This window comes from Pantherophis guttatus, chromosome 2 (assembly GCF_059756535.1).
Source record: "Pantherophis guttatus breed Tessera chromosome 2, ASM5975653v1, whole genome shotgun sequence".
NCBI classification, from domain to species: Eukaryota; Metazoa; Chordata; class Lepidosauria; order Squamata; family Colubridae; genus Pantherophis; species Pantherophis guttatus.
In genome coordinates, this window is record NC_142064.1 from 59,391,382 (window position 1) to 59,679,739 (window position 288,358).

Here is a 288,358-nt window from a genome sequence, read left to right on the forward strand (position 1 = left end):
TGACTAAAAACCAGTTAACAAGCAATTCGCAGAAGTGATTAGTAAAAAAGATATGCTAACCCAGCATCCATTCAAAGGCACTGACCACAGTTTGAGCAAGATGGCTATCTTATCCTCTGCCAGACTCCCACCGGAGATCACTGTCTTTCGGGTTCCTTGTGGGGAGTACTTGTCTCGCCGACTCTTCCTTCCACCACGGTCATCTGCTCAGCTTTTGGGGGAGCTATCTTCAGTTTTCCCTTTCTTCCCCAGAAGTCCCCCATGCTAGGTATGTCTCAGTAAAACAAACTGCATGAAGTGCAGGCCAGGCCATTGTTGAGAGCCAAAATGTCTGTTTTTTTTAAATGTCATGGTTGATCCTGTTTTCTTTTAACAACTGGTGTATTCAATATACCTTCCTACTGGTGTATGCTATCTTTCTCGTTTTCTTGTTTATAGTGTCCTGCTCCAAAGATATTCAGTGAAACAGTACGAATACAGGTTACATTAAAAAAAAGACATTTCTGGTGCTGCTATATTAAGAGCTATTCCTATTTAGGCTGCAAACCTCCTGTTGGCTATATAGTAGTAAAAAGAGAAAGAGAAACTGTCAATACTTAGACATTTCTTAATTCTCACAGCTGCAATATAGTAATAATCCAGCTTTTTCCAACCCAGAGGGCTGAAGCGTACAATTTATTGATGTCGCTGTACCAGGAGACGCCAGAGTCTAAGAAAAAGAACAGGAAAAAAAATCACAAAATATTGCGACCTGGCCATCGAAACTACACGGCTATGGATAAAACATGTAACAGTGATACCCATTGTCATTGGGGCACTTGGTACCATGTCCAAGAATTTTACAAAACACATCAAGAAATTGCAGCTTCCTGCAATAACACCAGCGGAACTGCAAAAAAATGTGTTACTCGGAACAACATATATTTTAAGAAGATACTTGGTTGATACCTAGGACGCTGGCAGCAACCCATATCAACCATTGGCATCAGTCAATCATATTTGTGACACATTTTTAAATGTTCAGTTGACTGAGTCTCATGTTTAATGACTAAAAGATAACAACAACAACAACAGCCTTATTTTGAGGAGTAGGGTTAAAAAGCCTAGTAAAATCAATCCGAGGAAGCCTCTATTTCAAGTTGTAAGAAACATCTTCCACTGCTCCCAACCCACAGCAAACCCCAAAGTAAGAGCATTTTTGAGTTAAGAGGAAAAACAAACCAGGAAGTGCCAATTGTTGGAAGCAGCTCCTTGAAGGTAATACAGGGGTGAAATGCTCCTGGATCGGACCGGATCGCCCGGTCGGGTAGCGATTTTGGTCAGTGGTTCGGTGATCCAGTAGTGATGGCGGAGCAAAGCTCCGCCCATCTGCCCAGGTGTCATTACTTCCTGGTTTTAACCAGGAAGTAATGTGTTTTTTACCTTCTGCGCATGCACAGGTTTTGCACATGTGCAGAAGGTCTGCGTGCACACGTGATGTACATGTGCAGCGTGTGTGCTTCTGAACCGGTAAGGAAGGTAAGTAGATTTCACCCCTGAGGTAATCGTCTACTCTACTCAGAAAAAGGCCATTGCATCAGCCAATCCAGAAAGGAATAGCTGGGCTTAGATAGAAGTAGAGCATTCTGGGATCAAACCCTTTTCTGGGGTCTATTCATACACTGAAACAGTATCTGAGGTAGCTTGAAGTCAGCTGCTGCTCAGTTACCTGGATAAACTGAGAGTTCCAGCAGAAGTCAATTTGCTGACTTATTTGTCTCATCCTCTGGCTCTTGCTTCAGACATGGAACCCTTTTATCTTTGGGCCAGAACCATTTATTTATTTGTTTCCTAGCTATCTCCAGCATGAACTCTTTTTTTTATTATTATTCTTTACAACATATCCCTGCCTCCCTTTCTTTGAAGTAAACAGCAGAGCTAGCCCTTCAAACTGGGTGGATCTCAACACCACTGTTTTAAAATGAAAACTTGGGAATATGTGCAGAAGATAAAATCTGTACTCACTCCTTGCTTATCTAGATCAGCTCTGGAGTAACAGACCTTCAAGTGGCCCCAGCTGCCAACTGAGGCAGGTACCAGCAGATCTATCTGTTAAGTAATCAGCCTCTCTATGCAACAGAGTTTTGCTAATGAAAAGGCAAGAACTGTTTGTAGAGATCATTTACTGTAGATACACATACAAACCAAGTAGTTTCACATATCAGTTTGATCCCCAGCCAGCCACCTGCTTATAAAATTCTCACTCTCTACTCAGAAAGGGTGATATCGCCTGACAATGTAAAAACAAGCACACCCTTTTCAAAACCAGAACTGTTTGTTTGCAGTAATTCATAAAGTTTAACTGTCCTTAAACTCTCTTTGCTGTTATGTATCTTTCATTTCCACTTTGGCCTTTTTGGATATAGTGGTCTGGATTTCAATTGGTAGAAAAGGTTTCTACCTAGAAAAATTTAACCGGAAAGTGGAGGGGAGCTTTTTTAGAAATTAAAAGGATCTTGTAATAATGAAGTCAAGGAAACCAGAAGAACAAATTGATTTTTGCTTCATTTTAAATTTAAGGCATTGAATCTGAAGGTCGGTACCTGGGCCCAGTCCAGAGTAATGTACATACATAACTGGACAAAGTTCTAATATAATTCCCCTCCTCACTTCTAACCATTATCATCATTTTAGCCATTGTCTATCCCAGGGATCTGCAACCTTAAACACTCAAAGAGCCACTTGGACCTTTTTCAACAGAAAACACTAGGAGCCACAAAACCTGGGTCGGCATGGCCAACTCAACATCACTCCCACCCAGTCACATGAACCACCGCCCCCCCAGCCATGCCTACCTGGGTTTTTTGGCTCCAGGTGTTTTCTGTGGGAAACGGATCTCTCTCTCTCCCTCTCCCTCTCTTGTTTTTCCTCTTTTTCCTCTCCCTCTCCCTCTTGCTCCCTCCCTCCCTTTCCTTTCTTTCTCTCCCCTTCTCTCTCTTGTTTCCCTCGTTTCCCTCTCATTCTCTCCCTTCAGCTCTCTCATTTCTGTGTCAGTCTCTGTCTCCTTCCCCCCTTCTCTCTCTCTCATTTGTTTCTCTTTTTCCTCTCTCATTCTCTGCCTCCATCATTTTCTCATTTCTCTCTTTTTCCCCTTTCGTCTCTCTCATCTTTCTATCTCTCTTCCCCTCTCTTTCTCTTTGCATGCAGCTCCTGCTAAATTTAAGTGTGCTGTGCAAGGTACTGCAAGAGCAGTGAGTTAGCCATGGAGATGGAGAGAGCAGTGGCATCAGCCACAGCCAGGCCGGGCCAGTGCTCTAGACTTGCAACTTGCTCTCCCAGCCTCCATGGCCTGCTCGCTGCTTTTGCAGTGCCTTGCGCAGCACTCTTAAATTTAGTGTGCTTCACAATGGGGTAGACGGCGTCCCCTCCTCCTCCTGGAGCCCATTATGACATGAACCATTGGCCACAGCCAGGCTGGCCAGTGTCTCGAGGCGGAGAGAAAGTCACGCATCTCCCCGAGTGACCGAGGTGTGTGCAGCACCAAGAAGTGCCAGAAGAAGCACCCGCGAGATGAGAGGCAGGTACAGGGGCACTTCCCTCCCGCTCTGGAATATGGAGCGAGTCTCTATCCCTGCCATTGCCCTTACCTTCTCAAGCCACGCAAGGAGTGACTGGGAGGGAGGGAGAGGGGTGGGGCCAGCCAGCCAGCAGGGAGCCATAGCAGGGGGACGAAAGAGCTTCTTTTATCTGGGAACCTGAAATGACTCTTGATTTAAATCATATGATAAAAAGCATCCAAAGAAGAAGAAAGAACATCAGTAAAAAAAAAAAAAACAACAACCCAACCCTTGCCTGTTTTTGGAAATGGTTCAAGAGGGAACACACACACACACACAACAGAGAGGGGGGAAAGAGAGAGGGAGGGGAAGAGAGAGAGGGGGAAGAGAGAGGGGTAGGGAAAGAGAGATAGAGAGATGAGAGAGAGAAAAGGGGGAAAGGGACACAGAAATGAGAGAGCTGGAGGGAGAGACTGAGAGGGAAGAGAGGGAAATGAGAGAGAAGGGGAGAAAAAGAAATGAAAGAAAGAAAAAGAGAGGGAGGGAGAGAGAGGGAAAGGAAAAAGAGAAAAACAAGAAAGAAGGAGGGTGAGAGAAAGAGAGACCCATTTCCCACAGAAAACACCTGGAGCCACAAAACCCGGGTAGGCATCGCTGGGAGGGGGGTCATGTGACTGGGTGGGAGTGACATTGAATTGGCCACACCCACCCAGGTTTTGTGGCTCCCAGTGTTTCATTTTCTGTGGAAAACGGATCCAAATGGCTCTTGTTTACGTGTTTAAGGTTGCAGACCCCCTAGGAAGACAATATCTATTCTTCTCTACATATTTGCATTGGGTTGTCTGCCTGTTGACATAATCTTAGTTGAAACTATAATTTTGGAAGAGGAAATTTAAGATCTGTGCTGCAGACAGCATCATTTCTTATTTTTGTTGACTGAATACAGTTTCTCCATTTTTTTACTGGGGGAATATGTAGTCAGTGTGATTCCAGTGTTGTTTATTAGACTAGTATAGCACTGATGATGTTACCTACGGTAGTTTGGGGTAATGAAATTTCTGCAAGAAAGCAACCAAGCTCAGAGAGGACCAAGGACTCCTCTTGTTCCAAGTAAACCTGTATTTTGCAATTGACTGATTTTGTTAATGTGGATGGTATTCAAGTGGTGCTCCAGATGTTTTAGAGGTGTCTATTATTATTGGTACTATCTTTGCTTTCTTTCACCTTAGGTGTTCTATTTCTATTTGCAAGTCCTTGTACTTTGCCATTTTTCTCCAGTTCTTTCTCTTCCATTCTGCTGTTTCAAGATGCTGCCACTTCCCCTATCCAGCTTTGGTTTCTTTCTTATTGATAAATTGTTAAGTCTAGGGTGTTATGTGGCAGATGCTTGTCTGTTTGAGTTCTAAAGTCCCAGAGCACTTTAGCTTTTCTATTTTTATTATTTTGTCTCTTTAGTGGTTCCACCAGTTCTTCTTGCTTGCAGGCAAATGGTGTTTCTTGCAGATATTTCAGTGCACTGTTGTTTTTACTTTTCATGCTGTTGTTTATGGTCAGTCTTTATGATCTTCTCACAGCAACTAAGTATCATTTCCTGAGCTTCTTTCCAGAGGTGGCATTTGCTGCCTTGCCTATTTCTGTCTTCTCAATTCTGATTTTGTATGCATTTCTTCTTATGGTTGGGTCTTGGGCAGACAGAATTAGGCCCTCTCTCTCTTCAGTTTTCCTGCTCTTAGCCATTGCCAGATCTTATTGTTATATGCTTGGCCTGCTAGCTTTTTTTTTAATGTCCTGTAATACTTTGCCTTGCTATGTCTATTTTCTAGTCTTCATTTGGTCTTTCTTGTAAGCCCAGTCTGGTCTGCCAGTACTCAGTAATCTTCATGATATTAGCTTCAGTGCATCTTCTTCACTGTCTTTAGATATTCTCCCAATACCCTTTTTTTCTTCTTCAACTATATACTTAGTATACTTGCAATATTTCATGATCATTATTTTCCTTGGTAAGCAGAGTCTGTCAACATAGCTGTGTGGATGATTCATTGTCTTCATTTTTCTGATCTTCCTATCCAGGCTTTTTAGTTCTGCTTGAGTCCAGTCCACTATTCCAGCTGTGTATCTAATGACTGGGATTTCCTAAATGTTAATTGCCTTGATAGTATTTCCTCCACTGAGTTTGGCCTTTAAGATCTTCATTCTCATGATATATTCACTTTTAACCTTCTTGACTTCAGTGTGTTTGATGTTGTCAGCTTGAAGGATGCCCAGATATTCATAGTGATTGTCTTCATCCAGACCCTTGATGTGATTTTCATAAGGCATCTTGTTTCCATCAGTTTTCAATATTTCCCTCCTTTTGATGGTGAGGATGGCACTTTTGTCCAGTCTAAACTCCACCACAATATCTTGGCTATATATCAGGACAATGTTGAGTAGCAATTCTTTTTCAGGTGTTGTTTTTCCATATAGCTTCAGATCATCCTGATTAAGGAGGTGGGATAGCCTGGCAGATATTTTTGATGTTTGATATCCATGGCCTGAGTTATTCAGTATTGTTGACAGAGGAACCAGTGCAATGACAAACAATAATGATGATAGTGAGTCTCCTTGAAAGACTCCTCTTTTGATGTTAACCTCTTTCAATCTATCACCATTGACTGGCAACTTTGTCTTCCATTGTGCCACTGATCTTTGAATAAAGTTTCTGAAGTTTCTACTGACTTCTGTTATTTCTAGACAACTGATTATTCAATCATGTGGCAGTAAGTAAAATGCCTTTTTTGTAATCAATCCAAGATACATTCAAGGTGGTCTTTCTTCTCTTGTAGTTTTCCAAAATCATCTTATCAATTAGGAGTGATCTTCTGTCGGTCCGTCCCCCCGTTTTTTGACAACCTTTCTGCTCAGGTGGAAAGAGTGCATTTTTAACTAGACACTATTGAATTCCATCAGCTACTATGCCAGTTAGTAATTTGAAAGTCATAGGTAAGCTGGAAATAGGTCTCTGGTTGGATGCTATTGCCACATTTATTGTATCTTTCATTATCAGATAGGTTTTACCAGAGGTTAACCAATCTTCAATTCATATCTCCTTGCAGTATGTTGTTAAACTGCTTGGAAATAAGTGGGTGCAGACCAGCCATATATCTTTATAGAAGATAAACTCTGTGCAGTTCATCTTCACCTGGTGCTGACCAATCCTGGATCTTCCTTGCCCTTTTCTCCATCATTTTTGTTGTTATTAGAGGTTCTTCAGTGTCTTTAGTCTTACCCACCTCCTTTATTCAAGCTTCATTCTAGTTGTATTGTATTTCTTTGAATTGTCACAACTGCAACAAGAAACTTCTTCTATGGTAGATGTTGACTTATTAACACTACAGTTTCTTCATTGATGGATTGCTAGAAATTTTTCTGATTTGGCTAAAATTGGAGATTCTATCTAGTGTGCAATTTGAGGTTTGTATCTTGGCTATAACTGTTATTTGCTGCTTTATTGTTTCCAGTGCTTCCTTAATCTTCCTTTTCTAGCGATATTTATCAGGTATTCTTTAGTCTTCTTGATCTTTAGCTTATTTTCTTTCATGTGTTCTAGCTAGCTTGCATCTGATCTTCGCATACTGATCTTATTTTACAGCCTGATTTTCCATTTTGGTTGTGTACTGATTGTCTGTTTTTCTTCTTTCTTAGTATAATAGCTTTTCACAATTACCTAGATTTTAAACCATCTATCAAAGTTGCTTCTGCTCCTTGCAGGCTTGTACCATAGCACCCAAGAAAATGTAAAATTGTTCTCAACATCATTTATTTTTGCACTGCAATCTTTTAAGACCTATTGTTTACAATTTTTACATGCTAAGCAACTCTTCCAGTCAAATAGGAAAGCCCATTTTAAAACCAAAAGCAGAATACATACTCTTATTCATGTAACTTTACAAGATAATAGCCCAATAAAAGATATCATTTCCCCATTACAACACTGAATGTTTAAAACAATGTTGAAACAGTTTAATCCTACGACAAACCTCACCCTCCTCCCTCACTATTATTTCAACATTTGGCATTTGGATCTTGCAACTTCAGTACAATCTCCTCCACATTTACGTGCAGATTCTGCAAAACAGAGATTGTGGCTTCTCCTTTATCTTTCCGAAGAATTCTGAGATCTGCTAATCAAAATCAAAACGGATGTGGTGTGAAGGAGATTGTCTCTTCCAAAATCAATAGTATCAATCTTCCAAGAGATTCCTAGGTCCAAAAAAACCCCAGTAGCAATTCAATTGATCTCTCTTCCTCCAGCACCCCTAATAATTCTCAGCAATTTATCAATTGCTTTTTTTATTTGCTTGTCTTCTTGTTCCTATCATTTGTGTTTCAATCTCTTCAAAGTCCAATGTTCATAAACAGCAGATCACTATTTTCAGAATCAATATAATCAAAAAAAGTTGGGCAAATCAAGCGTTGCTTTTTTCTCACATTCCAAGCTAAAATGGCAATAAAGGGCAGTATTTAACATTTGAATTGGGGAGGGTATATTTTAAGGGGCCAGTAGAAGATGAGGAAGTCACTGACCTTACTGTGCCACTGTCATCCTCATCAATCATATTCTTTATATACTATGGTTTATGCCAGAAGAGGAAAAATTACACTAAAAATGCAAAAATTAAAGACAAGTCCTTTCAAACTTGCATTTTAGATGTGAAAAACCCTGAGTTTATGAGTGTTTATGGGAAAAGCAATTCACATATGATAGTCTTATTAAATACGTAAGTTGTCTATGCATGTGTTTATCAAGAGACCTGTAAGTTTTAGTTTCTGTATTTTGTTAAATCACTAGGAATTAGCAATACTTCACTGATTCTGATGCAAATTAATGTTAGAAAACAAATGTCACCTCTTAGCTTTTAGCTGGGATCTGTCTTCCTATTGGGAAGACCATTAATCTGTGTCCTAAAATCTGGAATGTTAGTAAACCAAGTTCTGCTTATGTAGCATTCTGCTACATAAGATAGGCCACCGATAGGTTTCCTGGCTCGATTTTAAGTGCTGGTAACAAAGCCCTATATGATATAGTTCCAGACTATATTAGGCCCCACCTTGACACAATTGAATCTCCCTATCTGGGAAGAACATTTCAAGAAAGCCTGCTAACAGTTCCCATTCTATCTAAGGCAGAGGTGGGGAATGATGGTGCTTTATGACTTGTGTGCTTCAATTCTCAGAATTCCTGAGCCAGCCATGCTGACTCATGCTGGCTCAGGAATTCTGGGAGTTGAAGTCCACAAGTCATAAAAGAGCCCTGCCCTGATTTAAGGTTACAAGGACATATATGAGACAACAGGACTTGTATGTGGTGGCCCCTATACTTTGAAATTTCCTACTACTGTACAGTAGCTGTGCAGTACGGCACAGCTGTGATCGTTGGAGCTTTTTTTTACCTTTTAAAAGCATTTTTTATTGCCAGTTCTGGAGAACCGGTAGTAAAAAAATGCCTAAAAAGTAAAAAAAAAAAAAAAAAAAAAGGTTCCAACGATCAGCTGAGTGACACGCGATCTTTGGAACTTTTTTTTTTTTTTACTCTTTAAAGCATTTTTAACTACCGGTTCCAGAGCCTTTTTTACTACTGGTTCAGGCGAACCAGACCAAACCGATAGCATTTCACCCGATTGGGATGTTGGGATGTTAAACTTGGAATTTATTAATCTGACCTTAAATCCAAGAACATGGTTTTGTTTTGTTAGAGAGTGACTATTAATGTACTTCAGACTTAAAATCTTGGATTGAAGATACTGTATGTGTTCATTTTCACTCTTTGAAACTGGGTTTTTGCTAATGAAAAAGATCACTATGATTCCATATGGCAAGATTTAATTTGTTGTTTAAAATTGAGTTGCACTGTAAATCTATTGTAAATGTAGGTTGGCTCTATTTTTCTTCTTATTTGTTTGTATTTGTTCCCCCCCCCATTTTGATAGTATGCATATTATAGTTACATAATTTAAGAATTAAAAAAAAATCCCTCTCACTTCCTATTGCTTCCCAGCTATCCTGTTTTTCAGTTTATTAGTTTTATTTATTACTTAAATATCAGGTAAGATTAGCTCCCCAAAAGGCTTAAAAGTAGCAAATGAACATTACATGTAGACAGATAAATTGTGAAAAGAGTTATTTCTGAGCAAATCTTGTGGAGATAGAGTCCAAACCTTTTTTCTTCCATGGAAAAAAGCAGGAATTACAGGTAAACTGTGTGACGATGGCCAGAATAATCAAACCTCCCACCACATCTTACTTAACTCAGTGTATGCAAATAAAATAATGCTTTATATTAAGTGATGAAATGCAAAATGTTTGTTAGTCATAAGATACTAAAGGAATAGATAATAGGAAAGACGAAAAAGATAATAGTAATACAGCCCTACTATATAGTTTGACATCCTAGGGCAGCATACTATACTATACTACTGGGTTAAGTACAACGCATTTATAGTATTATTCATAAGTTGCCCCCCCACAATGGATCAACTACAGGTGAAACTCAAAAAATTAGAATATCGTGCAAAAGTTCATTTATTTCAGTAATGCAACTTAAAAGTAAGTAAACTAATATACTGTATGAGATAGACTCATTACATGGAAAGCGAGATAGTTCAAGCCTTGATTTGTCATAATTTTGATGATTATGGCTTACAGCTCAGGAAAACCCCAAATTCACAATCTCAGAAAATTAGAATATTACATGAAATCAATAAAACAAGGATTGTACATAGAACAATATCAGGCCGCTGAAAAGTATAAGCATGTATATGTACTCAGTACTTGGTTTGGGCCCCTTTTGCATCAATTACTACCTCAATGCGGCGTGGCATGGATGCTATAGCCTGTGGCACTGCTAAGGTGTTATGGAAGATCAGGATGCTTCAATAGTGGCCTTCAGCTCTTCTGCATTGTTCGGTCTCATGTCTCTCATCTTTCTCTTGGCAATGCCCCAAGCACAGTAATCCCATGGTCATTGAACCAGGTTTTGGTACTTTTGGCAGTGTGGGCAGGTGCCAAGTCCTGCTGGAAAATGAAGTCAGCATCCCCATAAAGCTCATCTGTGGAAGGAAGCATGAAGTGCTCCAAAATCTCCTGGTAGACGGCTGCATTGACCCTGGACTTAATGAAGCACAGTGGACCAACACCAGCAGATGACATGGCTCCCCAAATCAACACAGACTGTGGAAACTTCACACTGGACTTCAAGCATCTTGCAGTATGTGCCTCTCCATTCTTCCTCCAGACTCTGGGTCCTTGGTTTCCAAATGAGATGCAAAAGTTGCTCTCATCAGAAAAGAGGACTTTGGACCACTGAGCAACAGATCAGTTCTTTTTTTCTTTAGCCCAGGTAAGACGCTTCTGATGTATTTGTTGTTCAGGAACGGCTTGACAAGAGGAATACGACATTTGAAGCCCATGTCCAGGATCTGCCTGTGTGTGGTGGCTCTTGATGCACTGACTCCAGCCTCAGTCCACTCCTTGTGAAAGTCCCCAACACTTTTGAATGGCCTTTTCCTGACAATCCTCTCCTGGCTGCAGTCATCCCTACTGCTTGTGCACCTTTTTCTTCCACACTTTTCCCTTCCCCATAACTTTCTATTAATGTGCTTTGATACAGCACTTTGGGAACATCCAACTTCTTTTGCAATTACCTTTTGAGGCTTTCCCTCCTTATGGAGGGTGTCAATGATGGTTTTCTGCACAACTGTCAGGTCAGCAGTCTTTCCCATGATTGTGATTCCTACTGAACCAGACTGAGAGACCATTTAAAGGCTCAGGAACCCTTTGCAGGTGTTATGGCTTACTTAGCTGATTAGAGTGAGACACTTTGAGCCTAGAATATTGAACCTTTTCACAATATTCTAATTTTCTGAGATTGTGAATTTGGGGTTTTCATGAGCTGTAAGCCATAATCATCAAAATTATGACAAATCAAGGCTTGAACTATCTTGCTTTGCATGTAATGAGTCTATCTCATATATTAGTTTCACCTTTTAAGTTGCATTACCGAAATAAATGAACTTTTGCACAATATTCTAATTTTTTGAGTTTCACCTGTATAAAATTATTTTCAAATTCTTGATTAAATTGTGATTGCTATTAGATATTCAATTTATTTATTTTGTTTTTATTCAGGTCTATTTATTTTGTTGGGTTTTTTTTTTCCCTTTTTCCTTTCCCGCCCTTTAACACAACGCAAGAAAGCTTGAGGGATGAGTTGGCTCTGTCAGTGAATACAAACAACTCAGTGATATTTTCTGGAGCCTTTCTCTGCTTCGTACACAGATACCCTGTTCAGCTATGGAATTCTGGCAAAAGAAGAAGAAGAAAACTACTAAAAATAAAAATAAAAAAATAAAAAACCCAAGTGGAGCCCTGTGGCTTGAGTTGGATAGACAATAAACCTCCTACAATATATGTAAGAACCTTCATGTTTGTGCCAGTCCAATTTTGCTAAAACTACGCTTGTACAGCTACAAATTACAGCTAAATAAAAGCATGCTTGTGTAGGTAGCAATATATTGCCAGTTTAGCTAATTACAAAATGCTAATCTGGACCTGGTTATTAGTAAAATGGGAAACAACCAAGAAATCCTAAAGCTATAGGCTAGATTGGAACAGTGGGGTAGAAGAACCACCATGAAAAGATCAAAACACCCATACAACAGATACACAAACAAACAAAAAAACACAACATTATTTGTTGCCAAGAAATCTTATATAGATAAGTCCCTGGAGTTAGAAGCTGCTGAGCTTCATTTAAAGTGTACAATAAACAAACAAATAAAGGTTGTTCTGTATGATACTCAAAAATAAATATTGATTGGTTATATGTACATGATTCAGCAAGTTTCAGTCAATAATCCTCTCCATGGGGATAGTTCTTGGTATGTCACGGTTCACTAAAGCAGCTTGAGTAGTTTACACAGATATATTTATTTTCCAGGAAGCATTTATTTGCTTTAGGTTTAGCTTAATGCTTATGCAAAGAGGAAAAAAGATATTTAGCTATTTCCACTGTACAAAGAAAAGAGTGCAGATTTTAAGTGCCGTTCTCCAGTTTTACTGTTTAATCTCGGAGGAGCGGGGGGGAATCCTAATAAAAATTTCCTTACTTCATTTAGTTAAGCAAAGGAATCTTTCTTTCAAACAATATTCATATTTTACTAAATGCAGATCTACCAGGAAAAAAAAATGTTTGAAATTGTTTCAAAACAATATGCACTTTCCTTAGTGACAATCCACCAATTAAAAGTGGCCTTTGTCAATTACTCCACTCATTAGTAGCCAATAATTACTTAAAACTTCAATTGCATAAATTTCAGTTTAACTCATTAAAAACTATAAGCACTGTAGCATATAGATCTTATCAACAGTTGAAAGTGAAAATAAAAGTAAACAGGAGAACCCTATAAAGAGAGAAGTAAAAGCTTGAATAAATTTTCTTTGATATCCACAGAATTGAGATCTAGAGAATCCAACTCTTCATGACCACAGTTATAGGACAGAGGTTAAGCCTAGTTGTGACCATTGATGATTTCTAAAAGGTACTGAGGAAAGTAAATGTTGTTTCTGCAATTGAATGAGTAAAATTTAAATGGGCTACCCATAAATTCTGAAGAGTTTTTCCAGTCTTTTCCAGTTTATTTTTTTTTATGCATGGGAGATTCACTCTACATTTTATGCTACAATAAAATGTTCTTTTATGTTTTGTAATAGCTCTTCATCAAAGGACAGATCTTTATCTTTCTGAATCTATTTTATGAGTCCGCGGCAGTCAGAATTCTGTTCCCAGAAGATTTGTTTGTTCAAGACAGTCCCCCAGAAATAAATAAATAAGTCCTTAGCAAACTATCATGTAGCATTGTATTTAATTGATGCTGGAGAGGTAATGAGATAGTGCACTACTGTTTGTTCTTTCAAATAAGAAACTCAATAAACGCTAGTGGGAGGGAAAATAAAAGTCTTTTGCCTGACAGTAATAATAATAAACTTCTTCCCATCTCCAGAAAAACTTCTGTAACTCCATACTTGATGGAACAATGACCTGGTTTTGCTTGGGCAAAAGGGATTCAATTAATAGGACAGCATGTTATATCAGGTCTTTGCATGCCTCTCAACTGAGGACAAAGATCACAGGGAGTGAAATCCTGCCAACACAACAAAGGCAGGTTAAAGGAAGGGAACAGATGAAAAGGAACTCTTCCTTTCCTTTTTATTCGCTGGGCTGTTTATTTTATATATATTAGCAGTTTGTGATGTGAGTATAATATTACATTTATCAATTTTATTCCATTTCCTCAAACCTGCTCCTAAGCTTTACAGAACAGACAATGTGGTGTGTTACAGCGCTAAATCACTTTTATACAATCCTGCATTATTGTACCCACTCTTAGCATTTTGAGCAGATTATTCTTCACTGAAAGTATGATTTCAGTTATTATTTATTTGTATTTTGCCGAATCCAGACTCACAGATTTATGAGACAACTGACAAAATTAATTTTAATTAACACCCATAATTAAAAAGTTCACAGTAACTAATTAACCAATAAAACTATAACTGACAACTGATGAAAGCTACAGTAATACAATGGAAAGTTATAATAACAGTGATGAATAAAACAGATAATCATAGATTTGAATAAAATATCAATAATTAAATCAATGTGAGTAATTCAAAGGGAAATAAATTAAATATGGCAATAATGAATGATTCAATCAAATGATCTTTTAAAAGATTTTGACTTTAGTAGCTCCTAAAATATTAGAAGGATAAAGCAAGCCTTAATTCTAAGATGAAGACATGCCATATAAATCAACTCCTGGCCTCTCCCCCCATTATTTCATGAAAGTATGGTGCAACCCAAGAAGAACATTTCAAATGGACCAAACTAGATACGAGAAAGCTGTTCCAAAGGTACCTACTGTAGATACTAAGCCATATACAGCTTTATAGATTGAAATAGTCTATATTGAAATAATCTATATTCTAGAACTATTTGATAATCAATGAAAAGTTCAAAGCCCAAGCGTAATATGCTTTTTGGTTAAGCAGCTATATTTTATATACCAATTACAGTTTCAATTTAATTTATACCAATTAGCAGTTTACCCCATCAGATTGGACATTACTTGGTTTTCTGCTGCTATCTTAAACTAAGGTCTAGTCTAGTACATCAAGAGTTTATATTTCCAGGTTATACAATTGTTGCAAGGAATTGTAGCAAATTCATATACCTGCTACAAGACAATATTTGAGTGTGTGTACCGGCACATGTGTGCATAAACATATTATCCATTTCTTTGTAGTTGGTGGAGAATTAGCTGTCTACTCGTGGAAGCAAGTAGTTTTTGGGATTTTGAGTTTGCAGTTCTTATGATGTACCTCAGTGGTGGGTTCCTCCCGGTTCCGCCCGGTTCCGCCAAGCCGGTAGCAGTGACGATATGATGTCACCGAACCGGTTCTCCCCCCTGCCCTTTGGCCCCCCACCCCCCCCGTGTTATTCTTACCTTTTATTTGGCCCCACACCCAATCTCTTGCTGCCTCCTGAGTCCCAACTGATGGGCTATAAGGAAAAAAACTGTTTAAACTCTTGTGGCCAGGCTTCAAAGGGCCACCCTACAGCTGATCAGTGGTAAAAGGCAGTTTGGTGGTAGACCGGTGCCTGCAAAAATACATGGGTAGACCAGTGCCTGCAAAAATACATGAGTAGACCAGTGCCTGCAAAAATAAATGGGTAGACCAGTGCCTGCAAAAATAAATGAGTAGACCGATACAGCTCTGCAAGCAGTTAAAAGGTAGAGCAGTACCTCTGCTAAATCTTAAAGAATTGTCACATGATCATCAAGCCATGCTCACAAAATAAACCACGCCCACAGAACCGGTACTAAAAATTTTTAGAACCCACCCCTGATGTACCTACAAATACTACTGAAAGGAGCTTCAAGTGATAATGACAATGAGGATTTAGTTATTCATTTGTGTCAAGTTGTCAACTTATATTTTGTTATGTTGATACACTAATGAACTAATGTGGGAGAGATACATAAATAAGAGTTCAATCACAGATTCAGATGTCCTATGATGCAGATGTTTTTGAGTATAATCTGTCCCTTGAAAACAACAAACCAGCATTTGATGCCGGCATAGGATAAATTTTAACAGCATTTTATTTCATGTGTCGATTTTATATTTATACAAACTTAATGTTTTATCAAAACATCAGAGCTATAGAAAAGAGACTGATTGTTACAACTCAGTCACACATGCGAAAGCATTCATCATTTTGGGGCAGGCTTTTTTATTTATTATTATTAATATTATTATTTTATTATTATTTGATTTATATGCCGCCCTTCTCCAGAGACTCAGGGCGGCTTACAATGCATTAAGCAATAGCCTTCATACTTTTGTATATTTATACAAAGTCAGTTTATTGCCCCCACAAACTGGGTCCTCAATTTATCTACCTTAGAAAGGATGGAAGGCTGAGTCAACCTTGAGCCTGGGGAGATTCGAACTTGCAGTAATTGCAGACAGCTGGTGTTAATCACAATGCTATCAGTCTGCTGAGCCACCAGGCCCCAACCTAGCATGCCCCTTTCTTGATGCATTACATTCATTGCAGATGAATTGCAACTCTTATTCTTGTTTGGAACTGTGGGATTTGTGGCTCAATGCATTTGAAAACAGTAGGTCAGGGAAGGTTGCTTAATATATCCTGGTAAAGGTGGCAATCTTGTTTTTCTATTCACTGGGACGTGAATAAATCAAGCTCACAAGTGTCACTTAGAGCTTCATTCTCTCGTTTTCTTGATAGGGAATGACAAGTGTGGAACTTTGCACTTGTTAGAAATTCACACACTAAACTTTTTCATCTGATCTGATTCCACACAGATATTTTGTTGTTCATTTTAAACAGCAGACTGCTAATATTCTTTGCTAGGAAAGTCCTATTGTCTGTGTATCAAAATCCCAGCCACTGGGGATCTGTTTTTCCTTGTTGCAAACAGTTAAATATGCTGCAAATGAGACACTTGCATTGAATTGTCCTTCCTCCACTACCATTTTCAACATTGTCACAACTAAAATGTTTGTCATTTTGGCGTGTCTTTCTAATTTGAGAGTCTGCCATTACCAAAGCCTATGGGCATAATAGCTTCTACTCAGAGTATGAGGACTTTATATATATATACATTCAGGCTTTGTAGATTACTTTAATTCAGGTTTTCATTATTAATATCTGTTGCATCTAATGTGCAGAAAACACAGTATTTAATTAAAGTATTTTTATTTGCCTTGGGGTATAAGGCTCCTCTGAAACTTTAAGATTAGGAGATATGTTCCAAATGAACCAAACTTTGAGACACTTATTCATACCTATTTAATATAATGTGTATAGCTTATAATAGCATTTAATTACATTTTCTATATTTTAGAGGTTAGTTGGTTAGTTAACCAAACTAACATTAAAATCCTAGCTTTGCAAGATTCAGCAGAAAAGCTATGATTACTGCCTCTACCTGACTCGTCTGGTCAGTCATGAATCTCTTGAAATGCCTGTGGTTACTTTAAAGTATTAGTTAGGAGTCAGCTCCATGTCACACATCATATTATTAATGATCTTATCACTACTCATTCTGCAGAGGATGACTGAATCATAGAGCTAAAGGACCAAAGATGCATCTTTGGATTAGACAAGCTAGAACTTAGCTGCCTTTCTTTTATGACACATCTCTTGGCATTATGAGGAGACAAAATACTGATTTTTTTCAACAGCTTTCAGCTATATTGTCTTGAGACTCACACAGCCAGGTACTTAATGGTGATGTTGATTGTTTTGCAGTTCCATAATAGAGGTTATCACAGTAAATGGCTATTAGCCTCCATTCAATTTGGTAGGTAAATGTAGGTCTATTTTTGCACCTCTCAAATTTAATCATTAGAATTTTTCCTCCACATGGGGGCATCCATGGGGCAGGGAGATGAATAGTCAAAATGGCAGAATTACTATGATTGAACCAGAGGCGAAATCCAAATTTTTTACTACCGGTTCTGTGGGCATGGCTTGGTGGGCTTGATGTGGCTTGGTGGGCATGGCAGGGGAAGGATACTGCAAAATCTTCATTCCCACCCCACTCTGGGGCCAGCGAGAGGTAGTATTTGCCAGTTCTCCAAACTGCTCAAAATTTCCGCTACCGGTTCTCCAGAATCTGTCAGGACCTGCTGGATTTCACCCCTGGATTGAACCTCACCCCCCTTTATAACATACATCACATACATGTAAAAAGATAAGAGATTTGGTGGAAATTATAGGTTCCTCAGTCCAATGTAAAAGGCATACAAGGCTGATCTGATTGGTTTTGGCTGAGATCTTTCAAACAACACCACATAATAAGCATGTCTGCATGTTCATGAGAACCTACACAGACCTGTCCTTGAAAACTACTCAGAATCTATAGATCAGTGGTTCTCAACCTGTGGGTCGCGACCCCTTTGGGGGTCGAACAACCCTTTCACAGGGGTCGCCTAAGACCATCGGAAAACATATATTTTTAATGGTTTTAGGAATAATTTTATGGTTGGGGGTCACCATAACATGAGGAACTGTATTAAAGGGTCGCAGCATTAGGAAGGTTGAGAACCACTGCTATAGATGATCCAGAATGTGGCACTACTGGCAATTGACTTCTGGATGTAATTCAAAGTGCTAGATATTACTTCACGGTAAAGCCCTTCACAGTATAGAGCCTGATTACTGAAGGAACCACGTCTGTAACAACTTTTGCCTGTCTGATAAGATCCAACAGATTGAATAGATGTGCACTAGGGGCCCTCTATGAAACAAATATTATCTAGTAGGATCTTGCAAGTGTGCCTTTTGTAACACAGTGCCTGCTTGCTTGAATGGTAACCCCAGATATCTGTATGGCTCCCTGTTTGAAGATGTTCTGGAAGGCACTGAAACCCTGGTTATTTTCTTAAGCCTTGTGGGTAGGGTAATGGTGAGCCCCTGTAAAATTTTGTATGGTTTTATTCTATGTGACTCTTCTTTTGGGAGGAAGGCACACATCTCTTTGTTCTTTGTCCTTGCTTCTTTATAGTATAAAGTACCCAAAGTTATTGAGAGTTGGGTGTTTTTAAATCTATATGAATGAATGAAGAGACTCCTTAGTAAACTGTTACATATCCTTTCAGTTCAACAAAACAGAGTGGAAAATTTGTCATTTGATTTGTCACTTGATATATTCTTTTGAGCTGGTCAATGAACTGAGTCCTAGTTTCATGCCCTCAATTTACATGGAGTCCGTACCAGAAAAGTTAGGGCAAGTTGTATAGCATGGCTTCTGAATTGTTTTAAGTCTATTTATTAAAATGGCCTTTGCAGAGAGGTCTATATTTCCTTGATGTGCCTCTATGGGTGTGTTTATTTTTACTTCATGTTACAATTGTGTGTGGTTTGATTACATGTGCTCTGAGAAATAGGCTGCAATAGCCTGCAAGCACATCACTCTGGGTGATGTGATTGCAGGGAATAGGAGAAATGAGGCTTAGAATGGAGCAATAGACAACATTCAGAATTGTTGCCATTGTCTTTTCCAATTTTGTCAATAAACATTGAGACAATCCATTAACAATGATCCTGGTAGTTAGTCTGGATGGAGTTGTGCTTTACCTGAAGGAAGTCTGGTCTGCAACTTGGTAGCTCTTTTGGACTAAAGCTGTTGCTTAATCCATAGATGGAAATAATTGGCCAGGAGATTCATTTGGTGCACCAGTTGACCAGGATGCCTTAGCAACTGTAATTCATGCCTTGGTCATTAGTTGGTTGGAGTACTGTGGTGCACACAGGTGGGACAGTCTTTGAAGACCCTCTGATAGATCTAATTAAAGCAGAATGCAGTGGCCAGACTGCTAGTGGAACAGTCTCTTCATTGCAAGGTTGCTGTTCTGCCTTCCTACAGTATTAGCTTCTGGGCCCAATTCAAAATCCTAGTTATTATTTATAAATCCCTTTTAAGGATAGCACCAGCTTATTTAAGGCCCTGTCTTGCTAACGTTTACAGTATCCATGTAGTATGGTCGTCTCATGAATCCTGCTTGAAGTGCCTCCTTTTTAGAGATTCATGGGACCTGGATGAGGTAGCAGGCCTGGGAGATGCTTCTCTCAGAAGCTCAAGCATCATCCTTTCTTCTTATATTTAGGAAGACTTTATCATCTTTGAGCTCCAATTGATTGGCTACGGACATGCATCTGAAATTTGTCTGTAATGTCTGGTATGTTACATTAATTTATATAATTATATACTTTCCCCCAGCAATATGATTGGATCAGTTAACAAAATAGGCAAATAAGCACATTAAATTTATTAAAGTAATTTAAATAGAAGGGTGCCATGGGATAGTGTGTCTCAAACCTGTTTACATAATTTCCTTCTGATGTTCACTTGACTTGGAAACAATATTTTTAAAACCCACCATGTTCTTCACAAACTAAGACGAAAGGCCACTAGTGTCTTCCCTCTTTTATGTTGCATGGAAACAAGTGTTTCTGAATGTTTTTCATTGCTTGGGGGGAAATGTCACGTACAGTTTGCTGGAAAGCAGTTCAAGGAAAAGAAATCATTAAGAAGTATAATGATAAGGACTAATGATCCATAGAAGCTTCCCACTCACTGTGCTGGCAAATCTCCATTGCCTTTCAGACCTGTGGCTCATAACACCAGCATTTCCTTACAATGAAGCCCAGAGTGGGAACTGAGATGAGGCAAGAATGCCTCACACTTACCTTCTCACCCCTGAAAGCAAAAACTGGCCCTTGAAGGCCAGGAAACAAGCTTTACCATTTGTATAGTAACACTTGCCAGGCTTTCAAGATACTTCCCCATTCAACTATAAAACAGCTTGACACAAGAATACCACACAATTGCAAAGGCCAGTGAGGATGCTATGCAAATGGCTAAAACTGCCTTGTCATCTGGAAAGCCTTTTCTTTGAAATGAAAAGTATTTCAAGACTATACTTAATTGCACTGTCATTGCATTTACTTAGTTCCATAATGTGGGCTTTCATCAAAGATAATTTAAAATGTTCAACCCTGAGAAATTGATGGCAGAACTTTAGCTGACTCTGCACAATCACATTCACATCAAACCATCCCTGAATTTGCCTTTAGCTTCTTCGTATTGTTTTATCCGCTCCCTGTAACTCTGAGGTCCGGTTTGTTTGTTTAAATGGAACAAGTTACTAGACATCATTATTGTTTGCCTTACTCAGGAAATGAGATGACCTGGGAAAGTTTCCAACTATTGACTGAGGTGTTCCACTCTTTCCAATACTGTATTCCTTCCCTTTGTCTCTATTCCCTAATCTTGCTTCTTCTTGCTCACACTATTTAGCAATTAGCATTGATAAAAACAAACACTACTTTGGATGGAATTTCTTTCAACAAAGTTGTTTTCACAACTGCTAATGCTAACACCATTAGCACCACATGGCCAATCTACTGCTACAGTAAGATTTCCTGAAAAAAATATAAGGATATGAAGAATATTGTTATCACCCTTATAGAACTGCAAGCACTTTTCGAATACACATGTAACATGAAAGGGTTTATACAGAGAAAACAAGAAAACACAAGATTATCCAAGATACATAGAAAAGGGACAGAAAAAGGTTCTCCTCCTCCTTCTGGGGCTATTTCCAAGTGAGATTTTTAACTTACTTTACTCAAACCATTTTACAGGGAATCCTGATAATATCTCCCACTTACAAGTGTCTCATGTTTTCCTACTGCTTTTTCCATCCTTTTTTCTTACCACAGAATAACCCATTAGGGAGGGGGGGGAAGCCATTGCTACACAATGTCCTTTGATTGGTAGCATTAGGAATCCTCTTGAAAGGGTCAATAAAATTGATTGGCAGATTCAGGATAGATAAAAGAAAGCCATTATTTGGACAGTGCTTCAGCCAAAAGACACAGTGATTGCAACTCATTTAGATGCCTTTAAGAGAGGATTAGTATAGCTTTGGAAGACAGCTCTATTAAGGGATATTTATGATACATGAAACCTCCTAATTTGAAAAAAAATATCATTTGCTGAAGAAAAGCTAAGAACTTTGTTTACATGCCACGTTTGTGACTTTGATAGAGGTATCTAACTGGCCACTTTGGGAAGCTGGGTATTGGTTTGATCCCATAGTAAGGCTATCATCTTCTTTTGTTTTTAATCAACCTAGTGGTTACCTAATTAGAATATTTTCTCTTCCTGTGGTGAATTGTGGCCTTCAGGCAGAGAGGAAAGGGAGGGGGGGGACATGTATAATTTGCTTCTACTTTAATTGGAAATTCACTTTACTAGATTGATCTGCTTGTTTGAATTTGTGGGAATAAACTTAATGGAAGTGGAGCTACATTGGTCCTCCAATTTTTCACCTGGACACATTGGACAGATACGAGTTTAGCCTCAAGTGTGCATCAGATTCTAAATTCTAATGATCACTGTAATACAAAGTGTATTGCCATGAAGTTTCCGTATCAGGTACTTAAAGAATAAATTGCTATTAGTCTCTGCCCAAATAATCAGCGTAATACAAAGTATTGCCCTGAAGTGTAAGCCAAGCTTTCTATAAGCAGAGGCACTTGTAAGATCAAAAATTGTCATCAAAACAATGAAAACAGTACTGCACCATTATGATGAAATACATACAAGAGGGCTATGAGCATTTGTTTAATGAACATTTGAAGTTACAAGTGTTGAAAAAAATTACATTGTTAAATACAGTATTAACTTTTATTGGCCTTTTAAATATCAAGAGAAGTATGACTCTTCAGTTAAGACTGACCTACAACCAATCCTCACTTTTATGACTGGTGCATTGTCCCCATGGTCGCATGAACCTGATTCTGGCATTTGGCAACTAGCATGTAATTTACGATGGTTGCAGTATCCAAGGTCATGTGATCTCAATTTCCCACCTTCCTAACCAGCTTCCGACAAGCAAAGTCAGTGGGAGAAGCAGATTCGCTTAATGATTGTGTGATTTCCTTCACAACTGTAACAAAAAAATCTTGTAAATTGGCCATAATTCACCAAACAATTGTATTGCTTAGCAACACAAATTCTGGTCTCAAATGTGGTTTTGGAAGCCAAGGACTATATGTAATGGTCATTTGCCTCTCCTTGTCTACTCCTGCTTCTGAAAACACATCTGCCTATCAGTGACCAAGTAGAAAGGAGAGAAAAGGAAAATATAATATCTTGATCATGCTTACACTTATTTCTATGGTTTAATCACCTCTGAGGATTAGGCAACTTTATTCTGTGGAAGTTAGTAAATGGTCAGTGATGTAAGTCAAATAATCATTCAGTAACTAATATGGAAAATTTACAACAAAGCAGCAGGATGGTATCATGATTTAACTATTTTGTGAAGATGGGAAAAAGTAGACTTAACAAACAGACAATTTCCCCCATGTCTGAGAAAAAAGGGAAGTGAAAAAGAGACCGAAAGCCAGAATTAGTAGTATGAGAGAACCCATGAACAAATTGACAAGAGATACTAAATATGACTCTATGATACTACAATAAAAGCATTGCCCAGTGAAATAAAGCAAAATTCATAATTTGCTTGTACTTATCAGGGTTGATTGGTCTCCGACATGTTCTATTTTATTTTTGTTTGCAAATGGCCAAAAAAAAAAAGCCTTTGGTGATCCAATCAGATAAATTGGGGCATAAAGACCCTGAAAGCTAAATATTTTTCCACCCCATTTTTAAAATAAGAAGGAATAAGAAACAAAAGTAGAATCAGAAGGAATAAGAAACAAAAGTAGAACAGCAGAGAATAGCTCCACTTTGCAGCAATGCAAAGTGACACTGTGGTTAGAACTTCCACCTAACCTCAAAATGACCATGCTTCTATGTTGGGATGATACAGTAAGCAAAACCACAAAATAGCATGGTGTGCCTTATGAATATGATCTATGTCTGGGTCAAGCCCTACTTAACCATCATGCTCATTAGATAATTGGGCAACTCATCTTCTTGTCCTAATCTTGCTCAAAGAGAGAGTTTAGGAATAAAATGGAGGAATAAAATAAACACAATCTTAACTATTTTGAAAGGAAAACACAATATACAAATGATAAGTCCTATTCTTAATATTTAAAAGGCCAGCAGTATATACTGTATTTAACAACTAAATTATGTTGAATACTGTGATAACCATACACACCATAGATTGTTACGTTCCCCCTGCTCTATTTCGTTTAAGAGTTGCATATTGAGATGCTGTGATTTTAAGAAAAAAATCAAACGAGTGGATTTAGTTAGTACTTGAATAAAGAGTAACATAGATTAGACTTGAAAAAAAGTGACAATGATGAAACACTTCTATATTGTTGCCAAGGAGAAACACACACTTGGATAAATTTGACTTTTTCTGCAGTTTTGGCAATAGGAGTGTTCTATGTTTATCAACCTGGATATCAGGCAGATGATTTTTCTACCAAATCAGACTACTGGCACATCTGTTCCATTATTGGAGAACCTCTGATCCTTCAGAATTTGCTGAACTGTAATATCCTATTTCCTCCACTTCTATTCCTAATGAATGAGTCTATTTGGCGTTTGGTGACATTTGGAAGGCAAAAATACCCTCTTCAGAATAGTTCTGAATCTTCCATGCCTATGTTTGACTGTCATCGTCTCTTCTGGGTTTAAGACAAAAATATTTCATAAGGCAAGGCGATCACAATAGGAAATGCAAAACATGTGCTCTACTATTTAGCTTACTAATTCACAACAATGATGTGAAGATGTAGCAATTGCATTTTCTGGCCAAAATGCAGATTTTAAATGCACAGAAATGTGACTGGGGGGGGGGGGGAAGGATAATTGGCAACTTTAACATGGCACAACTACTGTGCCAGACCCAGTAGAACTTTGCATCAGTTTCAAAAGCAAACTCTCATACTTTTAAAGTATTCTCCAGAAAAAGGTGATTAAGAAACAGAAAAGTCTGCTTAACAAACATTTGAAAAAAATATAAGGTTGCATCACATTCCGTTAGTAAAACAACAGTGTATTCTGGAAGATCAGATTTGGATGTTACCTTTTGTGTAAAAGTATGTTTTTTATCATAAAATAAACTTTACTTGCCCGTGTAAGGCTTTTTTAGGAGGCTTTGCAACTAATACGGCAACTGTATATTTTTACAAAAATTACTAGTCAGAAGAAAGTGACTAAAGATTGGTTTTTATTTTCTCAATTTTACCAGCTATAGGGCAAAGGCTTGAAGACTTCTGAGGGAACAGACATCCTGAACCAACAGGTTTATTACAGGTGGTCTTCAACTTACCACAATTGAGCCCAACATTTCTATTGCTAAGTGAGACATTTGTTAAGTGAGTTTTGGCCCATTTTATGAGTTTTCTTGCCACAGTTAAGCAAATCACTGCAGTTGTTAAGTTAGTAACACAGTTGTTAAGTGAATCTGGTTTCCCCATTGACTTTACTTGTCAGAAGGTCGCAAAAGATGATCACTTCACCCCAGGACCTTTATAAATATGAATCAGTTACCAAGCATCCGAATTTTGATCACATGACCACAGGGATGCTGCAATGGTTAAGTGTGAAAAACGCTCATTAAGTCACTTTTTTCAGTGCTGCTGTAACTTTCAAATTTTTGTAAGCTGAGAAGTACCTGTATTCTGGTTTACATTATTAGCAAGGATAAGCCAAGATTCTCCCACATCTCAGTGGGACAGGTGTGTAACTAGCAACTAACAGGACTACTGTAATAAAGATTGTGCGAGCAAAGTCTTATCACAGGACCAGTTGAGTCTAGCTTGTCAAGAAGCTGGCAGTTTAAGGAGCAAGTGCTTCTTTCTTAATATTTCTTTTCTCAGGATTCTGGGAAATGGAGGCCTTTTAGTCATTGAACTTTGGGGGTGGGAAGAAGATGGCCGAGTTATGGGCAAACGGTGATTCAAAATGAGCACCTCCTAGGACAAAGTGTAAATATACAACAGCAGCAACAATTGACGATTATGGTTACTTGCCTTAACATACAAACACTCCTAAAAAAAATAAGGGCGCCTTTTTTTTTCTTTTACGAACTTTTAAGCTCTGTGTACTAATAGCAAGAAAATAGGAAATGATATTCCCCCGCCCCTATGAGGAACGGACCATTCCGGAGTGATCCTTAATCCTTGTTTGCAACACACCTACGTTGTGCAATACCTTCGCCTGTCTGCACACAGTTCCCAGAAAAACCACCAGAGAGACAGTAACAATAGCACGTGAATCGAAGCCTTGGTGTCTTATAAGCAAAGGGCTGTTGCAATCTTTTCTTTTTGGGGGGAGTGGGCGGGGGGGGGGAGGGAGCCAAAGATAGATGGATGCGTATGTCTGTGGATCTCTCATAAGGTCTTCCCGGTACGAGCCCCCCCCCATCGACTTTCGCTCACATATGATCTCGAAGATCGGTTGGTTTTTTAAAAAATTATTATTATTGACACTATACACAGCAAACGAGATGACCATGCTGGGTTAGGGTTGTTGTAGTAATAATAATAATAATAATAATAATAATAATAATAATAATAATAATAATAATAATAATAATAATCAACGTCATTATTTATTACTATGATTATGATCCTGATCGGAATTGAATGAACGGAATGGGAAAGGAGAGGGGGAAAAATCCCAGCCTAAATAAATCCAGTCTTATTTCCCCCTGTGATTCTCCTCGCCCCAGCCTCTGCTTTTTAAATCTCCGCCTCTCACCGCTACTCAAGGCATACCCCCCCCCTCTCTCCCCGGGCTTCTCTCCCCCCAAGCGGATCGCTGGAGGGCAGAAAAGCTTCTGTGGGCCGCCCGCTGTTGCATTGGCTCGCTCGGCCTCCTCCTCCTCCTCCCTCCTTCGCTGGAGCCGCCGCCGCCATATCTGCGGGGCAACCCAAACTTGTTACACCCTGGCACCAACTCCTCCTCTTTCTCGGTGCGGCCGGGCTCCTTTTTATTTCCCATCAATTGACGTGCGGGCGGCCAGGCCCGGCTGAACGGTTCCTGTAACCGGCGGCGGCGGCGGCGGCGAGGGGCGCGTTCTTCACAAAAGCCGCGACTAACGAAGTTGGAAGGCAGCGTAGCAGGTAAGCTCCTCTCCGACGTATCCCATGCGTGCCGCTGACCGCAGTCTCCTTCTTTCAAGCCTCTGCTGCAGCGGAGCGCGGGGGCGGGAAAGGAAGGAGGAGAAAAGAGGCGGCGAGGAGCAGCAATAGCTCTCCGGCTTTGCAAGCCTCTTCAGCCGCTGGAGGATCTTGTGAGAGCGGCGGGGCTTTTGCCCAGGTTCGTATTTGCACAACGCTGGAGCTCGGGGATCGTGGATGGAGGGGGGCGGGGGGTGGGGGGTAGAGAGACGGTATTTCTGAGAAAAACCCGGGCGACGTAGGCATTTGAAGCGAGCTGGTGGAGAGTAATCGGTGTGCGGTCGGTTGTAGCTACGGGAGAGGCGGGGTGTCTGCATTGGAAATGTATCCCCCGCCAGGCGTGGAATAAACAGTAGATCCTTGGCTTAGAAAAAGAGGGAGAAATCGGACCCGAGGACGCAGAAGGTGGCCGGTTTTACATGATCGGGAAAAAATGGTCTTTGGAAAATGGTAGTGGGTTTGTGGGGTTTTTTTTTCTCTCTCCCCCGATCTAATTTGCAGGGAGTGGCGGTCGTTTGGCAGTGGCGGGCGAGTATAAAGGAAATGTGGAGTTGCAGTGGCTGGCCGCCCTAGTTTTCTACTATGGAGAGTAGACCCATGATATTTGAAACACATCCCTTACCTTCCGCATGCGGGGATCGCCTTACAACGAATACCAAAACGTTTCCACTGCTTAATGGATTAGATTTGGAGGAAGAAAAAAAAAAAAACAAGAGTGCTGTGCTGCGTTGGGGGGAGGGGGGGTTCCCACTCCGGGAGGGTCTTTAATTGCTATGGGGGTCTGCATTTTGTATTCAGTTTATTTCACTCTTTTTCCAAGTGATGGTTGACGCCCCCTCTCTTTGATTTTGCCCAGAAATGTCTGATGACGTGACCTTTGGCTTTCTTTCTTAGCAATCGGTGTTCATACGTTCACCTGCCTCCTATAATCTCCAACCCCCCCCTCTTTTTAATAGTCTGAATCGTGCAATCCCCTTTGTGTCTAAGGTTCTATGGAAGAGGTGGATTTCCACTGTTGCTCTGTCATGATTTACTGAGGCCGCTCAACCTTACACTGTTCCTGATCATTTCAAAGACCTTTTCTGCTTCCCCAGTGACACTTTCATAAGGCGAAGGCTGAAAGAAAAGGGCCCTTTGTAAAGATGGAGATAATATTGGGGGGGGGGGAGACATATACAATGTGAGATCCTGTTATATTAGCTTTACATTTAAATTTGAGTTATACAATACTGTTACATTAAATTTGTTATGCTGTTATTTGTTACCTTTCCATTTATGGGCTCAAGAGCGAAATGCTGCTTCTAAACAAGGGTGGAGAACATCTGGTCCTCCAGATGTTTTCTGAACTAGAAGCCCCAGCAGCTGTGGCTGGCATGACCAGTGTGAAGGATGCTGAAAGGTGAAGTTCAGCAATTTCTGGAGAACCCAATTCCCACTGCTGTGCTGGGAGTGGTAGCCTCAAACTTCACTAGATTTATTGGTTTTCTTAATGGTAGTAATAATTATATATTTTGACTAGTCTGTGGCTAGATTTGTTTTTAAAAGAGTGCCTAGCTATTCTTTTAAAATGCGGCTTTACTAAAGAGAGTAAAAAGGAGAACCTTCCCTGACCTGGGACCTTGGCACATTTTGTCCAGTGGGAGTAGGTATTATTTGGAGTTGTAATAATATCCTCAGGAAGCTGGGATGGATAAAGCAAAGAGCGCCTTCTCGGCCTGTGTTTCTTCAGGTCATGAATAGAATGTTTTGGAATTTGCTATTTCAAACAGAGGAGGGGATGTGGAGTGGGGCTGAGCTGCACCTGTTGTTCACATGCAGCTATCCTCCAGTGAGCTCTTGCTTTATTGGCAAAAAAACCCAAAACAACTCTAATACACGAGCCTGTTTTTACCCACTCCTCATAGCCTGAAAGAACTTTATTAATCCTCATGCTAAACTGCATTCTACCAGTATGTTATTTTTTTTTCTTTGCATTCATTCAAGTTAAGTTTTATTTGGCTATTTTAAAAATGTGATCATTTGGGGTGTGGTTGGATTTTGAACCAAACTCGGCAGTGATCTTGACATTAAGGCTTGGAAGACATGACATTGTTCTAAATGTACTTTATTCACTGATTTTTATACATTAGGCTTGTATCCCATCTCCGGGTGAGCTTCTATGGCTGTGGTTGTCCCTGAGCTCCAACCTCCCTGATTCTAAGTAGCACCTTAGACATTGTACCACGTTGGGTTCTGATGGACTCCAAAGTGGATATAAAAGCTTTGCTTATAGCTGTCCCTTATGTGGGTGTGATCTGACGATGCTGTGTAACTCCCATATGGAGGTTTTGCATCTCAGCAAGAAGTACTATGTATTACTTTTATACCACAAGGAGTGAATATTGCTCAGGATTAAAAGGCTTTGTCACGTGGGTGGTGCTATAGTGTAAATAATCTTGTGGCCTTGTGGAAGAGATCTTTTTAGCATTATGCACAAAATTTGATCTTAAGTGTGTGCATTGGTCAGAAAATAAGTTTCTTCAAAAATTACTATCATATTTTTGAACAGTTGCTAAATGGGGTAGCTGCCAAACGAGGAGAAACTGGTAGTTGTAAAGCAAAGATTACTATTTTCATGTCTTAGTTTTACCCCAGATACCATCACTGCCTATCCATTAGATCAGGGGTCTCTAACCTTGGCAACGTTAAGCCTGGCAGACTTCAACTCCCAGGATTCCTCTGGGGAATTAATACCTCAGCCAGGCTTAACGTTGCCAAGGTGGAGACCCCTGCATTAGATGGTATGCTATGAGAGATTATGATGGTGCAAAAAATTATTATATGACGGATAAATCAGGCATGCAGTTAGTGAAACAAACTGTGAAAGTGGATACAAATGAAGCAAACATGATATTTAAGGTTGAATAAAAGGGAATAAGATATAAAAGGGATTCCTTGCTTTGAATGGCCTTAAGCCTAACCCCCCCTGTATGTTTCAGTGAAATAATAAATTATAGCCTAGGGGCCTTCAACATTTCCAAATGTAACAGTAATGTCTTATCCTAATTAGTCCCATAATGGTCTCCAGGTTTTGCCTTTTTTGCTTTCTCTCTTTTCTCTCCTTCAAAGATTTGAGAAACATCTGCATGTTGCATGGATGTTTGGGAAATCTTTGAGATATTGAGTAGGGGGTTACATGTACATGTTTGCATAAATTCAAGTCCACTAGACTTTATAGTAATAAGAGACTAAAAAAAGACAAGGAATCTGTACTTGTATGAAAAAAAATGTTTCTGATATATCTCTTATTAAAAAGAAAGTCTAAACAAACATTTTGTAGTTCCCCCTGTCACATCACTGAGGAAGGGGTCTAACTTGCTAGACAATGGTATTAAAATAGGAACACAGAAATTACTAGACTGTGAAAGTTTTATTTTAGCACTTGGAGCTGGCAAAACAGATAGGAAGAGCTTTGTGCAATCCCTACTACTAACTGCATGCATTCATTTTTGAATGAGATGTTTTTCTCTCTCAGTGATGTCCCTTGCTGCTTATGGAACAATGAACCAGTTTATAGACAAGGCTAGCAGACTTTAGTCTATTGGTTGCAGACAAATGTAGATTTATGTTTTTTAATCCCGCCTTTATTATTTTTATAAATAACTCAAGACAGCAAACATAGCTATAATAATCCTTCCTCCTATTTTCCCCACAACACCTTGTGAGGCTGACAGACATTGTCTGGACCAAAGTCACTGAGTTGGCTTTCATGCCTAAAATGGGATTTGAACTCACAGTCTCCTGGTTTTTAGCCTGGTGCCTTAACTACTAGATCAAATTGATAAATGTATGAAGTAGCCTTCCCCACCCTAGAGTCTTCAGTATATATTACTCTGTAATATCTACCTTCTCCATCTGGTAGAAAGTAATTTTTGCAGAACATTCTTTTTTTCAAAGATGCTTTCTTGAGCTTTCAAGAAAACAAATTAAGTTTTATTGTCTTGGCTTCAGTTCTTTTCTTTAACTACAGAAAACATACCAGAAATTATTTCCTAGATTAAAGCATAAAATGGCTTGGGATCTCCAAACCTGGAAGGCAGGTGACTTCCAGGATGTTCAATGAAATAATTTGCTCTTAGCAGTTTGCTTACTCATGATATTTACTGGAGGATCTAGTTCAATTCAGTACTTCAGATCCCTCCACCAGTCTTTAGCTACACGGTGCATGCTAGACATACTGTCTTAAAATGTCCTAAGGGCACCTAGTTGGGAAAGACTTCCGTACTGTTTTGACCCCTGTTGTTCTATAAGGCAACTCAGCCTGATAGAGGATCTGTGTAGATCTTTCTGGTTATGTAATTCAGTTTCAGGCCACTGAGGAAATTATAAATGGGTACATGCAGTTCTACAATGCAGCTTTCTCATTGTTTTCATACCTCAGTTTCCCAGTTTGGTCTGATACCTTTTTGTATCAGTTTTTTTTGGGGGGGGAGAGCTCCCCCCCCCAACAAGCTAAACAATCCAACACATAATTAGAAATGACATCTAATAATACTGAATTTTAGTGGAACAAAATTTGTCATGAGTTGCTCTTACAAAGACAAAGTCTATTATCTCTTAAATTATTATCTTGAATTTTAGTTAAGATATCCTAAATTGGTCATGTGGGAATATTTTATTTACATTTTCATCACCTTTCATCTCCCATCAGTTTTATTATTATGTTTTTACTTATTGTTTTTAGCTTTAATAATGTGATGTGAGACATCCATAGGCTTTTGAGTAGAACAGAGTAAAAATGGCATAATACAGAAATAGTGCAGAATAAGTATGTTGGAGTAAAGCTGTGCTCTTACTAAGAAGGAAATTTTCCTCTGATTGAAATTTTGCCTCTGCTCTAAACTTTTTCTCTGCTGCTACCTTGTTTTTCCAGTCATTGAGTGTGGGAGCTTAATCATGTGACAATGGCTAGCATACAATTAATTTCGATACTACAGAGGTGACCCATATGAGTGCCTTCAGATATTTTTCTAGATAAGAATAACTTTCCATAGTAAAAGGAAACACAAACATTATACTATATTCCATGACATTTACCAAGTGAAAGTTCCTTTCTGATCAAGAAATAACAATTAGTTGTATTCTAAAACGGACCATTCGTCCATTATTTAATCAGAAAGAATGTCTCATGCCCTGATAACACTGTGAAAAACAAAAGATGTTGCAATACTGTACCAAAATTTCTGTCATTGTTTTCCCAGAACATTGTATTCCACTTTATCAGTTCTCTGTGCTTTTGAGAAGTACTTTGACACAGCAGTTTAAGAGAGAGGCTATAGTACTGTATTCATAGGTAAATAATAAAACATTAAATCATGTTATCTAATTTTGCTGAGAAGAACATGTATAAAGTACAACATTCCCTTTTTAAGTATGGTCCCATTTCTGAAATGTTATATTTAATCTCTGTCTTCATTGTGTATCTTAGTTAAATATAGGCATTTTGCACAATTTACCTGTTACATCTCAGTAATAGCTTGTAACTTAGTAAAATACTCAGATTTTAAAAGTTCCATTTTCCATAAAAATGGAAAGATTTTTATATGCAACTTTATTCTCATTGACTGCAGAAGGTTCACGCAAAAATAATATTTCTTAGCTAATAAATTAAAAGTAAGAGATGTCATTAAATCCAGCAATACATTTAACATTTAAACCACTGCTAAGCAATGAGTCGTAAAGCGTGACTGATAATTTAGTGACAGCAATCCTTGCAGTCCTGGTTGCCATTGTTAACTGAATCCCATAGTCATTACACAAGGCAGTTTCCTGATGGCTTCCCACATCAAGTCAGTGGGGAAGCTTGCAGGAAGTTGCAGGTCCCAAATGGCTCACAGACAAGCTGGCAGGCAAGGCAGGTAAGTGGGTAGTCCCAGGTGGGTGTGAGGGAGGTGAGGCTGCACTGAAGGGTAGATGTTGCTGTTGAAGTTTGAGTGTAGAAGGGCTGGGAGAGAGTGAACAGGTGTTGGGACTTACAACATTTCCTGCTGGTTTTCTCATTAATTATCTGGGAAGATGGTAGGGAAAGTCACAGGCTCCTGTAACTATCATAAATGCAAACTGTTTGGTAAGCTCCCAGATCACAATCATGTGACTGCAGGGATCCTGGGAGAGCCACAACCCTGAGGACCAGTTGTAACTACTATTTGTTCAACACTGTCACAACTTCAAACAGTCACTGACCAAATGGTGGTAAGTCAAGGACTACTTGTAAGACTTTAGAGGTCAAAATCAGTGCTTTGAAATCTTCTTGGAAGCATACTGGCAACCATACAACTTCCACAGTTTAGACGTTACAACATTGAAACAGTTGTTGTCTATCACCATGTGGGTTGCTGCATTCTGCAGCAATTGAAATGTCCAAGTAGTCCTTAAAGGTAGCTGCAAGGAGAATAAATTGCAGTAAATCACTCTCAAGCTGGTGAGGGCATGAGTGGTTGTCCCCAAAGGTTCCCATTTCAGAAAGGATTGCAATTAGTACATCAACCAATACTATGCAAATGTTCTCCTGACCAAAATCTCCACATGCTGATCAAATGGAAGCTATGAATTCAAGATAAATCGCGAACCTATTTCTTCAAGAAGAGTGCTGTCCACTGATGGTATAGAAGCCTCTGCTAAACCTCAGTTTTAACAGACTAACAGAGTTGGAGATCTTGATCAGAGAAAGACATTGGAGATCTTCCAGTCCAACCCCCTGCTCAGGCAGGAGAATATACCAGTGATGACTAATCTTTTCCGGACCGAGTGCCCAAATGTGCGTGTGCGCATGAATATGCGCACGAACCCACAAATGCCCCCGTGCATGCACCCCACCCCCTGTGCATGCACGCCCCCACATCACCCTGCACATGCGCGCATGACTCCTGTATGCACCTGCAGCCCCCCATGTGCCCCCATGTATGTGCATGCAGCCCCCTGCACACACATCTGCGCATGTGCACGCAGCCCCCTGCACACGTGCAGCCCTCCGCGCATGCGCGGCAGAGACTCGAAGACCAGCTGGCTACCACATGCGCGGCAGAGCTAAACTGGGGCGACGGCTCGCGTGCCACCTCTGGCACACATGCCATAGGTTCGCCATCACGGCTCTATACCATTTCAGACAAATGGTTGTTCAGTCTCTTCTTAAAAGCCTCCAGTGATGGCTCACCCACAACTTCTGAAGACAAGCTTATCTGCTGGTTAATTGTTCTTACTGTCAGGAAATTCTCCTTAGTTCCATGTTGCTTCTCTCCTTGATTAGTTTCCGTCCATTGCTTCTTGTCTGCCTTCTGGTGGTTTTGAAAATAGGTTGATCCCCTCTTCTTTGTGGTAGTCACTCAAATATTGGAACATTGCTATCCTGTCACCCCCAGTCCTTTTTACTACCCAATTCCTGCAACCATTCTTCCTATGTTTTAGCTTCCAGCTCCTTAATCATCTTTGTTGCTCTTCTCTGCATTCTTTCCAGAGTCTCAATATCTTTTTTTATAATGTGATTGAAACTGGATGCAATATTCCAAGTGCAGTCTTATTAAGGCCTTATAAAGTGATACTAACACTTCATGTGATCTTGAATCTGTCTGTATGTTAATGCAGTGTAGTATTGCATTGGCTTTTTTGGTGGCTGCAGCATACTGCTGGCTCATATTTAAGTGGTAGTCTATTAGGACTCCCAAGATACCTCTCACAGTTACTTCTGTTGAGCCAGGCTCCACTTATTCTATACCTGTACATTTGATTTTTCTTGCCTAAGTGTAAAACCTTACTTTTCTCACTATTGAATTTCATTTTGTTAAATAGGACCCAGGGTTCAATTATGTCAAGATCCTTCTGGATCTTAAGCCTATCTTGTGGAGTGTTGGCTATTGCTATGGCATCTGCAAATTTGATGAGTTCCCCTTCTATTCTGTCATGTAAATCGCTCTGTCTTACTAAATTCAATTGCAGTCAATTCTTCTCATCTAGTCATTAACTACCTCCAGGCATCGTGTAAAATTGCTCACTGAATTTTCTTTCTGGCTTAGGGTAGAAATATATAACTGGTAATATTCAGGTACTCCTCATTTAAAGACTACAATTACAGGTTACAACCAACAACTCAGTTATTCAGCAAAGTAGTCACAAAGTTAAACTAACTATGCTTAAGTTCTTACTTTAGCTTTCCTTTGTTTTAAAGACCTGTGAACGTTGTAAATATGAGTATTGGCCACAAACTTTCATTATTGTGGTAACTCTGAATGGTCACTAAAAAAGGCAATCACTACATGAGGACTTCCTGTATACTGATCATACTTCAAGTGAATAAACTCCCCAAGCAGTTTCATGTAGACATTAAAGAACGGGAAGGAAATTGAGGCTTGTGGTATCCCATACAGGAGAGGCCAAGAATTCCATAGCTTTCCTCTCATTATCATTACCTGAAACCAACCAGTCAGTGGGTGTCAGTCCCAGTAGGTAGACAAGATCAGAAAAGATAAAATTATTTTATTGATCTTGGCTACAATAACAGAATCTTGCAAACCTGATTGTGCGATAACTTTGTCCCTTTCTTACACTCTGGTGCAGGGATCCCGAGCACCTGGGCCATGGCCCACTACCGGGCTACAGCCTGTTTTGAACCAGGATGTGAAAGTGATGGGCGAGTATGTGCAGCTCCATTTCTGTGAGAGGTGGGAGCACGTGTCTCCTGTTTGTGCAAATTATTGCTTAAGCAACGTTTGAATGTTGTCATTTTTCTGGACTTTTTAAATAAGTGTTCAGCCCCTTTTACCTAAGTAGCAATTCTTGCATATTTCCATCAAGGCCATCTTCCTTACATTCCACCACTAGGAGTGAAACCACTGAATGACGGTGCCTCCAACACTGTTCTCAGGTAATCTAGAAGAATGCCATGATAGATAATCTTGAGAGATCCAAGAGGCATGTTCTCCCAGTATCCAGGTCTTGGCAGAGATCATCTGTATACCAGAATCTGAAACTATATTTAAAAAGCTAATCTATATAAGTTCTTTCATCTAGGGTTCTTTCCATTTGCACTTCTGCTATCTTCTCCAAAACAAAGAAAACTAGAGTTTGATCTTCAGAAGGAGTTATACCACTTCCTCCTTCAAGGCAAGAAGCACAACCCCCTCTGTCTATGAGCCATTTATCACTTCTCTATTTCAATTGCACCCTTTTAACCAGCAAAACAAGATCAGATACAGATCTAATTCACAGGTGGCTTTTGAGTATCAAAACCTGTCTACTTCCTGATTTCACAAGGTCAGAAGAAGTCCAGCTTCCTCGCAAAAGTTGATCTAATTACCTCAGTTCCTGTTCATAGTGGTAGTCATTGAAGCATGCATTTTTAGGCTGCACAGCTTAGCACTTTTATGAACGAACATCTAATATACAAGCTTTGAAAATTATTCAATTGAAAAGTGAAAATCTCCCTCACACTGAGAGCTTCTAGTGATTTCATGCACACATTCATGCAATTTTCTGGAGGTAACAATATGTAATGGTTTGTTTGGCTGCCTTGTAAGAGGTTTTTTGATTTCTCCGTTTAGCCTAAATTCTGGTGGTCTATCAGAATCCTAAATGGGCCTCATCCTGCTTATGTTCTGAGCCCAGATGTCTATCCATTTTGTGAGGCAAGGATTCATTGTGTAGTAACAGAAAATGTTATTTGATATGCCTGCAGTTACCAATCAACTGGTTTCAACCACATGTGTAATTGCACAGATTGTCCTGCTCCTCCCTCCCCTCAGTATTTATATTGTCCCCTCCTTCCCCCTCAGTATTTATACTTTTAGTTGGAAAATTGTCAGGGTTTTATCTTCTTGCTCTTTCTTATTGTCCAGAGTTTATACTGTAAAATAAACAAATAATTGGCAATGTGTAAATATGGTGTTTGCACATCACACCTAGAGTTTATCTTACTGTTATTTAGTGAACCAGCTCAGTTTTGCAGACCTGTTAATATATGACTTGTTAATAACAGAGATCCTTAATTTTGCCTGGTTACAGCACGAAACGTATTTCTAAGAAATTATCCTGGAACATAGATGAATTTATTTGTGGGTAAATATGCTTGGATGTATACTCAAAAGCATTGAGTATCAAGAGCTGTGGTGGTGCAGTGATTAGAATGCAGTATTGCAGGCCAATTCTGCTGACTGCCAGCAGTTCGAGTCTCACCGGCTCAAGGTTGCTCAGGCTTGCAACCTTCCAAGGTCGGTAAAATGAGGACCCAAATTGTTGGGAGCAATATGCTGACTCTGTAAACCGCTTGAGAGGGCTGTAAAGCACTGTGAAGCAGTATATAAGTCTAAATGCTATTGTGATTTTGTTGAAGGCTGATACAGAGTAAGAATGATTAGCATAAGCATGTATTTTGTTCTAAAGAAATAGGTATCGTTTCTGCATATTACAAAATATGTTTACCGGTTTAATGAAACTGGCACTCAGCTATTTTCTAAGACAGGGTTTTCAAGCCTTTGAGGCCTCAGAACATTTTCATAAAAAAACATGTAGCCTTAATCCCTCTGATCAATAGATTTTGGAGATTTTGAATGTCAGCTGTCAACCCTTTCTGTTGTACCTTAGAAAAAAATCTATTGGCATCCCTGGAGCAGTGTCCATGTGAAAGTGGATGGCTGAGTGGAGTGTGGTCCCCCCCCCCCATTGCCTCGTGAAGACTTTAACACTTGTGCCAGGGACTAAAGAGTAAAAAAATCTCAAACATACTCATCATTGCCTCAACACTGCTTTTCAGTGGTGCCCATAGCAATTGTTCTAAGAGGCTAAAGGGAAAGAGGCTACAAGAGGCTAAAAGAAGAGGGTTTTCCCCGCCTTCTGTGGAACTAATTTTAGGGAGCCTAGTTTGAGAAATAAAAATTCTAGGATATTATCTGATGGTATGTATGCTTGCTATAGTTAAGTGCATCTAGTTCAATGGAGAAAAGTGGGCAAAATCTAATCCAAATTTGGTTTGAGGAAAATGTAAAGTTGAAATGTTCTTACTCTTTTTAAACACTTTTGCTGGTTTTATCCAATAATCTTTATCTTTATTTGATTTCTCTTTATTTGATATCTTTATTTGATTTATCTTTATTTGATATTTAATAATAAATAACATATAAACTATGTTTCTAAAGTACATACAGGAGAGATACACTAATGTTATGTAATCCTGTATATAATTTAGAAATTATTTTCCTTGGGTGTGGAACAAATGAGTGTTTCAATTTTACTAATTGCATAGGCCACATAGATGATAAATATATTTTGAAAAGCTATTGGAGCTTTATTTCCTGATTAAATTCTGGGAGTATTTTATTGTGTCTGGTGAGTTATATGATCTTATATGAGTTATGGGTAGTCCTCACTTAGTAACTGCAATTGGGACTGGCAACTTTGTCAATAAACGATTTAGTTGTAAAGTGAAATATCACACAACTGCACTTGACTTACAGTTTGACTGTTGGTTTGTTTGACAGGCGTCAGTTTGACTGGTATCGTGAAGCAAATAACTAATTTGGGAGTACCTGCCAGCTTGCCCCTTCCCCCCGACATTGCTTGTCGGAAGCTGGGTGTGAAGGATGCAAATGGCAATCATGTGACTGGACCACTGTACCGCCATAAATGCACTTTGGTGGCCAAGTGCCCAAATCATAATCACATGATCACTGAGAAACTGACACCTGCATTTTTGAGGCCAGTTTTAAGTCTCCTTTTTCAGCAATATCATAACTTTGAATGGTCATTTGAGTGGTCACTAAGCAAGGACTATCTGTATTGGAATAATGCACATGAGTATGCTAGGAATTGAAAGATCTCGGACTGATTTCTGCTTGTACCCTTTCATAGCTAGGTGTCTGCAATATATCCTGAACTAGTTCTGACTAACTGAATTTTTAGGAATATTTAATATTTATGCAAAAAGATGCAAAAGGAGGGACAGAATGAAATATGAATGACAAAAATTAAAACATTTGTTTATTTTAAATAATTACGGTAAATTGCATTGTTAAATTGTCCCGCGCTGAGTTGCCTGCAGCCAGTTGGCCATAGGTGTGTTGGCCATGGTGAGTTGGCTGTGACAAGTTGTCCCATTCCAGCTTCTAGTAGTGGTGCTTGAAATTTTATTTATCAGACAGTTATATAATAACAATATTAAGGCAGTGATAGCATCTTAATATATAATAAGGACCTTTTCATCTGCTTTTTTCATCCTCTTTCCCTTTTCCTCTAGTGCTGTTCATCTGCAGCTAATCTGGCTTCATGGGTATGGTGTCTGCCATTTCCAAATCCATATCTCAATTGATGTCAATTATTTGGGATTTAGGAGAGGTCATTCTATGATAAGATTAGAGCAAGCTGTTGGGAACAAAGGAATGATCAGATACAGTACTGTAGAAGCTACAAGGATCTTCTTTCTTTTGAAGGTGCTGATTTTAACCCTTTTGTATAACAACTAAAAAGTATTTGTTGCCTTTTTCTCCTTCCAGGTCCAGGTCCCTTTTATGTAGCAATGAAGATATTGGAATCCTGACAAAGTAAAAAGCTTCAGAAAGAAAATAAAAACAATTCCCCTTTCATTGGATTATGCTTAATTTGAAGAAGAGAAGGATTTTGACAATTTTAAAGAATTATTATTGTTATGGTTAGTCACCAGTCAGACAGATGATTAGACTGGATTTTGCATTTGTATCCACCTATTGAGTCCTTCCCAAGGACTTGGCATAGGCAAATATTGTTTGATTATATTGTCAAATAAAGGTCTATTATGAGTGTCTGCAACCTGCAGCTCCAGAGCCACATGTGGCTCTTTGATCCCTCTCCTGCGGCTCCCTGACAACCCAGTCGCACGACCTGCTCTCCAGCCTGAGAAGGTGTGAGCCTGTCCACAGAGCCGCACGGCTGAAGTGCCCCTAGCATTTTCTCAGCAATGGACACAACCGGCTGCTTTTTGCGATTCCGCGTCCTTTGCGTGCAGCTCTGTGCCAGTCGTGGTCCCCTTCGTGTCGGCTCAGGAAGGAGGGGAAGAGGGAGGAGCAGCTGCCGCCGCTCCTGGATACAGGGAGGAAAGAGCTCTGGCTCTCCTGTGCAGCGCGGCCAGCTACATACCTGAGCACGCAGTGGGTGGAGGGGTTGCTGCCACCGCCATGATCCTAGCCCAGGAGGGTACCCTGCTTGTGCACGTGCGTGTACACACAAGAGAGAGATGAGAGAAAAGGGGAGAAAAAGAAAGAAAGAAAGAAATGAGAAAATGGAGGGAGAGAATGAGAGAGAGGAAAGAGAAACAAATGAGAGAGAGAGAAGGGGGAGAGGGAGAGAGAAATGAGAGAGAACTGGAGGGAGAGAATGAGAGGGAAAAGAGGGAAATAAAAGAGACAAGGGGAGAGAAAGAAAGAAAAAAGGGAGGGAGGAGAGGAAAAAGAAAAATGAGAGGGAGAGAGAGAAAAGGGAAAAAAGAAATGATGGAGGGAGAGAATGAGAGAGAAAAGAGGGAAACAAATGAGAGAGAAGGGGAGAGAAAGGAAAGAAAGGAAGAGAGGGAGAAGAAAAAGAGAAAAACAGAAATGAGAGAGGGAGAGACCCATTTCCCACAGAAAACACTGGGAGCCACAAAACCTGGGTAGTTGTGGCTGGTGTGTGTGTTTGTCATGTGACTGGGTGGGAGTGACATTGAGTTGGCCATGCCCACTCAGGTTTTGTGGTTCCCAGTGTTTTCTGTTGAAAAAGGATCCAAATAGCTCTTTGAGTGTTTAAGGTTGCAGGATTATATTGGAGGTTGTAAACTGTTACAAGTAAAGCTACCTTTTGCAATTGACTGAAGGTGATTTTGTCAATGCCAAGGGTGTTCTTCACAGTGCTCCAGATGTTTGGGATTGCACCCAAGACACCTATCATTATTGGCACTGTCTTTGGCTTTTATTTATGTTTATTTATTCTATTATTTTTATACTTCTATTTTCTATTTGAATTCTAAAATCCTGAGCACTTTTGCTTCTTCTTTTGCTATAACTTCATCTATTTTGTGGTCCTCCCATGTCTTTCTTGCAGGCAGATGGTATTTCTTGCAGATGTTCCAATGCATTGTTGTTGCTACTTTGTCATGCCGTTATCTGTAGTCAGCCTGTGCGATCTTCTTGCAGCAACTAACTAGGTGGTCCACTGTTCCTTCAGCTTATTATTATTATCATCCATTAAAGTTCTTTTTAAATCGCCTAATGACTCTTACCTGTCTCAGAGGCTGACATCCTATTTCTCTCTCCTTTACTGTTTTTGTTTTTTATTTTTCTATTTAGTGTTCTTGCTGCAGGGAGGAGAATGTACATGGAGTGTGCTTTTGGGTGTGAGTGATTTGCATGATAGAATGCTTGATATATGCAGGTGGGGGCCCATTCATCTTGTAAATGTGGTACCTTATTTTCCAGGCAATTAATTTTAATTAGTAGTTATTAAAACGATTATTCAGTTAGTATAATTTTTCGTCCTTGCCCTGTCTTCTGGCAGAGGTGTATGCATATGTATATAAATACAGATGCATACACATTACCACACACAAACACATGTAAATGTGTCACATGTACATATTCATTGAGTGGAGAGCAGAGGGAGTCTCTGGGATTGATTTCAACTATGAATGGCAATTTGAGGGGAAAGCTGGCCATTGCATATGGCTTCCATCTGTGTTCATATTTCTTCTTTCTGTTGTTTCTGACGACTTACAGGCAGGATCAAACAGTGCTTCATCAAGGCAAATCTGCTACCTGGGGGGAAGGGGTTACAAGGAATTTATTTATTTTTATTTTCATAGAAATCTTTCTAAGAGAAGCTGACACATCCCCAAACCTTTCATAGAAAACATAGGGGTAAAAAGAACTGAAAACTTCAAAAATAGTTCTGGATAAGGAATTATCTAGAACAGTTTGAATTTCAGTTTACATTGGAAAATATTTTGACATTAATTTGTCACACATAGGTTTAACTCAAGCACCTGAAAATATTCGTTTTAAGTTTTAAATTGCAAAATTTGTCCAATGCAGAGTTAGTTCATATCCATTCCTACTCAGGGATGCGGTGGCTCAGTGGCTAAGGCACTGAGCTTGTCGATAGAAAGGTCGGCAGTTCGAATCCCTAGTGCCGCATAACTGGGTGAGCTCCTGTTACTTGTCCCAGCTTCTGCCAACCAAGCAGTTAAAAAGCACGTAAAAAATGCAAGTAGAAAAATAGGGACCACCTTTGGTGGGAAGGTAACAATGTTCCGTGCGCCTTTGGGGTTTAGTCATGCCAGCCACATGACCATGGAGACGTCTTCAGACAGTGCTGGCTCTTCGGCTTTGAAACGGAGATGAGTACCGCCCCCTAGAGCCAGGAACAAGTAGCACATATGTGGAAGGGGAACGTTTACCTTTACCTTATCCATTCCTTATTGTCAATGAATGAATATGTGTAGTGGTTTCTTTGTTTTTTTTTTGGAGAAACGAATTATTGAATTTTTTTTCTGAAAAAAACCCACACTGAATAACTTTTCCATTGAATTTTTTTTAACTGCAGTGTAAAATTGAATAGGGAGAGGCCTTATCCATTTCGTTCCATAATGCAGCAATTCAGGAATGACAGCAGGTGTCCAGAGATTACCCATTTTTCGTGTACTGAATCTGCACGTAGAATTTATGTTTTAGCTACATGGGAGTGCTTTTCACAAAGAAAGTCCATTTTGATGTTTGAAGTAATGAAGCATGCAATCATCTTCTAGGCCTTTTCCAATTTCTTTTTAAACTATTGGCTGATATTTCAAGTCATACTGGTAGGAAGCCTATACAGTTTGAAATAAGAATACAGTTACAGAGCTTTAGTGTTATTTTGGTAAGTATATTTAATGCTTTGGTACCATGTCAGACTATTTTTAAAAAGCTTTAAAAGTAAGTGGGCTATGGAAGAGCACCTCGTGTAGATGTGTGCAATCAAATATCCTCTTGGATTGACAGCAACACAGTTATTTCGGGGAAGGTTTTCTGATAGCTCTTACTCTGCCACTTCCTGTGGGGCTGAAAATGACAGGTGAGGACAGGAGTTAATGGGTTTCGTTGTCCTCTGTTGGAAAGATTGTATTTCTTTCTGTCAAAGAATATGGGTATGAGTAGCTTCAGCAATTTGCTAGATTGTGTTCAAGCATGCTAAAGTTTGTGCACATTTATTTTCAAGGCAGATAATGTGTTTTGAAATCACTTCCACAGAACCTTTGGATTGGGACACAGTTGTGCCACAAAGACAGGGACACTTCCCACCTGGCGATGTGGGTTATTGACATACAGTAATGGTTAGAATTATTACTGTAATAATTGGAATGAATCTTTTTTGTGTTCAGGTTCTCTCACAGCTCTCTTTGTCTCTCCAAAAAGAGTGATTTATGGCCCTTCAGGAATTACAAGAAATACCCAGAACTTCTGTTCAAAGTGTTTGTAAGTATCACAAAGACTAAGGTGATTAAGACAGTTGAAACATTTGGCATCTTAAATATTGTAACACCTTTTCAGAATTTATTTGCTCTATGTTGTAAAAACGAAAGTTCTTCTGAATCATAGGGCTGGAAGAGACCTCAAAAGTCTTCTAGTCCAACCCCTTCCTCAAGGCAGAAGCCTTCCCAGTCAAATTGTTGTCCAGTCTGTTTTCTCAATATTTCTCAGTATTTCTCAACAGTACTGACTGGAGAATTCTGGGAGTTGAAGTCCACATGTCTTAATTGTTAAGACTGAGAAGCATTGTTCTAAACCATAAACTCTACAAATTTATAGTATGATTTAGGAAGTAACATTGACTGTGACTAATTTGCTGGAGAAATTCAAATAGAGAAACTAAAAACTGCTAACTATTTCCAATTCGTAAACACATAGTTTTTTAAAGTAATAGCCATAGTCTGGACTTAGCAAGTTTGCATACAGTATAATACCTTCAGAATTATAGAATCAGACATAGCAGACTGCCTTTGAAACTGCAGGGTCAAATGTTGGGAAGAAAAAGCTTCAGGTGGTGAGAATTCTGTGACTTTTATTGACCTCAAAGCTTACTTGTATGTGTCATCAAATAATACATGTTGTGTTAAGTACTCATTTGAGACTTTTTGTCATGCTTACCTTATGCCAAAACTTTTTATAGGGTATTTGTGGGGAGGAACTAGATTTCAAATAGCAGTGCTTTCTATTCTTTTAAACATTAACTTTTATTTCCATCACTTTGTCTGCATGGTTTTGCCTACTTCCTTTTCTGGCAAGCTGATGCAGTTTGCAGCAGAATGCTGATTATATCAGTGCTTGCTGAAAAATATTAGAATATGAGATCAATCATTAATATAGATCTTTATCTTGTACAAAATAGTTTTGTTCAATATAATATGGGGCTGGTAGATCGGAGTCAATAAATGATTCAGGTGTTCCAAGGGTGCTTTTTCAAGAGGCAGTTGGACTTTCTTATTTTTCTTTGAAGACGTTTCGCTTCGCATCCAAAAAGCTTCAGCTGAAGAAGCTTCTTGGATGACAAGCAAAACGTCTTCAAAGAAGAAGAACAAAGTCGAGTTGCCTCTTGAAAAAGCAAGTTTGGGACAATTATGACCTGGATGGCTGAGAATCACCATAGAAAATTATTCAGGTATTTCATTGGGAACTTTATGTGTAATGTAGGAAGAAATCTGCTTCTGGGTTCTGCTTCAAGTGGGGAAAAAGACACTGGAGACATGGAGACTGCTTGGAAAGATGGTTTAATGGTGGACATGATCACATAGCTTGAGTTCCTGAACAGAAAAGGGCAGATACAGTAAATCCTCGGGTTTTTATGCTCTCTCTGGCTTTGCATTTCTTGGGCCCCCGAAAGAATATCCTGATTGGTTGTCAGACTCCCAGGGGGTAGGGGTCTTAGCTAGCCTTGCTGGCTGATGGTCACATGTGTTTCCCAGGTCACATGCTTCCCAGGTCACATGTGGTGAGTTTCTGCTGCTATTGTGTAGAGGGCTAATCCTATCTTTGTTGGATCTTTGGCAATTCCTACCATGGCTGAAGGAGGTAGATCTTTGTTATGTAGAATAGACTGGCCCAGGTCTTAATGGCCCATTGACAAAGGATGGGGGCAGGAAGATGGGAGCTGCTTCAAAACATGCATATCCATTTCTCATCCAGGGAAATATAATATTCTGCCTTTTTAATATTTCCTAAAATATTTCATTCTTCCAGGAGAGGGGTGGGTGCTAACTTCCTACAGTAAGTTCATGTGTATTTTTATATCACTTTATCAAGACAAACATTATGTCACATCAAGGATCCAGAGATGTTTACAAAGACTTCTCATTTTTTTTTCTTTCTTTTGCCTGTTCTTTTCTTTCCCTATAATACTATACGTAAATCACAGATTTGTCTGCTGTTGATTCATATGTTCCATATTATGATTTGCTGGTTTGGGCTTAATGTATTGAGTTCCATTGCTGTCCTGTCCCTTTGTGAAATGGTTTGAACTCAGAACTGTCCAGTTTCATGCTCAGAATATTATGAGATAGGCCAGAATATCATTGGAGTACTACTATTAATTTGTAATAACCTATCATGAAATTGAAGCAATTGTTCTGGGCTTAAAACTTGTACAACTCTAAATTTTCAACCTCCCAAATCCTATTTCAATGATGGCTTTATTGTTTTGAGAGGATGAGAAAACTATCTGGGTTAAATCTAGATTTTCTGATTTAAGGTTTTAAAGGTTTCTGTCTTAAGGTTTTAAAACATTAGCATGTTGAAGGAAAAAAGAAAACTTCACTTTTTACGACCCTTTAGTCCCTAAAACAAGGGTGTCAATCTGGATTTCTTTCAGGGCTGGATCAGCATTGCAGTTCTCCGTGGACTGGACGGGGGTGGGGGGGGGGAAGGAGAGACGGGATTGACACCTGCTACAGCACTTTGCTGCCAAAATGGGCCGCGCAGGGGCCATGTGGGGCTGCTGCGCATCCCATTTTCGGCCTGGACAGCCTCCTGCAGCACTTTTCTGGCCAAACAGCAAAGTTTTGGCTGCCAGAGGCACCACAGGCCTGTCCTTTGCTATTTTCAAGCCAGCCTCGCGAGCCAGATTTAAGCACCCCATGGGCCAGATTCGGGCCGCGGACCTTGAGTTTGACACTCCTGCCCTAAAATATTTAAATTAATGTTGATTTGTCAGTGCAAATGAATTATCAATCATTTTAATTAGTTTAAATCCCTACAGGAGCTTGGGTGATAGATAGACAGTTCCAACTTTACGTTCCAACTACTCCATTAGTTAGACTAGGCTAAAAATGTATATCAGTTCCAGAATTGCCTATTGAATGAGAGCTGAAACTTTATCTTCCTGTGCTCCTCTCTCATGTACCCATGTTAATAATCTGTGTCAAGCAGAGATGAGTGACGTCTCCTTCCTCACATTGCATTGGCTTAGAAGGGAAACCTTCTTAATTGCAAAGTTAAGAGATGATCACAAGTTCAATCCCTGAGATTTCCTGTTAGAAAGATCTACATCAAAGTGGGGCTTGATGGACAGATATTAAGGCATTTCTGAAATAGCATCATAAGCAGTCAGAATTTATGGGTTTGTTATTATATACATATTCCTTAGTTCTATATCTCATTTCTTATTTTATTTGTGTTTGAAAGGAAACTCATTTCTAAAGCAGGATGACAGCTTTTTCTGTTTGTTTGCCAGATTAATGATTAATTGATTTTGGTCACTTGCCCAATTTTGATGTATTTTGCCTTGATTGAAACTTACTGTAATTTATACAAAATTCCTATTAATTCATTTTAACTTTTGGAGTAAAATGTATGCTTTCTATTTTAATAATCACTGTTCTGATAGCGTTTGTACTTTCTTGTCCCTTTTCTTCGTTCTATTCTGATGCATAATTTCAGTCAAGTGCAGCTAACTACTCAAGGAATACTTAGAATTTAAGTAGAATGTTTTATTGTATCAAGTCATTATCACAAATTTATTTCATTTATTTCATTTACATTTAAGAACCACTCATGTCCCTCCCAAAGGGACTCTGGGCAGAGTACAACAAAATATTAAAAATACAAAAACAGTATATAAAGTTTGAAAGAGCCAAGGAATGTTAAAAATTAATTAAAAGGCAGGGGAAGGGCTTTCAGGGCACTAACCAGCCCCCTAGCTACATGCTACATTGCACACCCCACGAAAGGCCACAGAGCCATCTTTTTACACCTTTACGGAATACAACATCTTGGAGAATTAGATAGAACTGATATCTTCCTGCTCATGTCAATCTCTTAAAAATTCCTGGCTGAATTTCCCCCTGTAATTTTTCTGGTGAGGTAAGTTCACGTTTTACTTTATGACATAATTTATTATATCCATAATTTATTATATACTTACTGTTGAGTAAGTAACCTGGTACACAGTAACACTAAGGTAAGGATCCTAATTCTTTTGAGCCAGTATCACATTTTGAATTTTATATCATCCCTCAAAAGATACCAGTTTATCAGTATGTAATTTACTATGTGTGATTTCTTATAGAGTCTCTGCAGGTGCTTTCTACAATTCAACTTCTTTTAGGTGTTTTCTGCATAAATGTATATATTTTCAAAAGACTACCACTTTGGAGTCGCCTATGTTTATTTTCTAAGAATATGCAAGATGATAAGTGATATATGCAAGATGCAGAATTCTTACTGAAATTAATTATGTCTGAGATTTCATTTTTCTATAGACTGTCAAGAACCATTATCTAAGCAAAAGTCACCCAGAGTCACTTGTTGAGATGTGTGGCTATAGAAATCTAATAAATAAATAAAAGGAACTGATTTTTTTGATCTTAAGTCTGCCAAGTCAGGCTAATATCATGAGAGACTTACCTCTTTACAGAATGGCTGCCACACCACAAAACATTCACATCCTGAGAATGTGCTTTCTCTTTAAAGTCTTCTCTTGAATGTGTTCATCTGTACTATATTACCTAGTTATTAATTGCTCAACCAATTCTGACTCTTTGTAACTTAATGGATATCATTTCTCCAATATTGGCTATCCTAATTGCTTCATTAAATTCTTGTACATTCATATCTGTGTCATTAGTGACAGTAAATAGTCACTTCTTCTAATGTTTTAAACTCTCAATTTAAGAGCTAAGGAAAAAGTCAGTTTTGATAAAAAGAATTGATAGAATGGATGCGTACACAGTGCATTACAATACAGATATTTTTTCATTTAGCAACTACTTTGTTTAGCAGCCATTTATTTCAGTTATGGTAATGAAGACAAAGTAACTTTGTGACCAATCTTTGCATTTATGACCTTTGTAGGTCGTAAACCCAAGGAAAGCTGAAGTAGGATCATAAGGATATTAATTTACCAACCACTTCAAGAGTTGCTGGTCCCAACTACCTATAATGGCACAAAACAGGCCATAATGGGATTGTGTATGAAAACAGGAAGGGTTCATGTGCTTCCATTAATTTACAACATATTTTGTGGGAAGTTTCATGATTTAAAAGAAATCTCTCATCTGATAATGTGAAATCTTGTTTATCAAGAAGACTGGATTGCCTAATATTTGACACTGGCCCTACTACTTTGAAATGATTCCACCGAAAGGTTGACACAAGAGTTTAACACTTGGAATTGTTTTCCATAAAACTGTGCAACCTTACTAATAGGATTGATTTGATTTGATTTGATTTGATTTCTATAGCTGCCCATCTGAACAAGTGACACTGCATTATAAAATGTGAAAACAAAAGTAAGGCAAATTATGTTTAATAATAGTGAGCACATCCACTAAATACTTTTCTTGTAAAATAAATGTATATACAATATATTAGGGTTACCAGATCTACAGTACAAATATAAATGACTCTAGATGGTTGTCAGAGAGTTTGAAGTTCATATCTTTTTTGCTCCCATCTTGCCATTAACCAAACTGATTTTTGCAGTCCAGGACCAATAGTCTTTTATGCACAATTATACAGACCCTTATATGTATTTCAAGTGAGAATTATATCCTGCATGAGGACATTTTTTTTCTCTTGGTGGGCAGCTTTAAAATAGTGCTGGGAATATGATAATCGACATTTATTCAATTTCTAGATGAAAAGTGAAATATTTGGAGCCAGCTTACTAAAGAGAAAAAAAATGCTTCTAATTGCTCCTTTTCTGGCAAGTGATTAGAGACTGACACTGACTACTTCCAGTGGGAATCTTAAAGAATTCATTTGGAGCCAGAGAGATAATTATGATATACAGTTTAAGAGAGGAGACAGTGAGGGCCCAATTACATTTTTGTTTCCATTCTTACACAAATGAACAAAAAGTGAGCTGCTTAATGGGTAATTCCCTGTGCAAGATTTAGATAACAATCCAACATATGCTTATTATGTATATTAAATTTAAAGAGACTTAATAGACTCTTACTTAATAGGCTTGAGCTCAGCCATTTAGGTCAGTGATTTCAGTGGTAGATTGTTAGAAGAAATGTCATTAGAATTCAGTGAGGCTTTTTAAAATCATAAATGTATTTTGGATTATTAGCAAAATTCAATAACACATAGGGATTGCTTTGTTAACTTTAACTTCTTAATGTAATATAAAATGTGATAATGTGATCTCCTCTCATCATAATTTGAACAGTGTTTGCCAAGGCAGATACATTCACAATGAATGTTTGACCTTTCTCTTCAATATTGGATTTGTTTTCCTTTAAAGAAAGTAGTATTGATGTCAAATGTTGTTGGACTGCAAGGGATTTAAAATTTAAAATAGTCTTTAGAATCTTGTCATTCTCAGGAGTTTTCTCAGGATCTTTCCACTCGATAGCAAATCTCAGTTGCCTGGATTCAAGTAAGCCTTTATCTTCAAACGGTCCAAACAAAAACATGAAACTGTACAGTTTCTTGTGGTATAAGATACTGAAAGCATTGGTATTTGCATAATTCTGCTTGAGTAGAAAGATTACAAGGAACCAGGCTAAGAATCATGCAAATAAAGGTTATTATTAAATTGTATTCGGGTTCATAGTTGTCCCAATGTGAATTCTTTTCAAACATTTTATTTGCGTTCATGAATTAAATATTTTTGTGCATTTAAGCTGCATGACAAACAGCTTTTAAAAAATAAAATTATAATTAAGTTACCAAGAAATGCATTTCATTTAACACAGAGGCTTTACTGAGGATTGTGTTTGTGTGTGGGGGGGAGGAGAGGGAGAGAAGGAGAATGTTATGGTCTAGACTCTAGGGCAGTGATGGTAAACCTTTTCGGCACTGACTGCTGAAAAGGGAACGTGCACGCTTCACACGCGCTGCAACTCGGAACTACCCAGGGCACATGCGTGCACCCGAAAATGAACTTCTGGTCTCCGGCATGCACATGCGCGCTGGCTAGCTAGTCTTCCAGTTATTGGCAGGCATGCATGTGTGATGATCAGCTGGCCGGCATGCATGCTCATGCAGGAAAACGGAAGACCACTGGATGGTCTTAAATCGGAAGACCGAAAGACCGAATTGTCCTTTCGGAAGGCACACCAGGCGGCGGCCTGGGCAATCAAAACTGCCACAGCGACATCGTTTTTTAATAGGGCAGCGTTGATCTGGCTCAGACAACTGCAGGAATGTCTCCCTCCTGAAGAAACCAGGTGGCACCAAGATATTAATAAAATTGTGGCTGCCACCGAATATTCTGCAGACACCTCGCTGAATTCAGTGAAATTTGCTTCCCGTATGCTGGCCTCAACTGTTACATCCAGGCGCTTGTTTTGGCTCCGCAACTGGAAAGAAGAGGCCAAGGCGAAATGGAAGCTGGCGTCTGCCCCGTACCAGAGTGCCAACCTGTTCGGGGCCGCCCTGGACCCTTTATTAATTGAGGATAAGGACAAGAGAAAAGTGCTTCCTTCCTCATACCGGAGGCCTGAGCGCTGTTACACTCCTTATGTTCAGCGGCAGCCCTTTTGGGCTTACTCTGGACCAGGGGGGTCCTTTTCGCAACGGAAAGGTCCTCTTCAGCATATGGCAGTGACCGTTTCCAGGATCGGCAACAATTCAGAGATCGTGGTAGATCCCAACACTCGACCAGAAGACCAGCACATGGAGCGGGGTACAAGTCCTTCCGTCGAGGCAAGTGACGCCCAACTTCTCGCCCCCATCGGCGGCCGTCTGCAGCAATTTTACCATCGATGGGAAGGGTCAACATCAGCCAAGTGGGTCCTTCGTACCATCTCACAGGGTCTACGAATTGAATTCACTGGATTCTCACCACACCGGTTCGTGCGTTGCCCGATACTGACTTCGCTCGACAGGAAATGTTTGATGGACAGAGAGATTTGCCATCTGCTAGCCATCAATGCTATAGAACCGGTCCCTTTGGAACATCAGGGCACCGGATTCTATTCGGTTCTCTTTTTGGTCCCCAAAAACTTGGGGGGCTGGAGGGGGGATCCTCAACCTGAAAACCTTGAATCTGTCGGTGCGTTATCGCAGATTCAAGATGCACTTCCTTCGCTTGATTCTGGGGTGTGTCAGGAAGGGGGATCTCTTGCAGTCCGTGGACCTCATGTCCCGGTGCACCCTTCCCATCGTCGATATCTCCGGTTCGAGTACGCAGGCAGTCACTATCAATACTGTGCAATGCCCTTTGGACTCTCCTCTGCTCCCAGAACGTTCACCAAACTGGTGGCAGTGGTGGCTGCCTCATTGCGAGCCGTTCCAGTCTGGGTCCTCAGTTACCTGGATGATATTCTGGTCCTGTCCACCTCGCCTGCACTAGCCTACCAATATATCGACCGTGTGATCACCACCTTTCAACAACACGGTTTCACAATCAATGTTCCAAAGAGCCAATTGGTCCCGTCCACTCATATCCTACATCTTAGGGCGGTGACAGACTCGGCAGGGGGGCAGGTGTTTCTGTCCCCAGACAGGATCCAGAGCATCGTGGACTCGGTCACTCAAGTCCTGGCTCACCGGTCAGTCTCCCTGCTGCTCCTGTCGCAACTATTGGGAAAGATGGTGTCGACGTTCAACATTGTACCTTGGGCCAGAAGTCACTATCGTCTGCTTCAGTGGCATCTTCTCCCCTTTCAACGGACGGGACGCAGCACATCGACACACAAGGTGCAACTGCCTCCGCAGGTGCATCTATCTCTTCGCTGGTGGACCTCCCCAGCGATCAGACAAGGTTGTCACTTCCTAGAGCCGGACCGCCTGGTCCTGACCTCGGACGCCAGCCTCCAAGGTTGGGGCGCTTACCTATTACATCTAGTGGTGCAGGGCCAGTGGTCACTGGACGAAAAGCAGAAAAGCATCAACCTGCTGGAATTGTGGGCAATTCGGCTGGCACTGCTTCACTTTCAGTCCACCCTGGAAGGCACCCACGTGTTGGTCCTCACGGACAACATCTCCGCCAAGGCACACGTGAATCGGGAGGGAGGTACAAGGGCAAAATCGTTGATGCTCGAGTTGGAAAGGTTGTTCCGTTGGGCGGAACGTCATCTGTTATCCATCACGGCGGACCACATATCGGGGGTGGCCAACATCCGCGCGAACTGGCTCAGCAGGGAGCAGATAGACCCGGTGGAGTGGCTGCTCCACCCTGCCTATTCCAGGAACTCACGTCTTGTTTCAGGATGCCGATCAAGGGGCTATTCGCCAGTCACCTGAACGCGCAGCTCCCCTGTTTCATCTCCAGGTACCCACATCCGAGTGCGGAGGACTACAACGCCGTCAGATGCCCGTGGCCGGAGGGCTTGCTTTATGCGTTTCCGCCGATTCCCCTCATCTCCAAAGTGATCCAAAAACTACTGGCAGAAAGCGCAGAGCTTCTACTGGTGGCCCCAAATTGGCCGCGACGGCAGTGGTACGTGGACCTGGTGGCGCTGTCGGCATCTCGTCCATGGGTGATTCCTCCGCAGCGACTCTCTCTGTGCCAGGGAGCCATCTGTCATCTGGAGCCCCAGTGGCTCCGGTTGACCGTCTGGCACTTGAGAGGATCATCATGCGGAGGGACCAACTGTCAGACGAGGTGATTGGCACTATACAAGCCTCTAGGCGACCGTCTACGTCCCGAATTTACGAGGCGTCTTGGAAGGCGTTTTGTGTATGGTGTACCGAACATCAAGTTGATCCACCTTCAGCGGATGTTCCCGTGGTTCTTGAGTTCCTCCAGGCGTGCTTGAAGAAAGGACTCGCACCTTCTACTTTGCGGAGACAGACGGCAGCTTTGTCCACCGTTCTATCTTGCACCCCCTATCCATCCTTGTCCCATCATCCACGGATCAAAGGGTTTCTGCATGGCGCAACCAATTTGTGTCCACCGACGGTGCACCGTTATCCTTCCTGGGATCTTTCCTTTGTACTACGAACACTTATCGATCCACCGTTTGAGCCATTGGGTTCCATTGCACTCAAGTACCTGTCCTTTAAGGTGGCGTTTCTTCTCCCCATCAGGTCAGCAAGGAAGGTGTCTGAGTTGTCAGCATTGTCGATTAGGAAGGATCTCTGCATCTTCCATGCCAACATGGTCGTCTTAAGGTTAGATCCGACCTTTACACTGAAGGTGAACTCTTTTTTCTACCGGACCCAGGAGCTGATTTTGCTGGAGTTTTGTCCGTCACCTCAGCACCACTGGGAACCTTGCTGGCACAGGCTGGATGTGAAACGGGGTCTGCGTCATTACATTCATCGTACGGCCTCTTTCCGGTGGACCGAAGCCCTGCTGGTATCATTTCACCTGGCATCTATGGGACTGAAGATCTCTGCTCCCACAGTGGGCCGATGGATTAAGGCCTGTATTTCCACTGCTTATGAGTCGAGGGCCAGGCCCCTACCCAGCAAGATTCTACCACATTCTACACGCAATGCGGCCTCCACCGCCGCTTGGGCTACACAGGCGTCAGTGTTGGGCAGCTACATAGTCATCGATTTCACCCTTTATCCGACATTATAAAATAGATACTTACGCGTCTGCTGAGGCTTCTTTTGGTCGGAGGGTGCTACAGAATGTCATTGTGGACCTGGGATCTGGGAGCAGTCAGCCTCCCGCCCAGGGACCTTAAATTTGGGCATATCCCATCTATGGATTGTGGGAGCAGCGCACTGGAAAACGGATGTTGGCTTACCTGAACGTCCCTTTTCGGGGCGCTGCGACCACAATCCATTCCCTCCCCTTCAGGCTTCCTGCTCTGGGGCTGGGGCGTAGACTGAATAACTTGTATTGTGCAGTTTGTTTCTTTACCAGGTGACTGTGCCTTCGTGACAAAAGACTGAAGGACCATGGGAAGTGGGGACGTGGTCACAGCACGAAGAAAGGAATGAAGAAATTTTCACTCAGTGGCTGTCAGGACAAGAGGAAAACAACCCATCTATGGATTGTGGTCACAGCGCCCCGAAAAGGGACGTTCAGGTAAGCCAACGTCCGTTTTGTTCCTTGGTGTTTAGTATAGGAGATAAAGAGACTTTAAAATATCCTAAAGATCTTACCCTGTTTCCCCCAAAATAAGACATCCCCTGATAATAAGCCCAATCGGGCTTTTGAGCGCATGGCAATAAGGCCAAGTGCTTAAGTTTCAGGGTTCAAAAAAATATAAGACAGGGTCTTATTCCCAACACACACAGGATTCCCAACACACACAGACAACTGCTGTATAAAAATTTTGGAAGGAGCAATCCTAGTATCGCCATAAATGGACCTTGGATTGGCAGTATTAAGCATGCATGTTTTACCCGTCATGTTTGTGTGTTTAATCGTTTGTTGAAAGAAGGAAAAGTCATTTTACTTCATAACCTTGTAATCTCTACCTCAACATTGCAAATTTCCTAAATACATATTGCATTACATTAAACATTACCTTTGCCTGTCTAAGCAACTCTGGTAGAGAAGACATGATGTGGCTTCTGCCCATCAGGGATCTACATTTGGTAGGTCCCCAAAAATGGGCCTTCTCTACTGTGTCACCTGCCTTTTGGAACATCCCCTCCCTTCTGAGTTTAGCTCCATTGCCTTGAGTTACCTCAAGATCTGGCTCTGTCACCAACCCTGGGTGTCCCAAGGGTTCTGTGAAATCTTAGAATAGTTTTATTACTGTGGCTGATAATTACTCTCTCCTGTGCCATATGGTTTTTAATTTTTTTTAATATTGTTAAATTTTACAGTGACTGTTTTTATATATTTATTATTTTAGTATAGTGTTGTACACTTTCCAGAGTCATTTTTTGTAAGATGGATGGCTATATAAATTAGATTTATGGATAGATAGATATTTTATCTTGAAGCAACAGAATTCTGCTTTCAATATTTTCAGTAAGCAGATCAGAAATCTTAAATCTGTTGTGACTTTTCAAGGTACATAGTGCTCTCTCTCTCTCTCTTTGTGTGTGTGTCTGTCTGTCTATCTATCTCTGTGTAATGTGATTAATTTGTTGGAAAATAAAGGAAATAACTTAATGGCATTCTGATATTAACAGCCTTGTTTTCCTTAGCTGGCGGAGTGATAACTTCAAATTGCCATGGAAATGAATTGGAGTCATCCCTTTAAATAACTCAGCGCTAGTGAATCATCCGCACACATCCATTGTCACATACAGCATTATTAAGAAGGCATGTCACCAATGAATAAACTCAAGTTTTATTTAAAAACTCAGTAACGATATATTATTTTAATTTAAAACAAATAGATTTTTTAAAACTCTTGCTATATTACCTAATTACTTCTTTACAGTCAGATGTTAAATATCATTACTATAGTCTGTGATCCTGTCAAACCTACAAAATAAAAATGTGTGAAAAAGGAATCAAGGGAGAAATAGTGACTGGTTTTCTGAAGTTGGACACTATAAGACAATGTCAAACTCCTGTCCCACGGGCCGGATGCATCATGTGCTGACCACACCCACGCCCGGTTTAGCGAAGGGGAAAAAAATGTCCCGATACGTCACATGACGCTGCTGAAATTACGTGAGTTTGACACCCCTGCTATAAGTAATCTCATAAAGAGTTTGTTCATTTGGAACATGATAAATATTTGATCCTGAAAGTGCCCATGTACTTGTTAATTTTATGTTTTTATTACCGTATTTTTCGGAATATAAGACGCACCTGAGTATAAGACGCACCTACCTTTTCTTTTTTTATAAAAAGTTTTTTTTATTTTTTAGACAAACACACATACAAACATACAATGTATTTTCTTTGAACAGAGTATTTGGCCGGTTCTCAAATTTAAACAGTATTTAGTCATTTCAATTAAATTTACAATTTCTATATTTCCTTTTTGCCATATTTATTCCTCATCTATTTTTTAAAAAACCAATATTAACCTTCATCCTTATCTCTAATCTTAATCAAATTCAATTTTTCCCTTCTATTCTATATTATACCCCTTCCCATTGTCATCTATTTTTATATCCATCCTCACATTGGTTAATTATGTAATATTACAATTATTTAATATAAATTCATCATTTTAATATAAATCAATTAGTTATATAATTATCTTTTTTGTATATTAATCAATATGAACATGAATATTCCAATTATTTCCATGCAATCCAATTTCTTACAAATCAATTATATTTACCAATAATAATAAATCAAATAATTTTCCCCATATATTCCTCCAAACCACAACTTAACTATTTCTGCTTTCAACACAATATACAAATAATAGTATCTCAATTATTACAATTCCCTAGTTAAATAGAGCTTTCCCCTTATGGTACTCATTTTCACATCTTAAACTCTCCCAATAACCCAAATAGTTTTGCCCATATAATCCTCCAAATCACAACTTAATCATTTCTACTTTCATCACAATATATAATTAAAAATATTTCAATCGTTACTATTTCCCTAATTAAATTTAAAAATGTTCTAGCTGTTATCCAAGCTACAACTTAATCCTTTTTACTTTCACCACCATATACCATTAAAGGTATTTCAATTGTTACAGTTTATACTTATTCATATTTCTAAAAAAAATAAAAAAATAAAAATTTATCATTGTCTAGATTTCAAAAATACAAAGACAAATATTCCAGTTATTATTCCTTTCATTTTTACAATCATGATTTCCCATTTATTTCTTACCACTATTCATATTTCAATTCTAAATATGTATAACATCTTTCTCTTTCATTTCTTTTTCTCCCTTCCCATTTTTATTTTTGCCTTTTTCTTTCTCCTTTTTTCTTTTGTGTTTTAAAATCTTGAACTCTCCTCTTTTTCTCTAAATTTCCCATTGTTTGCACCTACCTTTTTTGGTGAGGAAAAAGAAGAAAAAGAAATCTCCCTCTCCCTCTGCCTCTGTCTAATTTTGCGACATTGCAGCAAACAGCCTGCTTTACTTTCATTTTCGTTTTCAGCATAGCTTGATTAGCACAAGGGAAAAAAAAATCTGCTCCAGCAATTTACCTCTTTGCAGCAAGCAGCAGAGCCCTGCGCAAAACAGCTGAGAGCAAATCAGCTGAGAGTCGGGAGGCAGATCCAATCAACTTGTGCTAATTAGGCTGTGCCTAAAGCTGAAAGGAGCTGTTTTTTCTTGCTATTTGCTTGCAAAGAGGTAACTGCTGTGAGGCAGAGGCCAAAGGGTGAAGGCCAGTAGGTGGGCGGGGCTACATTCGGTGTATAAGACACACCTAAATTTTCACCCCCTTTTAGGGGGGGAAAAGGTGCGTCTTATACTCCGAAAAATACAGTATTTTAATTTATATATCATGGAATAATAAGATGCTTATTTTTACTAAATCTATGCTGCCTTGCTTAACTATTTTCCATAGTAAGGTTGTTTCAGATTGTTCATGGACCAAATACTACTTTAACAAACCATAATAACAGTAATGAATATTGGGTAACCCTGCCCTAGTGGAAGAGCTGCCTAGGTTTCAATGTGTCAGATATCTTTTTCCGTATATTCATATTGATATTCCTATATTGCTATTCCATGCTTTGCTTTTAAGAGTCTTACGGTTATTACAGTATTGGATTCAAAAGTGTGGTAAGGTGAACAGGTCACCTGTCTTCAAAGTGTTAATGATGCTACTTCTTTTTTTAAGGCCTTCAGTCTGTCCCTGGTTATCTGTTGGTATACATTCATGTTATTTTTTTCATCAAAAACATTAAAAAAACATCGACTAGGCCAGACTGAATATTTTTCATGATCTAATTTTCACCCCCACGTTTTCAGTAGTGAGGTAAACAATCTAATGCCCTGTTAATTTTGCATTTGATGCATTTCTTACAGGATATCTTTCTGCCTGCCATTCAGACAGGCTGGGTTTGAGGCCCATTGAAATGGGAGGCAGTGGGTTGGCTATGTGTGACATATTCTAATCCGAGTTACAATTTAGCAAAATCTAGAGTTGAGGGGATCAGCATCAGACAAAACAGTGAAATATATTATTCAAATAAGACCCTTGTGTACTGAAATTTAGCAAACTGCACTATTGGAGGAAAGAAAAAACTGTCGTGAGTTCAAAAGGGCTGACTGCTTTTGTTCTGGCTTTTGTTCAAAAGCTTTACAATTTAACATTACAGGAGGGCATGAGTAGCAGGAAATGCCATTATTCCTAGGAGTTAAGTTGCTGTCTGTCCTTTGTCATGTTGCTTAGTCACACAATATTACCTGGAAGAAGGTGAAGACACTAATTTACCCCAGAGGACTGTTGCAAGAAAATATTTCATGTGGTAACTTGAAGGCTTACAAATTGCAAACTACAGTTTATACAGTAATGAATTAGTCAGTCTTTAACTAAAATGCCATTAGACTCTTTCTTCTTTTTGATAGCCTGAGGTGTGGTAATGCTTGTAGGCATGCAGATGATTTCATGACTAAGCCATAAGAAGTCTTAATACCCTGCCTGCAAATAATTTAAATATTCTGCCTTTTCTGTAGACCTTTTATCTTTCTGCCTAAAAAGAATAGGTATGGTTGGGAAAAAAAATGCAGGCTTCAGCATGTACTCAAAAACGTTTATAATCCATTTAAACTGAATTGCAGATAGTGCAATAGTGTTTATAGGTATGAGAAATATGTCTTGTTACCGTTATGATTACATTAAAGGAATAGATAGGTATCACGGCTAAGAGGTTGGATTAATCTGCCTATCAGCAGTGCATGCGTCCACATTCACCCATCCTTGTGCAAAGAAATTTATACATCATAATTTGAGATAAATGTTAAATTGCATATTAATATTTTAAATGTATATACTGCCTCACCCCCAGTGATTCTGGGCAGTTTTTAAATTGTTAAAAATATTTAAACAATACAAACACACACACACACACACACACCACAAAGCAAAGGCTAATACATCAGTGCATTTCTATCTTGTTTGCAACAGAATAGTGCCATGTTCTACAAATAGAGTGTTTTTCTAGTATAAAAAAAGAAATTAAGTTTGAGATGGTAAATTACAATAGAGATAGAATTCCAGATTCCAACTATAGTAGTCTGCATTTGTTTTGGGTGTTGTGACATGTGAGAACAAGGCAACAACCATTCTTGATAGTCCCGACCAGTTTCCTATTTGACAGGTTGATTGAGCAGAAAACACATATGTGAACCTGCCCATAGCCCACTTGTGTGTGTGCAATTTCCCAGTTTAAATAATGAATAAACAGCAATTTAAAGGTATTGCTAAGAAAAAGAAGTTAAATACCAGATCAAATTAAGTTAACGGGGGTTAGGGATGGTACATCAGAACAGGCAATTTTAAATCATAAAATTATATAAAAGCAATATATTAGCTACAGAAGCAACCCGATTATATACCTGATAGGAGCTGGAGAGAAGATTCTTGAATCACAATTTCATGGAGAAACCAGCTGCTGTTTGTTTTTCCTCAATAGCAGCTGTCATTCCATTACACTATCTGCTCTACTTCTGTCCCTACTGGGCATGATAAGACATTTAAAACTGATAATTGACCTTGTTTTATTCTTCTTCCCTTCCCATTTTGGGTTATGGCTATTATTTCGGGTTATGCCTTTTAGACTGTTAACTATAAAGTAGGAACTATCTTACTAATTAGAGGCTACATTTATACATTCGGGAGTACAAGTCAGTTTCTGCTTGAAACCTTAAAGAGACAAGGGTTACCTCTGGTCAGGAGGACTGCTTTGGAAGCTGCTCAACAAGTGAGTGCAACTGCAGACACCAACACACACAATCCCATTGTAGCCGCCTGCTTTACCTTGAAATGTGGAAAATCCTTCTGTGGAAATTATTGAATTATTGATTTATTGAGCCCTTATCTGAATGAAACCTGATTGAGAATTTAATTTTCTTGTCAGCTTTCAACTCTCCTTTTTCACAGGTATATTTTCTAGCTCATTGGGATAAATGGCAGTGTTGTGATTATTTTCAATTTCCTCATTAGACTTGGGCTTCTATGTATATATAAATGAAAGCCAATTTGATGCTTAAGACATCAGTCTAGAAACTGGGAGACCATATGTTTTAGTCCCTCCTTGGGAACAAAACTAGCTGGGGTGACATTGGGTCACACAGGCTGGTGCACTCTCTCAGCCCAAAGAAGCAGGTAATGGCAAATCACTTCCTAAAAACCTTGTTAAGAAAGCTACAAGGATTTATCCAGGAAATCTCCAGGAGTCAACACTGACTCAAAGCAGACCCCTGCCAAATAGTATGTGTATAATTTTTCATATGTGTATGCAAAAAGAATGTTCACCAAGGAAGACAATTACTATTTTCAACATGCAAATGATTTAGATAGTTTGTCCATTGGTATTTTAGACAAAATAATCTTTACTCATTCCACCATGTTTATGTTGCTTCGGCCTACGTTGAATGATGTTCACAAGGAACATTGAGAAAATTATTCTCCCATAGCAAGAATCCCCAAATGTTAAGCTATCATATGGTTTCAACAGGAGCAGATGGAGTTGTAAAGCACAGCATGCCAGAATAGGATCCAATGCTTTAATTGTTAAATGTTCTATAAAATACTACTTGTATTGTCATCCTGTCAAGTTGGCTTCCAGAACGGCACAATTTTAGCAATGTATGAGGTTTTATCGAAAGGAATGAGTATATTTTGCTTAGCTTTCTAGGTTTGGAAAGTGCTGTTTGCCAAAAGAGATTGTCTGTCTTAGCATTGAGGCCTGCAATTGAAGCTATCTTTTCAGTCTTAATAAGGGGCAAGTTAAGGAAAGTGGTTGATGGATTTTCCTGATTTTGTTTCCCTTCCCACTAGGTATCATCTGTCAGTTAATGTATTTGCAAGTAAATGATTTTAGTATAAAATCTAGCCATATTTATGATCACAGTTGGGGAGTTAATGAGAGCTGCTGTGGTATGCTTGTTAGATGTCAGATTATTAGATACATTCCCAGTCAAGACATCAGCCGTAGAAAAGCACAGATTTTTTACTTTCTCCCAGTCAATCAATTTTGGAAGAGGTGTTGTAATAGGGATAAAATGAAAAGTAAACTGCCTTGAGTTTTCAGAGAAAAGATGAGATACTGATATAACAAATTAATTAAATAAGATCAAACCTAATTAGGGGATTCTGTAATTTGCTATTCAGTTTGTGATTTGGGGTAATTTAGCACTGACTTATTTATGCATTGATTGTTTTTAACATGAAATCACTTTGCTTTGGGGATCAGTATCAATATCTGGAGGTCTATCTATTTTCATTGGCTGGTTTGGTTTTAAAGTGCAACCATCTTAACCTTGCTAGGGATAAAATAAAACTAGAAAAAAAGACTTGAGTTCTCCCAGTTTCCCCTTTCTTCCTGTGGTAGAAAATTTTTGGAAATTTGCCTTGAGTTGTTTTTAATACTAAGCATGACTTTCTGTCTCCAGTTCCAAGCATGATACGTCTTAAATATAGTTAACAGAAATAAGCCAGCTTCAAACAATATTTCCACTAATAGAACATTGAGCACATACTATTATGTGCTAATAGTTGACACTATTGCTCAAGTAATAATGTCATGACATCTAATGCAAGTATATCAGTTGCATCATGTGATGATATGATTATACGTTTGCTTATGCCAATGGATGACCAGGAATCAGCAAGACCAAGGATTCCCTTTTGGTAGGGTTTGCAAACAGAAAGGAATTAGTTAACTGTTAAGCCTATGATATTAAACTGGGTTTGTGATGTAAATGGAATATGCTAAATAGTAAATCCAGGCCCTGTCCTGCTGTGCCTAGATTTTTGCTTTTATAATGTAATGACTGCTCTATAGGCCAAATAATAATTAAAACTGTTAGAAGATGATACATAGCTTTGTTTTGAATGATGCTGCATGTGAGAAAGTAGACTCACCTAGTTCCATTGCCAGCCATTTCCTAACCAGCTTTATAGCATGTAAGCATTGAGATATGAGTTCCATTTCAGCAAATTTGTTCTGGATTGTAATCCTCTGATCCTTGTGTTTTGTAAAGAAAACTTGACTTTTGGATAACATTCTTATCCAAATAAGAAACTGAACCTTCGATTATTTATCATTAACATACTAATGAATAATGTAACAATTAATAATTAGTGTATTAGTATGGACATTTTTTTAGGGGTAAGATAAATACACACTCCTGTTCCCAAACTATTATCAATAAGCTGCAGAACTAAAACGTTTACTTTCTCATTTATTGTTAAAAAATAAATGTGTCGTAATGAAAAGAAAGCATCAGGTCCTCAGCACAGTGAATCTTAAGTGATGAACCTCAGGAAACATTTCCATTCTAAAGTGTTTCCTTTCACAGGGACTTCATTAAATACCTTGGATATTTCAATTAAGTAAAAATTACCTTAACAATTGCTAGAAGGAGCAAGGCATTGAAAAGGAAATTTTATCCATTTCATTGTAAATTTCACAAAAATAGAAATTCAGTTGGTCAGTTCAAATTGTATGTATGTATAAATAAGTAAACTGGACATGCTGTTACCAGAAAGTAGCAGGGAAGATTCACAATACATTTATTTTAGCATTGGCCTTCTCTTCTTGGAAATAATGCTGAAATAAATCATTTTCCCTCAAAGTTCTTCTCAGTTATAGTCCAAAACAACTGCCTCCAATCTTTTGAGCACCAGGGACTGGTTCCATGGAGAGAGATTTTTTTTCATGAACCAGATGGGGCATGGGTTTGCGTGCTGCCTATATCCCATGTACGCAGCTTTGCTTATTCGTGTAGACTGGTTTCTGGATTGGTGTCGGTCCACGGACCGAGGGATTGAGGACCCTTGGTCCAGAAAATTAAGACCTATCTTGAAAAAGTATATAACTCCTGTAATGGGTTGCAGGAACCCTGGACAAGAAAAGATCAAATTTTAAAAACAGACAAACAGGATGTTTTAAAACTAGGTGTTCCCTTAGCATTGTGGATTATTTCTATTTATTTCCAAATATAGTCTTTTTAAAAAGCAGCAGTTTTAGCTTGGGCAATCTTGGGTTTTTTTCATTTGTACATACCTAAATTACTCAGTAGTATAACCTTTTTCACAGATTATAATATCTTTGTAAACATCTGTATTAGTTTAAGTCAGTAGTAAATTCTTTTCCTGTATGACTCATACTTAGTCTTTCTAACAGCTAGTTTAAGCTATCACCTGGAATTGATGTAGCCATTCCAAATACCCTTCAGGAACATAGTGTTTCTGCTTGTTAGACTTCCTGACACAGATAAGAAATTGTTATTTGGAGAAGATTCTAACTAACACATTGGCTCAGTAGAGGCATGCAACTTGTTGAATGAGAAATGAAGATTGCAGTTCCAATTGTTCATGGTTTCTCTTGCTGCCTTGACTACCTTGTAAATTTGCCACTTACAGAGAAGGGAAGGGTGAGAAAATGCCTTGGGAACTGGTAGCAAAAGAATGTCCCAGAAAAAAGATGAGAAGCATGAAGGAGTTTGACATGGGGTGGTCCCAAAAGCCTCTCTATTGTAGGACATTGCTTAAGGCATTGTTCAAGTCCATTTCCAAGTTGTGTGGTGTCTCAAAGCTTGCTCTATCTAATTTTGAAAATTCCCATTAGCCTGGGAAAAATTGGTTTCCGTTACTTTTCCATTCTGCTGCTTTTGTGAAGTTATCAAAAGTCACATTGAGCAGAAGAAAACTCGTTTCTTTTTGTCTTCTTTCTTACTAGGATATTTCTATTGAAATGAAAGTCTGTTTGTGAATTGTAGGCCTCCCTTAGGCATGTATAATGTGTGTGTGTATAATAATAATAATAATAATAATAATAATAATAATAATAATAATAATAATAATAATAATAATAGTATGTATGTATGTATGTATGTATGTATGTATGTATGTATAAAATTATGCCGGTTAGGTCCCCCCCCCCTTTTTTTGGTACAAATAGCTCAGGAGGAAAAATATTGCTAGTTGTTTATAGGAGGGCTTCTTGAACTTTTTGCCATCACCCTTTCTTTACTGTGATGTTCACATCTCTCCTAAAAATCGAAAAAAACACCACTCATAAATAAACAATGAAAACAATAGAATGAATTTGGGGAAATGTGGACTTAGAACAAAGTACAACTAAAAAGGTTCTTCACACCTCCCCTGGACTCTATATGCACCTCCCCAAGGAAGTACACCTCTGTTTGTTTGTTTGTTTGTTTGTTTGTTTGTATGTATGTATGTATGTATGTATGTATGTATGTATGTATCTGGCCTTTATTATTTTTACAAATAACTCAAAGCAGCAAACATATCCAACTAATCTTCCTCCTCCTATTTTCCCCACAGCAACAGCCCTGTGAGGTGAGTTTGGCTGAATTAAGAGTGACTGGGCCCAAAATCACCCAGCTCGCTTTCATGGCTTAGGCAGGAGTTGAATTCAAGATCTCTAGTGCCTTAACCACTGGTTTATAGCTATTATGAGTTGATGCAAAGTGGCTAATGGGCCTAAGGTTTATAGTTTAATAATAAGAATTCTTATGAAGCTTAATAGTATTTCAAAATTTCTTTAGAAGAAATAGTATTATTTAGATTTAAAGAGTTTGGGGACATGTACATACCTTAGATGTTTTGCTATTTGGGTAATTTCAAAAATAAATGGGTGGTTTCACAATAACTCTTTCATATGGCTTTCTGAATACATGAGACCAGATAAATATATCTGTGGGTTAAACGCTTTGCATTGCATTGCAGCACAAATGGCTCTGTGCAACAGCATGTTTTCCTTCTTATTTTGTTGTGAGAGGCTGTTGTGGACATGATGAGGCTTGACTGTGCTAAGAAATGCTTAAGTGGGAAAAAAATGAATGCATTTGGGTTAAACTATGTAACGATGCAACATTTTCAGCTTTTGAAGTGCTCTGACCTGTGGAATAAAAGAAGGTCTAAAAGATGAATGGTGTTTCAACTTGCAGAAAACAGATTGTCAGTTTAAAGTGTTCAAACTTGCAGTTGTGTGACAGCTGATCAGAGACTGATAATTTCCATTTGATTCAGTTCCAAATGGATTGGGAGGGGTGGGGGACATATGGTGACCTTGCAAAACTACTCTGAATTTTTTCTATTAACATTTGGAAAGTGGGAAAAAGCCAGGGGTGAAATCCAGCAGGTTCTGACAGGTTCTGGAGAATTTTGAGTAGTTCGGAGAACCGCAAATACTACTACTGCCTGGCCCCAGAGTGGTGTGGGAATGGAGAGTTTGTAATATCCTTCCCCTGCCACGCCCACCAAGCCACAACCACAGAACCGGTAGTAAAAAAAATTTGGATTTCAACACTGGAAAAAGCATGTTGCTTATTAAATCAATTAAGCTTTCCAGCTTCAGCAGGAACATTTCTAAAGCAATCAGAAATAGCAACAAAGCCAAGTAATTAAATAGGTTTGCTTTTTTATTTGTTATTCTAGGAATGCTGTAACATAAAGAAAAAAGTATATTTATTGACTGATTACACTGTTAATGATATGATCTGAATCAACAATATGTATATAACACCAAAAATAGATTTTCTAAAATTCTCTTTTTACTTGCTTCATTATTTTGTATTACAATGTTTAATTTAAAAAATGACTTATTTTGGATATTAAGTCATCTTTCTCTAACCTGTCGCCCTTCAGATCCATTGGGTACTGTAATTCAGGAATAATTAATAATGGCACCTTCTAGTACTGAATGAGTACTAGTGCCCAGGTATGGCATGAGAAGCAGGAGTATATGTGGAATGGAAAATATGTTTTGTTCCCAACCTGGAACAAACTATAGGTAGTCCTCCACTTACAACAGTTCATTTAGTGACTGTTCAAAGTTACAATGGCACTGAAAAAGTGACCTATTACTTTTTTTCACACTTATGTCTGTTCTAGCATCCCCCTGGTTATGTGATTAAAATTCTGATGCTCAGCAACCAGTTCCTAGTTATGACTGTTACAGTGTCCCGGGATTTTGCGACCTTCTGACAAGCAAGTCAATGGGGAAAGCCAGATTCACTTAATAGCCTTGTTACTAACTTACAACTGCAATGATTCACTTAAGAATTGTGGCAAGAAAGGTTGTAAAATGGGGCAAAACTCACTTAACAAATGTCTCACTTAGCAGCATAAATTTTGGGCTCAATTATGGTTATAAGTTAAGGAATACCTGTATTATATTTGAGAAATACTGCTAAATAGTCTCAGTACCACCATCTTTAGAAGAACTGTAACCTAGAATGCTTTGTTCTGGGTTCCAGTTGAAGCAATAGTTTGCCAGAGAAATAGAATAAAGCCTGGTGTGTAGGACACTATCTCTCTCACCATCTCTCCTCAGCAGCTCCCATCCCACCAGCTCCCCCATGCTCCAGTGTTTTCAGTGCCTTCCTTACCTCCCTCCCTTCAGCCACTTACAAGTGTGACAGAAAGGTTACCTGGGAAGTCTCTGGTTGCAGCTCCTTTGAACAACTTGATCCAACCATTTGTCCACCCTTTGTGGCTTCAGTGTGATTCCAGGAGAAGATACATCGGCACAGGAGTTGCACTTGCCAAAGCACCTTTCTGCCCTCAGATGCAAAATGATGCACAGCTCTAAAAGACAAAGTGTTGCTTATAGTGCCATAACAATCTCTCCTTTGGCAGCCTTTTATTGAAGCATTCACAAAATGCTTTTAACATTATAGTGAACCAGAAGACCAAACAATTGCCTTCTTCTCATGTAACAAATATTATTTACCCTGTTACTGAGGGTCATATGAGATATACTTCTTTTTGGCTCTCAGGAAAAATATAGTCCTAACTCACAACATTTTAACTTACTGTACAGTTGATAAGAATTAATCAACATTTCTCCTTGGTGGAGTTGTTTTTAACAGGGTGTCTTTGTGCATGGGTGCTGACAAAAGGGGAATGGCGAAAGCTGCCTGAACTATATGAAAGTTGGTGAACCAATCCTCTATCATTTCTAGTCTCCAAAAGAAGAACAGTTCATTGTCTTTTATTTTTGAACCCTGTACAGCCTAAATAATAGCATTTCTGAACATCATTTTTCTATAAATGCTGTGTGCTTTATTTATACATACAGAGAATTACCCCTTAATCAATGTATCACGTGTTCAGCTTGAGATGTTTCTTAGGGCTCATATTGATTTGTACTGTAAAATGGCAAAAGAAGGCAATTGTTGAAAGGATTAATAGTTCTTTATTATAGAAGAACAGAGAAGGATTATTTGTTGAGCAGCAGTTTATCAGCCAAGAAGCAGTGACAGGACTTTCCAGTTTTTCCTACAAACTATAAGTGAAAGGACTAGTTTTTAGATATAAATTGCTGTATAGAATATCATCTTAGATATTTAAAAAAAAATTCTTCATAATGTGAAACAATTTATATGCTTTTAAACATCAATGGTGTAATTTTTCAAAGCTGGCAAAATTCTGAAACTTCAGAAAAACGATTCTGCTTTGGTTTTAGTTTGTTAATTATAAGTTGCCATCATTTCAAATAAACCGTAATAAACAGAAAAGCAGAGGGCAAAGTCGAAGGCTGTATACAGATGGTACGGGAGGTGATATTTTTGTTCTTTCTGTAGTTCAGATGTCAACAGAACATTTAAAGGTTTTCCTTTACTTGAAGGTCAGCACTCCCACCATAGGTGTTTTAAAAAAATCTAATGGGTCAAATTACATTACTTTCAAGTGCATCAGAATACTCTGTTCTTATATAAATAACCTTACAATACTGAATTTAATTTTGATGAACTCTATGTGTTTTTTGGAAGGATCATAAAACATGCTTTTTATGAGAGCTACGGTATAAAGGGAGTCTGAATAAGGCTTATCTTTGGAATTTAGGACATAGATTTAATTTCTCATAATAAGTTTATTTGTAGAATTTAAGTATCTTGGCATCTCCAGGTAAAGCAATCTTAGTTTTGACTTTGTGCTGGGTTTGTGGAAGGGAAGAGATAAATCTTTTTGTTCTGATGCAGTGCCCAGTGTGTGCTTGACCAAGGAGGGAAGAGAAAAACAATCAAACTAAGAAGTATAAATACTATACAGTATGAACACAAATATGGAAGATCAGTGATTTTAGTGTAACGGCCTACTTCATGAATTGGGACTTCAAGAATGCCAAATTGACAGGCTGAACTGGAAGTGATCTGTCACACTGTCTTCAGATTTCAGACACAAAAAATTGAGCAGCAGCTACCACAGGCAAGGGTATTGTGTCTCAGCCTGTCAAGATAGTAGCAAACACTCCAGAGACCTTTGACTTGAATTTGTTTCACAAGAAGTATATTTTACTGTCACACTTTACAGTGGGTGGAAGAAGACATAAAACCAAGAATCAACACATAAGGGTGTTTGTGGTATGAACTGCAACAGTAGAAAGTTCCTGTATCTTGTAAAATTTATTCGTTCCCATAGTGGGAAACTGATTCAGCTTCTGATTACAACCCACTATATGAAATCAGAATTCTAAAATGGGAGTTTCAGAATTCTGATTTCATATAATAATAAAATCCAACTCTTTTCGCAAATTGGTTCCCAGGCAGTTCCTTCCCTTTTTTTTCTTTTTCTATTTTAAAAAAGTAATGCTCTACATAACGGGCGTCAAATTCACTGCATCATGTTGCCATGATGTGACATATCACAACGTTTTTCCCCTTCGTGGAGCTGGAGTGGGCGTGGCCTGCATGTGATGCATCCAGCCCATGGGCCTTCAGTTTGACACCTCGGCTCTACAGCAAGGATGGGCAATTTTCCCCAGGGGCCACATAAGAAAATGGGACTGTTGTGGAGGGACAAACCAATAGACTGAATTTAATTTAACTCAATATTAATTTTATTGCTTTATAAAGAGCAGTAAATGATACGGTTTTGATTAGTTGCTACTGGTAAGAATATATGTCATGTCTTATTTATATTTGATTTCTAATTTCCAGTTGACCTCCTGAGGGTCAGACAGGGACAGCCAAAGAGCTGGGTGTCCATAAAGGTCCTTTAGAGAAATAGAGGAATAAATCTATTGTAATAGTATAGATGTAGATGAAAGTCATAAGTGATGTATTATTAGAGTCATTTGTTGCATGATTGTAGATTTTAATAATGCTATAAGAACAAGATGCTTAATAACACTTACAAGAAAGATGTACTTAGCATTCCAAATTTCTCCTGGGCATAAAGAGAAGGCGTTTTCACTGGAATGGCATTACTAACAAGACGTTCTCCCTTTCTCTTTCTCTCTCTCTCTCTCTTTCTCTTTCTCTTTTTCTTTCTCTGAACCTATTGTAGGATTTGTTTTCCTCATCGTGGCTTCTCTGGATACCATGTGGGAAGATTCCTTCAACAGCTACAAGGCTTTTGTTGCCAGTAAGTTGCATTTTTTGTCTCTCTCTCTCTCTGTGTGTGTGTGTGTGTGTGTGTCTCTCCCTCTTTCAGAACCTTTGGGAATAAAGTATATTATTGCTTGTGTCCTCATATCTTCAGTCTGTGGAGACGGAAGGGCAATTATGATTCTGAAAACACAAATGTGATGAGGGAGCAGAAAATGTCAAAAGAAACTAATGTAATAGAAGATGGTTGGATAAATTCAATTTCTAGTCTTTATTTGATATGTTTGAGAACAAAGGAAAATACCAGTTTATACAAAGACTGTTTTCATTTAAATTGGAGAAACATAAAGCTTTTAAAATGGCAATACATTTCATTGAAGCTTGTTACCACATATAGTTAAATAGCTTTAATTAACAAAAGGAGTTTCCTTAGGGTCTTCAAACAACCTGATCTTTAGAATTTTTGTTACCTTTCTCCTTCATTGTTCTATATCCCTTCCTTCTTTCTGTTTTTGAAAAAGAGGGTAAAAAAAGCTATTTTAATACCTTTTTTACCATTTTATAGCTTGTAATGTTGAAGGCACCCAAGATGGGCAGCAGATAAATTAGATAGCAGGGAGGGAGGGAGGGAGGGAGGGGGAGAGAGAGAGAGAGAGAGAGAGAGAGAGAGAGAGAGAGGGAGAGAAGAGTTTTTATACTTCAGATCCTTGTTTAAGGCTTCCTATTGGATCATTCCACCCTTTCTGAGAAAAGAAGGATTAATCAAACTTCTAAAATATACCATGTTTTCCCGAAACTAAGACCTCTCCGGATAATAAGCCCAATCGGGCTTTTCAGTGCATGAGTTAAAATAAGCCCCCCCCCCAAATAAGCCCTCCACCAACTACATGCCCTCCTCTCCCTGTTCTTCGCGCCAGCCGAGCGGCTGGCTGCCGCTGCCTTGATGTGTCCTGCCCCCGCCGCCGCTGCGTGGAGCAGGACTCTGCAAGGCTTGTTGTGCCATTGCACGCATGAATGGCAGCATGGCCGCAAGCTTCAACATACTGGCATAGCTGCCATCCTGCTGCTCGCGGCTGCGCCGGTATGTCAAACCTTGTGGCAGTGCTGCCGTTCATCGTGCAAGGGCACAAGCCTTGCAGAGTCCTGCTCCACGCAGCGGCAGCGGCACAATGAATGTCACAAAGACTTATTTCTGACAGGTGGGGCGGGGGAGAAGTGAGACACATGGAGCAAGACGTGGCTCCCCTTGCTGTCTCTTCTCCCCCCCTCCCTCACCGGGCATGGCAGGGCTCCTGCCCCTTGCTTAGCCACCCACCCCCTTTAGGGATGCAATTTGTGGGTGGCAAGTGAGGCAGGCGTCTTATTTTTCAAGCTCTGTCGCATTCCCATGTCCAGGGAAACACATTGTAAAAAAAAACTTTATTGAACTCGCGAGAAGGGTTTTTTAAAAAAACGTGTTTCTCTGGACATAGTGGCGAGGAACGCCAGAGAGCTTGAAAGGTAAGACGCCTGTCCCACTTGCCACCCCCAAATTGCATCCCTAAAGGGGGTGGGTGGCTAAGCAAGGGGCAGGTACCCTGCCATGCCCGGCAAGAGGGGGAGAGAAGAGACGGCAAGAGGAGCCACATCTTGCTCCACGTGTCTTGCTTCTCCCCGGCCCCACCTGTCAGAATGAGTCTTTGTGACACTCATCGTGCCGCCGCCCCCTCGTGGCGGTGTCACATGATATATCAGGAGTTTTTCCCCCTTCACTAAACTGGGCGTGAGCGTGGCTAGTGTAACACATCCAGTCCATGGGCTGGGAGTTTGACAGCCTTGCTTTAGCTTCTTTGGGCAAACAGTCCACTTCACAGTTTTGCATCAACACAATACTGGCTGTACATTTTCTTATTATTATCTATAACATGTTAAATGCAATAGTATAGGATACTAAGATGTAACTATACCCTAATATTAATTAGCTTTTAGTAATAAACTTAGTTAATAAACATGCACTTTGTGAAATCTTTCAGAAAGTGTATGTGCTCTAAAGTGGTATTTCGGGATACAGTTTGAAAAGCAAAGATCTGCTTTTTAAAATGATGAATTTGCAGTTTGGGCCTACTTTCTAGATATTCTTTGACCCAGACATTGCATTAACTTTTGTTACTGTGGGAATCTGTATTTAATTAGAATCAATAAAATGGCCGATATGAGCAGAAAAAAATGTCCTTGTATTTGAAGGGCATACTATGATCAATTTGTTACAAAATGGCCCTTTCATCATCTAATTTATGTTTGCTGCTCAGACTTTGATAGCTATCATCCTTTTATAGTACTGAGAATTGAACGAATTTAAAATTCACTTTTAATCTCTGATATTGCTGATTTGGTATTTGAGACACAACCTCCTTTCCCAAATTGATTGAATCTATAATTGTTGAATTCTTAAACAAATACATTATCTGGAGAGAAAAGCAATGGCATGATGTTAGTAGGATTGTTACAGTAATTTAATGAACCTTACTTAAGGTCAATTTACACTTGGAGACAACCTATTGGTATATGGCAGCATAATTTTATGACAGGCAATTAGGTTTTAAGCATTTTCCTTTGTAATTTGGAGATTTAACTGCTGCTTATAATTGGCCTTTATTGTACTACATGGAGAAATACATAATATACAAATTGTCTGCTTTATGGAAAATAGATTTGCATGGTAAAATTTCCTGTATCTATCCAGATATTGGAGAATTTACTGGAAAGTACAGGCAATCCTTATTTAATGACTGCAATTGGGACTAGCAACTCGCTTGTGAAATAAAGTGGTTATTAAATGAAAAATCATAGGAGAGGAAGGTATTACAAGAGAGTAAGCAGGCACACTGGAATATACAGTTTTAGCAAAGTGCTAGTACTGAATTTTTTTTTAAAAAAATTGAGCTGCTTAGGAGGCAAAGAAGCTTTAGTGCAAAACTGCTGCAGCTGCTGCAAGCTGGCTAATTAAGGTCACAGCTGAGCCTGTTACCTTGCCATTAGCATTTTTTAGGGAAGATCTTGCTGCAGCTCAGGAAGTGATAACTTGCTTATACATCTCTGCTCTGCTAGGAGGAAAAGGAAAAAATGGGTCAGGAACAGAAGAATGTGTACTTACTGCATTGGTGAAGAAAGACAAATGCAAGAGGCATTGCAAAGATCAGAAATACAGGTGTCGGTCACAAAGTTACTTTTTCTATCACTGTCATTAACTGCAAATAGTTACTGCCCAATGCAGTCTCTAAACAAGCTGTATAGCCAATATTTAATAATTAGAATTAAGTTGCCCCTGGTCATATTTCACAGTTTACCATCAACAAACAGGTAAAAATGTCAGTCTTTTTCAGACCACTTTCTGAAAATTAAGCATTGCCTCTACTTCCTTGAATAACTGCAGAAAAGGGCAGTCTTTCAAAATTGATTTGAAAGCCTAAGAAGCAAATTCTTTCCTTTCCCCCCAAATGAATGTTAAAAGTGGGCTGGAGAATAGAATTGAACAAAGGGACAGTTGGCCACCACTGCCACTTGATCTTCCAGGAGCAGTAGAAGATCCAACAGCCTCATGTCATCTTTTAGAAGGAACAATGTAGCTTCCAGAAAAATTTGCAATCTCAGTCATGGACTGGATGATTTGTTGAACTGAGCTACAGTTTATTCACACTTCTTAATTTCTCACTGCCTACATCTGTAGTCTTATTAGCATTAGCTCAGGGGTGTCAAACTCGTGCTGTCAGGTTTTCGTCACATGATGTATTGCGACCTTTCCTCCCCTTCACTAAAATGGGTGGGCATGGCCAACACGTGACACATCTGGCCCGTAGGCCGTGAGTTTTGACACCCCTGCATTAGCTGAAAAGTAAAAATAAAGTTGTTTTTGGCCTGGTCATTTGATCTAACACCTCCTTCTAAATTCAGTGATCTCCTATAACTTCTAAATATGTTGGAAATAATAGGAAACAAAATATAGAATTGAATGCAAAGGCCATTTCTCAATACAAAAGAGATCTGGAACTGTGTCAAGGAATGTTCTGTTTTCATAATGCTTAATCTTGTTTTGCCTCTTTTTAATTACCAGGTATGTTGATTTCATTTTTCAAGAAAATTCCCCATTAATAAATGAATATCTTTTTGTTTATATATTGTATTAAAATATTTATTGTTGAATACGTTACAGTAGATTGGATTCATATATTGGTTAGCACATGAATTGTGGTTGTCATACAATAGTTAGATTTCCACAAGATTCTAAACCAAAGCTAAACAGAACTAAATAGTTTAGCGCAGGGGTGTCAAACTCGTGTCCCTGGCCCAGATGCGTGTCACACTGGCCACGCCCACCCCCGGTTTAACAAAGGGAAAAAAGTCTCAATACGTCACATGATGACAACAACATGACTCTGTAAGTTTGACACCTCTGGTTTAGCATAATGTGAATCCCATCTGTATGTATTAATATGAAGATATTCTTTCTTAGAAAAAGTAAGCAATGTTTTAACTCATGAAAAATTCCATATTGTTTCTGGCATCCTCCTGAAGAATCTAGTACAAGTTAAGGCAAAAAAGATCCAGAGATAGGGAAGGTAGTAATATGCATACTCTAAATATCTGAAAAAAGATGCCTTCTTTTCTTCGTAACAACTCTGGTTAATTATGATTCCCATGATCAAGTGATTACAAGTCTTATTGGTTCAAGGCTAATTTTCAAGTTGTTTCAGAGTGCTAGGTGCTATACAGGTAGTCCTCGACTTATGACCACGATTGAGCCTAACATTTACATTTTTGCTGTTCAGCAAGACAATTAAGGGAGTTTTGCCCCATTTTATGACTTTGCTTGTCACAGTTGTTAAGTGCATCACAGCAATTAAATTAGTAACTTGGTTGCTAAGTGAATCTGACTTCCTCATTGACTTTGTCAGAAGGTCACAAAAGGTGATCACATGATCCCAGGACACTGCAACCGTCATCAATACATTCCAGTATGCCACAGTTCTGAATTTTGATTATGGGGATGCTGCATCGTAAGTATGAAAAAATGTCATAAGTCGTTGTTTTCAGTGCTGTTGTAACTTTGAATGATCACTAAACCGAATGGTTGTTAGTTGAGGACTATCTGGATAGAAACACATTTTGTACATGTGCTATCTCCTTTGTGCTTTGAATCTCCATTTATGAATCAGAGAAAGAGTGTTAGTGTTTGATAAAGGAACTGGAAATATTTCAGGGCAACGTTTAGACAACAGTATCTGTTTGGTATGGAGTTTAAACATAGAGCTTTGCCAGTGTACGTAAATGATTTTGTTCAGTAAGCTTAGCAGGTCCTGTACTTTTCATTTTTAAAATCAGTGTCAAGTCCCAGTAACAAATGTCCTTCCCATCTTACAAAAGACATACCAGAAATCATGAAAATAAGATAGTTTTCAGTGCGGGTGCATAATAGTTCATAGTCAGTTTATTTTGATGCTCGGAGTTAGATGCTGAGGTTTGAAGTGATGCAGCCCAAAATTAAAAATTCTCCCTCTGTAGTAAGGACTAAAGCATTAGCAAAAGCCCATTCCTGCAAAGAATGAATGTTTAATTATAAGAAATACTTACACTGTGTACAAAGTATGCAATGCCCAATAGCCTACTGGAAGGAATGTTTCATCACTACAGAAACAATAACGCAAACATTTCTTAGCATGCCCCAAAGGTGAACTTGTAATTTAATGGCCAAAAAAAGAAAAGGTCCAAGTGAGTGTATGTATGTGTGTGCCTGCTCACTTGGTGCAGAAAACTAAATGAAGCTTGTCTTTTAAAATGATTTAAACATGTGCCTAATAAATGATAATCAACAAAATGACCCTGAGGATGAAAGGTTTCCTAGCAACAAGTGCTAGGATAAATTGAAGTCTGAATTTAGCTGGTTTTTGTTTTGCTTGGTTGGATTAGTGTCGTAGCCCAGTTTGTGTGGGAAGCAGACTTGCTCACAATTAGAACAGAGAGAAATATTGCTTCTTTAGGCACCCACCATCCCCCTTTTTAAATGGCATTTTATTGATTGCCAATTAGGTTGGCGAATTCTGGCAAATTTGAAAATTATACAAAAGAAAATTTGTATATGATAATTTATTATGGTAGTGTATGTATTCTGTCCTTGGGGCTCCCTTTAATTATTTGATATTGAGGAAAAAATACTATTCTGAAAAAAAAAATAGGACAAGCAAATCCACACATTTTTTATATTCTGATTTTGAAGAGCATCTTGTTGTTGTAGGATAGGTATGTTTTTCAGGTTTCATTCCCAGATACAGTCATCTCTATAAAAGATATTTCCATAGGTGTGTCTCGGGGAAGGGGGCTCTTGATACTCTGCCTCAGTATTACCATATTTTTCGCACTATAAGGCGCATTCCCCCCCCCCCAAAAGGTGGGTGGAAATGACTGTGCATCTTATAGAGCAACTATTGCGATGTTGGGGAGGAGGGTTGGTGTGGTGGCAGCATTCGCTGCTGCCTGTCACCGCTGCCGCCATTCGGCGCTGGCAGGGAATGCTGGAGCGTTCACTGCCAAGCAGCTGATTGATGGTTGGATCGGCCTCCTGGAATACTTCTGATAAGCTGTTCTAGGCGTCGGGGATCACCACCTATAGCCTTTTGCCGCCAATAGCTGCTGATCACCACCGCCGAATGGCGGTGATAAGCAACAGCAGCGAACAACAGCGGTGATCCCTGCTGCCTAAAACAGCTGATCAGTGGTATTCTGGGAGGCCAATCCAACCGCCAGGCTCCAGCATTCCCTGCCAGGTGCAGCAGCTCAGCTCAGTTGACCGGTGATGGGCGAAATGGAGCGGAGCCCTGACGAGCCATGTGCTGGGGCTGCGATAACGTGCTGAAGCTGACCAGGCTGTTTGCTGCAAGGACACTAGCCAGATGAATACCAGATGAATGCTGGGAAGCAGAGGCAGGTTTTTTTTTCCCCCTCTAAAGCTAATGTGCATCTTATGGTCCGGTGCGTGTTATAGTGCGAAAAATACGGTATTTATTTATTTATTTATTTATTTATTGTATTGAAATAATAATATTTGTTTTCAGTTATAACCTGCCTGTGTTTTACATCCCTTCTTCTGTCTTTTTCTTCCTGCAGAAAAACTGGGCAACAATTTGTATTAGAACTTCTAATGTCATTAATAAATTTAATTACATGCATTTCATCTGATGCCCAAGGCTAATTAATTATACAGTTCCCAACACAATTTCCATTGCCAGTGCTTGCCTTTAAAGCTATTTGTTCAACTTGAGGCCAGTTATTCAACGGAAAGTCTGCTTTCATATCAGCCTTTTTGGGTGTTGGATCGGCACCAGAACCCCTCCTCAGGAGGTCTCTCCCAGTGGTGCCCTCGCTTCCTATTTTTTAGATTTCTTGCTCCAGGAAGGCTCATTTGATGCTTGCTTTGCTGTTGTTTCAGTGCCAGACCAAGACCTTATTTTCCTTGATGTACAAAGCTTAAAGGCCAAGTTAAAATAATGAACTTTCTAATCTATGCCAAAAATATGTAGCATGCCTTTAGATTTGACTCTGTGCCAGATTTTACAGAGGAAAGAGGAATCTGAATCATTTCCTCTGAAAAAAGATTGTAATATTTGGATTTTTTTTTTTAATTTGAAGGTGAATGGTAAGGCAATGACAATGGGGAGAAGATAACCAGGGGGAATCTATCTGATAAACTAGAAGCCAGAGTCATCCAGTGAAGCTAAATTATGGGGTATTTCTTGCAAATGAAAGACAGCATTTTTTTCACACCTTACATAGTTAATGTAATAAAGGAATGACACACATTCATATAAGATAAAGCTGTCTGGCTATTCATCATGATGACTGTATGCTATTTCTCATAGCAGAGGCAATCTCTCTTTTTCGGGTAGTTGTTGGGATTCCCCAAAAAAGGTATGATTGTTCCACAGTGTTTCTGTGCACTTCTGATAAACATCTAATTGATCATAAGGGGAATAGTGTTAGAATGAGCGATAGTGAACAAGTCCATTGCCAATAGTGAACAAGTCCATTCTGTATATGAACCCCCCACCCCAATGAAGATTACTATCATGTTTTGTGCCAAATATATTCTAATCCTTTAGCTGTTCCTTGTAGGGATTCATTTCCAGATCTTAAATAGCCAATCTCTTAACTTGTTCTAGTTTGTCACTGCCTTTTTTAAAAAACTACTGTGTTTCCCTGAAAATAAGAGCCTGTCTTACATTTTTTTGAACCCCGAAATAAGCTCATGTCCTTATTTTTGGGGAGGTCTTATTATTTTGGGGCATGTGGAGGAAACCTGAGGAAATGGCGGGGACCAGCTGCGCATGCGTTTAAATATTTTTGGGGAGGGCTTATTTTCAGGGTGGGCTTATTTTAGTACATGCACTCAAAAGCCCAATTGGGCTTATTATCAGGGGATGTCTTATTTTCGGGAAAACAGGGTATGATACCGAGAACTGGACACAATATTCAAAATGGAGTCTGAACAGAAAGTAGAAAGTAGCAGTTTGTTCTCATGATCTAACTTTATGCCCCTGTTAGTGCTGCCCAACGTAGCCCTTGATTTTGGAGCAACTGCTGCGTATCACTGATCAACATGGATATTCAGATGCTTTCCCCATATATTAGCGCCAAGTAAAGTCTTCCCCTCCTTGCACCGTATATTTTTCTTACCTAGGTGCAAAACTTTACATTTCTTGTTAAATTACATCTTGCTTATTTCAGTCCACTGCTCAAGCCTCACTACATCTCTCTGAATATTCTCTGTTTTGTATAATGTTAGCCAGTCCTCGCAATTTTGTATTCTCTGTAAACTTTTTTAGGCTTCCCTCAACTCCCTTGGCCAAGCTATTGGTAAAAATTTTGAACACAGTTTCCAGCACAAAATCCACCCAGTACTTCCATCTAAACTGCTGCTCAATATATCCATCCAAGTTGAGATGGAACCATTAGGTGTAGTTGTTCAACCAATTGAGTTCATCTAACTAGCAATAGCACTTAGACTTACCGTATATACCGCTTCATAGTGCTTTACAGCCCTCTCTAAGCTTATTGTCAGCATATTGTCACCCAACAATCTGGGTCCTCATTTTACTGACCTCAGAAGGATGGAAGGCTGAATCAACCTTGAGCTGGTCAGCATCGAACTCCTGGAGTGAGCAGTTGAGTTAGCATGCAGTATTGCATTCTAACCACTACGCCACCACAGCTCGAGTAGTAACAGTGCTATTATCGATATCCACATTCTAAGAGTAGTATCTCATGGTATTCAATAAAAAGGACTTTGTTGCAGACCAGTATACAGTAGTCTGTACTGTACGCTGATCTGCTAAGCTAACTCAATCAAAGGTGAAGATAGGGTTAGCCTGACCGTTGTGACCAATTTATTCTAGTTTCTGTAAATTGTTGCAGGTCTGTCCAAGTTCATCCACAGAGATGATGCTTGATAATCTGTACAAAAAATGTGCTTGGCTGAGACATCAAGATGATGTGCCTGTTGTTCTCTGGCTCCTTCTTCTTTTTGAAAATTAGTTCAAGAAGAAGAAATACCTAGTTTTGATTGATTGTTTTTTTTTAGTAATATTAGATGAAGGAGGGGGAGAGTAAATTGGCTTTAGCTAACGTTTTAATATGTTCATCATTAACATCCCATCAGATTCTAAACTGTGTTTAAATCAGATGTAGAAAGGTGAAGAAGAAGGATGGAGAAAAAAGTCAAGTGATCTGTTCATCTGTTACCTGCACAAGAATTCCATGCTTTAAATATTTCAAATTCCATAACTTAAATGGCCAGATAACGAACTACGCTTAAAGGGTTATAGTTTTCTGTTTCTAAATCTTTTCCACAATTGCGTAATCTAGTGCAGTGGTTTAGTAAGTTGGAATCTTGCCAAAGATTTTTACAAGCTTTCTGGATTTGCTGCTAGACTGAAATTTGCAAATACATGGGAACTGCCAAGAACCTTCCAGGTGTCAGAACATCTGTGGCAGGCACTTTTCAGTATAGTGGGTAACAAGTTGCCCAAGATTATTTTAACTGAAATAAAATAGAGAACTCAATTAATGGTATAAAATGGCAAAATGTTATTAAGTGGGAAGGTCAGAGTGATTGATATGCTTGAACAAGAATAATCAAGTTATTGTGGTGCATTCTTTCTGGGGCTTGTTCTCAAGAAAAATTAACACAATGCAATAGACTATACACCTTGAAATGTGAGGCTTACTAGTAACTTAATCTGTGAATTCTTTGCTTTTGTACATTCACGTGGATTACAAAAATTTATGTGGGACAGAATAATGGACTTGGTATTTGCCCCGACTGGTAGATCCTTCAATCCAAGCTATTTTCTGGGGGTAATCCCTAATCTTATTTTATGTGTTGCACGTTGGCTTACACATGAAACTCTAATTTACAATATGATTGTCACTGTTCTGTCTGAGCCATGGATCCTTTTTAAAAATGTGCCTCTTTTTCATAGTTAATCATCCGCTTGCAATAATGCCTCCTCTCACTGTTATTCAGTATTGGCTGAGCAGTAATGGAGGAGAGGTCATTTTGTGTTTGGCAGGACTCGAAACTAATGCCACTGAGAAATTTCAGCAGGCAGAGGTTCTATTATTATAATTCTCACATAGTCATATTCTCCCATAACTTGATACCAGATCCAAAGTCCGTATTATGAAAGATCTGCACCTGGATTTCTGAATGGGAAATGGATAGCATGGCATAAAAATGCAGTACGTTTCTTATACCCACTTATTAACATAAAGTTCAAAGTGACCTGTATTTAATCCCTGTACAGTGGATTAAAAAACCCAATAGTTCTTTCTGAAGTAATATCACTGCTTACTTTGAATAGGTAACATTAATTCATGAAGGAACACTAGTCCTATGAACAGCTAGCTTTTACAGCTATAAAGCTTTTTAGATTGTTGTTTAGGCGCTTTGTCCTAAACTCAACTACTTCCCTTTTATATTCTGGAGAATGACTTGTTATTTTTATACAGATTCTGCATCTGAAACTTCTCATAACTAAACTCCAGTATTTTCTGAGGATGGAACTGTCTGGCTCCAAGTAATGCACCCATTACCATTCAGGCTTGGCAGGAACAACATTAGAAGAAATTAAGCCAGTGTATCCTGACTGCTTACTTGGTCTTTCAATACCAATAAATTGTTCCCAAATGCATAAAAAAATAATTTGCAACTCAGTGGTGAGAAAGACCAAGGTTGTGTTTGCATGTAAGCATCCAAAAGCTAAAATATTAGATGAAGAACAGGCAATAAGGACAAAACGTTCTCACTTATAGTTCTGCTCAAGGCTTTCTTTTAAAGCTTAAGTTATATATTGAAGTCCCATAGAACAACCTTTTGCTTCTTGGGTTAAGAGAGCGAGCTTAGATAATCCAAATGGATAAAGTAAAAGAATTTCACATCAACAAAATCTTTTTATTATCTCTTCTGTGACAATAAATACCAGCAAAAGCCACACTTGCACTTTTACACTTGCACTGTTGTATTATTGTTTAATAAGATGAATACTATATGGAAAATATGGAATAAACATTTGATGGATGGGAAGGAATAGATGATAATTCAGAAGTTATTGTATCTCAGTCTAATAGTAAAGGTATATCAGGATTACAGTAAATGAAAAATATGAATGTTCTCTTCCATCTGATTTTTTTTTTTTTTTTGTACGAAAATAAACTCTTGACCATTGAGAGTTCAACGCTAGGTAGCGGCAGATGTGTGTGCAAAAAAATAAAATAAAATCTATGAATTCCATGTAGGCACCAGGAAGGATATCCAGCCAATAAATGCTTAGCTCCACCCAGTCACCACGACTTTACCCTGTATTGAGGGACTACGGGATTGTAGAAAGAGAAAGGAAGGAAGGAAGGAAGGCAGGCAGGCAGGCAGGAAGGAAGGAAAGATGAACCTATAGATTATTGGAAGGGGAAGTTAGATCAGATGTTACAATCAATGGTGTGGTAAGTGTGAGTATGAGAAGTCCTAAAGAAGAGTTATTGTTGATGCTCACCAGATTGGAAAAGGCTACAAAACTACTTCCAAAGTATTTCGATGCCACCAATTCACTGCCAGGCAGGTCATGTACAAATGGAAACAATTCAACACTATTGTCACACTACCTAGAAGTAGTCAACCAACCAAGATCACACTAAGAGCAAGGCATATAATATTCTGGGAAGTCTCAAAGAACCACAGGATAACATCTGCAGAACTTAAGACCTCTCTTGCAATGCCAGCCTTTATGAGATCACCATCAGAATAACACTGAACAACAATGATGTGCATGGCAGGATTGCAAAGAGAAAACCACCACGCTCCAAAAAGAACATTGCAGCCTGTCTATAGTTTATGAAAGACCATGTTGATAAGGCAGAAGGCTACTGGAAGAAAGTTTTGTGGACAGATGAGACCAAAATAGAACATTAGGGTTTGAATGAAAAGCATTGTTTAGCAAAAGGCAAAGACTGCATTCTAGCAGAAGAACTTTATCCCATCTATAACATGGTGGCAATATCATGATTTGAACCTGTATGGCTGCCTCTGTATAGCTTGCCATCATTGTTGGAAGTATGAATTCTAAATTATACCAGCAATTCTAGAGGGAAATAGGGCAGGGGTGAAATGCTACTGATTTGCTCCGGTTCGGGAGAACTGGTAGTGATAAAAACTACCGGTTCACTTGAACCGGTAGTAAAAAATAAGCTACCGGTTCTGTCGAACTGGTAGTTTGGTGGCAGTATGCACCAAAAGGAGGCTTGGGAAGGTAAGGAGAACAGCGAAGGGGGGGGAATCAGCTGTGGTGCGCAGTTTAGCTTCATTAGAAAGCAGGAAATCCTGCCTGCGCGGCACAGGTGATCGTCAGATCGTAGCTTTTTTAACTACCGGTTTGCCCAAACCGGTAGCTTTTTAAATGCTCAGCGTGCATTTGGTGCACACTGTGCATCTACACGCAGCACACATTTGGTGTGCATGCACAGCCAGCAAACCGGTAGCAAACTGGTTCAGATTTCACCCTGAAATCAGGGTGTCTTTATCTGTGAACTGAAGCTTAAGAGAAAGTGGGTTATACAGTGAGTGAACATGAACTGCGATAGCGCAGTGATTAGAGTTCAGTACTGCAGGCTACTTCTACTGACTGCAAGCTAACTGCAATTTGGCAATTCAAATCTCACCAGGCTCAAGGTTGACTGAGCCTTCCATCCTTCCGAGGTCTGTAAAATGAGGAACCAAATTATTGGGTGCAATATGCCGACTCTGTAAACCACTTAGAGAAGGCTGTAAAGCGGTATATAAGTCTAAGTGCTATTGCTATTCCAAAAAAAAAAAAAGTTGTATGACCAGAGAATGGTTTAATCAGAAGAAAATGTTTTGGAATGGCCAAGTCAAAGTCCTGATCTTCATCCTGGAGCAGCAGTTCTTGGCAGACCGGGTTTTTTTTGGGTGGATGGGGGAAGAGGGGATGGTTTTGTGAGAGTGGGAGGCTTAAATGCCCACAACTCCATTTGCACAAGTGGTGAATATACATGCTTGCCCCTTGTGTAAATGAAGCTTCGAGCATGAATGCCCACTGCTCATGCAAATGAAGCTTTGTGCATGAACGCCTGCCACTCGTGCAAGTAGAGTAGCTACTAGTAGTGCAGTAGAGCTTGGTCACTTGCTCACCAGGCCCGGTAATGGGCCGTTGCTCGGGGGTTGGGGATCCCTGTCCTAGAGAATGCTATGGGAGGGCCTGAAACAAGCAGTTCATGCAAAGAAGCTCACCAGCATCTTCAAACTGAAGTGGAATTCTAAGACAGAATGTGCTAAAATTCCTTAAGCTGATGTGCAAGACTGATCCAAAGTGTTATCAGAAGCATTTAGTTGAAGTTATTACTAGTCAACGGGGGCCCATCAGTTAACTGAAAGCAAAGATTCACATAGTAGTTGCTACACAGAAATGGGTAGCATTTGCTCATTATCCTCGATAAATCAATGAACAAGGATAATGTTTTTGGCACCTTTGTTACATTGGGTCCTCTTTATCCAGTTTTAGGACTTGTGTGGAGAACAGATAATATTTTAGGTCATATTTATGTAGAAATATTGACAATTCGAAAGGATTTACAGACTTTTAAGCATCACTATATACATTTTCTTGCTCAGCTGCTCTCTCAGATACTGAACTTTTCCCAGAACTTTTAATTTGGCAGTGATTTCAAATGCAAAAGCAGTGCAGTGAGTAGGATTTAGCTCTTGGGTGTATGCCTGTTCCATTCCAGTGAAGAGGCATCAACAGGAAGCAAAGTATGTGTGTGTGTGAGAGAGAGAGAGCTATAAATGCTTTAATTGTCACTTGGAATTAAATTTACTTGGATTTTTTTAGACTTGTTGAACATTGCACAGCAAAGGTGTAATAATTCCTGCCTTTATAATAAACCTAGAGCTTTTGTTTTAATTCTTATAATGGAGCCTTGAGAAAATAAAGTTTCTTTTGAAGACTGTAATAATGCTATTCCATTTAAGTAGTTCCAGGCTTTCAGTCATTCATATTCAAATGGATTTTCCTTTGAATCCTTGTGGGTATGTAGTTGCCAAAATAATTAGCAGTTTATTTTTCTTCATGAGTAATAATACGCACAGCTCTTACAGTATGTGTCTGTGTATGTGTGTGAGAAATTACCAGCAACAGCTATTACTAAATCACTCTTGATCAACAGTATCACAAAATGTTGTGATGTTAGTTTTATGCACTGCATAGCTGTATAGTAGCCTTGTCCGTCATAGGGATTTACTACCATTATGAAGCTGCCCTTAAATTCCCAGAGAGTATGTCTGATTTACTTGAAAATTGTGGGAATTGTAGTCCAGATTTATGTACAGCAGCAGGTTAGAAACAAATTCATTGTTTTGTAAACAGTTCAGAATAGGACAAGAGAACATAAAAAATTCCTACAACTCTTGTTTAATTACTGTGTATACTTACAGATAAACCCATCTGTGGATAATCTGACCATCAATTTTTTAAATAAAAATACTATGTAAATGTACTAGAAATAAATCAACCCTCTAGATTTTTGTACGTTTTAATTTTCACATTTGGTTTATCCAAACCAGATTTGGATTATACATTTTTCATAATATTTTGCCTAAAGATTTGAGAGTCCATTTATTTGCAAGTGGGCTTATCTGCAAGCGTATATGGGTACTTTTAAAAAGTACAGGCCTTCCTTGACTTACAACAGTTCATTTAGTGACCGAAGTTACAGTGGCATTGAAAAAAGGGACTTATGACCATTTTTCACACTTATGACCATTGCAGCATCTCCATGGTCACATTACCAAAATTCAGACACTTGGCAAGTGTTTCAAATGACAATTGCAGTATCCCGGGGTCATGATCCCCTTTTGAGAACTTCTGACAAGCAAAATTAACGGGGAAGCCAGATTCACTTAACAACTGTGTTACTAACTTAACAATTGCAGTGATTCGCTTAACATCCGTATAAGATGTTACACCAAGAAAGGTGTAAAATGGGGCAAAAACTCACTTAACAACTGTCTCGCTAAGCAACAGAAATGTTGTGTTCAATGGTGGTCTTAAGTCAAAGACTACCAGTGTCACTGTAAAGGATCTCCTTAACCTGCACCCATTTGGTTATAGCAACCATTCAAAATTCATTTCAATAGAAGAAGCCCTGGTCTAGCTCATTTAGCAGGGTGAGTATCCTTCTGTGTGAACAATCTTACAAAAAAGCATCTTTGCTCTACTCTCTTTGTAGCCCGCCAAGCTCCTCCTTTGGGAGGGGTTGATATTTCATCCTCTCAACTTCAGAGAGCTACCACTGTTCACCTGCCCTACCTCTTCTGCCTGCTCAGAAGGCAGGTCCGCCTGATGGTTTTGGAGCAATGTTAGGAAAGGAATGCTTGCTTGCCGGGGTGATCTGGGGAGCCACATGGGGCTGGGGAGAGAAGGCAACTGGTTGAATGAATGCTTGCTGGCATTTGCTGAAGCTTCCTGGGGTGTGGTAAGCAGCTGCAGAGCTATGAAGTTCTGTGGTTGCTTGCCATCTGGCAAGGCAGGTTGCCTGCCAGCCAAAAAGGGCAAAGTTTAGGCAGAAATGGGTGGGGGTAGCAGGGGAGAGAGTTGGAGGCAGTCCCTGTCAGCCTCCCAGGTAAATCAGATGGAAGCATGACAAGATGAACTAATTCTGTTTTATTGTAAAGACTACATTAACAGAATATGTTAAGTCTGAAAGTACAGACTTTCTGCTGCCACTTTTAACTCCTTGAACCATTAGACCTTCCTAAGTTTCTTCCTCTGACTGTCTATGGAGATTCTCAGTCATACAGGTCATAGTTGTCCCAAAGGGTCTTTTTCAAAAGGCAATGGACTTTGTTTTTCCTTGAAGACATTTCACTTCTTATCCAAGAAGCTTCTTCAGTTCTGACTGAATGGCGGAGGCTGGAAGGATTTATATCCCTTGCAGTCATCTGGTTGTTAACACTCTTTCTGAGAGTTGTTGAGGCCCCTTGGCTGATGCCTTTTTGATATATTAGGTTAACAACCAGCAGAATTCTCTATCCCACCCTATATGGTTGCTATTCAAAAATCACTTCTTTGTTTTGTGCAGGGTTCATGTTGTGCAGGGCTACATACCCTTGAAGGAACAGACACATACACAGACAAAATAGCATAAGCATAGGGTAATCTGCCATTGCGGTTAATTATGACAAAAATAACTGGTTTTTCTATCTTAAGATCCCCCCCCCCCGCTTTGAAGCCTCTTAAAAATCAATTGCATTCTACGCATTTAAATAGCTTTCTCTCTCCCTCTAGAATAAACTCCCCTGAAAGGCTTACTTGACAGTATCTTTATTGTCTTTTTGGCAGTAGGCAGACATTTTTACCCTCTCAAGCTTCTTAATTATGATCAAAATCATAAATGGACATACCATTAATTTTATTTCTCTTTATCAACTGCTTTAGAAGTTTAATTGCTTTAAAGCAGTATTTTTTCATGAAGATAGTGCATTTTGCAGTTTACATTTTTAGTTAATGTATCCTTCGCTTCTTACGGTAATTTAATATTTTGAGTGGGTAAATGTAATTAAAAACAATGATGACTGAACAAGATAAAAATACATAGCCTGTTCATGCAAAAAACTGAGTTGCCTCTGAAGTTTTTTTTAATTAATAAGTAATAATACTTTAAAAAAAGAGCCTTGATAGTACAGTGGTCTAAGCACCCTGTTATTAACACAGCTGCCTGCAATTACTGCTGGTTCGAATCTCTCCAAGGCTCAAGGTTGACTCAGCCTTCCATCCTTTCTAAGGAAGGTGAAATGAGGACCCAGTTTGTGGGGGCAATAAACTGACTTTGTATAAATATACAAAAGTATGAAGGCTATTGCTTAACGCATTGTAAGCCGCCCTGAGTCTCCGGAGAAGGGCGGCATATAAATCAAATTAAAAAAAAAAAAAAAAACAGAACTTGAAAACTTCTGCAGTTTCCAACTAAATATTCATGCGAGTAGACACAACTTCTATGCAAGTACCTCTTGATTTAAGAGCATATATGTTGCAGTAGGAAAGTTTGTAGGCCTGAGGATGGGCAAACATTTAATATCTAATGCTATGTCAAGAGGATAAATTTGTTTTCTCTATACAGATAGTCCTCAATGATAATTTGAAGTTATGATGGCACTGAAAAAGATGACTTATGACTGTGCCTCACATTTATGACCATCACAGCATCCTTGTGGTCATGTGATCAAAAGTCAGGTGTTTGGCAATATGTATTTATGATGGTTGTAGCAGCCCATGACCATTTGCAACCTTCTGAGCGGGCTTCTGACATTGTATTTATTTGTTTATTCACTTGTTTGTTTCCTTATATAACTCAAGGCAGCAAACATATCCAATACTCTTTTGTCCTCCTAGTTTCCCCACAACAACAATCCTGTGAGATGAGTTGGATTGAGAGAGTGATTGGCCCAAGGTTATCCAATGGCATTTATGGTTAAGGCAGGTCATGATCTCTTGCTTTCTAGCCTGGTGGTGCCTTAACCACTAGACCAAACTGGCTTTCTTTGACCTGTAAAGTCAATGAGGGGATCTGAATTTGCTTAACGATTACACAATTTGCTTAATGGCCATGGTGATTCACTTGACAATTGTAAAATTGGATGTGATTCATTTATCATTTATCGACCACATCACTTAGCGACGGAAGTTCTGGTCTCAATTATAGTCATAGGTATAGACCCGTGATGGCGAACCTATGGCACACAGAGCCCTCGGTGGCACGCGCACTGTTGCCCCAGCTCAGTCAGCTGGTTATCAGATTTCCGGCACTCTGCCTAAAAGGTTCACCATCGCTGTATTAGGAAATTACCAGCAAGTAAAGTCTTAGTAATTCTGCATTGCCAAATAATAAGATGGTTTTGAAGCTTTCTCTGTATTAGACATTCTGGATGCAATAAATCTGTATCTGTCCTAAATACAGAATTGAATGAAAATAAACAATTTTTATTTTAATTTGCTTCAGTTTACCCATTTTGCTTTCTTTGCTTATTGAGAATACAATGGTACCTAAAGTGTTACCTTGTCATTATCACTCCTATGAAGAATTGCAGTGGCAATGCAAATCAGTAATCATATTTAATCATTCATTTGAAGCTATATTTTCAGATGTTAGAACTATCCCCAAACAGCAATAGAAGCGGTGCAAAGTTGCCCTATTTCTGTTTTCAGGAAAAAAATGTAAGGTGGTGTGGCTGAATATAAGTCATACCAGGGAAGAAATAAGTTTGTGAATCATTGCTATATTGCATATACAGTAAGAAATGCTTATTTCATGTTATATACCGTCTATACTAGCTATAGAGAAGAATACTGTAAAGTTTTCTTTTCCTTCAGTGCAAACATACAAGTATTTCAAATCTATGATTGTAGGGACTAACAAATGATAATTATCTTATTATTACTATAGAGGTTAATGTGATCTTGTGCAAGGTATTTATTTCATTTCACAATGAAAGAATTGCCAAATTTAGGTCATGTTAGCTCTTGCCTTTTTTCCTTGTTCACATTTTGTTAATGTAGCAATTTGGTGAATGTAGAAAGAAAATGATCTGGAAAAATAAAGATATATATGCAAGTACACACAAAGACATCTCCAGCTTGTGTTCATTAATTGAAAGTGAAACATCTTCTCTTACTTTTTAACTTTACAATGATATCCAAGATTATAGGTTGTAAGATGAATTCGAACAAAATCTCTTAGAAAGGACATTTATCTTCTGAAACACAATAGCTTACTTGAATTTAGTCATCTCCTATAGAGTTATGCTAAAGTTCAATTTTCCCGCCGCTGCTGTTTATGCCATTTATGATCAATCTTGTCACAAATTGCTGCAATCTGATATTGTTGTAGATACTCAAGAGACCTTAAAATACTTAATGGTGCAATTATTTAAAAAGGTCTATTACCTTTGTAATAGCCATAAAAATGCTTTGATTAAAAAAAACATGAAACACCTTGGATGGGGAACATTAACTGCAGACATAATTGCAAATTAAACAGCTACTAACTTGAAAGTGGTGAACAATGATTGCTTTTACTTCATTCTTAAAATGGGCTTTGGTAGTTAGCTCATCATAGTGGCAGCTGATGTTTTAGCTTTGCTTGGCTTCTAGAATTAAAGGCATAGCAGACTATGCACAGAGTTAAGTGGGAAATTGTTGTGTGCAACAGAAATTCCTATTAAAATGAATTTAATCCTTGATGCATTTAGTTTATGAAAATTTTTCTTGCCTTGTCTATTCAATATATATACATGACAAAATCATTCAGATTCGGGAAGGTCTGGACTCCGACTGGGTAGGTCCAGCGAGGGTGACGGAGGCAGGTCTTGAGAATGTTATCTGGGATGAGTTTGATCCTGTGACCCCAGATGACGTGGACAGGATTCTGGGTAGATTGAACGTGACCACATGTTTGTTGGACCCGTGTCCCTCCTGGTTAGTACTGGCTTCCCGGGAGGTGACGCGAGGCTGGCTCCAGGGGATTATAAATGCTTCATTGGGTGAGGGTGCCTTCCCCGCCGCCTTGAAGGAGGCGGTGGTGAGGCCTCTCCTCAAGAAGCCTTCCCTGGACCCGGCAGTATTGGCTAATTATCGTCCAGTATCCAACCTTCACTTCGTTGCGAAGGTTGTTGAGAGTGTGGTTGCGCGACAGCTTCCCCAGTACCTGGATGAAACGTCGTATCTAGATCCGTTCCAATCGGGTTTCAGGCCTGGGTACAGCACGGAAACGGCATTGGTCGCGTTGGTTGATGATCTCTGGAGGGCTCGGGACAGGGGTTGCTCCTCTGTCTTGGTCCTATTAGATCTCTCAGTGGCTTTTGATACCATCGACCATGGTATCATGCTGCACTGGTTGGAAGAGTTGGGGGTGGGAGGCACCGTACTACGGTGGTTCTCCTCCTTTCTCTCCGACCGGTCGCAGTCTGTGTTGACGGGGGCAGAGGTCGACCCCGAGGCCCCTCATATGTGGGGTGCCGCAGGGGTCGGTCCTCTTGCCCCTTTTGTTCAACATTTATGTAAAGCCGCTGGGCGAGATCATCTGTGGTTTCGGGGTGAAGTACCATCAGTACGCTGACGACACCCAGCTGTACATCTCCACCCCGGACCACCCCAATGATGTCCTTGAAGTGATGTCCCGGTGCCTGGAGGCCGTACGGATCTGGATGGGGAGGAACAGGCTCAGGCTCAACCCATCCAAGACCGAGTGGCTGTGGTTTCCGACGTCCCGATATAGTCAGCTGGTGCCATCGCTGATTATTGGGGGTGAATCATTGGCCCCCACGGAAAGGGCTCGCAACTTGGGCGTCCTCCTGGATTCACGGCTGTCTTTAGAAGAGCACTTGACGGCCGTGACCGGGAGGATTTTTCATCAGGTTCGCCTGATCTGCCAGTTGCGTCCCTTTCTAGATTGGGACTCCCTACATACAGTCACTCATGCCCTCGTCACCTCTCGTCTGGACTATTGTAACGCTCTCTACATGGGGCTCCCCTTGAGGTGCACTTGGAGGCTCCAACTGGCGCAGACTGCAGCTGCGCGGGTGGTTATGGGAGCAACGTGGAGCTCCCATGTAACACCTCTCCTGCGCGAGCTGCACTGGCTCCCGGTGGTCTTCCGAGTGCGCTTCAAGGTTCTCGTTACCACCTTTAAAGCGCTCCATGGCTTAGGACCTGGTTATCTATGGGACCGCCTGCTACCACCAATAGCCTCCCACCGGCCAGTACGCTCCCATAGAGAGGGGCTCCTCCGGGTGCCGTCGACCAAACAATGTCGACTGGCGGCCCCTAGGGGGAGAGCCTTCTCTGGGGGGGCACCTACGATCTGGAACGAGCTCCCCCCGGAGATACGGAGGATCCCGGATCTTCGCACCTTCCGTCGCGCGCTTAAAACGTTTTTATTTCATCAAGCTGGCCTGGCCTAAATCTTCTCCTTTTTTAAATTTAAATTTTAAACACAAATTTTAATCTGTTTAATTATGGGGTATTTTAAAATTCAGCCAAATTATTTAATTTGTTTTAATCCATTTTAAATTTTGTATCTCTGTGTTTTATCTTCTGGCTGTTCACTGCCCTGAGTCCTTCGGGAGAAGGGCGGTATAGAAATTTAATAAAATAAAAATAAAATAAATATATATACACTGCTCAAAAAAATAAAGGGAACACTTAAACAACACAATGTAACTCCAAGTCAATCACACTTCTGTGAAATCAAACTGTCCACTTAGGTAGCAACACTGATTGACAATCAATTTCACATGCTGTTGTGCAAATGGAATAGACAACAGGTGGAAAGCATAGGCAGTTAGCAAGACATCCCCAGTAAAGGAGTGGTTCTGCAGGTGGTGACCACAGACCGCTTCTCAGTTCCTATGCTTTCTGGCTGATGATTTGGTCACTTTTGAACGCTGGCAGTGCTGTCACTCTAGTGATAGCATGAGACGGAGTCTACAACCCACACAAGTGGCTCAGGTAGTGCAGCTCATCCAGGATGGCACATCAATGCGAGCTGTGGCAAGAAGGTTTGCTGTGTCTGTCAGCGTAGTGTCCCGAGCATGGAGGCACTACCAGGAGACAGGCCAGTACATCAGGAGACATGGAGGCGGCCGTAGGAGGGCAACAACCCAGCATCGGAACTGCTACCTCCGCCTTTGTGCAAGGAGGGACAGGAAGAGCACTGCCAGAGCCCTGCAAACTGACCTCTAGCGGGCCACAAATGTGCATGTGGCTGCTCAAACGGTCAGAAACACTTCCACAGGTGGGGGGTTGTGCTTACAGCCAACACCGTGCAGGATGTTTGGCATTTGCCAGAGAACACCAAGATTGGCAACTTCGCCACTGGGACCCTGTGCTCTTCACAGAGGAAAGCAGGTTCACACTGAGCACATGTGACAGACATGATAGGGTCTGGAGACGCCATGGAGAACGTTCTGCTGCCTGCAATATCCTCCAGCATGACCGGTTTGGTAGTGGGTCAATGATGGTGTGGGGTGGCATTTCTTTGGGGGGCCGCACAGCCCTCCATGTGCTTGCCAGAGGTAGCCTGACTGCCATTAGGTACTGAGATGAGATCCTCAGACCCCTTGTGAGACCATATGCTGGTGCGGTTGGCCCTGGGTTCCTCCTAATGCATGCAAATGCTAGACCTCATGTGGCTGGAGTGTGTCAGCAGTTCCTGCAAGATGAAGGCATTGATGCTATGGACTGGCCCGCCCGTTCCCCAGACCTGAATCCCAATTGAGGAGATCTGGGACATCATGTCTCGCTCCATCCATCAACGCCATGTTGTACCACAGACTGTCCAGGAGTTGGGGGATGCTTTAGTCCAGGTGTGGGAGGAGATCCCTCAGGACACCATCTGCCACCTCATCAGGAGCATGCCCAGGCATTGTAGGGAGGTGATACAGGCACGTGGAGGCCACACACACTACTGAGCCTCATTTTGACTTGTTTTAAGGACATTACATCAAAGTTGGATCAACCTGTAGTGTTTTTTTCCACTTTAATTTTGAGTGTAACCCCACATCCAGACCTCCATGGGTTGATAAATTTGATTTCCATTGATAATTTTTGTGTGATTTTGTTGTCAGCACATTCAACTATGTAATGAACAAAGTATTTACTAAGAATATTTCATTCATTCAGATCTAGGATGTCTTATTTTTGTGTTCCCTTTATTTTTTTGAGCAGTGTATATGCTGACAAACACTAAACTTGTGGGCAAGAATCTATTCAGTCCTACTAACTATAATTAGAGATTAAAGGGTAAGAGAATGTCTATGCAGTAAGAATATTAAAGCTTCATGGATGTATGCAGAAAGAAGATACGAAATAACAAAGGTTTTTGATATGGCACCCAGTGTGGTGATAAAGATGGGGACCATGGCTGGTTTGTTGCATACTATCTCTTCTGTAAATGTAGAAGAAAAGGTTCTGGCCCATTAGGTTGTTGGTCCATACTTTACAGCAGATAATGCATCATTTTCCAAATCATTCTCTTGGCTCATCATTTGTAATTCCACTTTCAGTCCGTTCAGCCTTGTCAGATAATTTTGATCTTATCTGTCATTCCCTCATTGACATCTTTTTGAGATAATATATTCATTGAATCAGACATTATTACTGAAACAGTTGATATTTGCTCCATTGCTCAAAGATCTCATTTAATATTTTCAGTGTTATGATGTGTTACAATTTTGATATCATTTTGTTAATCCCAACTGACACTAGAAGTTAGCTTGCATTTTTTTTCCTTCTACTTAAAATCTTTATTCCTCTATTATGTCCAGCTTGTAAAATCATAAAATTACTTATCTTTGTTAACAACCACAGTAGCCAAAAATAATTCTGACTCTCACAAGAAGCTCTTTACTTTTTATAGTTAGTTCCAAAATATTATAATAAAAGTCAGTATTCTAAATTTAACTAAGAATTTCATTCATGTAAGCCAATGACAGTTGAGACAGATGGTTAGATAGAAACTAGTGTGATAAGGATATTTTTGCCAGCTGATCATCATGGCATGCAGAGACAAGGCTGACTTTGGCCAGTGAAAGGGGGGAAATTTTAGCAGACCATCTGGTAGACTTCCAAGCTCAGTTTGAGAATCCCTCTAGGAATCACTGTCCTAGAGGAATTGTTCAAGTAGGTGTTGAAAAATGCCCTTGAGGAAGGTCATTAGACACTGGATAATTTTTATCTATGGATTTCAGTTACACGTTTTTCTGAGAAGAATTCCACACTCTGTGTGCAGTTTGTTCAGATATAAACGTTTCAGGTTCTGTAGCAATAAATGTACAGAAGGTAGGACATTAATGAATAGTTTCCCTTCCTATTCATTCTAAACAGCATTTTAGTTTTTCCTTATCCTTTTCTTGTGGGTTCTTTTATTAGCACTGGATTAAAGTAAGTAAGTGTGGGTTCCCCAAGAATTTCAATTCATCGGAACAGAAAGATGGCTAATTGGTGGGAAATAATTGGCTATGGCTGTGCTGACAAATTCCAGAGACAGACCATTTTCCAGTACTAAGTCTCCCAGAGAATAGAAATTCACCTAAAATCTTGTTTTACTTCCCAATGTGATGCTTATGGAATGTTTTGTTGAGGAGAAAACAACTGACATAATTCTGACAAATAAAGAGACACTTAGTTTCACTGAATCTTGCCTTTTCCAGAACTGGACTTTTACATATTATATATTAAATGGGATTATCATATGCAAGTTTCATAGCAGAGTAGATAGGCCTCCATATATTGGGAACTGACTCATGCTAGCTCCTGACTGTTCACAGTAGAAGGAGAATATAATGGAGGTAATTCTGCTTGATGAATTTTCCTTTGTTACTGAGGATTCATTTTCAAGATAGGTTCTCAAATTTAGAAAGCAAGAGCTTTTGCAACCCTAGAGTACTCAATTTTTCAAATAGATAGTGACAAACCAGCTTTTCTTCCTTTGCATATCCTTTCATCTCTAATTTATCTATCCATCTCTAATTTATCATGTAGCCTTTGGGATTTGAAAGCAAAGCTTTTGTGTCAGGAGGATGGGGCTTCCAGGGTTGTTTGAACTTTGGAATTTCTCACTTCAATGTTAAAGTACTGCAATAAAAGACACTCTCCCCCCGCCCCCCAAACCAAAACTGAGTAGTAAAATAGCACCGACTTTCTATCAAGGAAAGTGACTGGCAGATTTGTTTAGTTCTGAACTGAAATGCCAACACTTTTTTTTCCTCATAGTTTACGAAGAGCAAAATAATAATTTTATTAAGAAAAATAAAATGTAAAAAAATGCACCCTTTTATTTCTCTTTTAATAATAGCACTGAAGATTTCTGGGCTGTAATGTTGGAGTTCATTTACTATGCTATATAGAAAATATACCCTGCCCACCTATAGTTTGAAAGCATGCAAATACAAGTAGATTAATTCCCACTTTGGTGGGAAGGTAACAATATCCCAAGTGCCTTTGGCATTAGCCATGCTGGCCACCTGATCACAGAAATGGTCTTTGAACAACGCTGGCTCCCTTGGCCAAAAAGATGGAGGGAAACCTTCACATTTTACTTTTACAGAAAACATATGCTTAAAAGTAGTTGATTAATGAGGGAGAAATTGACAAGTTCCAAATGGTGACAGGTTCTTTCTTTCTTTCTTTCTTTCTTTCTTTCTTTCTTTCTTTCTTTCTTTCTTTCTTTCTTTCTTTTCCTTCCTTCCTTCCTTCCTTCCTTCCTTCCTTCCTTCCTTCCTTCCTTCCTTCCTTCTACAGTTTAGTCTGTAAATGCATTTTGTCACTTTTAATGTCCAAGTGGTACAATATCTGAAATGTCAAGTGTTTTTGATGGGATTTTATATTAGAATATCTAAATAGTCTTAGATATTCTAATATAAAATCCCTTGCATCCTTCAATAGCAGTGCATTAAACCTGGATAAAATAATCATAACATTATGTTTTTATATTATAATCTTTGTCCAATAAAAATAAACTTTAACTCAGCTTCTTCCAAAAGCTTGATTCAGAATTGAAAAAATTATGAAGCTAATTTGCTACTAGCTTACTAATATTTAGAATAGTTTCTAACAAGTTTTTTTATCGATAATTTTTGGCTCAGTAAATTTTCTTCTTTACCTTCCTGATGTTACTTCTGCCTTTTCTTTATCTATTATAAAATAATTTTTAAAAGGCAATGATATATGGCTGCATGTTGATGTTAACGTACAGTATTAAAATATAGAATAGACAGACAGACAGACAGACAGACAGACAATTCTTAACATCTTAACTGTTTTAGGCTGTTGCTGCTGTAAACATTTTCCTGGCATCTGTCTTCCCACAAAGATCAATCCACATAAATTATCAAGTGGCTTTCTGATAACCCTTTCCCTGTTTTTAAAAATAGCTTTATGTGCTACTCCAAATTTGCATGGAAAACTATAAAAATAAAGGTAATTTTATCCTTATTCTGTTTTTTTTAATAGAAAATCTTGGGAAATGGGGGTGAGGAAAAGCAGTGGACTTTTGGTTATTGAAACTATAATACAGTATTTTTCAGGCATCTCTGAAATTACTGTATATTCTTAAGCAGACATAATAAAACCCTTTCTATTTCCTTATGTTTGGCTTTATTTTGGCTTTTACTTATTTTCTTCCTATGGCGCCACTGATTTTTTTTTAAAAAACTTCCTTGAAAAGATTGCTCTAACAATAAAAGTGGAAATTGTGCAACTTTGCTAAAATCAGACCATTTGAGAGTTTTAACCCACCCATTACTTACAATTTGTCTGGATCTTCCAAGCAGTCAGAGGTCTCATCATATATTTGTGTATGCATACATCCAGTCTCCAGACTGTTTTGGCTTTTATTTATTGTGTGGCCAAGGTTTGAGAATCCTGTCTGATAGATTTGCATGCACCTTGGCCCGCAAGCTGAGAATATCAGAAATAAGGCAGAAAAAGAAGACAAGTTTCCCAAACAAATCAGCAGTAATTTCTTCTGACTGTTGAAAAATACAGCTTCTCTTTCTGCCATTAGAAATCATTCCACTGAAAACAACATGAAAACCTGTCTGTCTGTACGTATTTAACTTATGGTTTTGACAACCATATAATTAAACAATTACCATTTTGGAATTGTATTTGGGGAAATGGCTTTCTGTATTTGCTTGTCTGAAAAGACTGTCATTCGTGCATGGGAATGAAGGATGACAAGTATTTCATGGCAACTAATGTCTGACAGATAGTTAACTTTGGCCCTTTAACTGATCTTGACAGACAAAAACACTGAAGGCCTTGTGGCCAAACATTCAACAGTGTAAAATCCATTGCATTTTCCTTTCTACACAACCTCTACTCTTCTAGCAGCATGTAAGAATCCTGCTGCCTGAGGAATCCTTGTCAAAACATTCTGTTAATTCTTGGGAAGGCAAAGGATTTAAGGCTTTGTTTTCATGAATGGCTGCTTTTGAATTCAAACTGTCAATCTCCTACCCCCCCCCCCCCAGCCTGCCTCTCAACCTCTGCTGGATGATCCCACAGTATTGCATGGAGTACAGATTTCAGAGTCTTCTCCTTTAAAGCCCAGCAATAAAATTCATCCTTTTAATGGTATTCAGAGTATTGATAAGTATCCTTTTTTCTATTAGAGGTGTGCACTACAGGGTAGGCAGATTTTTCTAAAAGAAAATGAAAAGTGTTGGGAATGGGGAATAAGGATTTTTTTTTCCTCAATTACCCCAACTGAAATCAGTTCTTTTTCTAAATTATAATTATAAATAAATACAAACCAAAATGGGGTAACCTTCCATGCATTGCAAATGGTGACTAATTGTCCCTGAGAGGCAGGAGGGATGCTTCTTTCTTACATACTGTAAGAACTCTGTGTCTGAGCTGAAGCAGTTCAGTCTGTAGATGAAATATTTATTTTTGTTAATGTATTTGTATGGTTTATATAGGTTTATAAAAGAGGATGTGCCTCCATACACTGATAAAGCCACAATGCTTGCTAAAGCCACTCAATATGTCAGTCAGCTACCTGAAGCAGTCCAGTCCACATATGAGAACCAAGCTGTATATAAATATAATAAATAAATAAATGCATATATATTTCTGAAGAAAAATAATGTTGCTTTTGAAACATGTATTCTTGCTGGAAGAAAGCCAATGGAGAACTTCCTTTGTGAAAGTTCCTTTCAACAGCCATCTAGTCTGCTCATTTTAGAATTGTATTATAATTGGAAATCTGTCATCATTTCAAAAGTAATACCCTACTATCAACCACTTACGAATGGAAGAATAGATTTATATGGAATTATGTCAAGCACCGGGGAAATCAGGAGATTCAGGCAGTTCAAATGAGTATAAAGATTAATTGCAAGCTTAAACTCTCTACAAGAATCTGAACTAATGGTCAAGGGAAATCAGCGGGAGTTAAGAAAGGAGCTGGATTTAGATATTTCTGAGCTGGATTTAGATATTTGTGGGTGTGTAGGGACTCATGTCACCTGATGACACCTTTAACCCCCTCCCTCCGGCTCAACCTGGTCATCTCTAAAAAATTCAACATCTGATATCCTTCAGAATAACCAGCAAGTGTATTAAAGCAAGAAAAAAGCCAAAATTTTACATGTTTAAACATTCACACCTGATGTATTTTTAAAAAATTGTTTAGGTAATATGCATAGCTAGAATTAAAAAAAAAACATTTTGAATACATAGGAAATTCTTGACTTGCGGCTACAACTGGGACTGGAATCTCAGTCACTGAGCAAAGCAGTTACTGAGCAAGCAGATGTCACATGACCATTTTGCACAATGACTACATTTCTGGTTGTCAGTAAGCAATCTCATGAATCATTAAGTGGATGGAATCAGAGGTATGTGCGGGAGGTGCCTAAGGGACTGGGGGAGGCCCAGCATAGACTATAGGGCCCACCGGCATGGGGAAATCTGCTGTGGCCCAGGCGGCCTTGAGCAGCTAGAGGGCTTGCCTAGGAAGCATAGATTGCACCCCATCTGCATGTTTTCTGCAGCTGCTGACAGGCACGCCTATCTATCGCAAGGTGCAGTCTTACCAAGGCCATCTCGTGCCATTTTGCATGTGGGCACCATTCATGTGATCATTCAGAAGGCTCCTTCTTCAAATTGGGCAATTTGGTGAAAGAGCCTTCTGAACAATTGCGAGGATGGTGCTTACATGCAGAAAGGCATGAAGCAGTCTCAGGAAAGCCACACCTCACAATAGGCTGGCTGGGTGTCCCTGCCAACAGCTGCAGAAAAACTTCAGAGGTTGTGGGGCTTCCCAGGTGTTTTGATCTGGGTGGGTGGCTAAGAGAGATAAGTAAATGGGGGACATTTCAGTGCTCATGTAGTTGTATTGTGAACAGACTGAACACTTGAATTTTTATCACGTAATCACTGGGGAACTTCAACAGCCGTAATGTTGGGCACAAATAAGTTCCTTCATTCATCATGTAATTTTGAACGGTCACTGAACAAATAATCATAAGTGAAGGACTACTTGTATTTATTTAGCACTTTCTAAACAGTAGCTTTTATGAATTGTCTCCTACAATATTTCATATAAACCGAGTATGTTTTGTTTTGCACTTAAAACATAAAACATTCAGTATGCTGCTACTTAACTGGAAAGCACTACAAGATACTCCCATTTTCACAAAAGATCCTTTCAACAAAATTATTACCATGTGTTTAAGCTATGATGGAAACATTCCAAAGTTTAACTGTTGCAGTCTTAAACTTTTTCTTTCATAGCCAAGTTTAGAGATGCAAAGCCCATTATTTTGTCTTTCTGTCCTAGATCACTTTAGCAGTGCTTGATATGCATACTTGAAAAAAGGTACTCCACACCCAAGGGCCACATTAAACAAGCTCTTGGCTGGGAGAAGATTTGTCAAACAGATTTTACTAAGCATCAGCAGTTGCCAGATTGCTCACCAATAATAGTATATGGCAATATTGTAGATATGGAGCTGCTTTGCAAACAAAGGATATGCTTGCTACAGTGAAATGCTGTTCACTGGTTGACAACCTACAAATCTTGTATAAGCATATTTCTCAGAGCCACACTACATCTTCATGAAAGACATATGTTGATCTGCAGCAGTTAAAACAACAGGTTTGTTTCTTAATGTTACTTGTGTCTAGTATTGGCTGTACAGGTGGAGAAGATGACAAGAAGATCTCCTTCCTTTAACTTTGCCTGGACCAAGAATGCTTATGAGGAGTGTGTCCCTTGCAAGCCCTCAGGGAGACTGCAATATAGGACATTCTCTCTATTGGCAAGGTTACTGTTTCCATCAAGGAAATGTGTTACCTGTTACCTCTGCTTGTTGGAAGCCCATTGTTTGAGACTGTACTTTTTTAGATGCTTCTAAAGACACTATTGCATCCATAAGAAATTAGAACTTCGTTACAAAGGTACTCTTACAAGATGGTGCATAACGGAACATTCTTTTATGTCCATGTTATTGCTCCATCTTTCCAGTTATTAACTGTGGTTGGCATTTGAATTCAGAGATATCAGAAAACATTGCTGATAGCCTTATTTGTTTGCAAGCTTCCCAGAACCATTTCTTCTATTCTTATATAAAGAGGCAGTAATTTAATCTAGCTAGACATTTCCATTCTCAATTATATGTTTGTCTGCACACTTGGTTTGTGCTCGCCTGAAGTAGATGCAAGCACTTCCAATGTATGGTTATTTCGGTCACTACAATATATTTGAAATATTTGGTGATTTAATTCAAGTTATAAATTGGCATATGTATACCTATGGATAATTGTAATAAAATGTAACCAATATCTTAATTCTGTTTTGGAGGGATTTATGGAGACTTCAAAAATGGGTAGATCATTTGCAGTAGATAACACTGCTTAACTATAGCAGCTGTTTCCTTGGGTGACACATACTAATTTATCCCAAAATGCAAAGATTATTAGTTCTGCCATTAAACTACTCCACAATAAAAAAAATAAATATATTTTAAAAGTAAAATCAAAAGATTCCATACCCATCTGCCTGGCTTCCAATTATGTGCAGCACAAGATTATATAGTAACACAGATCTCCTGTCATACAATTGAAAAGAGAGGTGGATTTCATTCTAAGTGTTTCTCTGTTATTTTAATGTCTTTGCTTGTTGCATCCAAAACTTTGGATAATACTTATTCTTGTTCTTTCTGGCCTCATTTCTCATTCTTATTACCCAGTGTAAGCAGGCTTAATCACATGGATGCTTTCTTTTAAATTTCTCAAACCTCTGAATATGTGAGGTCCAAGGAGTCTAGCAGGTGATCTGCCACAGTCCCATCCCCCGTCCTCCCCCCCCCAACCCCAGGGTTCAGTGCTATTGAATTGGCTAGACTTTATGAGATGAAAGTTTTAGTGTTCAGAGATTTCTATTGAATATTCTTTATAAGCAGAGAAGACTCATGGTAAAGTTGTTTATAAAATATGGTATACACAAACTAAGACAAAGTTTACATTTAAGAGATAAAAAACATTTAATTTTGGATTAATTTTTGGGTCAAAATTTAGTTTTAAAAGATCTTCAAAACGGGACAGGAGATGGGAACTCACACAGTAATCATTATTTTATTTACCAGAAATTATGAATTTCTCTGCTGTTAAAAAACAGAAACGAGAGAGATAATATCCACATTTTCTGAACATTTATTTAGTGATACTATCTTAGAAAGTTTGATGTTCCCTGCTTTATATATTATTTAATATTATTTAATGCATTTGTTTAATGCCAGCAGTATTTTTAGAAGTAATATAAATCAATGGAAGGTTACCAAAAACATTTTTTATCATTTTATCCCAGTTTTCAATATAAAACATTAATGTGATTATCAATGAAGATGAAAATAAATAAATAACTATCAGAAAAGGAAGTAAAATAGTAGATCAGGATTTTTAATCTTTCAAAGAAGAATTAGAACTAAAACATAATATTCAAAGCTTATAATCAACTTCAGAGGAAGTCCTAATTCCAACTAATAATTAGTTTCTTCAAAAAGTAATTTTTTTAAAATTTTTATCTTCTTCCTTGTGTCCTAAGATTTTCTTCCATATTCACCCAGAGGTACTACTCCAGAAATAAAACACAGACAAAATATTTGTCTATGAGCTATTTTCATAACGGAATTTGCCATTGAGTTACTCGTCAACTACTGGTTTCGTGAATAAGGTAAATGGGACTTCTTTCCGCATTGCCTCATGATTTTAAAGAACTGTAAAAATTTAGGTTATGCATAATAAAATGTTTGCAATCTAATTCATATCTTATGTAACAAAAATAATGATTATCTGAGAAGCATCAACATATATTGAGGTTTGTGCTCATTTGTAGGATATGCAAGGGATAGCATTGAAAAGCCATATGCTGTTATGCTGTATTAACTTTTGGAGTATATCAAAATATTTTTTGTCAATGCCAGCAAATAACTCTAAAAAAACCTCTGAGAATTTTGTGGAACAGAGAAGTTGAAGAGGGGTTTTCAGACCATAGAACCTCTTTGTTTTGTTTTTGTTTTTTTCAAGAGGCAAAGCTCTAGGGATAGAAAACTGGCAATAAAATGGAAAGTAAAATATTTCTTATAAATTAAAATTTCCAATCCCCCCCACCCACTGAATAAAAGTTCAGTATTTGGAAAGATTAATACTACTAGTAAATATCTTCTGTATTTAGCCTGCTTCTGTAAGCAATATAAAGAGAAGGTTTTTCTTTCCACAAAGAATATTTCAGTAGTTGACTGGCAGTTTCAGGATATTCTTTTAAATCTTAATCCAGAAATTTTAAGTTTTACCACATGAGGAAACATTTGTCAATGTGAAATCAGATGAATTTAATTTTAATTTCTCAAACTTTGTGTCAAATTAATTTGGCTTTTTGGCTGCCATCTGCAATTATATCACTATAGCTAGTGATCCTATTTATGGAAAAATGTTCACATTACATAAATATTTAGAAGGCCTAATAAAAAATGTATATATATAGAATAATATATATCTGGAATGAATGTTGATGGCACAGATAATTTTTCTTGTGAATGCCAGGCTGGAGCCTAAGAGCAGCCTTCTTCTCCTACTTGATTTTGTTAACCTCATCGTCATGAATACTTTGCTTCCACAGAAGTCCCCTTCTGAGGAGGGTATTGCCGCTGAATAGTGCAGTCCTAAATTTCTTTATTAATTTCCTCAGATCAGTAGGGCTTGCTTGTTATAGGAATGCACAAGAAGCCATTTTCATGATTAAATAAACCTTTTGGAGACACACATGTGCATGCACACAAATACTGTCCTCAACATGGAAAATGAAGAGGGAGGGAGGGACTCATCACACTCTGTTTCTTTGAAGGCAGGAAGGCAGTCTGGTTTTGTGTATTGCATGTGGCAAAAGAAAGAAACCAGCTGTCTTAAGTGTGGACCACAGCTGTGGTTGATGACAAAAATTGGTGATGTACAGCCTGTGAAAAGGGAAGAACAGTGTTGAGAAGCGGACGGATGGCCGAATGTGCATCTGAGATCAGTGTAGTTGTGGTTTGCGTCCCCACAGAATTAAATTTAAATATATAATACAAATTCCATGATGGTTTCTCAGTTTTATTAATTTTTACTTACTCCTTATTCATGCATTGCAGATTATTCTTTCATTACACTGTTATTTTTTACTATGTTAAATTGTAAACAATATTAAAATGCCAATGTCCCTGTCTTCTTCCTTTCTTTTATCCTTATTAGCAGTATCCTTCAGTATACTATTGGTCCTGAGAGAATAGAAGATAGAATTTGGTTAAATTGTTCTGGCAAACGATTAATTGGACCTTCCACTGGTCTGAATACATTGTTATCCAAAGTGTAATATGTGTCAAATTCTATAAAGTTTGGGTCTTATCCTCAAAGAGTTTAGCCTTTCTTTGCAGATTTTGTTCCATTTTGGAAAAAAATATGGAGACATCATTTTCCTATGTATTATGGAAGGTATAACTCTGATATTTTTTCCCCTCCAGTTGATGTTCCAGAATCAGCATCAAGTCAGGCTGGGCATCCGTTAGGTAGACTGTATAATATACTAAGTTATATTAACTTTAGTAGATATAATAGAGATCATAATAACAGTAATAATGTTAAACTTGTGTGCCACTTGACTCTCAGTGACTCCTCATATCCATTATATGGCATAATACCACGGTACTTACTAGTTGTTCTGGTTACATCTCCTAGGTCACCTTTTATGGAAGTATAAAAGAAAACGAATCAGAACAAAATAAGGAGGAATATGCTTTTGCCCTAGAAACATAATTATAACTGAGTAACTTATTAAGGCAACAATTCTGTACATGTTTAATTGCATTCTCAGTAAATTTTCTGAGATTATTTCTACGTATGATATGACATGTATGCTGTTGAAATGGATAAAAACAACTTTGGGTAGAAAACAGATTGGTCACAGAAATATCAAAACACATAGTTATAATTAATTGGGGGGGGGGCATGTAGGCCTTCCAGTAGATGATGTCATGTGTATTTAACACATCTATATTTTATGATCAACATTGACCCTTGTAGAAAGTGGAATAACTTCACTTGGTAGTCTTTCTTGATTACAAGACTTACCTCCCATAAAAACAATCACTGCTTTTACCTCACCTAATCCCAGCCTGCCCAGTAATGTGATGAAGTTAGAATCTTAATACTGCAGGGCCTTGACTCACAGTAGTCACAAAAGTATCCCTTAATATGCGTGTAGCACACAGAGGTTTAATTTTAACTTGTATGCCCAGCATGGAGCCCAAGAATAATAAGTTGTCCACCATTATGTTTCCTGATGCCCACCACGTTTTCTAATCTTGCATACAAGTAGTCCTCAATTTATAACAACTATTGGGACCAATACTGTTGCTAAACAAGCTGGTTGTTAAGTGATTCAACCCAATTTTACCATTTTTTTTTGTCATGGTTGTTAAAACAAATATCTGCAGTTATTAATAGAATCATGAGGTCATTGAGTGAATCTGGCTTCGCCCATTGACTTTGCTTATCAGAAGCCAACTGGGAAGATCGTAAATGGTGATCATATGACTCCAGGATGCTGCAATCATCAAAAATACATACAGGTTACCAAGTGCCAGAATTTTGATCATGTGACCATGGGATGCTGCAACAGTTGCAGGTGCAAGGACCAGTTGTAAGTCACTTTTTTCAGCGTCATTGTAATTTCAGACGGTTGCTAAACAAATGGTTGTAAATTGACGACTACCTGTACTTTTTTTTTTTTTTTTTAAAGAATGGAAACTTTTCATGTTGTGACACAAAGCACCAGCTTCAGGAATAATGTGTATTTCCCACAATATCCTGGATCAGAGAAGTGACATTATTACATCAAATATTGGGTCCTTGCAAACCTGTACATTTTTTTTTATGGATGTTGTGTAACTGGTTACACTCATAAACAGCCCATGGCAATCATTTCTTGAGAATGTCTATAATGTGACTGTTGTGAATAGATTTGAAACATTTAGTAGTTTAGAAACCATTACATGATACATTTGTGCAGAATTCAGAGCAATACCTCAAGCTTCCTGTATCTCAAACATCTGTGAGTATACTGTATATGGTTTATTCTATTTTGGGATTTTTCAAAAAGATTAAACCACATCTTTTTCCTCTGTGCAAATGTGTGTCTATATATATTGAACTTCTATTCATTAATAACTTACAAGACCACATGGAAAATATTACTGTCAATTTCCTATTTTTAAAAATGAACTAGTCTTTCCTTTTTTAAGATCAGCCTTCTGCTATACTACAAAGAACGGAGTAGTTTGGAAATCATTTGTGAAAACTTTTACCCACTTCATTCCTTCCTTTTCTTTTCTTTCTGCAGTTTTATATTCCAGTCCAACTAATCAGAAGCATGTGCTTAAGAAGCAGAAGAGTTACTGAGACTCCTTCTGGAAGCTTCTTCTGTTCACCATTGTGGCAAATATATGTTTGTTGGAAGAAGTGATCCAATAATAGACATTTGCAAACACCCTGGCAAGAAATCAACAGCATATTTAATTGAATTTCTATATTTGCACAAGCTATCTAAGTTAAAAGGCATTTTTTCTGCCAAATGAACATTTTGCTGCTGCACTTACCCATCTACAATTGTAAAACAAAAATCTTTGACATGGCTCTTGCTCTATATGGGATTATGAGTTTATATCTTGGAATGTCAGTGGCATTAGGTCCTATGCCCCGAATCTCCTGGGAACATAAAGGTAAGAAATAGTTTCAGATTATGATAATGATACATGCATTTAATGCATTCTAATTATGTTGCTTGTCTGCCTTTACAATTTATGGAAATAAAAACGCTAGGTAAATCTTACTTGCAAGTACTGTATAATACACTGAATGGATGATATTAAACTGTTGTAATATGACAGTTACATAAATAAGTGGGAATTTAATTTAGGTCATTTGTGTACCTTATTTAATCTTCTTTTCTTTGTGATGAGACACAGTACTGGAAATAATGTTCATTTAGGAAAGAATGAAAACTTGGCTGGGCAAGTAGCTTAATGACCAATGTTTCATTCCTAAACTCACTACATGGAGCTTATTTTCATATAACTGTTTTTGCAAAAGAGAGAAGCAGTGATTGTGTAGAAGCAAGCAGATATAAAGCATGATGAGTTCCCATTATGTAATGGCAAGAGTTAAATGCAAATAATTTCCATGTAATAAGAGCTGGAATTTTATTTTTATTCCCTTCCCAGAAATTCAGTATGGATATGGCTAATCTATATGGTTAAGGAGAAATCATCAAGTGATAAGTTATTTTAATTGGTAAATGTAACCCAATTGGTGGATATCTATTTGAGTGATGATGATAGTCCAATCCGTTACTTGGTTCACAAGGAAATGTTTCATTATTAAGTTGTCCACTTCAAGGGTTGGCTTCATAAGCCATACTAAAGGAAAAGAAAAATCAGAACTTGATAGATTATTCGACACACTGCAGTTCTCAAAGGAATTAAATAGAATACAAAGCCAAAGAGGGACACATTTTGTACATTACGTCCATTGGCAAACAGTTCCTCTTAAATAGCTGCTATTTAAAAGACCTTGTAAGCTGAAGGGTTCTGCAACCTAGTCCTCAGCTGGTGTCCTTACTACTTGTTTAATTGCTTATTCAATGTTTCTTCAAGGAAAGCTGCCCCAACAGTTTCTCTTGTAGTCCCTCAGCACCCTTTTCATTTTCAGCCCTTTGCTCTTCCTTTAAATACACTGTACCTGGGTGGCCTCTTTAAGCTCCAAACATGGTTTGGAGGTGCCCAGCTGTACTTATCTGCCCCCGAGTCTCCCTCTCAGTATGTCCATACCTTGAAATCCTTACATGCAGGTTTTATTTCTTTGAAACTCATTACATCCAAGATAGCATTTCTTGCATTGTCTGCAACTATTCCTTATGGTTTGGACTAACATATCCTTAAATCTATATGTTGGATCAGGTTTTTTTTTTGTATAGCTCTTTCAAATTGCTTATCCTTGCTTTCAAATCAAATTGATAAATAGCTTTCTTCAAAAAAAAAAATGCAGCTAGTTTGAACACATCGAGGTTTCCTTAATTATTTTCAACCATACTTTCATTCATCGTGGAAGGGAGGAGTTAAATGTGCTGAAACAAGGCAGTATTGTATTTATATATCCATAGAACTTGGCTCAAAACCAAAATAAAATCAATGGGAATGCAAGTTCCATTCAGAAGTTTCTAACAAGACTTGGAACTGTGACAGTGTATAGAAAGCAACATTATATGCTGCCATTTTATCTTTGCCTTTGGTTATTCCTCAGTGTTTTCGGAGGCAACCTTGAAAGGCAATTCATTGTTACTTATGACTTTTCATTTCCCCTATTCTTTCAGAATACAATTCATATTGCTATTCAGGAACATAATGAAACAACAAAATATGAATAGAGTTTCAACAATAGGACAGATAATTAAAGTTCTTCATTCTTCAAGCTATTTGTAAAGAAGTTTTAATAAAAGAGTAGGAAAATTGGCAAACTAAATCTGATAAATGTTTGTATCAGTCTCCCCAACAAAAATCGGACTTCTTTAAAAGAATAGCTGTACCATCTAAAATAAATTGGACTTTTATTTTTTTAGATTAATCTTCCATCTAATATAGGTGACCCTTTTTATTCCATTGGGGTTTTATTCCAGCATTGAAACTGCTTATCATAAACTTGTGAATAACAAGTCCTTGAAAAAAATATACGGTTAAGTGAAGGGTTCTTCTCTACTTATTGTAAAGTGACAAAAACTAATCTAAAAAATTGGATATGTGAAATCTTTCACTGCAGGTCACAAGAACTGGTCTCTTTTGAATGAGGACCATTTGAATGAAATCTAATTCTCCTGCTTGCTTTTCAGTAAGAGCTCCAATCTCAAACATCAGGTTTCTTCATATAACTTTGAGCTACAAATTTATTTTTACAAAGTTATTTTTGCCTCTTAGCTTTCCCTAAATCCTAGTTAGTAGATTGTGTTGTTTTAATGTAACATTGCATGACTCAAAATGAAGAATCTAACAAATTCTTGTTTTGATTAATGTTTGCCTTAAGATTGCCACATTTTGAATTAACATTTGCTCTGAAATCATTGTTTATTAACAGAAGTTCATCTGGTACATTTTCAAGAGCCAGAAATATCTAACTATTCAACCTTGTTACTAGATGAAGACAAAGATACTTTATATGTGGGGGCTAGAGAAGTTATATTTGCTTTGAATTCATTCAACATTGTGGAAAAAAAGGAAGAGGTAGGTATACAGTTTTATGGTTCTCAGATTTTTCTGCCTGAGACCAATGACGCAGTCTTACGTATGCTTACTCAGAGATAAGACTCACTGAATTTAGTAGCATTTGCTTCCTAGTACCATTTTAGAGCAATATTAAGATTTCTGTGATTATAAAGATGTTCTGAGTAGAAGTACACTGCTGGTGAAATTCTGCTAGCACAATAATTCTGGCATAAATTTATGAAAAGCTTAAAAACTCAATCTAGATACTTTTATTAAGTGGAACTTGTCAGCTATTTTCTAGCTGCTGAGTCTTTGATTCACAGTAGCCTTTTATATTATTGCTTTCCTGCTGCTTATATTGCCCATTCACTGGAGGAAATTTCTCCAAGCATGGAGAAGGACCTTTTAGGTTTCAGGGTATAATGAATCACTGCAGAAATTCATTCAGTATAGATTAGAATATATAATATGTAATAATTCTGCCATTTATTGGTGTTGCTTAAGCTTAGTAGGTGTTGATATAGCTCCAGAATAGCAGATATATGCAGAGGTGGGATTCAGCCAGTTTGGGCCAGTTCGGCAAACTGGTTTTAAAATTCTGCTCAGTTCGGCGAACCAGATAATTCCTTCACTGGCTGGCCCCACTCCTGGCTGTTTTCTGGGCTGTTTTTCAGCCATTTTCAGGCCATTTTTCGACCTGAAAAACTGCCAAAAAAAGAATGAATGAATGAATGAAGGAAGGAAGGAAGGAAGGAAGGAAGGAGAGAGAGAGAGAGAGAGAGAGAGAGAGAGAGAAGTAAGAAAGAAAGAAAGTAAGAAAGAAAGAAAGATGGGAATGAGGAGAAGGAAGGAGGGAAGGGGTTAATCCAGCTTTAGCTTAGTCTCTTTCAGAATTGCCTGCACAGAAGTATTGTCAACCATTCTCCTTCTGCTATTTATTTATTTATTATTTTTGGGGTGCAAATGGGCTTTAATTGTAAATTGCGTCTGAGGAGGCAATGGGATTTATTGCCTCTGCCACCTCAGGTGTGAAATGTTGGCTGTTATGACACAATATATTGCTTTTTAATAAACTCAGCCTCCAATGTATTTCTTTCCTTGGTGATGGGAACAGAATGCTTTGCTGGTCTCTCCCCATCCTTTCACTGGGGGGGGAGGGGAGGCATTTGCACCAGGAAACTGAGGGTTGGTTAACCCTTTCATTTCTGGAGATGTTGCCTACAGGCTCAACGCCTGGGGAAAGAGAGAGTGGCTGGGAGGCGGGGCTGGGTGTAATGAGTGATGTTAAAGTGGCCACACCCACCCAGTCACATGACCACCCGGTCACACCTACCCAGCCAGTCATTAGGGCAGAGAACAGGTTGTTAAATTATTTGAATCTCACCAGTGGATATATGTGAGAAAGTCCTTTGTCAAGAGTGTACCTATTTAATCTTGAATTTTCATTTACATTTGTCTTGGAATGCTGTCTATTTTCTGGCTTTAGTGTTAATTGCTGAGAGCAATAGCATCAGGAAAGCCTTTTGATTTGTTCTTCTGTTTCCCTCCAGGTGTTTTGGAAAGTAACAGAAGACAAAAAAACAAAATGTGCAGAAAAGGGCAAATCAAAACAGGTGAGTAAATGTTGTTTGTCCCATATCCATTTGACTTTGAAGACAGCATTGGTATGAAGAAATGATTTTATTTTAGGTGGCCCTGTAATCAAAATTGCAGTAGAGTGAGTTTTCCATGGTAAGTCATATTGCTAAAAGTTCCTTATTTGTGTATATACGTATGATATATACACACTCCTGTGTGTTATTTAAATGTGGTAGAAGCAGGACAGCCACTTTCTAAACCAGCTACTGCTTCTGTCTGTTGTCTTCTCCTTCTAATATATATACAGGCTTGGCTTTGTGTTGTGACACTTTGGAAACACTAGTGTTTAAGGATTGGTAACCTATTGGGGAAAAAAACAACAGATATTTGCTTTGCATCTTCTTTACTGCTGCTTTGGAACCAAATGGGAGTGATTTCCTACCCCCACCCCCCACCCCACCCCTACTAGGATGATAAAATTCTCTCCTTTGCCTGTTAACATCAGTTTTTGATTAACAGCACAAATGTGGAATCCATCATTTGGCATCTCTCCTTTCTTCCTTCACTTGAAATGTTCCCAGCTCCATGCTGTGAAGCTGTGGTTCTTTTTGAGAGTATGGATGCCTGAGGAAATAGCCTCAAAATGAAAGGAGGATCAAATAATCATTTTTCACTCTTTGCAATCTCTTTGGTAGGTTCATGCAGTTTTTATATAGATGTAGAATTTCAGAAAAAAAAAACAATTTGACAAATGCTTGTGGAAAGGTTGTTGGATATCAGTGTTAATTTGTTAATTTTCCATTATCTTTCAAACGATTTTTAAAGATGGAAAGTAGGCAACTGAATTCTGATTTTTTGAAGCATCATGCCATGGTTGGAAATGACGCTTAGATTGGCAGCTCACTAAAAAAAATATGAAACTGTATTAAATTAATAAAGCAATAGGTTTCTGTCCTATACTTACAAATAATAATAATAATAATAATAATAATAATAATAATGATGATGATGATGATGATGATGATAATAATAATAATAATTTTATTTCTATACCGCCCTTCTCACGAAGGACTCAGGGCGGTGTACAGCCTATTAAAAGCACAAGACAACCATCAATTAAAATAATTCAAAATTATTAAATAATTCGGCTCAATTTAAAACCCCAGAAATTTAAAACACCCAATTTAAAATTATTATGTTGATAGCCCGGCCTGGCGGAACAACAGGGTCTTGAGTGCACAGCGAAATACCCGGAGGTCAGAGATCTTACGCATTTCCGGGGGAAGTTCATTCCACAGGGCTGGGGCTCCCACAGAGAAGGCCCTCCCCCTGGGTGTCACCAGCCAACATAACTTGGCCGATGGTACCCTGAGGAGACTCTCTCTGTGGGAGCGAGCTGGCCGGTGGGAGGCTATTGGTGGCAGAAGTCGGTCTCAAAAGTACCCGGGTCCTATGGTACCCGGGTCCACCACACATATGGTGAAATCAGTAGTGCATACTTAAACATCAACAGGTATACAATATATTCAAGGCATGCAATATACTCAAGCTATGAGAATTATTAAAGAAAGGGTTTTAGCTATAGCAAGCAAACAGAGATTAGCTGTATTTCATCCCCTTTAGAGCTCATATAGCATACCCCAGATGGGAATTTGCCAGATATTACCTATGTAGTTTTTTCTGCCAAATGAAGAACCTTATTTAGGACTAAATGTGATGGCTTACCTTTCACAGTCCTCAATGGGAGACCTACTAAAGCCCCATGTTTAAAAATTTTGCGTAAAAATGGGCTAATATAGTGAACAACTTTTAAAACTACTATATTTGATTGGCTATTATTTTAGCCCATGGTTAACCTTCTTAAACTTATATTTAATATTGGCTATTTGCCCTAATTATTGATGAAACAAATTGTCTTCCTTTTTTATTGTATTTTTGCTGACTTTATGAAATCCTAATAGTCTATTACAAAATTATTTAGGAGAACATTGTTTATTGAATTGGTTATTGGCTCAGTGTTCTAGCATCTTAATAACTGTAGTTCCTAGCAGCAGTTTGTTACTAATGCAGTATTTTTAGCTCTTTTATTTTTCCCAGTAGCATAATCTGTACTCTCTTTCATCCTGAAAAGCTCTCAGAGCCACAGAATAATACAAAAAAACCATTTGTGCCTTTAGACTTTACCGTCTAAAAAGTCAGTGCACAAAAGAAAAGGTGAATAGCAAAGAGGAAAAGAGGCAATAGAGTTACTAATCCTTTTAGTAATCAGCTGTAATAGAAACAGGATGCTCAGGATGGTTGAGATGAAATTTACCTGTGTGCATAAGTTAAAGCCATTTGTGTTATCAATTTGGAGTTTTTTTCAAAAACGTTGAGGTTTTGATTGATTGTCTTTATTTTCTCTCCTGTCAATTTTTTTGTTTTTGTTTTACAGACAGAGTGCCTTAACTATGTTCGTGTCTTACAATATTTGAATGATACTTTGCTCTATGTATGTGGAACAAATGCATTTCAGCCTATCTGTGATCATCTGGTAAGTGTGAGAATAAAGTTTATTTAGGGATAACTTGGAAAATTATGTTCAGTAGTGTAAAGAGCAAAACCCCATGTTTCATGATTGGAGTTCAGTTAAAATTTCTTAGAAAATGTATGATAATAAAGATTTGTTCTGATTTATGAATCATTTTTTAATGAATCATTTTTCAATTCTAAATCCTTCAGAATAACATCCTTCCTTTTAACAAAAATACACCTGTCTGCCTTCCATACATCTTATTCTATATTATCATTCTTCTTTATTTGGATCTTGTTTTGTTCTCAAGGACAAAATTCTTGTGAACTTTTCTTCTTGTGAACTTTCTTTATTTAACATCACTTCAAAAACAATGTCAACTTTTTAAAGCCATGTCATTCCCATTTCTAAATTGCAGTTTTGTTGCTTTAATGGGTTTCTTTATTATTAGAAGCATTCTTTAACATTCTGGATCATGTATTGACTTTCCGGCTTTTTTTCACTTCCACTCTCTTTTTTTTTTTTAATTTTTTTTTTTATTTTGATTTATATGCCGCCCTTCTCCGAAGACTCAGGGCGGCTTACAATGTGCTCAGCAATAGCCTTCATCCTTTTGTATATTTATACAAAGTCAGCTTATTGCCCCCACAAACTGGGTCCTCATTTCACCTACCTTAGAAAGGATGGAAGGCTGAGTCAACCTTGAGCCTTGGCGAGATTCGAACCCTGCAGTAATTGCAGGCAGCTGGTCTTAAGCAGTTTAATAACAGGGTGCCTTAAACCCTAGTACTACCAAGGCTCTTAATTTTTATCATAATTTTATCCACCGATTTCCTAAGAGTTAAAATACTAATTTCTTGGCATATTAAAGAATTTGTATAGCTCTTTCCCAGTGGTGAAATTCAAAAATTTTCTCTACCGGTTCTGTAGGAATGGCTTGGTGGTCATGTGACTGGGAAAACCAACTATCACACTTTACACAAAAATAACACAAAAGCTACACAACTGACTTACACACAGTGCAAAAGCAGCTGGACTTCACACAAAATGGCCCCAGCAACAAGCAGGAACGTCACAGAGTCACAGAGAGCTCAAAAACAAACTATCACACGTTACACAAAAATACCGGTTCGGGCAGTAGGTAGTAAAAAAATGCTTTAAAAAGTAAAAAAAAAAAAAAATATCCGACCATCCATGGCACAGCTGATTGTCAGAAGTTTTTTTTTTTAACTTTTTTAAAGCATTTTTTTACTACCAGTTCAGGCGAACCGCCCCAAACCAGTAGTATTTCACTGTTACCTTCAGAACAAACCAAATCAATAAATGGTATTGATTTCAAACTGCTAATCGGTTTTCTGATTTGGATGGCAACAAAGTTACAGTAATAAAAGGCTTCCTACATATTTAGGCAAAATACTTTTGCATATTTCTACCTGAGATGTGAATGAATATAATCAATAATCTCCATAGCATATCAACTTTATTTCTGTTGCATACCCCAGTTGTCCATATCGCTCTTTCCTGAATCTTTGCTCACATCCTCTCTTGCCACTCTTAATTTTGTTCTAACTGCAACCTTTCTCTTTTCTTCATTTGGCTTTTAAATGAGGACTCAACCCTTTGTTGTTTATTGCAGACAATTATAGATTCTAACACATTGTGAAAACAGGGCAGACACAAGAATTCTCAAACAGAGGTGATCCCCTCTTTGATCACCATCCACAAATAGAGGGCAACTGTTTACAGCAAATACTGTCCAGAACCACTGGAATTTCTCTATAGTCTTATGGGTCCGGAATTCCAGACAATGCAGAAAAACATTAACAGAGAAAAGTGGTTTGCAGCAGCATTCCCTCTCTACGACAACTTGCTGCAGCCAACTTGCTGCAGGATAAGAGTTGCACTAATATCAAAGAAATAGCAGAATAGAATCATTAAAGAAAGGATGCCAAAGGAGGGACAAATAAAATGTGAATGACAAAAATTAAAATAATGTTTAATTATTTTAAATAATTAAATTGAATTGTTGAATTGTCCCATGGTGAGTTGTCCCACGGGGAGTTGTTGCGGCAAATTGGCTGTGGCGAGTTGGCCCATTCTGCCTTTTCTATATAGGGAAAAGGTAGAATGTGAATGAAGAAGAGGCAGAGATGTCATTCAGTTCCAGGTCTTTGCCAGAAGACTGAGCTGAAGTTGTGGTTCATTTGAAACAGTCTCCTTACACATGTTCCTGTATATGCAGTGGAAAGTAACTGGTAATTTATTACAAAAGTAAATACTTTACGATTCAGAGCACACTCATAACTTTGATTTTGGTTCATTTGTTAATTAATATAGCAGTGTTATACGGTTGATAAGATTCAATTATTTCATACAATACAAATATGTGAGTCCTGCTAAAGTTAAACAGTTCTGGATTTTGTTCATTTTTAAGTACAAGGCTTTTGGTTTCATTAAAATAATTACAGCTATTCTGAAATTTTAAAAATGGCACATTTAAGATACCAAAAGCTGATTTTCTTAATACATTTAAATTCCTTTCTTTTATGTTGAGATGATGGCATAGGGAAAGACCCATATTATTGTAACATCTAAGGTAGTATTTCATTTGTTATTTAAATTAGGTCTTGGGATATTTACCAGGAGATAATGGACTGAAGTCTGGAATGAGTTGAAACAGTTATGAATATTTCAACAGATGATTTAAAAAATGATGGCATGAGTTTGGTCTTTGTATATTCCAATCCCATTGACATTTTATTTATTTTGTTTTTTGTTGTTTGCCAATTTGAATGGCCTTTAGCAGTAATAAAAATATTTGAATAAATTGACTAATCATGACAGCATCCTTTTGCCAGTGTCTGAAACAAGAACGAAATGTTATAGCTCTGTATGTGTCTATGTGCATTCCAAGTGATGTCTTCCATTTGTAAATTCCAACCTCCCCCCTCCTTCCCCACTATATCTTTTTTTTTTCTTATCATGGAGATGGAATAGAAATATGGTCCAGTGTGGTATAACAGCTCAGGTATTGAACTAGAGTTGTACTCTCAAGCTTAGAAACTTATTGATAATTCTGAACCAATCATCCTCTCTTAACCAAATCCGTGGAAGGAGGAAGTACTGTGTATACTACTTCAAAAGAAATATAATAATTAAATAAAAACAATGCTCTTTTAATTGGTAGAACTGAGAAGTATTCCATATGTTCACAACTGTAAGGTCGAATTTAGCTACTTATATTTCAAATAGAAAATTAAAAAAAAATTAAACTGTTTTGTAGAATCTGGCAACATTTAAGCTTATGGGGAGAAATGAAGATGGTAAAGGAAGATGCCCATTTGATCCTGCACAAAGTTATACATCAGTCATGGTTGGTAAGTATATAATTTCAACAATTTTATTCTTTAAACAAAATCAAGAAGATATACATATCTATAGCAGTAGTAAAGTTTCTTTCGAGCTATTTTTTTAGAATGGAATTTTTCTGATTTTAAAAAAGGTAATTTGGCACAAGTAGTTCTTATTAAATTTTGCTTTCCTCATAATTTTTTATAATCTCTCTCTTCTACTTGTACACCAAAGAATTCAACCAATGAATGCAAAATTTATATAGGAATAGAAAAGAGGTACATTAGAAATAAATATGTAATTGAATAATAATTGCATTAAATAACTATACAGAATTGTAATGATCTACATTTAAAAGATTGCACTGTTTTATTTTTTTTTTTGTTAATTTTTTCCCACTTTAAAAAAAACATTGTTTTTTCCTTTTCTTTGACAATGCATGTATTTTTATTTTTTGTGGGTTTCTCCCATTTCTCTGTCATTATTTTAAAAGCAATACAGAGTAATTTAAAAAAGAAAAACAGAGAAATGGTATATAGAGTTTAACAGATAGGAAGAAAGCAGTTTAAGTTTTGTGCAATTTAGTCAGGATGGGAAAGCAAAATAGCATGTCATGTAATGTTTCAAGGGAAATACATTTAGTTTTATTCTGTTTTGTTATTGTTTTACAGATGGGGATCTTTACTCTGCAACATCTTACAATTTCTTAGGAAGTGAACCTATTATTTCTAGGAATTCACTGCAAAATCCACTAAGGACAGAATATGCAATTCCTTGGCTTAATGGTAAGGAAATTTAGAGGGGGTTTGATCCTAGATAAATTTTAAAAATGACCCTGAATTTAAAAAAAAAACAAAAACTACACTGAAATATTCTTCAACAAACTTCTTCAAATGTTCTTCAAATTTTATCTGATGTAGATTTTTCCTATTTTTTCTAAAAAAACAACAACCAGTGTTTCTTTCAAACCCACAGCTGTAGAAAATAACCTTTTTTCCTGAATTTTCCATCTATCTTTGAAAGAGATGCCAAATACTGATTTCAGTATTTAGACGCTGGTTTTGATTTAGCCAATTTGGTTTTGATTACGAATGACCTGGAGACTTTTCAACTAGCAAACAGCGAGGAAAGTAACCTGCTCAACTTGTTATTTAGTTACTGTTTCTGCAACTCTCTTCCCCATAGAATATTTCATTGGGTTTCATCCAATGTTATTTTATCAAAACATGTTTTGGGAGCTATGTATGTATTTGTCGCTTATTTTGAGAAACAAGGAATTTAGATTGGAATCACTCATTCAATTGTGCACGTAAATCTTGATCTCTGAGTTTAATCCATGAAAAGCATTTGTGGTGTCTCAAAGCTTTTCCTGTTAGGTTTGTGAAAGTAATAAAAAGTATTCAATGAACCATTACAGAAAATGGTAGTCAATTTTGTTTATATTTTCTTTATATAGAACCAAATTTTATTTTTGCTGATGTGATAAGAGCTGATCCAGAAAACCCTGATGAAGATGACGACAAAGTGTACTTCTTTTTCACTGAGGTGTCAGTGGAATATGAATTCCTTAACAAACTGATGATTCCAAGGATAGCTAGAGTTTGTAAGGTGGGTCATAGTGAAAACATTTTCTATTTCTTTCTGGGATGGAGGAAGGAACCAGTTGAAACAAGAATTCGTTTTGTCAGTCCAGACATGCCTTTTCTTTGCAGCCTATCCCCAAGGGCAACAGTGTTAGTCGGTTTGTCCTTTCTGCTTAAGAGCCAAACTTGCCATTCTTTAAATTAGATCTGCTGTGCTTCCAACAGAGCACTATAACATTAAACTGGACTGTTTGTAGACAGCCATAATTTCCATGGCTTGCCAAATGTTGCTAACTCCTGGCAGTCCCAGTCACCAGAGCCTATAGTGAGGGATTTCAAAAGCTGTGTTCATCAGCATCTTGAAGGCCATAACATGCATCCGATAAAGTTTTCCATGGGAAGGAAACAAAAAAAAAAATCCAAATTACTTTCAACAATTAATGCTTGGTATGCCTTTTTGCTGAGAGAACAAAATTGCTCAGTAGAATTGCTAAATTGGGGGGCTGGGAAGACCTAAGGCTTGGTATGGTATCCTGAAAAACCAAGGGCTTTTATGATACTATCACACATTTCTCCTCACATATATGCTTATCAGTCATTGTCAGCCTGAGGGAATTGGGAAATAGTGACCACTTGGCCATCAAGGTATCAAACTTGTTTGACTGGAATGTGTCCTTCTGTGCCAAGAAAAAAACTACTGATAACTAATGTGCTTCTGCCACTCTTTATGTGAATGCAGTAAAAAAGTTCCTTTTACCAGGAAACAATGTGATTCTTCCCCCCCCCCCCAAAAGAACATTTAATGCTCTTGTCACCTTGTACTTTTATTGTGGGTGGAAGGGTGCGGGAGTTTGTAAAATATTAGGCTCTGCATTTAATTTGCAACATGTAATTAAGCAATTCAAGCTGATTGAAGCCTGCAAGATTTGTGAAATCCCAGCAGTTTTACCAAATGTGCTTTGGTGTGGCAATGATGGTTCTCTGCCCACTGACAGCTTGTCATTACTTTGAAGTGGTAGCACAATTAATATATGATCTGGATTCCCATTTTTTTAATATGGAATTATATGGAAGGGGATAGGGAAATATGAGAGCAAGCTTGATGTAGTGATTAAGGCACCAGGCTTAGAAACTGGGAAGCTGTGAATTCTAGTTCCGCCTTATGCATGAAAGCTAGCTGGGTGACCTTTTGCCAGTTGCTCTTTCTCAGCTCTAGGAAGCAGGTAATAGTAATTGTAATCTTGCCAAGAAAACTCCAAGGACTAGTTGAGGCAGTCATTGGGAGTCAACAATATATTGAAGGCACACACATACATGCATGAAAATATGCATATCCTTTGCATTGCTGGTGGTACTTAGGAAAAGATGTCTACTTTTTTAAAAAGTGTGGTCGCAGCAAAGGCCGGAGACCAGGATATTTTAAATTATAATTCTTTCAGTGTTACACATTTCTCCTTCAGAATCTCTGGCTTAAAATTCATTATTAATTTATTTGAAAAATTTCATTGTAATGGTGAGTGTGAGTGTGTGTATATAATATGTTCTGAAGTCAAAACATTTCTCAAATATCCCATTCTGACTATTAATATCATGTTGAAACTTGGGTGAAGATATTCTCCAGAATTGTTTTAACCTCCAGACAGACCATTGACACCTCCATATTGTAGTTAAGTTTGAATATGGATATTTTAAAGTTGGAACTTTTCCTAAGTGTTTGGCACTTTTTAAATAAGTGCTTAAAATGTAAAAGTGGCTTGGCAAAATTCATATTTTTATATGTACTGATGCTTTAACAGTGCAAAACTGTTTTTTTTTAAATATTGATCTTGGACAATGAAAAAGCTTTTTTCTTTCTTTCAAGGGGGACCAAGGAGGACATCGAACCTTACAAAAAAAATGGACTACCTACCTCAAGGCTCGGTTATTTTGTTCAATCCCAGAGAAAAATTTATTTTTCAACATTGTCAATGATATTTTTATCCTAAAGACTTCAAATTTAAAAGAACCAGTGATTTATGGGGTTTTTACTCCTCAGTTGTAAGTAATAGCTTTTTGTTTTAGAGGCCCATTTGTTACCACAGGAATGTAAAAAGTTGAATAAGTTTCCATCTTTTTTTTTTTAAGGAATAATGTGGGTCTCTCAGCAGTATGTGCCTACAATATTTCTACAGTGGAAGATGTTTTTGCCAAAGGAAAGTACATGCAAAGCACCACAGTTGAACAATCCCATACAAAATGGTTGCGATACAATGGAGAGATTCCTAAGCCACGTCCTGGAGCAGTAAGTTCTGGATAACTTGCAAACTGACTACTGTTCCCTCACCTTGATTTCTAAAAAACAATTGTAAGGACGATTTTTATTCAATGTTAGATGCACTTGTGATGGCATCTAACTTTAATAGTGATAATCCCCAAACAATAGTACCGTGTTTCCCCGAAAATAAGACCCTGTCTTATATTTTTTTGAACCCTGGAATAAGCGCTTGGCCTTATTGCCATGCACTCAAAGGCCCGATTGGGCTTATTATCAGGGGATGTCTTATTTTGAGGGAAACAGGGTAGCACCAGTCTGAATAAGTGAGTTGTTTCTTACACCTCTTGACAAGGTAGATAAAAGCAAGTGGACTGCTGCAAGTTTCATCTTTATTTAAACAACAGGAATAATATCATCAATAAGTGCTAAATTGTATCCCTGAAGACCACAGGGGAGAATTTTAAGAGAACCATAATCTTGGTCTTAACACTATAATAACTTCTAACCATTTATTAGGTTAGTCTTAAGTGATAGGGATATCCTTTGCCTCCTTGGCTTAATTAAGAAGTACCAATAAAGGAGAATATTTGTAGCTCAAGACTGAAATGAGAGGTCCTTGGTGCTCTTTGAGCTTGGTTATTTTCAACCTAGTACTGATGATGTAACCTATTTGGGTAATGGATTCTCTACAAGAAAACTGTCAAGCTCAGAGAGCACCAAGAACTCCTCAATTTAGCTAGTTTAAGATTATTATAATGTATATATTAGGTTTGCTTGTCTGATGTTAATAACTACCGTATTTTTGGAGTATAAGACACACCTTTTTCTCCCCTAAAAGAGACTGAAAATTTGGGTGCGTCTTATACTCCAAATGTAGCTTTTTCAAAGCTTTAACAGGGCACTAACGAGGCGCTAGCGAGTGGAGCGATCTTCCCGTGCTTTGCCTGCTTTTCTCATTGCTGCTTCCTCTCAGCTGTGCCTTAGAAACTGTTTTTTATCCCCAAGCAGGGGATAAAAAACCAGCAAACTAATGTGCTGAAGCTGACCAGACTAAGGATGCTAGCCAGATGAATACCTGGTAGGCAGATTTCCCCCCCCCCATTTTCCTCCCCAAAAACTAAGCTGCGTCTTATACTCCGGTGCATCTTATACTCCGAAAAATATGGTAGCCATAATATGCTTATCTATTTGATTTGCTTAGAACATTTATATAACTGTCCAGCTCAGATGGTGTAACTCTATGTGGCGTACATTGCAAAAGAAAATGGCACAAACCATTAAAAAGCATGATAAATTTCATTTTTATCTGATCATATGTTATAAGAGCCCTGTTGGCAGAGTGGTTAGGATGTGGTATTGTAAGCAAAGTCTGTCCACAGTCTGGAGTTCCATCCTGATGGGCTTAAGGTTGACTCAGCCTTCCATCCTTCTGAGGTCAGTAAAATGAGGACCCAGATTGTTGGGATCAACGTGCTGACTTTTGTAAACTGCTCAGAGAGTACTGTATAGCACTATGGAGCGGTCTAAGTGCTATTGCTATCGTTATAATAACTTTATATGTTAAAGATTCCTAATGTGCTATTTCATTTCCAAAGACTATCTTTTAAGAGAATTAAAAGGCACATGAGATAATTTCCCCATTGTTGAAGTTAATTTCATCCAGTTTGAAAAGTCTTGAGATGTCTTTGAAATCTTTTGAAAAAATACAGAAATTACTTCATACAGCTAGATAATTTTTGCAATAGAGACTTTATTTTAAAGCTTGTACAGGTAGTCCTCGACATATAACCACAATGGAACCCAAAATGTCTGTTGTTAAATGAGACATACGTTAAGTGAGTTTTGGCCCTATTTTACAATCTTTCTTGCCCACAGTTGTTAAGTGACTCACTGCAGTTGATAAGTAAGTAACCCAGTTGTTAAGTGAATCCGGCTTCCCCACTGACTTTGCTTGTCAGAAGGTCACAAAAAGGGATCACAAGACTTTGGGACACAGCAATGGTCATAAATATGAACCACTTGCCAAGTATCTGAATTTCAATCACATGATCACAGGGAGGCTACAAAAGTTGTAAGTGTGAAAAATGGTCCTAAATCACTTTTTTCAGTGCCATTGTAACTTTGAACCGTCACTAAAGGAACTATTGTAAGTTGAGGACTGCCTGTATTATTCCTTTTTAAGTGTTCATTAATCATATTGTTTATATTGTTTCTTTATGTTTATTTTTCATGGAACAGTGTATAAACAAGGAGGCCAAAGCAGAAAATTTCAAGAGTACGCTCAACTTACCTGACAAAACCTTACAGTTTGTCAAAGACCATCCTTTGATGGATGATTCTGTGACCCCGATAGGAGACAGACCCAGATTGATCAAGCGTGATGTGAAGTATACCCAGATTGTGGTAGACCAAGTCCGTGCATTGAATGACACGTTATATGATGTCATGTTTATCGGGACAGGTGAGTTTTCCATGGTTTCAAGACCACATTGTTTTAAGATGAGGTGGCTTTTCAGTGAAGTTGAATAGGCCAATCCAGTGTTGTGAGTTTCAGTATACTGAAAGTGTGAGAAAAGTGGCCCCAAGTTTAATTAAAAGTGCTTCCTTGCATCGTTCTCTTATGACTTATGACTAGTTGTTTAATGACCATTAAAAGTCACTATGGATTTTTTAAAAGCTACTTACAACTCAGTCCTTGAAATTACAATTGCGCTCTTGGTCATGTGATTGCATTTCAGGCGCCTGGCAACCAGCTTAATTTTTTGACTGATTGCAGTATTCCGTATCGGTGTAACCACAATGTATGGCATTTTTCAGTAGAAAATAGCAAAAGCTGCCCATTGGATGTGCTGGATTTGATTAATAAACACATTTTAATTGTAAAATCAAGTTCTCTCAGGTGATGCCTTGACTTATGGCTGCAACAATTTAAGATTTAAATTCCAGCCTCCATCGTGGCCGTAAGTCAAGGACTTACTTGTATGCATCTTCAGAAGTTGTTCCTTGTGTCTTTGAAGTCCTTAACTGAAATTCAGCAATTAAGTAAAAGAGAGATTATCTTTTCAGTCTGGGAATTATTACGAAATGTCCTGGTTGTGTCATTGTCAACTTTCACTGGATAATTTTTTATTTTTATCTGGGTGTTTCTGGGAAATGCAGTAGCTGCTGATACTACAGGTAGTCCTCAATTTACAACAGTCTCTTTAATGATCATTCAAAGTTATAACAGTACTGGAAAAAGTGATTTATGACTGTTTTTCACACTTATTACCACTGCATCATCCCCATGGTCACGTGATCAAAATTTGGACAGTTGGTAGCTGACTCATATTTATGATGGTTGCAGTGTCCCAGGGTCATGTGATCAGCTTTCGTGATCTTCTGATAAGCAAAGTCAATGTTGCACCTAGATTAATTTAACAACCATGTTACTAACTTACAAAGTGCAGTGATTCATTTATCAATTGTGGCAAGAAAGGTCGTAAAATGAGACCAAAGGTCACTTAACAATTGTCTCACTTAGCAACAGAATTTTTTGACTCAATTATGTCTGTAAGTCAAAGACTACCTGTATAGTGTTGCATGTTCATTTGGTAGAGGTGTGGGATATGTTATATAATCCATTCTACTTTCAAGAGGTGCATACATAAATCACTGCAGTTTATCTAAAATTAAAATCAACAGAATGGAGATAAAAGGTGAGGTAAAAATTGGATCAGAGGTAAAACTGCTGAAGCAGGCAGTTATATAGTAAAAAGCAATATGTAAAACACTGAAAAAGCAGAGAAAGCTAAAAGGTTTTGAAATCTCCTGTGAAGAAGGAATCTCTAGACTCCCAAACATGGTCAATGTGTGTTTATTTTTACACGGCTGCCAAAAAAATTGTCTTCTGTCATTTCAGATCAAGGTGCTCTTCACAAAGCAATCAGCTATGAAAATGGAATGCATATTATGGAAGAAATTCAGCTCTTCCCAAATTTTGATTCTATTCAGACTCTATTGCTTTCTTCAAAAAAGGTAGGGCTGAGTGAGGTCAAGGAAATTGTAGTAATCCTGGGGAAAAAAGAGGCCTGAGGGAACCAAAGCTTGCAATATGTAAAGATTGGGGGGGTGGGGGGAATCAGCTGCTGAATTCAGAGATGATTATTGGGAACTCGATTGTCTGTTAGGCTGCAAGACAGATGCAGCTCCCTAGGTGGTGGGTAGATCTGAGTCTGTCCCAAGACTCAAAGACCCAAATAGACTCTCTTAATATGCTCACTTTTAGTTATGGAAGCATCAAGTTGTAATTGTTTGTATTCATGCAGCCTTTCAGAGAATATAGATAGTCTTCAGTTAACAAGTACTTGTTCAGCAACCAAAATTATGTGTGGTGGTTTCGACTGGTTTTGATGTTCTAGCCATCCCAGCACACTCAGGATTATGTGGTGCCTGGCAACTGGCTCCCACTATGATGCTTGCAGCATTCCATAATTATGTAATCACAATTTGTGATCTTCCCTGCCATCTTCCCACCAGAAAATTCAATGGGGAAACTGACAGGGAAGGACACAAATTGCTTGGGTTAATCTTCCTCACACATGCACCTTTCCCCAGCCCCTCTGTGCTGGTGCTGTGCATTACCAGCCACCTGTACACCTTTATGCACCTTCCCTGAGCATTACTGCACCCGTACCACGCCTCCCCAGCCACCCTTGCATTTTCTCCCACCCAATAGCACCTGCTACCCTTGTGCCTCACCTATTCTGTCACTCACATATTCTCTCCCATGTGGCAGCAGCTGTGCTGGCATCATACCTCCTCTACTACTTCCTCTCCTTTTTCCACCCAGCAACAGCCACATAATTCACCTGCCAGCCTATTTGTAATCCACCTGGGACTTGCAATGCACTTATGTGTGTCATGCTTTACAACTGCATCCCAATTGCAGTCCTAAATTAAGGACTACTGTATAGCTTTCTGATTTGGGACTATAGGAAGGAAGGAATGTGATCATTCAGAGAGAAGTCAATATTTGCATGAAGAATAAAAAGTCTATGATAGCTTAATTTATTCTCTTGGTCAACAGCCTGGAGAACTAGTGTGGGAGGGTACAGATTTACTGGGCTAGATGGACAAATAACAAATAATCTGAAATCATTCAGCTTTCTGTGACGGAGTTCACACTCAGTACTGAGACACTATTTGTTTATCATACTTTGTTGAACAAACCATTGTTGGCATCTTGAAATTCAGCAGCAAATTTCAACAACATGAATGTTACCTATTTTGTTTCTCAAAAATAATGCTAGAAATGAGAACAGACAGACCCCTCGCATTTCCACAAATCTTCCCAAAACACTTTGACACTCATAGCTCAGAAAAAGATTGTCCATCCCTGTCGTAATCTTTGATTTACAAACCACTATGATTGAGGTTACACAACAAGCCAAGCCATAAATAAGCAAACCACATTATGGTTTAGAAGGCATGATGGATGAGTCCTGCTTGTTACAAGCTCATTCCCACTGTTTACCTCCTGCTTTTTAAACCAAGAGGTGCATATCTTAAAATAATGATAAGCTATTTTAAAAAGATTAGGGCTGGGAGTTTATATTAACATACCAATCATCTCTTTAATGGAGAAACAATGTTGCAACATTAGCAGCTGTAGGAATATATAGTAAGGTCTTGTTGTTGTTAGTTGTGAAGTCATGTCCTACCCATCGCGACCCCATGGACAACGTTCCTCCAGGCTTTCCTGTCCTCTACCCTCCTCTGGGGTCCATTTGAGCTCACGTCTACTGCTTCAGTGACTCCATCCAGCCACCTCGTTCATAGTAAGGTCTACAGTTGTCTTAATATTCTGTCCATAAGACACCATAGATGTTTTATGTTTCTATTACTCCTCCCGTTCACAGTAAAAAAAAACAACAACCCACAATTTATTAAGTGAAGGTTCTTGGAATCAATACAAATTGGAAGTCTGAAGTTGTGTTAGTTAGCTTAGTCCCATAGCAGCTCAATATTGTTAGTTTTGACAATGGTTGTATATCTTGGCTTAAACAGGCTGATAGTTCACAACAGCACAATTTTCTTTTGAAAATACTGTAGCTCAATCTTTTCAAAACTTCCTTCTTGCTTGAGGTAGGAAGGGAAATATGCCCTCTTCTACCGATTGCCTTGGTATTTTCTGCAGGGAAAGCAATACATCTATGCAGGATCCAATACAGGAGTAGTCCAGTCACCTGTTGCATTTTGTGAGAAGTATAGTACCTGTGTGGACTGTGTCCTGGCAAGAGATCCATACTGTGGTTGGAATCCCCATAAATCCCTTTGCAGTGATATCTTCAAAGAAAGTGAGAATAACAGGTAAAAGTACTGAGATGCATCTACGTTATATATTACAATATAGATCAAATGTGTTTATGTGGATCAACTAATAAAATGTCATTCAGTGAGCAGTTCTAAGCATGCATATTGCACAAAATACAACATCTTGAGAGTGCTATATTATTTTTATTCTTTTGAAGCTATTTCTTGTTCTAATTCCTTCTGCGTCCTCTGGAAAAAGAACTTTAAGCATGTGGATAGTTAGTGAAATCTGAAAAGTGGTATGAATTGATGAATCTTCAATATGAATTGAAGATTCATAGGGATGTTGTAATTTTCATAAAATATATACAACTTAACATAATTTAATTCTAAACCAAATCCTCTAAAATATAATGCAGAATATATTAAGTATGCAAAGTAAAAAAATGTTGAATATTTTGCTTTGCAAAATCAGGTCATGATTAGTTTAGCTTGGGTATGTCTAACCCACAGCTACAGGTCACAGGCAGTTCTGGACAGGACCCGCAAAATAACTAAAAATAATAGTTATTTATACAAACTGATATAAAGTTATACATTAACTATATTATATATTTTATATGTGGTCCAAGGCACTGTTTTAATATCCTATCTAAATTCTAATATGGAATTAAATTAAGTTATATTTTATGGAAATAAGCCAGCTTCATAAACCATGCTTTTGAATAAGATTAATAAGAGTTTGCTAGATTTGGATGATACGGCAAACTGTCATAAATGAAAAAACACAACCTTTAATTGTATCAGAGAGGAAGGGAAGAAGTGAGAGAGAAAAATTAGGATTGTTTCTGTCTAAATACTGTAATTATTATTTTGTCATCCCAGTTTTGGCTGTTGTATTCTGGACCTTTTACATATTTATTTTCATGCATAAGCAAGTTAGGCTATAAGAGAACAAGTTGCATGAATCAGAACACACCTCCCAGATCAATCTCCAAGTTTTCAACTATAGACTACACTAACCTGCCTTACTATTCTTTCCAAACCAACTGGAACTTTCACCTTTATTTGCATTTCATAGAAGTATTGCAAGGCATTATTATCTACATAATTATTGTTTATGATATTTTTAGGAGGAAAGAATACAGTTTCTTACTTTAAATTGAGATCACCTATTTGTGCCTAGTATAAATGGAGAATAAGGAAGTTAGGAAAATGGCAAGTATCAGCCATTTTGTCTATCCTAGACACTCAGGTCTTATTTCGCCTTGGTCATTTGCTCCTCTCCCTTTCCCAAAAAAGGAATTGTTTTGTTTACTATGGATTGTTTTGATTTTGAAGAATTATTTCAAACCCTCCAGGTGGACATATTAAAAGATTGTACACATACATTGGCTTCAAATGTTATATCTTTTCCTGTTTGCTTTTCTGTACTTAATGTCACACTGGTGCATGAGGATTCTTCCATGTATTGGAAGTTCTCCCCTTTCTGTGAAGGTATGCTAAGAGAACCAAAGGCTGGTGGTTGAAAATACTAAGCAGAGCACACCATTTTTCTTCATTGATAAATCATAGTGCATAACTTATCCAGTCATATATGTCACTATATCACCATAAGAGACAAATTATCAGTAGCATTGCAAATTATTTTTTTCCTTCATGAATTTGTTTGATGCAAAGAGCAGCTGTTTATCAAAAACCAGCATAACCTTCTGCAAACATACTTCTTCCCTATATTTATTTGAATATTATTAGCTATAATTAGTGGTACATTGTGTAACTTTAAAAAGTTCTGATGATTTTGTAGCGGGATATGACAATTTATTGCATCTCACACGATATATTGTTTCTAGGGATTGGATTCAGAATATAAGTGGAGATGCCTCTTCTTGTTCAGGTAAGCTTTGGTTTTCATAAATGATTGAATAACACAGAATAAATGTTATTTATTTATTTATTTATTTATTACAGGCAATATTTTCCATTTGCATATAATATATAGATGGTTATCACATTGCTTATATTTTTAACATGCTCCATATATTATTCTGTAACTACCCTTAAAAATCTTGAAGAAACGGGACTGTGATCAACTCTGGATTCATAACCAAAGCCATCATGGAATTGCCCAATTGCATAAACCAAGGATGGCCGACACATGAAATCATGGGGTCTTATAAAAAGAAACTCTGAGAAACCACTAAACAATAGCATACACAAAGGCTTTGTGAGTCTGCCTACATATGGATCAATTAGTAGAGTATTTTTAATCTAGCATGGCTTCGGTATTTTTATTTAGTTACCTTAAATTATGAGTTTTTTAATAGATTCTTGTTCCTCATCCACTGAGAAAGAGTTTCCAAACGGACAAAATATATTACTTGAGAGATATTGCTTCCCAAAACAAATTTTTTATGTCCAGGGATGATTATTACTGTTACATGGAACTGTTCTAGCTGTAATCTATTTTCAAATTCTGGTCAAATCTCCAAATAGTTTTTTGCAATGCAGCCTTTTTTCAACTCCAGTGCATCCATAAGCCTGTTTTGTGGTCAAAGTTGATAAACGTAACATTTGGCATATTATCTGACTTTTAAAACAACAGACATTCCTTAATTAGGCTATGCTCTGAACATTGAAAGCCTGTCTATCCAGCGATGCTGTTTCTGGTTTAACTAACCTATCAAAAGTACCAAGAATCATAAGAGTTGTTTTAAAAGCATTAACTGTTTTAAAATACAGGTTGTTCTATACAAGAGTATTTAAACACAAGATTCATTTTCAAAAGATTATAATTCTTTTCAGATAGTTTATCTTTCCAAGTTTGTGTTATATTTGTCGTTGTATTTGTTGTTCGTTTGTTTTTAGGTTAAGCCTGTGTACCGTATTTGTTTCTATGATCTGCTCATTATACAACTTAAATTTGTTAAGATTTTTTTCCTCTGATCTGTTATGATCATTCATACATTTTTCCCCGTGCCTCCTTCCACTTCCAGACATAAGAGCAGAGAAGTTCTACACATATTTGTTTAGCTGAACCTGGGTATAATTTATAGTGCAAGTTGTACCTTGTCTCGCACTAATAATGGTCATATCCATTGTGAAGTCTTTTGACGGAGGCATTCATCAACAGAATAAACAATGATTTTTTTTCAATGATACCATATAACTCTGCAGGCCTTGTGCCATCTTCCAAACTAGTCCATGAATGCCTAGCATTTGAAGGACCCCATTCAATTGTATTACCCTGATTGATGCTTCCTGTCAACAGAAGGATACCAGTTGGATACTGCCATAGGTGTGGTGCAATAGGCCACCTGCACTGACATTATGAGCATTTGATCTTCCAACATGGCTAAATTGGTCTCCCCTTCTCTTCAAAAAGTCATTTCTGACGTGGTTTCACATTTATTTTGCCATTTCAGATAAAGTCAGAGAGCATTCTCTGCAGCACACTTTCGGGCATGGGAGCACTGCAGAGTTAAAATGTTCAAAGAAATCCAACCTGGCACAGGTGGTTTGGAAATTCAAGGATGATGTGCTAAAGGTGGAAAGCCCTAAGTACCGTCTTCTGGAGAAAGCATTGCTCATCTTCAATTTGTCTGAGGGTGACAGTGGTGTTTATCAGTGCCTGTCAGAGGAAAAAGTGAAGAATCAAAAGTTTTCACAAGTGTTGGCTAAGCATGTTTTGGAACTGAAAAAAATCCAGCATACCACACTCAGCCCAAAACAGCCTATTCCACAAACAGAAGGTAACAGAGAGGTGTCCAAAATGGCTTCTTTTCCTACTGAAAGGTTAGCTGTTCACATTCCAACAGTTGTACCAGTCACAACAACCAGGATAGAAACAAATCCTCTTGTCCCAATGCTAATGAGCACTGCCTCCAGTCTTGAACGCACCAAGTCGTTTCTTGAGGTCCCTGAAAAGACCATGTTTCTAAAATCAAATGATAGTTCCCTTTTGATGTTTCTCTTTTTGTTCTTTTTTGTGCTGTTCTTGAGTCTGTTAGTCTACAATTGTTACAAAGGATATTTACCAGACCAATGTCTGAAGTTCCGCTCTGCTATGATTCTTGGGAAGAAGAAGCCCAAGGCGGATTTTTCTGATTGTGAGCAAAGTGTGAAAGAGACCTTGGTGGAGCCAGGCAGTCTTATGACCCAAAGTGGAGAACATCCAAAGCCAGCACATGACACAGGCTATGAAACCGAAGCAGACTATGGAAATGGCCACATTCAGCATGATGAGGACCATTCGCAATCTTATAAAGATGTCAAGGACAAACCTTTTGATGTTAAGTGTGAACTGAAATTTGCTGACTCAGATGCTGAGGCTGATTAAAGGCAACAGGTCCCAGTTTTTCTGATGAAAGTTTGATTATTCTAAATTGGTTTTTTTTAAAAAAAAATACACTGCATTTTAAATGTGATAACTGGGCCACAAAGGGCTATCTATATAAGTCATCGTTCTGTATGTGATTTGTCATTTCACAACTGGATTGAACAAAGAACCATCTGCTGTGTTCTAAAAACCATTTTGTTCCACATTTATTTTTAACATGTGTTCATTGAATTTTTATTTTAAATGGCCAGTTGTAAATTTCAAACTTTTTTTCCCCTTGAGGTTGATTTAACATTTGCACATACTACTTTATTTCCTGTTTCCATAGAAAGTAAAATTAACTCTTTTTGCAGATCCATGCCAAAAAGGATTTAAGTAGCTACAGCTTGCATATATTTAACTGCTGTTAAAAATCTAATTTCAGTTTAATTCCAAATTGGAAATAATATTTAGTTTATCAGATTGGTAAATTATAGGCTTTTTGTCCAGTTTTGGACATTTCTTTGCATCTAGTGATTTATAATGCTTAATGTACTGCCGTCATCGTATTTTGTCTGTTAACTATAGTTGATGAAAGAAGCATTTAAGTTTTCCCCAACAGTTTGTGTACTTTTTGTAGAATATGCTGTATATTGGGACAGGTCTGGATAGATTTGCATAAGGTTCTCAGGGATACGTTTTGGTTAAATGATTTTGTTTTATTATTTTTAGAGATGCTATGGTAATCACTATAAGTGCTCAATTTTGGGTTATAGGGAAATGTAATTTAGAAAAGAGATTTAAAAATAAAAGGTCTTAGACACTGCCACATTAACTACATTTTGGGATTTTTTTAAGTGGACGATGGGGAGGCACTGTCACCAAACTATACACATTTTGAGAGCCTTGTGTGTTTACAATGCAGAATTTGACAAACATTTGATGGATGTCCCTGAAGAGGTGAGAGAGAATACTTATTTTTCAACCTTTTTCACAGTTGGAAAGTAATCAGATTACACCACCCATAGCCAATTTTGCCCAATGTTTTCACACTTTTGTCACGTCATCCCTCAACATTTGAAAAAAGCAAGTGAAGAAACAAGACAGACAAACCAAAACTGCCCAAAAACTGTTTTATCTCTTCATGGATTAAAATACATTAAATGTGGTTCACAGTGGCACTATTTGTATGTAAAATTCTTTTGTGATGTACAGTTTTAATACTTGTATTTTGCTGTCTCTGTGTCTCTCCTTTGTGTTACAAGAAACAGGGAGGTTAGGAATAGCAAGAAATCTCCTTGCTCAGTAGGCAAATTTATCCCCAATTTTTTTTTGTTAACTCCCCAACCTCTCTTAGATGGTATTGCTGTGAATAGTTTTATATTTTGTATGATTCATTTTGCTTTTATTTTTCTATCTTAACTATGTATATGTGAAAAGGTTATGGAATAAATATTGAAATTAATTGCATTCATCTTTATTATTGAGCCTTAGATTGATCTTATCACAATAAAATCCACAAAGGTTTGGTTTCTTGTTTGGTTGACACAGAATGGAGTAAAGAGGAATCCCCATGACTTTCCTTTACGTTTCTGTTTTCTGTTTCTTCCTCTTCTTTTTCTTTGGCATGTGAAATGTTTCTTGGAAACTTTTTTCCTTAGTTCCCTTTTCTTCTTCTTTTTCCTTTTCTGTCCTCTTCTGCCACAGCTTCCGCTTCTGTAGCTTTTCCTCCTACTGGTACCTCTTTGTCCTGTGTTGGAAGTGATTTCCCTTCACCCAGCTGCCCCCAGCCTGAAGTTTGGTCTATCACAGATCATGCTCCAGTTACACTGCTACCACCTTTCCTAAGTGACCAGATCCTGCATGTTAATGCTCATAGCACCTTCCTCCTCTTTTGTCACGCCACAGGTAAGTCAGAAGATCCTTCCAGTGGCCACTGCCCGGTTTTGTTTATTTACCAAAGTGCCTTTCTTTACATTTTTGTAGCATGCCTGGTGGCTCAGCAGACTGATAGCATTGTGATTAACACCAGCTGTCTGCAATTAAAGTAAGTTCAAATCTCACCAGGTTCAAGGTTGACAGCCTTCCATCCTTTCTAAGGTAGGTAAATTGAGGACCCAGTTTGTGGGGGCAATAAACTGGCTTTGTATAAACATACAAAAGTATGAAGGCTATTGCTTAACGCATTGTAAGCCGCCCTGAGTCTCCGGAGAAGGGCGGCATATAAATCAAATTAAAAAAAAAAAAAGCCTCCAGTGAGTTAGGAAGAACTTGAGGCATTAATTTCTTCAAGCTACCCCAATGATTCTCAACCTGTGGTTCGTGACACCTGGGGGGCCACAAGGTCACGGGGTCCTCGAAAGCTTGAAGAAATGTTATGATTTAAATCTTGAGTTAAGTCTTGGGGCTCTGTGGCTGTGGTCTGTGGCCACAAAGGGTATTTAAAAGGGATCCGTGTTGAAGAAAAGGTTGAGAACCATTGAGCTACCTGATTTATGTCCTACAGGTGAGTGAGTATAGCTCAGCACTTGCTTTTAAGCTGCTCTGAACAGATAAATGTAACTAGGGATGTTATAAAAACATTTCCCTGATCAGAATGTATTCTATAATCTTGATTTCTTGGTTGTTTTCTTTTTGTCTCTTGCATACATTTACACACAGACACACACGTATGTGCAGAAGTGATTCTTAGCACTATTTTAATAACACGCGCATACTGTATCTGAATTAAAAATACTTGATTATATTCGATAGAATTATTAAATTAGCTTTTGGCAAGGTGTTAATTCTACCTTTTATAATGAGATAAATCACACATCTCAGAATAGGAATAGAACTCTTTTTATTAATGGATTTAAAATTTCATAGAATTATAGAATCTAAGGATGGAAAGGGACCCCAATTATCTAAGCCATTGCTTTCCAATATAGGCATCTTCCAGATGTATAGAGTTCAACTCCCAGAATTCTCAAAAATGTCTATAACAATTGGGAAAATCTGAACTAGGGAGTTTTGGGCTCAATTGTGGTTGTAACTTGAGAACTAGCTGCATTCCATTTGCTTTTTCTGCAAATGTTTCATACAATTGTATCTTTTTAACTTGTGCTCCAAGACACCCAGAACTCTTTCATATGTGCATCACTGGCCTGTATAATCTCCTAGAATCCTATTCGGATGCCTTTGATTGTTCCTGTGGTAATGAAGGGCTTTGCATTTACATTTTAATGCTTTCTGCTCATTGTTGCAGCTTGACAAGGTTCTGAATTTTGATGCTGAGGTAGGAGGCCAAACAGCAAGAGGCCCTGAATCCCCAGGAGATCTCCAGCAACTTAAGATGGAGGCTCACAGAATTTCTTAAAGCTGAAGAGGCTTGCACAGGCAAAACGGGGAGCAAAACTCCAAATGAATGTTAGGAGATAACTAAATCTGTGGGCAAAGCCACCTGTCAAAAGCATCCATAATTACAGCATTTATTTGCTTTTATTCATGATACAGATTGCACAAATGCACTTATCACATCAGGAAGTTCAAGGTGTCTGTCATCCCTTCTTTTTTTCCAGAAGTGATGATTACAATCAGGTAGCAATACTATCTTTGAAACTTTTTCTATATTTAAATTTTCCTTTGCTGAAACATTAAATCACACCTTACACGCCGCCTGTTCTCTCTCTCCTCTGATCATTTACCTCTGTTAATACTTTGACTCATTGTAAATTAGCATTTGGTCTTGATTTTCTTATCTTTCAACCTCCCCCTCTCATTTCCCAGAGTAATTTGTTCTGCTCCTTCCAGCTTCTATCTTAAACCATTTGCGTTGCCAGTCATCCTAGTGTCTAGAAGAGCATTATCTACATTTTCTACCAGGCTTGACAATCTCTAGCACCTGGCTCCAAAAATATCTTGGTGGTTTCCCCTTCCTTGGAAAATTACCAAGATGTTTTTAGAACCTTTGGGTACAATTCCTGGATCTCAGTACATGCTGTTTACTTGCCTTACCCATAAATGCCACTTCTTTCCTTTAGTCAGTTCTCCCCTTTTGAATAGGTTACATCCTACCATTCTTGCATTCTGTTCATGATTTTTAATCTCACCAGGTTTCCATGATATCTGCTAAATCATCTTCCTGCATTGACAGTTCTAGTTCTTCATGTTTTACACATCCATTTTAATTGATGGCTCGTGGGTCCTGACTACTATTTAACATCAGTTTGAATCTGATTGGTTCATTCTGAACACAGCCACATCCCTACTTATAAGAGTGTGCAGACTTACACAACCATGTTATGGTAAGGTTTTTTTATCTCTTCTCCCCCCCCCCCCAAAAAAAAGATTTCAGTTTATTTCTCAATTTCTACAACTTATATGTTATATTAAAGGTTGGAAAAATTCTGAAGTGATTTATCATCTTTATCTGATTTTTTTTTTTTTTACATCTCAAAAACCTGGCATTTTAATAGTGTGTAAACCTTTTATACCCACTGTAGTCTTGCATTTTTCAGGCAATGTTACTCACTTCAACTCTTATTTGGCTTTGCATATTTTGCAGAAAGATTTTATTTAATTTTTTTATAATCACTAGGTATCCCAAATCAGAACATTTTGACATAATTCAACAACTGGATGTGGTTTGCATGGAGGGATTATTTTTAGGAGTGTGATGGACTGTTTTGAGTGTCATCATGGATGTGTGATTTATTTCACAAAAAATTATTACACATAAGCAGAATATTGCTTCTTGGAAGTTCTCTAGGATGCATTAGTATTAAATAGCATAGGATACCACCATTGCTTGCCATATCAATACTTATGCAGGCTTTTAGAACCAATAAAAAAGGTAAAGGTTCCCCTCGCACATACATGCTAGTTGTTCCTGACTCTAGGGGGTGGTGCTCATCTCTGTTTCAAAGCCAAAGAGCCAGCGCTGTTCGAAGATGTCTCCGTGGTCAGGTGGCTGGCATGAGTAAACGCCAAAGGCGCACGGAACACTGTTACCTTCCCCCCAAATGTGGTCCCTATTTTTCTACTTGCATTTTTTTACATGCTTTCAAATTGCTAGGTTGGCAGAAGCTGGGACAAGTAATGGGAGCTCACCCCGTTATGCGGCACTAGGGATTCGAACTGCTGAACTGCCGACCTTTCGATTGACAAGCTCAGCTTCTGAGCCACCGTGTCCCTTTTAGAACCAATAACTCAAATGTAAATTAAATACATTTTTAAAAAGTATTTAATTTCTCATTGTACAAAAAAGAGCAATTAGCTTTCAGAGTTTTATTTTAGTCCTATAACTGAAGCTAGGAGTTAAGGCAGTCTGTAATTTCCAGCGTCTTCGACTGCAAAGGTGCCTCAAATTGCTCTGCCTTGAATTTTTAAAGTAAGGCATTGAATTCTTACTTTCCTGCCATCCCTATTTCTACAAATGCCTCTAAAACGGGTGTCAAACTATTTCATTGAGTGTCACATCAGGGTTGTGTTTGATCTCGGGTAGGTGGTGGTAGGGTGGGTGTGGCCAACTTGATGTCACTCCTGTTGAGGGCACCTGTGGTGGCCCGAGCACTCTTCCAGCAAAAATGGGCTCTCAGGACCGTGTTCACTGGCAGAGGGTTGCAGGAGGCTGTGGCAGCCGAAAACGGAGCTCGGGAGCCCATTTTCGCTGGCTGAAGCACCGCGTTGTTTCTAGGGTGGCCCCGTGGGCCAGATCTAAGTACCCCGTGAGCCGAATCTGGCCCCCGGGCCTTGAGTTTTACATCCCTGCTCTAGACTCTTCGGATTCAAAACACTATTCTGCACTTTTATCACCAACCCCTTAAAGTAAGGAATGGATCTCAGTATTGCTCTCTGCTGAGCTATGGAGGCTAGAGGAACTAGTGGATGGTGAAGAGCTTGGGAGTAAGGATAGGAAATTGTTCAAACATGAAAGGATGAAGCACAGATAGATAAAACGGATTAGAAAAGGTTTGAGGAAAACCCAGTAGAAGAGGATGAGGTGTGTATATGTGTGTGTGTGTGAGAGAGAGAGAGACAGAGACACAAAAACAGTATCAGCTCTGGAGTGCAAGGGGAAAAATGGAGTATTCTAGGAGCGTTGAGAAATGGAACAAAATATGTGTTTTGATGCTGAAGTTACACTTTTTTTGTATTCAAGTTCTTGGACTTTTAACTCCATCTATTTGGCATTTGAGGAGATGGGAGCCTTAAAGCTAACCACACCCATTGTTCTGTGAATGAGCATTTCCACACCTTAATTTGTAACCAATACTATGGTAGTTTTTCAATATTTCAAATATACTAGTTGGCCCAAAATGGGGACAGTCCCATTCAGAATCATGATGTCAAATTGAACCAACTGCGAATTGGGAATCATAGGTAGACTTGATTCCCAGAAAATTAAACTGTCGATTGTAGCTCATTATTTTTTAAAAAATTCTGGGATGGTGGGAGTTGAGATTGTAAATATTGCTAAATGTTTCTTGGTTATCTCTCAAGTTAATGCTGGGTGTAGAGCCTCCTGCTATGATTAATTTTCAGATGATGTTTTATTGTATGACTGACTTCCCCATAGTCATCAGATGTGCTGAATCAGAGATTGCTATTTTTTTTCCTCTTATCTGCTGTCTATTTTTGTTAGGGAATTTCTAAGGCTGAGAGACTCAGGAATAGGAAGTTTGTAGCCTAAACATCATTTACTTCTCACTCCAGCATATGTCAAAAGATCTCAAGGAATACGTCCTCTCTTCTCTTCTCAGCCTTTGCTCTTTGATCCTCTTTAGAGCTTCACTTCCCACCAAGCAAAGAAGGGAGAAAGGTCACCTGGCGCTATGTTGAGAGCTTTATGATCCCGGTTTAGAACTGTCTTTTCCTCTCATTTTTGAAGATTGTAGGGCAGGGGTGAAATGCTCCCAGTTCGGACCGGCTCGGGCAAGTAGGTAGCGATGGCGGCGGGCAGTTCGGAGAACTGCTTTGCTTCGCTTGCTGTAATTCCTGCAATTCATTGCATCAGCAAGGAACTGAATCTCCTTGCCTGCAATCAAGCTCATCGGTGAGCAGCTCTTTCTGCTGCCTGCCTGCTTGCCTTGTCCCGGTAAGTTTTTTCCCCCTTTGGGAGCTTTAAAAAAAAATAGTTAGTTGGGTATTGTTTTAGTTGTTCTTTTTTCAGACCTAGCCATTTAAAGTTTAGGAAATTTTAAATTTAGCTGCTTTTATATAAAAATAAAAATAAAATAAAATAAAATAATATTTCTGCAGCTTTCTGAGATTTAGTGTGTTTCTGTAGTGTTTCACTCTAACTACACAAACACACAAAATCTCACAAAGCTGTATGTGGAATTTTGTGTGTGTAAAGTGTGAAAGTTGGTTTTTTGGACTTTTTGTGGCTGTGTGAGGTTCCTGCTTGTTACAGGGGCCATTTTGGGTCTAGCACAGCTGCTTTTACATTGTGGGTGAGCCAGTTGTGTTGTGTTGTGTGTGTGTAAAGTGTGAAAGTTGGTTTTTTGGACTTTTTGTGGCTGTGTGAGGTTCCTGCTTGTTGCAGGGGCCATTTTGGGTCTAGCACAGCAGCTTTTACATTGTGGGTGAGCCAGTTGTGTTGTGTTGTGTTTTGTAGGTTAAAAAAAGGCAAAGAAGTGACATTGACCTGATGCCCACCTTACCACCAAGCCATGCCCACCCAGTCACCTTACCACCAAGCCATGCCCACTAATTAAGTCATGCCCACAGAATCGGTAGCGAAAATTTTTAGATTTCACCCCTGTTGTAGGGACTTAATTAACTAACCATCTCCTTATAAGGGAAATGAGTGGCATACAAATCAAACCAATAAATCCATCTTTACTGGACCAAGGATTTTAAATCATTAACTTTACTGTTCACTAGAGAAGTTTCTTTATTTTTTTTCTATTTCTTTAAAACAAATACTTGAAACTAATTTGCCACCAGCTCTCGTTTAATAGGCAGATTGAAGGTAACAGCAGATGGGGGCTCAGATATGATCCCCGGCTCGGTATGAGTGGGGTGCCTTGCCTGCCGGGGAGGAGGGGGGCCATTGAGGTGGGGGAGGGGATCTCTGGGGTGTTGGAGAGCTGGAGTATTGCGGTTATGACTGGGAGAGGTAGATATGGCGGGAGCCATGGGGTAGGCCGCTCTCGGGGAACTAGGACTCGCTGTTTCAAAGCGATTACATGTTCTGGCCCCTCTGGTTCTGGTTCACCGGGCTCGCCTCGTATACCTGGTGACTTGGGATGTCAGGGCCCTGGCCTCAGGCTGCTGCTGTTTAATGCTAGGTCTGTTGTTAACAAGGCCCCCCTCATTCGGGACTTAATCCTGGAGGAGAGGGCTGACCTGGCATGCATACATGAGACCTGGCTGGGCCAGGAGGGGTGTGTGTCCCTCTCAGAGATGTGCCTAGACGGGTTCCAGATATTGCATCAACCGCGACTCCAGGGAAGGGGTGGAGGAGTGGCAGCTATTGTTCGGAAGTGTCTTTGCCCTCGCAGGATCCCTGCCCCTGAGATTGTTGGGTGTGAGTCTCTCCTCTTGAGGTTGGACTCGGGCTCAGTTGGGCTTGTTGTTGACGTACCTGCCTCCCAGCTGCGTTACAACAGCCCTGCCTGTGCTGCTAGAGGCAGTAGCCGGGCTGGCGGTGGAGTTCCCCAGGCTTATGGTACTGGGGGACTTCAACTTGCCGTCACTTGGTGAATCCTCAGATGAGGCTCAGGAGTTCATGGCTTCCATGACAACCATGGACCTGACCCAAGTAGTTCAGGGTCCAACTCATAGGGGGAGACACACACTTGACCTGGTGTTTCTCTTGGGGCAGTGGAGATATGATCTGGAATTAAGGGGTATAGATGCTTCTCCCTTGTCATGGTCAGATCATTTCCTGCTGAGGTTAGACTTCAGGGCGCTGCTACTCCATCGCAGGGAGGCGGAGCCGATTGAGTGGTTCTGCCCCAGGCGCCTAATGGACCTTGAAGGGTTCCAGAAGGAGCTTGGGGAGATACCTGACTCCCTTGTCCACAGTCCGGCTGAGTCCCTGGTTGCTGCCTGGAATAGGGCGGCATCTGGGGCATTGGACCGGATTGCGCTTTTGCGATCTCTCCATGGCGGTGGATCCAGGAAAGCTCCCTGGTTTACCGAGGAGCTCCGGGAGATGAAGCGCCAGAAGAGACGTCTAGAGCGACGCTGGAGGACCAGTAACTCCGAATCTGATCGAACACTCTTAAGAGCCTTTATTAGGACTTATTTAGTGGTGATACGGGTGGCAAAATGCTCGCATTTTTCCGCACTTATTGCATCTGCTGATTCACGCCCAGCCGCCCTATTTAGGGTGACTTGCTCCCTCCTTAATGTAGGGGGAGTGGAGGAGCCCTTGCAGGGTAGAACTGAGAAGTTTGTGCAGTTTCTGTCGGATAAAGTCGCTCAGATTTGGATGGACCTGGACTCTGGGCAATTCCGACCGAGATGACGGGGGCAGGTCTTAGTCCCATTGTGTGGGATGAGTTTGAGCCTGTGACTCCTGAGGAAGTGGACAAGGCTATAGGAGCGATGAGTTCCTCCACTTGTTTGTTGTATCCGTGCCCCTCCTGGCTGGTTTTGTCCAGCAGGGAGGTGACACGAGGCTGGCTCCAGGCTTTAGTTAACACATCCTTGAGGGAAGGGGCCTTCCCGCAACCATTAAAGGAAACGGTTGTAAGGCCCCTCCTCAAGAAGCCTTCTCTGGATCCAGCAGAATTAAAGAACGTTTGTCCAGTCTCCAACCTACTCTTTGTGGGAAAGGTTGTAGAGAAAGTGGTAGCACTTCAGCTCCTGCAGTCATTGGAGGAAACGGATTATCTAGACCCTTTTCAGTCTGGCTTCAGGCCTGACTACAGCACGGAAACTGCTTTGGTTACGCTGATGGATGATCTCTTGCGAGCCCGAGATGGGGGTCATTCCTCCATCTTGGTGCTACTTGACCTCTCAGCGGCTTTCGATACCATTGACCATGTATCCTTCTGGGACGACTAAGGGAGCTGGGAGTGGGAAGCACCGTGTTACGGTGGTTCTCCTATCTCTCTAGTCAGTCACAGTCGGTGTTGGTAGGAGAACAGAGGTCGACCCCTAGGCCCCTCGTTTGCAGGGTGCCTCGGGGCTCGGTCCTCTTTCCCCTCCTATTTAACATCTACATGAAGCCGCTGGGTGAGATCATCCGACGACCCGGGGTGAGATATCAGCAGTACGCTGATGATACCCAGCTGTATATCTCTACCCTGCGTCCATTCAGTGATGCGGTGGATGCAATGTGCCGGTGCCTGGAGGCTGTGAGGGTCTGGATGGGAGTCAACAGGCTCAGACTTAACCCAGACAAGACCGAGTGACTGTGGGTATTGCCTCCTAAAGACTATGTTGATTGTCCATCCTTGGTTCTGAGGGGGGAGAAATTATCCCCCTCAGAACAGGCTGCAATTTGGGTGTCCTCCTAGACTCACGGCTAAGATTAGAGCAACATCTGACAGCTGTGGCTAGGGGGACCTTTGCACAGGTTCGCCTGGTGCACCAATTGCGACCCTACTTGGATCAGGAGGCTGTCCTCACACTCACTCATGCCCTTGTCACCTCACTTTTAGATTGTTGCAATGCAGTCTACATGGGGCTACCCTTGAAAAGTGTTTGGAGATTACAGTTGGTCCAGAATGCAGCTGCGCGAGCTATTGTGGGTGCACCTAGATACACCCACATTACGCCAATTCTCCGCTAGCTGCACTGGCTCCCTATTGGTCTCCAGTCACAATTCAAGGTGTTGGTTATTATTTTTAAAGCCCTACATGGCTCAGGGCCAGGTTATCTTCGAGACCGCCTTCTGCTGCATAGCTCCCAGCGACCGGTAAGATCCCACAGAGTTGGTCTTCTCCAGATCCCGTCAGTTAAACAATGCCAGCTGGCGGGCCTGCAAGGGAGGGCCTTCTCTGTGGCTGCCCCAGCTCTCTGGAACCAGTTACCTCCTGAGGTCTGGACCATCCCCACCCTATTGGCCTTCCGAAAAGCGGTGAAGACCTGGCTTTTCCGGCAGGCCTGGGGCCGTTGATCTCGCTCTTGTGATCTGGCAAGATCCGTCCATGAATGGCGTGAATGAGTTTTTAATGTTTTAATGTTTTTAATTTTAAAATGTTTTTTTTATAATGATTTTTTGGAATGTATTGTGAGCCACCCTGAGTCTTCGGAGAGGGGCGGCATATAAATTGAATTAATTAAATTAAATTAAATTAAATTAAACATGAAATAAATTGATTTTCTTTCCACTATGATTTACCCACTGAAAACAGAAGTATGTTGGGAAACCCAAAATACTGAAATAATTACTAGAATGTTACTTTAATTGATGTAGCGTCTTGAAGGAAATAGCTAAATCCATTTGACTATTTTAAATATTTAACCATATTCTGGTGAGCCCCATTCCATATATGGGACCCAAGGCAGTTGTCCTCACCACAGTCTTTCCTAAAGAGGACCCAACTTGTATGGCTCCTCCTTTTTCTTCTCCTGGAGCATAATTTTTAATTACTGTCTTCTGGACCAATTAAGCAGTTACAATTCCTGAATCATGCCAGTTTGTGTCTTGTGGGGTAATAGGAAGAGGACCTTTATTTGGGGTTCAGGAATTGCTGGGCAGAGTCAAAAATGCCAAGATGGTGGCCATAATGGCATAATCAAAGCTCCACTTGTTTTTTAATGTGTATCATTTGTCACATATAAAAACAGCAGGAGCCATCATTGCCACTATCTTGTCTTTTTCTATAATCTCCATGGACATCCCTGAAGAATTGCTGGCCTACTTCCACATGCCCAGAGTAGAAATTAGAAAAAGACACAGCAAATGGTCCTTTTGTGTGAAAAGAGCTTTCAAATTTCAAAGGGTTACAGCTTTTTTGTTTCTCACAGTGGTTCAGCTCACAGAAACATGAGAGTCCCTCTCTGAGGGAGATATACGGTTCAAAACTGAAAAATAAATAAATGAAAATGTCAGTGGATTCCTTCAGATGCAATTTTTATTTCTCACTTTAAATGTTGTTATGGTGAAGCATATCTTTTAGATTCCCTTTTTCATGGTGTCTCTCCTTGAGCCATTTTAGTCTGAGAATGCTGATTTTTAAAAATCGTTTTGGTTTTCATACAGTCTATTTGGGGATATGGTGCTCCTAAGCATATTTTCTACTGTTTGCTACATCTGCTGTGTGATATATATACTGAGAAGATAAGGCACATATATTGCCCCAATGAAAAATCCTTGGCTAGTCTTCATTAAATTTTCACTCATGCTACGTTTCCATGTTGGGATGAGGATTCTTCCATCAGGGTCATTTAATTTATACACAGAAAATGACTCTAAGAACCCAGGCGTAATCATTTAATCTCTGTCTCTCTTTTTTTGGCATCTACCTTGTGCTTCTGCCTTGATTCTACTCTCTCTCATGTTGATTTCCATCCTCAATAATTTTATTTTTTTCACCTTTAGCGAGACCTCATCCAACTGAAACTAGATTTAACTCTGGCAATATCTTCCGTTGTAAATTGAACTAACAACAGACCTGCATCCCAATAATTTTAGTTTTGAGAAGATTCATTAACATAATGATTTTTCCTGAGCAAAACATTGTGAATTTATAATAATTAGCACACCATACTTTCAAACTTTGTTCTAAGGTGAATGGTGCTTTAAAGTGTGCTTCTAAATCTGTAACTTAGTTGCAGGATCTTTCAGCATTTCAGAACAATAGAGAAATTTAGCGTTCTGTTTGTAATGGAAAGTACTTTTCTTTCCTCCATAAGCAGCTTTGCAAAGTGTCATTTATATTAATAGCTCATCATCAATAATGGGAACATGGACTAGAATGTAACCTTTGAAGTGAAGCTTTTGCGTTGAAACCTATGAGAAAAATGGCAATCACATTTTGCTTTATTCAACAATAACCCTTACTCTCATGCAAATATAGATAGATCTGCAGCCTTAAAAGTGAGATGCTAGTCTCTGCATTATGACATGAAGTGCAGCTTAAATCATATGCACTGGAATCCCTCTGGTGTGAAAAGTTGTACTTGGCTCAGGTGTTGATGTGCAATGCTGGAGCCCTAGTAGACTTTTGAATAAAATCAGCTTTGTATTTAAATTCAATTTAAATTTAATGCATAAAGAACTATAAATAGTTTTATATTGAAAGTGTATGCCTCCATATTCTCCAAATTTATTACCCTCAGATCGAAAGCCTTTTCCCCCTTCTGTTTTCTATTTCATGCAGCATATGTACCTGCAAAGGAAATGTGGGATACATATGCCAGTAAACATTAGAAGAAATATGCTGATAAGCTTTCCTTTTGCTGGGAGTTATTAAGCAGTATCTAGAAGGTCTGTACGCATTCCAGACATATAATTTCAGATCTCACTTTAATATTTTAAATTGACGTGATTCCTGCATTTGATAACCATTAATATTTTTTTAATTCTACAAGCATCGCTGAAACATGAAGAAAAATGAAAGTAAGTACATTGATTTTCCTTTAATGAAAGATGCAAGTATTCAAGGCCATCCAAATGGTTTCAGTTTAATGGTCCATTGCAATGTCATCTATAAAATCATTTCTACTAATACCATTAAGCCAAGGTTGAATTATATCTTACAAACATAAATTCAAACACAATACCAACTTCTATATCAACTGGGAGCCTAGTTAATTTGCCAAAACATTTACTGCAGTAAATCTAACCAGTATGGCTTGGAGAGCTGATTGTACTCAAATATCGTGCACCAATATTTCTTCTGCATGTTGTTGAATTTTACAATTAAAAAGTTCATGTTGTTTTTTTTCTTTTTTTAACATACTATTTGCCAACCACAAAACCCATGGCCATTACTTATGGAGTGTTAGGAAGATGGGAAGTTGCAGTCTTAATATATCTGAAATACACTGCTCAAAAAAATAAAGGGAACACAAGCAGAAGACATCCGAGATCTGAATGAATGAAATAGCCTTATTACATACTTTGTTCGTTACATACAGTAGTTTTGTGTTCCCTTTAGTTGTTTGAGCAGTGTATAAACTACTGTATGTAAAGAACAAAGTATTTAATAAGGCTATTTCATTCATTCAGATCTCGGATGTCTTCTGCTTGTGTTCTCTTTATTTTTTTGAGCAGTATACATTAAATTGCAGTAGAGATAATTAATGGTTGTAAGTGTCAGTACAAAATATATATATTTTTTAGGTATGAATTGTGCTCACTCTCTTTTTAATCGTTGAGGGATATATTTATGCAATCAAAAATTAGGCATTTATTAGCCCTTCATCTAAAGTAAAAAAAGAAAATTCCACTCCTCCGTGACCTGAAATGAAGGAGTATTGCTGCCACTGAGAAAATAGAAGTTGGTTTGTGCTGAAACAAGGGAAAATCCTGTTTTGGGGACTCTGAAACCTTCATGGGAAAATGAGAAAAGCTGCCTGATTAGCACGTCTTCAGTCACACCCCAAAGTGCTGCTTGGGAAGCTACTAGAAGGGTGTCAGCTGCAGAAGTTATCTGCAGGCCAGATGAGAAGACATTTGTTTCCTTGGGGTAGGCTGTTTGAGAAAGGAGTTATAGCAATGAAATGTTTTTGAATGGCTCCTAAGAGCACTGGCAGTTTGGGAAAATAACCTGAGATTATGGTGTTTGAAATTGCAATGCAATGATTTGCATCCAACATGAATTCCTTTCTTCAATTCTCAAAGCTTAGGTGAAAACCTCTCCCAAAATGCTGGAAAATAGGAAAGGATTTCAACCTGATGCCACAATTATAGTGTTCATATTTTACCTATATGTATTCAAAGCTCTGCTTAGAGGATTATTTCAGTGCCTTCGATAGCAAATTTTGAGATCAATTTAATATGACATATTATAAATTGGGAGGGACTCATTCAAAGTAAATGTTTTGGAGCAAGCATTTGTAATTTTTCTATGAACAAGGGTCAATCTTGATTTTTTAAAAATAGTGTATGGGGGATCATATTTATCAAAACAGGTGTGGTCTCAAGACTAAAAAAATTAACTCAGACAAAATTAAATATACTAAAAGGATGTCTTGGTAGCACTTTTCGGAGCAGTTGTGAGGATCCAATCTGTCATTTCTAGTTTTGGGTTTTGTGCTCATTCTACTATATCTTGGTTATGTCTTTCTCCTTGTACCTTTGGAGAAAGGCTAGATTGAAAGTGCATTTGCTTGTACCCTATTCCATGTTGAGCTCTTAGATTAAAGGTAGGATATACATATAATCTCAATTGAAGGGCTAGAGAAATCATTGGGAAAAAGAATGCTTACAGCTAAATTGATGTCTTCAGATGTTAATAGTGGAAAAGTGTCGAGTGTCAGGGGAAGCACCATCGCATTATGGCTTTTGGATGATGCTCCTGTCAATTTATGGAGCAATTGGTTTGGGTGGGGTGGGATACTTTTCAGTTATAGTTAATAAAATGGGTTTGTGCTTAAGCCTAATCTTTCAAACCTGTTTTTAAGTAATGTAGAAGATAATGAACACAGAAGGCATGGCAATGGGGTTATGACATGCAGGTGGGTGAAGGAAAGCAAGGACATTTCTACTGGAAGTTCAGTTAATCACCAAAATATCTGGGAAATAGGCTTTCTCTTACCAATTTTTCTCTAGACTTTTGCTTGGAAGATCTCAGGATTTCTAGCAGATGCAAAAATGTATTATTAGAGTATCCTATTCCAGGGAGACTTTGTAATATCTTTCACTTTGCACTTATCCTATTTGTATGACTGACCACTTTTCCACAGGGTCCAGAGACGCACATTTTGTATGGAAAAAAAATGGGCAAAAGATGGCAAACTGTGTGAATGAGCAAACCCACATGCTGTCCAATGGGCAAGTGCATCTCTTAAGCTGGGTGAAAGATGCCGTAGCACAGGATTCAGAATACACTTGCCTCCTGATCTCAGAATCTGGGAGCAAAGCCTCTACCTCTTCTATCACTGTAGAAGGTAACGGGGTCTCTGTTGGGCAGTGGCTTTTTTCAGATTTCAAGATGTCACACAGAGCTCTAAAACCAAAGAGCCCTGAGGTAGAAAGTCCTGAGCTGAGCAAACCTAATGGGCCAGCTTGGCTGCTCATTTCAGGTAACTAAAAGGGGACCTAGTGGAAATACACAGATTTATGATATCAAGAATGCTGACTTGTTCCAACACGAGCAAATTGGCAACTCTGCAAAATTATCAGTTGTGGTTAAAGGATGCAGCTGGATTGTTGCTGAGCAGAAGAAAACTTGGCAGCCTCTTGATAATTTAACACTAAACAGAAGTGCTGAAATGAGCAAGTGTGGGTGCCTGTGCTCTACCCAGAAATATTTTCTATCAGTGTTATTGCACAATATACTAAACTGCTTAGTATAAAAGGTACCGTAACTCTTTTATCTAAATAAAGCTTACAAAATAAGTAACACCCTTGCCAATTGATGATTTGAATCATGTAAATGTTAAATATTCTCACAGCATCACATGCTTACTTCTAAATCTTTATAAGAGAACATATAATTTTTAAAAATATCAATATTTGAATGTTTAATAAGAACCTAACCTAAATCCCTCCCTCCCATTGCTTACTATTTTTAGGTAGCAACTCTCAAGAAACCTGGTCAAGAGAGTTTGCTAGCTGGAGAAGTGTTATTGGTCAGCATGAGAAACTGTTGGAAAATTGGAAAAACACATTGGTAGGTTTTACATTCGGGGCAGGTGAATTTTCATTTTGTTTAGATGAAGGAAGGACATTTTATTTTTGCAGGGTGCCTAGAAGAGATTGGCAAAATTGTCTTAGTTTGTGCAAAACTGTTAGCATTTTGGCCACACAACAGGAATACTGCAAGTCACAAAGTACTTGACAATATTATTTGGGAAGTCTTGGGCTGGTCAGTTACCATTTTTAAATTCATATTAGTTGGTTTGAAACCCAGCAAATCAACCTGTAACTTTTCTCAATTGCCACATTGGCAATTGCTAGAGATAGTTTGGATGTTTTTCCACATCCGAATGATCTTTCTTGTACTTTCATGAGTCACCCTTAGCCACTCCACTGTATTCACATTGCCAAAAGCAGCAAATGCACTGAAGAAACCTGGTATTGTTAGCTCACTTTCATCATAAAATCCTTATTCCAGAATGCTCCCAGAGCCAATTCAAAGGACCCACAGCAGTCTAATATGATTGTAGTAGTTCAAAGTGCACTTTTACGAATTGCACACTTGTCAGTTAATTGAGAAGTTGCTGTGCTGGTCCGTGACTGTAATAAAGACTGAATTGAAGTTGAGATGAGCATGCAAAGTCTTAAGTTTATTGACTCACTTGAATTAAAAGGCTTTTTCTGGTTTGTATTTATTTAGGACAGTTGCAACAAAAGTGGCACTGCGTGAGAGGCAAAAGTGTTGTTGAAAAAGAAAAGATATTCTGACATCAAACTAGCTCAGGTATGACCTGTGTGCCAGTCATTCTAGAGCAGAAGACAGGAGTGAAACTAGCCTGTTGCTTTATCAGCTAACGTGAACAGTGTGTATTGAAGTGCTGCCATCGGGTACTCTGTAAATATCCCCATGCCAAGAAAAAGAATAAGGATGTTACAAGATGTGCATGACCGCATTACCTGATATTTAACAAATCCCATGACCAATAACTTTGGTGTTTGCCTATTCAAAAGAACAATTCCAGCTGCGCTAGTACATAGAAAGTACAGTGGGGCAAACAAGTATTTAGTCAGCCACCAATTGTGGAATTTCTCCCACTTAAAAAGATGAGAGAGGCCTGTAATTGACATCATAGGTAGACCTCAACTATGAGAGACAAAACGAGAAAACAAATCCAGACAATCACATTGTCTGATTTGGAAAGAATTTATTTGCAAATTATGGTGGAAAATAAGTATTTGGTTAATATCAAAAGTTCATCTCAATATTTTGTTATATATCCTTTGTTGGCAATGACAGCGGTCAAACTTTTTCTGTAAGTCTTCACAAGGTTGGCACACACTGTTGCTGGTATGTTGGCCCATTCCTCCATGCAGATCTCCTCTAGAGCAGTGATGTTTTGGGGCTGTCGCTGGGCAACACGGACTTTCAACTCCCTCCAAAGGTTTTCTATGGGGTTGAGATCTGGAGACTGGCTAGGCCACTCCAGGACCTTGAAATGCTTCTTACGAAGCCACTCCTTCGTTGCCCGGGCAGTGTGTTTGGGATCATTGTCATGAAAGACCCAGCCACGTTTCATCTTCAATGCCCTTGCTGATGGGAGGAGGTTTGCACTCAAAATCTCATGATACATGGCCCCATTCATTCTTTCCTGTACACGGATCAGTCGTCCTGGTCCCTTTGCAGAGAAACAGCCCCAAAGCATGATGTTGCCACCCCCATGCTTCACAGTAGGTATGGTGTTCTTTGGATGCAACTCAGCATTCTCTCTCCTCCAAACACGAGTTGTGTTTCTACCAAACAGTTCTACTTTGGTTTCATCTGACCATATGACATTCCCCCAATCCTCTTCTGGATCATCCAAATGCTCTCTAGCAAACTTCAGACGGGCCCGGACATGTACTGGCTTAAGCAGGGGGACACGTCTGGCACTGCAGGATCTGAGTTCCTGGCAGCGTAGTGTGTTACTGATGGTAGCATTTGTTACGTTGGTCCCAGCTCTCTGCAGGTCATTCACTAGGTCCCCCTGTGTGGTTCTGGGATTTTTGCTCACCATTCTTGTGATCATTTTGACCCCACGGGGTGAGATCTTGTGTGGAGCCCCAGATCGAGGGAGATTATCAGTGGTCTTGTATGTCTTCCATTTTCTAATTATTGCTCCCACAGTTGATTTCTTCACACCAAGCTGCTTGCCTATTGCAGATTCAGTCTTCCCAGCCTGGTGCAGGTCTACAATTTTGTTTCTGGTGTCCTTCGACAGCTCTTTGGTCTTCACCATAGTGGAGTTTGGAGTGTGACTGTTTGAGGTTGTGGACAGGTGTCTTTTATACTGATAACAAGTTCAAACAGGTGCCATTAATACAGGTAATGAGTGGAGGACAGAGGAGCCTCTTAAAGAAGTTGTTACATGTCTGTGAGAGCCAGAAATCTTGCTTGTTTGTAGGTGACCAAATACTTATTTTCCACCATAATTTGCAAATAAATTCTTTCCAAATCAGACAATGTGATTGTCTGGATTTGTTTTCTTATTTTGTCTCTCATAGTTGAGGTCTATCTATGATGTCAATTACAGGCCTCTCTCATCTTTTTAAGTGGGAGAACTTGCAGAATTGGTGGCTGACTAAATACTTTTTTGCCCCACTGTACATGAAATCTCACTGCACTATACATTTATTAAGACAGTATAATTCAGGCAAGGTAGGTTCTTTCCCTTTAATCTGGTTACTTGGCTGCAGGATCTTTTGAGAAAAATGGATTGTGCCTGCAAATAACTCCTGAAAAATTCAACTACTTCTTCAAATGGATTTTTATAGTCATGTTGTTGTCATTTTGAAGCCTAAAAATGGTTGATCTGCTGAATCAAGTAACAAAAAAACAGCGTTTTTTTAAACAGTCAAATATATATTTTGACCAAGTAAATGAAAACTCTGTATCTGCTACAACTACACTATACCTAAAGGTGAAGATGGAGTATGACTAGCAAAAATTGCACAATTATCTTGCTCAGAGCTAAATTATGCTGATTCACATACAAAACACTTTGCTTCAGTTTATAAACTTCACTTGGAAACCTGGTAGAAGAGTTGCTGAAACATATTGTGCGATCGGTCTTTACGGATATGTGAATACAACCATGTATTAAATCAAGTCATCCACTCAAGTCAAATAAGATGGAATCTGTTTCCCAGGGTTTTAAATTTCTGTTAGCAGAATTCACAGAATTCTCGCAGAATATGCAGAAATCCATAGTGATGCTGCAAGGTAAATTACAACATTCCCAATTATCAGTAATCTTATGAAATCATTAAGGCATTGCTAGTCCCATGCTGGACCCTTAGTTGAAGGGTTTTCCTGTCCCCCCATTCCATTTTTAAAACTACATATTTCAATATATAGACAACCCAATGAAAATTCACAACTTCTTGATAACTTTCATTTGCTAGGAAATGTAGAAAGTGTTGTTAACTAGAAAGATATTACAAATAATCAGAATCTGAGCTATCTTATGCTATCTCCAGTGTTATAACACACAGCAGTGACTTTAAGATACTTTATTATAGATCGAGGTAGCTTAAGACTACCTCCAATTCTCTTTTTCTGCATCCCCCAGAACATCTTCCAACCACAATTGTTCAAAATTAGTGATGCAGTTTCAGGCACATTAAAACATAAAACTGTTACTAAAATTTGTCAACTTTTTAAGTAAGAAAGATATGTTTTCAAAATTTGATGAACAATGAAAAAAACCCCACCATTCTTAAAAAATGTTAAGTGCATTCCTTGGCAAAAGGCAACTTGCCCCATTACCCTAGCATTGATAATAAAGAAATAAGATTTTTATTGTATCAGTTTTTGTTGAACCAAGCACTTATATATCTGTATTTTATGTATGTAAAGGCACAGGAAGACATAACAACTTTAACCAAATTCCCTTACCAGTACTTATTGATACTAATGAGCAAATAGCATTTGGAAATCAGAGCACTGGGAAATACACCTAAGTTTGTAAATCGCAAGTGTAACTGGAATGTTATGAAAATTACAATGAAAATTACAATGAAAATTTCCATGCTTTTTAAAAGGCACACAAAGAAGTACATAAGAAAAGCAGCATTTTCTCTGTGAAACTGCCCAGTAATAGCATCAATAAAATACCTGATATTGTTTTAGTGCAAATGTCTTTTGCAATATAAGAGGCATACTGCAAAAAAAATTGTTTTATACAGTAGTTGTACAATTATTCAGTTGTCTCGAGACACTGAAATGTTGGAAAGCTTATCATAAAATGGTCCAAAATGAAATAATCCTCCATATCCCTCTGGCAAAAATAAGAACGGCTAAGCCTTTTGAGCAAGGGTGTCAAATTCCCACACAACAGTTGGTTCTTCTGGCTGAAAGGAAACTGCCAGCTCCATTGGAGGAAAAAAAAAATTATGCTGATAGATCAGGCTAACCTCTCTCCAGCTTCTAAGTTTATTTGGGTTCTGAAAAGTTAATACAAAGGAATGGTTTTTTAAAAAAAAAACATTCTAGGACAGGGGTCTCCAACCTCTGGGCCGTGGCCCACTACCGAGCCATGGCCTGTTTGGAACCGGGCCACACAAGTAATGGGTGAGCATGTGCACGTGTGTGAAGCTCCCTTCATGCAAGTGGCAGCTGCTCGCACAAATGGAGCTGCGTGCACTCGCGCACCCTCACCTGCCACTCACAGGGAACTACCTCCACTTCTCCCCACCGCTGGATCGCCAAGCCAAAAAGGTTGAGGACTGCTGTCCTAGGACACAATGACCTCTCACATTTTTTTCTCTGCTTGGTTAAACTGTGCCTTTAGCATGGATACATGAGCAAAAACGTAGAAAAGAACGCTTTGTAAACTCAATCATTTCACATTGCCTGCTTCTCGTCTTGCACTGCTGCCACTTTCTGCACCACAGAATCCTGATAGCTTTCTAAAGGTAGCCATTAACAGAGAAATTACTTCGTATACAAAAAGTAAGCTATCTCATGGTGAACATTTTCTGTATCTATGACTATAATCTACCACCAAACTCCCTTTTACAACCCTGTAATCCCTTAATTTGGGGTAGAGTTGGGTCAATGGAGCTGAACATTTTACTGGCTGGATGCCCTTCCTAACACCATGCAAAGTTTACAGCAGATTTTTTTTTTCTTTACGCTCTAGGAAATATCTGATACTACCTTGGATTAGGAGGTGAGCATCTTCACCACTAGGCCACCACACTACTCATGACTATAATCTACCATCATCTGCTATCTACCATCTAATCTGCTGAAGGTTTAGTTGATAGCTGAGAGAATCCCATTCAGGATATTTGCAACAAATGTAGCTGTCAGTTCCAAGGCTGTACAAAACCCTTCAAAAGTTAATATCAAGCTGCAGAACGGGACAAAATAGGAAAATACAGTACCAATAAATTAATGATTATTCTCTCTGTATTTAATAATTCCACTTTGCTTCTACCATCTTTTAATGACACACCCATAACCTACACCAAATTGCTCTATCACAAAATAAATCAGCTGACAGTATTGCATTTTTGTTTTGCTAATTTGCATATATCCAAATGGAGTCATTATATATTAGTATGTTTTATATATATATATATTTACAATAATGCCCCAGAGAAAATCAATGGTATTCCCTTCTTTTTTTTCATTTCGTATTATTTTATGCACAGTTGTGTATTTCTACTATAAAGAGAAAAAGAAACCACTTACAAGCGCAATGCAGTTCATTGGTATCAATCCAGTGATATAATTATTGGAAATCATGAGAACAGTGATTGGAGACTCTGTGCTTATATGGAGCAGAGACTAGCTGTCTGGCATTATGCTAAAGCTGCTTTCTCTACAGTATTGCTATATGAAAATACAAACAAATCCAATTCAATTCCTGTCTCATTCTGTATCTCATTTGGATGAACCAAGTGCTTTCACTGAATCCGCCCTCGGAGGGAAGTTATTGGACAGCTCTGAATTCTTTGGCATTAAATTATCTCAGAAATTCAACTGTGGGTTTTCTATCTTATATTACAGATAATTAAATTTAGGTAACTCACTATTTACAAGTCTATATACACTCAGACACACACATAAAGTAAAAGTCAATAATGCCAAAGAAGGTAGTCTTGATTTACTGAGGCTCCTCAACATCCAAGGGCAACATGTCAGTGGTTGACAGTTTTTCCAGCTCCAGGATGTAGGGATTATACTCCTCTTCAAGCTTTTGCTTCCAGATCTTAACTAGAGGTGCAAAAAAGCAAACAAAACACAAAAAGATTTTCCTCTGGGCAAAGACATATAACAACAGTTATGGACTATAATTCTTACAAAGGCTATAACATAAAAGGTAGGAATGCAATGTAGTTTTACTATACTTTTGATAATACTAAAGTTGGGGAAATGGTTCCCCATAGTAGCTAACTAGTAACCATTTCCTACTCAAAACTTGCAGCTCTTGTATTGAGTTTTAGGATCACAAAAATACATAAAATCATTCATAAATAAAATGATAGCTTTCTAATGAAGGAAACTATAAATGACAATCCATTATAATAGGATTATTTTTTTAGGAAAGGAAAAATTTTCATTTACTAAGAACAGAGATCAACCATATGCTAATTAACAGTTTGGCTAAAATAATATTTTAAATTGTCACTTTAAAAGCTATGTAAGAAAGCTTGCAGGTCATCCATGTTCCCAATAAAATTCCAATTAATTCATCATTTGAGACAATTTATCAGATAAAATGCCCAAACAGGTGGCAGAATTTAGCCAACCTTGACTTAATTAGCAAAAGTAGAAGGGAGTACTATATAAATACCATCAAACGCTGCTGATGGAACCAATAATAACTCTAGAACATGGAGGAGAATAAAAAGTAAAAAATACTTTTTGCCAGCATTCACATATTAGTTGAATGGTTCAGTACTTCAGGCACAAGAATTAATGAAGAAAGTGAAGAGCAACACATGTAAAAAGTACTTGTTAATCTGTCCTATCTAATGTATTAATGCTGCGATGCCCACCCTTTCTGGCACCAGTGACCAGTTTTCTGAAAGACAGTTTTTCTATGGATGGGTGTGTGTGTGTGTGTGTGTGTGTGTGTGTTTGACACATGGTTTTGGACGCAACCTAGATCCCATACATGCATTTGCTTCACTTGCTTTCCCACTCCTTGCGTGGCCCAGTTCTTAACAGGCCGTGGACCAATACCACAGACTGGGGGTTGGAGACCCTTGTATTAATGTATTTCTTGGTCAGTACAGCATGATATAGCCTGCATTCAGAAGAATTACTGCTATCAGAAATGAAGAAGTACATGTGGAGGTGAAAGAATCTAGAGCACTGATTCAAACTTGTCTTATAATTGATACCAAACATAACACGGAAGCTCTACCACTCTGAGAAGGGTATTCAACTTTAAATACACGTTCTATCACAAATGAGATCAACAAAGTAATGGTGGTTTTGCTTGGCTTCCCCTAAAGATACAGTATCCATTTTGGATATCTGTAGTTCAGGTAGTCCTCGACTTACAACAGTAATGGAGCCTAACCATTCAGGCTTCATTATTGTGTTAAATGAAGCACCTAACTAAAGACCTTCCCTGTCCCTGCTTTCCCCTATGCATTTGTTAAAGAATGTGCAGATTGTTAGGTAGAGCATGGGGTGACTCAGGGATAGGAGAAACCGAGGGAGGCCGAGTGCAGGGACAGATACTCCCAGGAAGACTCCCCCACCATCTAAGATATCCCATGCTCTGCCTCCTGCCCCTTGGTTTCCCCAAAGCCCTATGGGCCTCTTCCATACTCTTCCCTGTCACCATTCCCTTACTTACCCTTTAACAATCTCAGGAAGTCAGGATTGCTTCTGTTGTAATTCTTGCCTCTCCAGCCAGCATAAACCACTACAATTTCTTCTTAGTTCCGTCAGTGTAGCTTTTCACTAGTGGTGCTAAGAAGAAATCGTGCCTATTTTGGTTCTTTGCAAGCCTTTCCTCCCCAATCAGCATAAATCAGTAATTATTTACCTTGGCAGGGGAGGAAAGGATTGCCATGGAAGCAAAAGAAATGGGATTTCTTCTTCACTCTACCAATGTAAGATTAGCATAAAGCTAAGAAGAAATCATGCCTATTTTGATTCCTTGCAATCCTTTCCTCTCCAGCCTGCGTAAATCACCATGATTTCTTCTTAGCAATGGCAGCATTAAGACTAGCATCATGCTAGAGCTGGCAGCACTAAGAAGAAATTGCATCGATTAATGCTGACTGGGGTAGAAAGACTTGCAAGGAACCAAAATAGGTGTGATTTCTTCTTAGCACCACTAACGTAAAAAGCTAGCACTGGTTGAGTTAAGAAGAAATTGTAGTGGTTTATGCTGGCTGGAGAGGAAAGGATTACAACGGAAGCAAACCTGACTGGATTTCTTCTTCTTGATTGTGCCATATGGCCCAATGAGGGAGCGGCCTTCTCTACCCGGACTTCCTGAGCTTGTCAAAAGATAAGCGAATGGTGATGGGGGGTGGGGAGGAGTGCATGGAACCCAGTATGTTGGCAAAGCAGGCCCAGCGCCTCAGAACCTGGCTGGGCAGGATGGAGGGAAATAGGTGGGCGGTTATGCTGCAGCATCTCTGTCGTCAATGATAAGGGCGAATGACCGCAGGGGCACTGCAGAATTTGTAACTTTGTAACCGATTTGTATTTAATTTTTGAGGTGTGTGTTGTAACTTCTAATGTTCATTTAGTGGCCTGTTGTACCTATAAGATTAGCTGTATTTATTTTTGGGTATTACACTACTTTAGTTATTCTGCTGTAGAAGTCTCAAGGCAAGACTAGTTTAAAGGCAGTCACTGACATCACTCTAAAGTCTGAAACACAAACTGCAGCAAGGATTAACAAACCAAGATTAGCATGATCAAGATTTGAAGAATTAAATGACATATTCAGCTACAACAAAGTAATGTGCAAATCTGCAATTGAAGAATATTCCAGAATATTCTGTTCCCCTGGAACTCAATGTCTGAAGCTTCTAAAACTTCTTCTGGTTTAAGAAATTTACTTTTGAAAATTTTGAATTACTCCAAGGATGGCATAGTTGTAGTGGGGGAGCAGAACATTCTCGAGTCTAGAACATTTTGTAATCACTTAATTGTCGTATCTCTGCTATTATAAAAACTATTTACCTTAAACATGAAAATATATGAACCAAAAACAATTTACATATTTTAAACAAAGACCCTGAAAACTCACTGTAATTTGGGGAATCCTCTTCAGATACTTGAAGGGGTACTATACCATTATCTAGTGCACAATTCTCTTTCTGATGGGTTTGGATTGCACAGTCACTTTGTTTTATTTCTTCACTTGACTCCTTCTCTAAAGTTGAAATCATTTCCTTGTACGCCAGCCTTGCTTCCATTGTCAATTCCACCATTTTGTGAAAGTGGTCCTAATTTATAAGAATTGGGAATTTTGTATTGACATTAATTTTAGAACTTTCTCATCAAAATATAACTGATTATCCCCAAATAGCATAGTTCCATGTTCAGGGATTAAACCTCAACAGTATCAAGCTGACATGTGTTCCTAAGTTCGATGGTATGTGAAAATCAAGGGTTTGTTTGATTATTTTTTTTAAAGGCTAAAACACCAAACACAAGGGACTACAAAAATGATTCTGGAAAATAGCATTTAATAAAATAATAAAACACAGGAAATTAAAGCGCTTGAACTGTCTACTGAAAATTGTGCAATAGAGAATACCAAGTAACATTATATAAAATTTGCTAGCAATCAGAATCTACAAGCGCAGTACACTGAAACAAAAAAACTGCAGTGATGATACCTATGTAAAAATATATTTTATATTATAGTGCCTCTGTATGTCTCTGTGGCCAAGATCCTAAATGTATGTGAAAACAAACTCTATTTACGTGAACTGGGCATGATACAAATAAAACTGTATAGATAAGTAAGACCAGTTTGCTTATTTTTGTTTCAGGGAAAGTCCATTTTAGGAATTCTGAAGCCATAAAACTTCTTGATTCATCAGTAACTTGCACAGTATTTACAAATGGGGTCTTATTTATAAGAATGTAGGGCAACTCATCATACTAATAGTTTTAATGTTGATCATCTACAGTGGCGCCATGATTAGAGTGCAGTATTGCAGGCTACTTCTGTTGATTGCCAGCTGCCTGCAATTTGGCAGTTCGAATCTCACCAGGCTCAAGGTTGACTCAGCCTTCCATCCTTCCGAGGTGGGTAAAATGAGGACCCAAATTGTTGGGGGCAATATGCTGACTCTGTAAACCACTTGAAGAGAACTGTAAAGTGGTATATAAGTCTAAGTGCTATTACTATCATCTAGGAATCTAAAGTTAAATTAGGCAGCAAAAGATTTTATCATCTTGACAAACAGCCCTTGATGCTGCACCAATATAAGGGAATGGACTATTGCTAATAAACCAACAACTGTTGGATACTGAAATACTAGGCAATACTAAAATTAAATGGAAAATTGGTTTTTTCCCACTGACTTTGGGAAGTGGGGCACTTGGGAAATATGTATATCTTCTCTTGTAAAGAACCTTGGATTAATCACTTATCTGTTTTTTAATAAGTTTCTACACAGTACATCTTGTTTACAGTTGTAATATACTATGTTCTGAATTATATGGAGTAACTAGGGCATGGGGGAAGTGCAGCTATTTTTTTTCTTCAACCAAGTTAGAAATAATATTCTGCTACATCCAAAAAGGCATCTCTGTAGGAGTATGCAGGAAAGCAAAGAGAAAGTAATTTGCTGAAGTTTCAAAGATAAGTATAATTTTCCAGGTTACTCAATCATTATTATAAATAATTATTATCTGACATATACACATTTGAGACAAAACCATCTTCTCACTACAATGATTCCTGCTTGCTAAGCAGTCCATGTATTCAGTGCAGAGCCCTGACTCAATGAAAGTCAACTTTTATTTGAAAAAAGTTGCTTCTGAGAGTGAGATCTAATAGTTATCTATAGCCATGCATGCAAAAAAAATTTTTTTTACCAACACCTGCACTGAACATATAAGTAATTGCATAAAACTGACATATTTGCTGGGTGACAACATGGTTACTACAAATAATCATGAACACATTGCTCTAATACTTAGAATAGCACCAAGTTACTTAAGGGCCTAGAAAATTACCCTGGAGTATTGATTGGCATCTTTTTAAATGCTAGCAGTAGTTGTTGTAATACTAATAATTAAGATTTTTAAAAGCTGAAATATTAACCGAAGTGGGCAAACTGTGGCTATAATAGCACAACTCACCTGAGCACCATCGTAGCTGAATATTCCCACCACACTAACAGGCACTAATTTGTTCACACAGTGCCCTAGATCTTTGCGATTGAGAGCAAAAACAAATGGAATATTCTGTTCACATGCAGTGTCAATTATGAGATGCAGAGTCTCATCCAAACCACCTGTGATAAAAAAAAAAACAAATTAAAAGAATGAACTGTTAAAAGGAATTTTCCAGACAGAATAATTAATTTCTCTTCATTTATGTCCTGAGGGATTTCCCAATGTCCCACTAAACTACATCACAAAAGTCATATGTTTGCTTTAGGTAAATATCTTTTTATTGTAAAAAAACATACCTTTTGACTGAATTTTTTCACAATTTGGAGAAATGATGACACATTTCAGCTTCTTCAGCTTCAAGTGTTTCAACACTTCTCTGAGTCCCAGAACGATTCTGCGTTTCGTCTTGGCCTTCACAGGGTCTTTCTGATACAAACGGTCTTGGAAACGAACCAACTCTTTTAGGAGATCTGTAACGCAGCTGTCAACTTCTTTACTAAGCACTTGGGTACAGTAGCTATAGAAAGAATCAATTGTTTCAGTATTTTAGCAAAGGCCTGAGATCCCCATCTATCTTCTTTGATTCTAGTCAGAGATACATACAAATAAATAAGAAGATTGTGTTCAGAACAAATAAGTTCTAAACCATGAAATAAAGTTCAAAAATACTGACTAAAATGCCTTAGAGAAACATTCAGGAGAAATATATATACAAAAAACAACCACCAGGCAAATTGTCCTCATTTAAAATTTTCCTTATGTAGACACAGCTATATCCTGATTAGATTTCTGACATTCAATATTTGGAATAGTAAACCAAAATATGCTATGCAATATGCATGTGGCACCATCAGCAAAATGGACATCACTGAATGTACAACATCAGAATAAGATTTCCTTTATAACAGGAAACAGGCAATCAAAAAAATATAATTTGTTCAGCCAGGTGACAATTTACTTCACTTCCAGGTGAAGATCATGGAACAGATCATGAATTATTGATGTCAAATATACAAGTTAAACTTTAAAAGTTAAACAAATGCTAAATAAAGTTTTACTGGGAGAAATACATTCAGAAACTAAGCTCAGTTAAGGGAACAGATGCAACACACTTATATGAAAGTGAACCTGAGGAGAGATCAGAAAAGATAAGAGACCCTGTAAAATTCAAACATTTCAAAGAAGAAATTATTCAAATGACTTGCAGATCAAGCATCAGGATAGCTGGGAAAAGACAAAAGATGAAAGCTAAAGCCTCGGGCAATAAGAAAGATTTATGATAAGTTAACACAGACTTTCAACATCAAGCAGGAAAGGATTAGATAGTTCAATAATGTAAAAAAGATAAGAATAATGTAAAAAACTGGCAAATGATAAAAAAGTAGAGGTAGCCTTAGAAAGATCACAAAAATCATGGGAGGTTTCAGCCAAGTTAGGGCTTTTTAGGAAGAAACATGAAAAAAAATTGCATAGAAGCAAATGAAGTTAATAGAAATTGGAAAGATAATACTCAAATCTTTTTTACAAAGAGGACTGCAGAATAATAGAAACATTTCTTGCAGAGGAATATATTCAGGAACTGACTTCCCTAGAAGTGAAGGACAAGAGATATTAAACCAGCTGTCAAAAGGAATAGCACCAAGCATAGATGAAATTCCTACTGAATTGTTTAAAGCTACAGAAGAAACGGATAAGATACTAAAAGTTTTACTTCATACAGAACACTATGAGGCCCAGAGATAGAAAAATATAGTTGCGTAGAAATAACTGAATCACTACCTTCAATCCTTACACAATCACAATTTTGTTAGGCTCTTACAAAGAATAAACTTCTCTGCGGAGAGAGAAATGACATATCAAAAGACAGATTTCCGAAAATGGAAGAGGACATGAGTTCAGATAGCTAAAATGGGATAGATAGTAAAGTTAATTAGATAATTTAAGATATCTTGCTTCATCACAGTACAGCTATGACTATAAGTCTTGCCAGAATGGGAAATATATAATAATGCCAGAACATCCAATTATTTCTCAGATAAACCTTTATAATGACCAAGAAGCCACTGTAAGAACTACATGTGGAAAAAATAGTTGTTCAGGATTTGGAAGCAAGTATGAAAAGGATACACATTGCTCAATTTAAATCATACAATCTATTCTTCTTCTTCTTGTGCCATATCAGTCATCGGACGTTGACGATCATGTTGGCAATCCTATTTTTGTCAACAGCCGTATGAAAAAGCGCTGCTGAGTTTTGTCCAAAGCAGTCCCTTAGGTTTTGAAGCCATTATGTTCTTCTTCTGCCTGGTTTGCCTTCAATCTTTCCCTGGAGGATTAAGTGAAGGATGCCGTATTTTTCTGGGTGTTGCATCACATGTCCAAAATATTCTAACTTTTGCTTTTTAATGACTTTATTTCCCTTTGCTTTCCCAGGTGGCTTATCACCTCATTTGTGATTTTGTTAACCTAACTTATACGTAACAGTCATCTGTAAATCCACATTTCAAATGCTTCTAGTTTCTTCAAGTGGTTTTCTGTCAGAGACCAACTCTCTATTCCGTAGAGCAGGATAGAAAAGATGTAACATCTGACAAGCATGATTTTCAGTCTTAGGCTTATGTCATGATTGCAGAAGACCTTTTTCATTTTGAAGAATGCTGTTCGAGCTTTCTCTATCCTTGTCTTTACTTCACTAATCATGTCCCAGCTTTCATGTAAATTAAAACCCAGGTACGTGATCCTTTCAACATTTTCTAATGGTATTCCTTCCGTATTTATCAGTAGTAAATGAATGGGTTGTTTGCTGATAACCATGATCTTGGTTTTTGAGGTGTTAAACTTCAAGCCATATTTTTCAGATACTTCTGAGACTCTGTTGATAAGGAGCTGGAGGTCTTCATGCTTACTGGCAAGCAGAACTGTATCATCAGCATATCTTAAATATAGACAATCTATATAAGAACAGAAAGGCTAGACAGTTGGAAACAAACCTGGAAGTTTGAAAATTTGGTATGTGCATAAAATGCTGTCTTTTGTTTGCTGAAAGTAAGGAGACTTACTTTCACATTATTTAAAAGAGAGGCACACAACAATCTTATAAAATAGATGGTTTTGAATAATCTGTGATTAAGATACATACATATTTCAGCCATTTGGGTGCACGAATAGGCACGGACTGAAACTTACTGTTCCAGGTTGAAGTAGTTCTGCAGAAATGGGAGAATTGGGGGGGAAAACCCCAACAACACTGGTAGCCAAGGAAAGAAAGGGAAGGCCCTGGGATGACCATGTGGCAGGCATGCTGATGGAATATCCTAATGGGAGAGAGGATTACAGCCTTGTCCTACTAACCCCATCCAGATTTTATTTTGCTTGAAGCCTGGAATAACTAAAATATTTCTCATTTCAGTTCTATCAAATTGTTCCTGGCTTAAAATTATTTCGTGGAAAGTCCAGAATGTGGCGGCTTGTTCTGGACTCAAAACAACATTGAAATAAAGATGAGAAGTGAAAAAAAATATGGGTTAATGTTAAATAGTAAGAAAACAAAGGGCATATCAATCCATATACTTTGTGATCATACAACTGAAAGCTGAAAGAACTGAAGGTGGTAGATAATTTTGGAATTTGGGGTCAAGAATAAAGAGGGACAGTGGACTACAGAAATAAAAAATAGATTAACCCTAGCAGGATGGCAATGGCAAACTGAGATCATGAAGAATAAAGATATAAACATGTTTTTTTTTCCAGCAGAAATGTAGAGCAGTTTTAATCCTGGACATTAAGGTAGAGTGAAAGAATAAAGATTAAAGATTTGGAGACAATTTTAAGAATGCTGTGGACTACAAAAAGAACCAAACAGTTTTGGACTAAATAAAGTCTAATGTCTCCCTTGAAGCAATAATCAGAATAGCATACTTTGGACAAGTGGTATGAGGGACTAGGGGGGAGAAAAAAAATCCCTACATTTGGGAACACTGAACAAAGTAGAAAAATGAGAAAATACCAATTAGATGAAAGGGTAGCATTAAGGAAGTTGCTGAAATGTCTTTGGAAAAGCCATGGATTATTATCTGGCACAAGTCAAGATGGAAAATATTTGTCCCTACTTATACCAGGGGGCTGAACCAAATTGGACGTTGTCTTACCTGAACGTCCCTTTTCTGGGCGCTGCGTACACTATCCATGGATGGGAGTTAATGCTTCAGCCTTTGGCAAACAACTGAGTGTTCTTTAAGACAAAAAAAGACCTTCCCCAGGGACTTCCCCTTTTCCCTTTGCCTAGCCACACCCCCAGTCCCATGATCCCCAGTCTGAGCGAAGATGTGGCGTAAAAGAAGGATCAACGACAACTAGTGGTGTAGTAACACTCATAACTTTATTAACTAAACTAAAACAACGTGGCTAACTGCATAACGGAAAACAGCCCTCTACAGTCGGGCAGGCAGCCCATAGATACGGGCGGGAATGGATAGTGTACGCAGCGCCCAGAAAAGGGACGTTCAGGTAAGACAACGTCCATTTTCCTGTACGCTGCTCCCACTATCCATGGATGGGATATACCCAAGCTTAAACCCCTAGGGCGGGGGGCTGACTGCCCACAGAGTCCTCTCCAGTCACAACTTGTTGGAGTACCCGGCGGCCGAATGCCGCTTCGGCTGAATCATAAGCGTCTATCTTGTAGTGCCGGATGAAGGGTGACAACGAGGACCAGGTTGCCGCTCTGCAGATATCCGCTACTGAAGCCTGCGTAGCCCAGGCTGCTAACGTGGCCGCACTTCTAGTGGAGTGGGGAAGAATGTTGTGCGGTAGCGGCTTGGAGCTTACGTCATAAGCTAAGGTAATGCAGGCTCTGATCCATCTGCTGACCGTGGGGGACGAGATCTTCTGGCCCATGGAGGCCGGGTTGAACGAGACCAGGAGTGCTTCAGTGCGTCGGAAGGGCGCCGTTCTGTTTATGTACGTCCGGATCGCTCGCCGGACGTCCAGGGTGTGCCACCTTCTCTCCCTGTGGTCTTTTGGCGCCGGGCAGAAGTCCGGTAGGGTAAGTTCCTGTGCCCGGTGGAACCAGGAGTTCACTTTTGGGATGAAAGTCGGGTCTAGACGGAGGACCACCGAGGACTCTCTAAAGATGCAGAGGTCCCTACGGATGGACAGAGCCGCTAGCTCTGAGACTCGCCTCGCTGAGGTGATTGCTAGTAGAAAAGTCACCTTGAAGGTCAAGTGTTTGAGGTTGACGGAAGCCAGAGGTTCGAAGGGAGGGCCCGTTAGGGCCTGTAAGACTAGGGACAGGTCCCAGGTTGGGTAACGGTGCACCGTCGGCGGGTGGAGGTTCGTAGCCCCGTGGAGGAACCCTCTGATACGTGGGTGGTGTGATAGAGTCTGGTAAGGTGCACAGGATATGACGGTTGATAGAGCTGCCGTCTGACACCTTAGGGTAGCCGGGGCCAGCCCTTTGTCTAACCCGGCCTGTAGGAAGCTTAGAATGTCCTGAACTGATGCTGAGGTGGGGTCCACGTGGTGACCGGAACTCCAGCTGCAGAAAGCCCTCCATGTCGCCTCGTAAATACGAGTTGTTGACGGGCGTCTGGCTGCCTGAATGGGGCTGACGACGCTATCAGGTAAGTTGTCCTTTTTCAGGATGACCCGCTCAAGTGCCAGACGGCTAATTGAAGCCACTGAGGATCTGGATGGTTGACCTCGCCCTGGCACAGTACCACCTGATGTGGTGGGATCACCCACGGTTGTTCCCCCGACAGGGCCACCAGGTCAGCGAACCATGGCCTTCGGGGCCAGTTTGGGGCCACCAGGAGTAGATTGGCCCTCTCTGCCAGCAATTTTCGAACCAGGCATGGGATCAACGGGATTGGCGGGAACGCGTAAAGGAGGCCCGCTGGCCACCTGCAGTGTAGAGCGTCGTGGTCCTCTGCTTGTGGCGTCGGGTAGCGTGTCACGAACCGGGGGAGCTGGGCGTTGGTTGGAGAGGCAAACAGGTCCAACACTGGCATCCCGAACCTGGCCGTGAGCTTGCTGAAGAGGTGAGGGTGGAGTTGCCATTCTGCCTGGTCTATTGTTGTTCGACTGAGCCAGTCTGCTCTTACATTGGCCGACCCCGAAATGTGGTCTGCCTTGATCGATAGTAGGTGTTTCTCCGCCCACTCGAATAGGGCCTCTGATTCCAGCATCAGGGAGCGGGATCTCGTGCCTCCCTCTCTGTTCACGTGCGCCTTGGCCGAGATGTTGTCCGTCAGGACCAGCACGTGCCGGCCCTGCACCGTGGCCTGGAAGTGGCGCAGTGCTAATCTGATCGCCCGGAGTTCCAGCAGGTTGATGCTGCTGTGCTGCTCGACCCTGGACCACTGGCCCTGTGCCACCCCGTTGTGCAGGTGTGCTCCCCACCCCCGCAGGCTCGCATCTGTGGTGAGGATCAGTCTGTCCGGGTCTAGGAACTCTGACCCCTTGGAGAGTGCGCTGGATGTCCACCATTTGAGAGAGCGTCTCACCTTGGGGGTGAGGGTAACCTTGCGCTTCGAGTTTGCCCTCCCCGAGCGTTGAAAGGGGAGCACTGGAGGGCCCTCGAGTGTTTGCGTGCCCACGGAACGATGCCGAAACAGGAAACCATCTTCCCCAGCAGGCATGATAGTTGTAGGAGGGAGGCCCTCCTCCCTGCCTGGACTCGGATGGCCAGTTGTTGGAGATTCTGGACCCTGTCTGGTGAAAGGAAGACCTGGCCTCTGGTGGAATCTATCACTGCCCCTAGGTGCAGGATTCGAGAGGATGGGTAAAGTTGGCTTTTCTCGAGGTTGATAGTGAATCCGTGGGTTTGGAACGTCTCGAGGACTAGGTGTCGGTCCCTGACTGCCTGGTCGTGGGTTGACGAGAGTATCAGGATGTCGTCTAAGTAGCAGAGGACTCGGACCGGGACGGCCCGGAGCTTGGCTGCCACCACCGCCACCAGTTTGGTGAAGGTGCGGGGTGCTGACGACAGTCCGAAGGGCATGGCCCGATACTGGAAGTGCTGCCCGCCGTACTCGAACCTCAGGAACTGCCTGTGGTCCGGGTGAATGGGTACGTGAAGGTAGGCCTCCCGAAGATCGACTGACTGGAGGAGGTCCCCCTGTCTCACCCCCGTTAGGATTGACTGTAGTGAGTGCATTTTGAACCTGTGGTATCGCACAGACAGATTCAGCCTTTTTAGGTTTAAGATGGCTCTCCATCCCCCCGAGTTCTTGGGGACAAGGAATAGGCTCGAATAGAACCCGGAGCCCTGGAGGGCCGGTGGTACTGTCTCTATAGCTCTGACCTCCTGAAGGTGGGTCAGTTCTTGTATCATCAGCGCCCGCAGTTTGGAGGACTGTGGGACAGGGCACCGCACGAATCGTTGCGGCGGCGCACCTACAAATTCTATTGATAGTCCAAATGAGGTGGTGCGCCTTACCCACGAGTCCGATGTTGACCGGGCCCATTGCTGGTGGAAGAGAAGCAGTCTTCCCCCTATGGGCCCCTCGGTCCTGGAGTCACTTGCCTCTTCTGGTGGGTTTGAAGCCTGCCCCCCGGAAGGGTCTTCTGGATTGTTGATTCCTGCCCCGGTCTCGGAAATGTTGTCTATCTTGTGATCTGTCGCCTCCCAGGTAATTGGAGCGTTGTGAGAAGGACCCCCTGGGCCCTGAGCCGGGGCGAAAGGGCTGTTGGACCGGATAAGGTGAGTATCTCCGCTCGTGGCGGCGGTAAGACGATGGCAAAATCTTCCTCTTGTCCTTGTTCTCGACTAGGACAGGATCCAGGGCTGCTCCAAATAGGTTGGGAGCCTTGTAGGGAGCTGCGGCCAGCTTCCATTTGGCTTTGAGGTCCGCCTTCCAGGGGCGGAGCCAGAACAGCCTCCTTGCCGTAACGGTGGAGGCTAGAGCCCTTGAAGCGAACTTTGCTGAGTTCAGGGAGGCATCTGATGCGTACTCAGTGGCTGCTATAATCTTATTGATGTCTTGGTGCAGCCGGGTGTCGTCTGAAGGGAGTCTTTCTTGCATCTGGCGAAGCCAGATGAGGGCCGCTCTGTTGAAAAAGGACATGGCTGTGGATGTTCTGATTGCCCAGGCCACTGCCTGATGTGCTTTACGGAAGGCCCACTCCGTCCTCTTCTCCTCCACCTTGAGCCCATCCAGTGCCTCTGAGGAAACTAGTGATGGGGATGATAGTGCTGCGACCGGTTGGTCCACCGTCGGGAGGAGTAGTAGGTCCTCTAGTTCAGGGGCCGAGCAGTAAAGTTTCTTGTCTAGGCTACTCGGTGTAGTTTGAGAAGCTGGTTGCCCCCAAGCATTTTGGATGACGTCAGAAAATATTTGAGGACAGGGGATGTAGTCCTTCTCCTGCTTCGAAGACTTGAAAAGGGCATCGTGTGGCCCCGCTGTAGAGGGTGGGGTTGGTTCTACGTCCCCCGGCATACCCAGGTTAGTTGTGAGTCTCGCCTTGTGGAGGAGCGACCTAAATAGTGACGGTCGAAAAAGCCCGGAGAAGACTGGTGTGTCCGGGTTCAGCCCTTCGTCTTCTGAGAACTCGGTGTCCTCAGGGGCCTCGTCTGCTTGGTCTGACTCCTCAGAGGAGGATTCTGGTGCTGCGGGGGCGCGGGACTTGTTCTGGACCTGTTGGTGTGGTCCCTGGACCTGTGCCAGCTGCGGAGGAGGTACCGCCTGCTGCCAACTGGCGTCTAGGAAGGATGACAATGCCGTGGAGAACATGGCTTGGAAATCCAACTGTGTGGGCGGTGGTGGTGCCCCTTGCGCTCCTACGCCCGGGCCCCGAGACGGCCCTGCCGGGGAGAAAGGAGCTGGCCCGCCCCGTACAGGGGTGGGGGTTCCATCCTGTTGGGTCCCTCTCCCCATTACAGTCGGGGTCACCGGGGTCTGGGCCAACTCCGTCCAGGAGACCGGTGCTGGGTCTGCCTCTCTGGGTGTGGTAACAGTCGTGCTCTCTGGCCCTGGCCCCTTGTTAGGTGACAACTCCAGTGCCCTCTGGGACTTAGCGCACTGTCGCTCTAGCGCCTGATGGCGTCTTTGGGCATCCTTGTCCTGGAAAGTCAGCCCCCCTCCGGATTTGGATTTGCGGTCGGTACCTTCAGACTGTTTCCGGGCACTCTTCTTGGAGGACTTAGCCCCCTTGCGAGGCGGGCTTAAGTCCAGTTCTGGATCTGAGGAAAAAGGGTGGTCAGACATGGCCAATTGTTGAGTAAGACCACCCCTCTCCGTTTGTGCCCGCAGTCTCCAAGCCGGGTGTTGGTACTGGTGAGGCTTGACCGCTCTGCGCCTTCGATTGGGAGGTGGCAGCTGGGAGCCCGAAGGTCTCACCCGCTAACCCCCCCTTTTTTTTTGGTTGTACCGCCCTAGAGGGAGGGCGTAGAAGAGCCTCTAGGGGTCGGTGGAGGCCTCTGCTCCCAAAATGGCGGCCCGCGTGGAATCCAAGATGGCGGGCGCCACGTGGTGCTGGCTTGGGTGCCCTCCGCCGGCTACGGTCTTATGCTGGAGGCCCGAGGGTCCAGCCAGCTGCCGTGCCTGATTGCGCTGGGTTCGATCTCCTGTAGCGCGGCGGCGGTTGGCAGGGCTAGCCGGGCGAACCGCGGCTGCACGCTGCTTTATTCGGCTCGAGCGGCGTGGATCCGAGCCGCTCGCTCTTCTCTATGCCCCGCACAGCTGCTGGTTGCTTCAGTGAGGCTGGGGCTTCAAGCAATTTGGAATTTGGCACCGTGTGTAAATGAGCAGCGTGGGCGGCTCGGCTTTCCGATCCGGCGCCCAGCTGATCAGCGCTGTTGCGAGCGGCGCTTCAGCGAAGTCAAAATACAACGAAAAAAATTAAAATAAAAGGAAGACCCCGAGGGAAAAGGATACTCAAAAATAAAATAAAATCCTAAACGCCCCTGAGGAAGGGTGAAGAAAACTCAAGGAAAAACCCCAGGAATAAGGGAAACCAATACCTTAAAGCCGGAGCTCCCGGAGAACACTTCAGCGTTGCCAAACAACTGAGCGAAGACTGGGGATCATGGGACTGGGGGTGTGGCTAGGCAAAGGGAAAAGGGGAAGTCCCTGGGGAAGGTCTTTTTTTGTCTTAAAGAACACTCAGTTGTTTGCCAAAGGCTGAAGCATTAACTCCCATCCATGGATAGTGGGAGCAGCGCACAGGAAAATGACATCTAATTAACATCACCTGAACCAAATGGTGTATATAAGGGTAAGACAGTTCAAAAATGTCAATTTCTTCTTTGGTGAACCAAAAATTTCCAGTGGTCAAGCTTATTCAAAAGTGCAAATCCACCATTCCACCCTAAAATGTAATTTGCTTACAATTAAGGTTATTCCAGAATTTTACTAATCCAGCATGTAGCTGAACATATGGAGGAAATCAAATTGGATGTAGAAGAGGGCCACAGAGGCAGCTCCATCCCTTTCTGATCTTCAGAGGTTCGGCTGGAAATCTCAAATCAAAATTACTTGTTTGAACATCAGTGAAAAAAACGTAGTACTAACATTTCAGATCAGTATGAGTAGCGCTTCCCTTCAAACATTTACGTTACACAAATTGGGGAGAATAAGAAACAATATCTTCATACTCTATCCAGTTTGAAAGTTTTACATATTTAGCTGAACATCTGAACAGGCCTTGTAAGGATTCTATTCAGATTGTAGCTTTGTGCCAGAACTATCACCAGGCATCCCGCTTTCCAGAGCTCTCAGGCCCAATACAGAAGCAAAGTTTGAATGACTGATACCAATGTACTTACTCTCTAAATCTTCGGCTATGGATTTTGGGAAAGCTGGGTTTCAGCTGTGATGGAGCAATTGAGTTTTGCATGGAGCCACTAGATTCTGTACATTTCAAGTCCACTTCTGAACTACTCTGCGTCAGAAGTACCGGGTCCTCTGCAACTTCTTTTACAACTTCTAAGTAAAAGGAAATTGTATACACAAATGGTTATTTTTCTCCTTAATACATCAGAAGCCTTAGAAATATTATTGACTAATGTAGGCCAGTATAAATCTATTTATTTATTATATTTCTATACCGCCTTTCTCCCGTAGGACTCAAGGCGGTGTACAGTCAAGAAAAATATAGACACACAAACATCATAAAATTGCTAATTAAAATTATTACTTATAATTAATGAATTAATTACTAATAATTAATGAATTATTAAAGTGAAACTGGCATGAAAAGTGACAGGCCACATGAGGAGAGATTACAGAAAGGAAAACCATAGAACAGAATATCTTACATATTTCTATTTAAAGTTTAAGTAATCTTTGTATGTAAAACAAATAGTTAACATTTAAAATAATCACATCAACATGCTTCAAAGGCAAGATGTTTCATATTTATAACTACAGGTAGTCCTTGATTTACGACCACAATGGAGCCCAAAATTTATGTTGTTAAGCAAGACATTTATATGAGTTTTGCCCCATTTTATAACCTTTCTTGCCCCAGTTGTTAAGTGAATCACTGCAATTGATAAATCAGTAACCTAGTTGTTAAGTGACTCTGGCTTCCCCACCAACTTTACTTGTCATGTCACAAAAGGGGATCACAAGACCTTTGGACACAGCAATGGTCATAAATATGAACCAGTTGCCAAGCTTCTGAATTTTGAGCACATGATCATGGGGATGCTACAATGGTCATAAGTGTGAAAAACAGTCATAAGTCACTTTTTCAGACCCTTTTTGAAGGGTCACTGAATGAACTGTTGTAAATCAAAAACTACCTGTAGTAAGTTAAAATCGATACCATGTTGGAGAATGCTCAATCCATTCATCTGAAAGCCAAAATGAATGATCTCCATGCAATATTCGAAACACAATTACTAACAAGTTTTCTTATTTTCCTTTATTCCATGTTCTCATTACATTTTATATTTAATTTATTGTTAAACTTTATATATTGCTTGAGAAGGGACTGAAGAATGTGATACACATATACTAAATGTATGTAATGTGCTAAATATATATATGTGTGTGTATAGTTATAGATTTTAAATGTATAACTAATTTTAAATGTAACTATAATTTTTTTTTTAATTTGATTTATATGCCGCCTTTCTCCGGAGACTCAGGGTGGCTTACAGTGCGTTAAGCAATAGCCTTCATACTTTTGTATATTTTATACAAAGTCAGCTTATTGCCCCCACAAACTGGGTCCTCAATTTACCTACCTTAAAAAGGATGGAAGGCTGAGTCAACCTTGAGCCTGGCAAGATTCGAACTTACTTTAATTGCAGACAGCTGGTGTTAAATTACAGTGCTTTAGTCTGCAGAGCTATCCAGGCTCAACTAAATTATAGTTATTGTTATATTTACATTTGAAGTCAGATACATTAAAAATTTGATTAAAGCATAAAACAGAAATACTATATCTTCTTTGCACTTTCAAGCCCTTTAGGTTATATGAGAAGCTAATTCTTTACTCTTCCTGTTTTAAATTTAACGGTGCCTTTTGCTTTTGGAAAACCTGGCAATTCTAGATGCCAATTTAAGATATAAGCCTGGTGCAATGAAGACCAACCTTGTCCACTGCAGGTTTTAACTATCTACAAAAGGCTCAAAGATGGCAATTACATCTGCAAAAGGAAGATGAGAATTTTTAAACAAGATTTTTTGTGCACACTGTAGGAAAAAGCAATGTCTAGGCTTACGTGCAGTAGCAGCTGTTTCACAAACAAGCCACACCAATTATTCATTAACACATTTAAAAAAAAAATACAAGCACCTGGACCTGACTGGTTGCCGATGAACCCTGTATCTTCTCTGGGGGCTTTACAAAATTGCGCGTCATCAGGAACAAATTCTGCATTCTGCTCAACAGCATCAGCTTTCTTCGGTATAGCCATCTGTTCTAAAATGTGTTGCTGTTTTCGCTGTTCTCTCTCCTTCAAAATAATCTTAAAAAGAAAATACTTGCATTAGGCTCTCCCGAAATAAGATTAACTGGTTTCTGAAACGTTGGCAGGCAAAATTTAACTACTTTAGGATCCTTTTTTCTGACTTCCCATGAAAGGTAGTAAGACAAGTGAATAGATTTTAAATATGTGGAAATACTGAATTCTTGTTCAATCCACTTGCTCAATGGGATGGGTTGAAACGAATGCCTTTAGTAATATAGGCTTTTAGTGATTCCCATTAGGTCAGATTTTATTCATGTTGACCCACCATGGGCCAAATATCTAGAGGGTCACTTGTCCAAATCCCTGAGGAAGAACAACACCTCTCTCTTAGCAGCTAAATAGGATGAAAGAAATTGGCTAGACGTTTTTCCCTTCTCCTTCTGTGGAATTTTCTTGGGAGACATGACTAACTGTGAAGAAAGAAATAGAGGAATCTAAGCTCAAATTGTGAATGAAATCTTCCAGAATGCAGAAAAAAATCTGACTTATGCAGACTTCTAGGTGCCCAAATATTCAGAAATAATAGTATTTGGATTTTATTTTATTTCAATAGGCACTAAGCCAGTAACGGCGAACCTTTTCGGCACCAAGTGCCCAAACCGGAATGTGTGTGCATGTACGTATGTGTGTGCGTGCTGGAGCACCAGAAACCCAAAGGCAGCTGGCCAGCACGTGCATGCCTGTTTTTGGGTGTTTTTTGGTCCATTTCAGGCTGTTTTTTGGTCCATTTCAGGCTGTTTTTTGGCCATTTTCAGGCTGTTTTTGGGGCTGTTTTCAGGCCGTTTTTGGGGCTGTTTTCAGGCCCGAAAATGCCCAAAAAACAGCCTGGAAATGACCCAAAAATGGCCAAAAAACAGGCATGCGTGTGCTGGCCAGCTGTCTTTGGGTTTCCGGTGCTCCAGCATGTGTATGCCTGTTTTTTGGGCATTTTTTGGCCATTTTCAGGCTGTTTATTGGACATTTTCAGGCTATTTTTTGGGCATTTTCGGGCCTGAAAATGGACCAAAAAAGGCCTGAAAACAGCCTGAAAATGGCCATTTTTCAGACAGTTTTCAGGCCGTTTTCTGGCACTCCGGCACCCACGAAGACAAGCTGGCTTGCATGCATGTGCACGCCGGAAACCAGAAGAACAGCTGGCGATGGCGCGTATGCCCACAGAGAGGGCTCTGGGTGCTACCTCTGGCACGTGTGCCATAGGTTCGCAATCACAGCAGTAAGCAAACCTCATTCAATTTCTTTCAAAGCTAGTCTTTCTTCTAATACCTCATTAACATTTTGTGCTAAGCCTTCCCATTGTGTTTTTGTTAATACTTCTTTTTTGAACCTCATTTTTTTAAAAAACTAACATCCCTCATGCTTTCTTTACTGTGTATTCTTAGTAAACTTTCAGTACTATTTTAAACAGATATATTTTGCCACTTTATGTCTTATGCAGATTACAATGTGGTAACATGCATCAGAAGGCCTTGGTCTTTACAGACTAAAAATACCAGGTATTAGTTTAAATGCCCTTAAATTCCTTCAATTGCAAAAAAAGGGAAAACATTTTCATACTTTTGGCCTTAGTGCTACAATCCTGTTTAAGAAAAATAAAACAAAATGGTGGTAACAAACACTAAACTGAAGACTATTTGTTACATCACCCTGAACTGTTCTATTGGATGAGGCAGACCTGGTGGTGTAGTTTTACAGGAGTAGAAGGGTTATTACACATCTCTAACAGGCAGTTGCTAATTGCAACATTTAAATTAAGAGAGAGATAAATCCTATGAGAAAACTATGGCGTTATATTAACATGAATAAGTATCTTTTTAATGTTAAATTAAAAGATAGTTCACAGGAGGATACTAATGTTATGTTACTGTGTCAAAATAAGGTATCTTATACATTTGATATTCCTGATCATTTCAACAGCCTGTCCCCAAAAAACACTTTCAGCAATTCTACCTTAACAGTGAATTCACTCAAATTCTATCTTACCCACATCCCTAAGGATTAATATATTAGTCCTTAATATGTTTTTATAGCAACAGTTTGAAGAATTTCATATGTATTAAATATTAAAGAAGGCCAAAGCATCTACCACAGTGTTTCTCAACTACGGCAGCTTTAAGACATGTCAACTTCAATTGCCAGAATTGTCCAGCCAGCCTGGGGAATTCTGGGAGCTGAAGCTCACACATCTTCAAGTTGTCACGGTTGAGAAATGCTGGTAGGCAAAGGAGCAACAGTTACACTATACTGTACTTGGAGTGGTTAGATGAATGTACCTTTTTTAATGAAGTTGGCTTCTTTGGCTTTGGGACTTCTCTCTGCTTCCCCTTCTTGACCAATGGAGAACTAGAGTCCAAGGGATTGTGTGGAGTATTTTTCTGAATTGACGGTGAAGTTTTTGTCACTCTGAGAGATTCCTTTGTGGGCAATGTTACTCCACCACCAACTGAAACAAATATAAATATGTAAATATAATCTGATGGAGGCTTTAAATCTGAAGCCATTACTTACATTTGAGTGTAATTCAGGTTTAGCAATGAATTTATCACATGAACTCAAGAATATGTAACAGAACAGCTTCCTTTCTTTATGTAGCAATACATTACACAAGCCTTCTCTTGGGAATATGGTAGTTTTAGAAAAGTAAACGGCTGCCAATTTCTTCTGCCTTGTTTTTACCAATTTTAGCTAAAAGTAATTAGTTGTTTATATCACTATTTTTTTTAATGATAAAATATTATGGTTTGTATTCTCTCTTGCACCTTCATCCACTCAACTGCAGATTGCTCCGGCAAGTGTTTATGGTCAGTCTTACCTTATTACTTCAAATAAACCAGTTTGGTGTTTAACACTAAATGTTTAAATTACCGTATTTTTCAGACTATAAGGCACCCCGGACTATAAAACACACCTAGCTTTTGGGGAGGAAAACAAGAAAACAAAATCTCTGCCTCTGCCTCCCAGCATCCATCCGGTATTCATCTGGCCTGTTCACCGCAGCCCATTCGCTGCAGCCCATTCACTGTCACAGCCTGTTCAGTGCGGCCCATTTGCTGCTGCCAGCGAGACCTGATCGCCGCCGTCGCGGCCCGTTCTAGAACAGCCGATCGGCACCGCACCAAACCCCATCCCCACCACAATATTTGCTGTATAAATCACACAGACATTTCCACCCATTTTTTTTTGGGGGGGGGAGGAAGTGCATCTTATATTCTGAAAAATACGGTACATTTAAGAAATCATGAAACTTTTCATTGAAATTCAGTGACATTGCATTTCAGATCTATAACAGAGTCTGACCACACTTATTGTAATATCTTGTGTGATATATTCAGACTGCTCCCACAAACTTTTGTGGAGCAGTCTGCATTATCTTTCATAGCCATCCAGTGTTTAAGTCTGTCAACCTAATGGTAGATTACCCACAAATCATGATAATAATAATTAATTATTATTTCAATGGTGGAAATACTATCAAAACTATCTATACTTGGGCCTTATCTATGATATAAAAGTGGACCATTTAGACTGAAAAACATTAAAGCTAATGAGCTATGCATTATATCCCCATAGTGGTTTTGATAGATTATACCTGCCCCACATAATGGAGGCAGAGGTTTACTTCAAATCAAACTATTGAAGAAGAAAAGCATGCATCAGCAGATTACATAAAATACATCCAAGAACAAGCATTGATGCAAATTAAAAATTGAAGCTTATGTATAGGAAAACAAAACAAATATTGAAATAATGTAATAAAAACAAGGACAAAATACTGGCAAGAAAAAGCATTATATGTGATGCATATGACAATCAATATCAGCTAAAGAACTGGTAGCTTTGACTTCACATTGCTGTGAACAGATAATAAAATGATATCCTTTCTCTGAATGTTTTCTTCCTATTCCTTCTATTGAAGTCTTTCAATAATTACCTCACCTTACAAGATATGAAGTACAAAATAGAAAGAGTAATAGATTTGAATGTCATCATCTAGAGAAACAGTATCAAAAGCATACCTGAAAGCACCAGAGGTTTAAATGATTGATGTAATTTTTCTGCATGCTGTTTTTCTTCCAAAACTGCCAGCATACCTCCTAAATCAAGCTGTACGGGAATCTGACTCTTTTTTCTGTTTTTCTTAGATGGCAGAGTACCCTGTAGGAAGTACAATAAATAAATAAATAAATAACCCTCCAGTTTTTCTCCCATTCCAAATTTTATCTAAGAAATAAAATGTGAGCATACGTATCCAGCAATATTTGTATAACTCACAAGCAAGTTAATGTAACACAGAAAGAACAAATTTACCTGCATTTTCTTTTTTTCTATTGGAGCTGGTGAATCCTGTTTGCCTGTTTTTCTTGTTGATAATACATTTGGCATAGGTATTATTAATTCCTTTGGAGGAGAACGGTCATGAGACTCAAAGGCAGACAGCTTTGTGATTACCTTGGAAAACAAATACAATGAAAAAGTATGAAGGGTGAAAATCTATGGCTCAGTTGAGTAATCTAAACACAAGTAGTCCATGTTTAGCAATTGACTTGTTTCACAACAGTTTGTAGTTACAATGGTGATGAAAAAGAAACTTTGCAACCAGTCTTTTTATTTACAACCTTTGCAGGTCTGTAAAGCAAAGGAAAACTGAAGTAAGAACATACACATTGTTGCTGTTTCACTTAGTAACCACATTGCTGGTTACAAAACAAGGACTACTTGTAGATTTTAATTCACTGATTTAAGTTCTTATGAGGTAACAGCCTTCAAACTTCATGAGTTAACAGGATTCTAGTTACTAACTCCAAAATTATGACGACAGGTTTGGATTCAACTGATATTCCATGGATGCTTTCACATGTGCATCTATTCCTGCTTCAGTTCTTTAGTTTCAAATATCTCTCTGTACCATATGTGATAAGATTGTCCATCCCATCTTGCATGCGTGGGGATGTTGTCATCAACAAACAACTTTGGGTCCAAGTAATTACCAAAGCTTTTCTAATGTGTGTAGAGCAGCCATTCTTAATACATTGGGGGCCATGAAGCAATTTTGAGACTATAAGGTGTATGTTTCACAAAATACCTTCCATGGGTACTTACCTATTCACAAAAATTGCCAACCATAAAATCGAGCAAGACACCCTTTTATGAAAATGCAAACCAGCAAGGATATTTTTCCAAGATAATTTTCTAACGCTGCAGCTCTCTAATATTTTTATTTTCTAAGAAACCCTATGAGGAGTGCTTGTAGCCTTCAAGAATTTTGGTTAAGAAAGGTGATATTGATACTTCGTATCATATCACCTTCCTGTTCACTGGATTGCAGAACTGGTGGAGACAAAAGAAATTTCTGTCAGTGTATCTTCCTCTTATTTTTATTCCCAATTTCTTTATTATGATTGATATCATTTATCAGTGTACTGATAAATGAAGTCCACTGCATTTATTTTTCATGATATTTAATACACTTGAGCAAAGTGCTCAGGACCAATTTGAAATGAAAGAATAAACCCCAGCCATTAAAAAAATGATGCTAAATTTACTTGGCATTGGATCAGCTTTTTCTCCTTTTTTTGTATGCCATTTTTTTTTCTTTTTTGTTTAGTACTGGACATATGTTTTTGTTTCATTTTGTTTGTTTTTCTGTTTTGCATTTTACCTTTTATGATGAAACAAATATACATAAAAAAATAAAAGATAATGAATACTCATTTAAAAGTGAAAATAGAGACAAATAATAATTCTTACTTTAGCCTTCTCAATAATAGGTGTTAAACAAGGAATATTTTCAGTTGCCTGTTTATGTTTTCTGTCAAAAGCAGCTGCTAAATCTGGGAATTCTTCAACATCCTACGTAAATCAAAGTAGATTGTTTGAGTAGATCTGGGTAGGAAACGATTTATTTATTTACAAATACAATTCAGAGTCTGCCTAACTCCTGAGATTTTTAAATGACTCACAATTAAAACAAGAATACCACCCACCCCTCGAAAGAAAATCATAAGCAGTTCAAAGACAAACATATAAATAAAAGACCCATCTAAAAGAAGCTCAACCATTGCTCTGCCCCAAGTTTTGGGTAGACAGCTAGGCGTAATAGCTCCCTGAATATCACCAGGATAGAACCCACTTGAATTTTCTTTCTCAAAGCAACACAAGCCTTTTCTAACCATGCTGCAAATATTGGTTATATGTTTTCTTACCATTTTAAAGTGGGAAACACAAAAGAAAAGGTGTAAGGTACATAAGACAGAAAAACCCTATAATACCGCCACCGAAGCTCAAACTGAAATTCAAAGGACTATTCATATAAATGATAAGAGTTCTATCCTACAGTGGCCTTGGCCTCCAAAGATTATTTATCTCTGGTTTAAGCTATATTACACTATTCCCTAGAAGCAAGCCTTCCTTTTCCCTCTCTCCCATTATAGTATTATGACGGGTTCTAGGTTCTGAATATTTTTCCTTCTTTTTATATGAAGTGATTAAAAAGAGAAGCAACATCTGTTTATGTAAAGAAACAATATTTCTAATTTTGATGATATAATTGAGTAACTAAGTTGACGTAATAACTAAGACTCTCCAATTTCCGATTCTGAATTCTCAGGATTGCATCTCACATCTTTCATATATCCACTAGGCATATTGGTTTAGTAACTAAAGGAATATGAAACATATGTTTCAATAGTCTTGTGTGTTAAATTATGAAGGATAATGTACTTGAAAGTTTTTGAACTCTAAAGCAGAATATAAATACAAAACAAAAGCACATGAACTAGCCACTAACCATTTTCAAAAGCTATTATTTATTTATTAAACTTATATGTCACCCCTCTCAGAAGAAACCCCAATGAGAGATTTAAGAATGTGCAGCTGAAATCAGTTGAAGCAATCTATTTTTAATGTAATATTATAGTTACGCTCCAAGATGCATTTTCAGTGGGTTTTACTAAGCTAAGGGCATTAAGCAAAACCGTTCTCTCATGCCCTCTACTTTTACTGTGTGTATGTGCCTCTGTATTTGTTTGTTTGTTTCACATTCAGGGAGGAAAACAAATCCCTAATGTTGTTAAAGATATTATAAAGTTTTTAGTGGAAACAGTACTAATCCAAAAGTTATAAACTTGAAGAAAAACTATTATTATACACTATATCAGTTTAACACTTAAAAGTATTTTCTACTTAGTAGTAGAATGTATAACTTTTATAAGATGATTGATTTTCTCTCTCCACTTATGTACTATCATTATTACACATGGCATTAACAAGTAAAATAAAAAGGGAAAAGATTTATTTTTAAATAGGATCTAACATTTTAAATAATTAAGGGAAGAAATTTATACTAAAGCCTGGAATTTAGGCTTAATTTTTATTTGACATAAAATAAAATTTATATGATTTTTGATTGTCGTGTGAAGTTTAAATTATAATTATTTTTTATTTCTTTAAATTATGCTGTGCTATAATTCCTTCACAAGCACATAAATAAATAAATAGTTGAGTCAGATAATTAGCTTTAGCACCTGAATTCTTGGAGGGTCTTGAATTAAAATCCTCTGGATATGAAGCTTCTCTACTTCACTGCATGATCTGGTTTTCTTTTTCTTCTTCTTCTTCTTCTTTTTATTTGCTGTTTCTTCAAGGTTACTTGCATTTTCTCTTCTTTCTGATTGCTGTATAAATAGAAGTAAATATAATTTCTTAGGAGAGATATAAAACAAAGCCAAGACTGTATTGTAGAGTATGATCCTTTTATTTATTGGATTATTGTTATCGTGAGTTGCCCAGAGACGTTTAAGATGGGTGGCCATATAAATATTTTAAATAAATAAATGTAGATAAATAATAAGTATAAATAGAAGAAGAGGTATGTAGTGAAAGTCAATGAAAGTTGATCAGGAGAGTCATTATGCAGAGAAAAAGAAAGAAAAATGTGGGTTACTTAATCTCATATATTCATTTAAAACATTTTTATACCACTTGTATTAAAAATATTCTAGAGAAATAATTTTATTAATTCAAGGCAAGAGTACTATTCATGTGTTTGATTTTTATCACAATTATCATTGTTACAAATCCATGCATTTAGATATTTTATACTGCAGGTTCACTAAACTTCTGGTTAATTATAAAACAGTGAAAGAGCTTGGAAACTTCATACCTTGTAATCCTCAGCAGCATTATCTGTTATTTTACTTCCAGAATGATTGCTTGCCAGAATTGAAGCTGGAACTGGAACAACTTTTTTGGGAGTTTGGGAAAGCACAGTGGCCCAAGATAAGGGTATTTCAGTGAAAAGACCTGGATGTGCCTGAGGAACTGAGAACAGACAGAATATTTTATTCAAACTAATACCAGAGTAAACTAAGAGTTGAAATCAGGGGTCTTTGGTGCTCTCTGAGCCTGGTTATTTTCTTGCCTGAGGAACTGAGGTCATAATGTATTATTCAAACTAATATCAGAGTAAACTAAGAGTTGACCTTATATGAAATCATGATTTTATGTATAAAATGAAAACAGGAGATCCTCAATAATTACTGTATATGTTGAAACAGACTAATTACATGTATGGATATTTTATCCACAGAATGAATGGATTTTAAGCACATGTATTTATAAAGTAAGAACTGGAATATGAATTAATGCTTTCTAATTCTAAAGTAGCAGGATACAGCATCAACATGAAGCCAAGTTATATCATGCTGGATAGTGCTTACCTCCGGGATCTGATGAAGAACTTAAGGGTCTTGTTGGTAAATGCTTTTTCCGACATGCTTCACCCTATAGTAAATATTAACACCTTTAGTTGAAAATATGTACAACTTAGTGTAATTTAAAAATAATTTATCACATGCACCTCTACTCAAGAGTCAATCAGAAAGTAAAGCCTCACCATGATAATAAATTAAATAATAGTTCATAATAAAATAAAAAACTGTTCCAGAATAGCTTCAGTTGTTGCAGAAAACATCTTGCTTCATTAAAGGAATTCTTCGGGATCCAGTATGTAATTTATGTACAATGGAAAATCCATATTTAGTTACATTCAACTACAAATTACAAGAGCCACTGAAAATGAAATACAAATACATATATACATACAGGTGTTTTTTTTTGCCAGACAGGAATAAAAATCTTATCCTTTTAAATCCTTATTTTTAAAATCTTTAAGTCTCTTATACAGAATTTGTTGGAAATAGGTGGGTTTATATTTTTCAAATTGGTCATTATTACTTATAACTCTGAATTTCCTATCTATTTGTATGTAATAAATGAAGCTAAAGTCATAAAAGAATGGGGGAGCGGGAGTAAAAAGGACTGAAGAACTTCAATCCTTTAACTAAGCAAAACTTTTTGGAAAAAAAAGGCTAAACTTCTATGGCTGAAGTTTAATTTATTAGACCCATTTAACACAACCACCATAAACCAAAACTCACATCTGGCCAATAAATACCTGGCTAATTTTTTTATTTAGCAAGCATGATTTGTTAATATTTATTACCTGCTAGACTGTACAAAACTTAAGCTATATTAATGCATTCAATGCATTGATCTCACTGTGAGACAACTACAAAATTATTATAGAGTAGAATAAACCAGGGGTGAAATGCTTCCAGTTCGGACTGGATCACCCGATCCGGTAGCGATGGAGGCAGGTGGTTCGGAGAACCGGTAGCAAAAATCCCTGCCCCCTCCCCCCCATTGCCCAGCTGAGCCATGCAATCATCAGAGGCTTTTTTTAATTATTTTTAAAAGCATTTTTTCTACAACCTCTTTGGCGGAAAAAATGCTTTTAAAAGTAAAAAAAAAAAGCCTCTGATGATCACGCGGCTCAGCTGGGATCATCAGAGGCTTTTAAAAGCATTTTTTCTACAACCTCTTCGGCCGGTTTTAAAAGTAAAAAAAAAAAAAGTTGGGCACGCCCATTCAGTCATATTACCCCCCCCCCCACCAAGCCACGCCCACAGAACTGGTAGTAACAAATTTTACATTTCACCACTGGAATAAACCAACCCATACAAAAATTATTATATACACAAATGTAAAGAAAAATTGAATCATTTTTCATTGCCAACCCAACTCTTTCTCTTTATATGAATCAAACTAACTTTTTGTTTTTTCCCCCGAAAAGGATATTTTATACATAATATATAAAATGATCAGAAGGTCATTTTAAGAAGACTTAGAGGAACATTTTTGGTAACTAAGAATTCAGTTCTAAATTTTCTCTAACATGCAATGGAATTGACATTATTGATGGAGATATATTTCTATTCATTTTTCCTTAAAAGAGATTGGCAGTTGTACTGATCAGTAAATAGTTTCGTATCAACACCTCTATGTTCAACATCTCAAACACTATCCAGTGGCTAACCTCTTTGGTTATGTTTGAAATTGCAAGTTTTCCTGGAGGTGTCAGAGGCAGCTTATCTCCTTCTGCTGAGCCCACTGGCCCCCATGCATGCTTTTGAAGATCCAGGAGATTGTTACTTTCTAGGTCTTGGAGTTTTGGGAAATCTGACAAGGTCATTTCAAAGGCAGGTTCTGGTAGATGCTCAGCGTTTGGAATTTGCTTGAACTTCCCATTCATAACTTTTATAGGCCTATCTAATTTAAAACAAAATGTAAACACTAATGGTTACCTTTTTCAATAGCCATAATCAGTTTACTATTTTAAAGTTATTATATTTAGGCCAAATCCTGAAACAAATTATTCTGTTAAAAGACTCAAGCTGCTGCATTCTACTACCCTGTATACTATCTTGATTTTCATCTCTTTCCCCAGCCAATCCAGCCAATGATTATATCCGCACTAAGCATGCTCAGTTCTAATTAGGTTGTTTCCCTTCATTCCCCTCCCATTTGATTTAGGTGTTAAATCTGTAGATGCACACAATTGTGCCCTGTTCCAGCTACATCCAAAATCTGATTCCCCACCCCCTCAAAGACTTCTATAGGAACTTTATTTCAATAGAGAGAACATTTCAGAATAATTTCTCTGCGTGGATGGGAAAGTGCTGCATTTTAACCATCTTTAAATATATTGTTTAATAATATATGTAATCGAAAAATGATCTCACTGTGTATTCTGGCCTCTTTTTTTTCAATCATGTGAGTCAGTGTATCACATTTAATAGGATTCCTGCTCTGCAGAGCAATAAAAGGTGAATTTTCTGTTGATCTGCAGGTAAAATCACTTCCATTAGGCCTTTTATCCTCCAGTCTAGTTTCACTATTTTTCAGCTGTCTCTGTACAAAATAACAAAGAAAAACAATACATATTCCAAGTTGATTTTTCTAAATTATTTCCCTGTTTATTCCACTTATATTATTTACATTTATTCAAATACTCAATGGTTATTAAAATAAAACATGCAAAACAAAACGAACATTAAAGAAAAAACACAAATTACGCTTAAAGAAAAGACACTGACAAGAGAGTATATTTCTCCCTGGGATTAATGCAGGAAGAGGCCCTTTTGCATATATCTAAACAATTGGTTCTCAGAGAGAGAACGCACACAGATGAGCCTCTTCTTCAGATCTTAATATTCAGACATGTTCATATGGGAAAAATGATTTCTCAGATAATCCTCTAAACATTAAAAATAGTTAATATTAACTACTTCATCTCTGCTAAGAAAACAAATTGCAGTAATACAGATCCAGCTATATGATTTGAGTATTGGTTTGCAGCTCAGCTCCTGCACTTTGTATTAACTGAAGCTTCTGGGCGTTTTTCAAGGAAAACCCTATGTGCAAGTAGTCCTCGACTTACAACCATTCATTTAAGCAACTTTCTGAAGTTACGGCGATACTAAAAAAAGTGACTTCTGATTGGTGCTCACACTTATAACCATTACAGCATCCCCAAGGTTATGTGGTCAAAATTTGGGTGCTTGGCAACTTGCATGCATTTTATGATAGCTGTGGTGTCCCAGGGTCACGTGATCTCTATTTGCAACCTTCCCAGGGAACTTCCAACAAGCAAAGTCAGTGAGGGATGTATTTAACAACCGGGGTGATTTACTTAATAACTGTGGAGAAAAAAAAGTTGTAAAACTGAGTGCCAATCACTTAACAATTTCCCTGCTTGGCAATGGAAGTTCTGATCCCAAAAGTTTTGCTGTAAGTTGAGGACTATCTATAGCAGGGATCTCCAACCTTGGCAATTTTAAGACTTGTGGACTTCAACTCCCAGAATTCCTCACCAGCGAAGAGTTGAAGTCCACAAGTCTTAAAGTTGCCAAAGTTGGAGACACCTGATCTATAGTGCTCTTTGTAATAGATGCATTGAAATACAAAGCATGAACAAGGATTACCATATCTGATTTGTCTTAGGAAAGGTCACAGCTGAAACACTGGATCTAATTGTGTAATCGGGCTCTTTATTGCAGTCATTACTTGCGAATCCAATGACAGCTAAGGATAAAAAAGCATGCTGGAATGCGGACCACAGGTTCTCATTTTGGCAGTGTTCAACAGTATTAACTCCTTTGGAAATGAAGAGCAAGAGGTGAGAATACAGAAAGAACAGAAAATAGCTGTTTAAGCTGTTATCACTTACCCTGGATAAAGTAGCACATTCTTTTCTGATCAAAGAAGTCTGTTGTATGTACTCTCTACCCTGTTTACTAGAAATGTTCTGACTCTGGAAGCTGGAAACTGCATGTGTTCTTGGTGTGGCAGTAAGAGAATATGGAGAATTGGTGTACTCCTCAAGAGAATTACATCCTGTAAGATTTTGAGATGCACGCTGAGAAAGACAGGTGGAGGTATCCCATGGTACTTCTTCAATATATAGCTGTTGTCTTAAACAGAATAAGCATATTGATTTTTAGCGGAACAGATTACGCAAACATATCAACATTTTGTAGTAGGAAAATAATCCCACTGTAGAGGTATGTTTTTATTTTATATCATAGTATGTGTGTATTCAAATGAAACAATTGTTATAATGCAGAAACGTGGCTTTCTAAAGTTGTCACAAATCACTTGGTTTATTTTGCTAAGAATTTTTTGAGAAGAAATAAACATAAAACGACATGGTATACAGAATGAAAGCTGATTCACAAAATTCAAAAGTACATGTGTTAGGTTACAGATGTAGAATTTCTTCCATAAATTGCAAGCAGTACTATATCAAGAAAGAAAAGAGGATAGTTGAAAAATATTTCAGTTCTAAATGCTAGCACTAGAAGTTTAGATTTCTGATCAACATATAAGAGAACATTATAATGAACATCACAAGTTGTGAAAGTATCAACATTTATCTGTATGTTTCTGGAAATGAATTATTTTATATAAATAGGATTTTCCCTTTAATGACTAAATGGTAAGCTATACTTTTGTTCCAACAGCAAAACAATCAAACAAAAAAAAAAGGAACTGGTATCTCAAAAGTTTTTTTCTTTATCTTTATTTCTCTTCTCTTCTTTCCATTTAAACTCTGTTCTTATTCTTATTTTTCCATAGATAATAAAAGTAAGACATTTAGGGATGAGAAAAAGCCCTTAGTTACTCATCAACTCTGAAGTGTCTCATAAGAAATACAAGAAATACTGTAGTCTAAAATATTGAAGGAACATTTCAATGATATCACTCAGAATTATTGTTGAAATGGGGAGCCATATACATTGCTTAAATAAATAACCAATAAATGTAGTTCACCAAACTTAGAAAATTACATTCAAGATCTTGGGAAGTTAATAAGTTTCCTCAAAAATGAGACATACAGGGTACATACTTATTCACTGATGGCTCCTGAACATATGGGTAGCATGTCGTATAATATCCAGGAAAGACACATGCTTCTGAGGGTTCTGGCCATGCCACTGTTACTGCTGCAAATTTCGGGACAAATGGTTCGACCTCTGCTGATAACTTGATGCCCTGCTTTGCAAAATAAGTTTTGATTACATATACTTTCAGATTATCTACAATCAGTTAAAACGTTATGTATGTACATGAGAAAAAATATGATTCTTCTGTTCTTCAAACAAGAATGAAGACATTAAAATGCCAACTGTATATTCTCTTGATAATTACAATCAGCTGCAAAGATATTATAGGCAATAGAGATATTTTTTCTATCTTTGCTATAAAATTAAGTTAAAAGACTTTCTATGGCTAACCTTTTTGCTGTCGCGTGCCAAAAGCAGGGGGAATGGGGAGGGGGGTGTTGTGTGCATGCGTACACCCATAATTCAATGCCCCCCTGCACCCTGTGCATGTGCGTGCAACCCCCCCCTCACTCCCCCCGCTTTTGACACACAATGGCAAAAAGGTTACCGGTAGGCCTGAAAACGGCCTCCCCGCACCCTCCCCGGAAGCCCTCTGGAGGCTGGAAATGGCCCATTTCCTGATTTCTGGTGGGCCCAGAACGCCTGAAAATTAGCTGGCAGTGTGCGCATGTGCGCTGGAGCTGAGCTAGGGCAACACTCGTGTGCCCACAGATATGGCTCTGCGTGCCACCTGTGGCATGTGTGCCATAGGTTCGCCATCACGGTTCTATAGGCTTTAGGGAGTTTCTCCCTTTTTGCAATCTCTCTTCTTTTGCAGGAATCTCCCTACTATCCTTTTACCCCAGTTGCGGTCTTGCATTACAAGTTTAAATGTCAGATGTAATTTAAAGTAAAAGTTTGGGAAAGAGGAAACATGTGATCTTATTACACACTCCTAGCATATGTATCTATGTCTATGTATCTATGCACGTTTATATGTGTAGAGAGAAAGAGAATATTAACATGGTGTAGCAGCTGGACAAGAAGTAGGGAGATAAGATTCTAATCCTCCCTTAAGCACAGAAGTTGCCAGGTGACTTTGGGCCAGTCACTCTTTTTCACCCCTAGTTAGGGGAGTTAAAAGAATATCTATCAATTCATACTAGACCACCACAGAAGATTATAATCTGTAACATTCAGTGAAAAAGACCTGTAATTCGTTGATTTGAGCTGAAAATAATAATATGCATATACACTGTGGTATGTTTGCATTGGATCTTTCATTTATATAGCAGCAACCAAATAAAGCAAGTTATTCAGCTAGCAGTTAAATGCCCATTCACCGTGCACCCTCTAGTGGTTATTTCTAGAGACAGTGCAGGAAACTTAAGTGTTTCGGTCAAGAATATGAATTATTTATTTTTGCAATTAGTCGTCATAATCTGGCAAATTTATACTGATTGCCTGTAAGTGCACATTTAATCAAAATTTGAAATATACACATTAAATCACATTGGAAAAATATTAAGCTAAAGTATGCTTATTGAATAATTTTTACATTTCTCTGACAATTTGAATACATTGAAATAATTGAATATTTTGAAAATTCTGCAACTTTACATCACAGATTTTTTTCAGCCACTAGCTAATCATAATTATCCTTTTGATGAAATAAATAATTCATAAATTAAAAACTGAAAAGAACATATACTATACAACCTTAGCCAAAGTGTGTGTGTATATAAAAGCCCACCCCATCCGAGTGAAATATTAAATATTTGTACTTGCAATTTCCCTTGTTCTATACCATGTAAAGAGCCAAGACATTAGACTGTTATCTTAAGCTTCTACAACATTCCCAATCATATTGTTGAAGTATATTGGTTTATTCTGTCAGGAATCACAGTATAGACCGTTAATGTGCTTGTATAAGTCCTATTAAGCCATATGGAACCACACACTTGCTGGTTCTTTCTCCAAGTGGAATAATTGTCTTTGGTTCATTTTGAATGTATCATGTTAGCCACAAAATATTCTTAGCTTAACCACAGAGGATGTGAATAAACTTAAATAATGAGAACTCTCTTTGACTAGGAATGTCAGGCAATATGGCAAAATTAAAGCAGAGAATACTTTTTCCTGGATGCACTTTGCTCCCAGAAGAAAAGCCAATAAATGCAGATAAGCATATTCACTAAGAAGCAATACTAATGATCTATTGCATCATCTAGTTTTAATTTGGCTACAAATATTATTTTAAATAATCTTCTATATATATGCAAAGATCATTACTTGCTGCCATCTGTTTCTGTTTCTGCCAAAGTTATCTTTGGCAGTTTTGCCAATGTTACTCTTATTCCAGTGTTCATTATTGTCAGATACACAAAATTTGGTCATAAATACATGCATTGGTCAAAAAATTTTAACTGTTATATTTGTAATAGTTAAAAGAAGTACCTGCTACATAAGAAGTGTTTCTTACAGATTAAATAGTAATAAGTCCAATTTCAGGTTTCATACTTCCTAAAGTAACTGTTATAATTCTCTCTCCCTGCCTCTTTAAAAAGTTGTGACAATATTTTCAATTAAACTAGGTTAAAATTCTGGAAGAAGACAATGGCAAACCATTTGTATATTAATATCAAGAAAATGATATTGTTGCACATTATCTGATTCCTTGATGTGGAGCTTAATTTCAAGAAGCTGTTTTGCTTATTTTAATTCAGCTTATTTGAAATCATTTACATTTACAAATAAAATTACAATACTGTTTTATATTGTAATGTACCTTATGTTATCTGAGACAAGTCTTGTTAATCAGATAATAAATATATTCAGCGAATAAAATAGGTTCCTTTTATTGGAAAAAGCCCTGTTTAGCTTTTTGTGGGAAGTTTTGGCATTAAAATATGATCGTCCTTGAAAAACGAACAAATGGAGAGAAATGGCAACCCTTTCACTGCTTTGGAGAATAGAAATTAGGTGCAAGGCCAAATACACTATTGAAAAAAAAAATCCATGGGCAAGATTCATTTTAATTTTAGCCACCTTGGAAGCAGAATGGAATCCATTAATTCCCTGTAATGATAATGTTTACAGTATATTTGCTACGCTCACATAATATTTTAACAGTAAGCCATGGTTAACAAACACGCCGGTTTGTATTCAAATAACTTGCTGATCTAAAACGAAAATAAACCACACTATGGTTTAATGTGACGCATTTTGTTTGGCTTCGGACTTTCCGCTACAGTTCGTTAACTACGATTTAGCGGGTTGTGAAAACACACTCGAGATGTGCCTTTCCTCAGGGCCATTGGCTGCGCCCACCAGATCAATCTTCGCTTCTATTTGCTTTTCCTTCCCCAGGGAAGGACGGACTCCCCACCTGAACTGAAAAGACTGTCATCTTACACCTTCACTTCGAGGCTCCCGTCGTAAAGCACCAAGAGGAAACCTCAGGCAGAGGCTTCCTTTTCTTTCTCTTTACCGGGATGGCGGGGGGGGGGAGAGGGGGGTTTAGTTCTTGCTGCCGGTTACATAACAACGGCCAGGGCGACTTAAAGAAAAGCCGGTCTTTATTTTTAGTTCTCCGCAGACCCAGCCTGACCGCCGTTTCCCGCTTACCTCATTGCCCGCTCCCCGTTCTGAAGTCATGGCGGGGGGAAAAAAAGAAGGGGCAAGCAAAGGCCAATGCCTCGCTAACGGCGACTTCTACCCTACCCTCCACCACAAACCCAGCTGGCGCGCACAAAAGCCGTCATGGAAGCGACGCCCGAGCCTCCGGGGCTCACGGCCAATCAGCAGCAGTGTAGTCGTCACATGACGGTCGTCATGACGCCAGAGGCAAAGAGAAGGTTGCAGGCGGAAGTGTTCGAAGGTTCTCTCGAGGAAGCCGCGTCCAGCTGCAGAGGCAGAGCAGGCCATCGTGAGAGCTTTTGGTACCCAATCTCCGAGAGGAAGTGACAAAAACCTTGGCTACAATACAACACTATCCTCTAATTTTTCTTGTTCGTGTCAGTAGACGCTTTTTTCAGTGGTGGGATTCAGCCAGTTCGCACCACTTCTGGGGAACCGGTTGTTAACTTTCTGAGTTTGGCAAACTGATTGTTGGAAGAAATCATTAGGGCAGAGAACCGGTTGTTAAATTACTTGAATCCCACCACTGGCTTTTTCCCCCTTCAAAATTAAGTCACATAAAACCCTATACGTATGTATTGTCCTGGGAAGCTGCTCTTTCATTTGACACTTGATATTTTGCAAGCCTATACTACTATGTATTAGTAAGATCTCATCTATACTTATGTTTGACTTTTCTAAGCAGAAGACATTCTGGGAACCTGTTTGCCTCATTAAATGCACTGCATGTATTTTAAGTGTATATTCCAAATTTTATTTGGAGGACTTAAAGTGGCATGTGGTTTACATGCAGTTTCATTCATCTTCAATATTCTTTGTGAAGTTGTGTCTAGATAAATGGCAATTGGAGCCCGGGACTCCATAATGAAAATTCATTATTCTGTCAATACAGGCACATCACATAAAGGTTAGGGATTAGTTTAGAAAAGGGAATCAGTATTCCAAATGCTGGCAGAAAACAACACTTAATACAGAAAAAGTGGCACTACTCACAAGTTTCAATCTTAGAAAAGGATTTCTGTCATTATGCTCTGAAGTTTTAGTAGAACTGTATCATGGAATCGTAAAGTTGGAAGGGACCATAAAGATCTAAGCCTGTGTGATGTGCAGAAAAACTAAAACATCCATGAAAAATGGTCGTCCAGTTATTAAAAATGTCCATAGGTAGAGAACTCACTCTCTCCAAAAGAAGCCTGTTCCACTATTATAAAGCTCTATTAGAAAGTTATTTAAACAATATACAGGTAGCTGCAACTTATGTCTATTTCTGGTCAGTTTCTATGGCCATGGAAGTTTTCAACCATGTTGTCTGTTATTTTTCATTTTGTTCTAAATTATTATGGCTTCCTTGATTCTCCTCACCCATAGACAACTGGGAGGCTGGAGAGAACCAGACAATTTAAGTTCTTTCAGCCTATTTTCATAAAGCATGTCGTCTTAATACAAGACGATTAATACAATTTTCATTATCTCCTCTGAATCCTTTACGGTAGACATGTTAAACACATGTCCCACACCTGGATCTGGCCTGTGATAGGCCATGGAGTTGGCCTGCAGGGCCATCCGGGAGACGGCAACAGACTGGCCCTGCTGTCCTGGGCCCAGCCACACCCACCCAGTTAGCCATGATGACCAGGCCACGCTCACCATGGCCCTCCAAGGGGAAACAAACTCCTGATGCGGCCCGCAACAGGATCGAGTTTGACACCTCGCTCTACAGCATGGCTGGTCAACCTTTTGGCTTATCTCAGGATGCATATAAAGTATGTAATATAGTTTATATAAATATCACTAAAAATCACATTTATAAAACTTTACAAACTTATAGCTATCCAGGACCACATGCAACCTGTGGGCTGGACACACCTGCTGTACAATAACCTATCAATATAATTCAGGAAATGTAGACCTTAAATCATACATGAAATTCCAGATGTGATTGCACCAGTAACAAATAGAATGACTTCATGCACCCTTGACACAATTCTTATAATGCAAGCCAAGTCTGTTACTTACCTTCTTGTGGGTGTATCATACTGCTGACTCATCTTGCCAATGACCACACCCAAGTCCTGCTCAAATGTAGTGTTTCCAAACTATTATTTCCGTGTTTTATGTAGGTCCTACATTTTTACAATATCTAAATGTAATACTTTAACAATTAGCTATATTAAAGGATATCTTGTTACTCTCAGCTCAGTCTTCCAGCCTGTTGAAGTATGAGGTTGATTAACAAGGTGATGGAATGTGCATTTAAGTTTAAATCTCCAGAGTCAGATGAATTGTATCCTAGAGAATTTAAGGAATTTACTGTAGTCTAGCCAAATATTTATCCTTGAGAAATTCTCAAAAATGGAATACATTTCCAGGAACAGTAAGACTCACTCTAACATCAATATTGGGGAAGATTTTTGAGGTAACAGAGCAATTGATCCATAAGCACTTTGGAAACAAATTACCACAAATCAGTATGAATTTGTCAATTGGTTTTGCCCACAAGTCTCATTTTTTTTTTGATGGATAATTTTCTTAGTTTCACAGCAGGTAGTATTTATGACTAGCTGATCTATTAGGAAATCTCAGATCTATAGACAGGTCTGAGAAATAAGCCAGCTGTTATTAAAAAATTTTGACAGCTTTTTTTTATACTGTATGGAAATTAAGAAATTAAAATCCATGAAATACATATCAAGATTTAATTTTAAAAACAGGTTTATTTCTTCAGACCTATTTTAGGAGTTGAAAAGCCACAGGATGAATTGCTCTAACAGTTATAGAAAGATACATTGCTAATATAAACCAAAGATCATTGAAGATTTTATAATCAACACATTACATGTAAGTTGTAAACTTTATTGAACAAAATTGACAAGAGCAAATAGGCACTTGTTAACAATGAGAGTTCAAGATCATAGCAGCCAACTTAACTTTGCATTTTACTGAGCTCTGTTGCTGTGAATAATACAGCTCATGCACAGGTAATGACTTATTTGTACATTTTTCTCAAGTATTCACTGAATACTACCAACATATATACATTTGTACATAAAATTTCAGAAATTTAGAGAAGTTATTTTTGTTGGCCTTTTGGAAGTGGTCTTCTAAAAAGGAGGATATGTGGTTCTGCAAGAGAAAGATAGAAATTTGTTTACGCCTGTTGTGAAAGCTTACACTTGCCAATCATGCTGATCAAACCCATCCCTTTATCACTGCCATTCTGACTGACTTGGAAAGAATAATCCCTTCAAATATGTAACATTAGACTATAGTCCAACATATTCAAAACAAATTGTGAAGTCATATCACAACTAAATATTTCACATTTATTAAAAGAAATGTAAGCATGCTAAACAAAATGTATTCAAAATATTTTGTATCACAATATAATATGTTACAACTAAATTTTCTTCTCCAAAGCAAGAACTATATGATTTAGCTTAATCGACACAGGACACTTTACATTTGTATTTTTCCCTTCAATTCCCAGATGTTGACCACAAATTAAATACACAAACATTTCAGTAGGTTATGCAAACACTCCCCATTCACAGCAGTGCAACATGAAGTCTACAAGGAAAATATTTTCTAAAAATGTAACATCTGCATTTATTTTACCTGGTTCATGAATCATATAGTGGACCCAGCCAAGACTCTGCTGAACACCAAGCCTTCTCCATTCTTCTTCAGTCATTAGATGTGTTTTTGGTACTTGCTTTGAGAGCTCTCTTGGCAGCATCACATGCCTATCACGATTAAAACGTATACATCAAACTCACACATAAAATGGTTAGTTTTGACTCAATATGCATGAACCCAGTCATGAGTAAAATTAAGTTTCCTATAAAAATCCATTGCTTTTTGGAAGTGATCGAAATTCTTTAGAATCCTGCTTCGGCTGAAGTTACCTAATCAACAATGGCAGTATTCAGATACTTTCAAAGGAATTGTCTAATATTAGGTTAAATTTGCAGTTCCACAACCAAGTCTTCAATATTCACACCATGCACAATTCAAGCTATTTCCCTAAATCTAGAAGATGCACAAAGAAAAAACCATTCGTGCAGCCAACGCCCACTCAGTCATTAAGTTTCCCCAACAGTTAACCCGGATCAGCCAATTCTTTATTATTATTTTTTCCAGAGCTGCGGTCAGGATGCAGTTCAGGGTGGAAAGGGAGAAAAGTTACTCTCTCAGAGATCGAGTGTATGAAAACAATAGGCGGTTACTGTACTTTAGCAGTGCCTCAGCTCTTTTGCTGGCGGCTTCTACCTATAAAGATGATTTTGGTGGGCATTGATGCCACCTTTCCCCGGCGTTTCCTAAATAACCCCTGAAACTCCCCACCTTTCCTTTTTGTTACAGCCTCTGAGGCGGCCCAACCGCTCGTTGTTTCGCTTTTGTATATCCAGGCAAAGGCAAATTGATCGAAAACCGACTTCAGCCATTCCCCCGCCCCCGCCCCGGCACAAACGAAGTAACACGACCCTCCCCGTTCTCGTACCGGTATTCGTAGTTCTCGTCGAAGTATTTATCCGAATAATAGATCTGCTTATGAGCCATTATGAGAGGAATGGCGGCGACCACAGCGAAATCCCCCTCCGGCCCCAGAGCTCGTCACTAACCGACTGCGGTGAAGGCAACACAGCACCCGACCCAATTTGAATCCGACATCTCGGCGCTGATTGGAAGGGAGCCCCGAACTAATGGGAGCGCGCGCCGTCACGTGGTCTCGGTCTGTTGCTATTTGACTCTCTCCTAGGTTTGTCTCCGTTTCCACCAATCAGAGAGACGAGGCGCCGAGCCGCAACGGAGGGGAGGGGCGGCGGCGCTAAATACACTCGGCTCGCAATGTTCAGGCATTGGTTATTGGGACCTGGCGGGTTTTCTCTCTCTCTCTCTTTCTCTCTCTCTCTCTCTCTCTCCCTCTGACGGAATGATATACGATTCCAATATCTCCAGCGGGGTGGTGTCCAAGAGCTGTTGTTGTTTTTTTTAAAACTATTGTTATCGTAATGGCTGCTCTTCGCCCATAGTTACCCATCTTTTGCATATTATTTTCAGGACAATTTTCTGCCCGCGTCGTTTCATTCTTTTGGCGTGTTTCATTCAAGAATTTAGTCAAATGAATTCCGGGGTCCAGAACTACAATCAAAAGTGGGGTATTTAAAACTCCACAAGGATCACATTCTAGAATGAATAATATATTGGGGAATCATTTCATCCCTTTCCTAAAGAGATAGTGTTGCATATAGGATTTGCAGACCTTTTTAAAAAAAATTCTGTGTCTCATTCGGTCTACTGAGTGCCCTCAAAGAGGGAAGTGATCTGAGTCTTCTGTTGGGTGTGGCTGCAAGGGTGCAATTTTCACCCCCATATCTGCTCCAGCATCTCCGACCAGAAATCCTTCAACTCTGCACCATTGAGAGCTGATTTAAATCTTCCTGCCACGGAAGGACTTTCCAATGTTGGGAAACGGTGACTCAGTCAGCCTTTCTCAATTTAGTGACCTCTGATAGACTACACAGGTAGTCCTTGATTTACAACAGTTCATTTAGCGACTGTTACAGTTACAGTGGCACTGAAAAAGTGATCTATGGACATTTTCACAGTTACAATCTTTGAAGCATCCCCATGACCATGTGATCAAACTTCAGATGCTTGGCAACTGGCTCATGACTGGCACCGATCCCAAAATCATGTGATCGCCTTTTGCACCATTCTGATAAGTCAATGGGGAAGCTAGATTCACTTAACTAGATTCACTTAAGGTTATCAACTGAAGTGATTCACGTAACAACTGTGGCAAGAAAGGTCATAAAATGGGGCATTAATAACTTAACAAATGTCTCACTTAACAACAGAAATGTTGGGTTCAATTGGTTGTACTACCTGTAATTCTAATCTCCAGTTTTGAGTGTCTGAATGATGGGAGTAGCAGTCAAATACTTTGACAATGTTGACTAGGAGAAGTCTCCTGAAAAATTGTGTACAAGTAGTCCTCAGCTTACATCAGTTCATTTAGTGACTGTTCAAAGTTACGATAGCACTCAAAAAAATGGTCACATGACCATTGCATCATTCCCATTGTCATGTGATAAAAATTTGGATGCTTGGCAATTGACTCATGGCGGTTGCAGTGTTCTGGGGTCAGTGTTCATGTGATCAGTTTTTGCGAACTTCTGACAAAGTCAATAGGGAAGCCGGATTCACTCAACAACCATGTTACTACCTTAACTACAATGATTCACTTAACAACTGTAGCAAGAAAAATTGTAAAATGGGGCAAAACTCACTTAACAGATGTTTCCCTTAGCAACATAAATTTTGGGATCAATTGTCGTAAATTGAAGACTACCTATACACATTTTCACTCTCACTGTTTCCAGTAGGCCCAACTTTTTAAAATTTCTAAAAATTTTCTAAGTGCATTGCTTCCCCACATAACATTTGAAATGTGGTTTTTCTCTTGTTTCCCTTTCTTCCTACATTCTACTTGTCTTAACTTCAAAGGTTTCTATTTTCCTGTGTTAAGAGTTTACCTTTCTGTTCAGACATGAACTTTCCCTCAGCAGTTCAAAGGGATTCTACTCACAAATGATTATTTTTTTATTTTTTCTAACAGATAACATTTGCATAGCATACACCCTTCTTTTTAAGTTGTACTGTATTCTTGGAGTTATCTGCATAGCTTTAAAGCTTTTTCATGAAATCTTTAGCACAATCCCTAAACAATAGAACTTGGAAGTTAAGTACCAGTGAATTCAATAGAGCATACTCCTTGATAAGTAAATTTATGTTTTTAGCCTTGTAGCACTTCCAACCATTACTGTTTTCACTTTCAAACACTCAGAAACATTTTGAACCTTTTTGTTCTCACCGGGCTGATGTTGAAACACAGAATAATCCATGAGCTGTTCCTGATAACCAGTAGAGAAGAAGAAAAAAAATCTAATCAGACTTTTGTCTCTCTATCTGTGTCTATGAATCACAAATTTAATTTTGTCATTTGTTACTTTTTAAGAGAGTTTAGCATTTGCTGTTAGAAAGAGCTGTTAAGGTACTTTTTCTCTGCTCAATTTAACAACAAGTGTAAAGTTATTTAAAGAGAGTTTGGAGGCAAGAGTTTCCATCAATGGAAAAAAGATCTGCTCCAACTACAACATTTCTACTCACAAATTTTATTCACAATGGTTTTTAAATCCCAACTGAGTAATTAGAAAGAAATTAGTTTGCTATCTAATGGATATGACAAATGGGAATTACAGGTATGATGCTTATTGGAGCAACCAGAAATACTGTGTGGAGTTGCCAATAATCTTTATCTCCTGCCATATCTTAAATCTAACCTTATATCTAAATTTTCTTTCAACTTCATATCTGAATATCTCAATCAGAGCAATAATCTGAGATTTCAAGAATTCTGACACATAATGTAGTATGGATTAATGTACTATTAAATGTGACAAGTTTTTTTTCCAAATACAGTATTCATATTATGCCACAGTTTTTAAATATAAATATTTTTATTTATATTTTAATCCTTTAAATTCTCTGCAAAATGATGCCCAATGCAGGGATCCACTCAATTTATAATAGAAATCTAGTTAAATACTTCATGTCAGAGTAAGAATTCTGAACTCTGGCTCTCCTGCATTCTCTGAATAGAACAGGATAGTTAATCTTCTCTAACCAGATCAGAAAATTGATTTAAGGTAGCTGGAATAGGAAATGTTTTTTACTATCTAATCCATGTCTCTAAATATCTGACAAAGGGCAGTTGATAACCCTAACTCTACAGCATTCTAATAATGGCTGTAAATAATTTGGTCAAATTTTGCCTAAAACTTGGCAAGAAAGTTATCTGAATAGGATTTTTTTTTTTTTTTTTTTTTTGCAAGACCACAATAAGAATAGATAATTGACATAGTTTGGTGGACTGGAGAAAAGCTGACATCGCCATTTGGTGATTGCAAGAAATTTTATGACACTACAGATTCCTGCACCAGATTGGGAACAGGAATCTGCTGGCATATTAATATGTTAAACTCTGTAGCTTACATTAGGGCCGCCTATCACACAACTTGCTTCTGCCTTTAAATATTTTCCCTGTATAATTGCTGGCAGCCTTGAAAGTTTTTGGTGCTCATGTACCAGGATATATGCTTCCAAGGCAATCTTATCCCAATAAGCATCTAGTCAAGTTGTTTACCTCATGTACTTGCCTGTTTGCTTACATTACTTTGCTTTAAATACTTTCCAAGTTAATGAGTAAATAACTAATCACTGTGTATTGCAACAGATTTACAAGATGTTTGGCAAGATTTTAAGAAATACATTTAAATCCTTTTTAAAAATAGCTTGAATAATATAGTAAATTACATTTTATCCCAACCAAAATTTAATGTATATATAATATGAATAATTTACACATCCCTAAAGGTTATGAACTCAGAATTCCTGTCACCTGGAATTCTGAAGATCCAGGTTAACAGATTGGTCAGTGATATTGTTTTGTTTGTTTCTTAGTTTGTATTACTGAGTTGTATGAATTTGGCCGATAGCAGTTTTTTCAAGAAACTAGGACACCAACATAACATATAATCCTAATCAATACTATTATACTTCAATTTGAAATTTCAATTTTGGATGAATGGATTATAATTATTGTATGTATTTAAGATAAAATGATCATGGGACTGTGTCCAATTTTTCAATCCTTCAATCCTTTACAGAGGAACGCACTTTGATTTGTCTACACAATATTCAAACTGGAAATAACAATAGCTTTAGTGCTATTGAACTTACTGGTATTGTAGATTGCAGTCAGAAAAAATACAACACTCTTTGGGTATTTACAGTAAGTAGAATAAGTCTCAAATGTTCTGGTTTTTAAGGTTCATTTTTTGTGTAGAAAAAAAAATATTTCTCATGGGATGTTGATAGTTTTATTGCTTGTATCCCCTCAATAAATTTTACTTAAACCGCAGTGTTTGCTTAACAAGTGCAGTAATTCACTTAACAACCACCACAAAAAAGGTTTAAAATCGGATCAGTCATATGACCTGTTCTATAACAATCATGACTTATAGCCATCATGGGCAGCTCTCAGGATGGCTGCTTTCTTTACTAATATATATACATATACATATACATATACATATACATATACATATACATATACATATACATATACATATACATATAATATTCATTTTGCCTCAGAAATTTATAACCAGAAAGTCCATTTTTTCTCAGTCTCCCATTAATACTACTATCAGAAGTTATAAGAGTTCACATATATAACTTCAGAGTAATATAAATTAATCTAAAAAACAATCATGCATACAGACTCTATTGGCCTCCATTTGTTAACATATTTAGTAGAATATGATTTTGTTAATGCATGATTTTGTTATCCTAGTAATTGATGAGACACGGTCAGGAATTTATCAACAGCAGACTGATATCTAAGTCACTGGCAATCTAGTGAGAACCAGAAGCAATTGCAGGACTCTGTTCCCTTTAATAGTTAGCCCAGCATTTCCACCGTAACCCTATCGGTCATGAACGCAATCTGCTTTCCTATCTTCTCCCCATCAGCCTTGTATTTTGATATCAGGAAGACCAATAGACCCTAATGAGCCACCATTAAGGTAAAGGTAAAGGTTCCCCCACACATGCATACTAGTCATTTCCAGCTCTAGGGGCGGTGCACATCTCCGTTTCTAAGCCGAAGAGCCAGTGCTGTCCAAAGATGTCTCTGTGGCCATGTGGCCGGCATGACTAAACCCCAAAGGCGCACGGAGTACTGTTACCTTCCAACCAAAATGGTCCCTATTTTTCTACTTGCATTTTTTACGTGCTTTCAAACTGCTAGGTTGGCAGAAGCTGGGACTAGTAACAGGAGCTCATTCTGTTACACGGTGCTAGGGATTCGAACCGCAGAACTGCCAACCACCTGATTGATAAGCTCAGTGTTTTATCACCATTACCCCAAGGCTAATCCCATTCAAGCCTCACATGCAATCTGGAGCAACTTGGCATAAGTCACTCTAGCTTCCTGATTTCCTCACACCAAAACTTTACATCATCTCTATTGATTTGCATCAACTTCCTTATCGCCTCTACCTCACTCATATTTCCCTCTTACAAGAGTTAGATCAAGAAGAGTCACTACAGAGGAGGCCTCTCAACTGCCCTCTCTTATTGCCAGTTATCCATTAAAGCTTCTGATCAGCATAGTACAAACTGGTCAACATGCCAGGTGATCTCATGAACATATCCAAGGCCTGAATCTGAAAGTGGTTATCTCGCTTCCCTAGGAGGATATTTAGCAATCACAGTGCAGCACACAATTCACGACTGCAATGCCAGGACCCCAGCCCAACAACCCAGATTCTGGTCCTGTGCGCTTGGCCCAAATCTGGGCAGTTCCTCCAAGTATACCTCCCAGGTCCAGCAGTCTTTACCCGCCTATATCCTCAGTAAATGTACCCTTTAGATCTCTGATTGATGATCTCACCCTTCTCATGTAGTGCATTCCTCATTTCTGATGTAATCTTCTCCACTGTATTCAGTCCTCTCTTTTGGAGGTCTTTGCTTTCCTCCACTTTATCTGCAGTCACTTTCTAGCTTTCCACAAGGTTCAACTTCATCCAATCCATTCCTCCCTCCTTCTCTTCCTCTTTTTCCCCAACTTCTTTTCACATTTCCTCCATCTCCCTAGACTTCTGTTTTTTCCACCAGCAATTCTTTCTCCAGTGAATGCTACTCCAGTCCAGTGGTGGAGTTTTTGGCCTCTCTACTGGCGAACTTGCATCAGTGATACAGTGTTCGAAAGATCATTCTGGATTCCTGGTAGTGACATACTTGCAAGATCTCGCAGCTGTCAGGACAAATATCAAATCCAAATACTCTTCAATTGGTATAAATTACTCATAGAAATGGATCACTTTCATTTACAGTGTTTGTGATAAGGAAAAGCACATTCTTTTTTATTGATCTTTTATACAACCTGAGATCCCTGCTTCCCTCCCCCGAATTTTGCCACATTGGCTAGTAAAAGGAGTGAGGGCTCTGTTGTTGCACTTCTCTGATCCCATGGAGTGACCACTCCATAATGGGCTACAAAGGCGGCATTCGTCCCCCTGTGTCTTACTCTCCCCCTTCTTCTGCAAACAAAACCCTTGTTCTGCTAAGACACAATAGGGATGGAAGCACAGCTGGAACTCTTTGAAGATGGCATACTTTTCCGCTGGCTCCACCATTGGATAATACTGAATAATCACTGCTGCTGGGTAGAATAGCCCAGGCTGGTACAGCTATTGCTATGAAGGCAGGACATAAGCTGCAGAGCTAAAGCAGCATGTCTCCTGATGACTCATGCCTGCGTTCTCTATGGATTGCAGTGTTTGAATGAACGTGCCAAATTGGTGATATTCTGAGACTACCTGAGGCAGTCAAACGGGATCGTCAAATCCAGGGGAGTGCCATTTACTTGCTTTTCTTGGCATTAAATGGGGGGTGGCTGCCAATGGCAATATCAATCAATCAATCAGAATCAATCAATCAGAATAGAGCTGCAAGGGACCTTGGAGGTCTTCTAATCCAGCCCCCTGCTCAAGAAGGAGATCCTATACCATTTCAGACTGGTCTCTTCTTAAAAACCTCCAGTGATGAAGCACCCACAACTTCTGAAGGCAAGCTGTTCCACTGGTTAATTATCTTCACTGTTAGGAAGTTTCTCCTTAATTCCAGGTTGCTTCTCTCCTTGATTCATTTCCAACCATTGTTTCTTGTCCTGCCCTCTGGTGCTTTGGAAAATAAAATACCAAATTTTATTTTCCAAAACTGCCACTCTCCTGAAGGCTGATAAACCAAGGAAGCAAGCCAGGTGTCTATGAAGACAGTATCCCTCACCCTTAGCTGTTTCAGAGCAAAAGGCATAGAGTCGCACTGACAGCTGACAGTTAGAGTTGGAATTTATCTCCAACAGTGTCTCCTCTAATAAAATCACATTTGAACAATTCTTATAATGTACTGTATATGAAGGGGAAAGGATGGGGAACACCTACTTCGTTGGCTGACATCTCCCACCCACAGGTTTGCATTGCTATGGCAACATTCCAACCCACTCATATGACGTCAGTCTCACCTTGGACAAGACAGAATGTTAAAGGGGCAGGCCATAGTTATTCAGGATTGCAGCATACCATACTGGAGAAGTCAGGAATGCTCCTCATCTGAAATCTCCATCACAAATTATATAGAGAGCAAGAACAAAAGAAGCAATAAAGCATACTGGGACTGCTGTGTGATTCAGTCCAGAAGAAATGAGTATCACCTATCATCTTAAGTCCTGACAGAAACGTATGATCCCAATTTTTTACTGCAGATAATGAAAATATATCCACCCACGAAGTGCTCCTATTTCTATAGAAGGAAATTGTAATGAGCAAGTTGATAGATACAGCTTACCTTGTTACATATCATGCAGGCCTTATAAATATCCTGCTTTGCAGTTATTTAAGATCTTGACCTCTGTTTTCTGGCTTTAAAAAAGTAAGAGGTAAATTCATACACAGCATCGATGTGTTGTGAAGGGAAATGGAAATGGAAAGCAGAGTTAGGTTAAAGAATAATCATATAAGTATCATAAAAACAAATAACAGAATACTGATGTATAAACAACATTGACAGTGTGGCTGAGGACAAACTGTTAGGGCAGCATATGTGCATGGGTGATTACGTAAAAATTCACCGTTTTTCAGTACTGCTAGCTAAGGCCAAATCCACTATTAAGCCAGTGAAGAAATTGCCTTCAAAGAAGAGAAATAATAACCATGTTTGTCACCAGGAAGTATCTAGTTAAACCAGAAGCTAAACTCAGTAGTGATGTCTCCCAGTATTGTAAGTCCATGCACTCATACAGAAATGACATGTTCTCCAATCTGTTCCCTTTTCATACTGTTCTTTCCAGGCTGTTCCTTTCCTTCAGTCTGGAAAGGACTGAAGTGCAGACTACTGTACTGTCTTTTCTCTAATATTCCATAAAGATTGGACCAAACAGTCTACCAATATTAAATTCTGAAAACCAAATTACCTAATTGTACATTTTTATCTTGCTTCTCCTTACAGAGGCAAAATAAATGGACTTCCTTCCAATAGCTAAACTAGGGTGCCTGTGTGAAAAATGCCAGGCACAGGTAGATTTTCAGTGGTTCGCCCACTGAGTGTCATTTTATCTACAATTCAGCAGTTTTTCTCACCCTGACATCTGATTGAAAAAACTGAAACAAAACCAGGAAATCCATTACATCCACATGGCCTTATGGAATAATAAAGCATACGTGAAGCTGTTTTCTTCTGTAATTCGACAAGTTTCTGATCTGCAACCACCCATTATCCTGTTTAAACTGTGAAAACTGTTCTCAGTGTATAATTGCAAATAGATTGAATCTGATATGACAAAAGTGAAGAGCCACAGATATACCCATAGAGCTATATTTTCCTCTATGTTCCTCCCCCTGTCTTTTTGGTGATCTATTTTTAATGGTTAAAGTTCCTTATGCTATCCAATCGTTTGGATTCCAGTCTAATTGCTCAAGTTGCTGGGACCCAAGTGACATAAATTTAAATAGAGTCCAGAGCACCATACGTGGGTGATTTTCTTAGATTTAATTTCATAGCAGCAACTCTGTTGAGTTAAGAAAGAATAATATGTCATCCAAGGAGCTCTGTAGCTGGGTCTACCCAATTTATGTCTAATATTTTGACTTCACCTCTCCATAGTTTTTCTATTTTGGCAAATCACATTTCTTCTACCACATTCATATATTGGTTCATATTTTGATTTGATTTTATCATGCCTTGACCCAAGCTGAATGGGGTACCATTATCTGTTTTTGTTTCCTTCAGTAGGAATTTCATTGAATCGGTTTTAATAGTGTTGCTGTATGGTTTGCCTCCCAAAGTCCACTGGAAATCAATCAGTCCCCTAAAGAAAGTACATACAGTACATAAATTGCCTTTTGTTCATCAAATTTCTCAACTGTCTGTTTCTTCATCCCACAAATTCTGCCTCATTACAAGTTTTTAGTCTTCCCCTTCCTCTCAACCTTTTAAAAAACTCTTTCTTCATACTGTATATATTGGTTTTGCAATTTATTTCTCATTCATTCTCCATGACAAACCATCGCAATATATTTCCTTTTGCATTGAATTCTCATTTTTGTACTCAATTTTCATTCTTTTAGCACCCATTCCTTGTCTATCAATATTTGTACATCTTAAAATTTCTTCATCTATTTTCTCATCTTTATAAACATTCTAGTAAAATACACAAGTTCACCCTGCTCTAGATTTTTGCCACTGGTGTATGATCCACTTTCTTCTTGATCACCAACATCTACAGCATTTTTACAGTTTCATTATCATTCTCATGCCTTAACTTTTTTTATTCAATATTTGTTATATTTTGATAATTTTCTGATGTAGGTCAATATCATCCTCCTTTAGTTTTCTCTTGAGTCATTTTAAAAAGTCAAGAGGATATTATTTAAATCAAATTTTAAATTTCAATCCTTAGTTAAATTCTTTTTAAGAACTAAAAATAGCCTTTTACAGTTTTTATAATGCATAAAGTAATGCATTATAATGAAGAAAGTTGATGTTTGGGAAAGAGAAGAAGAAAATGACCAGCAGCAAGGTGGATAAACTCAATTACAGTGGCAATGGGGGCACTATTGGAAGAGCAGAAGATCAGACTAGGGACAGATCATCTAGGTGAAAATCTGTCTATGTGGTCATTAAGAGTTGACAATGACTTGATGGCACGCAATCAATCCTCAATGTCTGGAGGAGGGATGCTGCAATCTGCAAGAGGCATGGGATTATAGCTGACATCACTCCCATAAACAGGGAGGGCTTTTTTCACAATGCCACACCCATCGTATTTCAGATTTGACATCCTCATGGATGTCTATAATAAGGAGAAGGCAGCTTCAGGGAATAAAGTTGAACCAGCAGGTACAAAGAAAATGTTTATTGTAAAGGTTCAAATTAAAAGCAATCACACTTGAAAGTAATTCAATTGATTCTTGTCTGTCACAAAGGACCATAGTTGTTTATTGTTACTTTCTCCCAGACTGATATCAGATTACTTTGAAAGGATTGTTTTAAAAAAATCCTTTAAAATATCTTTAAAGAGAGGAATACAGACTTACAATTAAATGAATAAATAAATAAATAATGTAAGACAAAGGTAAAGATGAAGAAAATAAGATTCCTTTGTAAGGAAAGGTTAGTCCTTAATCACCACTCGGTGATTTTTGAGAGTTTGCTTTGAGCATAATATCAGCCCTTGGCTCAGACCACATCCTGAATACGCTGTTTTGTTATGTTTGAAGCACCATGCTGTTTACACATAGAATCCTTTTCTCTGTATGCAGCTCAGGTCAGCACTGAATCCTGCAACTTCCCATTGTGGTTCAGGTCATGTAGCACTGAACGAGCCCAGTTGCATGAATAATATACTTTTTATTTAGCTATATGGCTAAATAAGCTAGATATAGCTAGATTTCCTGTCTGTTTCATCTTATATTTCTTTGGTCTACCATTTCTACACCCTTTCTGTGCTTTGCTTTAATGCTACTTACTCAAAAGAGAACACAGTGATGGATAAGTATATATGCTTTTGTTCTTTACTCAATGATTGGATGAAAACAAATGCTTTCCACACCTATGTATCTGCATATTCCACTGCTTCCTGCGTGTGTATTCTTCCTGAAGCTTTAATTATTTATCATCAGAGAGAAGTTGACAGTTACAAATAGTCACGACTCCAGCAGATTAACTCTCCAAGCACATCTCATTTTCATACCAAGCAAGCTCAAATATGCTTCATAGAATCCAAATCCTCATAGCCTAAAGGCAGGATAGCTTATTAAAAATAAAACAGAGCCTACCTAAATGGTTGTCTATGATTTAACTGCTTGCCTTTGATTGTATCTAAATTAATTTAAATTCTGCTCATTTTAATTGGTAGATATGGAGTATTTGTAATTCATAAGCATTTTGAAAAGTAAACTCAAGTGTGATGTTTTTGTGAAAGCCTGTATTGGTTCAAGGGAAGATTGCCTTGCTCTTCTTTTAGTAAAAAAGCAATGAATAAGGAATAGGAAGGAGAATCCAAGAATGAGTCGTTAGGCATAAACTCCAGAGCTCAAACATAACAATAACAAAAAAAGGCAAACAGTGTTTAAAATCAGGTATTTTTCGTATGTATGTATGTATGTATGTATGTATGTATGTATGTATGTATAAGAATGTCAAGTACTATTGCTTCCTTTTTATTGGCTTTTCTGATCATGCTAGATAAGACAAAAAATTCATCTAATTTGGTAACAGTTTTCCTAAAAAGGTTCAATCAAATTCTTCAACCAGCTAGAATAACTTCAACCAGCGTATGACGATGCCAACAGTTCCCAAATGGCATTCAATGGAAAATTGCTTTTGATGTCGAAGTCCCAAATAGGACTAGTAGTCATTGTAAGATTTATCGATCCTGAACTTAAAATTCCAAACTGAATTGAGGACCTTGGCAAAAATTCATCATATAAATATCTGATGCAAATATAATAGATTATCTTGCATCCTTAACCTTTTAATAAATTACTATTGCCAATAATGAAACAAAGATCCATGGTTTGGGAGAATTCCAGAAAAGTTTCTGAAAAAATATGGAAGTAGTGATCCCCAGTGACCTGAAAAACCAAAACATTTGCCTTATACATTTGTGATTGTGTATGCTAATGGATTGAATTAATTCAATGCATTCTGTGCTGACTTCAGATGTGATTAATGTCTATGGTCAAAATTTAAGTGAGCATGTGCAGATTTAACCCCCGCTCTACAATTATTTTAAACTGTAAATTTGAGGCGGTACATCACATATGTTTATTAGATGGTCATCTACTGCCATAGACAACATCATAAAATATGGTTATGCAATTATATAAATTCTGTCTCTGGAGTAACATCATGATATTTGTGACATCACTTTCCACTTCTCTTCTTTTGGAATATTGATGTTGCCTTTCAAATGTATTAAACTCTGAAGAATATTTTTAGTAGAAATTTGATGGTACTAAAAGGCACAGCAAATGCTTTGTAGACCTAAATCAGGTAGACAGCTCTCTTGGGAGAAAAGACATACAATGTGGTAATATTCTCAAAGGAACACTGTATGGAGGAGAAGGGTAAATGTCCCATGTCAGTTATATTATGGCAGCCATCTTTTATATATATAACATTTGTATGAAATATGGAATTTTAGTTCTTTTCTAAAAGCATTTCTGCCTCATACAAAATTGTTTAGCAAATTAGAGCAAGCTGGTAATTTATAGTCTCTGAATAATACAGATCTTTTTTCTACCACCTGTAAATTCTCTGGACATAAAGCTTTGTCTAAATTTTCTGGCTTTCATGTCAGCATTTTGTACTGTATTCTTCAGCAGTCAATTAAAACCTTTTTTGCCCCAGCATCTTCTACATGGAAAATCTATGGAAGGTAGTGCTTGACTTGCAATCGTTTATTTAGTGACCGTTTGAAGTTACAATGGTATAGAAAAAACTTATGACCATTTTTCATACTTATGACTGTCACATGATCAAAATTCAGACAGTTGGCAACTGACTCATTTTTATGATGGTTGGAGTGTCCGACGTCAATGGGAAGCCAGATTCACTTAACCATATTGCTAACTTAAAAACTGCAGGAACTCACTTAACAACTGTGACAAAAAAAGGTCATAAAATGAATCAAAACTCACTTAACAACTGTCTTATCAACAGAAAATTTGGGCTCAATTGTGGTCATAAGTCGAGGACTACCTGTTTATTGGGTGAGCTTTTATCAGTTGTGAACTAATGACAAGAAATAGAATGGAGAAACATAATTCACTTGTGTATCTTGTTTGTATGTTCCTGCCTCTCTGGCAATAATGACAACGTGAGTTCATTGTTAGGATTAATTTAATATCCTGAAATATTAACTTGGTACTGAATAACACACACACACCCTGGTTACACAATGTATTCATGACAGCAGCTCATGGTACAAGATTTGGAAATCTTGCAATGCGTTTTGTTGCTTTGATGTAATTGCTCTGGTGTCCTGTTTGTTCAAGAACAACTTCCACATGAAGATTAAACTATGATGTGTTTATTGGGTCCACCCTTAGCAACCAGACTGCCATGGAAACAGTGAATATAAATGGAGAAGGAGCGAGAATTTTAAACTGAAAGGCTGAAGTCTGAAGTTGCAAATCAGGACAAACCAAAAAATGTATTTCTGGTGTATGATGATTCTTCTTCATGCGGATCGTCAACAGCAGTTTTGTATCTTTTCATGCAGCAAGAAGAGTTGTAAATGCCTGTTGTGGGGAAATCTGAGGGCTTGTTTTTAGATTTGTATTAACCAGAATACTTTTTATTATTAAAATACTCATAGAGCAGTAGCTCTTTTTTCTGAGGAAGATGGAGGCTCTAATTTGGAAATTCACAGGACTAGGCATGAGTTTTAGACAAAGCATATGAGATAACAGCAATAGTCATGTTAATATCATTGAAGGCTTAGATTTGCTTGATTTTTAAAAAACAATAAATTGGATGTAGTTGGAATTGCCTTTTACCTTCTCTGCCCCAAGATGGTTTCCCCGGCTGACAAAAATTTCAACAGTGAGGTCTGGGAAATCCTAACAGTGCAGGGAAGAGGAGACATTCGCACAAGGCATTCGTGAGTGGATCTTGTTTTTCCAGATGACTCTCGGAGACACCTTTTCTTCTCTAACCACATTGATCCACTCCTCTGTGTAAGGTTTTTGCTGGGCTGGAAGAACCTGTTTTAAATCTCAATCCATTTCAAGGCGAAGGAATTTACTGCTCTTAGAACTTAGAAGTCATTGATGGAAACTAATGAAGGAGAGAAGCAACCTGGAATTAAGGAGAAACTTCCTAACAGTGAGGACAATTAACCGGTGGAACTGCTTGTCTTCAGAAACTGTGGGTGCTTCATCTCTGGAGGTCTTTAAGAAGAGACCTCCAGTGTAGTATATATTATATACCATATACTGTATTATTATATACTATATCATGATGGCGAATCTATAGCACACGTGCCAGAGATGATACGCAGCGCCCTCTCTGTGGGTACGCAAGCCATTGCCCCAGCTTAGGTTCACAGCATATGCGCGCGTGCCTCCTGCTGGCCAGCTGGTCTTCGGGTCTTTGCCACACATGCATGGGGGGCAGGGGGTTGCGCGTGCATGCATGGGGAGTGGAGCGCATGCGCCGGGCTCACGTACACATGCACGTGCATGCACGGGGGGCGCATTGCATTTTGGGGGTTTTCTCATGTGCTTTGGGCACTCAGTCTGGAAAAGATTAGCCATCACTGTACTATACTATATATATATTAAATATATGTGTACTAAATACAAGTAAACATTCCAATTCTTTAAAGTATACAGAAAAAGAAATCAATTTTTGAAATGTTCAATTGCTGCCTTTAGTGCAGAATTATATTTACGCACTGGCATGTCTATGATGACTATGTCTTGCCTTAAAAAGAAAGCTCTGCAATCAAAACATCACATCTTTCCTCTTTTTTAAAAGAAGAATTCTAAATTTGCAAGGTGCTTTATGAATTGGGTTGTGCACACAACAATCCCATGGAGGTGGGCCAGTCTTTAGAAGTGGAACTTGCCAATATTTTTTTTATGGTGGGGGCCTGGGCTTACTTTAAATAAAAATAAATAATTCTCCAACATTCTTGAGTTTACTGGAATCTTATACTTTAGGGAAAACGTCACTAACTAAATTTCTGCCTGTTTGATGAAGTGTTAAAATAAGGATCACCAGATTAAGAATAAGGCAGGGATGAACTGTTGGCAAAACTAGCCTTTACTTTCACGGGGCCTATAAAGGATGATCTTTCAAACCATCCTTTCTGTCAAATGTTTCCATTCCCTTCTCCACTCCCTCCCCTTTGATTAAAATAAGTGAAGCACTGCTCATTATTATGCTACATAGGCACAGTATACCCCCAAACAGAGTGCCCATTTGGTGAAGAAAGAACTACTATTAGGGATAGTGAATGTGATTTGCTCTCCTCCGTGGCATTTCCAAATGCCCTGCTTTATATCCCCATATGTGAGTGAATGTTAGCCTGTCTTTTTATGTAGGAGAAAGTAAACTGAATGAAATTTTGCCTTGTTGGCTTAAGTATCAACTCATTACTCCTCTCGTAGTTTTGCTGACCTCTACACAGGGGTGCTATTCAGCAGGTCCTGACAGGTTCTGGAGAACCGGTAACAAAAATTTTGAGTAGTTCGGAGAACCGGCAAATACCAACTCTGGCTGGCCTCAAAGTGGGGTGCGAATGGAGATTTTGCAATATCTTTCCCTCAGGAGTGGGAAGGGAATGGGGATTTTGCAGCATCCTTCCCCTGCCACGCCCACAGAACTGGTAGTAAAAATATTTGAATTCCACCACTGCTGTATACACTCTGTACTATAGAATTCAATAGGCACCATTTGAACAAAGTCAGTTGCTGTCTGATCCACCCAGCTACCGAGAAGTCTTCTCAAGACTGTTACAAAACTGATTGATGTCAGTGATGGAAAAACATCTAATGTGCTACCATCCTTATGGACAACAGAGGAGATCAAGACAGCCTGTGCAAATGTAATATGACCAGTCACATTTTCAAGCCTCTGCTTTGATAGAGAATGCTGTTCTATGAATGGTGAGCTACCATCATGGAGGTGGCAGTGAGGAGATCTTTTCCTATCTTTTCCTGTTTTGCCATACCAATGTTCGGTTTGTTTGTTTTCTCCGTGGCTCACTTTGAAATTTTGAAGCACTTAAATTAGTTGGTTTTAAGTTTCTCTTTGTGTGTTCCTAGCACAGATGCACAGAAGATTTTTTAGATTTAAATGATAATTTGCACTAATAGTAAGTTTGCTATTTGGAACATATGTTTAATTTTCAAAAAGTGCCTGCAGGACAGAGCTAGAGGATTGCAATTGTATTTGTGTTTATGGACAAATACAAAATGCACTGGAAGTTGCCTTATTCCATTCCTTGATAATGATGGTTCTCTAGTCAATTTTAGAATCTACTTCATAATAATTTCTAGACAGCTTCGTAATTCCATAGAAACACCACCTTGCTGATATTAATAGCACACCTTTCTCTATTTTTATCTTATATTCTACTAGGAGCTACAGGTAGTCCTTGAGTTATGACCACAATTGAGCCCAAAATTTATGTTGCTAAGTGAATCATTTGTTAAGTGAATTTGTCTCATTTTACTGTGACTTTTCTTGCCACGTTTGTTAAGTGAATCACTGCAGTTGTTAAATTAGTAATACTATGAAGTTTTAGGTGAATCTGGTTTCCCCATTAACTTTGCTTATTAGAAGGTCACAAAAGGTGATCACATGACCCCAGGACACTGCAACCATCATAAATGTGAATCAATTGTCAAGCATCCGAATGACCATGGGAATGCTGCAACGGTCATAAGTGTGAAAAATGGTCATAAGTCACTTTTTTCAGTGCCGTTTTAACTTCGAACAGTCACTAAGTGAACTATTGTAAGTGGAGGACTAACTGTCTATGATGTCTCAACTATAATAAGCTCTATTCATCATATAAGCATTGGGAAAGTATTATTTCAGGAATTCTCTCACTGATGCTTTCCATCAAAATAATTTGGGGAGCAGGCAGGGTGGGGAGGAGAAATTATCTGTTAGTCTCTTATTTTAAATCACCTATGCAATGGAGGGGAGTGTCCATTGACTCTACTGTTTTTATACAATATAATACAACACAACACAACACAATACAATACAATAACAGAGATGGAAGGGACCTCGGAGGTCTTCTAGTCCAACCCCCTGCTTAGGCAGGAAACCCTACACCACTTCAGACAAATGGTTCTCCAACATCTTCTTAAAAACTTCAGTGTTGGAGCATTCACAACTTCTGGAGGCAAGTTGTTCCACTGATTAATTGTTCTAATTGTCAGGAAATTTCTCCTTAATTCTAGGTTGCTTCTCTCTTTGATTAGTTTCCAACCATTGCTTCTTGTCCTGCCCTCAGGTGCTTTGGAGAATAGTTTATAAAGTTTATAATTTATAAAGAAAGCCAAAACTGCCCCCTTGCCAACAAGCCCAGAATATAAAACAGGAAGGACAAAACAAAATTATTCACTGATACTTTTGCTTTATTAGCTAAGGGGTATATCTATTGGCTAAGGGGTATATCTATTGGCAAAGGGGAGGAAGGAAAAAAAATGGCACAAGAAATCTGCAAAGACAGCTCCTCCTGTCATGTTCTAGCCATGCATTTTCTTTCCCTTTTCTACATTTCCAAGTTTATTCCTTCTCTGGTAAGGAAAACAATAATGAAAGTGGTATAAATGAAGACATGAAAAGATTGTAATTATAAAATAGTACTATGTGGACCACCTAATCCTTAAATTATGATTAATGAAAGCCTTTTTAAAGGGATAACCAATTGTTTTGGTCCCTCACTGAAGAGGGCATTCATCAGGTACGGTAATTCAGGATTTAAAATGGTTTTATAGATCAATATTTTTGGTCAAAGCAGCAAAATAGTCACTTAATATGCGGCATTTTAAGTTCCCCCAAACAGTCCCAGTCCTTGGGTTTTAGGTTGGAAAAAAAAAACCAGTAGAAAAAAAACTAATCAGTGGAGAAAGCAGTGAGAAGATAACAGGAGGGGAGGCTCAGGCCCTTCATCATTTTTAAAAAGCCAAAAGACTTTGGCTATGTTAAAGTAGAAATGTCACCTGAAACTCTGAGGGACGTTGGCTAAACAGAGTTGGAGAAAAAGAGAATATGGACACACTGAACATATGAAAATGTGAAAAGGTAGGAATTTTAGTGTTAAATTCAGTAAAGAGAATTGAGGGAATCATCTATTGTGAAGAAAAGGGATCTCAAAAGTGGATCTGTGGGAATTCCTTGTCCCTGAATGTATGTATGCACACATACATGCAAATCTTTCAGCTTTATCCTTTACCTTTCCATGATAAGCATTATGAAAAACAGAGAAAAGGAATAGGGACTGTTAAACCAATTTAAGCATGAGATCAAAAAATGCAAAGGAACCACAGCTAAATCTTGTTTATACCAAAGATTTCATTATATCTCTCCAGAGCTTTTTATTCTTGCAAAACGTATGTGATTCCTCCATATCCATACAATGCTTCATGAATCGCTTTTGGCTCTTTAAACTTCACATATCTTGCTTTTTAAAGAATTCATCATTTTACTAAGACTTTCTTGCCTTCTTCCTCTCAACCCATTTACTTTTTCTTAACACATTTGTTTTGTGATTCAGTTCTCACTGATTCCCTTTATATGAATAAACCACCCAAATATACTTCTTTTGTACTGCTACTGTAATCCATATTCATTCCGTACCTATTAATCTGCTCCTTCTGATTCATCATCTGCAACATGCCTAATTCTCATTTCTACATAACAAAATGAGAAGAAGTACATTCTTATGTGTAGCCCTTTTGTGAAGTATCCGTTCCTTATAATAGACCCCATACCACCTACCACTTTTCTATTAGTATTTGTATATTTGAAAAGCTCTGCATCCATTTCCCTATTTTTAGTAAGCATTCTACTGACTTATATTCTGCTTTTATCTCTTTATGTACAAGCCGCACTTGTTCATTCCATTTCCCTATCAAGTACTTGGTTTTTGATATAATAGTTTTCAGATCCATACTCTTATTGCAGCATTCACTCTATCTAACACACACTGAAAATCATTCAGGTTCTTACCCAGCAACAATCATTCTCTACATACAAAGTCACACACAGATTCATGTCCCTAACAATAGCACCTCAGTAACATTACCACAAGCCTTCAGTTGTTCCATAAGCAAACCACATTCATATGTTAACATTTCTCCTGTTATACCATCCATTCATGCAGTCTTAGCCATTTTTAATATTCTCACATTATGTATGTCCTTGTCATCAATTTTTCCTTGACCACTAACATTTGTAGCATTCATTTTTATTGTCCCTCATACAAACCTCTCACTTCACCCAGGTAATCCATTCATTGCTATGTTATATTCTGTCATCATTAAGCTATACTGCCTCTCTTTTAATTTTGACTGTTTCTTAATCCCCTTGACAATATTCTTTGAAACTTTCCCCCTATAGATGCATTATATAATTTGCAGCAATCATTCCCTGACATGCATTTTCCTCCCATTCATGGCCTTTACTTCATAATTACACCAAAATTCCTTTTTTGTACTTCATATTAGTGTCATGCTTGTCAAATCCCACACATCGACAAACCAAAGGCAAAAAACAAGGATTTTAGGAGGGCATCTTTAATGCCAATTTGGGATTAAAAACAGGTTTTCAAATCTTTAAGAGTAAACCTCCAACCAGAGTTAAATGAAAATATTCGAATGAAGCTTTCAAATGCCCAAACATTTAAAAAAGGATTTTCCAAAATTTAGCCCATTCCAAAATTCAATATTAAGAAAACTCTAGCATTATCTTCCACACCGTGGAAAGCAATACAGTATCATCTAGAGCTCTAAATTCTGTGTAGAGATTTAAGCACAGTGAAATGCACTTTGATAGCAGCACCCTCAAAGTTGTGACAACTGTTTATACCTTTTAAATTCTGTTCATTTGGAAATAATGAAAAGTAGTCATTGTCTTTAATATAATTATATAAATGTCCATGCCAGTCTCAGCTAAAGTGCCAGGAGAAATTCCACGCTATCTCCGATAATTGTTCTTTGTTGCTTCAATATAGCAGAAACAACTAAAACTGCTTGGTGAATCTGCCTAGGAACATTGAAAAAACACATACTGGTGTGTAGAAATGTCATGGCATGCTAAGTGTACATACAATGCACTAAGAAGATCTTTCCTTTCAGTTCATAATGTTTCCACTTTAGCTTCCTGTTTTGTGTGAACCGATTTTCTTCAAACAATTACAGGAAGACCACGAAGGGCACAGATTTTTCACCGCAATCGTTATTTGGAGGGAAAGTGCTTTTTAAGCTATAGATAAACTTTGGCCATCTTGATTAATAGCCATTTGTGGCTGTATCCCTCATAAATTCGTCGAATCCCCATTAGGCCACTTAAGGTTATTTGCTGCCTCCATTTTGTAACATTGAATTGAGCAGTATGCAATGACTATGTATTGTTTGAAGTACAATCTGTGTTAGTTGATCTAAGTTGTAGTATTAAGAGAAAAGCTATGTACTTCTCCACTTCATGCATAATCATATGCATTTCCACATCCCCTTCTTACTCACCTTTATCATAACTCCAAAGTTCCAATAATCCTTCTACCCAGGTAAGAGACTCCATGCAAAGGTTGGATCATGCCCAGCATCTAGTACACTTGCAGTAAGAATTCATAAGCATCAAGGTATGTATGAATTTATTTCATTGTCCAGTAAACATAAACCAGCTAAATGAAGTTTGAGGAACACACACAAACACACACCATATGCTGGAGAAAAAAAATGCAGTAATGTATTCATTATTTACTTTGAGACATGTATTGATTCCTAGTTGTGGATTGTATACGTATAGAAATATCTTACCTGTGTGCAAAATGGAATCTTCCACTATTTAGCAAGCCTTTGTTGAATGAGTCATCCTGGCTGCATCTTATTGGTTCACATAGTTAGCATCCAAGGAATTACTGCCTGGTAGAGCCTGCCAGGCCCTGCTTCATTCACAGAAATGCTGGTATGCTAGCCAGCTCTTTCATTCACATATACAGAAATCCATTCATATTTTCCAGGTTTTTTTTAAAAAAATCTACTTTTCATGAAGGGAATAATTTCTGAATGACAAAGATTGCGGCTTATTGCAGAACACAAGATCAGAAACGATCCATACCATGTATATTTGCTGTTGCTAGGGTAGCAGGAGAAAAGGAAAAAAAAATGAATGCAGTGTGGAAGCTGTAGCAGGTTTGCAGTGTGATGAAAGGCTATTCTGCAGATCACTAGAAATTTGCTTTTTACAATGAATGGGACATTTTCATTCATCACTGCTGGGATCAGAGGTGCTGCCTTCATTTATGTATCATCAATTTGTCTCATTAAATACCTGCATTGAAAGATGCTCTTGTGTGATTGCTTTTTCTATAATTCAGCCTTTACTGTGAGAAAATTGTCATCTGTTCTCTGGATAATATATTAAGTTGTGTGCTGCCGTTCTCTTTTCTGTTTTTTGTTTAAGTTGGAGTAGGATTAATCTGAAATTTGCCTTTTTCAGTATATTTATTTGAAATCATAGTTTCAAATATAAATACATTAATTTAATGAAACATTAGCAAGATTAGTTTCTATAATAATGTTTCATTTTGCATGATTACAATAAATATATTACACATGTTTTAAAGGTTGGTGTGTTGCTTATCTCTTCACATTAAGAATTTTATACACCTTTTATTATTATTGATGAAAAATCAAAATGCTTATTAATGGATTTATTTTCAGTTTGGAAGGGAGGCATTACTATTTTGTCTTAAATATTTTTCAGTAGTCCTTTAGTTGTTCTGAAATAATAGATTAAAGAAAATATGCTTGTGTGTGTGTTTATACAAATTACTTAAGCCATATGTTTTTCATATAGTACAGCACAACATTTAATATAAAACTGCTGGCATTAAAAATTCTAGAATCAGAACACTGTGGTTTTGAAAGAAAGACTGCACTTTGGTGATTATGGTGACAAACATATGGCTATTTTAATTGCTAATGAGCTTTTCTGGAAGACAGAGAGAGAGAGAGATTCTGTACTGTATAGAATTTGTAGCATTGCTTTCTGCTTCCGATAGTTTAATACTGGGGCATATTTTATAAAGTCATTGGAATAGGCTAGTACTTTACATAGGGAAAAAAGTTAATGCAATTGCTTTGAGCCATTGCAGACATCCACCTAGAAGGAAGGGAGGGAGGGAGGGAGGGAGGGAGGGAGGAAGGAAGGAAGGAAGGAAGGAAGGAAGGAAGGAAGGAAAAATATCTGGTTCAAATAGGGAAAGGAAATGTGAGAATTGATTAGAGGTAGTGTGCTGTAAGTGGGTGGATTTTTTTTTCCTTACAGGAAGTGCTTTGCAGCATTCACTGAGCCTTTTGTTGAAAAGGGTCCTTCTCATTTGTGTGAGTCATGCTTTTGCTGTGAGAGACTTGGCAGCTCTGAGCTGGACTGGGATCTTTCTGTTGCACAGAAAATTACCGCTTTGCCTAGCCTTACCATGGAACCTTAAGCAAAATTCCTTTCATTTTTTTCTTAAAAAAAAAACCCCACACAAGCTCCTCCCCATGGCCACATTTTCACTGACCATCTTTGATACTCTGAATCATCTGCTATGTTAGTCAAGGAGTTTCCTGTTTGCCGGAACGTATACAAGATTCCAGATAGAAGGGCATGCTTCAGCGTTCCAAGTATAACCGCTTCAGGAATGATTCGGTGACATCAGTGGATGATACTGTCCATAACTGGTCCATCAACAGCAAGTTCTCCTCAAAAGATACAATTTCAGCGTCTTCACCATATCTGACCTCACCTGAGAACCTCCAGAAGGAGCATGGTGGACACACCACCCTTTCCACTCTTGTGCCTAAAGCGTCCCACTTAAAACTCTCCTCCACAGGCAGCCTTTGGGGCATCAAGAACCTCTCCTCTGCAGTGAAAGAGCTGGCAGTCTCCAAGTTGCAGGGTAGCTCAGCAGCAGAGACTTCAGACAACACATGTAGCCTTGCTACTGCCACCCTGTCTTCTCAACAGGACAAGAACAAGATGAATACCAGAAAAAAAACATGGTCGGAGGAAATGTACCTGGGAGGTGAGGACTGGAATCAGCATGGCAGCACTGCCAACAAAGTACCCCAAGGATGGCTGCATTCAAATGAGAAGATCCTAGGACCTGGAGTGATGTACATTGTGAAGGTTGGTCTTCTTTCTTTCCACGCTCTGTTTAATAAATGGGGAGAAGAAAACTAGACACCAGTCAAATAGGTTGGAGGATTTTTAATAGTAGCATTTCATTTCTGGAAATCTGATGAAGACTGTTAAGTGCAAAAGACTTTATTGTGAAAAACCGATGTTAATTTGCTTTCATTAAGTGAGCAGTTTAAATGATTTAAAGCAGTGGGAAAGAGCACTTCCAAAATTAAAGGGATTATATATCCAGCTCTTCAGAGCCCTGCATGTATTTGTATATATTCATTAGGATTGGCTCTAGAGAATCTATAATAGGTGAGATAAGAGTAACATCTTTCCGTATGATAATTCTGAGTTCAAACATCAAATATCTCAAATGGAATATGTGTGTGTGTGTGTGTGTGTGTGTACAAATACATACGCAACTATTTTATTTGCATGTCATGGCTAGAAGAGCAACAGCTTGTAGAATCTGTCTTATTTGCAAACAGAAATACTCTTTCTTGAAGTGGTGCATTCAAAATGCAGTCTTGTTTTACATAACAGTCTTTTAACAGGACTTTTTTTCTCTCTGTGTTCCGTGATAGTTGAGGAGTAGGATAAAAAATCCTTGTGCATTTCAATTTTCGATTCAATGTAGTTAAGGTCTCATCTGACCAGGTGAAATCTAAGACTTAAAGACAAAAATTGATGATTTATTTTGTGACTGTATGCCGATAGTTACTTGGTTCTAAAATGGCACTGTTGAGAATGAACATTTATTGTAACAGAGCAGATTTTCATAAAAAATAATTTGATGTTTCATAAGATTAAGCAGAAGCATTGTATTTATATTTTATTTTTTGAAAATAGCAATGATTATTTAAAGGGGGAAATTATGATGTACCGTATAGTACAACAGAGTGCAGACCTTTAATTTCTCATTGCTCAAGATTCCACACTGACTGTACTTTTATTTCAGTTATCTTCTTAATTATCTGTTTGCTTTTACAAAAATAGGAAAAATGTTAGTGTTTGTAATTTGTAATTGTAATTATAGCTAGATTACTTAAGAACCATAATTAATGAACAAATTGATCATGGCATGTAGAGTAAAATATGCTTCTCATTGCTATCTTTCAGAATATAGTACTCATTACTGGATAATGAAAGAAATATGTAATACAGTGTCAGATTTTAGAATAGCTATTCTGTATCATTTGCTTACTTATATTCTGATAAAGAAGCATCAGTTGCAAATTTCAACTGATTTCAAAAACTTGACGGATGAGGCACTATTGTTGGTGAATTAAATAATATGCTTGATAGAAATATTTTCATTTTAATTATTTAATATTGAAAGCTTCTCTTAAGCATTCATGTTGACTTTTGGTGAATAGGTAAATAGAAAACAAAGTGTATTCATGATCTCAGTTTATAATTCTGGCAAAAAGATTATCACTCTATTGGGCATTGTTTTCCCTACCTGCTTATGAATTGACTTGGAATAGAATGGAAGGTAGACCAGTATTATTCTGTGTGCTCAAAGTTTAATGTTGTATTTAAAAGTGAACGGATATTTCTATTTTACTGAGTTTTGTTTGCCTCATATTTTTTCTGTTTTAGATTCCTTTTTTTCCTCATTTCCTCTTTTTAATTATTAAAGCTTTTGTTTTTTTTAAAATGTTATTGATATTGAGAATAATGAATTGTAATTCCATATATTTCAGATAGTTGGCTGCGTAGTGATTTTTTCACTTATTTCCAGACTTCACTGATAAGTGTTTCAATAATATTTTATTGTTTGGAATTTTTAATGTTTCTGTTGGTCCCCCTGCTATATGTAAGACATTACATGAATACACAGAATTAAAAAAATAATATAACAAAGATACTAGTTTTCCCCCAAAAAGAAAGTGAGGGAGAAAGAACTAGAAATTTATCTTATGTATAAAAAATTTCACCAGCAGCTTAAAAAGCCTCTTTCTTGTCCCTTTGTTGTTGATGATGATGGTAAACACATTTCAACAGTCTTATGTTGAAGGAATAGATTTGTTCTTCTGATAGTAACAAAATAATATGTTTACATTATATAACAATAATATTATGCACAAAAATTCTTCGTTCCTTTTTTTAACCAAAATATCGACATCTTTTTCTAAAGATGATTAACTGGCACATTTGGTGGAATTGTCCAATGATCATATTTTTTAATATTGCTTGAGGGAGAAAAATAAGGATTTGATCAAATTATGTTAGTGACAGGAAGAATGGCTGTAGTTCATAAATGGAAGGAAATGAGTATTCCAAATTTAGACTTTTAGTACATCAAACTATTATAAACAGTCATAATGGAAAAACTCCAGGATACAATACATTAAATCCAGAACCTTCAGAACCCATTAGGAGACTTTTATCTTCAGCAATATTGAAGATATAGTGAGACAAATATGAATGATAATTTTAAAAAAAATAATGAGAAAGTAATGAATCAGTAATACATTCAGCAAAGATATACTGCCCATTACTGCCCTTAGTTAATTATCTAAAATTTTGAGTATTTTTATTCTAACCTGCTAATTATTAGTTAAAATTTGCATTATCTATAATATTATACACAATAAATGCAACTCATTATTTAGCATTTTGATATCCTAGAAGTTCAATATTTTAATATCCTTCATTTTAATAATTCACATTATTAATTCTCTAACAACTAATTTAACTTTCAACTACTTTAGATTTTGTCTAGTATTTTAGACAAAATATATAGAGTATGAAACTTGCTTTCATACTCCATATTCTATTTTAGTTTATTCTGCCTTCATTTAAAGGATCTAATTAGAAATTTCCTTTTGCAATTTTCTTTTTCTCTGTATCTTGTATAAAACTAGGTTCATATTATATACATGAAGTCAAGTAGAACTATACATAATTTTAGAAGTCAGTGGTTATTTTTGGTCATATTAGCAATCCTGTGAATTTCAGCCAAAATGTGGCAATAGGGCAAGTGTGAGAATTTAAATAACATTCAAATATTCCAAAATTGGAAAATTAATTCTCACATCGATGGCATAATTTTAATCAAGGAGGTAACACACCATTGACAATCATATAAAATGAGAAGTTCAATAAAACATTAATCCAAAATGTAAAATTTTGAGGAAATTCAGTGTGAGTTAACATCTGTATTAGAAACTTTGAGAAAATTACATCAAAAACGTTTTTTGCATCTAAAGAAATAAGGGCAGGATTCACATGAATTAACAATTTAACATTATCAGATCCTTTATGACCAGACAGAAATCCAACTTAAAGGGTTGTGCAATATTAGGAAGAAGAACAGGCAGCAATCTGTGAGCCAAGGAAGATAGATGATAAAAACTTACTATCTACATTTAAAGAAACAGCTGCTTAACTGGAACTTTAAGACTTGGGAATTTGTGTGTGTGTGTGTGTGTGTGTGTGTGAGTATGCATATACATAGTTGAAACTGAGAAATAGGAGGTTTGCAAAACCTTTGATTTATATCACCAAATAAATGGGGGGGAATCATCAAATTAGCTGGGAAATCACTAAGATCAGCAGATTTCTACAAAACAATAAATTTTAGTTATATTCACAATTTTTTGAAGACAGGGTTAGAAAAATAGTCCTGCAATAATCTTGCTATCTATTGATGAAAAATTGGAACTGTTCAATTTGAAGTAAAAATTTAAAAAATATTGAATAATTGGTTTAGAATCTATATACATTTCCTAAGTATACAATGGTACAGATGCAGTTATTGAATTTGTTTTAAATCTAAGGCCAGCAGCTTCCTAGATTTTTCTTTCCTTCCCGACCATCTATGCCTGGTGCAATGTAATAAAATTTGGCAATGTACCACTTGTTAAATTCATATTTAATAGAAGCCAGAGGTCTATATAAATTCTAATAAATGTTTTTGTTGCATCTCCACAGTAAAGCAATTAAATTAAAAGGGAAAATGTGTAGCCATCTTTTTTTTTCCATCTGGTTAATACTTCTTTATCATTCAACCAATACACATAAAAAGACTAGTTCAAGAATGTATATAATTTATTGCCAGATGTGTCTTTTAATTCCACAGGAAAATTAAGATCTGTATGAGTTGCCAACTTAAGATAACCAGAAATTAGCTAAAGAAAAAACATTTTCTTTGTGCAGAAGAAAAATACATTCATGTTGGTAAGGATTATCACCTATCAGATATGCACCAGGTTAATTCGTATGTATTAGAAATCCTGAAATATAATTTGTATTATGACAGTTGCTGTGATCTAATTAGGGTTCTAGAATATGTTACGCTCCTTTCTACTAAATGCTACTAAAAGAAGGTGAGGATAATGAATAAATTTAATAAATACATAAACATTGCTTTAAAATATATAGTATAATAACTCCCAGGATGTATTGGAGACTCAAAACGCTAGTATTTCTTTTATCAGACATCCAAAATTCTTAGTGCAATGCAGGACATCAGTTCATATGACGGATGGAGAAAATGCCTTCAAGGCAATCCCTTTTCAATTCTGTAATACCTAACCGTTTGCAACCATGAGAGTCATCTAACCTCAAGGATCAGTGGCTGAAGACCGCTAAGATTTCTATTGTTGTTTAAACTGTTGTGAGTTTGCATTGATTTATTGGCTTAAATTAAAAAATAAAATAAAATAAAAATGCAGGTGGTGCATCTTCTACCCACTGTCCACAAGCCATGTCTGTTGTAAAGCAATAGATTGGCATGGGAAGCAGCTTCAAACAGCCTAATGTTCATTAGTTAACCATATTGCTCTTAGATCAAGCTGAAGTGACGTGAAATATGTCTCAATAATTTTCTCTGATAAAGATAAATATATTTTGAAAACTGACATACAGTAGATTTATAGTCAAAGAATATATATGTGTGTGTGCGTGAGTGAGTGTCTATTTAACTATATTCATTTCTATTGCTAGAAATACTTACATGAATATCTTCATATAGTTTAGGAAATTGCACCAGCTCTTAGCATATTTATCGGAAAGGATGACTACGCCTCTCCAATTAATATATCTTTATAAAGGGATAGTGAAAATACATTTGCTGAAAATAAAATGAAGGCAACTTTTTTTTCAGCCTAATTTGCCATCTTAAATTCAGAATCTTTTTAAAATAACTATGGAAAGATGCAATTTTGCTGCTTATGATTGACAATGCAATACACATATATGGGGGATACATCTAATGTGCATTAGTCCTGTACAATGGGATTTCTTGTTTTTTGTTTTTTCCATTATTGCACCAGAAAAATCTATTCTATTTATGGTAAGTTCTAACTTCCATTCGCGGCTGTTGGGGTCCATATTATGTAATTCAGAAGTACCATTAAATTATGTTGGCCAAGATATTTTGTTATCTGAAATAGAAAAGGAAATGAAAAATTCCAAATTTCTGACACTAACACCAACAAATCAAGGTGAATAATAACTAAGGTTATATAGTTTGTCTGCAATTCCAATCAGCACATCTTCCTATTTATAAAAATATAACTAGATTACACTATAGACAATTAACCATGCTTTCAAAGCCAGCCAGCTGATTCTTTCAGCACTTTTTGGGGGGATATTGGTGACTATGGAGAGAGGAAACTTTCTTTCTGTTAGCTTCCTTATTACTAAATTAAACAATACAAATCAACCTTTTGTTAATATACATATACAGCTAACATACTTGTGCGATATCTCAGTGCTTATGCATTTAGATTCTATTGTTCAAGCTGAACCATAAATTTAAAAAAGCGAACATTAGTCTTTGCTCAAAAATACTTTTTCTTTTGATTTATTTGCTGTGAAATTGCAAGAACTTTGTAAAGTGCAAAGCTCCGTTTTACAGCCACAGACACTGATCAGAAAATTAGCCACAATTTAAAACAATTTAAAAATGATCATAAAATAAAATGTTCTGATTCAGTCATGCAGTGGAATTCTAACAAGGCATCATGGCCTCTATGCACAGCATATGAAACAAATACGTTTCTCAGTGTTTTGGCATGGAAAGTTGATGCTTATGTTTGAGACAAGTGAAAAAAAGATTTCTTTTAAGAAATATCCTTCATTGACGAAATGTATACTGGATTAATCATTTTATCCCTGGTAATCTAATACAAAGCTTCAAATGTTTTTTCTTTTCTAGAAGGGCTTTGAGGCATAGGCATCAGGTCTTAAACATTGTGATACTAAAATGGTGAAACATATTGTGACATTGCAGTAAAAATTCCACCTGTTTCTACTTTTGTTGTGATGTCACATGCAAGTAATAAGGTCTGGAGTTCATGTCACAACCTTATAGAAGCTTTTTAATGGTTCTTTTTTGCTCAGAAATTCTTAGTTATTTTGTGCAAAGCTACCTAGTGAATCTGCGACTCCGTGGAAATTTAAAGTGTTATATTCTGGACCATAAATTAGAGTTACAATCAGCAGTGATCTGAAAGTGATCCAATTAACTAAAAGCAATGTTTGAAAGGAACAAAATTATGACACAATCTGGCTTTCTTTCTTAGTTTAAAATGGCTTCCTATTCAGCAAAGGACTAGCACTCGATATTTCAGGTTAACTCCAGGAGAAACTGAATCCTGTCTTAGAAATAGCAATGGAAGTCTGTGGCCTGTTTTAACGATGAGAGGAGAAGGTTTTACACCCATAATGTAAATTGTCCAATAATAATAGGGCAAACCCAAGTTCTCGACTTCACCAATAATAACAGAAGGCATGCCAATGATCAAAATTGTGCTAAATGCAGAGGGAAAATGCGACTTGAAAAATTGGAAAAGCTGAAGATGATTTTAACATACCTCAGCTTTGGGCTGAGGTGAGATAAAGTCAGCTTCACAAAGACAGTTACTGGAATATGTTTATGCTGCAGATAAAGGAATGTGAACATGGGCCCCAAGTTCATATCACTTTCTGATACTTGGCTGGTTCTGAGTGGCATTTGATTCTGTGGATGCAAAACAACTAGGGCTTGCCAATAACTTGACTCTTCCCTATCATAGTGGAGTTTGCCTGATGTTGGTTTATTTTAGAATGCCAAGAAGTACATCAAGAACATACATCAAGAACAGGAATAAATAATCCAGCTGCTACTGGGTTTGAGAGTTTTGATATTGCATCACCACTGAAACTATTGTGACTGATCCCTGTATTCATTAGTGACAGAACCGTGATCTGACAATCTGATATAATAAAAAGGGCTATAGGAAATTATTTAAAATATTATGATAACAATTACTTTAATTTATGCAATAATATTTTAATTATGGCCAAAAACATAAATAACAACATGCGATATAATTAGAAAAAATTGGCATAGGGCAAAGTACTTTAATTTGAAAGCTGCTCTAAAATTAGATTTCAACCAACTTCATAAATAAAGCATAGTATGACTCTTTCTTGGTCTATGAGGAATTTCTGAGCCATAAAACACAATTTTGATTAGTTCAAGGAGGATTTATGGAAACATCTTCCTGGACTGTACTCTGGGTATTTACATTTTCCGTACCATCTCTTATCAAAGTATATTTGCTTTCCATAGTTTTCATTTGGAAATAAAAACATATTCACTACATAGATTAATGAAAAGCATATATTAGAAATGTTAATATTTGTGAGTGCACATTTAGTAAAATTCTGTATCTATGCAAATGGTATTAAGGGTCAAGTAATCCTAGCTGCTTTTTTCTTTATTTTCAGAATACACTGGCTAGCAGTTAGGGACATTCCCACTTCTGTTTAATCAGATATTATCCAGAATGAACGAGAATGACACTAAAAGTTGATCAGGGCAGTATTTTTATTGCTACTTGGCTATTTACAAAAATCTTGCCAGACTAGTTGTGTTCACTATAGAACAACTAAATAAACATTCCAAGATCTGGAGACGACATTCTGTTGCTTCCTCCCCTTCCGTGATTCCAGACTACCTAGCCTCTTAACTCTTCCCTCCAACTTCAACTGCAGATTCTGTGACAGATTTGCAGCAATAAGGAAGGCAATTGAAGACAGTGATAGTGTCAAAGAATTGTTATTTTCTAATAAGGAAAATAACCCCCAATTCTGCTAACAATGTATAACATATCAGTAGTCCTCCACGTACGACTATTCATTTTACGACTGCTTGAAGTTATGACGGTGTTGAAAAAGGTGACTTGTAAGTGGTCCTTGCACTTATGAGCACCAGAGTCCTTGCAGTCACATGTTGTGATTCATGCATTTGGCAACCAGCATGTATTTACAATGGTTGCCATGTCCCGGGCTCACATGATTGCCATTCACCGCTTTCCCTAAGGGTGTCTGACAAACAAAGTCAATATGGGAATGCCAGATTAATGAGCACAGCAAAAATAAAAAGGTCATAAAACTGATTCGATGATCAAAAGGCTTAACAATGGAAGTTCCAGTCATAATTGTGGCCACAATTCAAGGACCACCTGTAATATAAAATTAATAATGATAAAAACATGCTTATTGGAATGGGATCTAAGATCAAGAAAATAAAGATTTAGGAGGAAAAGAGATCAACTTTAAAAAGTCTTGTGTTGCTACTCATCAAAATATTATCATACTCTTTCCACAGGGATCTCAGGTCAGTATAGATAATTCTTAGCTTTTATAGATAATTCTTAGCTTTTATAATAACTCTGTAAAAGCTTGTGTGCACATTTTTTAGTAAATGAAGTTTTTTTTTTTATAGTCTGGTGACCAAAGGCCAAAGCGTCTGGGTGGGGTAGGGGTTAAAAAAAAAGTCAAAACAACAATTGTGCTTGCACAGGCAAAGTCTTTTTGTGTATGGTGAGACCCTTTTTTTACTTCTTCCGGTGGATACCTGTGCAAAGGTAGATGAGGTATATCATAATATCACATCAGAGTGTGTAGCCTTCTCCCCCACTTTGTCATTTTTAGTTTAATTTTATTTCTGGGTTTTAGAAAATCCAACTGTGATCCTGATTTGCATAACTACTACTGTATCTGCCTCAGTTCTCTATTATTACGGTACTTTCCCAGATGGGTAAGAGCTATTGTATATTTTCAATAATGTAATTAATTCCTTCTGTTTATTTTATCTATTTTTAATATATTAAAATTTAAAATTTCTATTTAATTCCTCTATTTAAGTAATTTAATTTTGAGGGTGAAGGTTCGTTCTCCGAGCTTGCGGGTTGATTTCCGAAAGTTTCATTACCTTCAGGTAACATCTTCAGTGGAGAATAGGGAATGTCAGTGTTCTTCTGTTTATGAGGGCTTCGTGTGAACAGTAAGTCTTGTGATGGGTCAGGGGTAGGTGTGTCAAGTGAGGGTCTTGTGATGGGCTAAGTATGAATGGGAATTTTATCTATTTATATTGTAATTTTGAATTGAAAATCTAAGAATAGTAAAATACAATCATGCAGAGTTCTGCTATTTTAAAAATAAATTTCAATCAAATATAACAGACTATTTATAGAACCTGTGCATTGATGCTTCACACATAAAAAAACCTGAAACAAAACGTATCCTTAACCCTTATTCATATGCAATTAACAGCCTGGATTTTTTTTTATGAAGCCAGTTCTGTTTTATGACATTACTATACACATAGTCAGTTCAACATGAATAACTGTTGGCAATTTTTCAAAGATAGGGTTATTTTTCCCAGCTAAAAGTATTATGCGGCAGTAGTGAGACAGATTGCATTCAGACAGGCATGAATTCAAAGGTGCCTATATAAGAAATGTCTAATTTTGCAAGCTTATTTTTAGATTATTGGTTGACTGGCAAACTACCAAAGTTAGAGGAGGGATTTAGTGCTAGCATTAGAAGCAGCTATAAAAATTCTATTTTCATGATTAAAAAATGCAATAATAGTGCTTATATATAATATTTTGTTCAGGCTCTTATCTCATATTTGGGGATATGGTGAATTTCTTATAGAATTTAGTACCTGCTCTTTACAGGTTTCTCCCCCCACCCCATCCCAGTCATCATTTTTGCAGAATTCTGCATAATCATTTTCATTTCTTCAGCAAGCCAATTTGATTTATTTTATACATGCACACTTTCTTATGGCATTTATTGATAACCAAATTCATAAGTATCAATACTCATTCTAGTTTGCTTCCTTAAAATTTCAAGATTCCACCAATAATCCAAAATTTCAGATTATTTGTGAATGTTACTCAAGAATGTCTATATTTCTAATTGATTTACATAACATGCTGAACAGCTCAGGTAAATTTATTTACCACCTTTTACCACCAAAAAGTGTGTTTGTGTACATGTGTGACTCTATACACCTTTGCTTGTATCAGTTTAAAGCCTCAGTCAAATCTAAGTAAATGAGAAGGGCTGGGTTTTGGAATAATCACTTTTCCTCAGTTCTCAGAAGGAAAGAATGGCAACCTAAGATACTCAGGTCTATCTACAGATAACAGCCTGTATTGTATGGATTGCATTGTATGCATTACAACCAATTAAATATGAGCCAACAGCGTGCGACGGCAGCCAAAAAAGCCAATGCAATCCTAAATTGCATTAACAGAGGGATACAATCAAGATCAAGGGAGGTACTAATACCACTCTATAAAGCCTTAGTAAGACCACAACTAGAGTACTGCATCCAGTTTTGGTCACCACCACTATAAAAATGATGTTGAGACTCTAGAAAGAGTGCAGAGAAGAGCAATCAAGATGATTAGGGGACTGGAGGCTAAAACATATGATGAACGGTTGCAGGAACTGGGTATGGCTAGTCTAGTGAAAAGAAGGACCAGGGGAGACATGATAGCAGTGTTCCAATATTTGAGGGGCTACCACAGAGAGGAGTGGGTCAAGCTATTTTCCAAAGCACCTGAAGGCCAGACAAGGAATAATGGATGGAAACTGAACAAGGAGAGATTCAACCTGGAAATAAGGATACATTTTCTGACAGTGAGAACAATCACTTTGTTTGCCTCCAGAGGTTGTGGGAGTTTCATCACTGGAAGCTTTCAAGAAGAGATTGGACTGCCATCTGGTGTAGGGTCTGTTTGGGCAGGGGGTGGGACTAGATGACCTACAAGGTCCCTTTCGACTCTGTTACTCTGTATCTCTGTAGCTCACCTATGTTCACCTCTAGTATGAATAGTCAGGTTAGCCATTAAATAGCATAGGTTCAAGACAGAAAGGAAAGAAGTCTGAACTGAGAGAGGAAGGAAGAGATGAAAGCCCCCCCCAAATTTCAGCATAATCCATAGAAGGTCCATTCGAAAAAAAAAAAAACATACAAAGCAAGCCTTTTTGACAAAGAAAGAAGACAAAAGTCCTGAGTCCCTCTGCCAATTATGTCTGCATCTATTGCCCCCAATAGTCAATAGATTTATTGGTGCAGAAAACTGGTGCCTGCAAAGTTGAATTCCAACCATTATCCCTCTACATTCAGCATCCCAGCAACTGGCCCAAAGTTGTTTACTGACTGAAATATCTGGACCGAGCAAAAGATGTTTGCGGCCAGGAAATTTACAGCTGCCTTCTATTTCTTTTCTAGCAGAGACAGGAGAGATTGGCCAGACCTTAATATAATCAAGTTAGTCTAATTTAAATATATCTACACAGCTGCAGAATTGTCAATAGCCAGTTAGCCCCCCCTTTTTTTTTTACTGTAAAACCTAAATTCTCGTGCAGATGTGTTGGTGTGCAAACACTTATGAAAAGAACCTGAAGCAAGTCTGCATGGCCTCTGATGCCTTTCACAATTTGAGGGTCATGCATGCGGCAGAGGATATATTTTCCCACAGTAGACACAAATGATATCGTGTATGCAAATTTTCTAACTCATTCTATTCTTGCACAGTTATTATGGGTAGCATCAAATTAAATTATAAGCATAAGGAACTTTCTGCAGCATTAACTAATTATGCAACCTAGACTAATAATAGTATGCTTAAAAATATGCACGCATACTAGTGAAAGGGCCTTCTGTGGGGTTTCTAACCTAATAGGAGAAAACAAAGGGAGGGCTCCAATTTATTAAAAAACAATTATTGCTGCTGTATAAGTGTAAAAAAAATAAGAATAAGAAAGGGGCTGTTGGGATTTATTTTACTATACATGCTTAGCAAGACATTTTGATGGACTATTTGTTGGAAAAGAGATATAAATAAAATCACAACCTCCGTCTATCAAAGTATGAATATGGATTATGCTATACAAAGTTTATTTCAGTTATATTTATATGCACACTTTTTCCTCTTTGTAGTATTTGGGATGTATAGAGGTCTTGCGGTCCATGAAATCTCTGGATTTTAATACTAGAACACAGATAACAAGGTAAGATGATATATTCTACATACATTCCCATCACTGTATTTTGAATCAGGTTCAATTAATTTACTTGAAGGAGACAAATACGAGCAATAATGCATGTTGCTGATGATGATATTTATAGAATTAGAATTAGAATTAGAATTAGAATTTTTTATTGGCCAAGTGTGATTGGACACACAATGAATTTGTCTTGGTGCATATGCTCTCAGGGAACATAAAAGAAAAGATACGTTCATCAAGAATCATAAGGTACAACACTTAATGATAGTCATAGGGTAATGATAGTCATAGGGTACTGTCCTCTGGTTCATATTTATGACCGTTGCAGCGTCCCAGGGTCATGCGATCCCCTTTTGCAACCTTCTGACAAGCCAAGTCAATGGAGAAATTAGATTTCACTTAATAACCGGGTTACTAACTTATCAACTGCAGAGATTCACTTAACAACTGTGGCAAGAAAGGACATAAAATGGGACAAAATTAACCTAACGGATGTCTCACTTCACAACAGAAATTTTGGGCTCAATTGTGGTCATAAATTGAGGACTATCTGTACCTGAAATGCAGTGATTGGTAGATGATTTTCCAGCCACTTGGAGATATTGAGAAGAGTGCAGACAGCAACCTTTTCGGAGTGGAAAATTAGGGTATCTACCCTATGAGTTAGCAAACTGAGCTTGACCGTGGGGAGAATATATACCCTATGCAGCTTTACTTTTCTGCTTTCTCACAGTGGAAATATAATAGGAGGATGCTGTTTTAATCTATATGGCAAAAACAAAACAAAACAGGAGCCTGGTGACCCCCCTTTTCTGACTATCAAATTTATTAACAGCAATAAGCTTTTGGGAAATGCAGCTCAGTGTTTTATTTGAGCTATGGGGAAATGTCCCCAGTTGGAAAAGGCTGCTTTATGTATGACATTCCAGATAAATAACACAATATGTCAAGTTAAGATTTGTCTCTGTTTTGTCATGTGAAATGTTTCTTAAGGCAGGAAATATTGTAACTACTATATTGCTTGAGTCTAATCTTTAAAGCTTGCTGCTGTAAATTTTGGATCAATGTTTTCAATGTAAAATACATTCACACTGTTTCTCAGAACACTTTTTCAATACAGCTTCTGTCTAGTTTCAAAGCTGTGATTGATTCTATAAATCCACAAGAGTATATATATATATATTTGAAAGTGAGGATATTATGCACCCCCACAATCTCTGCTACCGAACTGAACCGGTCTGAACCGGTTGAATACCACCTCTGGGTTTGAGCCTATATTAAAAATCATCATTATATGTATAATAAATACATAATAAATTATATGTATAATAAATATATATAAACAGCTAAACATATGCCATAATATATAAGGGATGGATAAAGAAGAAGAAGAAGAAAGGAGGATAGATCTTACTTATGCATTGTTCTACCTTCTTTGCCCCAATAGCCCTATTATTAATTGGTTGGGAATCCTTTTCTGGCCCAATAGACAGTTCTGATCAAGAAAGCAAGATGTATCATAAACACCCATCCATGAAAGAATTGGAGACCTTTTTTTGCCAACAGATGCTCTTCTGGGAATGCTTGTCAGCTGTGGAAATCAGGAAATAGAGGTCCAATGCTTCTGGTCTTCCAATGAAGACAGCACCAAGTTGGAGAAGGCTTGTCTATTGCTTCAAAAAGGTTAACAAGTGCAAGCCAGCATTTAACCCTCTTTTTGCCATACTTTTTTTAAACCTTTTGATAATTTTGGTGTTTCCAGAAAAGGGTTTTATCGGACAGTCTTCCTGTTGCAGGGAATAGAATAGAATTCTTTATATGTGAATAAGATGTCGTCTTCTTCTATTTATAAACCCACTCAGTCTTTCCCACTTTTTCTTTTGCTATTTTTTAAACAATAATTGACTTCTGCTAGGCTAATCTGGAGTTTTATCATCTGATTTGTAGACAGAAAGGATAAGAGGCACCAATCCTTCCTCCTGATTATCTGCTATTTTTCTATGCTGGGTATAAAGAAGTCACCCTGTTTCTGCTTTGGCCAGCAAACAAACAAATAAGACTCCCAGCATGCAGTTTCCTTCCTTCCTTCCTTCCTTCCTTCCTTCCTTCCTTCCTTCCTTCCTTCCTTCCTTCCTTCCTTCCTTTCTTTCTTTCTTTCTTTCTTTCTTTCTTTCTTTCTTTCTTTCTTTCTTTCTTTCTCCTTGCAGTTCCAGTCCCAGCATAGGAAACAGCTAGTAGAGGAAAGATTGCTAGCAACTATTATGTCACATCCTATGAAACAATATTTTTGCAGCTGCTGAAACAGAATCCAGTTTAGGGAATCTGCCTCATGTATCATCTTCACAGTCTTCTGGTCTATTCTTAAGCCTTCTTCCAAGCACTAATTATTTTGAAAGTCCTAAGTATCTTAGGGTCAAGTTTCCAGAAACACCATCTCTTCTGTATTATGTAATATTGCCTTTCAACAATCATATAATCCAGTGGTAGGTTTCAACTGGTGTTATCACTGGTTTGCTTTGCGGATGCTTGCTTTGCTCCGCGCAAGCGCATTGCATTTTGGAACAGCTGAGGCGGGGCAATCCGGTCTGCCACACCTTTCAGCTGGGCTAAAAATGACCGAATATAGGTAGGTATAACGCAGGAGTGGGCAGGAGGGCCCAACTGACAGTCAGAGCGAACCGGTTCGCTCTCAGCTCATCATCGTCGCTACTGGCTCGCCTGAACTGGGGCAAACTGGTAGCAACCCACTACTGATACAATCTCCCTGAAAGCTCCTGATAATAATAATAAAAAATACAGTCTTGGCAATACTGTGGATGAAAAGTGAAAAAAGCAACTGTATTTCTGAAAAGGGTTTGGATACATGTAAGGTAATGAAATCCTCTCTAAAACATGCTAAGCAAAATGGTTTGTGGGGAAGGAAGGGATGAGTTCTTTATTCTTGTATATGGTAATTCTGCACCATGGATCATTCTGCATAAATCCTAGTTTCCCTATACAGGTAATCCTTAACTTACAACAGTTTGTTTAGTGACTGTTCATAGTTACAATGGCACCGAAAAAGTGACTTATGACCATTTTTCAGACTTGTGACCGTTGCAGCATCCCCATGGTCATGTGATTTACATTTGGATGCTTGATAACTGGTTCATATTTATGACGGTTGCAGTGTCCTGGGACCATGTGATCATCTTTTCCGACCCTCTTACCAGCAAAGTCAATGGGGAAGCCAGAATCACTTAACAACCATGTTACTAATTTAGCAACTGCAGTGGTTCGCTTAATTAATGTTAAGAATACTTTTATGACTCAACATTTATCACTCAATAAAAGTCATAAAATGGGACAAAACTCACTTAACAAATGTCTCACTTAGCAACATAAATCCTGGAGTCAATTGTGGTCGTAAATCAAGGACTACCTGTATCTATAGAAAATTATCACCAATCCTTTTTGACTATGGAACTATGAAGGTTATTCGACACTAATTTTTTATTTTACATTATATTTCATTTTATTTTATTTCAGTCATAGATCAGCATACAACTAATAATACTAACAGTCACTCTATAATAGAAGTAAATATTAAGACTGAGGAGTCTTTTTCTGTAACAAAGCACTCTGACATCATATTCAATAAGAGTTTATTTGACCTGATTTGATTGTGAAGGATTGTGCTCTGTGTTGGTGTATGTTTATGTGCTTGTGTGCATTTAAACCAAAAACTGCAAGAAAATGAAAATTAAGACAGAGTTTGCCATGTATTTATTCAGACTGTTTGCATTGATTCATAATAAATGTTCATATACTCTTTTTGGTATGGAAGTGCCTGTTACATCTAATCTAAAACCAATCTCATTGATTCCAGAAATCCAAAAAATATCTTTCGGGTAGAAGGAAAACCCTTGCATTAAAAATGTATTATGTTATTAACTCACATTTCTCTAGGAAAATTTGATCTTTGAGTCATCCTGTTGTTCCTATTAGCACAATTAATGCAAGTTATGAAATTGTCAAAATATACAATATTTCAACTGCCTAATATCATACAATGCTAATTTTAACCAGATTTTTCTGCAGATTCTTACATATATAAATGCCATAAGGGACCAATTTAGATTTTCAAGCCCTGTTTGTAAAAATAAATGAAGAAAAATAGCATAAGCATTTGCTTTTGACATCCTATTCCATCTTTTTAGAGAAGCGATTGGCCTTGTTTGTGAAGCTGTGCCAGGAACCAAAGGAGCTTTTAAAAGAAGAAAGGTAGTAATCTTAATTACTTATTTATTGATTTACTATTATATTGTTGCCCAACTATCATGCCCTTCTCCAATTTTATTTCCAAAAAATGTCCCAAAATTAACCAGCCAGGTTGTGTGCATCAAGGCAGAAATGAGCCTGAGTAAATCCATGCCTATTTCCCCTCAGATATTATCCAGTGACTCCCTCAGGATATCCATAACTATTGTGAGATTAATTTGTAGACAAGAGATAGGTATGTAAACAAAACCTCCAGATGATTGGCTTCACATGGATATCACTAAGTATGCAAGATAAATTTGATTTGTACGTCATCTCTCAACTCAAATGACATGGAATGAAACAACCAAAACTACTGGTAGCCATTCAGCTGGGGTTTAGGGCACTATACTGCTTTATGCCTTGCTTCTAATCATGGTGTATTATTGATGTCAAACTTCAGTGGTACACAGTAGGTTTCAAAAGGGTCATACTTCTACTATCCAATCACAGACAATCTACTAATACTATTTTATCTCAAAATCTATCAAGAATCTCAGCAATTGTTAATAGAATTATGTGGAGCTGAATAGTCACTGCTCTCAAACTTTATTTTTTTAAAGACGGATAAGTTTTTGATTGGTTGGTTGGTTGGTTGGTTATACAAGCTCCCTAACTCCATTGCATCTCTAGTATACTATGTTAAACAATTTGAGACAATATAATACACAACCAAATAAATCCAAATATTGGTAGGAAAATAGCTCAGTCTCTAGCAATCCAATCATCATACATGGGGTCTGCTGCTCTAACTCCTAGTCCTTGGAGAAGAATCAGGTTTAAAGGGCTAGTTTAAGTAAAGCCAGGGTACACGCCAGGGTTGGTATTCACTTACCTTCTCTACCAGTTCACAAATGTGAGCGTGCACTCACATTTTAACAATCAATTTAAAACTGCAGTGATTCATTTAACAATTGTGGAAAGAAAGGCCATGAAATGGGGTATAATTCACGCAACAACTGTTTTAAGAGGCTTAGCAACAGAATTTTTGGGCTCAACTGTAGTCGTAAGTCAAGGACTACCTGTAAATGCTTTTTGAAAACAAATAATTAAAAAATCTTAAACATGATTTAAGATTTGCAATCCTGCAAATTCTCACCAGCAATCAGGGTTACTGGTTCCAGTTTCCAGAAAAGGTTAGTGATTCCAGTTTTAAAACTATTTCTTCCATCTCTCAGCTATACAAAATGAGATCCATTTTTCTTCCCTATAGTATTTTCTCTTTCTTTTAAATCAGTATTTAAAGCATCCGTACACTGTTGATTAAATTGTCATGTTCTTGACTATTACATTTTAGAGGTGTCAATTTATTCAGTGGGATTCAGATGGCATCAAATGGGGATAGAGTACTGAAAGACGTGCATTTTACTTTTCCAGCCACCAAGTAAAGCTCTCTCTAATATTCTGGGGAAGAGCAATCTTCAGTTTGCAGGAATGAACATCAGTCTGAATATATCTACTACCAGCTTAAACCTGATGACTCCCGACTGCAAGCAGGTTGGTATTTTTGTCATACCGATTCTCTCTTTTTAAAATCTTATGGTTAGTGTGAGCAAGCTATTTCCATTCTTAATTCTCATAATTTAAAAAAATGAACAAACATTTGAATATCCAATTTATTTCAATAAAAATATAAGTACATGTGTCTAACACAAGAGGCCCATTCTTCCATTTGAACTCACCAATAATTGAGATCATTTTCCCATCCCTTCAACTACTTCCTGCAGATGTAAAGTGGGTAATGATCAGGGATACCTCGTTGCATAGTTATTGTTATGCTGTTCTCAAGCTGTGAATTTGCTTTGTATGTTGTTAGATTAATTGTTTTAGATATTTATGTGTTGTTGGTTTTTTTTAGTTAGAAAAAATAAATGTTAATGTTTTAAAGAAATGAATATGTACACCTTTTCTGGATCTTGATTTTAAAGCCATAAAGAAAAAGGTACTCAAATTGGAATGAAAGAAGAGAATAATTTAGCTTTTTAGTATGCCTAAAACTTCAACCAGAGACCAGTGTTACAAATTTTACACAGCATTGTGATGTGACTTTGGTGGTTTAAAGAGAAAGGATTGGGTGTTTGTCAGTATAGAAAACAGTAGGGTAGGGCTATGTAAGCCATGGCCAGAGGATGAGACAAGAACAGTGTCATGGGGACAAGTATTAAACTGGGGTTGTTAGCTCTTTGCATTGATTCTCAAAGCATCTAATAATGAAAGGCTGTCTGTATATTAAGAGCCATACTGTAATTTAAAAAATTAAAATTAAAAAAAGGAGATGGCAAAGGGTGAAATGCTACCGGTTCGGATCAGTTTGGCGGGGGGGGTGAGAGAACCGGTAGCGGCAGCAGTACAAGGCTCCGCCCACCCACCCGATGTTGTTACTTCCTGGTTTTAACCAGGAAGTAATCTGTTTTTTACCCTCTGCGCATATGCAGAAGGCTTTGTGCATGCGCAGAGGGTACAAAATTACATGTGACACGTGCTCAGAGCGCGCACTTCCGAACCGGTAGGGAAGGTAAGTAGATTTCACCCCTGGAGACATTGGCTTTCATTGCCAAATTCCAGCTTCACATCTGAATGTCTCTTGAAGATCTTACAGATAGAGTTGTCATTTGAATGTACTCTAAATGGAGGCGTAGAGATACATGACATTTGTCACCCTTGTATTTCTAATTTGGGCTTCTGATTTTTACATACTCAAGAACACAGCTGGAAAAAAAAGGAAAATTAGCATTCTGTGTATCTCACACATTATGTTTTCTTAACTCTACAGATTATAGCAAACCATCATATGCAATCTATTTCTTTTGCATCTGGAGTAGATGTGGTAAGTCTCTTCCTTTCTACCATTTGCCATTGATGCAAGAGGTTATTGTGCCAAATTTATTACTTATCTTTCTTGGGAAAAATTGCTAATTGTTACACCCTTGTTGCTTAGCAGTAAGGGAGAAAGACAAAGAAATGTTCAGTTTATTTGAACATGCTTGTGATACATGAACATATTTTCAGCGGGGTTTACAGTATGGATGAAGTTTAGTCAAGATTTACCAATAATAATTTCATAATTTCTAAGAGCTTGGGAGTTCAAAATGGACTTTGAAAACTATAGCCCAATTTTTGAAAATAGCATCTTAAGCTTTCAGTTGATTTTCTAACCTAAAGATCTGCTCAGTTGCTTTACAAAATTACCTATGCAAGACTTTGAGAATGCTTGCTTGATCAATGTATCTGTTCTAAAATCTAATGTGATTGATATTTCTAACGTTTTTATCACTGTGGGATCCAGGCATAAGTACCAGGTTGCAAAGATTCAGATGAAAATTGAACTGACCTGTGAATCAGCACAAAAGGAAACTTTCATATTCATGATAGATACTTCACTTTTTTATATTCTATCCTCTTCCAACAGGATACAACAGACTATGTCGCATATGTAGCTAAGGATCCTGTTAATCACAGAGGTAAAGAATGTCTTATCTTTAGTCTCATCTTCCTTTGAAAACATATTGTTCAAATTCTCTTCAATTAGAGAAGATTCCCTTCAATTATTCGATTTCTCTTCAATTATTCAATTTCTCTTCAATTATTCTATTTCTAATGGCTTCCTACAGGTATTTGGCTAGCAGTGTGCTTGTATTTATTTGTTCAGATATTTGTTTAAAGCACTTCATTTCTTTTAATGACCCCATAATCCCTGGGCAACTGAATGGAGCTAGCAGAGTGTTTTAATGGTGGGATACCCTTCCTGTCACCAACGTGGGGTTTTGTTTGCCTTCAAAATGATGAGGGGCAAATTAATAAAATAATCAAAGATCTGAGACTGACTCTCCCATCCTTTCATATATTAGAAATAAGAGCTTATATACCGCTTCATCGTGCTTTAAACAGTTTACAGAGTCAGCATATTTCCCCCAACAGTCTGAGTCCTCATTTTACCAACCTCAGAAAGATGGAAGACTGAGTCAACCTTGAGCCGGTGAGAATCAAACTGCTGGCAGTCGGCAGAATTAGTCTGCAATATTGCGTTCTAACCACTATGGCACCATAGCTCTTTGCAATGGAAGAAGAATGATTGTATTAACAGCCAGTCCAGCAGAGTGCATTGCATCTGCATGCGAGATTAATTTACATTTATAATGTTGCTCCCTCAAGAACTTTTCATAAGAACTTTGTTGAGGATAGTTAGATATGTAGCATTTGCTACCGTGTTTCCCCGAAAATAAGACCCTGTCTTATATTTTTTTTGAAACCTGAAATAAGCACTTAGCCTTATTGCCATGTGCTCAAAAGCCCGATTGGGCTTATTATCGGGATGTCTTATTTTAGGGAAAACAGGATATGCTCCTGGATTGGCTCCCTGTCCCTTTAAATCTATGCCCTCCAACAGGAAGGGCAGTATTCTCAACATTTTGCAAATGGAGTGGCAGAGTTCAAAAGTTGAGGTGGGCTAGTTTTCTTCTGTGTGTGAATTTTTCATCACCAGATTTTGCAAGGAAGTTGATTTTGCAGATTTTCAAGTAAACTGCTTCAAGGGAACTTTTGATGATGCTTAAGACACTTTGGGGACTCTTGGCTAAGGAGTGACTAGAAATGCATTATAACATGGTCTTGAGATACTGTGAAGAGTAATCGATGTATCAAACTTCATCAAAGAAATGAAACATGTTAACCGCTTATACCAGGAGTAGACATCCTATAGTTCCAGTCAGATCTTCAATTTCTTGCTTTTCTTTCCAGGGATGGTCTAGTGGTCAGATAAAATTTTATTTATTTATTTAAAACATTTATCTAGCCATTCATTTTATATCAAACTCTGCACCGCTCCTAATCAAGAATTAAAACTGTGCCAGTATGATGCCATTAACATTGCTTAGATTATTTATTTTTCATATTTATAAAAGTCAGCAAATAAAACTGGAAACTGTAATACAGATTTCTCCTGGGTATATATTTGAATAATGGTCTTGTTTTCCCATCACTTCCAGCATGTCATATTCTTGAATGTTGTGATGGTCTTGCCCAGGATATAATCAGTACCATAGGGCAAGCATTTGAACTTCGTTTTAAGCAATATTTGCAGTGCCCCTCTAAGATTCCAGCACTTCAAGACAGGTGAGTAGTATCACTGAGATTTTTATATACATAGGTTTCTTCATTTAGTGAAGTAACAAGGAATTATTTTACTCAAGAATTTTAATGCTAGATCTAGCTGCAAATGTTTTAACTAGAGTGTTTAGATATGATAACTGCATGCCAGAAGAAATTCTCTTTTGATACTTTATATTATCCTGTTTCCCTGAAAATAAGGCATTTCCTGATAATAAGCCCAATCGGGCTTTTGAGCGTATGCGCTAAAATAAGCCTCCCCCAAAAAATAAGCCCTCCCCAAAAATATTTAAACAGAGAGCTGGAAATCAGGTATGACGGCAAGAGGAGCCCCATCTTGCTCCACACACCCCAAAATAATAAGACCTCCCCAAAAATAAGGCCAAGCGCTTATTTTGGGGTTCAAAAAAATATAAGACAGGTCTTATTTTTGGGGAAACACAGTATATATTTAGCAATAGCACGTAGACTTATATACTGCTTCATAGTGCTTTACAGCCCTCTCTAAGTGGTTTACAGACTCAGCATATTTCCCCCAACAATCTGGGTCATCATTTTACCAATCTTGGAAGGATGGAAGGCTGAGTCAACCTTGAGCAAGTCAAAATCGAACTGCTGGCAGTCGGCAGAGTTAGCCTGCAATGCTGCATTCTAACCACTGTGCTATGACAACTCTCTATATTATATATTTGATATACAGGTAGTCCTCAACTTAGAACAGTTCATTTAGTGACAGTTCAAAGTTACTATGGCACTAAAAAAGTGACTTGTGACATTTTTTCAAGTTATGATCTTTGCAGCATCACCATGATCATGTGATCAAAATTTAGATGCTTGGCAACAGGTTCATATTTATGACTGTTGCTGTGTCCAATGGTCATGTGATCACCTATGCCACTTTCTGACAACCAAAGTCAATGGGGAAGCCAGATTCATTTAACAACCGGGTTACTAACTAATCAACTGTAGTGATTCATTCAACAACTGTGACAAGAAAGGTCGTAAAATAGGCCAAAACTCACTTAACAAATGTCTCACTTAACAACAGAAATTTTGAGCTCAGTTATGGTTGTAAGTCAAGGACTACCTGTACATAATATAATATGATATTATTTTGATTATTTTTCTGCAACTAAGACAGTGAAGGGGCAATAAAGTTTATTAGGATGCCTTTTAATGGGACAAATAAGTTCATAAGATAGGAGACAGAGCAAATGCTTTTATGCTGAAGACCTTAGACATCTGAATTGTTCTGCTTGTTTATTGAGAATGAGGCAGGGCAAGGTGGTACTTGTATATCATTGAGTTCTGATGAGGTGGTTTCATAAATTGAATAAATTATATTGTTGTTATTATTAGCCTTTGAATAACTATTATAAAACAGACTTCAAAGTAGATCTAGAAGTTGGACTGAAACGTCTGTGAGCAGGAGCAATTTTCAGTAATTTTCTTGATTTATTTGTACTCTGTTTAAAGGAATGAGGACTCAAACTATACCATAGTAGAGCTTTCAGTCCTAATGCATAAAACCCTGATTCTAATAAAGAGTATCCCATCTGTAACACACTATTGATGATAGAAAGTGGCATCCTTCTCACACTTCATATTTGCCCTTTGGAGGACGACATGAACTCAAAAATAAATAGGATCCAATCTGGGTCAGTCAGTGGGACCAGAGGTTTTGCCTTCTGAGCTTTGGAACTTGTGCTGGAGCCCATCTTCAGGGAGAAGATGGGCTCCATCTTCAGGGCTTCTGCTAGAGAGAAATTCCCTGAAGATGGGCTCCAGCACAAGTCCGAAAGCGCAGAAGACAAAACTTCTGGTCCCGGTGACTGACCCAGATTGGATCCTGCAACACCATCCTGGGACACATATGTATTCGCCTTTATTCATCAGAGAGAAATAGTACCCGAATAAAATAGTCGTAATTGCTTAATGACTAAAAGAATGACTTCTACAGTAAACATGCACCCACATTATTTCAAATTTTAGGATCCACAGATACTCTGTGATATAAAAAAACCACTCTTGTTTACAAGCCATTCCCATATTAAAATATTGTTTCATTGTGATAACAAATGAAGATAAATCAAGAAGCAATTAACTGAGCATCTCTCTGCAGGATGCAAAGTCTGGATGAACTATGGATGGAAGAAGACAGCGAAGTAGCAGAACATCCCTACTACAATAGTTTTCCAAACAAAGTGGACGAAAGAGTCAAGGTCAAAATTCCCCCTATTTCAGATCCTGCTCAGGTAAGCAAAGCAATCCCTATGAAAGTCACTTAGAGGATTAAGGTTGAAGGTGGATTGAAAACAGCTGCCTAAAAGATACAGAGAAGTAAAGGATAGGGAGGTACTTTTCTAATGCTTCTCCAGCCAATCCATGTAGCTCCATGACCCAAAGATTTGATATCATAACAGAGGATGAAATATTTGTCCCTCTTCATTTTATCTATGCCAAGTATGATATATATGATATCTATCTGTACCAACTATATAATTGTATAAGTCCTTCCTTGCCATATTTTTATTTGACCCATGAAAGCTACCCATTGTCCTAGTTTCTTGTAACTTTTTTTAAAAATCCTGTCCAGGTCTGCAACATCTTTTCAAAATGGCAGTATAATTGTACGCAGAAGAGCAATCATAAATCTCTATTTCTGTATTGCCACTGCTTTTGCTCATGGGAACAAGATCTTCACTAGAGTTTCAGTTTACATCTAAGGCATCTATGAGCTTTTCTCCCCCTAAATGCCATTACTATTTGGGCAGATACTAATGTATGTAGCATCTTCATTTAAAATGCAATAGGTACATTAAGGACAATGGTACAGTATGTTATATTGTTTCCATAAGTGAGCCATAGGCCAAAAAGAGATGTTGGTGTAGTTACCTCAGGAATAATAGCATGACCTGATGATCTCCTTCCTGCTTGGTCATATTTGAAAGTAACTTTGGTTTGGTTTGGTTTTTCTCCAGTGTGCATTAACTGAGTTTCTAAATGTTCTGGTATCTTGCATCTAATAATAGAATGAAGGAAATATTTAATATTTATTTCATATGTATTTCATATTTAATAACTGTTTACAAGATTGTGAAGGAAAGCACCGCTCTGGTAACTTTTGTTCTTTACACTCTCCTAATTTAACTAAAATAGTCGTCTCCCTGTCCCTCCCTCCCTCCCTCCTTCCTTCCTTCCGTCCTTCCTTCCTTCCTTCCCTCCCTCCCTCTTTCTTCTTTCCTTCTTTCTTCTTTCTTTTTTTCTTTCTTTCTTTCTTTCTTTCTTTCTTTCTTTCTTTCTTTCTTTCTTTCTTTCTTCTTTCTTTCTTTTTTCTTTAGTTCTTTCTTTCTTTCTTGTTTGTTTATTTATTTATTTATTTCTGCCTTTCTGCCTTTCTTTTTTTCTGCCTTCCTTCCTTCCTCCCTTTCTTTGATTAGGAGAGACTGATTCAACCGGAGGAATTTCTTTTATAGATGTAATATACCAACTTTGTCATTTAGAATTACAGGGGTTAATAAAACAGGAAAGGAATGCAGTTTTCCGGAAGGTCATCATTACTCTCATCCTCCTATGCAAACTCATTCATGCTCAGACATAGTGTCATACATGATGAATGAATGAAGACTGGGTTTGGGTGGAATTGCACCTGGACCAATCATAAAAAAAGACCTACTGAAAATGCATAACAGTTTTTAAAGGTAATGTTTGCATGAAGAATATTTTTACTACCGCCTTAGTCTGCATCAGCATTGGGAAAAGAGCAAACATTCTACCAGAGCCAGCACATTAGAGATCTGGGTGGTGAAGACCGGCAACAGGCACCCAGCAGGCAAGGTAAGATATACTTTTGTATTTTATATGTATACTCAAGGCACAGAACTGCATGCATGCTTCCAATTACTTCTGCCCATCCAATAAGATTGGATGGCCAGAAGTCATGTTCTACAGTAGGTTCTCACTCAGTTATCTAGTAGGGCCCAAGAAACATGCCTTCTCCATCACTGGACCTGCTACATGGAATAACATTCCCCTGCCTCCACATAATTCAGATGATACTGTCCTTACTTACCTTTTTGAGAATATGCAAGATAATGTAGAGTTGGCTTTTCCTGAGTTTGGCTTTTGTGCCCATCTTTCATTGTTTTTGATTGGATAGAATTTGAATTATATATAGAAAGGATGGGGTAAAGTAATAATTCCAAAAAATCTGGCGCACCGCTTAAACTTAAAGAGGCTCAAGGTTGACTCTGCCTTCTATCCTTCCGAGGTCGATAAAATGAGGACCCAGATTGTTTGGGACAATATGCTGACTTTGTAAACTGCTTAGAGGGAGCTGTAAAGCACTGGGAAGCAGTATATAAGTGTAAATGCTAGTGCTATTGCTAAACACCATTGGCATTGGCATTGGTGTTACTGAACAAGATCTGCATTTTTATCTACCTGTTGAGTCCTTCCCAAGGACCTAGGATAGGCAGATGTTGCTGTTTGGTGTTAAAGGTATCATTGTAGGATGTAAGCTGTTCCAAGTAAAGCTGTTTTGACTAATTGACTAATCATGATTTTGTCATTCATGATGGTGTTCAAGTGGTGCTCCAGATGTTTTGGGATTGTACCAGAGGTGCCTCTTAATATTGGTACTATCTTTGCTTTCTTTTGCCACAGTTGTTCTTCTATTTGCAGGGCTTTGATTTTGTGACTATTATCTTTTATTCATTAAACATGAAATTCAGTCAACTGAACATTTAAAATGTATCATAAATATTATTGACTGACACTGATGGTTGATATGGGTTGCTGCCAGCATCCTACTGTAGGCATCAACCAAGTATCTTCTTAAAATGTATAATGTTCCGAGTAGCGCAGTTTTTTGCAATTCTGCTGGTGTTATAGCAGGAAGCTGCAATTTCTTGATGTATTTTGTAAAATTCTTGGACATGGTACCAAGTGCCCCGATGACAATGGGTATCACTGTTACATGTTTCATTGATAATCACGTAGTTTCAATGGTCAGGTCGCAATATTTCATGATTTTTTCCAGTTCTTTTTCTTCGACTCTGGCATCTCCTGGTATAGCGATATCAATAAATTATACGCTTTGGTTTTCGACAACTGTTATCTAAAGAACTGAACATTGTGATTATTATTATTAATAATCACAATGTGAAATCACAGATGCCAGTTCTTTAGCTGGCATTGACCACTTTGAGTTCCTTCCAGCACCTTGGAAGTGGTAACGTATTGGTGTAGTATATGTGTGAGAATCCAAGCAAAATGGGCTTTTGTAATTGACAGATTAGAGGATATTGTGTTAGAAGAGTTTCTATTTTTATCCTGGTTAAATTTTGCTTTCACACTATGGCTCTTTAGCTATCGAACATATCTAGCAGAGTTCTCTGTTGTAAAAATCCCCCGTAAGTTTACTTGAAGACTTTTTATTTAGCAAAGAATCTTTCCAAAATGAATTAAAAACTTCCTGCTGTCTTCCTCTGTCACTTTTATTGTATTCTTTTAAAAGTAACAGTGGTATTTCAGATGAATTGCTATTAACTGACTTTAAGTGATTTATAATAATTACATCTACCCTGTTTCCCTGAAAATAAGACAACCCCTGATAATAAGCCCAATTGGGCTTTTGAGCACATGTGCTAAAATAAGCCCCCCCCCAAAATATTTAAATGTATGCGCAGCCGGTCCCCGCTATTTCCTCTGGTTAGGGTTAGGGAGACAGAGCTGGAAATCAGATAAGATGGCAAGAGGAGCCCCGTCTTGCTCCATGTATCCCAAAATAATAAGACCTCCCCGAAAATAAAACCAAGCACTTATTTCGGGGTTCAAAAAAATATAAGGCAGGGTCTTATTTTGGGGGAAACACGGTAGTTGTACTTGTAGAGGACAAGAATTATTAACAGTTTTCCCCATTTTTTATCTTATCTGTTTGTATGGCTTTTGTGTCCAGATAATGTTATTTTACTATATGAAAATGAAAAAAACAAGGTTATAAAATTAATATTGAAACAAATAAACATTTTAAAAACTGAATAAGTCTGATTGCTCACAAGATAGGAAAAAAATAATATTGGAATAATGCTGTGGTCAACAGTGATACAGAATGAATTCCACATAATGGACAAAGAGTGAAAATTGAGTTTCTATAATTGAAGCAAAATGACCTGTTGAATTCAGGATATATTGGTTTTCATTGGATGTATTGGTTTCACAGGGTCTCTGGACATCTACAGTGTGCCAGAAGGAAAATCCAATGTTGATCTATCAAAAGAGATGCCAATGTATGTGAATACACGACATATAAATATGGAAACTCTACATGCTCTTCAGACAGAGGCTGAACATTTGTTTACTGAAAAAATAGAAAGCACCAAAGACAGCAGGCCAGGAAAAGATCTTTTTGACATGAGTAAGTTCATCTTACCATCTTTTAAAAATCTAATTTGAAGTAGATGATCTTTTTTTTGCCTTTGAAAATTTATTAAGTGATCAACAATTTTTTAACCACCATTATATTGGTTGAAAAGTGCAATCTTGGAAAGAGATTCAAAATGGACACTTATTGGCTAAAAAGATTACGACATGATTCAACTTCCCCAGCGATTACTAAAAAAAATTATCTAATTTTGAACCAAATTTTCAAATCCCTCCTGCTTTTTTGGGATAGTCAACTACTTTTGACTATCTGTACTTTTGGAACAGCAAATGAGAGCCGTGCAGGAAGGCTGCCATTTTTTTTGCAGGGAGGAAATGATGGATTAATTGAACTTCCAATCATTTGCTGCTTTAAACCTGCTGTGAGCAGTGATAATCTTCACTTTAGGACTCACAGAAATAATCAGTGAGCAATTTCCATTGATGTTCTAATTTAATTTAATATTCCAATTTTAATTGAACTTGGTCACACAGAAAGGAGGAGAACTACTGTGAACAATCATGTGAGGTACTAATACCGCTCTATAATGCCTTAAGAAGACCACACCTAGAATACCGCATCCAGTTTTGGTCACCACACTATAAAAAAGATGTGGAGACTCTAGAAAGAGTGCAGAGAAGAGCAACAAAGATGGTTAGGGGGCTGGAGGCTAAAACATAACAATGGACAGTTGCAGGAATGGGGCATGACTAGTCTAGTGAAGAAAAGGAACACAGGTGACGTGATAGCAGTGTCCCAATATTTGAGGGGCTGTCACAGAGAGCAGGGGGTCAACCTATTTTCCAAAGCACCTGAAGGCCAGACAAAGAACAATGGATGGAAACTGATCAAGGAGAGATTCAACCTAGAAATAAGGATAAATTTTCTGACAGTGAGAACAATCAACCAATGGAACAGCTTGCCTTCAGAAGTTGTGGATGCTTCATCACTAAGGCTTTCAAGAAGAGACTTGACAGCCATTTGTCAGAAATGGTATAGGTTCTCCTGCTTGAGCAAGGGATTGGACTAAATGACCTACAAGGTTCCTTCCAACTCTGTTATTCTGTATACTCTTGTACAATGTGACCACTCCCAAGCCTGAAGCCGATCCAAAAGTATTCCATGTTTAGTATTGCTGAGAGATCAAGGAGCATGTTCCTCCATTCTGACTTTGTCACAAGTCATCAGTAAGCATGATCAATGCTATCTGCATGCTGAACCCCAGCCTGAAGCCTGACTCTAACAACCTAGATAAACCATTGAGAGTCTTCTGGAGTTAAAGCCTAACCTTCTCTAAAAAAGAAAGGTTGGAGTAGGAACAGAAATTGTCCAGGATGGTTGGGTCCAGCAATCCCTTTTTACTTCCCTCCCTCCCTCCCTCCCTCCCTCCCTCCCTCCCTCCCTCCCTCCCTTGATAGGAATAGAGTATGTGAAGAGATTGGCTATCATTTGCTTGCCTACTCAGTACCTCTCTTGGATGATTAAATTGCCTTAGGGAATGACTTGTGCTGGAAAATGGATAGAGGTATATATGTGACTAGTTCTCTTGAACATCTTCAAGACTTTGAATATCAAAAATCATGAGATCCTCCTGGACTGCAGATTGAGACTGGACCTTAGTTCTTATCCCTCCTGTTAGGCAGTATCCAGAAAGTGATGCTTGAAAACATCTAGGAATTTCTTGCTTTTTAAAATGTATTTCCTCTGCTAAGGTAATAGACTTGCTGTTATTCTTTTATTACATATCATTCTAGTACCCCGCAGCTTCTCTTTGACCAACTTTTAATCTGAAGAATGCCTTGAGCACCTCTTAACGAAAGCACAGAAACATGCTAATGTTATTCATAAAAATTATATTGAAAGGTATTTAGTTTTGGAAAAAAGTTAAATATAGTTTCTTTTCTACCCAATGGAATTAACTATAAAAGTCCAGAGATTTCTGACATGCAGTAGGTTTTGGTTACCACCTTTAGAGCGCTCCATGGCTTAGGACATGGCTACTTACGGGACCGCCTACTACCACAAATAGCCTCCCACCGGCTGGTACACTCTCATAGAGAGGGGCTCCTCTGGGTGCCGTCGGCCAAACAGTGTCGACTGGTGGCCCCCAGGGGAGGGCCTTCTCTGTGGGGGCACCCACTATCTGGAACGAGCTCCCCCCGGAGATACGGAGGATCCCGGATCTGCGCACTTTCCGCCGCGCTCTTAAGACCTTCTTATTCCAGCAAGCTGGCCTGGCCTAACCTTTTTCCCCTTTTCTTTTGAATCAAAAATTTTAAATCTGTTTTTAAATTATTGGGATGTTTTAAATTTGTCTCGGGCTAAATTGTCTAATCTGGTTTTATTTCTGCTTTTAAATTTTGTATTTATGTATTTTATTTTGTGCCTGTTCACCGCCCTGAGTCCTTCAGGAGTAGGGCGGTATATAAATCTAATAAAACAAACAAACAAACAAACAAACAAACAAACAAACAGTAGAACCACCAGTTTAAATTAAGCTGGTTTAAGTCCCCTTGGTCTCAGTGGAAGAGAACAATAGTTGCAATTTATCCAGATCTCTTTCCTGAGCACAGTATACAGAAAAATTAAGGAATTTGGATGGCACAAAATGATTGCTGGGCTGCTTGTGTTGCTAATTTCTCTCTGTTATTTCCTCTGTTTACCAGGCCCTTTTGAAGATGCTCTCAAGAATCAAATGCCTGGGCCTGTTTTGAATAAGGCTACCTCAGTTGAATGTACCAGTCCTCTCCTTTCCAGAGCAAGTGGGGCAGCTGTAGCTGAAGAACTGACCACTGAGCCCTGGTATCAAGGAGAAATGACCAGGAAAGAAGCAGAACAGCTCTTAAAGAAAAGTGGAGACTTTCTGGTTAGGAAAAGTACCTCCAATCCAGGATCCTATGTACTCACTGGATTACAGAATGGACAAGCCAAACATCTTCTATTGGTAGATCCTGAAGGAGTTGTAAGTATGTGATCCTAAGGAGAGAGAAGACCCCTTTTATTTTAGGTTGTAGAGACCTAGCCTTCTGCACTATCGGGTTTCATCATTAAAGCAGACTGATTCACACTTAACTTGTGGTGGTGCAATACGATATTCAGAGCAATAGAGAATTTTATCTTAGGGACCAGGGCACTTTTGAAGAGATGCTTCAGCTTAACGAAACCCACTGCAGAGAAGTCCTGCTTCTTGAGGGAGACCACCCCAGAAGCCTTGTAAGGGTTCGGTGTGTCCAAATCAGCCCTGATTTAATTCAGATTAAAAACCCAAGATTCAATAGTTGCGTGATTTGATTCATTTTGATGCATTTGATTCATTTCGAAATTCATAGGCAGTACGATTCAGTTCAGCTGGATATGAGTCAATAAAAGTTTCAACCATAAGCATCATAATATCTGCAACTGCTTCATGAGGGGGGATGAATGGGATTAAAATGAAACGGTGGACAGATCTTTAAGGGAGAGTGACGCTGCAGAGGTTTAGTTTAATAACCTGAAGGATTTCACCACAACAATGTTTTGAGACATTATCTTTGCAACTTCTTTTCAGGTAAAGCAGCAAGAGAAGGACAAGGCAGCCTAATAGCAATAGCAATAGCACTTAGACTTATATACTGCTTCACAGTACTTCACAGCCCTCTTTAAGCGGTTTACAGAGTCAGCCTATTGCCCCCAACAATCTGGGTCCTCATTTTACCCACCTTGGAAGGATGGAAGGCTGAGTCAACCTTTGAGCCTGTTGAGATTCGATCTGCCAAATTGCAGGCAGCCGGTAGTCAGCAGAAGTAGCCTGCAGTACTGCATTCTGATCACTGTGCCACCGTAGCTCTTGATAACCCCAAATTGCCTATCTAAAAGCCAACACAGTTGTGTGGAACCACTACAAATAATATTATTTTCTAATTTCAAAATAAAACCTTAAAAAAAACCCTGGCTCTTTACTTGGCTGGCAGGTCTAGTTGCAGTGGTGGGTTCCTCCCGGTTTGGTCCGGTTCGGCCAAGCCAGTAGCGGTGATGATATGACGTCACTGAACTGGTTCTCCCCCCGCCCTCCCCCCCACCCCCCCACCCCCCACGTTATTCTTACCTTTTATTTGGTCCCACCCCCAATCTATTGCTGCCTCCTGAGTCCCAGCTGATGACTAGAGGGAAAAAAACTGTTTAAACTCTTGCCGCGGGGCTTCAAAGGGCCATCCTACAGCTGATCAGTGTTAAAAGCAAACAAATGAGTCGGGTCGTAAGTGCGAGGACTGGTTGTAAGTGTGAGGACCTTCCAGAAATGATTCTGACCAGCTAGCCATGCCCACCTAGTCACATGACCTCCAAGCCACACCCACAAAATAAGCCAGCCCACAGAACCAGTAGTAAAAAAATTTAGAACCCACCCCTGTCTAGTTGGTATGGTTTATCTGCAAGAGACGTCTCTTCTGGGAAGGATATGAAATAACCAAGATCTTAAAAATTGCAAGAGTCCACTCTTCATCCGATTATCTCTTCTCTCTTTGTATCATTTCCAAATCATTAAAAAAATCATTCTATCATAATGTGCTTTGGTGAGATGCAGCTTGAAATACTTTGCCCAGTTCTGAATTACATGCTTTAAGATGGACTGAGGCTTGGAGAAGGGAACAATCAGGGTGCTAAAAATTAAACGCTATGATGATCTTGCAGTAATTAGCCGTGCTTAGCTTTGAGAACAGCTAAGGAAGGATATGTTGACACCAGTGGTGGGTTGCTACCGGTTTGCAGCGGATCAGGTGAACTGGTAGTGGCGGTAGGAGGAGGCTCTGCCCACCTGCCTGACGCTTCAGTAGTGACGGGATTTGGAACCCGCCCCTGGTTGACACTCTTCAAATACTTGAGAAGATGTTGCAAAGAATAAGGTCATTCTCTCTTGCTTCAGGTTTTGGATGTAAAGTTTGGACTCCTGCCCTGAGCTTAGGCTTGAACCTGATGACCTAGATGCCATTTTCTGGCTGCTAAAAGTATTCCTGTGCAAAGCAACCTACATGGTTCTTGGTTGAAGGTTTGCCTCCTTCTCATCCTCATCTCTACTGTAAGGCTCAGGCTTAGCTGAAGACACTGTTCATTGTCTGAAGAGGAGAGCTTGGAGGGCACTGGATGATGGAATTTTCTATTCCAGTAATATCCTTCTTCTTATAGATGAAACCATGAAGTCTCTCTCCACCTCAATCAACAACAGTAGCAGAACAACAGGAGAATGGTTTCTCTTTGTTGATTCTCATTCTTTCTAGAAGAAGAGTGGCAGGAATGGCAAAGCGCAGACACTAAGAATAGCAGATTGCATTGTTTTCTCATGAAAACATGCCTCTCTGAAGGCAAAGTTTGTGAAGAGATTCCCCAGTCAGTATCAGAGAACTCAGCATAAAGTCTAGCCACCTGCTCCGCTAATTCTTTCATATATATGGAAGAAGAATTGGAGCTCTGTTTAAGGCCTCATTAAGGCCAGAAAGGTGGTTGAACTTCTCCAAAGCAATCTAGGGGCAAATAAACTGATGTAATGTTTTGGATCAGTTTGGCAATTCATGTGTCAGATGAAATGATTTTGATGTATGTATCAAATTCATTTCAAGTGATCTGCATAACTGGTTAGATTGTACATGGAATCATTTTCTTCTGAAAGGGAAAGAATTCTGCTGGTTCTTCCTGTGGCATCAGTTTTATTTACAAATAAGCCTCTATTCCAAGAATGCACCAGCAGATCTACTTCTGGTTCCCAGCCAATTTCTTTCAAAACTGAGTAAATTTCCATATGAACCTGTTGAACCACATTCCCTGGAAGTCATCTCTGATATAGCTTGGCTCCACCTTAATTTAAGAGAGAATTCCTTTCCCATCAGGAAAGAGAAGGGGGGGAAAGGGGGGGTTGGTCTTGATATCATTTGGAATAGAAAGGACGATTCTGTATAATCCCTAGTGTCGATAAAACATCAGTAGGATGGATCACCCTTTTCATGGGCCCTAGATTTCTCTACTAATTTATAGGCTGTTCTCTGGTTCTTGATGAAGAACCAAGAAATAATAGATGTAACTTTCATGTTTGAACAGCAGAGGACAGTCAAAGATTATTCTCACCACATCAATGAGGCTATATTAGGCTGAGGTTGCAAAGCAGGGAGATGCTTCATAAAGAGAAGAAATATGTTACATTTGAGAAGTATGATTCTGGTATTTCTGCTCAAAAAACTTGCCACTCTGTTAAAGACTCTAGTTCCTAAGCTTGGCTCTTAAAAGAATATCTCAGTGCTTCAATTTAATTTTAGTCTCCCCATTCGCAATATGAACCATATATTTGCTCACTATTTACATCAGCAAGCTGGTATAGTTGGACATTAAAAAACTGCAAAGGAATGATGAAAAGTAGTCTTTTTCACAACTGTAGTATATTTTTATATTGGGCTTTAGATTAGTAGAATCAAGCATGGTAGTTAAAGAAATAGGCATAGACCAAAGAAATAGGTTCATTTTGAAATTGATCCCTCACTAATTTCATTGGTCTTCTCCTAGCCTGACTTTCCAAACCTTATAATTTTCCAGGCTGCCATGCCTATCAAATTCATATGAATGTATTGTTACACCTGACTTGGGCCTTAAATTAAGCATCATCAAATCTGGCAAACGATATGATCCCATGTCCTTTCTTATTTTCAGATTCGTACAAAGGATCGTACCTTTGATAGCATTAGCCACCTGATCAAGCATCATCTTGAGTACAATTTACCCATTGTCTCTTCTGGAACTGAACTCTGCCTCCAACAGCCTGCTGAAAAAAACCAGTGACTGGCCCTGTGGCTGGTGAGATGTGCAACAAGCCACAATCAGAAATAAAGTGTAGCTGTAGGTCCATAGAAAAAGAGCATCATCCGTTGAGGTTTCTGTAGGTTGAAGAAATACCAGTTCTGCAGGGTATTAGAATAATATGTTTTTAGGACTTCGGAATAGGGAAGCATTTAAAAAAAAAAATACACACTGCTTAGAAGGATTTTTAGAAAAGTGTCTTTACTCGAAGTGTTCTCATTCCTTAACAAGAACACTGCTTGTGTACATACACACATGTCCCATTCTATATAGACATGGTAGATAGTTATATTTTTGAAGTAAATCTGCTGAAGACAACAACCATTTTTCTACTCTTCAGTGCAGTTTTAACAGAAGAAAAGATCTGTGTTGTGTATGATTGTGAAGTTAGAATATAAGTGTCACAAGTTTTGTTTCCTTTAGAAATTAAAGTTAAAAAACAGGTAAGAGTAGAAATGTAATATAATAAGCACAATAGTAGAAAGCAAACAGGAAAAAAAAATCCAACGAGCAAGCATCAGACAAAGGAAAATGACTCTGTGAGATAGTATTCCAACAAGAAATGTTATCCTGAATCAACTTTTTAACACATTCTCGTTTCTCAAGTAAATGATCATTTCCCCACACTTCAGATGTCTCATTTCGGTTCGTATATAACACTACTCCAGATTGTTTGCGATTTGTTTTGACTTTGACTTGATGTGATCTGTGTATGAAGTACATGCATTGAATTTTCTATTAATATGCTGTATGAAATTACTTTGATTTAATAAAAGAGTGTTCAATATCAAGATTTTATTAGACATGTAATTCTTTTGCAGTCAAGTCTAAAATTATGTGCCAATCTTTTCTACAAGAATACTTGGGGTGGTGGTGGGGAAAGCATATGTAGTAGGGAGAAGGAGAGACTGTAGTAGGGGCAAGTGGTGTAGTGGTAATGTAACATTACAAAGTAGAATAGGGTTTCCTGTTTTTTCATCTGTTACTGATTTGGGGGTGGGGATGGGGTGATGAGGCTATCTATTAAATAGCTATAGGAAGCCTGCTGGAAACATAATAGAATTTTTAGATTAAAATTAATAAAGGAAATAATAAAGAACATTATTATCCCATCATAAGAATTTGGATTACTCAAATACACATTTACTTCATAATTACATTTATTCATATATTATAAATGTAATAGAAATCGGAGGAAAAAATCCCACCACACCCCAGATTATGAAATTAATTGCTCTGAGGCTTTAAACAAAAATGTTGGATTGGTTCAATTAATGAAGGATAAGCTTACTGACAGCTATAAAAATAAGAAAGTCACTCTTGAGCCAATACTGTATACCCTCAATTAGATTGTGGTTGTGGCAACAAAATAGACATTATTTGCCACTACCATCTTCTGAACTTTGTTTGAAACTTCCCAGACTGGTCTAACAGTTCAGACTGTAGATTTCTGCCTACAGGCTAGAGCAGTGTTTCTTCAACCTTGACAACTTGAAGATGTGTAGACTTCAACTCCCAGAATTCCATGGCCAGCCATTTTGGATGGATAATTCTGGTAGTTAAATTCCAGACCTCTTCAACCTGCCAAGTTTGAGAAATGCTGGTCTAGAGAGTTTTTGGTGGTTTCTCGTCCAAGGAGCAACCCATTTACCGTATTTTTTTGGAGTATAAGACGCACCGGAGTATAAGATGCACCTTAGTTTTTGGGGAGGAAAATAAGAAAAAAGCTGATTGGCAGGTGGATGGGCCTCCAGGAATACCCCCAATCAGCTGTTCCCAGAGGTGAATTTTAGCAACAGATTCCTTGTTTGTGAGCTCTGTGCCTTGCTTTTTTTTTGCTTTTTTTTCTGCCTCTGAAACTTCTAAAACTCTGTTTCAGAAGAAAAAAAATTTCCTGCCTCTGAAAGCCTCCGAAACAGAGCTTCAGAAAAAAAGCCTCCGAAACAGAGCTTCAGAAAAGAAAAGCCTCTGAAGCTCTGTTTGGGGGCTTTTTTTCTGAAGCTCTGTTTGGGGATTCTTTTCTGAAGCTTTGTTTCTGATGCTTTTTTCAACCTCTGAAACCTTTTGAGAAGCTGGGTGGAGCTACATTCGGTGTATAAGACGCACCCCGATTTTCACCCTCTTTTTTGGGGGGAAAAGGTGCGTCTTATACTCCGAAAAATATATTAGCTTTTTCCAATGTCTGCAGCCACCTGCTCTGACATTTAGATCTATAAATTACATTAATTGACAACACTTCCTTGAACAGAAGCAATATTAAATCTCTAATCTCTAAGGAGTGGGAGAACCTGGGGCAGAATTAAGAGGGATCAGCCTAGAATCCCTATGTAGGCACAAGTGAACTAAGTCGAACCTCCCTTGAATTCCATTGACTCTTATCTAACTCCAAGCAGATGCTAACTGTTAGTTGAGAAGATTCCTGTTCACAGGCATGATTAGCAATAAATAAATTTAACTGGACCTTCATATGTGGATTTGATCTTTCACGCCTGACCTGTGGGTCTTCTACAGTTATTTGTTCCTGGAAGTGAGTTCTGACTTAAATGGACTCAAGCAGTTTGCAATTCATCTTCACAAAGCTAAGACTAACACTTCTTTCAGGTATACACAAGAAAGAATTTTCTGGCACCTTAAAAGCATGCAGTTCAAGGATTCTTTTTGGATCAGCTGCATAAAATAATAGCCTAAGAAGAAATATATTAATTTAATCTAGGTGGATTAATCAGATCCCTGATGCAGAAATATCTATATCATACCAATAACTGATTTATGAATGGTTGCCATTAAGAGGATAATTGTAGGTGTCTGCTGTATTTTTGGAATTTGAATTTCCAAAGATTTTGTACATTTAAAACAAATGCAATTCTCTCTATATCTATAGCCACTTTTGCACTGTCTGTATCAATCTCATCATTCCAGGAACCATGGAATTTTTTTAAAAAAGTTTTACTTTCTATAATGTCAATATTTACCTCTTAGTGCTATGTACTTGTAGCAAGGTCACATTAAACAAATCTTACAAAAAGCCATTTCTAGTTTGGAAAACTAACATCTGGAGAAGATAACTGAACGATCCTTCTTGCTAGCAGCCCAGCTGGCCGAAAGTGGTCTCTTCATGAGCTATATTACCATTTGAACAATGGTATTTTGTCTCCAACTTATTTCAGAAAAAAAAAAACATAATTTCTTACAGAGACTTTTAAATTGGAGACTGATGAAACATTGCTTATGATTCAAGTCACTTCACAAAGAACAGCTGCTAACCATCCTAGGCAGTTTCTAAAAAGAAAGAAAAACATAAAACAAGACTCTTGGCTGCTTTTGAACAGGAGGGAGTTAAATATAGAAAACATGCTTTTCCTGCCCACAATTTCAGCAAACTGCAAATCTGAAAGATTCAATTTTTCATTAATTTTTCATTTTTCATTATGTTTTTATCTATACATTTTTCTTGATGATTTTGTCCTGATGACATATCAAATAGGTACTTAAAATTGTGTGCAAATGCAATATTACAGCTTTCTCCGAATTTATACTTTCCAGATGTGTAATATTACAGTTCTGTCATCTAAGATTACAAATCATTTGGCTGAAAAGGATGGGAAGGTAAGAACTCACAAATTAAACTCATTAATAAAAATTTTGGAGCTCTTCTTCAAAATAGAAGATGAAGAAAACCGAATCTTTCAAGTAAGTGTACTTCTAAAGAATGTAATTGAGCTGTTCTAATTATCTGATTTAATATTATTTTATTGAAACATTGCTTCGAATGCAAGATCATTGTCAACTAGCAATTCTTCTCTCCCATTTCCCAAAATATATATTTTCCTGTTCAAAATAAACCATTCCAAACCTTTGAATTACCAGACACATTAAAAAGTATCACATCCAATTCTCAAACCAAACTTGGACTCCTGATTTATAATTTATTACTCTCAGAAATTCAGCATTGCCATTCAAATAATGATCTCAAATTAGACTTAGTACTGCAGTTTGCCAGTTGACTATGCAATGCATAAGTTTATGAAATGTAAAGTACGGTTTTTAATATTCTGAAGTTTTAACTTAGCCTAGAACATACTTAGTTATAGAACAAGATAGGCAACATGGTGTCCTCCATATATTTTGATCCCAGTATCCTTGACCACTGGCTGTTTGCTGAAAATGATGAAATTAATTCCAAACACCTGGAAGATATCAGATTGTTTATGCCAGCTCTACAACTGGAAGAAAACCAGTGGTCTACTCTAAACCCTTTTTAGTCAGTAAGGTGTAGTAATTAAGGTGTTGTACCAGGACCAGATTCAAGTCTATCTTCAACCATGAAAATTTATTTGTAATTTGGTAGCAGTTATATCTCAGACTACCTAAAGAAATTGTGGAGAAACAAAACAGGAAAAGGGGGTCCTATGTATAGTGCCTTGGATTTGCAGAGGAAAGCTGCGATATAAGTCTAATGAATAAAATGGTAAATAAATAAAGCAAGAGCTTCTTGTCAAAGATCACAGTTTGCTTGGATGCTGTACTACAGCAGAGACGTTGAGGAAGGCTTCATGAGATGATAAAAATTATCCAATCTTTTGCTCACTGAAAAAGATTCCTTTGATAAACGTATCCTGAGTAATGATGACATCCAATCAGTGAAGGGTTTTGATACCTTGGTATTTGCTAGATTACTATATGTGAAGTTGGAAATCTAAAAGATTTCTCCCTTCTCATTAGAAAATCAGCTATGAGTTTTGTTTTGCATCTCATCAATCACTGCAGCCTTGGCTTGGCTGCAGAAAGCCAGAACCATTTTCCCGCCACCCGTTTCCTGCAGGATAGCTGTTGCTCATGACATTTTCTGGGCTGTGCAGATTGATGGGTGGACATACTTGGCTTTAGGAAAAGGACTGACTCAGACTGTCTCCTGTTCCTTGCCAGCATTTCAAGATGTATTTGACAGTCTTATCTGCTCTTGCCCTTCCTGTCTCATTTTTCTGTCATCATTTAGAAAGAGAAGGGTTTGTTTCTTGCTCTTCCATTTTGATTCATCTGTATAACTGTTAATTTTCTTCCCAAAAGAGCCCATCTAAAGAAAAGATATGTTCAGAAGGAATAGCACTCAGATCTCCCGCTTGGCAAGCAAGCAATATGAAATGCTTGCATGGTGGAAGCGATTTCTATGATCTGTAGTGCAGTGGTGGGTTGCTACCAGTTCACCCCACCCATGCGCGCACCCACGAGCAAACTGATAGCAATGGGTTTTGAAATCCGCCCCTGCTGTAGTGGTCACCAGGCATGGCCAGGACGTGGCTCATTATTGACTGTATGATTTGATAGGCTTTGCTGGACTTCAGATCCCAGACTGGGTCCTATGGAAGAATTCAGACATCACACTTTCTTTCCCCTGACAATTTTTTTGAGACATGCTCTATGAAATTGGCCAATTCTATCAATTCATGGCATTTCTCTGAGAAATATTATATTTGCCAGATGGACTGTGGAACAGCAATTCATTATGGCATCTATTTAAGGAAATGTCTAAGCCTCATGGAGAGCTGTTACCAGTGTAGAGAATAAAGAAGTTGACCTTGACAAAAATAGGCTAGATCTATTAACAAAGCAATGAGGAGAAAAACCAGGCTTAAGTCCAAAATAAGCAGAGAGTATATATAGGGAATCCTTGGCTTACAACCACAATAAAGGACCAGAATTTCTGTTGCTAAAAAGCAAGGTTATTCAGTGAGTTACATCTGATTTTACAACCTTTTTTTGGCTGTTAAGCAATTATTTGTTAAGCAATCACTGTTATAACAGTATGGTACGCTGGTTTAACTGCTGCGGACAGGGAGGCACTAAAGAGAGTGATTAATCTGGCACAAGAAACCATTGGTTGCCCCCTAACACCACTGGATGACATCACCCGACGTTGTTTCAGCAGAGTAAGTAAGGGACGATTCACATCCTGGTCAGTATCTTTTCTCACTTTTATCATCGGGCAGAAGCAGGGTGGATTTGACTTAAATCGAGTTGACAATTTAAATCATGATTTAAATCAGTAGTAAAAAGGCTTAATTTAAATCAACTCGATTTAAATCATAATTTTTAAAGAGCAACTGTCATCTCTGCTACTCCTTTGACCCACTGTTGACTCACAGATAGTCCCAGTGTTGCAGAATATATAGCCTCATGCTACATAACTAAGCTCCATTTCATGCTGAATAAACTAAATTATTTATGTATCTTAAATAGAAAACTATCTTACGATAGATTTTTACCCCAAAAGTTTTTTATTAAAATAAATTCGATAAAAATCAAAAAAATCCGATTTAAATTAAAAAAAATCCAATTTAAATCAAAAAAATCTGATTTTTTTTTATTTTTTTAAAAAAAATCATTGATTTTTATCCACCCTGGGCAGAAGACACAGAAGTATAGCCAGCAGGACAAACAGGTTTAAAAACAGCTTTTATCCATGGGCTGTCAGACTCCTAAATACAACTACAATCACTCCATGCATACATGAAAATATATGACTGGTTTCTCCCTAATTACTTGTATAAGGACCATTTTCTATATTATTCATGTTGTCTTGTATTTTTGTTATGGGTTGCACCAGTAGAGGCTAAATCAATTTTGTTATATATACACACAATGACAATAAAGGTTGTTGTTGTTGTTGTTGTTGTTATTATTATTATTGTCAAGTGAATCATGCAGTCATTAAGGAAATTCGCCTCCTTCCCCCATTGATTTTGTTGTCAGGAACGGGCTGGGAAAATTGTAAATAAATAACTCTTGGAATGCTACAACCATCATAAATACACTGTGGCTGCCAAATGCCCAAATTTTGATCACATTACGTAGAGATGCTGTGATGGTCATAAATGCAAGGTTCAGTTGTAAGTCACTTTCTTCAATGCTGTTGTAACTTTGAACAGTCATTAAATGAAAGGTTGTAAACTAAGGACTACTTGTATAAAGGGCTTAGGAAGATAAGCCTAAGAATAGGTTAATGTATAGGAAGACCCCAACAAGGAGGATTTCAATGTAACGAAGAGGTTTCAATTTGGGTCTAGATATAACTGCCAATGAACGTCAACAGTGAAATATGATTTGTGATTTGTATTTCTTTATCTAAGTAGTCACAATTTTCCTGTGCTTTGTCTTTTCATGATTTGGGGGAAGATCACATCATTGCCAATAGACTATTTATCAGGTTTTAAACAACAATAATGTGGACCGATTTCTCAATCTGTATTCTTCCCAAATAGTAAAAAACCAAAACCCACATTAAAATATATCTAGGTGAAATATACATGAAATTCCAAGTCACATGTTTTAATTTTACCATCAAACTACATTAAATAATAATAAAAAAAAACTGTTTTAGTGAAAAACAATGATTATGATTTTTTTTTTTTACAGAATAACATAGAAATGGCTTCTAGTCACAACTGCTGCATTTGCATTGGAAGTTTGCATTGGTAAATGCAAGACTGATTACTGGATTAACGGAGCATCTATTTTCTGTCTCACAAAACTTACATAAAGATGTTTTCTTCATTTACTTAAAAAATATTTGAAGATTACATGTTCACAGTACTCGTTACATCAAAGAGTTATATTATACAGACTAGCATATTATAATGCCATATAATGTAAACCTATGCCACACAGCAGGCATAATAAAAGGAAAACAAATGCAAAGAAAAATAAAGGTTGGTGCCCCAATTTAAAATCCCTCTTTTTTTCCCTTGATCGGTGTACTTCAACACAGCAAATGCTGGGCCTGAGACTGTTTATCAGGCCTGGCAAAAAAAAAAAAAAAACCAGCACATTCTAACTTAAGCCCTAATTTCACAAATCACAAAATGTGTGAATAAATATTTGTTAACAGTGCAGCCTGGACAGAATATCCGTATATTATTCACCTTAAACTGCAGGATAGGGGAGGGACAGTCTTGTCTCCCATGGCCAATGAACATTAACAGTGGAGAAGGGCATTTTGTACATATATACAACCGGCTGACCAGCCATCACCATGAAATTATTTCGCCCTTTCTCCAGACTGCTTGCTGAATTACTGGGACATCACAGAATGCTTATAAGTATTTCTATTACTGAAGAGAAAGCTAGTCATATAATGCTAAATTGTCCAGACCCACTCTTAAATCCTAAATGTTGATTCTAGATGGATGTGGGCCGAGGAAAACTCTGCTGGGGTCCTGTAAGGGCTTCCACAGTTGCATTTTGGAACATAAGTGAATTGCATGTAGTGCTTTAGAGTCATCAGTGACAATTTCTACATTGTTTCTCTAGTAAGTACACTTTTTCAGTTGAATTGCATCAAGAATGCAATGTCAGGGGTAGCACTTTTTTTTTTCTTTACACAACCCTCAAGGGAACTTGCAGAGGCAGCCAAACCTTTCCTGCCTCAGTTGGTGAAGGCCTAAAACTCAGTGCTCAAAATAGGCACTTCGAATTAAGCAGCCGTCTCAAGTTTGCCCCTCCTATGAGTTAAGTGCAGGAAACTCCACTTTAAAAAAAAACCAAAACAACCCTTTTCTCTTTGGCTCTGTAAAAGCCACAGGACAAGAATCCTTGAAGTGCCCAGTCAGCAGACTTCATTTGCAGACATTTCCATTATAAAATGGAGGTTTATTCTTTTCAGTGATGTACGACAAACTTTTTGTTTTCAGAAATTCATCATTCAGTTTCGGAGTGTTGCTGCTGCTGGATTTGCTTCGACTCGGATCCGGGGTGGGCTGGATAGGCAAAGACATGGCCACATTGTTTTTCACCAGACAACCACACACCAAGCGAAAGAAGGCCCGGCGCATGTCTTTGCTTGCCAGTGTATAGATGACGGGATTCATGGCTGAATTGAGGACCGCTAAAGCTATGAAGCCATCTTCTTGATACAAAATCGAGCACTCTTTCACTCTGCAGGCCACGTCAATCAGTAACAAAATGAACAGGGGAGACCAGCAGGCAATGAAAACCCCAACCACAATCACAACAGTCCTCAGCAATGCCATGGACCTCTCTGAGTTGTTGTGATTGGTGACATTCCGGCTGCTTGATTTCACCAAGATGTAAATGCGGGCATAAAGGATTACGATGGCCACTAGGATGGCTATGAAGATAATGGTGCAAAACGCCACATATTTCTTGGAGTACAGTGGTAAAATAGTGGAGCAGTCTCTTAAATTGCCAATACAGTTCCAACCAAGGATAGGCAAAGCTCCCAGAGAAAGAGAGATAAGCCAGCACGTTCCAATAAGCAGGAAAACCCTGTACTTTTTATTTGCATCGTATGGCCTCATTTTGATCATGGTCAAATGTCGTTCTATGGCAATGGCTAACAAGCTGAATGTAGAAGCACCCAGTGCCACAAACATGCTGCCTTCCCGAACAAACCAGATCCTGGAAGACAAAGTCAAAGTCTTGTTTCCTGACATCAGAATGTTCACTTTGTAAACAATTCCCGCCAACAGGTCACAAAGGGCCAGGTTGCCAATAAAAAAATACATGCGGTTGTGAAATCTGTTGTTCTTCCAGATGGCAATCAGCACCATTAGGTTCTCCAGGATGATAAAGCCACAGATAATGAGAAGTGCAATGATGGTCAATTTTTTTTCTTTTCCACGGCTAAGCTTTCCAGTATAATTGTAATGAAGTACTATCACTGGGTCCACGGCGGCTTCATTTTCCGAAAAGAAAAAGAAACTAGGGGGTGCTGTGCTGACAATAGCCATGACTTAATTTGAGAGCGATGCACTTTGAACATCAAGAAACTTTTGTTCTAATTGTTTTCCACCAGGGGGAGCTCACGCCACACTCTTTAGAGCGCGGTTCTTTAAAGATGTCTCCAAGCTGATTGCATCTCAGCATCTTCAGGCTCCTGTATCAGGACCTTTAAAAACAAAAGACAATGTTAGTCAATAGGCTTCCCGAATCTCATGTTGTAACAAAGTAGGAACAGGAAACTCTCCTTTAAATAGAGAGCAATCAGATCCTCAAGGCAAAGGAGATAATTATCAAACAGGTGAGGCTACTATTATAAAGGATTTTCCTTATCAAATACATTGCCACTGTGTCAAAAAAAGCTAAGATCATTTTATATCATCACATAAGACTGAAAAACTGGAGCAAGTTATTACATATTAAGGGGAAGGATAGAATTAGTGTAGGAATGAATTTCCAAGCAAAAGAAAACAAGATACAAGATAAAATATAGATATGGTTGTAGACACAGGGCAGCACTGATTTGATATTTATCATCTGAAATACAGTATTAGATGATACTATCCTCTTCTCTTCTACCCTGCCACAGTCCAGAGTCATCTGACCAGAATTCAAGGCCTGTTAAATTAGTTGAGCACGAGAGAAGCAATGCCACAAGGACATCTCATTTCTGGCAGCAATAATGCATTATTAGTAAAATCATAACTCCACCTTTTTTGCCTTTCAAAACACCCAAAATGTGCTGTCTGAACTTGTCAGGCTGTGCCTAATTATAGAACTCGTCCTGACTGCAACTGTCTGAAGTGGCATCTTAAATACGCAACAGACTGCAATCCAATACAAAACCTAGGCTGGGAAAATGTTGCACAGAACTTGAAACAGGATTCCTTCACTTCATAGGAAAAATACTTCCTACCGAACCATCCAATTTCTCTCCCTTCTACTTCTTGTTTCTTACCTCCGCCTCTTCTGCACATTCCCTATCTGATCTCTTCCTCTCCCTTTTATTGGACAAAGACACTTCAATTGTATTTTTTTTTAAAAAAAAAATGGGCAGCACCCACTTGTAGCATCCTGTGGACCAAACTCACAGCCCGTGGGCCGAATGTGTCATGTGGTGGCCATCCCCACCTCCATTTTAGCAATACGTCACATGACGTGTCGTCACGAGTTTGACACCCCTGCTGTAGACAGTGTGCCGATGAATCCTTGTCCAGCGATTCAGTTTTGACAGCAACATAAGTTGTAATTAGAAAATCCATCTATTTAAAGGCCATCTTGTTAGGGTTTTTTTTTTGCTGACTATTCAGTATTAAGTACAGATAATAGATTGAAAATTGCACAGTAGTTAAGATTTCACAGGTGTCTTAAGAAAGCAGCTCACATATTACCGCACATCAGATATAACATCTGAAGGGGCCCAGTCGACATACACTCTTCCAAGGCCTACATCGATTCATTCAGTCCAAAAAGATAATTCATTATTCGGATCGCCCTATCTTTTTCACAGGGCTTTTATGAATGGTCATTGTCATCTCCCATGGTTACTTATGTTTTCAATCTGCCCAACAACAAAACTCATCTAAGCCAATTATATAAAAGTAAAGAATGAAACACAATAAACAAACACATCGCGGAATATGTGAAGTGGCCATGATTTGCTTCAAAGTGATACTCCATGCTATGAAATCACTTGCTACTGTTTTCCCTTGGCTCAGCCAAGATCATCACTATGTTATCTAGACCTGGGGAGGTGGGGGACGACGACCCAGAACTCTAGGAAGCTCTCACATTGCTCTTTAGAGCAGGGGTCTCCAACCTTGGCAACTTTAAGACTTGTGGACTTCAACTCCCAGAATTCCTCAGGGATTCTGGGAATTGAAGTCCACAGGTCTTAAAGTTGCCAAGGTTGGAGACCCCTGCTTTAGAACAGAGAGTCGTGTTGCTTTGAGAAACAGTTATACCTCTTCAAACTTTGCACAGAGAAAACGAAAGAAAGAAATGGAATATTAGGCAAGCCATTACAGCACTCTAGGGGCATTTAAAAATTACAACTCCACATTATCAAATTTGAAATGTTTGGGATGAATAGGACAGTCTTCATTTTTTAAAAAATACATTATTGCATCACCTGAGCTCCTTGAAGAGGTCTCCCCTCAGGCAGGTTCTTCAGTTCTTCCTTCCTCTGGAAGCCACTTAATGCATTTCAGTCAACCAAGAGTGTCCAAGGATCGTGACTTCTTTAGCAACTGAGGTTTTTTTGACCAGGGAACATTTCTCCCTACTGTCAGTGAATCAGGTCGAAAATGCTGAGCCACCAATGACATGCTTGAGAATTGACAAAGTATGCCAGGAAGACTACTGGCATAAAATTGAGATTTGGCATTGGAGCAGGCTTTCCTAACCAGTCTGACAACTTATTCTATTCTTCTCTTGCACTAAAAGGCTTGCACTGGTTAGCAATGCCCGGTATGCTTCCAAAAGCTCTTTTCATGGCATGCATTGGCTTGTTAAATAATTAAAATTAAATATGATTGTTATCTAGCTATTCTCTACTATTATATTATATTAGAAATTATAATTTGGTGGCAACTTGCAGAAAAACTCTGGGATTGACTTTGAAGAAAGAGGCCAGCTCTGGCATGGAAGTTGTCTTTATACAAACACCAGAGTCAAGGTAAAAGGAAAGTTTATGTTCATACAATGCCAGCACACAGATTTATGAATGCTAAATTGACATTTCTAATAGCAGGTCAATGTTAATTGACATGGTCTCTGGGGCTTACCATTGCACCACGTACAAAGCCTATGCACCAGCATCTTCCTGCTGTGATCACATTTCTAGCAGACTTCCATATTCATTTTTAAGCACCAAGTCCTGCTGTAAAAAGTAGGAGGAATTTGCAATGTTTCTTGCATATGGGGCAGGTTTGCATCCATTGGAAGGGATGCTTGGCTCCCCCTCCTTCCCTTCTTGGCCTACTACTATACAGTCCTGTAGGGAGAAGATAGCCAAATTACACAAAGAGATTGAAAGAAAGAACTCCCCAGCAGGAGAATATGCAATATGTTGAGCAGAAAAAGAGGGTTGCCATGGTCTTTCTTTTATCAATGGCTAAGACACTTTCACTGAAGGTGAAGAGCAAACTGTTGGCACTCCTATAGACTTTTAACATCATAAACAGGAGGCTCCCATTGCCTCCTAACAACTTTAAATAATTAGAACTGCCCATTCAAGCCTATACAGAGCACTCAGAAGGTGGAGGTAAACAGCAAGACTGGAAGTATAAATGTTGGTTCATGAAAGGGAAGGGAACAAGAGAATTGCCTGGGATGCTATTTGCAAGCTCAGAGTTTGGCGGAGGAAGGAAAGAGAACTGCAGAGAAAAATGCAGAAATGGGAAAAAAAGGGACTTGCCAACAAGTTACTTTGGCCTACAGATGGAAGTTTTGCTTACCAGTTGGCTTCTCTTCTAGATAGTTGCTGGTGGCAGTAAAAACTCCCAACATAGCTAAAAGCTCCAGTTTCCTAGATCCAAACTTCGCTATTTTCCCTTTGCTGCTATTCTAATATTTATCCAAACATAGCAGTTTAACAATTAGAAAACTAGTAGTGGAGAATTTTGCTTGAGGCTGACCTGGAATCATTTCTATTGTCCAAACAAAAGATAGGTTTAATACATAAAATCTTTCCACCAGTTCTCTGCAATCTGGGTACTTTGGATACATTTCCAAGAATTTCCAACCAGCAAGGAGGGCTTCAAATTGAAAAAAGAAAGGCTGATTGCTAGAACCTGATAAAACTAATAGGAGAGCCTCTTGTTTAAACCCTCTGTCGGATAAGAACAGTTAAATATGTCAGCAAAACAAGTATATACACGATTTCACTATGAAACATAATCTGACTCAGTGGACTAAGGCTAAAAAAGTAACTCAGAGCTAATGTTACCCTCTGGGTAAGAGAGTGAAGTTAGATTACGTAGACCTTGGGAAACCCCACCATCCTTCAAAACTCACTGGCTGATCTTAAGCCAATCGTTATCTCCCTTACTAATTTATTACACAGGGCTTTTGTGAAGATAAGATATGGATTGGGAAACCACGTATGGCATTGTGAATGCTTTGGAGAAACAATAGGACGAGATAATAAGAGTATCTCCTGATAAAATACTAAGTGTATATTTCCATGGCAGAACAAATCTTCATCAGATAATTGCTAAGTTATACAGTCCTATTTATAGATTGATTCCCTCCTCCTTTTTTTCTTGATAAACACAACAATGGAAAACTTCCAATCCAACCGCCTTTAAACCACTCCACTGCACCAGAATGAATCAGATCCACACGTTTCACACCAGAAAAAAGCACGTACTTTCAAGGTCTATAGAGATTCTCAATCATCTGGCTCATAATTGTCTCAAAGGTGCTTTTCTCAAAAGGCAACTGGACTTTCTTGTTTTTTTTCTTTCTTTGAAAACGTTTCACTTCTCATCCAAGAAGCTTTTTCGGTTCATTTCAAGGCAATATCATATGTAAGCATTTACTCAGGGGTGAAATCCAGCAGGTTCTGACAGGTTCTGGGGAACTGGTAGTGGAAATTTTGAGCAGTTCGGAGAACTGGCAAATACCACCTCTGGCTGGCCCCAGAGTGGAGTGGGAATGGAGATTTTGCAATATCCTTCCCCCAGGAGTGGGAAGGGAATGGGAATTTTGCAATATCCTTCCCCTGCCATGCCCACCAAGCAACACCACACCCACCAAGCCATGCCCACAGAACCAGAAGTAAAAAAATGTGGATTCCCAACTGTATTTACTGTCTTAGTTCTTTGATGCATCCTCTGGATCTAGAAAGGACAACTCTAGAACACACAAACATACCAGACAGATAGTTGCAGATCACACACCAAATCATAATTTAATACTACACTATATTTGGCACATTGTGGCAGCTTTATCTATTATTTATTAATTTGTTGACTATTCTATGAAAAATAATTTCATACCAATCAAAGGGATGTAGGCCAAAGTAATATACATAGAGTCTTTTGTCCAGCACCTTCAATTCTTGTCCTTGAATACATGGATGATTAGCCTGCAGCTCTAGAGTAACATACTGTATATGCCCATATATTAATTTCACAACCCTTCAGTAAAAGATCTGCCACTTCAGAGTGAAAGATAACAGAAAGAAGAAAAAGAGGGGTATGAGAGGATAAATACCCTCACCCATTTTGGGTTACAGCCAACATTTGCTGCTTGCTTCAGCTCTGTCCATCATATGTGCCTCTCCAAAGCATTATCTATTCCAGGCATGTCTTTCTTCACTCAGAAAATTGGAAGGGATGGGCAGAGGCAATCTGGAAAATACTTTCCCACAGATCCTCATGTCCAGGGTCCCAAAACAATAAAGCATTTCATGTAAACTTTATGCTAAAAGCAAATAACAGGTGGATATAAGAGGAACCTTTAAAATCTCCACCCCCCACAGACTTACTCACTCACTCAAATATCCTGACTCTGCCTACTTTTGGATTGTAGTCCTTGAAAAACACTGTTACAAAGCCTGCTATACATCTTTAAGACACTAGAACTCCAGCACCCATGGCTTTTACTGCTACTACTACTTGTATGTCACCTCTGATTGTAATGATTACTTTACTGTTTACAAATGGAAATGATTAATCTAAAGCAGGGGTGCCAAACTCGCGTCGTCACAGCAGTGTCACATGACGTATCGTGACTTCCTCCCCTTCGCTAAACTGGGCGTGGGCAGCACGTGACATATCCAGGCCGCGGGCCACGAGTTTGGCAGCCCTGATCTAAAGGAAAGACTACCAGGCAAAGCAGATACTTCTATTGTTTTGAATATGAACCTATGAGAGATGATATCAGGTTCAAAGCCGTAATGTATATTATTACGATATATATGTATATCAGAAGACTTCCAACCTGGTAATGATGCCATTAAGCAATTCCTCTAGAAATTGTAGATCTGGCTGTTTTGAATGCCTTTCAAGACTATCATATTTTTAGGAGTATAAGATGCACCTTTTTCCCCCCTAAAAGGGGCTGAAAATTTGGGTGCGTCTTATTCTCCAAATGTAGCTTTTTCCTTTCAGCCCTAACGAGGCGCTAACGAGGCACTAACTCAACTCTCTGCTGTGCTTTAAGGAGGCGCTAGCAAGTGAAGCAATCTCCATGCTTTCCTCCAACTCTCAGCTGTTCTTTAGAAGCTTTTTTTCAGCCCTAACTAGGCGCTAGCCTGTGCTTTGCCTGTTTTTCTCATTGCTGCTTCCTCTCAGCTGTGCCTTAGAAGCTGTTTTTTATCCCCAAGCAGGGGATAAAAAAACCAGCAAATTAATGTGCTGAAGCTGACCAGACTAAGGATGCAAGCCAGATGAATACCTGGTAGGCAGATTGTTTTTTCTTATTTTCCTCCCCAAAAATTAAGCTGTGTCTTATACTCCGGTGCGTCTTATATTCTGAAAAATACGGTATATCTAATATCTAACTGATATCAGAACATTCCAAGGTGTCAACATGTCTTCCCTTAGATGTGCATTAACTACTTCAACCAATGCACGTTAGTCATAATTCTAAAAAAGTCTCCTATGCACCCAGAGGTACCATATTTTTCGGAGTATAAGACGCACCGGACTATAAGACGCACCTACCTATTTTGGTGAGGAAAACAAGAAAAAGAAAACTGCCTCTGCCTCCCAGCACTTTTGCCTCGTTGCAGCAAACAGCCTGCTTTACTTTCATTTTTCAGGATAGCTTGATTAGCACAAGGAAAAAAATATCTGCTCCAGCAATTTACCTCCTTGCAGCAAGCAGCAGAGCCCTGCGCAAAACAGCTGAGAGCAAATCAGCTGAGAGTCGGGAGGCCGATCCAATCAACTTTTTTTTTTTTTTAAATGATTTATATGCCGCCCTTCTCCGGAGACTAAGGCGGCTTACAGTGTGTTAAGCAATAGCCTTCATACTTTTGTATATTTTATACAAAGTCAGCTTATTGCCCCCACAAACTGGGTCCTCAATTTACCTACCTTAGAAAGGATGGAAGGCTGAGTCAACCTTGAGCCTGGCAAGATTCAAACTTACTTTAATTGCAAACAGCTGGTGTTAAATTACAGTGCTTTAGTCTGCAGAGCTATCCAGGCTCCAACTTGAGCTAATTAGGCTGTGCTGAAGCTGAAAGGAGCTGTTTCTGCTTGCTGCAAAGAGGTAATTGCTGGGAGGCAGAGGCCAAAGAGTGGGGTGGGCGAGGCTATATTCGGTGCATAAGACGCACCTAAATTTTCACCCCCTTTTAGGGGGAAAAAAGTGTGTCTTATACTCTGAAAAATACGGTATGTGTCTGGAATGCTCCACATTTCTGCAGTCCTTTCCCATCGGTTTTCATCTGCAGCCTGACCATCTTCAACATGTATGCAGCAACTAGGTCTGCAGAGCATATGGCCTTCAGACCACAAATATCCCATGAAGCAGTCTTTATGTGGCCTGCTGGCAATTTTTAGCAAGTAATAATTCCACTACCCTGCTCCATTAGCTGCAGAGTAGCTGAATGGCGTGCCAAATATTTCTTTGCAGCCTGCAATAATTTTTAATTTATCAGTGTCATCCTGTCCTCTTTACAAGTTGTGCAGGCCTGACCTAGTGATGGGATTTGATGCATTCCAAATCCCAGTCACATATTTGATATCAGGGGCCACCAACTGACTGACTGTTAGCTATTTGACGGGGATGCATGTGAGATAGATGACTTGATAGATAAATGATAGACAGACAGACAGACAGACAAAAGATGATAGATAGACAGATATAGATGACAGTCAGACAGACAGAGAGAGATGATAGATATGACAGACAGACAAGCAGATAGATGTATTCTGCTTAAGTGCCCCACTGGTTTTCATGACCAAGAATGGTGAAAACAGACTGTGCAGGACGTAAAATGAAAGCAAAGTTAACAGCAAACTCAATGTTAGGTTTCCATATTCAAGAAAGCAGTGAAATTACATCATCTGTAAGAGAGGAAATTAAAAGCAGACCAGTCAATTTATGCACTGCAGCTCAATATCACTGGGATATACTAGCAAAAATAAGGTGATTTAGTTAAGATAATTGGGGGTTTTAGTTTTGTATAAATATTTGTGAAGCTGAGGGTATGTACGGACTGGCTGTTTGAAGAAAAGTGTTCTCATGTTCCTGAAGTCTAGCGACTGAAGTAATATTCTTTCCAGATGGTGGATGCATTGAAATTGGATCCTTACAAGAGGGAGATTGTGGGAAAGGGGAGGAATAGGAAAAGCAGTCCATGTACCTTTAAAGCTTCTTCCCATAAGTCTGAACCCAGAGAGAGAATCATGAAATCATGAGCGGAGGAGGAGTGTCCTTGCCAGGCACTCCAGATGCTGTCCCCTGATGCTACTCAATTTTTCCCCCCTTCTCCTTCACTTCAGACAGAGATGAAGAAAAAAAGCAGGAGGGAGTGTGAATATGAAAGTGAACAAGTGGAGAAGTGCTTCAGCTTTTGAACAAACTCAAAACTTCTTCTACTAAAATCATGATCCCATATCAGCCTGAAAAAAGGACATGGCTGCGTTATTGTATTTACTATCAGAAAGGTGCTGTGCTTATGTTTATGTGAGATCCAGTCCATATTCATTTTATTTCAGACTACGTCATTCTGCTCTAGCGACAATGCCCCTCAGAGCAGTCCACAAATGAAATAATAGCTCTACATGCCGAATATGATGTAATGTGAATATTCTGACCTTGTATGATCTCTAACTGTCTGCCCAGCATGTTTCTGCTTGTCTGATAAAACAATGACACTGGGACACGGCATGACATTTCAAACTGATCGACAAGATGTTCTTGAAGAAAACCACTACAGAACTTCCCAGTTGCAATTTAATTTATTTTGTAACATGTTGTATTTTATGCAAAATCCATTTGTATGGGGAAAGAAAGAAGGAAGGAAGGAAGGAAGGAAGGAAGGAAGGAAGGAAGGAAGGAAGGAAGGAAGGATCCTTCCACCGAAAGGCTTAATAGTGAGGTGGGTGGTCATATAAATTGTTTAAATAAAATAAATATTTGGATTGTCCTGTCTTGTAGATCAAGAGTGCATATCCGATTAACTTCTCGTGCGCAATATATATATATGATATTCACTAGCAGTATGCAGAAATTGTGAATCTTCAGTTTTAATTACTTGAAAAAAAGCGTGGCTGCTTTAATTTGCAGCAAAGAGATATTGTATAAAGTACTTTTCCAAATTAATTTTTGAAAGTTCATATATGCTGTTTTATGTCTGAAATGGGAAGAGACTTAAATGTGATGTGTCTGGAACAGGAAAGAAATTAAGTGTGTTTATTTAGTAATTAATTATATAAGAAAGGAGTTGAACTGTTAGCTACCATCGTTCAATTTCGCTTTAAACCTTAAAGCAAAAAAGGCTTAAACCTTTAAAAGGCTCCATCTTTTTTCTGGATTTGACCTGCCCACTTCCGGAATACTTTTCAAAGGCCTGTCCTATCACTGGCTCAATAACAGCTGCATGCTTCTCTTCAAGCAAATGGCATTTGTTTGATTATGCATTGGATGGCTGCCCATATTTTATTACCACATTTTTCTAAATTTACCATTATTTTAGAATCGCACCTCATATTCTACCACTCTTATTTTCTTCCATTACACAATTAGTATATTTTTGTTTTTTTAGAAGCTATCTCCATAGAGATCTCCTCATTTCAAAGACTAGGCTGTTTCCTAAAAATTGCATTTCTCCTCTTCGTACTCCAAACTTTTGAATCTCAGCCATTTCTTTAAGAGCTATTTAATATGGCCCATTTTAAAATCTTGCTGCAGTTATCCTGAATTCCATCCACTTTTTGTGAACTTTTTTCAAGACCCCATCCCCAGAGGAGATCCATGGGCTTCCTGAAAATGCATTTGACCTGATCATACCAGAAACAAATACAAAGAATGTTGAATTAGGACCAGAAGACTCGGGTTCAAGTCTGCCCTTCTGAGTAGTTTGAAGTCAATCATATTCTTTCAGTCCAACTAGGTGATCATGCTAGGTTTACTACCTTGAGCTGCCCTGGAGGAAAGGCGGAGTATAAATTCAGTACATAAAGGTTTTAACCAAATAAATGCACAAGCAAACTCCAAAGCAAGGGAGGAGAACAATGCCTCCTGGCTTAAAAACTGATGCTATAAATTAAATTTCCCCGTCTGGCACTCTCCCACAATCCCCAGTCTTAATCCAACACTGTGGGAGGTGCGGGGTTGGGAATGCTACGATCTCATGCTCCCATCTTCCCATGCTCCTTTCATTGTTCGTTTATCTTCCCCCAAATTGGTAGTTAGTCCGATTGTGTCGTCTGAATGTCTGATCGTCAGAAACGGGAAAGCCAAGCTAACCTCCGCTAATCCAGATACCGATGGGCTCCTTGGTCTCTCTTCTCCTTATGAACGCGCCGCCGAATAAATTGCTCTGGATGAAGGCCCGTTGGGCGAGGGTCCCACCGCAACTTTTTTTCAAAAGGGGGAGGCGTCTTCAACCCTCCCCCCCTCCCCAACATAACGAATTTGGAAATCGGTGATGGTGAGCCGAAGTTCACTTAGAACCGGTGCCCAGCACAGCCCCATTGTGAAGGGAGAATACAATTGTGGGTCGGTCCACCAAGTTCAGAAAGGAGACAAGGATCGGGGCCGGATGCCTTTTGTGATTTTATTTTTTATTTTTTTGCGACACGGACTCTGTAAACGGTCCCACCTCGTTCCCGTCTAGAGCCGATTCCTCCCCCACCAAATAGCTAGCAAATCTCACGGTTATCGCTTTGGGGCGCATCGCCTTGTAACAGTAACAGAGTTGGGAGAACTTGGAAGTCATCTAGTCCAGCCTCCTGCTCACGCAGGAGAACTATACTAGGGATTCGAACCGCCGAACTGCCTATCTTTCTACTCGACAAGCTCGATGTCTTAACCACTGAGCCACCTAGCCAGGCTTTTTGTCTCTCTCTGGACTCGCTGTCGGCGCCGTCGCCCTTAAAACTGGCCCCCCCACTCCGTCCCACCCGATTCCTAAACGCCTCGCGCCAATTTGGATTATTGAGAGGCGAGGCGTTCCCACACACCCTCTTCGCCCTTTTAACTCCGCGCCGGCGCTGCCTTCCCGCTCACCTGGCGTCCGCTTCTCCTCTCCCTCCTCGCCCGCTCTTTGCCCGGCTCTCCTCATGCCGGCTGGAAGTTGTTGGCGCCAAGCGCTCTGCTCTGCCGAGTCCCACTTTTCGTGGGGCCAAAGTTGCCGCTTAGCCAAGAGCGCAGCCGCGCGGGACGATCAGCGCCTCCCGACCGCGCCGTCCAGCCGAAGGGGAGAAAACTCCGCCGGCCGGCTGCGAGCGGATGCCTCCCCCTCCTCTCCTCCTTCTCTTGCTCCGCCGCCGCCGCCGCCGCCTCCTCTCGGCCTTGCGGGGCTCCTCCCGCCGAACTCTCCTCGGCGACGAGTCCCGGTTCACACGCGCCGCCACATCCTCCCCTGTTCCCCGCTGGGCTGCCTCTACATTCCTTCTCCGGCGAGCCTTGTGTCCTCCAACGCACCTCCCACGGCAGCAGCCCTCAGCTCCGCGCTCCTGCCAACTGCTCCTCTCCCAGCCAGGCTGCTCAAGCCGGATCCGCTGAGTGGGAAAGGAGTCCCGCTGTTCTTCAGCGAGCGGGGCCTGCAAAGGTGGCCCATTTCTGGCCGACGGGTGCGCTCTTGCACCCTTGGCGGAGAAGGAGCTGCGACTGAATTCCCTGGGCTTGGCTTCTGAGTCAATGGGCGAAAGGTGGCAAGCGCAAGGAAGGAAGGAGGAAGGAAGGGAGTTATACTTTGCTCTCCAAAAGTCACTTCGTCGTTTTTATCTAAGGGCGCTAAACCCTGCGAGAACTGGGAAGTTTTCCACACTGATCTGGGGGAGGCGGAGGGGCATATTTTATAAAATGCTTCCCATTCCTGCTTTGGGAAAGGAATACCATCAATTAAAAAAAAAGAAAAGAAAGCAAGCCAGGAAATAGGAACTTCAGAAAAGCATAATGTTATATCTGCTGAAAATATTTCCATTCTGTGTATTTTCTGAGAAGTATGCCTCGATTTATGACCACAACTGAGTCCAAAGTTTCAGTTGCTAAGCGAGACATTAGTTAAGTGAATTTCCCCCATTTTACGACCTCGCTTGCCACAGTTGTTAAGTGAATCACTGCAGTTGTTAAATTAGTAACACAGTTGTTAAGTGCATCTGGCTTCGTTGTTGTCTTTGCTTGTCAAAAGGTCACAAAAGGGATCACATGACCCCAAGACACTGCAACCGTCATAAATATGAGTCAGTTGCCAAATAGCTGAATTTTGATCACATGACCATGGAGATGCTGCAATGGTCGTGTGAAAAATGGTCATAAGTCACTTTTTTCAGTGCCGTTGTAACTTTGAAGGTCACTAAACGAACTGTTGTAAGTTGAGGACCTTTGGTTTCCCTTCACTGGCTTTCTCTCTAATCTTTGGTCTCCCTTTGCTGGCTTTCTCTGGACTTGTCCTCACTTTCTCTAATGGTGTGTGGACTTCTTTATGTCGCTTTGTCGCCATGGCTTTTCTCTGCAGCTAAGGCTGCTTCAACACCCCTTAACAGTGTTGGTTTTAAAGCAATGTCTTCCCTCTTTTGACAGTTTTTCTCTTGGAGACTTCATTGACGCTGGGGTGACTGATGTGGTTAAGGTGTGAGATTGGTTGCATCCACCACAAACAGTGACAAAGCCTAAATCATGACATGCATGCAATGAGGTCATGAATGTTTCATCATTTGCCTCCAGCAGTGTCCATGGAATAAAGGGGAGGTCAGATTGATGAAAGTAGCATCACAGTCCCAACCCTTTTCTTTGTGATTTATGACACTGCACTCATGCCTTAGAGGATTGAAGTTTGAGGTGTGACATTGCAATGCCATTTGGACAAAAATCCGTGATAGGTTGCACATGTTGTTGCTTGCTGCCGCCTGTGCCCTGAAGATAATCACAGTTGGGATCTGCCCAGCTCCCTTTGCCCTATCTGCACACTCTTTCTTGGCCATTTTGCCATGAAAGAATGTGCAGATTAGAATGTGAGTTACTTAAAGAGTGTGAGTTACAGGAGAGACTGGACACCGACTTCCATAGAGGCAGCTGCCTGCATAATGTCTAGCTAAAGCTCTTGTTTGGGTTTCACACTGTTTTCCATAAGCAGTAGGTCTGTTTTTTAAAACATGTGCTGTGCAGAAAGGAGATGTTCTCGGTCACCGCTATAGAAATGGCCAAAGTCAAAACAAAACAAAACTCTGCATGAGATTTCTTACTCTCTCAGATCTTGGCCTCTTCTCCGATTCTGTGTCTCCTCTGTGATGAAAAGAGACAGTATGTGGGGTGTGGGAAAGGAAAAGGTTGTTGAGAGGAGGAATCATGCGTAATCATTTTGTGTACACTACGATGGCAGGCAGTTGTGTGCACGCATGGATTCATTCATTCATTCATTCCTTTATTTTACTTTTGGTTCTGTGGTTTGAGAGTGGGAGGGGACTCAGTCCAGACAGGCAGCTGATGAGTTGCAGGGACCAGAGTAAAATCTGAACTCCGGAAGTGGAGAAAGGAAAGATGCCAGAGAAGACTTGTGGTTTAGGAAAAGAGAAGGCTGGGCATCTCAAGACCCTCTATCCTTGGGAAAATCGCAGGATAGGCTTCTGGTCTTCATCTCATATAAGATCTCTTGGGTTGTCTCACTGTCTGGGCAACAAAGAACAAGAGGGAGGGAGAAATATAAGTGGTGCATGAGCACAAGGAGGAGAATGTGGGCAAGTCATTTTGGAGAAGGAAAGTCCCTCATTTATTTCCTCTGAACTGTTCCAGTGATGGCTGGAGAACCTTGAGACATCTGCTCTGTAGCCAGAAATGCACTTTCAGGTCAGATTCTACCTGGGGCTTTGGAGCATCTGCTCTTTAGTTTTTCAGCTTCCTCCAATCATCCTTTCACTTCTCTTCACCTCTGAAATCATTTGGGTTATTCTGGTGATTATCTGGTGTCCCCATTGAGTGTGTATGGGTGAGGAGTCGGGGCAGCATTTGAGAAAGAGAGTTGAGAACTCTGGTATGAAATGGGAAGGAATGCTCTAAGCAAAAAGACTGGGAAAGTCCCTCCCGCTTCAACCCATGAGCCCTCCTCCCTACCTGCGATCTGCCAGCTGGGTTATTTTGGACATGGCTTTACGATGCTCATTGCAGAACTGTGAAAGTTCGGCAACTTGAAAGGTGGCTAAGCCAGAATTCAAAGCATCTGTCTACATTCACACAACCAACCCCACCACATATTAAAGAGCACAATTGGTGGTTGTTTTTCCAGCTGGCAAATAATCCTTGGTGGGAGGCGAAATAAAGCTACAGGAATCCACCAGTCTCTGTCCTACATAAAGACAGCAACAATCATCAGCAGAAGCAGAACAGGGGTTGGCAATGAAGCTGGTGGAATTTGTGATGAAGCCCTTTTTTGACAGCTCAAGGACTAATGGATTGCACTTTACTGTGGCCATCTTCTTTTTTTCCCCTCTGATTTCAATCCACCCCTCCTTTGTGAATTCCCATGAACTAATTCCTATGAGTTCAGCCTGGGCTTTGAACTTAAATTTGGTCAATATGGGAGGAAAGCCATAAGGAGTTTCCAGCAGGGGTGAAATGCTCCCGGTTCGGACCGGATTGCCTGATCTGGTAGCGATGGTGGTGGGTGGTTCGGAGAACCGGTAGCAAAAATCCCTGCACCCCCCCTCCCCCCATGGCCAGCTGAGCCGCACGATCATCAGAGGCTTTTCTTTTTTTAACTTTTAAAAGCATATTTTCTACAACCTCTTCCGATGAAAAAATGCTTTTAAAAGAAAAAAAAAGCCTCTGATGATTGCGCGGCTCAGCTGGGATCATCAGAGGCTTTTCAAAGCATTTTTTTCTCCAACCTCTTGGCCAAAGAGGTGGTAAAAAAAATGCTTTGAAAAGTCTTTGACGATCCCAGCTGAGTTGCTTGATCGGCAGAGAAGTATTTTTTTTAAAAAACCTCTCTGCCGATCAGGCAACTCAGCTGGGATCGTCAGAGAGGTATTTTTTTAAAATCAGCAGAGGCTTTTCAAAACATTAGAAAAAATGCTTTGAAAAGTTAAAAAAAAAAGTTGGCCACTTCCACCCAGTCACATTAACCCCCCCCCACCAAGCCACGCCCACAGAACCGGTAGTAACAAATTTTACATTTCACCCCTGGTTCCCAGCATTGTGGATTTGAGAAATTGACAAGGTGTCCAGATAGTATCCATGAAGCCATTGGTGTCAATTCCACCATAGGATGTGGTTACATTTTTATGTTACAGTATGTAACTCAAAGAGCCCCTGGAAAAACGGCCAGTGAATTTTAATTTCTTGCATAAGAAAGAGGAGAACTGCTTTTATGATTGGATTTAAGCATTTAATTTGATTGCATTTAAATCAGATTTAATATTTTCCTTGGGTCTGCCCCAGTGGTGGTATTGAGCAGGTTCTGACCAGTTCTGGAGAACCGGTAGCGGAAATTTTGAGTAGTTCGGAGAACTGGTAAATACCACCTCTGACTGGCCCTGCTCCCATCTATTCTCTACCTCCCAAGTCCAAGCTGATTGGGAGGAAATGGGGATTTTGCAGTATCCTCCTGCTACGCCCACCAAGCCACGCCCACAGAACCGGTAGTAAAAAAATTTGAATCCCACCACTGGTCTGCCCACTTTTTTATCGCTACTTTATTATATTTTGGACTGTGCTTTCCCCCTCAGGCAGGAAGACCCAACCACCCACTTACTAGAAACATGTCTCCAGATCCAGCAGCTATAATTAGACACGTGTGGATCTGATTTGGTGGTTGTTATGTGCATGGTTTTAAATGAGAATTGGAAAAACATGTGATAACATTTCATGTTAAACATTATCACAGAAACACACACACAGAAGCGCAATGTCTTAAAACTGTGCATTGAGGTAGAACTATTTTAAAACCACCCCTATCATTTTGTGTGCTTATGTGTTTTCAAGACATCGGTGTTCCTTCTTGTCATCATAGCTTATATTTAGTGAAATGTCTCCAGAGCCCAATAGGGGCAGTGCAGACACAATATGTGAAATTTATTTTGATGTTTGCAACGGATGAGTCAGAGAAAAGCAAAGACACTGTTAGTTTCTGACCTTTTCTCCACAGTCCAGTCTTGGGAGAGGTCAACCTGACCAGAACAGAGATGCTGAACAAGAACACAGAATTCTGGGAAAGTGAATGAATTCCAGATACACTGACAATAATATCAGAATACACAGTTGGGAAAAGATGCACAATTCGAAAATCTGGCAAATGCTTCGTGGCATCAGACGCTTTAAAATGCTTGAATATATCAAATGAAGTTGCTTTGGAAGAATGGTAGCAATGCATGGACCTACTACTAGGTTATTGAATGCATCAGTTACACAGTTAGCGTAATTATCATATCCTACCAGCTTCCTGGTAAGCATGCGGCTTGTTTTGTCAATTTTTATCACTTGAGAATCTTCATTTCTTTTATCCTTTGGCTGTGTGGTGGAGCTGAGGAAGAAAGGAATTGTGGCCTTGAAACTATACTCTGAATTAATACAGATTAGCTTTCATAGTTTCCCAAGCAAATATACCGAATGTACTCCTGGCCTGCCCAACACACACCAAAGCTTTAACTCAGTGATGGGCAATTTATTCATGTCCAGGAGATGCATTTAACATATCCTGGGGTGTAGGGAGGCAAAGGCTGAAATTAGCAAGGCTAAGATTAAAAGTTTTTGTTACGAGTTTATGGTTTTTTATGGTGTTGAAGTCTCAGCATGGGCCACATTTGGCCTTGGGATGAATGGAGTTTTAGTGACTATAGTGGCAGCAATGATAATGCATGGAGAGAAGAATTAATGAATCAGTCAATAAAAGAAATAATGTAGCACACTATGACTCAAGGTCTATGGGTCATAAGAAAAGTAACCAGCCCTCGCCAGAATTTCTCTGGAGGAGAATGGCTCATTGCAAAGCTGAGCCAAGTCAAACTGAAAACAGGAAACTTGTCCTACCTTTAATTAATTCTGGACTAATGCATTTCTCAACATTTCCCCAAAGGTAGCTTTTGAGGGGAGGATTAGTACATTTTCTTTTTATGCTCCAAGTAGCACAGAACTAATTTCTATTCTGAAGCAGTACAGCAGGCTTGAGGAACCTATGGGCACCAGATGTTGCTCCAGGGTACATGCCATAATAATAAAAAGTCCCCAATGCACACACCAGGGTCTGAAACACACACCCAGCCTGGCAGTAATTTTCTGAATGTTTACAAACAACAATGCTTCCAAGTTGATAGGATATAACTAACAGTATGTTAGCATAACTGGTAGACACTGGATGAGAGGTTTTTGCGTAGAATAACATGAGTATGCTTGAGATAAAGCTGGACTTTGTGCTTGTGGCATAATGGACAAAATATGCCAAAATTGACTGGTACTCTCCATGCTGTTGGGACACAATGTGCATTTGTAGAGATATGAATTAGATTGATGATTGACATCTTCTGTCATGATGCATAGTGGATGTCTATACCTAGGGATCCATCTGGTTGTGAGGATGGTATATGGAAAGTTATGCTTGGAATGTAAGATAAGTAAACCATGGATTAATTATGAAGTAAAATCTCTCCCCACGCCTGCCTGCCTGCCTCCCTCCCTCCTTCTCCTTCTCCTTCTCCTTCTCCTTCCCCCCCCCTCTCTCTCTATCTATCTATTGCAATTATATATAGAGTACATGTAATTATGAATGAAAGAGCTAAGAGGTTATAGGTACAAAAGAAGGATATCAGGTGAGGTAGGCAGCAGAGGTAGGAGTAGGGGATAATATGCTCCACAACCACTCCTTCTACCTATAATATACCAGTAGGGTTATTTCTGATCACAGGATTCTTTTGAAAAAAATTTAAGCCTGAGTTCCAAGATAGTTTGGCTTTCAAGTTACAGGCATTAAGGTAGGATGGAGGTGGGAAAACGGGATTTATTAATTAATTTATTAATTCAATTTGTATGCCGCCCCTCTCCGAAGACTCAGGGCGGGGTCAGGATGGGGTTGTCTGTGGACTTTGTTTCTGTGAAGCTGACTTATCCATTGTTCCTTGCTGCAAAGTTTCCATAGAGTCCAGAAAAACCTAGGAACAAAAGAATAAGTTGTTCCTTATTGTTTTGATTATTGCAGCTTCAGAGCAATTCTATGGAGCTATAAGGGAAAACAGAAATAAAAAAGGGTTCATGTTAGTGTCAAGGAGATAACGTGAGAAATGATGGATGAATGGAGCATCTGACTTTCCCAGTTCCCAAGAAATTGGAAAAGCGAAGGAACAGCATGGGGATAGTTAGGAGGGAAGAGCCTTGGTGGTACAGTGGACTAAAGTGCTGTTAAATAGCACTTTGCTGCCAGCTGCCTGCAATTACTGCGAGTTCAAATCTCACCAGGCTCAAGGTTGACTCAGCCTTCCATCCTTCCGAGGTAGGTAAAATGAGGACCCAGATTGTGGGGGCAATAAATTGACTTTGTATAAAAAAGAACACCGCTGGGGGAGGGGGGCAAAAGCCCTACTAAGCAGGTATATACAAAAAGTATGAAGGCTATTGCTTAACGCATTGTCAGCCACCCTGAGTCTCCAGAGAAGGGCGGCATATAAATCTAATAAATAAATAAATAAATAAGAATCCCTAAAAGGAAAAGGCAGGTGTTGGTAGGCTGGTCCATACTGGAACCAACTAGCTACTCCTGCCTTTCCTGAATGGAAGAGAAAGAACAGGGGAATGACCAATGAGGTCTTACAGAGTCCACAGTCTGGTCTGAACACCAGCTCAGTCTTGTCAAACCACTGCAGTCAAACCGGAAATGGATTTTTTGCAGCTGGCTTAAGAACAGTTGGGAGCACATGAGAAAGCAGCTGAGGCTGAAGGGCAGAGTTGCCCTAAATTAAATTGGACCTGCAAAAAGGTTTACTTGGGAACTGGTAGATTTCATCACATTTCCAGATTAACAAAAGTTCAGATTAAAGTGCCTTCCCCTCCTCCCCTTTCCTCCTCCTCCTCTTCCTCCTAAAACTACAGATTTCATTGGGAAAATATCCCCTAAAGGGGAAAAGAAATACCAAAAACTGTTGGAAGCACCAACTATGGGCCTTGCTTAAGGAATGCAATACTGGGGCTTGCAATTTCTTTGCATTTTTGGCTATCAGGACAGTGTTACTGGCATAGCATGGGTTATTGATGTTTCGTCCATCAATTTTAAAACCACTCTTGACTTCTTCCAACCCAGCTTCCCATAATATAATACATATTGAATAAATAAGGGGAGAGCATGTGCCTTGTTGCATTCCTTTGCCAACTTGGAACCAGTTTGTTTCACCATGTTCTGCCCATACTGTGACTTCCTGACTTGTATAAATATTTCATGAAGACAATGAGATGTTCCGGGATTCCCATTGTTTGAGCATTTTCCAGAACTTGATGTAATCAATTTAATCAAAGGTTTTTCTATAATTGATAAACTACACACTGCTTTCTCTTTGGTATTCTTCAGCTTTCTCAATTATCCAATGTGCATCTGCAATAATGTCTCATGTTTCTTGGCCTTTTCTAAAGCCAGTTTGAACATCTGGCATATCTTTTCCCATTTGGACTCTAATCTAATCTAAGCTGTGTTAGATGATCCTAAGCATTATTTTGCTAGCATATGAAATTAAGGATGTTATATATAGTTTGCACATTGGAATGTAGATTGATCTCTTCCAGTCAGCTGGCAGATTTACTGGCATAGCTTGGTTGTTCTTTTGTTTCCCTTCCATATTTCAGTGGGTATTCCATTAGCTCCTGTAGCCTTTCTACTTGATAATGAGTGGAGTGCTGATCTAATTTCATCTCCTAGTACTAGAGGTTTTTGTAAGTAAGAAGTATTTTCTAAGGTATTTTGGATGTTGATTTCTCTACTTTATAATGTTTCAGTATACTGTTTCTCTCATCCTTCTATCTCCTTGGAATTGGTTAATATCTGTCCCTTTAGCATACTAATTTGAGGTTGGAATTCAGAACTCCTTTGAAAGACTTTCCTTGTTTTTCCATGTCTGTCTCCATCCACAGTGTCTTTACAGATTTTGTAATACTACCTGGTGTCTCTTCTAACAACTGTCTGAACTCTTCGTTAAATTCATTTCTGAGATTTTTGTCTTTCTTGGCTCTGTCTTCTCTCCTGTCCTTGGCAATTTCCATGGTTTGTGCTGACATCCAGTTTACTTTCTTCTATTTCTTTGTTTTTGGTAATCTTTTTTTTCACATTCATCCTTAATGACTTTTTAAAATTCATTCCATAATTCCTTAATTCTCTATCAGTGAAGTTTATGATTTCAGAGTGATTCCTAATGTTCTTCTTGAAAATAGGGATACATGTTCAAGATCATATTGTAGAAATTTAACTAGCTTTTTCTCCTTCCTTAGCTTAATTTGGAGCTTGAACACAAGCAATTCATGAACAGTTCTAAAGTTGGCATCTGGCCATGTCTTAGATGCTATAATTGAGCTCCCCCACTTCCTTTGGGCAATAATGTAGTCAATTTAATTTCTACATACTCCATCTGATGATGACCATATACAGAGGCATCATTTTGATTGTCTGAAAACAGTGTTAGTTAGCTATGAAGAAATAATTGGAATGGCAGAAATTGATAAATTGCTCTTGTCCTTGATTTTAATTTCCTAAACTGTACAATCCAAGTACATTTTCTCTTTCTTTCATGTTTCCAACTTTGGTATTCCAGTCTCCAATCACAAACAGCACATCTTGCTTGCATGTTCTGTCCATTTCATTTTGAATTTGATTACAGAAGTAATAAACCTTCTTCCTTTTCTGCATCGGAAGCATAAGCTTGAATGATCGACATATTAAAGTGTTCTTCACCAAGTCATATTGATACTATTTGGACATTGATTCCATTGTAAGCAAGCACTTTTCTTGCCATACCATTCCTAATTATAAAGGCATCACAGGTCCCCTCTTTATTTCCATGTCTTGAGTAATAAATAGTGTAATCTTCTGATTGAGAGTATTCAATCCCAGTCTGTCTCAATTTCCTGATGCCTAGGATTTCAATTTGTAGTTGTTTCATTTCATCTTTCATTGACCTGTGTTCATACCTCTTACATTCCCTGTTCCTATTGTAATGCTATCTTTGCAGCTTCAGATTTTATTTTCCTGTATGGCAATATCAGCAACTAGACATCCTGAAGGCTTTAATCTAGCCAGGTTATTAATATCATTATGATAAGATATTGCATAGATCATAAAATTGCAACAAATTTATGGTGTATTCAATGTGCATAGTTTTTGTAACTGAAAAGAAACAGATGTTTAATGGGTAGAAGATATAGAACAAAAGCCTCTAAATGATTTTGTAATATGGGTTTCAGAGGGTTTCTAAAATAAATGTGTATTTCCCCTTGTATCAATGGCTGTAATGGTCCATTGTCCAGGTTCATTACAGATTCTTTGTAATACTTGGGATATTATACCATCTATTTCTGTTTTTTTCAGCACTGTATTCTAAAAACAAGCTATATTCAGCCTATTGGCTAAAATAAATATCTGACTTTTCTAATCATTATTTTTGTTTTATGGCTTAAGTGGTTATAAGAATATATAGTGAGGTATACTTTTCTTGAGTCACCAGGAATGGAATTAAATTTTGTTTATGCTCACCTGAATTCAAACACAGTAAAGATGAAACAGTCTAATTCTAACAATGATTTATAACATTTTATAGTAAGATCTCCAAGGCATGTGATCCTGTTCCTCAATAAACCTTCTTTCCAAGCAACTTCCGTGAATCCAGTGTCTTTTTCCCCACTTGGAACTGAACCCAGAAGGACATTTCTTCCAACATCTTGATATAACAATAGCAATAACAGGCTTTATATTTCCCCAACTATAAGTGACATTAGGAAATGTTTTAAATAATTCATGAAGAAATTCTGCACAATTCATACCTTCAGAGGCAAATTACATACTTTTAATATGTTCAAATATTCTACAAAACTCAGAGAGCCTATATCAGTTACCCCCAGCCTTCAGGTGTCTTTGGAATATAAGTCCCAGCATTTCCAGACAGTTTAATCAACCTGGCTAAGAATTCTGGAATTATAGTCCTCAAATAACTGGAGGCAATTACTTGAGGAAACACCGACCTACTTCATGAAGTATCAATCACTGGAATCTTGGAAGGACTTTTGGTTTTTCATATTTTTATTGGCACACAGGGAACCCCAGGCATTGGAAAATAAACAATAATGATAATAACCTCTTATTTCTGTGACCTTATCTGATAGCAAGAGTTTATTTTCCTTAGAAGCAAAAGATAGTGGTAAATCCATGGTTTTTCATACTTGATATGGAGGCAAAGAAATATATTTTTCTTTCAAGGACTTGGAGTAAGAAAAAAAATAGAAGTGGCTAACACTTCTGGAGAACAGTATTAATGACTATTGCTGTTTCAAATAATCACTAGTAAATCAATTGAAGGTGTTGCAAAGCTGCTTAGACATTCTGGTTCTCTTATTTATATGCAATTGAGCCTTGCATGTTTTGTTGACATTACCCTGACACTTTAGCTCAAAAATCTGTTTTCTTTCAGGAAAAACAGCAAAGCTGAAGCTTTGCCAACTGCTAACAACCAGACAAATGTCCTAAAGGACACAAAAGGTCAGAGCCTAATAGTTTGTGCATTTCTTCCACCATTTAAATTAAAGAGAAATGTTCCCAGAGGATTGGCATTTCATTCAAATGCATCCGTAAATTGGCCAATCCAGAATTCTGATAGGAACAAGAAAAGGAAAAAAAAAACCCTAATCCTGGACCAGTTCCATCCCCCAAATGGATGAGTTAGTCAGAAAATGTGGTTGCTATATTTACTCTCCCTGTTTGTGGTTTGTATATTCTATTTTTTTAAAATAATCATTTAATATTAATAATTGTTGCCCATATTTTTATAATGATTGTTTTTAATGATTGCTTTTATACTGTTATTTGATTGTTGTATGCCACTTAGAGTGAGATGGGCCAGCTATATAAATTTGATAAATAAATAAATAACAAATAAATAAAAATCAGCTAAAGAATTAATATGTTCTCTATCAATACTTTGTAGCATACTTTTGGTCAGTCACATTCACCGTAAGTTAGTTAGGGCTAAATTAGACCATGCGGATGTTTTCTTTAATTATCAGATGATCTAACTAATACTGTGTTTGACCTGTCCTAACTTGAACATACCTGCAGTATCTGCATATTTTAACAAAGCACAAACTTTTAATATAGTAGACACAGAATAACAGAGTTGGAGGGGATCTTGGAGATTTTCTAGTCCAACCCCCTGCTCAAGCAGGAGACGCTGTATCATTTCAGACAAATGGCTGTCCAGTCTCTTCTTAAAAGTCTCCATGATGGAGCATCTACAACCTGTGAAGACAAGCCATGCACTGGTTAATTGTTCTCAGCGTTAGGAAATTTCTGCTTGGTTCTAGTTTGTTTCTCTCCTTATTTAGTTTTCATCCGTTGTTTCTTGTCTTGTCTTCTGGAGCTTTGGAAAATAGTTTGACACCCCCTCTTCTTGAGGTAGCCCTTCAAATATTGGCACACTTTTTATTATATTTTAAAGTATATTATCTTGTTTTTTGAGAATCTTTTCTAGATGTTTTAAAAGGTACAAATGTATTTATCAAATGTACTTAACTGCAGCCACCTGTTCATGATCCCCTATATAAGTCCTGATCATAACTTTTACTCTATTTTGATAACTCTCTCGTTCATTTTTGAATCAAACAGTTCTATACAGACCAGGGAGTGCATTTGTATCCATTGACTCAAGAGGATTTATACAGGTAGTCCTCGATTTACGACCAAAATTGAGCCCAAAATTTCTGTTGTTAAGTAAGACGTTTGTTGAGTGTTTTTCCCCGTTTTACAACCTTTCTTCCCATAGTTGTTAAGTAAATGACTGCAATTGTTACATTAGTAACATAGTCGTCAGTTAAGTGAATCTGGCTTCCCCATTGACTTTGCTTGTCAAAATGTCATAAAAGGGGATTACATGAGCCCAGGACACCAAGTGGCTGAATTTTAATCAGGTGATCATGGGGATGTCACAACGGTCATTAGTGTCAAAAATGGTCATAAATCACATTTTCAGTGCCATTGTAACTTTGAACAGTCACTAAATAAAGTGTTGTAACACGAGGACTACCTGTACAAACACCAGGAGAGCTATTCAGCATTATCAAAAAAATAAAAAAAGCCATACAGTTATAGAAAATTTCTACCCTAATTTACATGCATAGATTTAAATTCAGAACTAAATATTATAATGAAAATCGAAATGTTATATATCTCACCATGGAGTGGAACAACTATAACCAGGGGAATCAGTGGTTTTGCTGATTTTGTTCTGCAAAAGTTATTGAAAGGCAACTTGAAGTTTCCCCATTTTGCATTCTTATCGTTGTTATTTATCTCTACACCAGGTTGAATTAAACAGTTCTTCAAATAAAAGATATCCTCAAAGGAAGAAGCAGAACATGCAAATAAGAGAACAATCTACCCAAAAAGAGAACACTTGTATTTTACTTCCTGTGAATCTACAGCTTATTTTTCCCTAGATGTGCAAATGTATTCTACAGGAATATTTAGATCCAATTCTCACTGCATCTAAGCAAACTGCCTCTTCGGGGAGGCGGGAGGGAATGCAACTCATCTTTTTAATCCGCTTGTTTGTGATGGGACAGCTGACAAACATCAGGAAAAATCATTTATCCCGTGGTAAAACATAACATGCTCCCAAGGCCTTACTCAGGGAATCTTTAATGTCTACATAGCAATGCAAACAAAGTCAGTTTCTTTCATGAATGTTGAACTGAACTTTTGAACTTGCCAAATCAGTTGGGATCTTCAATGTCAGCGCAATACTTGTTTAGTGTGTCTTAAAATAGGTCTGTTTAAACCAAACTCTTCACAACAGTCAAATAAAAATTGGTGGGTAGGGAAAGAGATTTGTTAGTTCTGAAAAAAAAAATGAAATTATACTGTATCCTAAGCCAGTTTGGTGTAGTAGTTAAGATGCTGGCCTAGAAACCAGGAGACTGTGAGTTCTATTTGGCATAAAAACACCTGGGTGACCTCAGGCCAGTCGCTCTCTCTTAGCCAACTCACCTCACAGAGTTGTTACTATGGAGAAAATAGGAAGAGGAAGGAGTATTAGGTATGTTTGCCACTTTGAATTACTTCTAAAGTAATAAATGTGGAATAAAAATATAATAAATAAGTAGATCAGCTGTTTAATGTGGTAGCCTTCAAAGCATACTCAGTTAGCAGCTGTTCTGAGGCAAAATAATGTTGGGCTATAGGAGTTCATTCCATCTTTTTATATTTCCATGGGAGGAAATGGCATGAAAGCCAATTGGATAATGTTGGGCCAGACATTCTCTCTCAGCCCATGATGCCAGGCTTGGGTGATAAGCAGGTCAGAAAACTCCCATTACAAGCATTGGAACAGCACTTGGTTGATCCTGCATTTGTTGGAAAATGCTATGAAGAAAAAAAAAATGTGGGGAAACAAGTAAGCAAAATGTGCTTTAGCCAATCAATGTCATGGATCCAGTGGCTTTCGTATATGTTTAATGGGAGCTTTTTTTACCATGCGGTTTTCTATCACAAAGAATCTATCATAGTAAAATTTGTTTGGACAGCTTTTTGATGCCGCTTTTCTCCTGCTCCTTTCTCTTCCTCAGCTGGACCTGGATAGTAATGACTTTTAGTGGAGTTTAAGTGGCATTTCAACCTCTGGATTACTGCAACAGGCAGATACAATTATTAGAAAGCATAATATTGAAACTACGGATTCAGGAAGAGCATTTTACTAACAGGAAGTACCACCAGACTGTCAAAAGTCTTGAAAAATAAATGCAGTTTCTCCCTCCCCCCCCTCAAATATTTGTGGAAGTGACGATCTGTGGGGTGCTGAATTCAACTTTCCTATAATTCATCCTGTCTGACTGTAGGGCAAACTGACTGGGGCACAATGAGAGTGATGTAGCTGGAAAATGCTGTTGGAAGGCATGAGCTGCTGCCTCTGCCAGTCATATTTTATATTTTCCTACATGTCGTCACGGCTGAAAAAAAAGTTTTTTTAAAGGAAGTTTTATTAACGAGCATTTGCCTTGAGGAAGTCATTAGAAACATAGTGGGTGTTTATTATCTTTTTGTATTTCCTTTCTTTTGTAATCCTAGTCTAACCTTTTAAAATCACTATTACATGTCATAGATATTTCTCATCTCTAACTCTCTGTGATGATACTAAGATAGAAAAGAAAAGAAAATCCACAGCATGTATCTACTCTGAACTTGGAAATTCAGTTTGTCAAGATCTCTAATGGTTAAATAAGATGTGAATATAATACTCTTGCTTTTTCCAAATTTCTCAATAAAGCAAACAAGGGGCCCCATTTGCATAAATGGTGTAGCTCAAATGAACATCTTGCAAAATATTTACGGATATTTATACTAAAAGTTAATTAATGTATGCAATCAAAGAAATCAAATTTGGTCTTTTTCCATTCAAGTTTTCATTTTTCACTGCTTGTTTCTACAGCTTCCTATGTCATCTCTGCATCAAACAGAACGCCTGTTTGAAATAAAGGCTTTAAGAGCTGGGGGGGAAAGTATTCCACAGA

The 288,358-nt window shown here is 38.5% G+C and overlaps 6 protein-coding genes and 1 long non-coding RNA gene across 23 annotated transcripts; 3 read left to right on the forward strand and 4 right to left on the reverse strand.

The window, feature by feature from the left end:
- The first annotated feature begins 26,364 nt into the window (after window positions 1–26,364).
- SEMA4D (semaphorin 4D) lies at window positions 26,365–131,863 on the forward strand. 15 transcript variants are annotated; one of them, XM_087886027.1, is made up of 18 exons: window positions 26,453–26,730; window positions 43,172–43,265; window positions 55,299–55,416; window positions 69,522–69,599; window positions 105,593–105,971; window positions 108,376–108,521; window positions 110,054–110,116; window positions 112,516–112,614; window positions 115,877–115,970; window positions 116,616–116,729; window positions 117,401–117,552; window positions 119,389–119,564; window positions 119,652–119,808; window positions 122,020–122,242; window positions 123,683–123,798; window positions 125,960–126,132; window positions 127,929–127,972; window positions 129,501–131,863. In XM_087886027.1, exons 5-18 carry the CDS (start codon window positions 105,824–105,826, stop codon window positions 130,412–130,414), a joined length of 2,619 nt encoding a protein of 872 aa, XP_087742153.1. In that variant the 5' UTR covers window positions 26,453–26,730; window positions 43,172–43,265; window positions 55,299–55,416; window positions 69,522–69,599; window positions 105,593–105,823; the 3' UTR covers window positions 130,415–131,863. The 15 variants fall into 15 exon arrangements, 14 of the variants coding, with proteins under 14 accessions (XP_034265927.1, XP_060546562.1, XP_034265930.1 ...); XM_087886033.1 differs by lacking the exons at window positions 26,453–26,730; window positions 55,299–55,416 and adding exons at window positions 26,750–26,926; window positions 101,765–101,893; XM_087886026.1 differs by lacking the exon at window positions 26,453–26,730 and adding an exon at window positions 26,815–26,926.
- A 200-nt stretch (window positions 131,864–132,063) lies between these two features.
- LOC148115126 (uncharacterized) lies at window positions 132,064–152,586 on the forward strand. Its single transcript, XM_087886038.1, has 5 exons — window positions 132,064–132,301; window positions 146,192–146,395; window positions 147,023–147,120; window positions 147,792–147,870; window positions 152,267–152,586. The coding sequence occupies exons 2-4, from the start codon at window positions 146,236–146,238 to the stop codon at window positions 147,852–147,854; spliced, it is 321 nt and encodes a 106-aa protein (XP_087742164.1). The 5' UTR covers window positions 132,064–132,301; window positions 146,192–146,235; the 3' UTR covers window positions 147,855–147,870; window positions 152,267–152,586.
- Window positions 152,587–153,223: 637 nt separating this feature from the next.
- Window positions 153,224–188,903, reverse strand: SECISBP2 (SECIS binding protein 2). 3 transcript variants are annotated; one of them, XM_034410033.2, is made up of 18 exons: window positions 188,737–188,903; window positions 185,133–185,278; window positions 183,954–184,197; window positions 182,467–182,635; window positions 181,761–181,993; window positions 180,103–180,166; window positions 179,547–179,704; window positions 178,909–179,058; window positions 177,134–177,235; window positions 175,694–175,834; window positions 175,402–175,540; window positions 173,659–173,828; window positions 171,214–171,385; window positions 169,232–169,391; window positions 158,763–158,983; window positions 158,431–158,585; window positions 156,359–156,557; window positions 153,224–153,348 (listed from the first exon to the last, which is right to left on the reverse strand). In XM_034410033.2, the coding sequence occupies exons 1-18, from the start codon at window positions 188,764–188,766 to the stop codon at window positions 153,239–153,241; spliced, it is 2,763 nt and encodes a 920-aa protein (XP_034265924.2). In that variant the 5' UTR covers window positions 188,767–188,903; the 3' UTR covers window positions 153,224–153,238. The 3 variants fall into 3 exon arrangements, with proteins under 3 accessions (XP_034265924.2, XP_087742150.1, XP_034265925.2); XM_087886024.1 differs by having other exon boundaries at window positions 185,133–185,281; window positions 188,737–188,869; XM_034410034.2 differs by having other exon boundaries at window positions 188,498–188,868.
- Window positions 188,904–191,587: 2,684 nt separating this feature from the next.
- CKS2 (CDC28 protein kinase regulatory subunit 2) lies at window positions 191,588–193,448 on the reverse strand. The gene is made up of 3 exons (XM_034411250.3): window positions 193,250–193,448; window positions 192,364–192,491; window positions 191,588–191,871 (listed from the first exon to the last, which is right to left on the reverse strand). The coding sequence occupies exons 1-3, from the start codon at window positions 193,306–193,308 to the stop codon at window positions 191,819–191,821; spliced, it is 240 nt and encodes a 79-aa protein (XP_034267141.1). The 5' UTR covers window positions 193,309–193,448; the 3' UTR covers window positions 191,588–191,818.
- A 2,075-nt stretch (window positions 193,449–195,523) lies between these two features.
- On the reverse strand, window positions 195,524–200,845 carry LOC117661951 (uncharacterized). Its single transcript, XR_004590177.3, has 3 exons — window positions 200,823–200,845; window positions 199,271–199,633; window positions 195,524–195,665 (listed from the first exon to the last, which is right to left on the reverse strand). It is a non-coding gene; the product is annotated as an uncharacterized LOC117661951 (long non-coding RNA).
- A 15,125-nt stretch (window positions 200,846–215,970) lies between these two features.
- On the forward strand, window positions 215,971–252,549 carry SHC3 (SHC adaptor protein 3). Its single transcript, XM_034410044.3, has 12 exons — window positions 215,971–216,804; window positions 229,046–229,116; window positions 233,313–233,376; window positions 234,790–234,909; window positions 236,186–236,239; window positions 236,822–236,873; window positions 238,398–238,524; window positions 240,641–240,773; window positions 242,259–242,355; window positions 244,742–244,936; window positions 247,609–247,904; window positions 251,612–252,549. Exons 1-12 carry the CDS (start codon window positions 216,283–216,285, stop codon window positions 251,738–251,740), a joined length of 1,860 nt encoding a protein of 619 aa, XP_034265935.2. The 5' UTR covers window positions 215,971–216,282; the 3' UTR covers window positions 251,741–252,549.
- Window positions 252,550–259,063: 6,514 nt separating this feature from the next.
- S1PR3 (sphingosine-1-phosphate receptor 3) lies at window positions 259,064–273,504 on the reverse strand. Its single transcript, XM_034410047.3, has 2 exons — window positions 272,690–273,504; window positions 259,064–261,662 (listed from the first exon to the last, which is right to left on the reverse strand). Exon 2 carries the CDS (start codon window positions 261,502–261,504, stop codon window positions 260,371–260,373), a length of 1,134 nt encoding a protein of 377 aa, XP_034265938.1. The 5' UTR covers window positions 261,505–261,662; window positions 272,690–273,504; the 3' UTR covers window positions 259,064–260,370.
- Between the last annotated feature and the right edge of the window lie 14,854 nt (window positions 273,505–288,358).

Excerpts from the sequence above, each read along its gene's own strand:
- SECISBP2 (XM_087886024.1), bottom strand. The coding sequence starts at position 188,766 with ATGACTTCAGAACGGGGAGCGGGCAATGAG. Across the intron at positions 180,167-181,760 it reads TTTCAAACATAACCAAAGAG|GGTGAAGCATGTCGGAAAAA; the intron begins GTTAGCCACTGG and ends TATTTACTATAG. Across the intron at positions 171,386-173,658 it reads AGCCAACTTCATTAAAAAAG|ATTATTTTGAAGGAGAGAGA; the intron begins GTACATTCATCT and ends TTTCTTTTTAAG.
- SHC3 (XM_034410044.3), top strand. The coding sequence starts at position 216,283 with ATGCTTCAGCGTTCCAAGTATAACCGCTTCAGGAATGATTCGGTGACA. Across the intron at positions 233,377-234,789 it reads GAGCTTTTAAAAGAAGAAAG|CCACCAAGTAAAGCTCTCTC; the intron begins GTAGTAATCTTA and ends TTACTTTTCCAG. Across the intron at positions 236,874-238,397 it reads GGATCCTGTTAATCACAGAG|CATGTCATATTCTTGAATGT; the intron begins GTAAAGAATGTC and ends CATCACTTCCAG.
- SEMA4D (XM_034410036.3), top strand. The coding sequence starts at position 105,824 with ATGAACATTTTGCTGCTGCACTTACCCATCTACAATTGTAAAACAAAA. Across the intron at positions 117,553-119,388 it reads GGATAGCTAGAGTTTGTAAG|GGGGACCAAGGAGGACATCG; the intron begins GTGGGTCATAGT and ends CTTTCTTTCAAG. Across the intron at positions 123,799-125,959 it reads TATTGCTTTCTTCAAAAAAG|GGAAAGCAATACATCTATGC; the intron begins GTAGGGCTGAGT and ends TATTTTCTGCAG.
- S1PR3 (XM_034410047.3), bottom strand. The coding sequence starts at position 261,504 with ATGGCTATTGTCAGCACAGCACCCCCTAGTTTCTTTTTCTTTTCGGAA.
- CKS2 (XM_034411250.3), bottom strand. The coding sequence starts at position 193,308 with ATGGCTCATAAGCAGATCTATTATTCGGATAAATACTTCGACGAGAAC. Across the intron at positions 192,492-193,249 it reads GACGAGAACTACGAATACCG|GCATGTGATGCTGCCAAGAG; the intron begins GTACGAGAACGG and ends TAATCGTGATAG. Across the intron at positions 191,872-192,363 it reads CTATATGATTCATGAACCAG|AACCACATATCCTCCTTTTT; the intron begins GTAAAATAAATG and ends TTTCTCTTGCAG.
- LOC148115126 (XM_087886038.1), top strand. The coding sequence starts at position 146,236 with ATGGCAAACTGTGTGAATGAGCAAACCCACATGCTGTCCAATGGGCAA. Across the intron at positions 146,396-147,022 it reads CTCTTCTATCACTGTAGAAG|GTAGCAACTCTCAAGAAACC; the intron begins GTAACGGGGTCT and ends TACTATTTTTAG. Across the intron at positions 147,121-147,791 it reads AAAATTGGAAAAACACATTG|TTGCAACAAAAGTGGCACTG; the intron begins GTAGGTTTTACA and ends TATTTAGGACAG.